Here is a 288,358-nt window from a genome sequence, read left to right as displayed (position 1 = left end):
TGGAAAGCTGGGTTTGATTCCTACATGAGAACACAAGGAACGGTGTCTCTGGAAACCTGTCTTATTGGAGACAATAATTCAGTCTCTCTCTTGCCTGCAACTGTCTCCTCAACCATCCTTTTTTTGGCAGCTATCTGTGTACGTATAGCCTCTAGCACTAGGTCATTTTCAAGGTCACGTCATTTTGGTACTGTTCTAAACAAAAATTGTTGATGTGCCAGCATCCCCAAATTCCTGAGCTCTTTCCCCACTTCTGATGTTCATTTGTTTGACTTGAGCAAGCCATTTCCCTTCTGTGGGATCCATCTACACATTTGTTAAATGGCAGCGATAATACTGACCTGCTGCTCACAACTGGTTAAAGAATAGATTCACCCGTGCTTTATGCTGTTTTCCATGGTAGCAGCAAGTCCCAGGGGAGAGCATCCTGGCAGAAGGAAAAGAGCTGCATTGTGTCTGGAGAGGGGATGCCTGGATTGTGATAAAAGAAGACAAAGTCAGCCTTCAGAGCCCAGCACTGGTAGCTGCTGAACCCCACTGGCTGTCGTTCATCTCGCAAAAACACCACTATAAACTGCCACTTCCCAAAGACACCCAGCGCTCCCTCCTCCAAAGCTCCAGACCTTTGCCTGTATAAAGCTGCTTGCTCCAAATTTCTCCTCTTTGTGTACAATGACCATATGGCGTGTTGTTGAATGCACAGAGACAAAAGGAAGAAAACACAGGCTCACAAAGGAACCCCTGGCTAAAAAGCACCATCCATTCATGGGTTAAAAATGAAAGCAAGCCTTGAGGATGTTTGAAACAGCAGGGTATCAGCTGGAGCCTGCATGGAGGCTTTTCCCATTGCCATTCATAACAAAATCGGGAGGCAGAAAGTTACTATAGCAATGGCAACAGAATGCAGAATGGGTGCTCTTCAGAAGGCAGGAAGAGCTCTTGAAGAAATGCAGGGGTCTGTTTCTCTTCATCCTTCGGTTCTGCCAAACACAGATCAGCTCCAGTTCGCCAATACACGCCCCCCCCACCCTAATACTTACTGTAGATCACCTAATTTTAGCTTCAACAGCTTAAACAACCCTGAAACGAGGCCCAGCTGAAAATAAAAGACAACCATCCACCCACTCACTCTCCAGGTAACCCACGGTTGCACAATAAAAAGGCTGGGCTCACTTTATATGATGAAAAGCACTGGGCAGTAAAAACATCTGTGGCCATAGACCCCTCCACTAATGCCTTTGTTCAGACAGTTTATCATGCATAGAGCTTTGGAACAGATTTGTCCGCTTCCAACACGTTAGAAGTTTTGCTGGTGGATGGATGTGATCACACTGGCCAGCAGCATGACAAGCGCATTGCAAGGGATTCTGCAGCACACATGTTCGGGATCAGACTCAAACCTTGCCATAAGATTACCTGCAGAGCTGGACTCAGCAACAAGATTCAACACAACTAAGGCTTAAGCAGCACATGAGTCCTGGATGTGGCCGATCCGAAATGAACGCAACAATGCCGTTGGTTCAGCTCCAGGGATTAAAGTTTCCATACGTGCTGAGGCAAAACTAAGCTCATCTCTTAGCAGATCCAAATGTCCCGACACAAAAGCGGAAAAGCCCTGGGGAATACTGGACCAGGACTGACTGGGACAGAGCTCAGCCCCCTGCAATTGCAAGCAACCCCACAACAGAGGTCTGGTTCAGATGCATCCACACAAGATCCTCTCCCTACACCACAGATCATTTTCTAAAAGACTAAAATCACAACTTAAGTATTGACCAGGAGAGATGCAGGGCATGTTGAAGGGCTATTAAGTGAAAAGAAACAGACTATCAGCCAAAGAACATTACATTATGAATGTAAATTAAAGCAGCCATAATACCTGTTAACCCCCAGGTCTTTTAACAGATGATGGGAGCACAAAAGTGGCTTAAAACAGTCACTTGTGTCTCCCTCCCATTTATCCCCGTGTCAAATCGAGCAATTAAAATCAGACCTGTAGGAATTTTCCCATTTAGCGAAGGCTTTGGGCTACAGTTGCAGCCTCTATTACAACAGTTGCAGCCCGAGTTCTGCCACAGATTTACAGTGTAAAAAAAGACTGCGGACACTTTTACATAAAAACTTTTCCTTGCAATCTACATTTTCATTTCTTGATTAGCAGTACCAGCCTCTTCTAACCATTTGCAAAGCAATGATCAAACCAGCAGCGAACAGTCATCCCCCACATGGTGCCTGCTTTAATTTAGTCAGCTAGATGGCAGGCACTTCTGATTGCCTGTCTGACGGCTTTGTTTGCCTAATAGATCTTACCTTGTCTTTTCTAATTTTTAATGCTGACCAGTTCTCCGCAGAAAATGGGGGTCTGCAGCAAGCACTTATTTCAAAAGAGGCCTTGTTGCCTTGGTTACCAATCATCAAGCCTAGGCCTTTGCAAGCTCTGTAGAGATCTACCTTCGTCTTGGTTTTGTCCTGTTTTTCATACTACTGAGAGATTTCTGCTCTCAGACAGCGCAGCAGAAAGCTGGAGTTAAATGAATAAATGAAATAAAAAACGTGAGGGAAATGCCCTTGGATGTGCATCATTTGTAAGGTCTTGTATAAATCACAAGGTCAGTGAGAAATAACAAAAACAGCAGCAGAAGATACACTGCTGTATTAGTTTAGCCACAAAGCCTATGCAAGTAGTTTTCACAGCAAAATACGCTCAGCCTACATCCTGAGGAGCTGGCACTCACTCTGCTGTCAATTAGCAGCAGTGGCGAGACAGAACTGAAACTGGGGCATCACTGGTACTGCGTGTGCCTCGAGTCCTCGGCAGTCGCTACTGCACAAAGCCCAAATCTTTGCAGTCCAATGAGGGCAAGGGAGGAAAGAAATCCCGTTATACCCATTTTACAGAGGAAGAACAGAAGCTCAGAGACAGGTTTTTCCTAAAGAGCGCAGAAGATGGATCTGCAAAGTTTGGGGGTGAGTGAAGGACAAAGGCAGGAAGCGACAAGGCTGTAGCTGCCACTTAGAGATCCTTAGCAGGAGCACACACTCGGTCACTTCATACAGCCTGTACCCCTCACCTGAGCCCGTTTGGAAACCACATCTGCTCAGTCCCCCCCGGCACCGGATCCACAAGACCAGCGTCCCCTTTGTGAGTAGCCTCCTCTTCCTCAACAGGTAACTGCTGACGTGATTTCTGTTCTGTCAAGAGGAGCTGTCAATAGGCCTAGGCATTATTTGAACCTACTCAAAGAAACCATGTAAGTCAGTTTTGAAGGCTACACACAGGTCCTAGGCAAGGGGTGGGGTTGTCTATTTGGCATAAGTATTCAAACCAGCTTGGATTAAGAGTGCTGAACGCTCGTCAATGCAGCACAGACCAAAATTTACACAGAGAGATTAATCGGTGGCTGCTTTTGATAAGCAGCTACATTGACAAAAACTCTGATATGTCAGTGGATCAATCTAAAGAAGAAAATGAAGCCAAATCCAATGAAAACAATGCTTACTGTTTCTGTTAACTATCCTCCTGTTCCTAGAAGCTAGCTATTTTCTGTATCCACTATTACACAGTTAAAAATAACATCTGATTTTATTTTTTAGCACTGGCTGGGAGAACTGATTCAGAGCCCACTAAAATGTTAATACATACTGAGAAAGGTCTCTGCATTCTCCTGTGTAGAAAGCTAGTTAGATTCAGTTAATCCCATTTTTGGAAAGTACAGGCCACATTCTCAGCACTGTAAATCAATCTGACTCCATTAAACAATCATTCCTACCTATGTTTATGGTATTTCAAATTGTCACATGAAGTACAAATTATATAAGAACATGAAATAAATAAGATATCATGCAGCTCTCATGCTCCACCTACATTGAAGTGAAAAGGCCACCTCTAACTCTTTACCGTCTCTTTCAATGTTGCAAGCTTAATTAGATCTTCCAGACAGAAACAATCCGTCCTACACACAGGAGTGCCAGAAAGGAAAAAGAAAAAGGACAAGGAATTTTAATTGCACTGTAATCCTTTCAGCTAGGTTTCTTGCAAACACTGCATTTCAGGGACCTAACAGACTAGAACCAAAAGCAAAATTCACTATGAACCTTTAAAAAGCAAACACATTAAAATAAATGTGATCTACAAGATCCGTAGACTGTATTCATCTCCAGGCAGTTGGCCATGCTGTAGTTTAATGTAAGGAAGTAATATAAATTAAACCATTCGTCACTCCTAACCAAATGGAAAAAAGGAATTGGCCAATTTGTCAGCTGACATTGCCTTCACCATAAATACTGTATCCATCTTTCCTGCTTCTCTGTACCTCACCACCACAGGCCGCAGTCCAAGGTGTCAGCAGTTCTCACACAATTCTTCAGACTGTCTCTAAGAAAATGTTTCATTCTATAGTTCATATATCCTGATGAGAGGTCTATAAATAGACACTATTTTCTACGCTTGTTACTGTGCTGTATCCATCACCATAACAGCAAAATTACCTTTCAGCACTGCATTAAGGCAATGGTTCTCCAACTACAAAGCAGTAATGTCTATGAGGCCATGGTAAATAGTCCACTGAGCCATACTGCACACTAAACCAAACTACATTTTCATTGTGAGTTCCAGTACGATAACAAAAGTGGTCCCAATCTCCACAAAATTCAAGGTTGACAACAGACTGCCAACCCAATTACTGACAATACAGCCAAAGATTTGCTAGGGACTTAAGATCCAGTTCCCATTTTGGCTTGCGAGTGTATCAGGCAGCGCTCTATTGTGCACTAAAATGAGTTGGGAGGATGTGTATTGGTGTAGCTTTCTTAAGGATTTATTTGACTCCGGTGTTACCCATTGCCCAGACCCAGTCAGAACCCCCAACCTGAATTCAGTTCAGCAGCACTTTATTCCAAGCCAGGCTGGGACTTTGGACTCGTGCCCATTTGCTACATTCACCCAAAGAACTAACCTGCTCCTTCATATGAAGGATGCAGGCTAACTCGCTCAGCTGCCAAGGCCTCTGAACTCTTCCCACAGCTCTCCTCGCATACACAGCTGCGTTCCTTTCACTGCAGTTTTAAAGCAGTTTACAAGCAGCTTTTAGTTTTGACCATAGACATGTCAAAGCAAAAGTCCCGCTAACTTCCAAAGACAGGGTCCTGACAGCAAAGGCCTTCTGCAAGACATACAGTACTAGGTGGAGCAGTTTAGCTGTGCTGCTCTTCCAGGTTGCAGGATGTGATGACTTGGGACTTCAAAGGGGTTTTGCGTATACATGAGGGTGTTTTGCAACCCTTGTGAAAATCAAATTGCATGTGCTCGTTGTGCTTGTCCCTGATTGCCCTAGTTAATGAGTTTTTAGTGCACTGAACCCTACTTAATACATTGCTTAATAAAATGAGAGTAATTAATCAATTATCCAAAAGGGCCCAGCTTATGATCATTCTTACGCACTTATCACACTAGCCAGAGTCCTTTCCCCCACTCTCCTCAGCATCACAAATCGCCCCTTTTTGATGACTGGCCCCTAGACACAATGAGGGACCTCTCTTCTCCAGGATAGTTGCAGGCCGGGTGGTATAACATGGCTGCTGGCCACACTTCGTTCCTGTTGTGTGGACAAACACTTGACCAGGCTGCCAGTTGTCCCTTGCCACGCTTCTCTCAAGCGCGCACTACTGCTCAGAAGTCCCAGCCAGGACCATGCCATAGAAAGCAGTTATACATCTACACTCTGTGATCGAGGCTAGATCTTCTTTACCAAACCTGAACTCTGCTGAGCTGTCTGTGCTACCATCAGTTTGATACTAATATTTTCATTGCAATTGTTTGTATTCTAGTTGTGAAGTGCAAACCTATTGCACTGGGTGTTAGGCAGTCCCTACTGTCAGACTGAGCCTGCTCCAAACTCCTCATCCCCTAAAACTATCATTTGCTTCAATACATAAAATTGCCATTGCTGACAGAGCTCCAGATACTTTTGCTGTTTCTACTTGGCTCTTTCTTCAGACTATCTCCTACTGCTATGCTGACCTTGATGGATGCCAAGTCTCTCCTCCTACTTTAGCCCACTGAAGCTTCCGACCTTGTGTGTTCGCTCTTGAACTCAAGTTGCCCCTCTCTCTCCTATAGCATCACATCAGTAAAACACTTGGAAGTCATCCTGAAAGAGGAACTACTGTAAATGGCCACACTTTGCTATGTACTCCCCAGAGCTGAGAAAAAGAAGTGTCTTCCTTTTCTTAGAACTAACAAAATGAACTAGTGCTCCTGCAGGAGTCTCTATCTGTGAGGAAAAAAGGACTTCTTCCACCTTAGTGACAAATGTTGTTTCACTTCCCGTGGAGTGGAAGAGATTCTAAGCAACCCTTTGAAATCACCTAAGGCCTTTACACTCCTCACAACATACTTCCGAAACACTCTGGGGGTTGCTATCCTTTACTGAACCCCACAGTGAACAGCTCTGGGGTACATCTGATTTGCCTGGTATCTTTCTGGATGTAGCAAATGTGCAGGTTTCTTTTTTTTGCAGGAGAACAAGACAGCACCTGCACGGCCATCTAACCTTAAAACTCGGGGGCAGGAAGGGAGTAAGCCTTAGATAGAGTAAAGAAACAGAAAGGACTTAAATACCAGACTTCCACTGAAAAAACCCCACCCTAATTTAGGCAAAGATCATCACAGAGCTTCAGACCATTACATTTCATTCAGCTATGCCTCGATACATCTGAATACATCAGGGTCAGGCCCTGCCAGAACAATTCATCCAGTCTATGACTCATTCTGTACTGACCTCCTTCCCTTTGCCCGCTCAGACACAGGCAAAGGAGAGGCTCTCAGCTGGACAAGTCCTTCTGTCAGCTCATCCCTGTCATATGAGATGGGGAGGCATTGAAACCTGCAGTTCTTAATAATTCCATGGGGTTCTGCGTAGAGCTGAACAACAACAACAAAATCCTTCATCCCTGAATTAACACATAAGCGCAAATAAATTCAATGAGAGCACGGCACCAGACACCAGTCTGATCAAGGAGTGCATAGCAGAACGAGCAAGCTAGTGCAAACAGACCCACATACCAGAATGGGTGGATCTACTGTGGCACTTTGGAAATATCGGGTCTGACAGCCAGGCTGCAGCGCTGGAGGGCAGCAACTTCCTGCCATGGTGTTTGTTTTTCTTATGATTTCTGAATCGGGAAAGTCAGGCAGCTGATCCTAGAAAAAACAGCTGAGAGCAGCCCAACACTCAACACCTTTGTCATGAACAGCTCTTCTGAAGATCCTGACGTTAAAGGGAGGGTGCAGAATAGAATCCCACTGGCCAGACGCCCATGCTGACAGGAAAAACCCTAAAGTCTTTACAGCAAGGATTTCAAAAGAACTTAGCAATTAAGATTCCCAACTTGAGACATCTTACAGAGGCCTAGACTATTAGTGTGCCTGCCTCCAGCAAACTGTGCATCAAATTTCCTGGCACATGGGAACAGAGAGATGTTCTCATCTCTCTGTTCCACGGCAAGGAAATAGAGATGAGAATCAGGGAAGGAAAAAGGTATTGCTTTTTTATTTTTATGTATCTCCCCACCCCCTTCATTTGTCAGAAAGAGACCCTGAAAGAGGTAGGAGGAGGCCACTAAACAGTGGACCTCAGCTGCAGGGAGCTTTAAAACCCTGGAGACAACCTGAAATGGTGGCGAGAGTCTGTACTGCTTTGCTGATACAGAAAGCAGAGAGAAGCATGTGCGCTAGCAGTGCACACAGCCTAGTTTTGCAACAGCCCTCTGAAAGAGTTGAGCTTCTTCAGTAAACCCAAGGTGCCCTAAAATTACTACCTAGGGCATAACAGGCTCTAATCTATAGGAATCTATCTATAATTTTTCCTATAAAGTTCTTGGAAAACTACCTTTCTGAATCAGATATTTTAGCAGTCAACCAGTGAAAGAACAGCCTACAGCAAGATCAGGGCGTTAATTGACACAGAATAGTTACGAGATGCTGTTCAGGCTGGAGTTGTCTGCAAGCATCTGTGAAAGCACATAAACGAAAAGCTGCTTATTGCTTAAGTCTAGGGAACTCTGCGTCCCTCTTGGAAGGGACAGAACAATGCAGGTCCTTGGAGCGATGGGGGTGGGAGGATAAATACAGCTGCAACTCAGGGAAGACAACAGTGATTTCTTTTGCAATATAAACACACTGCTTGATTGCTACCTGGCCAAGCAAAAATAAAGGGCAATACGTGTCACTGTATTTAAATGGTTACCAAGAAACTGGCTGAAGGGAAGAAAACAAAGGCTTCCCAGTGGACTGACAAGCAGGACAGAAACTCAACTGCATTTCTACTGTGGTTTTACCGGCCATTACCTGCACCGAGACACCAGCCGCTTCCTAGCTGCTAGCCCTCCCTCTGCAGACTGCTTTGTGAACCTGCTTGGATCTGATTCATCTCACAATCTAGACAATGTCTAAAGAAAGCCTGCCTTCACTTATGCCTGCAATTAGGCTGGCCATTGCTTTTCTCATCAGATTAATCCAAAAATACGCATCTACCAGTACGCTGCCAAAGACTACAGCTCAGCACAGAGACAGCTGTTAAGAGCTTTATACTCAACTTATGTGCAAAGGGCCTTATAAAAATTTGTGTTATCCCACCCTGGTATGTTTAGAGAGGAAAAATACACACAGATAGAAAAAATATGACCTAACGAGTAAAACATAAGGCTGGTCAGGCTGCTGTGATTAAATGCTTTACGGAAGCGTCTTTTGGCTAAATCCTATTCCTTATTTCCGTCTGATCCTGATACTACAAATGTGTACCACACCTTCTTCTTTGCTTATAAGACCATTCAAATAGATACAGATTTTACTCATTTTATTCCCCTTCATCTTGGGCCAAATTGCCCTGTACTTATCCTCAAAGTGAAACACAATGTAATCTATGCATTGAGTGAAACTTTTTCTTTTATCTCAAATAAGTATCCCCCAACTCAAGAGAACAAAAAAAAAAAAAAAAAAAAAAAGACTGCAGACTTCCTTTTAAACATTCAAAATAGTAACAATAAAATACCTCTACAGTTGTGAGAAAATACGGTGTCACTTTTACCTAGGTTATAGGTGTTTGGGTTTGGTTATTTTTTTGTTTTTTTTTTTTTTTTTAAACTTTTCAAAATTATAATCTGCTCCAGCCACAAGCCAGATGTTGGGTTTCCTTCATGTGTTACACAGGACCAACACACACTAAGGTCACACGACGAAGAATCAGTGTCCATTGATGTTGGTTTTTTTAAACAATCAAGCTGGGAGGAGAGAAAAGTGTGTTTTTCTAGGAAGTTATTGCTTTACCAGGAAGGGTAGGTTGCAGGAGTTCTTGGTTAATCAAGCTGCTGAAAGGTTAATTATCTGTCAGAATACACATGGGGTGGGGAAGAAATAATTTCGAGGCACTGAGTTGCTAGGGAGTAGAGGTTTTGGGAACAAAAGGCAAATGGGTGCTTGGGGCAAGGAATCTCCATCCCTCTCTTTGCAAAGCATCATGTGCATCTGCAGCACGGTATTAGGGATGGCTAATAATAAACTGTAGTGCTGGGCACCTGCTAGACTAATTGCAGCACAGCATGTTCAAGTGCTGTGTGGAGAGCATCTGGAGACAGAACTGAACTCAATGCAGCGTAAGAGCTCACAGAAAGAAGCAGGTTAGCATGCTGGCTCCCGAGTGCCAGCCCACTACTAAATCTCTGCTTTGGGCTGGGGAATGCAGATCACTAACAAGAAGACAGAAGGAATAGCTGTCAGTTGAGACTCCTATGCTCTGTCCCTCACTCTGAAGCCTGCAGAGGCCAGTGGAAAGACTCACTCCGGCTTTGAATCAGGCTCTCTGCCACTAATATGCTGCGTGGTCATGGCAACCCAGACTCGCTTGGGAGGTCACAACACTGGAGAAGAGCTTTGCATTTGCTTCACAAGAGATCTGAGTGAGGTTCACTTCCGAGCAGAGATCTGGCGTAAGGCCTGGGCAGCACTTATGTCCCACAAAAGAAGGCCTGTACACGGGGAACTTGACCCACATCTCTTATCAGTGCAGCTGATGAATTAGAGCTGCTTACATTTCATGTAGTCATTCCTCAGAAAATAAGCCTTTGCTTGACCCTACTGAAATCTACAGCTCCCAGTGAAGGGCGAGGCACAGCACAAACTTGGGTTACTCCAATCCAGTGCCCAGCCTGCCTAGAAGCCTCGGCCTCTCTTCCCGATACTTTAGACCAGTCCTCTTTTGACAGATGCGAGGACACTGGATAGCATCCATCGCTCCTCCAGGACCCTTGTAACCCCTTCCTCACCCTGACCCTCTTTGCCACAGCTTTCCCCCCGCAGCTCGGGTGTGTGACCCAGCTCTAGCACACTATCTGACACGCAGAGCCCTCTGGCAGCACAACCATGTCACAGACTCTAGAGAGCAGGTCTTACAGCCAACACAGTCCTGCATGGGATAGTTCAGCCATCCAAAAGCTGTTTTTCCAGGTTGCTAGTAAATTCAGACAAATATGATAAAATCAAATATATTCAGCCAGCTTTTAGAAGCTTGACCAAAAAGACATAGAAACTTACTTCAGGAAGAAGCAGCAGCAGCACCAGATGATTGAATATAATCATAGTTCTAAGGAAGAAACCAGTGGTGCCAGCATAGTACATTTGAATGTTAATCAAGCCCCATTTCTCTTGAAGTCAAAAGAAGGTATTTAGTGGTGCACTGGAGAAAAGCCTTCAGCAGGTTTAAATTATTCTGTCCAACCAATATTCTAATCACTCCACCTAACCTCTAGAGATCATCATTAGCTTTCTGGCTCACTGCCCCACTACACGTGATAAAAGCATTTCAGGCTTACCAATGAGGTTTTCATCGCTCTCCATAGGAGGTCTGGGAAGGCCACTGGATTCTGCCTCGAGAACAATGCAGATTTCCTTGTTGATAAAAACGGTAGGGAATAGATTATATAACAGGCTCTGCGTATGCACGGAAAGAGAAAGGATCTTAACGTGACAGCATCAGTCATCCCACTTCGCATCGCCTACATTCTAGTGCACAAGTATGTCTATACGCTTCAGCTATGCTGCATGACAGAATTTCCCACAATCCCAGAGTTTGGTTCACACAAATAAGTTGATACCCACAGACACTGAACACAGACCCATCGCTCTCCAGTGAGGCTCCACATGTATTAATTAACTGCAGAAACAAGGCAATAGGTTTTCAGATCCTGACCCTCATGGTACAGGTTCATATGGCAATCATATTGCCTGATCACACTGAACAAATAGTGTTGTACTGTATATGGATGTGAAATATTCACATTACACTTTATCTTCAAAAACAGAGATTAAAAATATGATTACTGACTCCACATGCTAACGTGCGAGTCCAGTTCAGTAATTTAAAATTAAAGACCATCATCTCATTACTTCCCTAAGATATGGCCCACAAAAGCAGCTCACCAAAAATCGAGTTCCACACAAATTTGAGTCTCGCAGGAATATTCTTCTATAGGAATATAAATTTAGTAATTGCTTCACAGGTCATCAAATCTGGCCTTACAAGCAAAGACAGACACATACCATATAATCCAAAAACTAATCAAACCAGAACAGGTCAGAGAGCACACACATCAGCATACAATTTGCTGACACTAAAATTATCTACACTGGCTGAGAATCTGGAAAAAATATCATTGGTGTTTGAGACCTTTACACAAAAGGATTGTAGAAATCCTTTGCTTTTAAATGACGTCATTAACACCTTTCTATGGTGAGTTAGTATTTCCATTTTACAGATGAGGACCAAGTCACAAAGACTTTCCTAGAGCCAATATTAAGTCGGTGGCATAGAGAAGACTGCTTCTTTAAGCGCTCGTCCTCAAAAACAAAACCACAATTCATATTTCTAGCCTAATTAAAAAAAAAAAAAAATCCTTAACACTTGGAGAACAAATTCAAAGTAAACCACATATTAAAAGAAAATGGTCAAATTCACAAGAAAGGGTAAATAGTAAAATAAACTAGTAAGAAAAAAGTGTAAATGGTGAAGTCATATAGCTTGTGCTGTTTTGGCTTTCAGTGGGTGTGTCAATTATGCATGCAAATTTGCATGCTCAACTAGGTGTGTACATCAAGAACAACATACAAGCGCTTTGGGGCAAAAAAGACATCTTCCCATGTTTGTAGAATTCAGTATCACAAAACCTGAGTCAGAGGGTTAAGACAGACGCAGGCTCGGAAGAAAATCTCTTCTGTTGTGCTTTTTTTTTTTTTTTTTTTCACTCATCTAATTACCTATTCATAAATGCTCACGACTAACACAATACTTTCAGTGCCACTGCATTTGTCTTCCTTGTGCATTCATCACCGTATTTCCATAGCTCTTTGCCGACTCTTCGGAAACTCCTAACTCTCGTGCAGAAGTACTGAAATCTAACCCCCCCACCCAATTTTACATTAACTTGGCTCTGACTGCACTCCTAAGAGGAACAGTAATGATTTACAAGCAACTCTCACTTTTGCAGAAGGAAATGGAACACAGCACCTTTCAGGACCATCCTCTCTCTCTCTCATACGCATTTCTGCTTAGAAATAAACGCCCAAGCCTGCAAAGTGCCAGAACACAATCTTGTGAATAGGCCTGCCGGGGTGACATCACTTATCATACCACTATGTTACCAGCCAATTGGCGAAGTTTCTCACGCAGCCGTTATTTCTCACCTAGCAGGGAAGCCTATAGGAAAATGTTACAGCACTGGGAAAGGACTCTCTTTTATTGTTGATGCCTATCTTGCTACACCTCCGTTCTTTCCCCTTTCCCACTCCAGTGTGCATGCACACAGACACAGAACACAGCAGAGGCAAAACAACCATGCACAGCAAAAATCCATTTCTGAGTGTTAGGCTTTTGGCAGTGATTCACGTAAGAACTTCCTGCTGGTTCTGGAGATTTGTATTTTCGTTCAGCAATTTCAGTGGGAGGAAGAAGCTTCCTCTTCTAAGCCAGTGTTCATTTTAACTCATTGTTATGACACTGTGCAGCTAACAGTCTTTGTATTTCTATCCCAAATACATTAAAAGCAACCCATCTCCAGCCAGATAGCCCAGTCACGCCTGTAACCCTGTGAAAAGGCAGCAGAGAATTTAAAGCTGGGCTATGTTCTGACTTTCCCCAGGTATCTCTGTTCACTTAACTAGACAAGACCCAATTCTTAGCATGCAGAAGCAAAGCCCAACATCAGATCAGGGTAAGCTGCAGTGCTGTAAACTGAGGCTTTCGAGTGCATTCTGTGTTTACACCAGAGATACTTCACTGCTGCTGCTGTCTACGAGGAGAAATAGGAAACTGGCACATAACGTTGTTCACAAGATGAAGCAACCTATTAAAATAATTGGTAGGAAGATCTCTTCTACTTAGCAGACAGTGCTCTTAAGAGAAGCAGCTGTAATTGTCAATTGCTTCTCCCTCTGAAAGAAAATGACAATTGGTACATCAAGTAAGCAAGTCTGTATAGTCTTCTGGTACTGGTATAGCCTACTCATACGAGAGGGAAAAAAACAGGCCCTTTCTGTGAGAATTCAAAAGGTTGTACTCTAGGCACACAGCTTTAAACCCAGCTAACTCAGCAGCACCTAAAAAGCCTATGAATACAAATAGATTTTTGTCACTCTCATTGCAAAAATACTCGAGAACTGCTTCAACTCTAGATAGCAGTCACACGCACTTTACTTCCAAGTTTGCAAAGATCAAGCTGAAAAATCCAACTCCATCTTGCTCTTATTGACTGATATGAACATTTGTTCCTACCTTATCAATATTCACAAAAATATTTGTATTTTTAAAAAGCAAAATCCTGCAACTAGAGCTGACTAGATAACCGCAGGAAAAGGAACACTCTGTTCTTTCCCAGCGCTGGCGCAGCACAGCCACGCCAAACCCTGCCACGCTGTCCCAGGAGGCCAGTTTCCGCAGCTCGTACAGACCTTGGCTGTTCTGCTACGCTGCTAGGTACAGGCAGGGATTATTACGGACCTCTCTGCCCGTCTGAACCAGACTGCAGAGCACCAGGCAGACGACCAGGACTTTTGTCAGTGCCTGCCTGATTCACTACCCTCTCACCACCACCTAACTAGACTTCCTGAAACTTAAATATTCGCAGCTAAAGCTTCTTCATCTCATCTCCAACAACAAACAAAACACTGGCAGAAATAGCGACTTATTTCCGCAAGTTCCCTTCTGTGTGGAATTGAGAGCTGTAAGCAATTATGTTTTATTCAGCACCACTGGAAGTGAACGCTGGTCACAAAGCATCCTCCAAGCCTTCAAGAGGACTCCTCCAACAGAAAAGTCCAGAAGATGATTCCAAGTTCAGAGATGAAACCCAATTTAGCTTACTTATTAAGCCACCATCACAACCTCTTACCTAGGAACATGACAGACTACTCTCTACATAACCTAATTCCTTTGAGGTGAAAGCAAAACAGTGACTTTTGAACACACGCCCTCCTGGGCTTTACCAGATCCAGTTACACAGATCAACCAAAGATTAACAGAGTGCAAGATCTGAAGGTGTGTCAGTGACCACATACATACCTGAAGAAAAGGCAGATCTTGTGGAACCAGGAAACACACAACAAAACAAGGCAATATTTTGTCTCAGGAACTGAAAACTCTTCATGAAATAGGTGGGTACACAAAAAGACTGTGCTCGCTCATGTTATTTGATCAGAAATGAGAAGCAGCATGAAAACACAAGCAAATGAACGAAACAGAAGGAGCACTCAACAAAGACGACTGGGCAGACCATAGGGAAGAGGAGTGCAATGAAGCAAGATGAGAACAGAAGCATCCAAGCAGTGAACTTTACGGTGAAAAATGGGAATGCAGAAGCAAGAGGTTTTCGATCAATAGTAAGCTGCAGAGGAGGCATGTTGTTCCAGCTGCCGATCTGTCAAAATGGTGCCACAAAAGCTCTTTACACTACCTGAAGGACAACCAAATTGCTTGCTCCTGTTCACAAAACAATCTGGTAGAATGACGAGTATAGCTTCCATTTGAAACGCCACACATGCACCTTTTACATTTTGTTTGGTCAAAAGCTCATGTAACATTTTTAAAGTAAATGAGGAATTTTATTTATTTATTTGTTTATTTATTAGGAAAGGAGGGGTAAGAAGTATGTTTCACTGAAGATTTTGCACACATTTTTCTATTGGTCACAGATAAATTACTGTCTCCCAGCACGTATTTAGATGCATGTTACATGTCAGTAATAAAAGGTTGTGAAAATTCCCAGAGAAGATCTGTCTTAAAATACAGAGATTTTCATTAAAACACTTATTTAGGAGACAGTCTATAAGGAGTATACACCTGAAAGTCAAAGGCTCTTTCATCTACCACATAAAGGCATTCTGGGATCCAGTGGCTGAAATTTAAACTTCAGTCCAAAGAAAGATGCAAGTTAAAGGCTGTAACAACTGAATCAAGTGGGAGGTCCAGCACAACTCCATAAACTGAAATCTTTGCAAGGATATATGCATCCTTCTGTGATCTAAACTATATACTTTAACAACTGAAACAGTCGTAGGACTTGCTATTCTTCCCTTTCATTACATACACCAGAATAAGCACTTACAGTATTTTCATTAATTTGTCTTTAGATAACAAACTGCAAGTTAAACAAACTGTACCAATGGAAAAAAAAAAAAAGTCTCTCTAAACAAACTCCACAATCTTATTGGAAAAGCGTTAGGAAATAGTTTAAAATACAAAATGCTAGTTTCCATACTCTCAGTTTTCTGGCAGCAGCTCAAAAAGTTAAGTCATGTTTACTTTCCTTAATGGAAAACCACCACTCGCTCCCCCCCTAATGTCAAGATTAATCATGCTTTAAGTACTGCAAGCAAAAGTTTGGCTGAGTCAGCTGTGCTTAGCCAAGCTGACATACAGTGCAGGACACAAAGAGTGATTTAATGAAACAGAAATTAATTTAGCTTTTTCTTTTTCATGTCGATGCTATATGCAGCATGAGATTTTTCCAGGTGTATCTTAAGGTTTTAGTTTTGTTTTTAAAGTGATGACTGAACTATACAGCATAGTTCAAGAGTCCTAGCATTTTATTTGGTTTTCAAGACCCAAAACACAAAGGAGTCTTCATATATAACTAAGTACAAGGCAAAGATCCTACAAAAACTTGCACAGAATCAGGATTTCATTTTTAGATAGAATTTTTACATGTATGCACACACACACACAAATGTATAAATAACACTTTTATATAGAACTTTTTCATAAAACAAAGAATTCAAAGTAAATTCTAATCTCTTCATATGTATACAGTTAAGTTTGAAAACAGAGTGTAAGTAGGACTCAACATCCCGTCAGCCTCAGGTGAATAGCTAACCGAGCTGCATCTCTAGGTGCGTTGCAGTTAAGGTAGAAGGTAACTTTCCCAGAATGTAACATGAAACACACTTCTTGGTGCTGATTACAGAGGAAAGCAAGACACTACGCAACTCACTTGTCTAGCTACATTGCATTTAGTTGAACAGATATGCAACATCACTATGCTGCTCTAAATTAAGTGTGTAAATAAATCCCTTCTCTTCATTCTTTACTAGAACACTCACGTACTAGAACAAAAAGAAACTTGAAGACAGTCCTCAAACTCCATTGAAATATGATTTATACCACAACAATCTTAGTGCAAAGATACTGATGCTTTATGCAGTATTATCTTGGTTTTATTCTTTTGCAAAAGATTGCATTACAACTAAAATAGTTTTGAAGCACGCAATTAAATTTTTTTCCTGTGGCACCTACTATCTAAATGTGTTTACTTCGGTTGGCTGCAGAGAAACAATCTGCTCAAAAACCCCACAACCCTGATCTCCAAAGCAATTTCAAAGTAGTAGTAATTCAAAATTTAAAGCCCAAGTTTCATTGTAAGACCCAGACATCTAGACCTTCTGAAAGGAGGATTTCTAATTTTATGTATCTTATTCCTCAGAAAAAAAAAAAAAAAATCCTATTTTCACAAAGTTCTGGATTTTTACATTAAAAACATGGAAAAGAATCATTAGGTAAATAAAGTGGGCAGTAACAGTATCAGAACAATGATGTTTCACACTTAGAATGAACAACTCTTCACATGATACTCCTAGAAATAACCAGTGCTCTTGAACCAAGAATATGGAGGCACGTTAACATCTAGGGTTTATGTCCCTTATTCTTTAATCTGCAAATTTAACAGAATTAGGAAACAGAAGAGAAATACAAGGAGTACAATAGGGTTGACCAATTATACAAAATCTCATCAATTCTACTTTACATTTCATATGCCACTACATTATTTTGCTTTACAAGTTTTCCTTGACAAGGTGCTGGAGGACTTGGCGCAGGTATACGTTGCTGACAATGGAAATGTTTTTATTACGTGCTTCAGGAAAAGAAGCAGATGATCCCAAGTCACTAAAAAAAAAAAAAACCAACAAAAAAACAAAACCAAAAAAACCCCAAAACCACCCAAGCAATCTTTCAAAAAATTATTCCAGTCTATAAACAGCAGCTTCAATGTTCATATAACCCAGGACACAATAGTTTCATAAAACGTTATACAAAGCAGTCCTGTAAAAATAAAGAAAATAAAAGAAAGAAAAAGAGAAGACAGGCGCAGCATGAAGTAATTTCAGACAACCAGTTTTGTGAGAGCTTTAATGGCACAAAATGTTTATAAGCTACAACTTATACAGGTACTGTAAACTGTATATAATGTTACAAAGTGCTAACTAATTTATGAAGAATGCATAATCACTTTGGCTCAGTTAACTCCAATATTTCAACAAATGTCAATTAAAAAATTTGAATTTCTAACAATCTTCAGCTTTCACTTTTTAAAACAGTAAGTAAATATGCATTTGCTGCAGTCAAGTTAGCCTGCTGCATTTTTAATGTGCGAGTTTATGCATTTTTCTTCTTGATCCTATTTACAAATATTCTAGGCCAGTTTTTGCTGAATGTAAGAAAAATGAAGCCTGCATTTTTTTTTCCAAAACTGTAAACAGGTATAAAGCTTTTTAAACAACATTTATCTTAACAAAACTTCAACTATCAATAGTTGAAACCCCTTTTCAAATTATACAACAATCTGTTTCTGTTCATTGTAAAACTAGAAGTTGTAGACTGTCATCCAAAGCTTATAGTAGGGTATCAATAAATACTGCATTATATCCTAGCAAGTGTTACAGTTATCACGTATCCATTCCTCACCTATAGTTTTCACAATTTTTACTTCACGGCTCCTTCAAATATTATAAGCTGTGTTGATACTCTAGCCACAAGCTTGCAATATTATTTATCAGATATTCTGAAGAAGAATTACCTTTTAATTTAGAAAGGGATAATTTTTTTTTAAAAGTACTCCCTACTTAGTAAAAAATCTATTTTTCCACTATTCCAATTTCCATACAAAACAAAGTGCTGCAATTAGAACTGGAAGTGTTTCAGCCTTTCTCCCGTTCCCTCAGTTTTTAGGACTGTAAAATGATGTACTTGATACTAACTAAAACACCCTTCACCACTTCCCCCTTCCCTCCCCCACCTTTGGGTGAAACCCAACATCCACACTTGAAACAAATATGCAGTTGTAGGCAACTCAAGTGCCACTAGTATTCACAACTAAAAGGAAAAAAGCAGATGTCTTCAAGAGAATTTTTTGTTAGATTGCCCTTTCACCCTGAAAGCATTCTCTAACAGCATTCAGAAGTAGAGAATAGAAATAAATACAGTTTAGCAGTGGGTTTATACTCAACTTTTTTACTTCCTGGGAGCTAAGTTCTTTTAAACCAAATCTCAGTTGGGATTTAGCTTCTATGCATCAACTGTTTCAAGCCATCACTCCTATATCAAATAATCAGCTTTATAAAGGCTGATGCAAGCAAACAATTATAGGTAGCTGTTCTCTCCAAACTGGCTGACTGTATTTTCTTATCATTTTCTACAAGTCCGCCTACTGAAGTTTTTATTTAAATGAGATTTGTGCTAGTCTTAAAATTAGCATTGGTTCCCTAAATACTTAGTATTAAAGTCTATATCATATTTTTTTTATATATTCATATATATATAAAAAAAGAGTATTCTATCCTTCAGAGTCATGCTACATGTTCTGAAATCCAATAAAATCTATTTAAGGACATGACTGTCCCAATGCTTTGTAACAATTTGGTACTAAAGCTTCACATTTGAAAAGAAGTGTCACTGAAGGAGGACAAGGCTTAATGTTCCCTAAGATAAAAGTTCAACAACATTAGTGAGAAGTCTATCTAACATGAGACATCACAAGTGACTTTCAGATTCCATGTATCCCCGAAGGAGATTGTACAGTAAACAATGAGAGATAGGAATATTGAAAACTCATTTGCAGAAGACATTTCAGAGCTTTACAATTTCTGAATCTTTACACGCCTGCAAGATTGTCCCCCTTAAAGATAAGTCAAACGCTTTACTTTCTGAAACTGCCATATCATCGTAACTGTAAATGGTTCCACAACAAACAGAATCATATCCTTTTATACAGAGTCTAACTACACCTACAGCTGTTGGGTTTTTCCTTAATTTAAAACTACTTTTAAAAGGGAAATTTCACATTTTAAATTTTCCCTTTAGAAAACAGGTAAGGAAAAGAAAAGCTTCTTCACATGCAAACAATGCAATTTTTCTAATATTTTCTAGGCATCAGACAGGTTTTCCTACAAGGAATAAGGAGCTGACTTCATAGAAAAGACAAGATTACAACAATTACCTAATATTAAAATATGCTGATGGTTTAGTTATCCTACTTCAAAATTTATGCAGTCTTTGCCTCCTGCAAATCAAATCGTGTTAGCCAATACAAGGGGCCAAGTAAACTCCCCCAAAAGCTGATTTAAACTGTTTTTTATTGCCAGTGATTTCTTAGTTTATTTCACAACCAGCTTGTTTTTCAATAGAAAAATTCATTTTCACTCCAATCAATAATGTTCTTCCACAGAGACTGTTAATTTTATCACCATAATACAGTCAACATTTATACCATGCACAACTGCTATTTAAGTCAGGTTGCACTAAGGAGGCAACAGCATCACTGATAAAATTAAAATTTGCTGGTGGCATTTTGCATCAAGAGAAGCCCTTGCAACATATAGACAGTTGTAAACTCCGTTCAGCAACTCTGACGTGTCTTGCAGGCCAAGAGGCAGGGGAATGGGAGGAGAGGGAAAGAATGTAGATAGCGAAACACCTCAACAGAGTTCCAACACAATACTGAATTCCAGAGTTAGCAAAAACCTGGATGTGTAAGGAAAGGGTGAAGTCAGGGTCATGCTTAAAATGGTCTCAAGTCAAATGTACTAAATGAGACAGTAACACCTTCACAGGTCACGTGGATTTCCAGGTTTTGCACTCCATCTTTCAATAAGTGCTGGCTGAAGGTGTGGTCAGTCGTTTTCCAATGTAGATGCTGAAATAAAAAGTATAAGGCATATCGTATTTCACAGAAATACTCCCTGTTTTCCAAACAGTCCTCATGCACTCACGTTATTCTAATTTGTCTTTCAAGAAAGTCTGATGAGATTCTTCCAAGGACTTCACTTCTCTTCTATAAAATTACTTAAGGAGTGAGATTTTCAGACGAGCCTAGAAGGACCGACAATATCAACGTTCAATAAAAGTGGGTTTCTTCCAGTCCCAAGCTCATTTGAAAACCACAGTCCAAAAGTTTTTGTGTTGTTTGTAGAGTACCCGACACATCGACTCTTGAACAGTCAAGCAACACTCCCACGTTATGATGGTAAAACAAACGAAGGACTGCCTATAAAGGGAGGGGGGTGCGCTTTAAAACACTGAGCATTGAGGATCTACACAAATGCTGACGTCTAACAGATAAATCCAGGCAAGATTTAATTCGCCGCAGAAATACACGATTTTGCTATAGCACAAATATCTTACAATATATTCTCATACATTCTATCCTCCTAATTTATTTGATAGCTTTCAAGAATTTAGAGAGACACTTGAACTACACCCCAGAAACAAATACAAAGCTAAATAAAAACATATTTTGAGTACATGACTTTGTCCCCATCACAGAAGAACGTAAAATGGATAAACATAACGTAAGGATTTAAGCAAGCTGAGAGATTATGTTGGGTTACGCAGGCAATGAAAACATTGCTGAGCAGAGTCGTAGCTGATCTTGCAGGACACGTCCAGTATTTCATGTATCTTTCTTTAAGTATTCAAAACTTGACTTTCAGTAATATCACAGGACTGCAGCATTAAGACATTGAAAATTACAGAGTATGTGCCATACACACAGAACTTCAGCATCATTATTTGTACAATGTGTTTTTGTAATGGTTAGTAAAAGTTACAGCAGTTTTCCACCTATTCTATTCTTACTTGCCCTACCTTATAACCTGAAGCATTTAAGTAGAAGGCATGGATAATCAAATGGCACATTATAATTGCAAAGGTTATTTGCAAATTCATGACAATCCATGCATTTTCAATACAAGAAACTTGGTCTGTTCTAGAAATAAAACATATTAATGGCTGCAAAGTTTTAATTGCTGCAAAGTTTTCCTGCATTTCAAAAAGCGCACCAAGTCTATCTTGAGCAAGGTGCAACAGTATTCTAGTTATTCAAGATAAAGCCCTTTTCAGCAGGCACCTGACACACAAGTAAAGGGGAAAAGCAAAGCCAGATGCAACAGTTAAAGTGAGAATTAGGTTAATACTTACCCTAGTCCCAAAGCCAAAACATGAGATATGAACAGAGATGGAATGAAAACCTTAAGAAATTCTGCAGAGAAAATGCCACCTTTTTTCATTGCTCCACTTTTTCTCATACTTAAAGACACTGAACGTTTAGGATGTCTGAAATGAAATTCCCTGAAAGAAGAGGGGGAGGGGGGAAAAATTCAACAAGATTTTTTTGTTTCTTTCCCCCCCCCACACACACAAATGCACAGATCTCTGTAGGAACATTTTTTTTAAAAGTACAAAGAGCTAGAGATCAAAGCAACAGATCCCTTACAGAGTAAGGAATCAAAGAGAATAATAGGAGGTATTGTGGAGAGACCACTTACACAGACAGTATAGAGACAAAGGGAGCAGTAGCTGAAGAGAGAGGTAGGTCCGAGAGAGGGAATTTCAGGATGTGATTTGTTAGCAAGAGCCTCATTTTTTGTTCCAAACAGAGATACAGAAGTCTGCTACATTTAGACAGCATCCTCTATTTTAATAAAAATGCTTTGCATTCAAGGATCTCAACGTTTCCCCTTCCGTGGATGAACATTACATATTTTACATAGAAAGAAAAAAAGGTACAGAGAATTTAGGAGACTTGCTCAACACTATTCCATTCAATAAGCCAAAACTAAATCCCATGAATCCCAGCTCCAAGTACCCAGCTCTCCCAATAATTACATCAAGAAACCTTGTAATCAGCTTGCTGTGGATTTATATTACTTTCAATAAAAAGGTAATTCTGTTGCTATTAAGATCTTCATACTTCATTTTTTTGACTTTTTGTAGCCTTCCCAAAGAGAAATCTATCTCTTTCTAAGATGATCTTATTTGGAGAGCCAGACTAATTCCATGCAGTTGTGACTTATGATTCTTCTCTCCTTCATATAAAAGAATATTCATTAAAAAAATAAGTTTAACTCACTTGGGAGGAATGTTTTCAGGCCTACTTGACCAGTCTGACACCCAGTCAGCACTTTTCTTCAAAACTTCCAACTCTTTCTCTCCTTCTACTGCTTCTTCTTCAGACTGAAAATATACATGGGACAAGCCTTATAACACTCAATTAGCTCCTCCTTATGGCGTTAAATTGAGAGCGACAACAACAGTGGCAAAATGATAAGCACCAAATGGTGGCAGCTGATAAACGAGCAAGTGTTCTCAGACTACTGATTATTTAGAAGAGATTTTATTATGCTAATAGGAGGATCTGCAGAAGTCAGTACACCACAAATTTTATTACTACATCTAGGACTTCCACATCATTGCAAGTTGTTTGTTTGGTTTTTTGAAACTAACAAAAAAAGATTATTTTAATCCTAAATGTAAGAAGCCAGCATTATGCAAAAAATATTAAACAATTTTTTACAAATGGCAAAAACTTTAAACTGATGGCATTCCATTTACAGCGTACAGAACGTGGCTAACGCACAGAAAGACAGCCAAATAAAAAGGTTTCAAAAACAGTATTTTGACTTTTTTAGAGGTATAATTAGTCATTTAGAATTTGTATTACTTGCAACTAGCAGCTTCTACTGGGTGCGTCCCAGATGCAGTAGGGAAAGGCAAGCACTCACGACAATTGTCTTGATCCAGAGATTTAACATTACGTCATTAGATGCAAATGTTACCATACAGGAAAAAAATAATTAGGAAGACTAGAGAACGCCACTGACTTTGGTACAAACTCCTCCTTCATATTAAAACATTTTCCTGAGTGACCCTTAGTAAAATAAGATAAATCACTTCCAACATTAAAGTGGGAACCATACCAAAACCAAAAGTAATCAAATATGACAGTCACAAAAGTCAGATGGCAGACCTAACCAACAACCTCATTCGGATCATTCTGGCTCTATAGGGCAGAACCACACCAGTCCCACTGTTCGGTCAGGTCTTTGACAAAATTAAATGCAAGGTTTCATTCTTCCAGGAATGCTTTTTAATTATACTGCTGAAGACAGCAAATTCTATTAAATGATCAAACTAAGAGTTCAGCATTAGTCTCCTCTCAGTTTGTATTATGGAGATTACTCACTATCATGTGAGCCTACTATCTGTAGCGCAATAAACTGAACATCCTGAAATCTTGTGCAGAAATATAAACATTTCAAAAACAAACAGGTTTGACACACAGAGTGCAAGCAGTGTTAAAACAATAATATGACTGCTACTAAACAGGGCATTTCTCAGCTTTAGAGATGTAGCCTCATTTTTCCCCTCACTCCAAAGCTGTTACTCTCTACAAGTCAAATCTCAATTAACACAGAAACAGAGTTTACTAACCCTGCCTTGTCGTTAAAAGTAATTGTTCTGGAATGTGTTTTAATTTAATAAAAATTTATTCTGAAAACAAACCCTTAAAAGAAAAGATAATTTAGTTAAACTGACAAAAGCTTGAGTACACAAAAATTATTTATTATACCTATTTACAGGCAGGTACTATATAAAGTTCCATTGAAAAAGAATGAGTAAAAACCTGCAAGAACAAAGTACAAGACAGGTAAACAGCCTTACCCAAATGACTAAGGGACACCTCCAAATTTTGAATAAATAAGGTTTATATAATTCATTTGCTTGTACTGCAGCTAACAGCCAAGTTTAGGATCTCAAAACAGAAAAAAAAAACCAAACTTTCTAGCAAGCAGTAGTTTAATGCATTTTTTGGACATGTAAAATACATAACATTTTAGATCTTTTGACATAATAGAGAGCTTGCTCTACCTCTCAAGTACTCCCAATACTGATCTATATAAATATATGATCTATATACAACATCCACAACTTTAAAATATATTTTTTAAAAGTTGATGTATTTTAAAGGTTAATGAAGAAAATACCTGAGAACTACTGTCTTTACTTGTGTGCATTTCCACATCAAAAGTTATCTGTCCATCTTCTTGAGGTGAAGGGCTAAAGAAAAATTGATTTCATTATGTCATTTTGTTATACTACACTGTGCCACCTAAAGAATCATTAGTGTAAATAGCATCTCAACTGAATCATTTCCACATGCACTTCTGCAGGCTATTCCAACGAGGTACAGACTACACTACCCTTCAGATCACAAATATCAGTATTAGAAAGTCTTCCAAAATTCCTCATTTTTTCAATTTTTTTTTCCATTTATAATCCTACCTTTCTTAACAGGGTTGACCGTCCTTCCACTGAAACAAAGAAAGCATTGCCCAAAACTTCAACTGCTACACAAAAGATGTAGATCACTTCCTTCTTTTAGAAAACACTGCCACTATTGTGAATTATACCTCTTTTTGTTATCATTACAAGAGGAAACATTACACACCAAAACACCTTTTAATGCTTGGCAACAACACACATTCTCCTTGTTAACCTCACTTTGAATATTAAAAATTTGGTCATCTACTTGAGAAATTAATCAACTATCAAACCTCAACCAAGGAAATGCTAGAGAATTTAAGTCAGGAACAATACAAAATGCTGTATGATGCACCAATGCAGGTGTGTCTCATTAAAATGCTAAGGGCATCTTTTTAACCTGACTTAAGCTTTCATGAAAAAGGTGTATTTATAGAAATACCCCAAAAGAACCCAAAACACCACATTTAAGAGCAACTTACTGTTTAGAACTTTTAGAAAAGAATGCAAAATATCAAAGTACCTCCCCTTTCTTGTACGTTACTTCAACTGTCAAAAGGGGAAAAGAATTACCAAAAAGTTAACAAGTGGAAAATTAAGTTTAAAAAAAAAAAAAAAAAAGAAAAAAGGAAAAAAACCAAATGTGTCTTCATTCACTTAAAATGTGGGTAATGATTGAAAAAATCCTATGCTAGTAAAAGAAACTATACAACCATCACCTAGCAAACATTCCTGGCTGGACTGGAAAGTACTAAACTACTGACAACTAATATCTTAGCAACATAGATGTAACAAACTCTATTTCGCATAAATGTAACCATTCCACGTGAAATAGTGGTATGGATCATTTTCAGTCTACTACATTCACTAATTAAATCAGGCCTAACTAATTTTAAATAGCTTTTATATCTGATCAACCACTTACATAAGCTACATAGTAGACATGACAGTTAGACAGCATTCACCCAGCAAAACCAAAGGAGGCACGAGCAGAAGGACAGCTAAAATTACATATAGAAACCTCTCAAGGATTTCCAAAACTGCCCCAAAACTTCATAGGAAAAAGGTATAATGAACATGTAAGAATATCATAATGCTCACATGTGCCTCAAAGGATTATATTGCTAGATAATAAATATTTTCCCTCCACAGGAAAAAAAAGTAAAATACTGAAAGCAAGGAGTAAAAATTCTGAGAATCTTTTTTTCTGTTAAGTCCAGTGATACATTTTATTATGCTTGACTAAATATAAAACACATGTACATAACACTATTATTAATGAGCCAGTAAAATTAGATATTTTTTACACCATATGTGATTTAAGACAATGTGAAATTTAACTGTGGTGTTGATGTGACCTTCCCGCTCCTGGATTCCTTAGCTTTCTGTAGCAATGATGTATTTTTCAAGTCAGATATCTTATTTAATAGCCAGTTATCATGAGCCAGCAACTACTCCAAATACTGGAACATGACAAACTTAAGCCTGAGAAAAAGCTTTACCCCTCCATTAATATCTAGATGATAAAAACTGCAATAAATTGCATGGGGGACAGCAAATATTTCTTTACCTGTCACAGTGGGAACTACCTCTTGAACTGCTCTGTCCTGATTCATGCTGGGCGTCCAGGAGAATTTTTTCCATGTCTCCATTGTGGATGGAGGATGATGAAGGGACATGTTCCAGACCTCCGTTTTTCCCATTGCCATTATCATTGCTATTGCCGTTGCCGTTCATCTGTAACTCCACCCAGGAACCTGTTGGGCCAGCCAGACGTCATTTCATTAAAAGCAGTGGAACTAAAACCCAACTTAAGTTTATCAATTACACACAGAAAAAAACATGAATATGGTGAATTCAGATAACATACACTGCTGCTGGGAGAAAGCTCATAAACATGTACTGGAGACAAGAGTGATGTGTTTCTTCCTCTTTCATCAACAAACACACCCCCAAAAAAGTTACATTTTGTTGCTACCTACCTCCTGAGCTAGTCAAATAAAACGTCCTCTCTCTCCTCAACTATTAATACGCCAAGTTTCTCTCTGCAGTTTGAAGTTTCAATTACCTATGTAGCACTCAATGTCATAAGGCATAACACTATGCCAGCTACTAGAAAGAAAATTAACTCTATCCCAGCTGAAACCAGGACACTCAATTACACTTCCCTGTTCTACATTCCTTTCTGCAACAAAATTTTCGGCCCCTAGCCCCCTACTATGCAACTCCCCCTTCTGCAATTTTATGTTCTCCTTCTTCCCTCTACTTCCCAAGGCTCCGAATCAAACCCTGATTTTTATACACGTCAGTCAGCCAGCCTGACTTCTCAGGCCTCATTCAACTTTCTTTGCCCTGGCCCTCTAACAAACATCTCCTATTCAATGCCATCTGCCACCTCTCCTATCCTACCACAACCTTAATGGGTCATACCACTATTCAAACCATCAAAAGCTTGAGGTAGGCGTTACGTTTCCTTACACAGGTAAAGTACCATGCTAACATACATTTCATTGCAGTTAGATTAAAAGATTTCACTGCTAATAAGCCAAAATAAAGAACTGAGTAGCATGAGAAATCCAGAGGTCTCACATACAATAAGTTAATAATTTCAATGCCATCACTTCAGCCTCTTGTTTCCTCCCCCCCCCCCCCTTTTTTTTTCCTTAGCCAGGTAAGCCTGTATGGCCTACAAGTTGAGATTTACTGTTTTTTCCCCTTTTTCCGTAATTGTACGAATGGGATATCCATGTGTGCACTGAGATTTGACAAAAGAGCAAGAGCGTATCATAAGGATAAAAGCATCTGCTAAAAAAATCATATACGCTGTAGTTAGGTTGAAGATTCTTGTTTTTAAATGTCTTCATTTGCATTTTATGTGCAGATTAACTAAATGCAAAACAATATTTACCAGTATGTTCATTAGTGACATTTCAACTGGAAACAACTGGAAACAAACAGGTTTTGAAAATATTCTTAATTCATAAACATACCATTTAATGTCCTGAGGGGCAAAGATAGAATAGAATTCTACTGCTCTGTTCCAAATATTTAAGTACATTCCCTATCCAATTGCAGTTCCAACCTTCTCATTAAGACATATAACAAGAATCACTTGTCCATACAGCCACTTTATTAGCCATGATTATGGAGGGAAAGATCTCCAATTTCTCAAAAGCATGCTGTCTTCAATTTGACATTATTTCCCATTATCAGTCAGATAATGATTTCACACATGTATATTATGTCATCACAACTCCTGTGTAATTTAATTTATACCACCTGAGGTTGAGTGCTTTCAGGTTTTTTGTGTTTCATTGATTTTTTTTTTATTTTTTAAAGTTCTGACATCTTCACCACTGAGGTAAAAATACTCAAGAAAAGACGAGAAAGCCTGAAGATACACATACAACAGCTGAAACTACTTTTTAAACATTATTTGTACAGGTTCTAAATTTTAACACTCATTTCTTGACTTCTGAAATGCACCTTAGAGTACCTGCACTTATTTTTTATAGCAAAGTTTTGGCTCTGGGAACTGTATCAGTGACACAGGAAGGGATGTTTGTCATAACAAGTCCACCTATTTTCAACTTGATTTTGTGAAGCTGAAACAGAGTTTATCCTTAGTACCGATTATTAACTACGCCATTATACTGATGACCATGGAAGCATCATACTCTTAAAGAGACCTGGTGGTTCACAGTCTGGGTTCCCCAAGCTGTATTCACAAACAAGGAATTCAGGGTGTGCACAGAGCTCTTGTGCACAATCACGCAAGGTACACCAACTGTGTACTACACACTGAGCTTTTCAGATAATGAAGTGTTAACTGGGAACAGGCAGCCTTTGCTTGGACTAGTCAGTATGAGACACAGAGACCATATTATTTCAGATTTATGATGATTGCTAGTGTTTCAATTTCAAAATAAAAAGGCCAGGCTAAGAACTACATCAGGAGGGTAGATTTGCCTTGTAGCAACACCTCCACAGCAAGAGGCCACACCTGCAGAAAAGCATGTGGCAGCTGCAGTTAGGAGACAGTTAGGCCAGAAAGCCATACATTCCGCAGTAGCCATTTTGGAGCAGAGAGCATCTATTGGGAGAATTACAATGCTCGGGATCTGCAGAGACATCTATTATTAAAAAAAAAAAAAAAATCATCAGTGAGTGACAAACAATGTGAAAAGAACAGAGGGCAAAGGTGCAAGGGGACGTCGTCCTCTGACACCAAGCAGGGGCAGAGAAAAGCCCAGTGGAAGATGATCAGAACTGGTTACTCTAGTATGCAGCTACTAAACACACCTCCACAGCACTTAAGATTATGCACAAATAAAATCTTTATTAACATTTATCCTGGACTGACAAAACTTGCCGTTTATCTAAAATGCATTGTGGCCATACTAGGAAGAACACTCAAATTAAACTGTGAGTAAAGAGTCCCAACAAGTCGAGCAGTAGTTTACATGACAAGCAGCACGTTCTCCATCTGACCTCACTTTTAATGAGTCAAAATACATTCAAGGAAGCGTAATCTGACATCAAGCTAAAACATGCTACATACTCCCACTGGCAGTCACAACCGGTTGGGGAGAGGGAGCCCAAGAGCCCTAGTAGTTTCAAAGACTCTGATTAGAGGGACAGAAGTCTCTGCTTCTTTAAAAAGATGCACAGGAATACAGTTGAGAGTAAACCACCCACACAATAAAGGGTGCTTTTTGCCCCAAGCTTTTGTCAAAACTAAGCAAGTTACAATAATCACCCACATGAGAACTCTCAGTTTTACCATATTTCCAACTTGACAGTAAAACAAGAAACATGGTAGAATGAAGAGCAGTAGAATTAAGAAATATGGCAAAATTTTCCTCCCTCACAAATCACATGACCACACAATTTGGGGTTAAAAAAAAAAAAAAAAACAACAACAAAAAAACCCACAAAAAACCCAAGCCAAAACTGTTTCTATGAAGGGTATTTTTCTCCAAAATTATCTGAATTTTAGCTATGTTCTAAGGCTAACTATTTCACTATGAATTGATATACACTGACTTTAATTGCATGTTTTTCCCTAACTGGTGGACTGTTTAAACAACAGTAGCTAAACGTGTGGGGGAAGATGCACCTCATCTTGTTTATTCACCCTGTGATTTCACTTGGGTGGGTGGGGTGGAGATATCAAGGACAATATATAGATTATATACATATATATACATTATATGTATATATAAAAATACTCCAAACTAGTAGCTCACAAGTCTGAGCCATGGTCAACTTGAATAAGCTAAGAAATATCACTTCTACAATGAAGTATACCATTAACAAAAAAAAAAAAAAAGGCAGCTAAAAAGAGAGAGAAAAAAAGAAAGCTGTTCAGATTCCCATAGTGGTAATTATTAAGCAGATTTTCCATGACAGAGGTAGATGGGTTCCTGCCTAAGATGGGATTTCTTCTTTTTGTCAATATGTAACAGAGCTTTATAATAATTAAAATATAGGAAGCATCTAGAATTCCCAGACCAAGCAAGCTTTTTTTTTTTTTTTTTTTTTTTGGTGAACCCAACAAAACATAGGTTCAGTTACCAGTTTTATTCCCAGGTCTTCTGACCTTCGATTCAAGTGCTAAGGGATCTTTGAATGAAAGGTCCTAAACATGCACAAATGACATACAGAACAAAATGAATAAGTGTCTAAGCTCATTAGCCTGAAAAGGTTCACTCAAAAGCTTATATAATGGCAGAAAATGTACCTATAACACCAAAGCATTGTGGAGCAGCTGAGCATCTGAAAGCAGCACTAAGCCTACACGGAGCCGATTGGCTGCATTTGTTTTGTTCACGGAGCTCAGACTATCAAACATTTCCTCTCATACCTTGTGCTCACCACCTTCAGTAATCACATTGATTGTGCTAAGCCTTTACGTGCTGATCCAGCAATAAGATCTACGTGGGCAGATCCAGCACAGGCTTACAGTGCACTCATCACTTGTTGCTCCTACCTTACAGCAGGTTAACGCGTCCCACAGGGTAAGTTAACATACTAACAGAAAGCAAAAAAGAAATATTAAAATATAGAAGCATCGAAGATCACAATTTCTAAAGTAAGCATCGAGTTATGCACTAGGCACGTCACAACTTTAAGACAGCTTAAATTGTTATTTAAGTATGCTAACAGCCCTGAATAATTTGCTAAAATACCTATTTAACACAGGTGAACACTCTTGTAAACTGCCATCGTTATCACAAGACGTAGTGCTACCATAACACAATAGCAGTGTTATGAAATGGGCACAGTTTATTCTTCTTTAATACAATTCCCATTGAGTTACGGGGGATCAACCAACCAATGTATTTCGTGGTCAGTTTAACTTCATTGTAAACCACGAAGGTAACAGTTAATCATTAATGCAATTTATTCACCTCTTCCACGGCAGTATCCTTAATAATTACAAACAAACAAAAGGACACATTGAAGCAGCTGTTTAAAACGAGGGAAAAGCATCTGCCAAGTAAGTACGAGAGCCTACATAAAAACCACCGATGTGCCTTACTAGTGTTATCCTAGTAACAAAAGGATGCAGCAGAGCAGCTGACATAGATGCCGGATATAGAGGAAAATAGCTCACGTCAGTGGTATTGACTCAGCCCCTGAATAAACTCATTCCCACAGTCACGCTCCTCCCCCTACCCTGCTGTATCCCCATCTTAGCTGTTAATACCAGCCACCGAATAAACTCAGTTTAACCACGAAACAAACCTGCTCCTGCTCTCCTCGGCTAGCACCCAGCCACGGCGCTCGCTCGTTCCTCCGGCTGTCGCTCGCCGCGGCCGATTGCCCTCAGCCACCAGCGCTCCTGCGAGGAGCAGCCCGGCCCCGAAACCCTCCGGCCACGACCCTCCCTCCCACCCACCCCACGGCACCCCGAGCTCTCACCCCGCTTTTGGCGCGCAGCCCCCCCCGTCTTCCCAGCCCCGCATCCGACGGCTCCCGCAGCCCCCAGCGCCCCAAGCCCTGCTGACACCCCGCCAGCCCCCTTCCCAACCCCGCTCCCCCTCAGGCAACCCCCGCTGAAGCGCTGTCCGTCGTGTCCCCCCCCCCTCAACCCCGCGCCCCCTCAGGCCTCACCGCCCGCCTCTCCCTCACAGCCGCCCCCCCCCCCCCCCGGCGGACACCACCGAACCAATTACACCCCTTCCGCCGCCGATTGGCCCCCGGCGGCTCGCGCGGCCCCGTCCTCCGCCAATCGCGGCTCAGAAAAAGGGAGATGGGGGGAAGGGGGTCGCGGCCCCCGGGGCAGCCCTCACAGACAGCCCCCCCCCTCCCCCCGCGGTGTCCGTCGTCCCCCGCCCCATTCGCGTTCGTTTCCATACACTAACGGCGGCCGCACTCACTGTTGAGGCCCGGTTCGGTGTGCGTCCCCTCAGCCGGCGGGTTGTTGTTGTTGTTGTGCTGCTGCTGCGGCGGTTCCTGAGGGCTGGACATGGCGGCGCACGAGCGGCGACTGAGGAGCCGCTGAGGCTGGGACAACAACAACAAACCTGGACTCCGCTCCGGGCCCGGCCACCCCGCCTCCTCACTACTGCGCAGGCGCGGGTCGCGCCGCTCCCGCCCTCAGCCGCCGCGCAGGCGCCGGCCGCCCCGGGGCGCGTGCCGCGCACCATGGCGCTCGCTCACCGTGCTTGCGCACGTCCCGCCGCCGCGCGTGCGCAAAGGGCGGGCGGGCTGTGAGGGGAGAAGGCGCGGGAGGGCGGCGAGGAGAGAACGCTAACCCCAGCGGGAGAGCTAACCCCAGCGGGAAACGCGGGCTGGAGGGACCCGACTCTCCCCACACGGCTCTCGGGAAGCCATCGGACAGCGCCTATCCTCTCAGGAGAGAAGGCTGATCGCGTTCCCTCACCTTGGCTGGAGGCTGAGCCCCCAAGGCCTGCCGCCCTTTTCCAAGCTGTGGAGCCTGTTCTGTTTCCAGAGAGGACTTGTCAAACCCCTGTCACGGTTATCGCAGTACCCATCAGGCCTCCAGCTCAGACCTGTTTCCACATGAGAGATTGCAGCAAAACCTCCTCCCTTAGCACAGCGGGTGTGAGGTAACCTGTCAAACCTGCATGGTGCAATGGTACGAGTCTCTGAACACTTCTTTCCCCTCTCATCAGTCTTCCCTTTGCCTCAGATAAGTTTAAGTTAACTAGTAGGTCCATGAAATATAGTTAAGGCACGCTGGAAGAACTAATGGTTTTTAAGATTAATACCCACCTGAAATGACACTCCAAATGACACTCCAACCTCGCGGATGGGAGTTCTTTCAATTCTCGGCACACGGTTAAGATGGAGAAGATGGCATCTCTGTAACAAAATTGGACTTGTTCTTAACTGGGATGCAAAATCATAGCTACAAAAAGTGAAATTACTAGTGTGCGCCAGTTTCCTTTCAGCATGAAAATGAAGAGGCAACCTCAGGCTATTTATGCACATACTGCTGTACTGAGAATGGGAGTAACACTGAATTTCCATGGAATAGATTTTCAAATGCAGTGAGATACAGATGCAAACTTCTACCTTACCCTGCTGAGGTTTCTTCAGTCACAATGTGAGTAGCTTCTGTGCCAATTATCTAAGTCACTTTCATGAAATGGTCATATATAGAAAATAAGGTTCTAAATTATTAATTTCAAGGTAAGAGTCAATTTTATCTTGAAAATCAGGCGAGTCAGTTCCTCAAGGCAGAACAACTTTTCATAGATACTTGGTATGGCAGTTAGCAGAACCTTTACTGGGATTCTTCTGTTTCTAATGTACTTTTTCACTCACATTCTCTAACAAAAAGAACGAGCAAAACTAACTTCCTCACGGATGATTACTTAACTTGCCTTCACAGCTTGAGAAATCACCTTTACTAACTTCACTCCATTTGACATCACTTAAACTTCAAAGTTTATTTTGAGGACTAGAGTCTTTTTGGCGGAACGTCGTAACTTAAGTCCCATCTCACACATACATATAAGCGTTTTGCTTCCCAACAAGCAGTAAAGGAGTCTTTTACATCATAAACCCCTTCCATCAGCAGCCACAAGAATATGAACTGTGGTTTTTTACGTTACTGTACCCATAGTAGGAGTTCAGTAACAGCAATACCTTCAGAGACAGAAGTCACACAGATACATTTCCATTAGCGTTTGTTCTTCCGTTACCTCCCCATTACACAGGCAAAGAAATAGCTTTTTTTCTGTTTGTGTCTGGAGTATTTCGAGCTAGAGAAAAAGCCTGTATGTACAGCTGTCACAATTGTCCCATACTAGAATACTGGTTTCAGAGGTTTTTCATCTTCTATTCATCTATGCTATGTTGACAAGCATCCAAATACTGAAGTGTGGACATCTGAAATCGCCTTTTGTAACGCTGACCTTTCTTACGAAATTGACTGCATACCCTGCGTGACTATACCGAACGTTTAATCTTGTGGAAAATACGGATGTCTCTGGGATATCACTGGAAGAGAACTAGCTACATGTAGTAAAAAGAAAGCAGTAATTTAAATAATTTAATAAAACAGCTGTTTACAGGTAGAAAGGCTGCAGATACATTCTAGATTGGAATCAGAACAATGAGCTACTTATGATTTTGAATAGAAAACCTGCCTAGGTAATCCTATCCTACTTTGCAACCCCAACAATCACAGGCTAGCATCATGAGTATTTGTCATCTCCATCATTCAGGAAGCATTTGCTGTAATACCTGTGGCATGAATATTTATCAGTAAAGTGGGACTACTAAAATTTCTGAGTCAGAAATAAATTGATCAAGATTATAGAGTGAGTCAATGCAGAGCCAGAAATAGCATTCACAAGTCCTGACTTTCAGCCCTGTGCTCTAACCACTACACAGGTTCCTTAAGGCAGTTGAAAGATGTAATTAATGTTTGTAAAGTAATTTGAATCCTTGGATGGAAAATGCTATGACAATAGCAAGGTTGGAGGGACAGAAAACCACATGTTAATAGAAGAGAAACAATAGCCGTAAACTCCTGGGAAAGGCCTTTCGTACTGAAGTGCAATAAAAAGGTTTTTCTTCTAGAAAGTTACAAAAGGCCTTTAAGTTGATTGAAATCAAACAAGTAACAAAATTTATCTCACAGAGCTGAGCCAAGCTAATACCACTGTTTCATTCTCATGGTTCCAAGGTGTTCTAAACATTTGAAGCAATTTAAGTAAAGAATGATCTGAAGTCTTAAAACACGCTGCGATTGCTTTTGTATTCTTCATTTAGTACTACTTTAACCCAAATCTGAAGAAAATGCTAACCTGCTGCTAAGATGGATGCCACCCCAGCAAACACAAAGGCAGTCTTTTCCCTACACACCTTGGTTGGTTTCTTTACGCTGGAGGTAGTGATGATGTGCACTGGAAATGCTTTTGTTGTATTTTATATTTAGCAACAACTGATCAAACATACAGTCCTTGCAGACAACTGGTGCTTCCAAAGATGACTTCAAGGGATAGTCACAACATCGAACCTCGATCCCTTGCGTTTTTGAAGCACCCACCTCTCGTTGGTAACATTTTGCCTCCTAGTGGAGAGCACCCATACAGAAAAACTCCCATCAGAAAAAACTGCAAGTGCTCTTTTCTTGTAAAAGAAACAATAGATTGTTTGCAAAAGGTTGAGACTATTAAAATTCAAGGGTAGATCGTGTAGAGAAATGGAAGTCACACTGTTTTTTAGTCTCTCAGCCGCATCACAGTAGAAAGAAATGCTTACTGTTTTTATTCCAGCCACTATTGCTTTCTTCCACCACTCGTTTTTACAAGCCCAAACCTTTCTATAGCAGGTTAAGTAAGATGTTTGCCAAGAGCAAACTTAGACAAATCATTCAAGCCACTGACATTCATTATGCAGCAACCTCACTTGCAGCACACCTCTCCCCACACCGATTCAATGCGCCAGTCCTCCAATTTGCAACAGCTGATTGCACGGGAAAGGGCAAAAGGAAACATCTCCCTCTGTTGTGAATTGGGAGATTATACACCTTCTCTACAGCCCAAGATGAAGAGCTGAAAACCAGTGCACATGGAATTACTTCCTAGTTAGTCATACCCAAGAACAACCAATTCCAGAGCCGCCAATAAACAAAAAAATCCCCCCAAATTAGTATTCCTTTATCCAGCAGCCCCTCTGCAAGACAGGGAAAAGTACAGGTTTCTGCTTATCAGCACTAACTGATCTTTTTCCAATTAGGCGGAGCATAAAAGAATAAGTATTTAAGTAATAAACGCTGGAGTAGAAGTTACACTCCTGCCTCAACAGAACAGTAAGGGAAAGCAGGGTGTTGCTGCATACGCAACACATTTTCAAGGCAGCAGGCACTTCTCGGCAGGAAAATGGTGAAGGGACTTAAGCCACAAAACTTGCCTATACCGCAGCATTGTACCAGTCAGACAACCAACTTACACTGAACGTTAATTGTCGGCAATAGTATCACTGTGGTTCAGAATATGGCTGTAATTTTGCAGATACTAACCACTTAAGTGGTAGTTGGCATTTAGGTAGCATCACTGGCTTCAGGACAAGACACTAGGGAACAGAACTCCTTTTCTGTATTTAGCTGGTATTCAAGGACCGAGAATGGAGAATGTGCATTGGTTTCACTGGGCTCCGGAGGAGACCGCTAGATCAGAGCGGCTGCTTTTCTGCAAGAACTCTGCAGAATTACCCCTGCACCCACCCAGCCTGGCAAGCTGTCTAGGGTAAGGCCCAGAAATCACAACTCGGAAGCTAGCAGAATGGGGTATGTTCAACATGCAATAGGGAAAAGATCAGCAATTTCAAAAATACCTGTAAATAGAGAAAAAGGATAAAAAGCAACCTGACAAAATGTTTTCTATGCATACTTTTATTAATAAAATATAAGATTTACAGCATATGTCCATGGACAGTGTGCTTAGAGAATTATCTAGTTGGATAGTATGACACCAAAGTCAGTAGCTGGTTTTGGTGAGGGTAAATTAAACCTCAGATGACATGCCAGGGATCACTGCTACTGACGAAAACCACAGAGCTTTCCCAAGACTAGCTTTAAAACCCCCGATTCCATCCCAACATGCACAGCTGAGGTCCAAGAGGCAGTTTTGCTTGAATGTAGTATTGCTAGGAGGCTGCACTTTGTTCTATGTGAAATATACCTGTTCCGTTCTGTGTCGTCTTCATATCCTCACTTCCTTTTGTGTCTGTGCTAAGCAACTTGTCAGGTATTCAGTGCATCGTTCGGGATATAGATACGCACAAGAGCAGCAATCTTGATACCACGACCATCGATCTTCCCAAAACAGCAGTCATTAAACCTACGCCATTCTTTGCAAAACGGAGATGAACGTTACCAGCTCTGATGCAAAAGAAGCGTCTAATTACCTCTTTGCCCTTGTGAGAAGATAAAGAATAAACCTTGGCCCTGATCCTGTAAACACCTATACACATGATTAATGTTACTCAACAAGTTGTTTCCTTAACTATTAGCAACTATAGTCATTTGAGTAAAATTAGTCACATGCTATGTAAGTACAAGTAAGGCCTACTAGTTTATTCACCCATTGGAAAACAGTTGCTGTCCCTGGGGCAGTTAAATTTTTTACAAGGCTAACAGGTGAAAAAAAAAGGTAAAATCCTTACAAAGGCTCATGGTCAGGCATGCATGTTACAAGACAAATACTGTATTTAAGAGAACCAGATCTAATAAAGATTGGATTTTTTACATTTCCAAACCACTGCACAAGGACTGAAAGAAATTAGAGTATGGTTGCAATAGTAGTCTTGTTAACAACCTCTCACCCAGCCATAATTTTACAGCAGAAACAGTATCTTAGTTGATCAAATAATAGAGGCATTACAATAACTACCTATAACTAAGCCACAGAAATAATTTAAATATAGGTAACTGAAAAGTAAAAGTTCTCCCAGTCAAAGTAAGTTCACTATGACTTCATTCTGAACATTTCCGTGAAGGAAGAATAAACCTAAAAGCACAATTAGCAAAAATATCTGGAGGTAAAAACTCATGAGCCTTATAAAGCATCAATATCTAGTTTGTCTTTGGATAAGCCTTATTTGCTGAAGAGTTTGAATCTCTCAAGTAACTATGAACACTTATTTCATGCAGCTTCTGTACTCCACGTATTTTCTGACCGTTGCACCATTTAACATTTCTGTAAGTGCAGTAACTTTGCAAAGCCAAAAGCCAGAAGAAACACTTGCATGGTAAAACTACATTTCCACTCAGTTACTGATAGCAATAAAATACAGAAAATAGAGCATCTCAGAATGCAGTGTAGTAATTATCTATGTAATCACTTGGTATTTTGTACTACATAACATCATACTGCCAGACAAGAATTCAGACAACTTTTTAAAAAGCCACAGGGGACCTTGCGCTTTAAACAAGGCATTAAAGGTATTGTATCCTAAAACAAGGCAGTAAAGAAAGCAGGACGAAACTAAACATTAAGACATTAGTCCCATAAAATGGATTTTAAAACCTGAAAATTCTATTCCTATTCCAACTGAAGCAATAGTTTAAAAAAAGAGCCTTTAAGGACACTGGAAGAATAACTGACCTGTTCAGATCATGGCAAAATCTGACAGCAGTTTATGGTTTTGAAATGGAAGTGGTCAACACATACTATGGCTGGTATTCTTGTCATTCATGAATGAATGCAGATACTTGTGAAATCCCTCCCTCTCTTCATTCCCATGAAAAATAATTAATACTGGTTAAAATCATTAAAAAAAACATCATTTTATTTTCATGCATCTAAGGTAAAACACAGAGTATTTGTATAAAGAGGTAGATTAAAAAAAAGAAAACAGATTCTCCATTCTTTGTCACTTTTATTCAGTAGTTTGTTTGTTTTTTTCCTTATTTTCTCTTTTTTTGGTGCCAGACACGGCAAGGAGTGATTACAGTCAACTGTTTATTAAAACATTTGTTGCAACACAGACCCCCTATACCACTGACCCCAAACGGACCCATTTCATGTGCTTTATTTTGTGTGTGTGTGGTTTGGTTTTTTTTTCCTTTTTTTCTATACACCACCACCAAGGCTAGGTGGAGGGGGATGAAAGGGAAAGGGGGAGTCCAGGAGGCCAGAAGGAGGAGGAATGCTACAAGCCACAGCAAGAATGAGCTGTATTTAATAAAAAAAGGGGGCCACGAATGATACAGTAATGAGGTTACACAATTAAATCCCATAGCATGATTGAAGGCTTTCCCTGTGTTTGACGTCATCACAATGGAAGGCATAAAAAGTGGAGTAAACCGATGTTGATACAGTCCAATCTAGTCCATTAGGCAAGATGGTGCAAGTAGTCATTTAAATTAAAAAGTGCCCTATCCTCACCTAAATGGCTAGCAGACATGGAGAAGAACACAGTGACGGATCAACAGAGCTTTCTCCATGTAGCTATAAAAGTGTGTTGTCATATGGCACATTTTTAAACACTGGAAAGGGGTGCCATAATGGACCTCTCATTCTCTTTCGTTTACAGGTACAAATGCTAGATTCAACTATTTCAACTATGCAGGAAGTGGACTCTTCAGTTAGGAATGCCAACCCTAATTCATTTTGTCTTGAAATATATACAAGTTGTTTGTAGTAGCTACAGCAATGATGTTTTCCTTAGGATGCCAGGCTGTGTGTAGAATCTTCTTATTGAAGTCTAGGCTGTCAACACTGATTTCATCCTTCTTTCGCTTACCACTTGCGCATACTTTACGTGGCTTCAAAACGGTACGGGGTTTATTGTTTTCCCGGGATGCCTCTAAGGTGATGTCTCGCTTTGTGTTTCTGTCAAACATTCTGAAGAAGTTGTTGTAAGATCCCGTCATGACAATGCTGCAGAGAGGGGGAAGGAAGAAAGTAACAGTTCAGTTGAAAAGAACCTCCCCTTTTATGAAACCTCAGGGTTCCAACTAAGGTCATGCCTTATTATGTAGCAGAAAGCAGGCAACCTTGCCCATACCTTCTACATTCTCAAGTGAAACTAAGGCATTTGAATGTTTTATAGATATAGATATAAAAAAGGTATCTTTTTCCTTAACTGGACCTTTTAAGGTACACACTTTGTTATCTAGCACTTCAATGCAAATGTCATCATTCAATTTGCTTCTCATGCACACACAGGGAAGTGATCTAATGAAAGCCAAATACATCGGATTTTTAGCCATGTAATTTCAGTTACTCACAAGTTGCATGAATTTAGGTACTAACATAACTAGTTTGTGATAATACCTTATAGGAGATCCTTATTCTGTATCAGCTTTTCAGTAGGACAAATATACCTACTTACTTCCCTGTCCTTCCTTTGCCTCAAAAAAATATTTGAACAGACAGATGCTAAGTTTAAAAAAAAAAAAGCACTATGTCTGATGATACTGATAGGGATACAACGAGCTGATATACATCTAGCAAGTAAGCAGTTAATGACATGATTAACACAAAAGTGATAGGTGCCTTAAGTGGTATTATTGCCTAGTCAACCATGCCTGAGCCAGGCAAACTTGACAACTCATTGTAAGGAAGAAAATTCCTAGAAGGCTCTTCCCAAGTGTTCTACCTTTTGACAAGGCAGCTTAAACAGAACACACACACGCAGGTTCCCCAACAGGCCTGGTGCAGATCCTTACAGGTAGAACATGCAATCAGACAACCAGGTTTGAGTACATGGGCCTTATTCCCATACAAATCATTCCAAAGTCAGATCATAACAGATGACGCAGGAGGAAAAAAAAAAAAAACCAAAACAAAACAACACCACAAACCACACACCACCACTAGGAATAATTAACCTAGTGGATTAGGGTATTGGTAGTATTTCACCAGTTAAAGTTTGCAGAAAACCATCTCTAATCTTACGGCTTTGCCCATCTCTCCAGTTTAAGCAGCTGGAACATTTGATTAATATTTCATCCTGGCAAAGTGACAAAACTCCATTTCCAGTCAAATTCTACCTCTCCTTAGTACACTAAGGCAATTCTCTATAATCCTATGCTACAACATCAAGGGTTAAGAGCTACTATATATATGTTAAAGTCTACTGCAGTACTAAAATATTATCCAAGGCAGTCCATGAATAAAACCAGACAGATATCTAAGGCCATACTTCAAGTTGCCAGTTTTAAGAATAACCTGGAAAGGTCTTAAGTGCATATAGAGAAGAATTAAACTTGCCTGTCTGATCCATTCCAACAGCATTCAAATTTGTCAAAAATGCAATCGTTCTCATACAGTGAACAAAGTTTACTTCTGAGGTATTCATGCACCTGGAAAAGAGTTAGTTTGATAAACTGAACAAATACTGAATTTGCATACCTGTAAAATAACCTTCATAGATTCTGTTCCAAAAGTAATTAAGTATCTGACAGTGCTTACACCCTACCCACAAGAGCACACACAGCTCCCTCCTCTGACTGTATGGATAAAGAGCAAAATGAACAGACACATGAAGTACACCACATTCTGCTCCACAGAGGTTTCAAATGAACTCAAATAGTAGCAAGTCACTCAGGGTGGGGAAAGCAACATCTCCCAAAACTTGGCAATTCTTCAGAATGCTTTCCCCTCTGAGCAGTTGTCATACCCTCACTACCTTTTCAGACATGTGAAATGATTTATCAGACTTTGCTTCTTTCTAAAAATCATGCTTTGGTGACTGATCTTCCTCCTATGTATGACGAAAAGGATCCCTTCACAAATTGTCTTATAAAAAGAGAACACCACACCAATTTTCAGTGCCAGCTAAAAACATTTCCTGCAAAGGAAATGTTTTACCTCCTATTTTCTCCAGGAAAGAACAGGAAACTATGAAAGTCAACTGAAGACTCTAAGAGAGATGTGCTGTCTCATGGCTGAAAATTACCTCTCCACACTTCCATTGTGTAAGAGGGAGGCTTTTTCATAACCAAACAGGGGTTTGGGTTCTGCAATCAGCCTGCAAATAGCAAGGTCCTTTAGCACGTGTGTGGAACCCACAAGTCTCATTGATGCTTTGCCTGGACATAGTGATCTATAGACAAAAATTTAACTGCCACATCAAGACCATTATTAAGACTCAGCATCCTTCAAGGTTTTAATTTCTAGCCTACATCATCTTCACCAAATACCTGGTATGTTTCCACAGGTCTATTTTCCATATTTAAATCCCAGATCTTCACTGACAGGTAATCTCTAGTCATCATATATCGACCACTATGGCTAAATTTGACATCAGATATGGAAGAGATGATTTCAGAGAAAAATGATCTGTTGCTAGGATCTTCTGGTTCTTCAAACACTGTATAAAAATAAGATAGGCATTTCAAGAGGTAAATTTACGTCTCTTCCATGTTCTTTTCTTTCTGTCTCTTAGAAGATACACCCAAATTATGTTAACATTTTCTCATTAAGCTTGCCACATTGGGCTAGTCTGCCTGCACTATATACAATAACTTTCAACAAGAAGGCCTTGTAATAAAATGTTTCAGGGTATGGGAATTGTATTTTCATAGCAAGTCAAAGTCAGCTTCTAAATAAGTGAACTACTCGCTAATATTCAAAGTCTTCATTCACACAGAGAAGATCTCTAGCATAAAGTACAGACTAAACAACTAGCATTTGACCTCCTGAAGTCTGCAGAAAGCCATTCCTAGTCCTATTGTCTAGGCAGACTCCCCAGCTTAAGCTGCTAATAATTTTATTCACTACTTTTACTCTGGCAAAATATGAAATCTCTTTTTAAGATTTATTTAGATTTTAAATCTATTCAGTACACTACAGAAATCCAACACAAATATAGACACACACTTCAGTGTTTAACAGATTCCGAGTGCTTAGTTTCATCTAACAGCAAGACACCATATTCCACAAAAAGACAATCAACAATGCAGGACAGAACTTACATTTTGAGTGTCTGTCACAGAGTGCTGATGCTCTCATATCACAGAGACGAATCGTTCCTTTACTGCTGCTGTATACAAATGTATTACAGCTGTTTGGATGGAACTCTGCAGCTGTTATCACCTCTGTGAGCTCTTCCATGTTGGCAGGCTTAATATCTACAATATCTACAGCATTTTGTTAAGAAATTTTCCCCAGTTTTCATAACATGTTTTTCAGCTTTAAATATATTCAGCAATGCTTCTTCAGTTCGCCAAAGTATATCTAAAATAGCCAAACAGAATTAAAACAAGCCAATAAAAGCAAAATAATGCTCAAAATTTGGAAGCAGGACAAAACTTCCACACCAAAGGCTGTGGGACCCAGTCAAAAACTGGATAGAAGTTAAAATTAAGTTCCACAATTTGTCTAGAAAGCAAGACCATAACATTGCATTCTGTATCAGTTTGAAGTTAATTCTTAACAGCACAAGCCTGCTTAATTTTTTGCTCCACTTCAGCAGTAATTAATTCTATACTAGATATATGTCACCCAAGTTTTCTCACATAGAACTTTATTTTGCTTAAATTCTAATTACACTACTACGTTATAAAGAAGGCATGTGTGATTTCTGCTCAGGATCTTGCTGATTTGTCCACAAATCTCTGCTCCCAGCAATGGGACTGAACACATATTCCTGTGATCCTACTGCCTGCGACATTTGTAGGCGCACATGCGAGAGGGGCTGATGGTTAGGTGAGAAGGTAAAAAAAAAAAAACACAACAAAAAACCCCCACATTCTTGAGACAAGGATGGTAGTCCTCTGACTTGTTTCCTACTGCAACTCAAGAAAATTTTCACACAATAATTTACTGTAATGCTGCCTTCCAGAACTGCTCATCTAACTTGAAACCTTAAGCTTTTTTCTCTTTTAAAAGAGTCTGGTTTTCACCATTCAAATGACTAGTTCTCCTTATATTGCTCATGCCGAACCACCTCTCCAGAAGTAAAAGTCCTTACAACTACGAGGGAGAAATAACCAGGAAATGGAGAAACACGCTATATGAAAAGCTCTTCATGAAAGAAAATACAATCCAACAGTTTTGTTGTAACCAAGCTGTTCCCATAATATAAAACAGCGCAAAAAAGATACTAAAACTTCTGTCTGTAATTTCTAGGTGCCACAGGTTAATCCGCAAGTCATCTGCAGATAAGTACGTTTCATAATCGCTATTAATGGAGATGGAATTGATGTGATACGTGTGAGCATTGGCAAATATTCTTCGTGGACTAGCTTCAACCATGAGGTCCATGGGCCTGAATACTGGCACCTGCAAAAAAAATACAAAGCAATGACAGTTTGAGATGCAAACGTACTACAAACACATTGGCACTCATAATCACAGTCCTTCAGTACACCAAGCCAATTAAAATATCTCAAAATCACCTGAGAAGTAAATGTGTCTGCCAGCTGGCATCACAGAAAATGTAAAGCTGATAATCTGATGGGGCAGGTACTCACTGAGCCACAGGCTAATCTGCATGCCCGGGGGGAGGGAGAGAAGAAATCACTTGAATGCGGCTAATTCAGAGCGAGCATACTACTCACCCGTAGTGTTGTAACTGTAGTAGGATCCCTATACCGTCCATCTTCTTCCTTTAAATTATAACCCTCTGGTCTTTTGTCCCTTTCACTGATTTTCCATAACTTTATTGTTTTATCTGAAATAAACCAGCCACAGTTTAATATCAAAGTTCTAGCAAAGCTACTAGTCTTCACAGTTGATGCACTTTTAACATGAAGCCTTCAAACAAGACAAGACCACCTACGTGCACCAAAAAAGACAAAAAATACTGCTTGGAGAAAACAAGCTAAAAAGCATTAAAAAGACCTCCTCCACAGTTTGTTCTTTTTATAGAAGTTATAGCAAGTTTCAGTTAGAACCAGGATTGTTATGAATGACTAATATAAGCTCTCACACAGTTAGTTATACACATACGAAGGTACTGAATGACAGCTTAGCTAAGCCCCTTTGCTATAAAGCAACCAAATCAAAAATGACTAATGTACCACCCCATGTTGTGGGACTTCTGTATCCAGGTAAGACAGAACAACAGTAGAGTTAAACAGCGTAACTCTTGTGTAGCCACATCCCTAGATACTTGCATTTAAAACCAACTTGCTTCCAGCCTTTTGAAAATAGAGAGGATTAGACAAAATCCTAACAGCAAACCAATGTAACAACAGGTTACCATGCAAAATTAACTATTAAGACATGACTTACCATTTGTAGACAATAAAAACTGAGCAGCATTTTTCTGGGGTAACCACCTAATTTTGTTGATCTTCTCTTCAATTTCTAAACTTTTCAAGTAGTCAAACTCTGGTTCATGGCTTTGAAAGGTACTGTAAACATTGTATTCTCCCCTACTGTGAGACTGGGTTTTGTTCTAAAAAGAGAATTACATGATCAAGATACGTATGCAATGTACAGAATGCTTTTCAAGGCTGCTGGCAGAAGGCAGAACTAGATATTTATGCAGCAAGATACATAGGCAGATTGCTAATTAGCATAAGAATAGGTTAAGACTTCTATACCCTATTGTTGCCTATGCCAGATTTGCCACGAGTATCCTTTGGTGTACAACTTGCCTTATTTTAACAAGCCTGCAGAACGGACGAAATGAGGATCATCTCTTTTGCAAGAACTTGATTACAGTTTCTACTATTTTGGCTAAGAAAGCATCAGAGAAGAAACAGTTATCGCAGCAGCTTTTGATTCCCAAAGTTTCCAGAAACTCCCCTCAGCCACGTGAATAATATCTCCAGCAAGCTCTCATATTAATTCCAAGCAGCTGAACTTAGAAACTAACATTTTGCCTAAACATTCTAGGCATCATAAGTTTTCTTTTTTTAAAAAACTCAAAAATCTTCATCGTTCTCTCACCTCTAATTTTTCCACTTTAGTTTTTGAAAGAGAATATTCCCCAAGAGAAATACACAGCCACACACAGAGCAAATCCACTCTGTGGGTAAGTTCAGCTTGCTAGGCACACTATGGAAATACCACGTCACCTCTCTATTTATACGAGCAGCTCCACTATTCTGGTTCATAATCTCCACATTCCCCGAGACCTTCTAAACTGCTTAAGAAGATTTTTCTTCCTCATTCTGGAGATGAGGGGGCAAAAAGCTTAACACCCCTGCTGAATACATCTTTGACATTAAAAGTCACACCTGCCGTTAGCCTGCTCAGGATAGAACTGTTTGGAAAAACTGAAGAACCTCCAAACTTGCCTGATTACTCTTTCTAAAAGCTTTGTTTTAGGCAGGGGCTTCCTAGCACTAATATTGCACTGCATGGACTGAACCTTAAATTCCCTCCAAGGGGTAAGGTGACAGAAAACTGGAATTATTTCTGAAATAGCACTCACTAGGTGTACCTGAAATTAATTCAAGCTTAATTTTGTGATATATTCCTGTTCCACCTTCTTCAAGAGGTTGCACCATCAGATGCCTTTCCTGTGATATGGTCTTCACTAGGTACTTCACTCCTTCCTTCTCTTGTATGTCTCATGTCCTTCCATCCATTTCATCCCTTAACACCTCACTAAAACATACTTCTTGATACGATCCTTGCTAGCCCACATTTGTCACATTCCTTGCATAATTTTCTCTTGCTTCATACCCTGACATTAATAGCCAGCAGGAATTCTTACATTTTATAAGAAGCTGTGGGGTAGGGAAAAGTAGACAAAATGCTTAGAAGTAAAATTTGGCACAAGAATATTGTACCACACCTATCAATTATACTGGCTTTCCCACCCTAGAGAACGGAAGGAACTTTGTTCTAAGTTTCAGTTAGACCTAACAAGTTAAGCAGGGTCACTGCTAGAACAGGCGACGTCTAAAGTATTGTGCTTTAGGAAATGCTGGTCGTGATTCAGTGAACTTTCCTTCAATTCCATACTTACCATAATGATTGAGTCAAATATACTTCTTGTGTATTCTAGTAAAACTCTACAGGACTAGAATAATATATAAAAGCAATAATATATGCAGTCCACCCTTGGGATAAAAGCAAAATTTAAACCATCAGACCAGCTCATGGCACTCAAAAATAATAAAAAAAAATACATTAAAAAAATCAAAACAAGAAGAGGTGTTGGCCCAAGTGCCTCATGTTAAATTCCAATTTAGGTAATTACAGGCTGCCTACGTAAATTCCTCCTTCGGTTTCAATTAGATACAGTATTCATTTCCTGCCTGATAGTTATGTAATACCCCTTGCTTTGCATTGCAGATGGGCTGCCACATTCCAACCCAGAGGTGGCAGCATTTTGGCAGCGGGTGAAGTTACAGAAGCTTGTATAACTCTATACACAGCACTTGCGTTCTAGTGTTTTTCTTCCTGTGCGTATGGTCTGTAAAGCACTCTGGAATGCAGTGTGGTAGAAGGTGGTACATAAATCCAACCAAAGTACTTCAACAATTGTCTTTTAGATACTCTTACATATAAAACTTGCTCTAGACAGTAGTGCATATGGCATAACTAATGCACTAGGGAATCCAGTCCCCATTGTTCATTCCCTAAACACCAAGGAGTCAAATCATGCCAAAAACAATTCTGTGCAACTTAAATCTGATAACCCAGGTGATTCTTACTATACCTAGATTCACAGATCATAAGGATATGAGCCATGGGTTATGCATCAAAAACAAAAGTAGTCATTTAAAGGCAACTCAGGAATGGGCAATTAGCTATTTAAGCTTTAAGCTACATTAAAGGATCCTTAAAGGATGCAAACTAAAACTCAAGGTTTAAACAAAACAAAAAAAACAACAAAAAAAACCCCACCACTGAAAACACCACAAGAGTTTGTGCCTAAAACTACAGGAAGATTACAGTAAGGATACTCTGCATGCCACGTTCATCTGACCCCGGCCACAGAACTTCAGGAGAGGCTGGTCAGTCAGGCACACCCCACGAGATGGCACCAACTGACCACCGCGACTCGTTTGTACAGAGAAGGCACTCGAATCGCCTGTGTACCAGCAGGAAGCAACTTCTTCTGGGGAACTGTGGAATTCTTAAGGCTTCAGATTTTTAGAATTGAAATTGAATGAAATGCCAAGGAAAGAACTAACAGCACAACTTTTCTAGGCAGTGAGATAGACAGAAGTGCCTTTTTATCTTCTCCCTGAAATAAATTCTAACCAACTTCAAACTATAGCCTTAGTTAAAAACCAAGCATTCCATCTCAGCTTTCCCACCTTTAACGTGGGAGAGGCCCTTTCCTAGCATTAGAAGATTTGACTGTAGAATTCTGCAAAGACCAAAAGAACAAGTATAAAATGAAAAGATACCTTTACTACTATGATTTTGTCTGATTGATAGCAGAATAAAAAAAGACATCTTCGGTCACAGTTACATACATACTCACTCAAGGGCAACTTTTGTTTCCCCAACTGCAGTAAAATCTGAAGTAATTATCACAGCCAAGTAGAGTCATTGTAAAACAACCAACTTCAGCTTCCCCAAGGTCTTTTTCAGTCCTATCCCCCCTTTTTTGTTTTCACTTTAAACACTCTTTAGACCACAGCTAAAGAGTATTTAAAGAGAAATTAATTTCCAACAGTGTCAGAAAGTTCTCAATGTCTTCACTCTTAAATTTCATTTCTTTAATCACTTATTACGCAGGCATGCACTTTGTGTAACATTTTTTATAAAAGCATGCTCCTTTTCTTTTTAAAAAGAGAATGAACAGCAACAGAGAAGAACTTTAAATATACTTTAATTAATTAGCACTTACCTCCTGCTCCTGTTGAAAGATGACCACTCTACCTCCTTTGTCTCCTGTTGCTAACAGCTCTCCAGAATGGTTAAATTCTACTGTGGAAATTATATCCGCTGCATAGGAACAAAAATAAACCCCACAAGTCAATAATTCTTCTAAATACTAAACGGCCAAGAAAGCTACAAGTAAAAAAAAAAAAAAAAGCATACTTCAATTCAGTTTAAGTATACTTTTGTTATAAAATACAAGTAGGTATTTCTTCAAAAATATAGAATTAATTTTTTAAAGCTGTACATTTGAAAACCAGTTACTAATTCACCATGCCAGAGTTACAAGTTCAGTGTTGTGCCCTAAATTGTTTTTAAAGGTTTTATATCATCACTTCTTTGAACTGTTTTTCTGTTATGACTGCTACTCTAGTATAGTATAGAAATGGATTTTCAGTATGTACTGTAACAGCAGAGACTGTATATATACATAATCCTACATTTATTTTCTCCATTCTGATAGAAAATTTAGATACAATCATTACCCATATGATCGCAAAGACTTCTTTTTTTTTTTTTTTTTTTTTTAAGGACTCTACACATGTGACAACTTAAGGGCAAAACATATTAGGGTGGAGATGTTCAGACATCAGTGTCTAAGGAATGCAAGGATGTGGAACAAAAACAGCTACCAAAAATAAGGAAATAAATTCAACAATCTCTAAAAAAACTTGAGTATCTCTTCTGGATGAGGAAGGTTTACATTATCACAAGTATTTTTATATGGAGTGCTAAGATTAAATTGTGAACATACATTGACAAAAAACCCAAGTCATGCCTAGTATCAAATTGATCTGTTTATACAGCAAAAAGAACAAATTATGACTTATGCTCAGGCACACCAATTCCCATTTTCAAACACACACATGCCCTTCATACTCTCAAATAGTAGAATCAGAAGCCAAACTGTTCTTCGAATGCCAACTTCAAACTACAATATAACTATCTAATCTACTTTTCTGCAGAAGAAACTACCTAAGATTTTTATGTATGCAAGTCTTCAGGCTACTTTGCTTTCGTGTCAGTCTGATGTAGATAAGCAATGAATCTGTTTTCTGTTGGATGGTTTCTTCATTCTCTGTTTCAGAGTTAAAAAAGGTCTGGTACCTGCTCTACAGGCTGAAAGCTACTGCTAAACAAAAGCTACTCAGTCTGAATTTAAACAGACACTACAGTGCAGCATATCACAGAAACTATCTTACCACAGACAGCAATAGGGTTATTTGATTCTGAAGAAGTGAAACATGCAGGATTTTCTTCTTATTCATTTTAATACCAAAATGAAACTTACATCATTCTCAGGTTGTCCCGAACACATGGGCAGTGGCCTCTGAGGACATGAGCAAGCTGTTCTTTAATAACTGCATTACCCAGCAGCTACAAGCATGCAGCATACCTGTGAAAACTGCACAATGCAAAGACAGCCTGGACAAGCAGGCCAAACTCAGCTGCAAAATCCTCAGAGGCAAAAGATGCAGAGTCAGATTCTTGGCATGAACAGGTATGTACAGCTCAGTTTTGTTTTCTATATATACAGCACAAACTGCCATATAACAAAGGATAAACACATTATCCTATCTCCATCAGCCTCCCTTGCTGTGATTATCTGGCACTGCTGAAACACAAACAGGCTAAAAATCCTCAAGAACACTGTGTTAAGGACATAAATATGATGTAAGCTTGTATGTAGATAAACCCGGATTCAGATCACGCATAGAAAAACCTTGATTTGAGTGCACATAATTTTTTCTTTCCCCCCCTGGAAGGTAACAGTTACTTTAGCCATTCATTCATGTATTTGTGAACAAGATTAAGTGACTTCTCACATCTATAAGACTTAAGACTGCATACCATTCAGATGAAGATATGGCATTCAATATCCACCTTTCACAGGTGAACAGGACAAAGATAACATACAATTAATCAAATCCAGTATGCAGAAAGAGTGAAGTGCAAACCAAGCAGTCTAATTTTGACTATTCCATACAATGCAAACCACATCGTTTTATTCCTCTGATAAGGTAAGACCTTAAGGAAGTTATCAAGTAATTGAAGAAAAACATGATCACTCACCTTCTCAATCAATAGTGAGAAGTGTACAGAATAATTACTATTTTGAAGAACATTGAGAGATTTAACACTGCAAGCTATGCCAGTCTTAAAACAGAAAAGATGATAAAGCAAGTTACCACCAGATCTAAATGTACATGTATGTGGAAGGAGAACAGCAAAGAAAAGTTTGCCTTAAAAATCTTATATATCTATCTAAGAACAGATGGATAAATTCATCATAAGTACCTATTTGGTGAAAGTCACTAAAAAGTTTTACAAGGTCAAAAGCCTTAGGCTTGAAGCCTTATGATTAGAACAGGCAGCAACAAAAGCCAGAAAAGCCTTAAATTAAGGGATAAAACCTCCGTTTTCTTAAGTCTGCTGCTGTAATATATATTGTATTTAATAATTAAAGAAGTCTCATATACAGCAGAAAGCTAACCACTTTTCTGTAACCATTCTAGACATTATTACTTTTTGCATTTATTTTAACTGTCGAGATTATCCAAGCCTGACATCAGTGATTTCCAGGCTGATACAAATCCTGCTTTGTCTATAGACTCAACTGCGTGAACAAACTTTCGGTACTAACATCCCCACACCTTCAAAAAGTCTAGCAGGTTCAGCCAGTGGCGACAGGGTACTCGAAACTCTCTCCAGTGCCCGATCAACACTATGCAGAAAATCTTTTCAAGTACTTGGATCAATTTTAAATTAGAAACAAAATACATTCCTTAGCAGCAATCATAACAGAAAATTATTAAATAGTTTTTAAACTCAAGATACATCTATAGAATCCAACATGCCTCTACACTGTAATCTTGAACTGTTCCCTTTCCAAGGACAAAACAAACATGCTAAAAAAAGTAGGCAGAAAAATGATGTCTACTTCACTAGTCCCAAACCAGGGCTGAGATGCGTATTTTATACAAAAATCAGTACTGGAGAGCAAAGCAACCAATCATACATTTTAAATCCAATAACTCACCGTTAAGAATATTGTATTCCCATACCTTGGTCAAAGAAAGAGACTGACATCAAGGCACTGGTGTTGAACTGGGTGGATTTAATAGTGTTTGAGAATTGACAGGGGAAGCATTTCATCTTCCGCAGTGCACTGATTTGCTTGTGTATTTTCATCTGTATTAACACCCTCGTTGCCAAAAAAAAAAAATCAATGTTATCCTTTTCTTTTCAAATGTAACTATAATCCCCGTGATAGTTACATGTAGGGTTATTTTAGTCCTTCAGCTCCGCAACGGGCAAAAGAGCAGCTATAGAACATGCTGCCTTCTTTGCCTCCTCCCTTTTGTGCATGCTATTTTTGCTACAGTCTCTAGGTGGGAGTCTTGCAAACACAGAGGGGTGCTCTCACGGTCCAGAAGCTTGTAAACGATCCCTTCTATACGCAAAGAGCACCAGGGAAGAATATTTAAGGGAGAAGCAGACATATAGTGCTCTACTGTCACCAACACCAATGGCTTCTGGAAGTTATCACGCATTCTATTGTTTACTGCTGAATTCATTTCAATGCCCTCTTCTTAAAGCACCAGTATCAGAGATAAATCACCACCAAAACCTTATCTGATAACCATACCCCTCACAGCTTACAGTTAAATAGCATTATCTGTTAACAGACTTCCACACAGTCGCCCAAGCCTTGGAGATCAGATTTGTCTCTCTTCTACCCCCGAGCATCTTGAGACATCTTTGACACCAAGATGAAGCGTGACATTTCAAGTGCTGAGGTTTTAAAACACTACAGGGCATCATCAAACACACAGGATGAAGACATCATTCTGACAAAACCAAAAACAGGACAGAAATGTATATCTACATTCCTGTAGCGTACCTACAATCCTGCAATACCTGTACTAAGTTTCTCCCTCTTGCATAATTTGGGATAGGCAGCTCAGGGGTTAGTATAGTGCTTACATGTACTTCTTTGCACAGATGTCCTTTAGTTCCACTTAAATATCCCTTCATAGACGCTTATTGTTAACACTGTAGAAACACTTCCGAGACTACTAAATACTTCCAAATAACAGTTTTCAGTGACCTGAAAGCAAAGGGTGGGGGAAAAATCACCTACACAACCTGAAGTCCATCTACTGTTGTTGCACACGTACATCACCGAGGGAAAGTGTTTTGCAGCAGGTTGAGTGAAACGCTATGAATCAAAAGGAGAACTACTGTACAGTTGTATCTCTACCTCAAAGAAACAAAACACTACAGCCAAACCAAGCCAGTGATCTTAAAAATCCCACCAAACTTTGAAGAGAGGCTTCCGGTCTCTGACCTATCAGCACACACCAACAGGGCAGAGTCTGCTTTCCCAGGAGTCCTCAAAACCTCCTGACAGTGCTCCCAGATACAGCAGCTACGATCTAGTTTCTTGCAATTGCTGTCAAGGTTGCTTTTTCTTCCGTATGATCTTTATTTTCATAACCTGGTCCAAGCCTTTTATGTATTCCTTCAATGATACATCTTCACTTTAAGTGCTCCAATAGAAATCAAGAACACCGCAAGGTCTGGACAATTATCTTCACTAGATTCAAGACAAGATTTTCCCATGATAGACATGGAGACACAAACTTGAAGAACCAAAGGAATCAAAACAAGGTGTCTAGCTTTGACAGAGAATGGGACAGGAAAGATATTTATCTCAAAGTTTTGATAATGCTTAAAGTAACATCTTCACAGTTCACCACGTGAAAGGGAGACATACCAGAAGCTCCCAAGCAATTCTTAACCAGTGGCAGACACACACTTCTGCTGATTAATCATCCCTCAAGAGAAGAGCCACCCAACACAAACCTAACTTGTTCCCTACTGCACTTCTGAAGATAAGTCACAATTTCAGAATTCCTAAGTCAATATTTATTACACCTACTTTTGCTATTTTGAGTAATTCACCTGTCATGTCAGGCAGGATGCAGATGGTTTGAAAAACTGCGGCGCTGGGCCAGTGCGCTTCTGAAAGATAGGCAGATTATACTGTTCAAAGATAGATGAATAAAGGCATCTGACAGATCTCAAATGCCTTTACCCCCTTTAAAGGAAAGCAACATTTGAAATAAGAAAAACTCAGTGACAGATATTAAAAAACATTTTCACATTTTGGGGGCCTTCCACACTTTTCAGTGAATGCTAACTAAGAACCACATATGCACTATCACGAGCAAGTTTTCTGAAACATTAGAGAAAGGGTTGTCCTGAAGTTTTACTGCTGTCAACAAGTCTATGGAATAAGGGAATAAAACAGCTTTATCAATCCAAACAAGCAAAAAAAATACTGTAATCCAATGACTTAGTTCCAGAAGGCCCATTGTGAACCTGAAAAGCAATTATATATTAAATTTGTTTCCAATAATAGAATAAAAGGTATTTTATTAGTACAGAAGAGGCTATCTATTTTAATGTACCATGAACTTTATATAAACTCTGCTTATAAAACATGCTTGGTAGGCAAAACATGTCACCTACTCTACAGCAGCAAGTCAGTCATGGCAGTGAACAAAGAGCGTCTTTATTTCACCAGACCTGAAAGGTTTCTGTGCAAGTTTTTGGAATCACGTTGATCTGCTGCCTAAGCAGAGAGCAAGTAAATCAGTATGTTTACACAAGTGGAGCAACCTCCTGATGTTTCCAAGGTCTGAACAAAGAATTGTAGTATTTAAAAAGCATTTTGGTACTTCTTCATTGTTTATACACCTTCCCGGTGGCTCAAAATACCATTTCTGGAATTTTCCAAAGGAGCACTCAAACAAATCTCGTCCATAATGTAGAGCAGATTACTTACAGGTTGGTAATTCTGTCCTAAGGAGTAAAAAGACAATTCACTGACCAAATGTGGAGCCCACTTCCTCAGTTTGCCAGCCTTAAGCATAGAAGCAGCTATTTTGATCAAACTAAACATCAATTGATCATTCCAAGGATACTTCAGAAGCTGTCTGGAACGGGAAACATTAAGAAACTAACTTTTAGGATTATTATTAAAATCCAAGGAAGCTCAAAAGGCCTAAAATTGAGGAAGCAGCACAGGAAAGGATAAACAGCATAAGGGATAAAGACAGTGAAATATTTGAATTCAGCACACAAATTACTGAGCATACCTGAGCCATTCTTCCTAAATTATCTCTAAAGATAAAGTCAATGCACTCAAAACTGAGCAAGAGTATCTGTTCAGGAGAACGTGCAGACCTTAAGCATCTGGAAATGACTTGTGAATTGTTTGGTCCTTTCTAATCCAGGGTGAAGCAAAACATCCCTGCTTCAGACTGCTGAACAGATGCAAATTCCAAAAACTCAAGCTCAAGTCACAGCTAATGACAGAAAACTGTAACTTTTTATTGGACTTTCTTGTTTCCAGTAATGGTTTTGTTTTGGAGTTATATACTTCATTGTTGGGGGAAAAAACAAAAAAAAAAACCACAACCAAAAACACTAGAGAGAAAACAAAAGCTCCTCTAAGGCTTCATATATTTTAAGCAGCTACACAATGCACTCCGAATGTCTGAGTCATCCCAGCATCACTCCATTGTTTGCATGATTTTGATTTACCACACTTATCAAGAGTCCTAATATATTGTGTGTTAAATCTCTGAAACTAGATAGTGAAGTGTTAATCTTGAAGTGAACAGGAAGGCTGTTTAAATAAGATTAAGAGTGACTATACATGTGTGTTTGCAGAGAAGAGAGCTCCCAACACAGGATACCACAACTATATGCATCAGGGAAAGAGTAAGAGAGCAAAATAGCGAGCACTATTTAGTACTGATGGTATAAAAGAAAACACCCTCTGCATTCCAGCCTCATCCCTAATTTATGTATGTAGAGAGGGGAAGAGAACACAAGGATTGTATACTTTAAAGTTACCATGACCGGGTTTACTATTGACTTCATTTCCCTTTTCTTCATTCACTTTCAAGAGCAATTCTCTGCATTCATTCCGTCTCTCAGAAGTCACTAGGCAACAAAACCAAAGGCAGCTGGGATAAGGCATTCCTACTGTTCAATTTACTTCTCAAGACTCATTCCAGAAGTCCTTTAAATAGATCTCTTCTCTACTAGGGGAGGGCATTAAAAATGTATTAATTCCTCAGAAATATGGGGACAGGATGAAATACATGCAATACAGAAGCAAAGAAAGGGATTACCCTTGTGGCAAAAATTCTCACTCCTGTGCCCGTGAAGCATTGCAAGAGCCAGCTGGTTACTTGTTCTCTCTTAAGTACCAGTCCTGCAATACTGCTGCACACAAAGAGCACACAAAGCTCCCCTCCTTAACAGGGAGGGGAGTGGAATTTGTATTATGGCCAGCTAGCTTCACACTGCTGCCGGCCCTACCAGTGTTAGAACGCAAACATGCAGGAGCTGATGACACAGTTCAAGCAGCAGACAGTAATTAAGCTGGTTTTGTTGGCATGTGCAAATCTGGGAAATCTACGCACAGGGAGAGAGATTTACAGAGTGTTCCCTAGCATCCACGTTCATTCCAAGTGCTCCAGGCCTCGTGATGCTGAAAACAAAAACCATGCAATCGTGAACTCGTCATTTCCCCCCACTGATTCTGAAAACATTCTAGTCCTGTTTGGTAAAGATGTATTTAAGTGTTGAGACTCTCCCAGTCCTATTTACACACGTATCCATGTGTAATATGCACACACAAGATACGAGTCTCCAAATCGTAAATACAGGTAGCACATCACATCCAAAGTTCACTGCATAAACTACTCACCGTAAGTAAAATAACCAAATATAAACCTTGTCAAGCAGTCCTAGAACCCCATACTTTCCCCCAATTTCTTGGGCTTTCCTATATTCCCACTTCTTTTCTTTCATTCACTTTTTCTTCTCCCCTTCTCTCTCCAACTTTGCCAATCTTTGAGGAAAAATATCACTTTCTAGAACAGTCAAGTCCTAGTTCAACTAGGAGTTCAACTTTGGATTTGAAAGCCTGAGTGATTTACTCATCATTATTATTACACATCTTATTTTTAACTTTCTATTCGGTTCCCTAAAATAAAGGTTGCACCCCTCTTGATAAAGCTTTTTCCTGTAGCTTCCTAAGTTACCTTAACGTGACCGATGCCTACCGTGCAACTCTGATTCAGTTCACTGTGGGCTGAGAGGTAAGCAGGGCTCACATAGTATCCTTAAGTACACCACATCCTTCTGAGATTACTCTTTATGCTGTCATATCTACATATTAGCAATGACAGTAAGAACTCTGTTATCCCCAGCCTTCAGAAGTAGGAGCTTGAATTCAGTCACTTTTTTAAATGGAAGCAAGAACAATACAAGCTAAGGGAAGGAACTAGTACTGTAAGACAACTGTTTCATAGAATATACGCGCATTAGGATGGCTTAGAATTTACAGATGCATTTACAACATGTTCTTTGATAGTCCAGAGATAATGCAACTTCAGTACTAAGCTCAAAACAATGTTATTCTGTAGTTTTGTGAATTTATGCAAACAACGATTTTTAAGCCTTGAGACTTCTTAGAAAACACAACAGCTACCAAGTAGCAAACTTCCATTTCCTCCCACTGAAGTAATACAGCGACACCAGCCTTAATCTTGTTACCATTGGTTTTATCTAAGGCTAGTAATTCTCCTAAATAGCTTTACTAGGCTCAATGCTCAGAGAAGAATACAACTCCAAATCCATCTGCCCTACGCAACAGAAGCTGCTTCTGTCTGCAAAGCAATAGTGAGAAGATGGCGTTAGAACTGCAGAGAACAGAACTGAAATAGAAGGGACTCTCAAAAGCCCTTACAAGTTAGAATAATAATGAACGTGCAGATGAAGTATTTTACCAAGGTAACAATGAAACAAGGAACAGAATCACCACCTACCAAAATACAGTGCTTCTCATCTGGAAAAGCAGCTCCTTACACATTCAGAAATCTTTAAGTCATCTTAAGTTAACCGTGATATCAAAGCAACTTCCTCATTTAAACACAATTAATAGAAAGTACACTCTACGTTCAATATTACCATCTAAGTTGTATAGGGAGTAGCATACTAAACATTTTAATTCTTGTGCTTGGTAAACAATTGTTGTGCCTCACTGGGCAACTGCTGTTTGTGGGCCAACATTAGTAAGCCTCAACATCTCCATTCAGGTCAAGTTTCCACCATCAAATTTATCGCTTGTTTCCCCCACGGTCCATTTTCAGACCAAGGCAAGAGGCCAATGAACAAGCGTGCTAAAACAACAGCAACTTTCAGAAGTAGCAGAAATCGCTATGGGGAACGCTATAATCACCACCTTCGACAGACATTACCACCACTGACTTTTGTGAATGATCCCTAACACATTTCAGTTACATTAAGCAGTTTGGTTTTTGCTAACCTAACAGAGTTCATTAAGACTGAACTGAAGGCATTATATGAGCAAATCTGCTGGGGGGCAGGGCAGGGGACAGACGGACGAAAAGCTCGGGAGCAACTACATCTCCAGATGGCAGTTTTATTTGCAAAAGCCTATTGAGCCCGCAACCAAAATGCTGATTAACTGCGTTCCTGTCTATACATACACAGTCTCCACAAGCTTACGTTTAAAACAGTTCCCTAAAAAAGGTCAGAATTTGGCATTGCTAGAACAGAACGGAAACTGATTTAAACCTCAGACCACTGGCTTCCTGTCTCCATCTATAGTAGGAAATTCAAAGTCTCCAGTACACATGACTCCAAGACACCTGTGGTGGCATAGAGAAAAACAGAGATAACAAACAGTAGCAAGTCAAAGCACTCTGAAAACAGATGTGTCATACACTAACGCGAACTGATTGGTCCGTGCTTCCTACCACTTAAAATGGCATAAAATTGCTTTAAAGTTTGATCTTTGTGAAGGGAGTTAAAGCATTCACATTAAAAATTAGTATGAGCTTTGCGAAAGAACTTTTGCACCTTAAATGGATTTAAAACTGTGATCCACCATAGAACTGGTGAAGCAATACCTGCACCGCAGTTACTGTAACCACTGGGCTATACCTTACTGTAGAGGTTTTATTTCTGCTCACCAAATCTGGCACTGCATTCTGTAACTCCTTTTATGCAAAGTTCATTGTAAACCTACAGAAAAAACCAAACCCCATAGGGCTAGTATATGTTAGCTGAAAATTATCTTGAACAGGTGCCTTGAAATAATTTCATCTGATGAGAGAATTAAATAAATAGCTTTGGTTTTGTTTTTTTTTTAACCCCTAAGTAGTTATTAATAAAGTGCTTCAAAAATTACTGTGAAAAATCCCCTCATATTAAACTCGTAACAACAGCAGACAGAAGAATGTTCTCTCATAAACAAATGCAAAGCTGCTTGGTTTCTGGATAGAAACCATTAACCCTCATCACCCTGATTAATTACTTTCTATTTTTAAACCCTAAGACATTACTGCAGTTCCTTTCAGAACACTTGCATAGGAAACCAACAGGCAAATTCCCTTCTTCCACTAGGTGAAAGGGAATAAATTGACCACAGCAGTATCTTTAGTTCACAAGAAGCTGCAAACCAACAGAGCTCCCAGTACCTTGTCTTGCCCCTAAGCTAGACATCATCTAGTTGAGAGAACAGAATAAGGAGCAGTCAGTCTAGTCACATTCAGAGAAGCGGGAAACCAAATACATTTACAACAGATCAGTCCAGATACAAACCCCACAAAAAAACTACTGCTGACTTGGCTGCCCACACTTAGGCACTGCATGTTTAACTAATAAGGTTAACTTAGCTCCAGCATTAGTTGACGTAAAAAACATAACACACTGGAATTAACAAAATGTTAGTTGTAGCCCTACTGGTGCAGTTTCCAAGTCCTCTGGGAGCTGCCTTCACCTGCGTATTACTGGGACCTCTGAGGGTGTATTTTACACATACGCCTAAGCTTATCTATCCTATGATCCTTCCCAGGGGTGGGTGGGGGTGCGCATGTAGCTTCTTATAGTCCTCCGCAACTCTGGAAGACTATCACTACCCAAATAATTCAATATGCGTGTTACTGCAAAGTGGAGACATTACCAGTTCAAGACAGAGCCATTTTTCAACTCAACACAACCTAGATCAGCCTGAAAATACCCCAAACTCAATAATTAGGGATTATTTAATACCTGACAAGAATTCCCTTGAGTCTCTAAGGGCATCCTGTGCCTTGAAACCACAAATAGCATTGTTCTGGACTTTTACAATACCCTATGAAAGGCAACTGAACCTCAAGGTGGTCTGAAGCACCACCCAGATATATTTTTATTCAAATAGTTTCTAGTCTTTGCAAGAGGCGTCTAAGTTTTAACTTGGGGAACAAACCTGGTTAGGAAAGCAACAGCTAAGACAATTCCCCTCTTCAGATCTTCATTACATAAGTTTAGAGTTTTTCCCCTGAAGAATACCCTAAAGAATCTATTCAAACAAATGGGATTCTACCTTACTTTATTAGTACTGCAAGCATATTTATAAAGACTGATACATACACAGGGAACATTTTACTAGGGACAAAAAGCAAATGATGAGCATTTACTTTAAATCTCTTAATACACATCCTTCCCCAAACTCAAGTATTCCTTAAAATATGACAGGAAGTGCCTATTTGCTTTTCCTATTCACACTAATTCAGGTCTATTGTTGGCTGAAACAAAGATCTTTCAACCTGCATCACCCGTTCCCAGGACATTTGACACCAGTTTATTAATATCATAAACATAAGAGGCATAAGTGGCAGAAATCCAGACCCACTCCTGGTACCCATTTTAAATAACCTCAGAAAGGCGGGTGAATAACCTCACAGGTTGTGGAACTACAACATTTATTCACAACTAGGAACAAGCAGTTAAAGGTCACAGCTTCTCCTTGAGTCTGTTCTTTGTAGCCACTGCAATACTATACAATCCAAAAAAACCCCCAAAAACGCAAAGCTCAAGTCTGTCCACAAGCTTTCCTCACTCCAACCAGCAGAATTGTTCTGCTTTTAAACAAAAAAGTAATCAACAGCAAATCCAACATTTCAGTGTTTTTAAATACCAGCCAGCTGTTCAATGGGAAAGCTGTCATGTCATTCAGTTTTCTGAACATCACAAAATTCAGCTGCTAAGAGCTTCCAAGCTGTGAAGCTTAAATCTATTTTCAGGTGGGGAAAGGGGAAAAGAAGAGTGGCCCTCCTACTGAGGACATGCCACACCTAGTTTTGCATCAATCCCCTTTCAATTGCAGAGAAAATTCCTCTTCACTCAAGATTAGGCTTGTCAAAAAAAAGATTGTGAACAGTAGTTCCCAGCCTCTGCATAACATCCCCTTCAGAGCCTATACAGCCCTAAATTAAGTTGCTATCTAACACCCCATCAGAAAGGATGTTTTTGATGCAAAATATAAACAAAAGGAACAGAAACATAAAGAAAATACACTACATAAGCAACACCTTGTTTAAAACCCTAAAGGCACTGTAATTCTCAACTTACTCATTTTGAAAGCATCGTCTACCAAATAAAAAACCATCTGGCATTTTAGATACCTGGCCTAGGTGTGCTTGTGCCCCACTCTTGTCACAGCGCACATCAGTTACACTTGACCTGGAAAAGTTAAGTGTCCCTGTCAGATGCAAACAAAGAAGCTCAAAACCTTAGGTTTCAATCAAGTGCCACAGAATTCTGGCAACCAACAGAGTTTCTAACAGCCCAGGACAGTCATATCACCAAGCCTTCCTCAGTGGCTTAAATACACTAAAAAAATTGGAAACAAACACATGTTCTTTGGTGCTGCAGTAATAAAACTCTACCTAAAACCAATTTTTTTCTTAACCCCAAGTGAAATCTTGGCTAAAATGTAAACCCAGTAGAACATGAAGTCTATGATTCGTTTGAAGGGGGAAACTGGCAGTGTCAGGGTTCTCTGCTTCTACAGTTTATGCTACAGAGGAAGCACTTTAGGTATTACTGCAGACATAGCGATAACTTGACTAAACGACACAAGGAAGAAAAAGGCCTTCCTCCCCTTTGAATTTTCCTGTTTCAAACATCTACTATCACAGGGATTGTGCCTTTCAACCATACATTATCCCTTTAAACAAAGTAATTGTACTAAGCAGTACAGTACACAACCTACACTAGTTATATTTCCATTACAGAAACACTGTTCAGTCAGCAAAACCTACACTGATTTACGAGAGGTCTTCCTGGACAAAGGTGACAGAAGGGTTAAGTTATATTTGTATTATGCATAGAATTTAGTTGGGGAGTTACTCATCATTTTTGTCCTTTGTACAATCTCATAGAGATCATACATATCTAATTACAGGGGAACAAAATTAACTCCAGCAGGAACTAACTTCGTGCCCACAATTGCTTCATGTAAGATCCCCTTAGGTGCCTGAATGTTCTGTCACTATCACTCACAAAACTGAGGGACTTACTGAGCAATACGAGGAGAATTGAGACAAAAAGGCTTATAAATAACAGATTTGATTATTTCTGCTCTAACACAGCATTTGTCTAGCCTTAGTACTCTGGTACATGACTTGTTCCAACATACTTTCTGCCTGCAGAGCTTTACTTTACAACATATCATTAATAAAGCTACAGCAAAATTGGTTTGCCTATCTTATTTCCAAGAAAGTGACATCTCAATTTTAGCACTGCTGAGGACAAAAAAAATTCAGGTTTACTGATTTTCCAGAATAAACTTTATGCTGGAACAGAGAAATTAAATAGCCTCTATTCCGAGTAGAGCAGCACTGCCATTTCTGACCTCTCTGAAAACATTCCTGCTGACCTGCAGATAAAGAACATCCTATTAACCACATACAGAGCGAAGATTCAGGAGACCACAACTCCCATCTCAAGCCACTGCTCTCTAGAAAACCTGTATTCTTAGAGCTAAGTCACAGTACTACATACTCACCAGGCTCCTTCAGGATTTATACATAATGCTAACGGAAGTGCTCCATAATTCTTTTAAGACACACTATGATATGCAAGTTATACATAGTATGAGGATTCCCCAAAATGCATTAAAAAAACTGGACTAAGTTTTATTCAAGCTTTAGTTCTTCTCACTGTGATAAACATGTTAGCAATGCATCTATTTTCCAAAAACAGGCTAATCACCCCTTGGTAGCAGAAGTGCTTTGCTGTTGTACTTATACTTCCGTTTTCTTAGGGAACTGTTCACAATATGGCTAGGAGGAATGAGAAAGAATGTTCATAAAAAAAAAATCTGAACAAGCTCAGAAATACCATCTAGGCCTCAAAAAAAAGTGTCAGCAGTTAAGCTGTTCTTCCCACTAAGTTACATGCAGTTAATAGCATGAAGTCACTGCCTTTTATGGCTATCAGGGCTAATTTCCATTCAAGACCAGTGTGCAATCCCCCACACAGAAATTTTAGGTGCTCCTTCACCAAAAGCGATTTTAGGCATTATGAAAAAAGTTGTTCAAGGCTATGGGTAGCTAAGCTTTCAAATATATGCTTCTGAGACTGTAGAATCTCCACAGACGAAGGTTTTTTTAATAAACGTCCAACAGGAGTAATAGATATATTTGAAAGATTTGCATGTGGGAAACATACATACTAACAAGCTCCCAAGGTCCTGTCAGCCCTATCCTCTGTGATACCATCCTTATTCTGTTGTGACAGCTGATAAACACATTTGCTTGATAACCGGGGGCTGAGAAGGACACTGAAGAGTCTACCACTCAGATCATGGACTTCACAAATGCCAAAGTTATGTTTATGCTCTTGATTCCCTTTAAAAGGGGATTTCTGCTTTGTTAAAAAAATATTTACAAGCAACAGGACTAGCAGAAAATCAGCCCTGTGATCTAGGCAAAACATAAAAATATTTACTCAGCTCTTCTTCTTCTAGTTCACAGAATGTTTACAAGCTTCTCCTCAAGACTACAAATTACCTTACTCAGGACAGCTTACACCACTCATAAGTGAACATATCTACACAGAAGTTGCCCCTGTATTACTTATTCAAGAGGATGTTCACCTACATAGCACCGAAAAGCCTGCACTTAAAAAATTAGCTGCGTCTTAGTTCACATAACCAAACATCCAATCAGTCAAAACTTTAAAAGGATGCTTTGATTTGGATGCCTGTTCATTGAAAGAATAAATCATTTCTATTTCAAGTTGTATTTACCTGAACCATTACCTAATGCATAAAGTCATTACCTAATGGCTTTTATTTCAAAAACAAAAACAAAAAACCACCTCAATACTACAATGAAAACATACCTGCTTCTGCTTACATATGTTCATTATGCTTTTTTTTTCCCCCCCCCTATGCTCAAGCCAGGTGATTATTCACGAGTCCTTGAAACTAATTTGAACCAGTATTATTTACTTCTCAATTCCTGCTGACAGCCCCCCCCACTTCAACCTATAGAACCATTCCTCACATCCACCACAGCATCTACCCCCGACATACACAGTAATAACATAGGCTACACAGTCCCCTTAGAAGACCTTACTTGAGATCTTTTCAGGGGCTTGTTTGTGTTCCGAAGTAGTACAGAGCTATTTATGGAAAAAATCTCTGCTGGAATCACAGCCAGAATTTCAATAGGCTGCACAGCACAGAAAAGCCAGTGGTTAGTTTTCTGTTTGCAAATAACAATATATTTGGAAATAACATACTGTGCTATTGTTTTGCATGTACATAACAGAAGCCTTTAGGCAGTGCCTTTCTTGTCACTGAGCATGCTACAGATTAAGAGCACTGGAATATCTTGATTTTCTCTTTTTGCTGAAGCCGTTCCAAAACATACATTGCAAGTTAAAAATTAGTAGCCGTATTTTAGAAAAATATCATAGTTTGGCAATGCCTTTCAAAATCAGCTACTAGAATTCTGTGACTTGGTGTGCATTTCTCCTGTAGATATAAAAAACAACTCCTAGAAACTATCATGCCATTTCAGACTCTTCTCATACACTCTTTGACCAAAGCATTTATTTCAGGTGCAAAAGCTAAGGCCAAAAATTTATAAGGCTTTTAAGCTTCATGTGTACAATGCAAAAAAGAGACCGTTGTACCTCAGATGTGTAAAACGCCTCCTTCTAAGCAAGGAAAATGAGAGCAAAAATCACTCTTACGAAGGGAGGGAGGGAAGGAGAGAGGGAGGCAGACTCGGTAGATGCATTTCAGGCAGCTTGCCGGAGAGCACAGTGCCTGTGAAGGTCACAAGTACAACTGAAGTTTCCAGCAGAGTTGAATACACAGTTCTGACTATTAAGTGACTGTGGAATAAAAATTTCTCAATTCCTTCACTCACTACGGGCATTCACTCTTTCATGAGTTCATTTTAATACTTAATGCATTTTTTAGTGGCACTTGGAACCTGAAAAAATAGTCTTCCCTTTACCCTTTCCCTCCTCTTCCCACCCCCCCACTTGGCAAGTATTTTCCTGTGTTTCTATTCTGGCCCAAGCATACATGCCTCAGCTTCTTAGAAAAAATTTTTATTAAACAGAGGCCAATACTAGTTTCTGGCCTGGACTTTCAGAGATTCTTAACACTCACTTCTCTAAATGATGCAAAATGGAATCTACAAATCTTGACAACTCTGTCAAGGCAGACACTTATAACACATCTTAAATATATATATATTGTCTACTAATCTGAGCAAAATACTGACCTTTATTTTTAAGGTAATTATTTTACCTCTCTCACCTTCTCTATTTATAGATTAGGACCTTTTCTTTGGATTTTGGAAGAGCTGTATAGCAGCTGAAAACAAGGTATTTAGCAGTATTACTGTCCTGCAAGGGTCTCAAAGTTCCTTGCAATAATTTTTAAAAGTTTTGGAACTTCATTTTGGGAAACAGGCACACTAGTCTTACAGATAGGGAAAATAAAGCATGGAAGTGTTAAAATGACTTGTGACCTTCCAGATGAAACAACTCCAGATGATTACTTTCAGTTATCTCCATTTCTAGTCTTCCTTTTTGTCAATCTCCCTACCCCCACCCCACCAGGATAATTAAATTCAAAACTAAACTTTAAACTTGGTAAAAAGTAAAAGAGTAATAACAGCTCTGTAAGAAACTTGAGCCTCAGTCAAAAGACACTGGTTAGAAAGAACGTGAATTGGAGGGTGCCAAACAACTTCCAGTTGAATGTTACATAATTGTTAAACTTGTGGAAAAAGAATTTCAAGATATACATAAATGAGCTTACAAGACCAAAGTGGGCTGCGTACATGATCTTCTCTTGATGACTTCTTCAAAGTGATAGCAACCAGCAAGAAGGAAAGATTAAGCCAGAAGTGCTCCTACACAGGATGCAATCACTTAGTCATGCCATTTTTTCTAGCAACATACATGCTTAATAACCCTCATGCAGGAACACTGAGGAACAGAACAGAGAGATGACCTAGTAGCACAGTTGTAAATGACAATTCAGAACATGCTTCCCTGATTTTCAGAAACAGCAGAAAGATGAGAATGCTACATAAACAAGCGGATGCCTTATCCCCAGGTTTGGTAGGAGCTTCTTCCGGTCAAATCGAGGAAAAGAATCCACAAGCTGCAGGGAGCCAACAACCTGATGCGCAGAATCTCCAAGTGGGTTTTTTGTTTGTTTGTTTTAAATGCTCTCTGTCTTCCTACTGCATTTTCCTCTGAGGCATCTAAATACTGTCAGAGACAAAATTGCTGTGTTAAGCACAGCATGCATTCTGCTCCAGTAACAGAACTGGTATGTTACCAGCCCCCACCACTTTCAAGAGTTGGTTATGACTTCCAAACGGTCTGGAGTAGAACAAAAGATCCTGGATATTTCTTGAAAACAAAAAGAAAGTAAAATTCGGCTAAAAACAAAACAAAAATAACCACACAAAAACATGAAACTGTGATAAGAACAGACTGAGAACAGGCAGAAGGACTACACATAAAGCTTTAAAATTTTGGTCAAAAAGCCATTCCCGACAGTTCCACATTCCACTGAAACAGCTTATGAATGTTCTGCTATTACCTCTATAAAGCAGTGCCATTTTCTCACTGCTACACTGCATAATGAAAAACTTTGCGGGCTTCAATTGTTGTTTGTTCATACTGATCTTTTAGAAGAGATGTCCTCAAACATGAATCTCAATTCACCAAAAGTAGAGTTTTCCACATGAAAGGCAGTCTATGAATAAGCACATAACAACTGCAAGCACGAAAAGGCTGAGGAAGAGGCTAAGCAAGTTGTTCACAATGCCCTAGTTTCACATGTTGCCTTAAAACCATTATCGTATCTCCAAGAGAAGCAATCCATCCATTCACCTCTCGCATCTCTTGACCCATTCCTGTAGCACCACCACCTATTCTACCACAAACGTTTGTTACAGTTTGACAAATCGGTCTGAGGAACCTAACTCAGGATAAAGTTAATCTGAGAGCAAATAATCCAAGACATGTAATTTTCATTCAGGTCCGTTTCCCGAAGTGATCACTCTGCAGCTAAGTGAACACCTGGGTCAGCTCAAAGCAGTAACTGGTAAACGTACAAGGAAGGACCATCTTTTTCAGAAGCAGCAGCTACTTAAAGTGACAATGAACCTACAGGCAGGTCAGGATGCAATTTGAGTTCTAATTCCTCTTTCCGTACCAAGGCCACGCTGCACTCCAAAGCAAGCTGAACGGGCAATTATTAAAAGACAATCCAAGATTTTTTTTTTTTTTTAAACTATCTCCAATACTTCTATAAATGAATCCTTACACAACGCACCAAGAAGAGTACCTGCAAAGTTATGGTTTTGTTACGTAATTCCATTGGAAAAAAGTCCAGGAACTCCCCAACAAGTGTTTTTGAGAATCATTATATATTTATGAGAGTTGAAGCTAAAGATTTACTTCAGTATGTAGGTCTTGCCTGCTGGACCAATTTACTTTAAAATTTTAAGTTATCTGAAAAAAGTAAGTCCCTCAGACTACACTTATAAGCACTATACACAAACACACATAGGTCATAATTTCTGCGAATCATCTTCTAACCTTCTACTAACAGGAGAAAGGCCAGCTGAAATCACTACTTTTAAGAGTGGTCCCTGGAATACTTTTTATATTCATCAGGGAAAAAGGAAAATACAGCTACTAGCATTTAACAGCCAAGAATATATTAGAAATTACTCCAAATTTTAAACAAGCGACTATAGTCTGAAGTCTCAATTACCTTAACTGTTCCTGAATATATGCAATTATCTTTTCTCAAGTTCTCAAAAACATAAGAGTGCCAACTGTGTGTGTTTGGAGATCACGTTATTCCCAGAGCATTAATTTAAGAACTGCAATTGAAAATGCAAAGAGAAACATTTCCACACAAAATGCATTCTATATACCCGGGAAATCAATCTTTCTTACAATACAACTCTTTTAAACCCTCTTTTCCTGACCCTAAAATTTTCTTCCAAAATTAGATGCAAGCGTAACTGCCTAAGGGGTTTAACATGTGACCTAAATATGCCGGTTTTCTTAATGGTGCTATCACTTGTGGATTGCCAAGAGGAAAATACATTTTTATAAAGAATGGCTGACCAAATTAATAATTTCTCCTCCAGTGCTTAACAAAAGCCTGATAAGTTAGAAGAGAGAAGCTCACAGCCACTTCTGTTTCTGTAACTGAATTACAATCATGCACAGAAGCCTCAAATAATTATTTTCAGTAATATTATCCACTCACAGTATCAATACCTGATGTCTCATTAGCCAACATCTTAATTTTAAAGGCAAATGTAACAACTCAAAACCTTCCAGTCACAGAAAAGAACAAGGCAAGACCACCACCACGTAATGCTACCTGCTGCCCAGAGCAAAGTCCTAAAGCACTCCTGTTTGGGGAGCCAGAAAGTCAGCAACAGTATATTCAATAAAGGGTCCTGCTATATAAAATCATTAACAAGTGCACACACGCGCAAAGTATCAGTACTTTACCTCTTAAGACAAGACACCTTTTTAGGCTTCCCCCCATTTTCACAAAGGCTCATGTAACAGCATGAAAGAACGACAAAGTCCTATTTCCAGCTTGCTTACATACTAACCCTACAAAAGTAGCATTTAGCTAATGCATGCTGTAAGAGCATAACTGAGCTATAAAGCAATATAGCAAAGCTATAATTACATATATTCCACTCAAGTTTAAAATCCAGAAGATTGTCCAGATGTAGTTATTTTGACTGTAAGACCTACCGCTGCTTGTTGAAAGAGATTATTCTAAAGTGGTTTGGATCAAGTATCATACTTCCTGTATTTCTCTCCTTTTATTTTCATAGAAACATGGTAACTGGTGTCTCTATTCACATTCAGAAGTGCCTACCTATGCCAAGACTTTTCATTCATTTCAATCATTTCTTTAAAAGGGTAAACCTCAGTTTCACATGATTACTGAACACTGACTTATTCTGCACAACTTTTCACTCCATACTAAAAACACTGTGGACATAGTTATGGTACTGCATATTATAGAGCATTGAAAATATGGAAAAAAGGTCTGGAAAACACCCTTAAGGCAGTTATAAAAGCATCTTATACTAATGAATTTGCTTTGGGAGCACAGTATTTCCTAAAGAGGAAAGAACAAATGGTATCCTTAACTTGGTACCATCAGTAATTGATGTTTTTACTACAAGAGGTACAGTACATAGCAGATTTAATTGTATGCACACTTAAACAGCATCTAAAACAAAGAAGGCCTAATTCTACAGCATCTAAATGCGAGACAATACATTAGTTTAGGCAAAGTCAAAACCCCAAACAAGGGATCGATTTTTCAAATCATATTAAGAGTGGTAAGACACGATAAGAGAAGATTATCACTTGTCAGATTATCTTTTTAGAGTACTTTACAGTAAAGCAATCAGTAAGTAATCCATCTCCCATTTAAGTGGCATTGTTTTCTACAACAACTTCCAAGAAACTGAACTGTACTGCTGTTAACACAGCTCTTTTTACTAACAGCACTAGTAACAATGCTAAACAAATCTCATTTCCACATACTGCTTGTGTGAACACTGAAGGAAGAAAACCTATTCCATGTGTACTAGTTCTGCTGCACAAAAACGTCAAAAAGATTATTTACAACATAGTGATAAATGACATTGTGTGCGTGTATCCCTGCATGTGCGTTTGCACACATGTACGCGATATCTCATTTAAAAAAATCTAGAACCGTCACACTGAACAGCAGTTTGACAACTGGCTTACGCCTACCGAAATCTGTGCTGCTACCAAATGAGGTAGTTCTGCATCCTCCACCTGCCCTCAGACACACGTTTTCGTCACCCCTTCTTTACACCTCTAGTGTCTGCACATCCACACAGCCTTTAGTTCAGGGATCTGATTTGACTGCAATGTAACCCAGTAAAAATCTACAGGTCCATTTGTTTTCAATAGCAGCACAGACTTGGACCAACTTCAGTCTTTACATCTCAAAGATGATCACCAGTGATGCAGGATCTCTATCAAGCATTAGTGCACCATACCAAAGCTTCAACTATTTTATTTGGCCAGTATTTTAGTTCAGTCTCTTAAGATTACTGTTACAGTATTGGTATTGCTGGCCTTCAGATAGCATGTGCTCAAAGTATGTATCTCTTGAACAGCGAAGGTTTAAAGTCCTTTTTATCAGTTGATTTTACCATTTGTAGTAGTACAGCGTCTTATGTTGACTGTACATAAAGTCCTATAAAGAGACCAACCCTCTTCCAGAGTTCCTTGTGTTCCTTTGAGCCACTCGATCACTCTCCACACTATGCTGGCACAAGCACACACAGAGCACCGAGAACCAGATCAGGGTTCAATTCAGCTGAAAAATAATCCAGTAAAAACCACAATTTTAAGTATTTTTCAGCTGGATCAGCTTCCCAAACAAGTTCATTGTGCAGTTACACGAACACTTGTGCCAGCAAAGTGGGAAGGAGTGCCTCTTTAAGCAGAAATGCTGCCAAACATGTAGCCATGGCCTAAATAGGCAAGTCAGAAGAGAACAGAAAGGGGGGGTGGGGGGAAGAGACGGTAGAGCTAGGAACACCCAGGTCTTAACTCTTACTTCAGCATTGCATCCACTAGGAGTTTTATTCTTCATTTTAGTTCTTCCAAAACACGTTCTATGTAGCTACAGCTACCACAGAAATCCATTTCTAAGGGTAGAAATACCCAAACCAGAATCGTCTAGGTAGCACCTCTAAAATTAAAAGCTATGAAGTTTCACAAAGCTGATCAAGAGCTGTAACCCACCGGGATTGCCACTGATAGCCAAATTGCGTTCATTTGTACCGTTGGTGTCTGACGGCTTGATCGCTATAACCGCCGTATTTACGACACAAAAAACTCACTCCTTTTTCCAACTACTTTTTAATTTAAGCCAAAAAGATTCCAAGAACAGAAAAGCATCACAGAAGTTAACAGCACAATACTGGTCAGCATGACTGACAAGCTGAAGTGCCCTAGCTACCAAACCCATGTCAAGAGAGAGTACTGAATAACCTCTAGGGAGCTAAACAGCCACTTACTATTTAGCTGTTTGCTAAATGCTCTTTGTTTTGGGGGACTTCACACTTTAAATGCACACTTTAGTCAATTTAGACCAGCAGTTCCTAGAACACAGTAGCCTATTTCTCTCTCTAGATACAGACAGCCATTCTACAAACGGCTGAAGATAAAAGAGCTAAAATACAGAAGCAGACTTAGGAATACAGAATAGGACTACAACCTTGGTCTTTTTATTTATCTACAGCGTATTTCAAACTACCCCTTAAAAACAAACTATTACTGGTCCTTGCTCCTTCTAACTGGTGTTACCTTATGAACATACAGAACATAACCACAGCCCTCAAAAACCCAAATTAAGCTCCCTCCCAGAACTATACCCCAATCTTTCTTCAGCATTATTATCACAACCTCTCAACACCCTTGCTACCTTTCTTTGAGAATTTTTCCTCCCCTGCTATTCCATTAATTCCCACTAAAAGAGCCCATCAGTGACTTCTATAATAATGCCATTGTTTCTCTTCTGCGACTCCTGCCCACAAACACAGCTCGATAGAAGCCCTTCTTCCCAACTGATCCCAGCAACAACCCTCCATCAACAAGGTACAGGCCCCTATTAGTCAGTTGTTGGTAAGCCTACAGAACCAGATGCACCACCGGGAATAACAGTCTGGTGGGACAGAGCCAACCAACTTTCTGAAGGAGGCTCAGCAGCTCTAATCCAAAATTACAGAAACATGTTACTTGACAAAGAGAAAGCTTTCTGGTAAGACAAGAGAAGATGGTGAACTGGAGATTGTGATAAACTGCTTTTTACAGCAGTCTGCATTCCTGGCTCCAGTTTTCCTCACTCCAAGATAACTATTTTCGTGCGTTGAAGACAAACTACTATTACTGAAGCAACCAACAGTTCCCATAGCTGCTCTGCAATTTTGAAGTCTGCCAAAAATAAACATGAAACTACACTTGAAAGATATAACATACCTAGAATCGAATACAGAAAGCATTCCTGAACAAGGCAAAAGTCAAATGCTGTTTATATCTCTGACCACACACATGAGCTGGCTAGGGACAGAAATGTAAGAGACTTCATCTGTTCATCATCTGCACAAACTGAAACGGACTACAGAAACGTTTGGGCTATAAAAGAGGAAACATGAAACAAGTCATAGATTATTAACAAAGCAGCACAGAATGGTTAAGCATCCAACTTTAAAATTATGTCAGTAATCAGCACCCACAGCAGATATTCCAGCATTTCCTTCAGAGACAATTTGGGCATGAAATAGTTAAACAACTTGTCATAGATGAGGGGTGATCACTCGGGGTTAAAACTTAGGACTTAAATTCCTGGCTCCCAGCCTTGGACCCAGACTATCAGACTTCTACACATCTTTGGATTACATTTGAAAGAACATTTAGATAGAGCAGCTTGACACTTTTCCTTCTGCCAAGTAATTAAACAAATTTGACTTAATTTGTTCTGAAGCACAAACTCATTCCATTAAGCAAGTGTCAAGTTTTCAGAGACAGTTTAAACTCGCAACTCTTACTTGTTTCCAACTAGAGTTGCCATTATGCCACATCTTAGAGAACATAACAGGAGAAGAGTAAAAACAAGTCCCAAAACAACAAAACTGCTGCAGAAAAATCTTCGTAATCCTTTTCTATAATCATTCCCATAAAGGAAACTTCCATTAAGAAAGCATGGTAATGTCTGCTCTTGACTGTTTCTGGACAGCTAAGTCTTACTTGCACTGAAACAGTGATGGCACAGAAGAAAAAAAAAATCCATATATTACAGATGCTTTTGATAACCTGATCATTGAACTTATCAAGGCCAATGACTCTGTGTTCTCCACCGGAGAAGTCCTGTCTAGTCTACTGTCCTGGCTCTGGATTCTCCAGAGTACACAAACAAGTTGAATACAAATAGGTTGTAAAACTGGGCTCCAGCAAGACAAATGTGAAATTAAGAAGGGAGGAAAACTTCTGTTGAGCAAAGAATCAGCTATTTCAGAATCAGAGGCAGCACAAGCTACAACACTTATGCAATGGACTGCTAAATCAGAAAAAGGCAAACTTTTGCCATCAGTTAAAATTAACGACCCCAACTGTAATGAAACTGACACTCAGACTTCAATTCATAACTCGATTTCTGTGCTTAACTTTGTGATCGGATAGGGCCAGGGCACATCTTACAACCGCGGATAAATTCCATACATACCCAGAGAAGAGAGGCTACTTCTCAGCTCCTCGCATCCATATTCCTCAAGCTAGAAAAGCTTTGCCACCGCGCAATGACACAGTCAGGCCCCAGCTATGAACTCATTGCCATCTTCTTTCCTCAAGCTTTAGTAACAGCTTTCCCTCCTCCTTCCCTTCCACCCTCGTTAGCTCTAAAAGAAACATTGTCACATCCATCTATCACACAGTGCTTAGAAAGCCAGAAAATTAAAAACTATATGTATCAGAGTTCATGTTTCAGCCATCAAAGCCACCAAATATTGACTTTGTAATAGACAGCCATTCTAACCTAAGTATCTAACAAATTATAGCTTATACATATTATGTGAAGGTTATGAGGTCAGATCTTACCTCAAATACACTGGCAGCTACGTACTAGCATTCTTAGCAAGCTTTTTAAAGTTGCTGCCACTATTACTGTATTAAAAATGTTATTCTCCATTGGCCTTTTTTCTAGGCAACATTGTAGAGAGACCACTGGTCTTGCATTCTACTGATTCATGCAATTAAATGGATGCAGTTTTCTTGGTTAACCCTTCTATTGGCTTAGTTTAAGGGAGCTTTCCAATATAAATATTGCAACACTGTTATTAACAGGAAGTAAACAGAAAGTGAAACCTCCCATTTCTTTCAGGTTTGTTTTCTTCACTTCTAGTGAAGTTTCTGCATTCCATGACAAAAGTTAGTTTTCAAAATTTGAGCTCTAAAACCATTAAAAAAAAAAAACCAACACAAATCCACACCCTAGGTACTACCGTACACAAATTGGTACTGTCCTCAGCCACAGACACGATTAGAGTCCATACTTGTCAGCTTGCAGTCCACAGTGGTTAAACAATCATTTAAGTTTCGAACAGCAAGATTTTCTTTAGCTTTAACCATGGTGCCTGCCACAAGAAAGCAGACAGAAAGGGAGGGAGGGAGGGAAAAAAGGTCCTCAGACTACACTTAGAGCCACTGTCAACTTGTCCTTGGGTATTTTGGAGGAGGACCAGAAGCATGCAAAGCTGCTGTTCCAATTTTTGCAAGAACCACACAGGGCTCTTTTTCATTAAAGTGAACCTTAAAGCCAGAAATATAGCTAATAAAAGGAAAAATGTGACCAGCTTGATACATTAACCATCCTTCCTACGGTATCACAGGGAGACATTACGAAGCATAACAAGAACTCAAAAGGATCACACGGAAGGTAAACTTGCACTTTGATTAGACGGCTGGCTTTCAACAATTTCCAGTGTGAATTGTGGGAGCTGAACACACAGGAAGAGGGGAGAATTTCAGCTCAACAAATTCATTACAATCAAGCATAATACCAACCTTGGGACCTCTCTCCAGAATCTCAGCATTTAAATTTCAGCATGTCTTGCAGTAGTATATCAAGGCTCTGGGGTTTGCACCTTAGGACTTATCCTAAGTCAGCTATAGCTGGCAATGAAACAAAACTTCTCTTTGCTCTTTGGGTCACAAAATCAGTAGGCTACATCTTCCATAAAATCAAAAATGGACATTCTTACAATTTTTTGGAAACCATCCTGACTGGCTTGCTGAAACTGAAGCTAGTTAACTCACTCACAGTGAAGGCTTCCCTGAACTCCACCCATTATGACTCCAGCAATACACAGTACAGCTGCTAACCTGTCAGGAAGCATAAGGCTAGCAAGTCGTCTTTCGTAACATGAAGTACAATACTTCAGAACAGCTAAGGAAGTTAAGGACAGACTATTTCCTGACTTCTGCATTTCCAGTTCCCTGTAAAAGCCACTTGACCGTAAAAATATATATATATATATACACACACATATAAAGTTCATTACTATTACATTCATGTCACCATGACTATTTTAATGAAGAATTATTTGCAAGCACCTGCCACACAACCACAACTTCTTCCATATTTGTACTTAATTAAGGATTTAGTTTGATATGTAATTAAAATAAAGGTTACAGAATTTAAAGTCTGCTGGGGAAAAAAATTATACTACATTTAACAGTAGTTTTGAGTTCAAGCTTTAAAATATACCTCCTGAAGAATTTAAAATTAAACTTTAAAAAAACAGTTACAGCTTTCTTGTTTCCATAAGCCATCTTTCAGCTTGTAAATGACAGGAGTCTTTGAAAGTGCATCATTTGCCATATGCTGCAGCTAATAAATAAAACCAAGTCACTTATGTTTATACCGATTTTTGGGCCTTTGGAAGTTAATTTGAACCACAAGTCAAATGGGGAAATAATGGAAACTGTAGTTACTGCTCTTCTAAATACAACATTAATCTCACTTGTAAGTCAGAGCACTCAAGATCTATAAAAAAAGAAAAAACCCTAGGAATTACATAAGTGACAAGGCCAACCCCTTGCAAAAGAAAAATTTTAACTCATGATCTTACAGGCTGTGTTGTGCAAACAGGAATTTATGGCCAAAGAGATTTAGAAGTCAGCGGGACTTTCCTCAAAAAAGGATCACAGAAGAAATTTTGCTCTCTAGCACAGCGATTGAGCAGCACAGAGAAAGCATGATTCCTCTAATGATCCCCAATCCCAGTAAAAGAAAATAACAAGTACTTTTTTTGCAGTCACAATCAGAGGCAGCCATCTTAGTGTAAGATGACATTTGCCATTGCCAGCTTAGAAAAGTTTTAGGCAATTTCCAGTATTATTTCAAACACAAACCCCCTCTTTACTTGGTAAGTAAGCATGCACAAATATTCAGATTTCTTCTGCTGCTGCTTAATAGAAGCTGGGAAGATTGGGAAAATTACTTGATCTTTATCTAGTACTTAGATCTTCAAAGAGTACAAACATTAATTAATTCTCACAACACCTCCCTGTGGAATGCAAGTATCACATTCCCCGTTTTGCAGATGAGGAAAAAACACAAATCAAAAGCTGAGCGACAGGAAAATCTTAACTATCTTGGAAAACAATTCCAGCAAAGTATTTAAGAAGCCTGGATTCAGCCCTTCTTAAAAGTGTGCTGAACAGTACTCTCAAACCATAGTTTAATCCTGAATCTGGGTATCTGAATGCACATTAAATGTATACTTACTTTGCTCAAGTTGCATACAACAACACTGAGATACTTTAGTAAGATTGCATTCACATCTCCCTGCCTAAGGAGTAGCTAAAAAGTCAGAAAACATTCAGTAAAAAAATATTGCTCTTACCTTCTGCTACATCATCATCTACAGCGCCTTTCACCTGAGAAAAACACCACTGAATGTCATTTCCTCCTCCAGCTCCTAAAAAACACAATAAAAAAAAAAATGTGACCCCCCACAGCAACACAAAGAGCACACAATAGTTACCAATTGAAAATTTCAGACAACATTGTACACGCCTACTTCCTCAGTAATGCTGTCGGCACAATTACAAATTGCCCCTCCCCACCTTTTTCCTTTACAGATATTGTTTTTGTCATTAGTGGTTTGCCAGCGTTCAATGCAACATTTGTCAAAAACAGCGTAAGCAGTAACAGTGATAAAAGCCTGTATCACCAAAAGCTCGCTGGACTAAATAACATTGCTAGTGCTAACTTTAGCTGCGCATTTAAAATGAGAGTACGTGAACATCTTATTTCACACGACACTCCTTCCTACTTTAAATTCCGGACCCTCTACAAACACACACACACACACAAACAAATCATAACCATCAGAAAAAGCTGTACATTTTTGGAAAATTTCAATCATCCATTCAATATAAACCAAGCATGCTATTCATTTCCTTCTTTTACAAAAACGTTGAACTGAACCTACATACTAATGGCTAAAGAAAAAAAATTTTACCACAATTTTAGAGTCTCTTCGCAGAAGTAACGAAAGCAATTATCAGCCTTAAAAAAGCAGCAAATCCGAGCAGAAAAGCAAACAAGCAATCTGATGTTAACAAGTTCTACTACCATAGAAAACGGATCGAAGAGAAAACTTCAGGAACATTACTGCCTCGGCGGAAGGCAGTGATTCATTTGAACCCTGCCACCAAAACACACAAAAAAATCACCACCCATTTCTTTTGCATTTCATTCTGAGCAAATCACTGCAGGGCTGAGTACATACAGGAAGAGACTGAAATGGGCTTGCCTTTTTTTTTTTTTCTTTTTTTTTTTTTTTTTTAAAAAGCCACTGTCAAAATGGAACTTTTCCTCAACACAATTCAAACAGGCTGAGCAACAGATGGCATTTACACATTAATCCAGAGCTCTGTTACAGCTTTTGGGATAACAAAGAATAAAGAAGGACTTCTTCCCTCTTCTGCGCTAAGTTACGGAAGGAAAAAAGTCAAAGACAAGGAAATCAGAATCACCAAAACCATCTTTCCAAAAAGGACCAAGTGTCTCAGAACGTTAAGAGAAGTGCTGGAACACATTCAGAGACCAGTTTGCATTTTTTGCTTGCCTTAATTTCTATTCTGAAGGATTACAGACACACAAACTACATAACCTGACAAGGTGAAGGCAAGTACAAGCATCCACCTATGCAAGAGATGTCAAAATGCTTTTTGCAGATACATTGGAAAGGTTTGCTATTGCCCAAAATCTGTACAACCCATTTTCTTTCCTCTCTCCAACCTCTTCATTTGTCATTTAGCAGCTGGCACCATGGAAGCACTTAAAGGGGACAGCTTGTAAAAAAAAGAAAAAAAAAAAATCACTGCTCTTTCTACTTAAGCCTAAAATTCTATTTTTCATACAATCTACTTGAATCAAGTTAGCACTTCCCCCCCCCCCACGGCTAAAACAAAAAGAGAAGGGTGGAGCATGGGCATATACCATAGGGAAAAAAGGCAAAGCACAAACCTAGTACAGCCTCTCATGCTTGCTCCTCCAAATGCAAAGCGCTGAAAAGACAATTCATTTGCAGAGGAGGGGGGATGAATGTATCTCCAAATGAAGAAATCGCAAGGAAAACTAAGGAGGAAGAGATACCTTATGCATACACGCTTCTAGCCTACCAAGAGCACTTTAGGATGCAAAATGGGGAGCAAGCAGAGGAAGGAATGAAAAAGAAAACACAGTAAGACCTGTGTTATTTAATGACATCCTGTACCCAATTTTACTCTCATTTGCAGACGCTTAAAAGCTGCACCCTACAGAAGGGTGCAATTGTACTCTCGACACAAGCACGTCTGCACCCTGGAACACCTCTCCGTGCACAGCAGCACTTCTTTGCACAGTCCTCACTAACTCCACCTGAGAAATAAATGCAACATACAAGCACGCACACAAATTCAAAAAGCCCGGGGGGGGGGGGGGGGGGGGGGGGGGGGGAAGGGCAAAAGACCCACCCTGTCTGCAAGCCTCCTGCATACCGAACTTCAAAATACACGGCTTCCCCCATGGAAGCCCCTCCACCTCGCTTCTTTCGTGCTTTCCCCCCACCACCCCCCCCCACCACCCCCGACAAGGGAGGGAAAGGAAGAAGGGGTGGGTGGGAAGAAAGCACGGTTTCCCAGAGAGGAGAGCGGGGAAAAAAAAAAAAAAATAATAATAGAAGACCAGGAAGGCGCAGGCGAGGCGGAACGGGAGAGCGGGGCCGGGGGAGCGAGCGAGGCAGGGGCAGTCGGCACGCCGGCAGCCGGGGCTCGGCAGAGGCAGCCGGCAGGCTGCGAGGCGTTCCGCCGGCGGGGGGAGAAACCCCCGGCGAGCGGGGGGCAGCCGGGGGAAGGGAGGCGGCGCTGCCCCCGGCCGGCAGCCCTCGCCGCCCGCCCGGCAGGCCGCTGCCGCAGCCTCACCTGCGCCCCCCCCGCCCGGCGGCGGCGGCGGCGGCAGGGGCCGGTGCCCCGCGGGGGCAGCCTCCCCTTACCTGCCATGTTGGGCTGGCGATAGCGGCGGCGGCGGGTCGGGCGGTCTCGGCGCTGCGCGGCGGGGCCGCCGGTGCCGGGCGGGGGGCGGCGGCGGGGGGCGGATGGCGGCGGATGGCGGCGGGGGTGCGGCCGGCTCCCTTCCTGGGGCTGCCCCCGCTCCGCGCCTCGCTCCGGCCCCCCCCCGAACGCTCCACTTTCAAAATGGCGCCGGCCGAGCTGGGGGTGACGTCACCCGCCGGCGGGGAGGGGGCCGGGGCGGGGCTCCGGAGAGGGCGGGGCGGCGCGGCGGGTCCCTCGCCGCCCCCCGTAGGGCCGGGCCGGGCTGGGCTGCCGGCATGGCGGGCTGCCGCCGGCGCTTCGCTCCGCGCCCGGGTTTGGCGGCGGCGGCGGCTGCGGCGCCGGGCCTTTTCCGGGGGCTCGTCCCCGGCAGGGAAAGCCGCCTCCGAGGGCCCCGATGCCCGCCGTCCCCTGCCTGCTCGGCAGGATGCTTTGCAGGCTCTGCCTTCGTTTCACTCGCTCGCTGAATCTCCCCCACCCCCCACCCCCGCTTGGCGTCGTTTGGTTTTGGGGTTTGGGGTTGGTTTTTTTTTTTTCTTTCCTCCACTCCCTCGCTTCCTTCTCCTGCCATTTCCTCATGCAGCAGTTCCTCGTTGTAGCCACATAACCTGTTTGATGCACAGTTTCCACCCTCTTGGATGCTTTCCATAACGTCTGCAGGCTCGGTCTCTTATTTCACCGGAGAACCCAAGTGCGTCTTTGCCATTCTCATTGCTATTCCCTGCGTACACCCAGCCATGCTCCCGAGCCATTTTTAGCCTCCATCCACCTTTCACACTGACAGCCAGCGAGAGCTACAAAGAAAGACTTCCAGCCGAGCCCAGCTTGGCACAACTCCCGCTGGCTCGGAAAGGATGAAGGCTCCTTTTTAGCTCACTGGGTCCCAGCTAAAGTCTCAGCTGTGGTTAACGTACAGGACTTGGATAATTGATTCAGTACAATCTATTTAAGATCTTGTGAAAGTCATCAGTTTCCCTTCACAGATGTTTGTGCAAATGTTTTCTTTCTTCTCAGGCTGGGTAGAGCTTGCTAATCCAGATTTCGCCTGGAGATTCATGAGCTCATCCTGCAAACCCAGCACTGCCACAAACTCCCAATGCGCCTTGAAACAAGTCTCCTAAATCATCCCATTCACTAATTTTTGTATTTCGAGCTCAAAACACCTAAGAGGCTGCTTTTCTAAACGAAAGACCAGTGAATTCCTAGTCAAGTACAGCACAAAACACAGAACTGTGGAAATGGAACACCTCTAAGCAAACACACAAATGCAGTCAGGCTCCCAATGTTTCAGAGTAAACACCAGAAACCCACAACTGGGCCGGATTATAGGCTACTTTGGACAAATGCAGGTTTACCTCTACATCCCCAATAAAGATTGCAGATGCAAACAGAAATCAATCTTTGAAACAACAATAATGTTTGAAAGAGCGCTCAACACATACGGGCATTCTAAAGAACTGCAACTCTCCTAAGTCTGGGAATATCTGGAACCACGTATTTTGCTTAGTCCGTTTTGAGAGCAATCCAAAAAAATTCTAAAGGCAAACACACTGCACGTTTGAAAACATCCACAATCAAAACAGGCTCTTTTTGGATCACTACAGCACTAAGGCCCTTCTCTCAACACCCGGTCCACATTTCCCAGAGCTCAAGACCAAATTCACTCAATTCTACAAATTTGTGGCCATGTTTAGTCGATACCAAATTTGGAATGAAAGCTGGCATTCTTCTCTTTTCAGGATTCCTTAAAAACATCCTTTTCAACCCTAAACAGAATTGGCCTGCAACCATTTAGCAGGAAAATTTGCAAATAAAGTCCAATTCATCCATTGCCTTCTGTACAATTACTGCAGAATTTGGCCCTCACAGTAGAATGAGCATTGTTTCAAGAACTTCTGTTGCTAAAAAAAAAGGGGGAGGGGGGCAAAAGACCTGCAATTAGCTCTGTAATATAAATTAATGAAGCTTTAGCACATAACTTACAATTAAAACAAAATCCTACTTAGAAAAAATTTAATATCGTGGTGCCAGAAGGATGGATCATAATTCCAACATTTCAGGTTTTTGTTTTGAACTAACTGAGCTACAGAATATAATGAAGTATAATAAATAATTAACATTAAATCACAGCCAGGGTAATTAGTAAGACATCTTGGGAATCACAAGCTTTGCTTGGGTGTTCACTTGCTTGTTAATTCAGACAACACAAGTATTCACACTAGTATGAATGGTTAGTGCAAATTAGCAAGAGTGCATTTTGCAGGTCTGATTCAAAGTTTATTAGCATGTACTTATGCTCCTTTGATTTCACTGGAGTTTAAGCATTTGTTCAGGTGCTCTGGAGAGATAACAACTGTATTATGTTAAACTCATACACAACCACCAACAGCACAAAGCTTTAATGAACATTTATCTATTCCAGTCATGCTTTAATTACTAATTCTTACTCTACAGACAAACACCTTCAGCTCAGACTAAAGAACATCTCCAGGAAACGGGAGGGACATACAGGGACAACCATCCACAGAAAAGCATTTCTGGTTGTATTTGTTAAAGGCCAGTGAACTACAGCAGAGCGGTCAGCTCACAGCAGCGTGAATCAGGAGCTGTAGAAGTGAGAACAACTTAAAGATCAAAATGTAAAATGTGACTGGGAGCCAATATATATATGTGTATATATATAAATGTCAAATCACTGATCAAACAACTACGGCCTCAAAGAACAACTCTATCAGCAGCTCATTTTGTATCTGCTTTAGTTTCCCAGTAATTTGACCCGTTAGACAAGACTATAATGAATTACAACAATTCAGTTTAGAAATAAAGGGAGTAATTATCACCAAAATTACCACTGGAATTTAGTAATAACTGAGCTATCTGAGGTCACATGCAGGTTAACATCAGGGCAATGTAATTCCCTACAGTGTTCTCTTCTTTGCTTCATTCTCTCTAGCTTGAAGCGTCTCAGCAAGAGGTTTCCATTGCTTTTTGGGAGAGCATTTCACAGTCTAACAGCCCTCGCTCCTAGAAAATGTTTGCTAATATTCACCCCGTGTTTCCCCATTCTTAATTTCACATAATTGTCTCTACGTATGTAGCCACTTAATTAACAACCATTATCAAAACAGTGCTGAGTCACATCTTATACTGCCACATGGAAGTTCATCCCTAACAAAAGGTCAGGCAGACCCTGATTCTGCAATGAGTTTCAGGCAAACTCACAGGGTAAACTACATGTGGTGCAAGTCCCAACCCATCTAACCTTTTCACGTTACACCACCACCAGCCTCACTCAAGCAGGTAGGTCCTTAATGCTATTTGCAGTGTGCCAGCTGCCATGCCAGGAAATCTTCTGTGGGCATGCAGAACTTTCATTTGCGTTTTCTGACAGTCAGGCTTTACTGGGCACAAGTTCATTTTAACCAGGTCCCACCTGTAAAGCCCCAACTGCCAGTGGCCAGATATTTTTACCTAAAACCAAGGTTTAAACAAAGGTTTAAGCGTTTCCAGTTCCTCCCTCTCTAACCTAAACTTGAACACTACAAAGACATATATTGCACCCTACTTCACTGGAACAGTTCCACTGAAGTCACTAGTTTTTATTTTTGGAAAGGTAAAAAATGAAATTAAAGCTTCTAGCAGCTCTGAGCATCTGTACTGTTGGGGAAATACTCAGAAATGGCATAAAATGTCATCCTCCCCTGATCAGTCACTGGGCGGTTTTAAGTATTAACAATGATAAAAAGAAGACATGGTACATAACTTTCAGTTCACTTTGCAACTGCCAGTAATTTTCTAGAGAGCCATTTCCCAAACAAAACAACGTAGCAGTACTATCCAATGGTTCTCTAACTGAGTGCCCGGAACTACTCATCAATGAGCAAACTTACGCAATGGAAGCTCACTAATTCTGGTGAACAAGCAGCTTGTGTCATCTCAAAATTGTAAAGTTCATTGGATTCAACCTCTGCTATTACAAGGGGAAGCCTCAGCATTTTTTTTCAGAAATTACTATGGCTTTTTTTCTTAACTTTAGCCTGGTGCAAGCAAGCAGAAAAGCTAATTAGGCTTGGAAAGAATTTCAGAAGTTCATTAAAGTAGTAGTTTGCAAGACAGGTTTAAAACCAGCTCCAAAGTTGATTTGTTTAGAGCAGGTCTAAATTACAATGATTGAAACCACAATTTGCAAAATATTAGCTTAATGGATTATTTAAGCACAATTTGTACAGGATTCATGCACCTGAATTTTAAAGCAAGTGCAAAAATACATGCAAGGATACAGGGAAAACAAGGCTTCTGGAAAAGAAGAAAAAAGGTCTTGGAGATAGACAGGAAGCACCTGTTCGGAGGGAGGAAAGCAAATATTTTTCAGCTAGGAAGGCTTGTTTGGGAGGGTAGCAGGTATACCAGTATTTTGGGGTTAAAAATTAAGAAAAGAGGGATAACTTGAAATGCATAGAAAAATTATGTTCTTATTATTTTTAAGTCTCTTACTACAATTTTTACAAACTGTAGTTAGTTCTATGGGAGGATGAGTCCAGCCAAAAAATAAGAGAACTGTGATGGGAAGCTAACAATCGTATTGAAACTAAAACTGCAGCCATAGGAGAAGATAGGAGATTCACAAGACCTAGATTCAGCTCTTCCTGTAACTTAGTAGCTGCAATTAACAAAGCACATAGTTCAGGATAACTTGGCACTTTGAATCTTCCACCTCAGGATAATTTGGACATAACTTGGAACTCTGAAACCTACTAGCAGTAAGAAAAACAAAAAAAAACGAAACAAAATGAGAACAGTCATCCTAAACTAAGCACCATGAACGCAAGGCAAGGCACTCAGAAAATGTTTTTCTTCTAACAAGAATGATTAAACGCTGAACTACATTGCCAAAAAAATCTGCAGCACATCCACTACCAGGCACTTTTAAGAGTGGATTAGATAACCACCTACTGGGAATAGTCTAACTAGAGCTGCTCCCTGCCTAAGGGTAAGAGATGCCTCAGTCTTTTCTAGCCCCAGTTTTCACTGTTCTACAGAGAAACCACATCACGTTCTTGGGCTTGAAAACGCAAGTTCTTTGTACCAGTGACAAAATCAAGATACACCAAAACCAATAAATCCACACTCAGAGAATACTTTTGGAAGTATTAACATTCCCTTCTTCTATTAGTCTTTAGAACAGGGATAATTAACGTTCCTCAGTCACTTTTAATACATTGAGATCAATGAGAGGAACATAACAGCAATACTAACAATTATAACAAAAGGTTATCTTGGGGGGTGGGAGGTAACACCCCTTCACACACAAACTTAACTGATAACATGCTGCATCTCTAAAAAGCACAGAGTAACTCAGAGGTGAGAAGAGCCTTAGTCATCACCACCTTTACGAGACACATTGCAGGAGGGGGAGGAGCTAGGATAGAGAACTGCAAAGGGCCTTGAATAATTTTCGTTTGGGGTTGGTTGTTTTTGTGGTTTTTTTTAAACCTCCAAATTTTCATGGCCTATACACAGAAATGTTTCTTTTTGGGGAAGCGTTGCAGTGTTATTGAGGGAACAGAAGTGTTCATTTTTCCTTACTAATAAGCATACATAGGTGATCTAAATAAGTGAGAGAGAAGCCTCAGAGACTTTTATGAAACAATTTTGCTTAACAAAAGCAGGAAGTTGAAAGCAAGCCTGTTAAAAACACTGCCGTCTATAGGATTTCTCTGTTATTTTTAACAGTGGGGTTTAGCATCTTATATGTTAGATTCTTACTAAGGCAAAGTACTTTTAAGCATTAATTAAGTTAACAAGCTATTATCCTTCACTATGAGCTCGAAGAATTACACCTGCGCAGGTTTATTTCAAAAGGGATACGTAAACATAAGTCTTAGCTCAAGCCCTGTAGTTATCTTGTATGTATCACTGAAGCCATTGCTACCGAAACATACATAAAAAGCCAACCGATCTAAAAAGAGCACAATCAGCTCTTTGGAATCATGTTTTTGTACTTTGAAGAAGCCTGTAATTTTACTAGCATTTTGCAGTAAGAACTTAATGTTAGCTCTGTGTGGTGCTAGCAGGGTGTATGAACTTATCACATCAATTATCCACCTTTGCCAGGAGAAATGTTCCTTAAAAACCATGGATTGTGGTAAGTGATGATTAAATATATAATTTGGAATAAAATGCCACTGTAGTCTTTGAACTCAGGCATTCTTGCTCTTGATCCTAGGCTCTAGTCAAGTCTTGTACTTTCAATCAGCTAGGTGTTGCTAATTTCTCATGGTGTTTAAAGGGTGTGAACAGATTGATGTCCTAAGCCCTGGAATCATAGAAAGACATAAGAAATTCAGCTGATATTTTTCATGCTAGGTAACTAGCATGATTGGCTTTAGTAATTCATTAACTTACTCCTTGATGTATGAGTTCATTTACCTTTTGGTTTCATTTTTCATTAACAAGACCACAATATTTCTACGGTATTTTTTAAGTGTTTCAAACTTTCTTTAATTTAACAAACACCATTCAAGTATTTGCAGCTGAAACTGTTCTGAAACGTTCTTTGCTTGCTTTGCTTTGTCACATAGTTCTTCTGGTAACAGGTTTGTAAGGATCTGAAGGTAATGCCAGGAATGAACTGAGAAGGGAAGGAAGGGAGGCCGAAATAGCAGAATGAATTGTTCCATTCACATGGCTTTTCTGCTAGGGAATAAGTTAGCATTGTAAACAGGAGAGAGGTGTGGTTTGCAGATCGGACAGGAAATCCTTAGTTCTAATCCTTGCTGTGTTGTTGATTCCCTTGGAGACCTTGAGCAAATGCTTTCTGTTCCTATTTTTTTAATTGGAAATAAACTGGGAATGATAGCACTTAACTAGCTCATAGGAGCAGTCTTTCAGTTAAAACATTTATAACATGCTTTAAAAACATCTTATGGCACACAGGCTTGAAATCAACTTGGCTATTGTCTGAGGCTATTTCCTTACCCTGCTTTGAGGACCAGGGACCTTTAGGGGCCCAAGTCACCAGTGCGCATGTATAGGCTTTGCTTTTCTTACTTGTAACAATGCAAAACAGATGCTTTACCAGGGATATAAGGAAACGCAGCCTCCTCACAACCAACCATTGTCTGGTGTGAATTGTGGTCAGGCATCGTGTGGTCTGTCATCCTTAGTACGCGCTGTGGCTGCATTTAGCCCTGTTGTAAACAGATTTCTTAACTTTTTTCCCTTGGGTTGCAGGGAGCGCACCTGGGAGTGAAGATGTGTGAGAAGGGGTTATGGCTGAGGAGAATATGTTCCTTAGGAGGACTCTTCTGTGTGTCAGGCCCTCATTAGAAGCCACACACTCTGGTTGTTGAGCAGTGTGGCAGTCTTGTGCCCCGAGACCCCACGTACCAGACGCAGCTGTCTGGCAAGCCGTTCAGCTGTGTCTGATGTGAAGGGCCCTGGAACCAGCAGATGATGGTGCTGGGCTGGGAATACTGAAGAAGCATAGAGACTGGAGGTGTGACAGCTCTGCGTGGAGTCGCAGCAGAGATTCAGCTTTTTTTAGTGTGGATTCTCTGTATCTATGTAAACGACCATGTAAGTGATGAATCAGACTTACAATTTTATCATCCTACTTTTAATCAGGGAGAACATGCAGTAACATGGTCTACTAACAGCAGCATGGAAAGGTCAAAGTCCAGACTCCTAAAAAGTATGCCTTCACCTCAGGTTTCTCACTTTTCCTGTAACAAGTGCTTACAGCTAGAGTTTCAGAGTTACTGAGCACGCACAACTCATGCTAGTCCAGGGGAGCCTATGGAAATGTTTCTAGAACTGAGAGACAACTTTCTTCCACCACATAGTTAGAGAAGGAAAACTCATTAAACAGTTGCCTGTTACTTACCAAACCTTGTTGGCTTTTCACTTAGCTGCAAGCATTTTGAATTGTCAAAAATGCTGATAACTGTTGCTGAAATTTAGAGAAGAACTTTCTCAGTATTCTTATTTGTAACTACTTTTATTTAAAAACCCATTTAATCCTTGCCCTGAAAAGCTCTGTAAACTGGGCTTAGTTTGAAAGACATCTCACTTTGAGAACCTAAAGAAACTTTGTCGTGGTTTGCATATCATTTGTGCTGAGCATGACATGCTATCCTGAATTTAACCGTGAAGTTTTACGTGTGTAGAACTCTATTCTCTTTGATTGCTTAGTTATAAGAATCCACCTGACCAGTGGGAATCTCCCTAGTTAGTCCAAAGACATCTTCCAATGTTTGCAGGATCTGTTTTTCCCATGCTTCTCCATCCCTTCTTATATATTTTCCACATACTCCCCTACTTCACTTCCTTCCCTTCCCCTTCAACATCCAAATCATATCTTTGATCCTCAGAGAAGTAAAAACAGAACAAAAGTTGCAGCAGGCCTAAGCCATTTTCTTTTCGTCTCCACTGTGCAAGTTACTCTGCATGGAAGCGCCAGTGCATGCAGATGACCAATTAACTCTCATGTGGTTTTCAAGATCGGAACCCTGATCACTAAATTACATGCTCATGCTTAGACAAAGTCAGTCTCAGTTTGCCAAGTGGGAAGCTAATTAGAAGATACCAATGAAAGAAACAGTTATTTGGAATTAAGCCTGCCAATATGGCTCAATATTACTGCCACAGACAACTGCTGCTATCCAGGAGGAAAATGTATCACTTTCTTCAAAGATCCCAGAACTGCAATGCATTCAAGGTCTGCAGTAAAAGAAACGGCTTGAAGTACCTGTGTAGAGTGAACCCCTGAGAAATAGGAAAAGGGCAAGTTGTTTAACAGTGATACTTAATTGGCCTACCCTAGAGACTATTTAAAAATCCTAGACAACAGTAAGCCCTGAATTACTCTGCTTATTGACCTTCCCTCCTTTCCCTTTCAGTGCCTTTACCTTCGTGGCACTTACCTCACTACCTGGAATAGAACAAATTTTCATTTGAGGTTCCCTGTACATACTGGTTTTGACATGATCTTGTTTCTTGCTTTCTCTGCCAGTAAACAGAGAGATCTGGGTACTTCTATCCTGGGGGAAGAAAGCATTTATTTTTTAAACCAGAAGTTACCTTGTAAAAGACTCCAAGAGGGATGAAGGAATAGAAAAGTAAACAACTCCTTTACTGATAACTTGATTATCAATTAATTTAAACTACATGAATCCTGTTCTTGGGCAAACACAAGTATGCAGAAGAATACTAGAAGTTCCTGCTTCTAAACCATGAGATGAAATTGTCCATTTTTATTATTGTTATTCTATTTATATTCTCTGTTGTTTGATTAAAACCAATATACCCTCAAAAGGGTATATTAAACATGACTCAGAAATGCTCATAGTTTTGGCTAATAGCTAGTCTTTCCAAAAAACATCAGTTCTAACACTTGGCTTTAGATTTAAAGCTGATCTTTCCTGGCACGCAAGCAGCTTAAATAGTAAGCAGGAGAAAAAAGTGGAAATGTGGATTTCCACTCCCCCTCCCATAAGGCACTGGTATATTCTCTAGCTCCATCAAAATCTCTTTGCTTGTGTTTCACTGCTCTTTGTTTAGCTGTTGGTTACCCCAGCTGCACAAACACATGAGATACGTGCTCCATTCCCTCTTGGAAGTCAAGTCTTAGAGAGTGAACATGTACAACCCCGAGACCTTTTGGCACTGGGGCACCTCAGCCATTTATGATCTATAATTGGACTCCCACCTTCCCACCATTCTATCATCAAACACTGATTTCAGAGTCCTTGGAGGGGGGAGCTGGTGTCTTCCCTGACACAAGCAAAGACTGGGTACACGAACCTGGAATTTTCTTGATATAATCACTGCTGCAGCGTTCATTTAAATGTGAATATGCAAGAAAGCTTATTTCAGAACTAGAAATGTTATCACTAACATAGCACAAAAAGTAATAATGGTTTGAGTATGTTGTGCCTTTCGCCCACTCTCGCAGAAGTCAATATAGACAGATCTTCATTAGTTTCAGTGACATTTAGATCAGGCTTTATGTACAGACCCTGCCGACAACTTTAAAATCAGGTGTTGACAGGTGAGCAGGATGTTTTGCTGAAGTACAAAGAGGGAAATCTTGGTCATGATTCGTATATACATATATAGGTGTAAGTATCACCATTTGTCTTCAAGTAAGAACTATAGAGGTTTTAATACTTGCATGGCGTATCTATGTAATAATGTGAAGCATAGGAAACAGGGACAGGTAGATCCAAAAGACATACAGGTATCTTTGAACAGAACCATCCATATAAACTGTGTGGAATTCAGAGCATTGTCACACGAGGATACAAGATCCATTTGATGTTTAACAAGTCACTGCACCGAGATGCAATAATTAATCACATAACATTTGCCTAGTGTGTTGCATGCAAAGTGAAATGAGTTCATCTGAGCCACTAGCGCAAGGTTTAATTATTAAAAAGTGGTTCAGGTTGACTCCTTTCACTTTGCTTAACAGCAGATTGAGAGCTTGCGTGGAGCTAGAAGTATTATTCCTAGCATTAAGCCAGGCCACTGGGTAAAGCTACGTTTCTGCAGTTTCCTTGTTTTTCATTTATAGTTACATGCCCATTGCTTAAGCCAAAATGAGGTTTACATATTCGTGCTCTATGTCTGTCCACTTCCCCATAGCAGCTTTTGACTCGATCAATTCCAATTAGGTTTTGCAGTAATGGGTGCTTCAAGGATATTCAACTGCTTACAACTTCAAGAAAATGAGATAGAGCTTCAATTTTTGCCTGCTCTGACAGAGGCTGCACAGTGAGTTTGCGCCTTAATAAACTCCAGAGAATCCACTCTGGAAAAGTGGTATTAAAATGTTTCATCTGTGGGAAACGCCTTAAAGTTTGCATCCTGCTAGGTAGCAGAGAATCCAACGATGAGGCATATATGTCTTGGAGACCAGACTTTCCAAGCTCTCCTGCTTACAAAGCTGCTCGTTTCTGCTTTTCCTGTTTTCCTGTGTGTAGAGCCTCATCTACTTGCCTCCTGTTGGTGACATTGAATCCAAGACTGAATAGCCCTGAGGCAGAGAACCGCAAGGTTAGAATAAGTCAGTTTGTCGCATTCCATGTTCTATCATAACTGCAGAAAGTTATAAGAATTGGAAGGCAAATGACAGATACTCTTTGAAAATACAGAGCTGTTTCTCCAGGCAAATCTGAGCCACAAAAGAGTGCACATAAATAATCAGTGCCAGAAAATTACCCTCTACCCAAAAAGGAAAAAAAATTTCTGGTTGAGAGAAACTTCATCTTTCCAAAACTTGGTTACAGTCCAAACTGGACAGCAACTAGAAATATTTCCCACAAACTGGAAGTTCCCTGGACTCTGCAGGGACTCTGCGAAATCAACAAGCTTATCAAGTCGTTTTTCCAATGGCAGGCAGGAAATTACCAAGAACATCAATTCACTTAGCAACTACAGGGGGTTCCCATGATACCTGACTTCCCACAAAACTGCCAGGATAACTATCTGGCTGCTAAACACCACAAGCCTTTATGATCCATGTCTCTAAACCAAGCTAAGCAAGGTAGTGGCTTCCATACCAAAGGGATCAGACACTTCTTCCTCCACAGGCCCTGCAGAAACAAAACTCTGGTTCTTCTGCTCAGTCCTGGGCAGTCCAGATTCAGCAGAAGGGAGGCTGTGATTGCATCGATGTTTCTGACAGTAGCAAAATTCAGTGCTTTGGTTCACAAAACAGTTCTGTAGCTACATGGGCACACAAGAAGGAAGGGTGCAGGAACAATAAATCAGTTACAGGCAAAGCGTGAAAGTTCATGGAGCTGCAGCCTGCTATGCTTCAAATAGGAACATCTGGGTTTCAGCAAAACAGCGCTTGGTTTCTCAGAGTGTGTTTGAGCAGTTCGTATCAATATTGTGAACACAATGGTGAGTTTATTCAAACACATTGATGGCAATTGTATTGTCATACATACCCATACCTGGAGACAAAGCTAATTATAACATTTTATTTAAAGAAAGGATGTAATCTCCATGAAATGATGTAAGAAGGCAAGGTACAATGTTTTACTTTGATTTTTCCTGGTAAATGTTTCCCACAAGAGACTCAATTTTAGCTCATGTTCTGCTTGCTTCTGTCTGAGATCTCGAACTTGGTCTGTCACACTGCAAACCGGTGCCCTAATTAAATTTGTTGCTGGCCATCATCAGCAAAGGCTGTCTCTTTCTTTCTTTCTCTGTACTTTGCCAAACAACAACAAAAGGGTTTAGAAAGGCCCTAGTTTTTCACTACACTGTAAAGAAGTGCATTTCAAAGCCTGGAAAACTTTCCCCTCCACACAGCATAAGAATAAAATGTAAAACTCGTAAAATCTTCTCTGCCTGCTATCACCCAACACTATGGGTGTTGACAGGCAGATTCTTTAGGGATCCTCAGTAGAATGAGGACACAACAAAGTTGTTGCAATCAAATCTTCGTTTTACCTGGACCCTCTACAAATCAGGTCATTTTAAAAAGCAAGCATCCAATACCCTCCGCGTACCAGGTTATTTTAACGCATTAACCGTTACTTCAGTTTAAAGTACACATAAAAAACTCACTCTATCCTCAGAGAAAGCACCCGACCGTGAAGAACCACAGCTCTACCACCCACCTACACCACCGAACAGTCTCACCGGCAATTTGCGGATTTTATAGGCAACGTGCACGTAATGTGACGCGTCCCTGTCCCGCTACATCAGTCATTCTGATTGGCCCGGTCGCCCGGGCCCCCTTTAAAGGAGGAGTGGGACGATGACCTGCTGCCCGGCAGTTCCTGCCTCGCAAGATGGCGGCCAGGGGGTTAGAAGTAGGAGCAGGGCCGCAGCACCGATACCGCTCGTAGTTCGGCGAAGGTCATTTAGCAGATCAGCAACAGCGCTTGGAAGTGAAGTCTTCTGACTTTCCCGCCTGGTGTCCTACCAAGAGAGCAGGAGAAGATGGAGTTTTGCAGATGTTCCGAGTGGGTGAGTAGCCAGGAGCTCAGAGCGAGGTCAGCTGAGCTGCAAGGTGCTGTGTGTTTTGTGAAATCCTTCTTTGACCTGACTTCAGCTGCAGGTTTTGAGCACTTGAAAAATCTATCTGTGGTCACTCAGATCACTTCGATAATTCATGGAAGAGGCAAGAAGAAATCACAAATTACGTATTCCTTTCCTCTTTCCTTTGCACCCTTGTCTCTCTGCTCTCTGGCTCAAAAAGATCCTTTTATTTCTTAAGTCATCTATGCACCCACTTCCATTTTCCTCTTCTCTCATTTTTTGGCCATGTTTTTGCTCAGCGTTTGCATAAGGAGGCAATTGTTTGCTTAAAGGACTATATCTCTATTGTCCTTTCAGAACAGTAATGAGTACGAAACAACTGGGCTTTGGATCTGCCACAAGAAATTAGAACAGCCATCACAGAAAATGAAGCTGCAGTGTTAATTTGCAGAGGTGTTTTCTGCAGCTGCTTGAAATAGATTCCTTCTCTGCTTGCTGTTTCTTGTGATTTCTCTGTGTAGTGCCAGCATCAGCATAACTGTTGCAAGCAGCCTGGGCGTAGCACTAGTTTCATGCAATGTTGCCAAATTTACAGTTCCACAGAGCCTAGCCACTCCTTCCCTCCCAAGTCGTAGGAAGCCGCTGACTTCAGTGTCTTGTTTGCCATCCACACAGCCTGGATTATGTGATGCAGAGTGTGCTAAATAAAATGGGACTCCTGTGGAATAAGTACCTTGCTTTTGTTGTGACTGTGATGGGTGTTTTATTTACCAGGAAAGCCCTGTTGCCGTAAGAGAATTCTGAAATGTATTAATTCTGGATGCATCATGAAATTCGTCTGTAACTGGTGTGACACTGGTCTTGAGGGGGAGGCTGGGCAAGCAATAAACAGTGGATTGGAAAATACCATCCACAGGGCCCAACCTGACAGTCATAAATTTGCATGAACCAGAATGATGTTTATCCAGTGTTACTCCCTGCATTTAGAAATGTGGTTTTGGCCATGAGACAACTCAAACCAAGATCTCCACAAGGAGCATTCCAACCTGCCTAGGACTTCTGTTGACAGCAGTAATAAACCATCAAACCTTTGTCTTCCCAATGTCTGATGTCTCTAGGACTCCTAAAGAGGGTACAGCTACATGCACTGTTAAATACTGTTATTGTTCCTCATTTTGTTCTGATACACATCAACAAAACAAAATAATCCAGGCTAATGTTTCCACTTGCATCTTGTAAAAAATAATTCCAGGTTTGGTGAAGGTAACAAAAAGGGTAACAAAAGTTAACTGATCTTGGAAATAAGCTTTATTCCCTAGTGATCTGCAGTACGAATGATTATATGATGCTTTTTAAGCTGAAACTGCCTTTTTCGCTTTACAAGTTGCATCGATAGTACGATCTGCTTCACGTAGCACTGAAATGCAGCCATTTCTGGGGCAGATTGTGAAATCTGTTTAGTGAAAAAGATTGCAGCACAGATCAAAAAGGGACTGATCTACAGTTTATAAAAATCAAGGTTAAGTTCTTCCTTTTTTCTAAAAACAGGAACAATAATGGCTGCTTTAGCTAGGTTCATGCATTTGGGTTATCTTACTGCACCTAACATCAAGGAGCCCGACTTCTTTTTGCTACACGAATAACTCTATAATTGCTATTTACTAAGTCAGACCTGAAATTCTTTTGGATCTATGTGTAAAATGTATGCTGGATAGGATTTTACGTGATGTCAGAAAAATTGTAGAAGAAAACAAAATGAAAACATCATCTAAAACTACCTGGGAAATTCAAGGTAGAGGAGTAATCACCCTTTGTGGACTTCGGCCAAGAACAAAGAAAATAACACTCTGAACAATTGTTGCTAAGATATGCGGTTATCCTAAGCTCTTTAGAAATACTTAACACGTGGAGGAAAATGAAGTCATTGTCCCTTTAAATGTATACAAGTAGTCAGGATCTTGATTTTTCATTCCCATCTGAGAAGGTGTAGAATTTCGAGGGATGTGCCAAGCGTGAGGACATGATGCTACATGGCTCCAAGCAGAATGGACGCTTGCTTGGTTATTTTTGGACACATGAGTACTTTAGTCAATGACGCTAGTGTTGCAGCTATAACAAAGAGAGGCTTCTGTTTTGTTGTGGAGATAAAACTTGAGTGGATGCATGGAGGAAGGGAGGAAAAGAAGAGGAAAACTGGATGGCATGACCCATATCACGTTTTGCTAACAGCGTTAATTCATTGTTTAATTAAATAGTGAATTAAGTTCAGTGTGTGGACTAGAGAGAACAATTAATTGTGGGCTCATTGCATTTTGCAATTTGTTTTAAGAAAACAAAAATCAATTCATCATCATTCCCTGAATTTTGCTTACCTCACAGAGCACAGATCTAATCAATGTGACAGATACTAGCTGCCCTTTGTAGTATTAATGGGTCATGGTAGGAGAGATTCCCATGCTTTAGGGAGAGTATTTAAAAGAGACTGGGAAAATGTACTAACATAGGAAAGCAATTTGTTTCAGGTCAGTTTTTAAAAGAGGGAATTTCAGTGTAATAGTTGAAGTGGGGAGGAGACTAGAGAGAAGAGCTTGACTGGAAGGAAGATGTTGGAGAGTCATGAAAAGGAAAAAAAAAGTTTTTTAATTTTTCGGAATATCTAAAGGAAAAATGCAAATGTCCCCTTATTTTTAGTGGGAATGTGGGCTGTTTGTTAAAATGCTATGAAACAGGAGGGAAGCCTAGAGAAGTTATAACTTTCAGGCCTGTATAGTAAAAATATTTTATATTCATTGTCAAAATGAGAATTTATGCGAGGTTTCCAGTTAATATTACATTTTTGTTAAGTTGTGATTTTTTTGAGGTAGGGGCTTGACAAAATTCTTTGACTGAAAATGCTTCAAGTGAAAACTTAAGTGGAAAAAACTCCACCCTTTCCCCTTTGAAATTTGCTTTGGGTGCCCCCAAAAAATAAGTCCTAGACAAGCTTGGTCAGGTCTCTCCCATTTATACGTTCGCAAAGGTATGTGGCATTTCAGTTAATACTATCATCCAGGAATACTTCCAAGTTCTTCAGAGCAACTCAGGGTATTTGTCCTTGATGTACCTAAGGTTAACATTTGGTATGTGGACAGAGTGTTAGCTATATCAGGATGGCAAGGAGGTTTGAGGTGGGAGTTCACAAGTTCTGGATAATTTCTATTCTAAGTCTTGGTTGTCAAATGATGAGGCAACACGGCTTGTAGAACAGGCTACAACAGGTCTTCTGTTCAGCCTTCTCTTAAAGTATTGGTTTATACTTTGCAATTTTCTCCTTATTTTTTAGGATGGAATCAGCCAGGAGAGGGAAGCAAAAGCATAACCAGATGAGGCAGATGTGAAACAGCAGCAGTGAGATAATAGGCAGCTTCCTGTGGGACATTTTTTACCAGTATCCTAAAAACAAGATGTGAAAGGGTAAGCAGGAATTCTGAATCACATGCACATATGAAGCTGATTTAGCAGAGGCCGGGGCAGCTGAGGAAAATCAGCTCATAGCGTCTTCTGCTACTGCTGTGTGGATTGCAGTGGGACACTGGCTTTGTCTACAGTTAAAAGTTACATTGCAAGTGTGCTTCTGTTGGGGAGTAACCCCCCCTAGTTCGCCTCTCCATCTATAGTCAGCCATAGCCCTGAAGATGGGTGAATGTCAGTACAACCAACTCAAGTCTCACAATGAAAACTAAATTGTACCTACTTAAAGTGTGTTTTGTGATACTTAATTGCATTGGTGTTGGAGCTTTTGCTCACCTAATTAGTGGTGAAAGAAAAAATACCATGCAAAAAAGCAGAAAAGTTTGATTAAGGGTGCCTGGTGAGAGCAGCTATACAGGTAACACAATAAAAAGACAGTCAGTCCTAGCCTTGGAGGGGTCAGAATTCATTATTGGCAGGATGTTCTCTGAGTGGGCTCTATAACTCCAGAACCTCTCCCTAATTCACTCACTAACCTGAAAAAGGTACATATTTGCAAGATTTTTGAAGAAGACAGAGTATGCCTTTCTAAAGTTGCTACTCAGTTTTTAAAATATAGGTGACTCCTGTTTAAAGCTTACCAGTGAAACTGTGCAGTGATGATAAAATTGAGAGCAATATATTGCCTATGATATGGAAGTTAGGGGCATGTAGCAGCTGCTTGCAATGCTGAAACTCAAAATGAGTATTTAACTGGTTTAAAAAACTGCAAATAGAGGTCTTGATTCCAGTGAGGTTTGTACCTCTCAGGACTATTCTCCAGAGCTGTGAAAAGATTGACTTCAGAAATTCTTGTATTTCAGGTAGGTTTCTGTGTTAACATATACAATGGGAAATGAAAGTGGTTGGAAAAGGTGAGCTGAAGAGTAGAAAAAGCATTTTATCATTTTTTTCTTGTCTTTACAGAAGTCTTCAATAAAATTGCTGGTTTAACTTCTAAATCAGAGCTAGATTCATGAATCACAGCTGTTTTATTGCTACCCTTCAATTTTGAGTGGGAAATGTTTTATATAACTGTGCTGTGTCACGTTTTCAACTGAGAAAAGAGACGTTACTTTGCTCCCCCATTGTCCCGAGAGATCTTCTGACCCATAAAAATGATAACGTTACATTATACTCTCATATTAGACGTGCAGTGAAATATATCCACTGATTGTTTATCTTCCAAGCAGCTGAAGGGTGATGACTGAAATGATATACTCCTTCCCTTCCTCATCACCTCTATCTGTCCCATATCTATCCCTTTATTTATAGGGACATCAGAAAAGCTAAAGAATGAGCCCTGGAAATCTTTTCTGGATGATGACTCCCAAAAAAGGGCTGGTCATAAGTCAAATCCAACCCACTATACAGGGTTACTTGGCTCTAAGAATACCTACTGGTTGTTGGACCAATATTTTGAGAGTATTGATGTACTGTTGTGAGATGTCGATCTTGTTGGTTCAGGCAAGGCTTATTTACATGTGAAACAGCTCTGTAAAAAAAAAAAAAGTGGCTGTGCTGATCTCTTCCTTTCCCCCCAACATCTATGAATAAGTGATTCACAAGCATACAGAAGATACTATATTTTCCGTAGAGCATGGTGTAGGATGTGCTAGCAGTGCAATCTGAGGAATCTTGCTCTGTTGTTATATGCGCTATGGAGGGAGCTTCAGGCTGTGGTTAAGCCAGTGCGTTATATGAACCCTAATTTAGTGGTGGTTGCAAATAGCTTCTCACAGGGATTACACCGATTATTAAACGCCCTTAGAATACAATACAGGCATATAATGAAGGGATGTGAGATCCAACCTGTGACCCATTTCATACAGCACGTTTCATATAACATCGCTATCCTTTGAAAGAATTGAACTCTTCCAAAGGCAAAGACACCCCAAAGATGACACTTACGGCAAAAATACGCCCTTTCGCTCTTATAATAACTCTTAATAAATCTCTGAAAGTAAAGGTTGGCTTTATTGGTAATAACAGGCCTATTAAAAGCTATAAATTAGCAATACACATATCCAGTTCATTATTAAGCCTTGTTTGGATGCAATTACAGCCTTTCTACTGGATTTTTTTTTTAATTCATCCTTTAGGTTTGTATGGCTGCCTGTGCTGGGTGACAGCGCTGTAGAAAAGTAATTAATTCCTGGAAGGTTTTTCCCATAAGGGAGGTTTCTATTGATGCTGAAGCAACCATACTGCTCATCTGTATTTCTCACTGAAACCCTGCAGTAATGCTGCCACCTATGGAAAATTTCACAGACCTGACCTTTGCAATCTGGCTAATACATTTGCAGCTGTGAAAACAGGATTTGGACATGTACCTCTGATCTGCTGATAAAACTCTGTATTTTTTACTGGATCTTTGTTAATCTAGACATGAGGTGGCTCAAATTCTCTTCCTTCCAAATAAATTAGTTTTGAAATTGAAATTGGTTCCGGAAATTGGTCCTTAAAACAATATTTTTGCTTGACAGTGGTTCCTCAAGGCCCTGATGCAAAATATCACTGCCCCATTATGCTAAGTGCTGTAAAAACATCAGAAAGAGCTGGGCAGCACTTCCAGCCCCCATCTTTCCTGACACATCTGAGGAAGGTATCAGGAAAAATTCCTTCTTCAGGGATATACCTTACTTGCTGGATGTATAGAATATGTTTGCTTTGTATGTACATGATGGGGCAGTTCACATGGCGCTGCAGACTGCAGCGAGGCCTTGCCCTGTAACTTGGTGCCATTTTGTGTGTCAGAGTAGAAACCTGACAGGGATGTGGGGTAGTAGGTATGGGAAGAGGCCACATTTTAGGACTGAGGAGTAAGGGTGACGTGCTAGGCCGTCGCTGCAGGCTCTACAGTTGAAAAGCACTTTTTGATATTACTGCCCATTTCCCACCCTGGGACCTGCAACGCACAAGACGAGATGCTGAAAATGTGCCTTTCCCTCCTGAGGGGGTGCAGTGGGAACCAACCCCAAATGCTGGAGGTAGGGCTATGCCTGCAAGTGTCTTTTCCTCAGAAGAAAGCACAGCTTGTGGCTGCCACCCCCCCCCCCCTCTATTTTTGGTGGGGGTTTTTTTTGTTTGTTTGGGTTTTTTTTCTTTTTTGTGAGGAAAAAGTGAGTAATATATTCATGTTACTCTTGTGTTGTGTGGGGGGAAAAGTAGCTTTAAAGGCTGTGAGGGGAGGAAGGGAAAATTTACCTCAGGTGTGAGTTGCTTCAGGTGTCTTCACTGAGCTGCTGATTGGGGGGGGAGCCCTGGGGGGCTGCAGAACCTTCCAGAACCGGGTAGGGCGGCCCCAGGCTGCTGAGGTAAAGTGTTCTTCTCGCTTGAGCTGCAGTCCTGGCTGCCTGGGGTGGTCTTGTCTGTTAAAAACCAACCCTATGAGGGTGTTTTCCAGGTAGGAGACTATTAAGTTTGTTGTAGCAGGGTGGTGGGGTGTGGCTCACCTTTTGTGGTGCTTGAAATTTTTTTTTGTGGTTGTAGCCGACTCGTGCTGGTTTGCAGCCTGTGATCTTGCCTAAATGGTGGTGTTTTCTGGTGGGCTTTTGCAATGGTTTGGGAAGGGCTGTGTTGGGGCTAGGCTGCCCCTTCTTTTTTGTAATAATAGCTCCTTTGTCCCTTTTTGTGGTGTTACACATAGTAGGATTGCCAGTTCAGTTGGGTTTACTGTAATCGGTATAATGCTGAAATAATCAGTAGTGAAAGGTTTTCCAGAGTGTCAGTATAGATGTCTTGATAAGGCACCAAGGCCTGCAGGAAGAGGAGTTTGTTCATAAATATTCACAAGTGTTCTGGTTCTCTTGTTTAGCTTGATCTTTTTCTCGGTAAATATGACAAATGTAAGATGCTTTTATTAAAGAAAAATTGTCTACAGGTAGGGCTGTAGCCACTGTACCTTGTGTTTTTATCTATTTAAATCCAAACTATTATTCCATTGTGCATAAACCATCACTTCTACATGTTTTTCCTGTTTGTGGTGTGTGTGTGTGTCCCCTTTCATTTCTAGCTAGTGGGATAGTGCTAGGAGAGAGGGTGTTGTGCTAGAGTAGTTTTGAGACTTAGATTAACATGGATGGGTCATGTCTCTTGCTCTGTCCATGCCAAACAGAAAGAAGGGTGTTATTACACAGAGAATTAAGGTGTAAAGGTAGCACGGTTGTAGTATGGTTTTCTCTGAGAGAGGATACAGGATTTCAGCTGCTCCTTGGAGATGCAGTAGACACAGCAGACTCCAGAGTGTGAAGTTCTTTGTTTTGTTTTAACCCAGTTCTTGCTTTTTCAAAGCAAATCTGGTCTACTTGCATTTTCTTGGGGAGGGATTTCTAGATTTATTTTTTTTGTGTGAGCAATCTCAACACTCCAGTTCTTGCCTTCCTGTCTGAGCATGTGTAGATGATGGGGGGGGGGGGGGGAGAAGAAAATGGAGGTATGAAATTATTACTTTGCATATGTAATGATACCTTTTTTGGACACCCTGTTGGAGGAGCGATATTTATTGGGGCCTTAATCCTGCAAACTGTTTCATGTTTCCTGAATTAGCTATTCAACAGTTTGTGCTTTGGCAGCTGTTCAGCTCATCTGTGGAGTGCTATCACTTTAAGCGCAGGAGGCAATGTGAGGAGGAACACAGGGAAGTCCAATCTGGTGTAAATGAGGGCATTACTGTTGCACTGTCTAGTAGCAAGGAGCAAAGGTTCAAATACTCAGGTGATGCTTGTAAGACAAGGTTCAGCAATCACCATCATGGGCTTTTGTGGCAGCTTAAATTCTGGCACTCGGTTGCTTCAGATAAGATCGGGCTTGCAACAGTTGGTTTATATTCTTGCTGTTATTAGGTGACTTGCGCAAATCCTTTTAAACTTCTTTCCTTTTCTCTCTCCATCCCTCGAAAGAAAATAAAGAGATTTAGGTATTTCCAGGCATTGCAGACACTTAAAAAATGCAGGGTAAAAACTATAGAGACTGAACTGTACTTAATTGAATATGTTGCAGTATGGCTGTGACCTAATTATGTCTGACTTCTAAGTGTATTCCAAGGAGGGTAGTTGTCCCATATGTTTCACTTTTGCACATCGAAATATTTTAAGCAAGTTGTTTGTTGAGGCATGTATCTAAAAATCTAACGTGTTATACAGAAATGTTACAATAATTCACGTCTCCTTCTTATAATAAGGCATAACAAGTTGGTTTGCAAAGTAATTACTCTTTTTCTTAGCCTTTCATTAGAAGGCATTAAAGACTTATCCAGACTGAGTAGTTTCTGTTTAAAAACATAATGATCTAAGCTACCCTATATTAATGCATCATCTGAGACTCTCAAACAAGCATCAGGGCCCTGCTGAGCCAAGGCATATGAAGGTGGTTGGCGAAGATGGGCAATATCTTGTCACGTTTTCAGTATAGCATCAAGCACATGCAAGAGGTGTCCAAATAAAAAGCAGCTAAGTGGTCATAGTTGTTTGTTGCTGGTAATATTTCCCTGTGTTATGTGTGTGCAGCGCCAAGCACAAGAGGTTTCTTGTTCCTGGCGCTGCAGTGTAATGATTCTAGATTAGAAAAAGTCAGAATGAGCTGTTATATTGATTTTAATTTGGGGCTGCTGTGAATTACAGAAACTTTCTCCTGCATTAAGCTCTTAAGTTCTGACTAGCATACTTCTCCGAAGGGTGTTGGAAAAGATGGCCCCCTAAGAGCAAGGATGCAATGAGCATCAATGTCTTCCTACCTTGATGAGTCTTATCCTTACTGTTGAGGTAAGAAAATGTTTTTTTCATGCTTGCTGCAAGGACTGTGTGAGGGATGATTGTGGTATTTCCAAGTGTTGTCAGATAATCTGTCTGGTCTTGGTGGGAAGACAGCTGTGGAGGAGTTGGAGGCTGGCTAAGGCTCTTTTGGCTTTGAATGGGATGTATCTATTTCTTTTTGGAATGGAGAAAGGTGTGTTTCTGGAGAGGAGGTATTATGGGTCTGAATGGTTTGAACGCTGCGTGGTGCCCTCTGATTATAGCATCTGGTTTTTTACCTCAGTAAGAAGCAGCAGCATGTGCCACTACATTTGAACAGAAGTGGTAGACTTGGACCACATGCTGGGCAGATCTCACTGACCGTATATTGCATGCAGCTGCACGCTGAGGCCTGGACTGTATTCTGTAGTGTGCAAAATTTATGATCCTACTGCTCGTCACAAAATTCTGCACTGATTCCCAGAGCATCTGCTTCTGACCTGATATCTGGGGTGTTGGCAAGACTTAAAAACGTGTTCTTTTTTGAGTGTCTTCCCTTTTAACTCTGGTTCAGGGGCAGGCCCAAGGCAAGCAAGTCATATGCCCTGGATCTTGAAGAGGGCCTTTGCTTCTCTCCCCAGCAAAATAGAAGCACCACTCTGAAAGCCTTGGTGGGGTAGTTCGTGATTTTCCTCTGGGAAAAATTATGTGTCTGTAAGGGTCCACAGTAACGCTGGGAATGAAGCCTGGTTGATTGCAACAAGAATTATTTCACAAAAAAGGTTTGACCCATCTTGTGGGTTATCATGTAGCAAGTCAAGTAGTTAGTGAATGTGAAGACATATGCTAGCAAGTCAATGTCTTTTCAGCCCAAGGATTGTACACTTTGTTTAGCTGTGGTGTGTGGTGAAGTAGTAGAGCAGGAATTTTCAGAGACTGTCATCTGAATTCATGCACTGTTTTTGCATCTAATGGGTCTGAGGCCAATGCTTCTGTGCTCTTAGTTTTGTGTGAATTGGACGCCTTTTTGGTGAATTCCTGACTACTAGAGATTTGGGCTTTTTTTTATTATTATTACCGCCAAGTCCTCAAACACATAATCCAAGATGTGGTCTCTTTTTTTCCCCCCCCTGAGAGGTTTAAATACACCTAGAAATATTAAAAATGGAAGCATATAGCAAAAGTCAGACTTACTGTTATCTGTGTTGCATTTGATAAAACATTTCCTTCTGACTACTTGTTCTGTTGGACATTTACAATGTTTGGAAATGAAATTCAAGCCCTATGCCATAAGGTTAACTTTTTTCCCCACAAATGTTTTTTATGCTAATAACTGCACAAATGCATGTTGGTGATGAGGCTCCTATTGTGTTAAGTGTACTATGAATGCTGTAAAGAGGCTATGGTGTTTGTAATTTAGATTAAGAGGTTTAAATATAGTGTGTGAATGTAGCAAATACTAGTGGGATTTGGGAGAAAGACTTTATGGGCTAAAACTTTCAAAAGGAACCCAAGGGAAGAGGGTGCTCAAATGCCTATAGAAATTGGACCCTAGAGCTTATCTGAGTGAGAAAAGTGACAGGAATGACTCCATAACTGTTCTTAATCACTCCCAAAGCAGATGTTTCCAGTCCAGAAATCCTGGTTTGTCTTGATCTGCTTTGGAGAAAATGAGAACAGTTGTTGTAAAATGGCTGATTCTGTAATAAAACATTCCAGTCATCCTTCCCCATAGCGTGTATCCTTTGTTACTTCACTAGCAGAGTTCTGAAGCTGCTCCACATAGACCTGAAAGAAGTAGCAAGGTAAAAGAAGAGGAAAGGTAGTAGCTTTTGATGTTTTTGGAATTAGTTTGACCATGATGTAAAACTCTGAGTTCTATGACCATTTGGCAAGTGTAAGCTAAATTGAATAGTGGAACTGCAAAATTAACTGGTAAAACAACTATAAAACCAGCAAGGCAGCATGTGTTGTATCGAAGAGTTGTAGTCCAAATGGAGGATGTAATTCTGCCTCTGAGGAGGATACTGCAGGCTGTCAATATCCATTTTGTGGAAGGTGTATTCTTGGCTCTAATGTTACCCTGAACCAGTTCTGTGTTGGTCACTGCGGGAAAAATTGCTGTAAATGCTTATGTGCGCTAGTATCCTGGAAACCAGCCTAGGTTTGCATCATACAGGATGTCTTGATTATATCAGGACCAGATATCCAAAGTATTTTTATTTCTTTATGGCAGCCTCAGATATGCTTTTGCTAGTTAGAATAGAACTGAATTTTCTAATAAATAATCACGTTGCAGCCAAACGTGGTAACTTTGATACTTACTTTTTTTTTTCTTTTTTGCCTGTCACCTGAGGATTTTTAGTCACACTGCAAAGGCAAGATATGCTGATTTAAAAGGTAGGGGAAAGGAGATTGACCTGCTTCAGGTTGTGGAATGCCTCATTAGCAAAGCCTGGGATTGTTGATCCTCCATTTTTTGCTCCAACTTGTTATCGATGTGGTCCATGTAGGCACTGAAAACTGGGTCTAATCCAGAAGGTAATTCCACTTTACGCAGAACTGCTCCGAGGTGGCGGGGATTAGTGCGCTCTCTTGGTTCTGTACATAGCATAACTTCAAGTCTACGCTACCATTTGTACTTGGAGAAGCAAGGAGCCTTACTGTGGAGGAAGGCTTCTTACGTACCAGACTCTGTGAAGCTTGGTTTTGATTGAGGTCATCATGTCTTGACAAATTTTCCTGAGCAGGGGCTGTAAAATTGGGCTCCTGCTCTAGTGACTGGCAGAGTTGTCCCCACTGACCTACAGCATTGGTGCTGTGATGAAAGCATTCCATCCAACCTGCTGAATGTACATGCATGTTATACAGAGCATGGTACTGTTTTAGAGAAACTGCTTATTGTAGATAATCTCATACTTGAAACTGGTAGCAAGTCCATAATCTTACTGCCGAAATATGTGCCTTAAATTCATCAGAGAGGTTACCACTGGAACTGCCAAGATGGACAGTAATTTGTGTGTGGTTTTTGTTGGGGTGGTTTTGGTTGGGTTGGTTTGTTTGGTTTGGTTTGTATTTTTTTCAAGGCTGGCAGCTAACCAAGTGGTTCCTGTCCGCAGGTGGTAGCTGACTAGCAGGGGGTGGCACCAGTGTTGTGTGACAGGTAGGAAACAGGCTGGAAATTGCAATGCTTTGTTTGTGGAGGATTAACTTTTGTGGTGCTATTTATCGGACTCTGCCACTAGTGCTAAAGGAATTCCACAGTCTACATCCATGGAGATGCTGTCCTGCGTGTGTCTGTGCTACACGGCAAGAAACATTCTACCCTCTTGGGTAGCCAACAGCACTGTTCATCAGTAATGCCAGGCAAGAAAATAGTGGCAGAATACTGAGTCTCTGCTCTGAACATAAAGACTGAGCAAACATTTCTATGAAGTGTTACTTGGGAAGTAAAGTGTATATTTACACTGCTCAAAAGTGGAGAGTGGCAAGATATTATAGGAATCAGTTTGACCTTAAGAATGCTGTAAGGAAAAAGAAGAGTTTAGATGGGAAAGCCTGTTGGAGTACAGTATGGTTCAGAAGACAGAAAAGGCATCTATGCCAGAATAACAGTACTAGGAAGGCCTTTTTTCAGGGTTACACGAGTAGGAGGTGTTATGTTCATTCAGCAAGTGTAGCTTTCTCTGTCTTGAGAATGGGTATCAACTTTGTAATAACAATGACTAAATAATGGTACATCATTAAATTCCATCGGTGTATACCAGACGAAGCTATTAAGGTTGTTCATGAGTGCAGTCGAAGCAAAGTTCTTTCAAAAGAGAACAGCAAGACAGCATTAGGTTTCTATACTATTGAAGACATGAAGATTCTAGTGGTGGTGTGACTGTATAGACCACAAGGTGGTGGCATTGCCCAGGTAAACAGTACGTGCAATACCCTGATTTTAATTTTTTTTTTTTTCGTTTGAGCTGCAGGTTTGTCTTTTGTGTTAGTTTTGTTTTGGGAAAGGAAATCACATGTTTAATATTTTAATCTGTTGCGTAATGAATCAGGAATGTAAAATAAACTTCTTGATAGGAGTGACTTTTATTTTCTCTTCTAGAACACTTTTCCTCTCCTGCTTCACCCAACCCTAGTTATTAAGCAATTCGAATAACGTTTACCTGTTCTACAAAAGGAGTGGATGCAGTTGTGCTCTGGAAAACAGCTCTGGGAATTGGGAGAGTAGGGCTGAGTTGCTGGCTTCCTGTGTGGTTTCAGGCAAGTGGCTTAAATGTCATGGACCTCTGTTTCTGATAAATTGGGAATATACCATTTTACCTTCTGTTCTCCTCTTATTTACTGTGCAGCCTCTTCAGTCATGGCATGCGCATATAGTGCGTAATTCACTTGCATCTTGTCTCTTCTTTAAAGTACTCTTGTAGTCTTTGCAAAATTAAGAGATACAGCACCAAAACATCTTTCGCTTAAGTGTTGTTAATGAAGTTGTACAAAGGAGTTGAGTGACAGGCTCAGTGGAGATGTGCACCAGTGGGCAGCCCATATTGAGATGATGCTGAGCCCTATTCCTTGACCTGAGGACTTGAACCATGAATGACCTTCTGTATTCCCACCTTAATAGTATTTTAAAGATCTGGCTTTCATCTTTCTACCTGAACTGTCGAGGCTTCTGCTCTAGGACTGGGATATCCTGCCTCTGTGGGCATGCTAACAGCTGCCATGCTCCCCACGCTTCCTCCCAGCTTGTTGAAAGTGCTACTAGTGGGATCAATTTAGGTCATCAGTTCAACTACACTGCCTCCTCCTCCTGTTCCTTCATCAGTCCTCCTTTTCCAAGATCTTTCCGTGGCCTCTTTAAGGGCCTTTCTCTACTGCTATCAGAGATGCTGTCTTACAAGCCTGTTTACCATCACGTTTACCCCACCAGTGGTGTAGGCTTAGTTCAACTCTCCCCCTCTCTGCACATGCCCCTCCTTCTAGATCATCTATCAGTGTCTGAGGAGAAAGTTGCCTGCCAAACTCTTCAGATCTTGGAAAGTTTAAAACAAGATTGGTAATCTTTTCTCTTTCGTTTCCTAGGAATTCTCTTGATCAGAAGATGAGCTTTGTAGGAGGGTGGGGCGAAAATGCAGGTCAGAATTCATCTGCTTTGTTTTGAAGAGCTTTAAACTGTGTTATATGGATTAAAAAATAGAGTTGCGATTTTTCAATCTTTTATGGTTGTCATCTGTCAACTGAGTGGTCAGTAAGGACTTCTGCTTTTCTACTAACTATGGCTTTTACATTTAACCTAAAGGCATATGCCTTTTTAGTTCCTCTAACCCATATTTCTTGACTTGCACAGATTCTGAACTCTTGGATACATGGACTTTCTGGATCTGACTGAATAGCACAAGAGAAATTTGGTCTTATGCTTGGGGTTCTACTATGACAAAGCATAAGGCTGGTGTGCGTTGTGAAGTTGGTGATCAGATGTCCGAGTGCAGCTTCGTACTGCTGAAACTGATGACAAAACTTTCACAGCTCGTCCGTCCCCTAATTCTTTATCTGGTGTACTTATTATGAACAACAAATGTACCTAAGATACTGGGGGACAGGAAATCAGTGCAGGTGTTAAAACATGTCAGATTATCAAATATTTAGCTCCTATCTTACAAAATAATAAGGCCAGGTGTAAAATACAGTGGTTCTGTTAACTATTAAGATTTGTAAACTATATTCCCTGTTTTACAAAAAGCACAGAAGTGGAAACTTTCCAACTGTTGAGTAGAACTCTTAACATTTTATCAACATCTGAAGTTTTACCTCTAGTGGCAAGCTAAACGCATATAATTTTTTATAAATGTACATATGTTCATGCATACTGTATACATGTTAGAGTGTATAAGTGCACTTATACAAAGTTTTTAGTTAATACTGTAAATACAAGTGAATGTACTTGGCTCATTTAACCAATACTTGGTGGAAAGGCAAAGGTTGTCTTGTTCCCAGCCCACAGCATGTTCCTTAAAACAGATGTTTGTGTCTTGGCTGTTGATGGCTTACTTCTTAAATGTTATTATTTTGCAGGGTATGTGGCAAATGTGCCAATAATTGAGCCTTGGGGAAATATTTTCACATATTTGTGGATAGCATTGTCCCAGAATCCAGGAGCTCCTGAGGTCCAATCCCATCTCTGCAGCTGACCTGCTGCAACTTTGACTTCTATGTGCTCCCACTTCCCCTCTTACTGAATAGGAATGATAAAAGAGCATTTACCTAGCGCAGGTGCTGAGAAACTTGCCTTCATGCTTGTATTTAAAAGGGAAAAAAGAAAAAATGAAAAGCACATCAAACACCCCACTTTGTAGGGCTGCTTGATACTTTTTGACTGAAGGCATTCAACATGCATGCCAACCTGACTAAGAAAAACTTGCGGGGGTGTTGGATAAGTGTGTGTTATGCTTGGGTATTCATTGAAATGGGTTTTGTCAACTTGTGTATGAGTAATAAAGAAACAACCCATTTCACTATTGCTGAGTTGTACTTTTATGGAAACTAACTTGCAGTGGTCAACAAAACCAGGAAAAAAAAAACCAAGAAATGAAAACTTAAGGGAAAACATGAAGAAAATAACTGGATCAGTTCTTCAAAAAGCACTCTTCCAAATTGGGCTGATCACTGAAGAAAATTTGATTCTTGCTTTTATGATTTGGAGATGTGAATTGAGAAGTGTTTATTAAGGTGACTTATTAGTTTATACAAAGTATATTGCCTAATTGGTGGTGTCATATGCTGATTACTCTGTCTGATAAAAAAAATTGAATGTCAGTGGAAACAGTGGAATGTGGTTTTTTGCTTTGAAATGTAGGTCCTTACCACTTGGCCAAATCTGTTTAAGCTGCATGCTGTGCAAGACTAATAATGCCCAGGAAAAATTCTTGTTTCTTTCTTATTTCATCTTGTAGTCTTATTTCTTGCCACACTCAAGTTCTTTCTGGAACTCCTTTACAAATTGCTATGAACATCTTAACACAGGGGAGCCCTAGACTCTTGGTTTGAGCCTTCGCATGCTGTTTGAACAAGGGATGATAATAAAAGTAGAGATTTTTCATTGTCTGGCTTCCCAACCTATGTTCTTGTTTTGACCGTCGGCAGCTGAATGTGAGAATAATAAGAATTTCCTTATCCATTAGAAATATATATTTAAAATAGTGGCAGGTGTGCATGAAACACAAACTTCTTCCTTTCTGGTTTTCATGTGATTTTTTTTTTTTAAAATCAGACTGTTATAGGTTTTCTATCTTTTCTCACTGGAAACCAGTAAGGCTGTGTAATTACTTAATGGGCACTGGTCCTAGCCTTAACTAGGAAGTGCTGGCTGGCTGTAGCAGCTGGCAGAGAGCCAAAGCAAAGTTTGAATCTGTTTGATACCTGCAAAGGCCTTTTATTGCCTGTAGGCTCTGTCACCATTAACATTATTCATATTCTACATGGGGAAAAATAAGATGCCATAAACCATCTTGTAAAATGGTTTTCCCCTCTGGAGGTTGTACATGCTGTGCTGCTTTGCAGTTTGGCCCTCCATACAGTGTGTGTTCTAGTTACCTGGCCCCCTGCCCAGCGCTCTTGGCGCAGTCAAGTCAAGGTCAACGTAGCAAATCCTGGGTGTAAGGGTGCCTGCGCACAGCTCAGGGCAAAAGCTAGTGTTAGGCCTCCACTGGAAGATTTTTATCTTAAGTGACAACCCAGACAACCACATGTCAGAGATTCAAGAGAGTCTCAAATCTTGTAGCCATTGGGGCACAACCCTGTAGGGCATCGGGTACTTTCTAGGTTCTTGACTAAGTGTAAGGCAGGGCCCATATTTGAGGATGCTGTCACTCCTGTAGGTTGATGTTCCCTTTCCCTCTCTCCTATAGGTACTTGGATAATGCTTTGACCAAACAGGGGGCTGTAGTGAAGGGGAAAGTAAATAGATAGCAAGACTTTGAAAGCAAGTGGCTGTCTTTCAGTTACTTAGTAGTTATACTGTGTGGTCTTAAGTGTTCTGAGTTGAAGTTACATTTTCTCCTCCTGGCTTGCCTGTCTGTGCTTCTACCTTATCCTCTTTACCCTTGTTGTTTCTTCTAATGTTTGGATCGTGAGCAGTGCAGTGAAGGAGCTTTATCTCATCTAGATTAGACCTTAGTTACTAAGATGGTATACAAGCACAAAGTAAGTTGATAGCACCATCATGTGGTGTTTGCTCTTCCAATATATAGGTGGAGATGGCAAGCAGACGGAAAGTCTTAAAGATGTATGACATATACTTGCTGTAAGCAAATTGCTTAGCTCATCCATAGCAATGGTAACTTACTACTCTTCTGATATTTACTTGCATCAAGATGATGCCTAAATAGGCTTGCTAGAAGGACATGGCTATGGAAATATTTTCAAATGAGTGCTGGAGCTTGTTCATGTTAAAACTGATCTTGAGCAGATTATTAATGGAAGAAAGAAAATCATATGCCATATGCTTCAACATATTCTAGTCTTCAGATGCTCTGAACACATGCTCTTGAAAACAACAGAGGGTGTTTTCCTTCCCTAAAGCCAAAGAATGCATGTGGACCACAAAGCTGTGTCTGCTTAGGGTGGTGTTCTTAAACTCTCTGAACCTGCTCATCTGTTGTCACTGATGTCCCGTGGACTCGGAATCAGCAAAGGCTTATTTTTTGTCTTTAGCAAGTAGCGAAAGGAGAGGGTGCACGTGGAGAACTGGTTTTCTTCCACTCCCCTTCACCTCCCACCCCATATTAGTTAACTGGTACACAACGAATCCATAAAGCTAGTGCTGCCTGTCATGAAAGGATCATCCTGAATAGAGGCATCTTCTGATGAATCACGGCTAACGTGGCAATTGTTCCATCTGCAGGAGAAACGCAGAGTAAAGAGAAACGTATCTGAGCTGATATAATGTTTTACTGTAGCTCTTGCTATGATTTGAAATATATCATGGCTTGCAATGGAGTTTACACTGGGTAAATCTACACACTGCACAGCCTGGGCATCATAAAGGTGCCTTTTTGTGTTGTGCTAACAATTCCTCACCAGTGTGAGTCTAACCTGACTTCGGTACTTGTCTGTTATCAACTAATTCTAATTTGATGCCCTTAGCTAGATTTCTTAAATTAGACTGACTTGAATCCTCAGGCTTGTAGAAAGAGATCTGCTGCTTATGCTGTGTATTAATGGTGTTTGGATTTTTCTCCTGAACACTATTGGAAGAGAATTAATTGCTTGCCCAGGCATAATACTGCCAATCAGTCTTGGGCCCATCGTCTTCTACAGGTGTGTACAGATTTCTTTCTCCATCCTCAGGTTCCAGCTTTGCTGCTCCTAGTTTCTGGTTATGGAAAATGTGCTTGAGGAGCCACATCTAAGATTGTTATATAGAGATTTACTGTAAAGCCTACTAAATATACGAATTTACATTATGTCTGTCAGGGGCACAAAGCTTGCAGACTGTTTTTTTTCTTTATCTTTCTGTCGTAGTAGCTTAGCTGGATTGGGAGGGCACATGGTACAACTTTTTAATTAAAAAAAGAAAGTAGCAATGCTCTCACTTGAAATACTTTAATACTGTCAGGTTATTTAGTAAAATATGTTACTTTTCCCTGCCTAGCTGATACTGCTGATGGAAATGTGATGCCATACAATCAGGCTGATCACAAATCCTTTTAAGTAGAAGAACCATTTAGGTGTGTGTAAATTCCAAAGCATTGATGTTTAGCCTGCCTATGAATACGTAAAATCAGTGACGAAAGAAACAGTTTCAAATGGTAAGCTATAATTAAATAGCAGAGAAGGCATAAAACTCTGTGTAGATTTCTCACTTCCTACAAGATAATGTTTAGACTAAACTAGATCCTAATGTCATAAACTCTCAAAAACAAAAGCTCAGAATTTTACTAGTTATGGGACCCTAATGTTGGGAAGATCTGTTGAGAGCAGTTGGTATTGCATACCATCAGCTTCACTGCTTGTAATACAAGTGCAAATGTTTGCAGGATGAGAATTTGGTTGTGTAATTTGGCAGCTTTTGAAATGCCGTGTGCTGAGGTAGAAGTCCAGTTGGCTTTATGAAGTTTAGTGTGTTAATAGTTGTGTTCCACCAAATTAAAAAAAAAAAAACGAACAAACCCTTCTTCGTGTTCTTTAATATACTTCAGAGAAGAACTGAACTGTCTCTGCAAGGTTGCAAAGCGCTAATTATGATATACTGAGCTTTTAACTACCTCTTTCTTGCCTTATGGAAAGAACATAGGAATAGTCAGATTAGATTAGGCTTCTTGTGTGTTATATCTTAGCTTCCAGTACCAGATGCTTTAAAAGAAGGCACAGGAAACTTTGCAGGAGGCAGATGTTTTGATTATTGACCATCCCCAAGAGATATTTTCCTAATCCTAATAATTTGTATTATGGTTGTACCAATAAACTCCAGTCAGGGATTCAGAATGCGATAAGTGAGCAGCTTCTATATTATACAGAGTGGTTAAAGCTGGTTCTTCCTTGAAGAAGCGTGCAGCCCCTAATAATATAATCTGGTTTTTATTTTTAGATCACAGAGCTCAATCCAGTTTCAGAACTGGCTTGCGCTATTTTATGTAACTCTAGGTTGAAAATAGCCTGCATCAGCAATATATCCACGTCCTCGAGCAGCATAAAGTAGGCTGCCTCCGTAGCCTTCCGTGAGCCCATACCAGCCAAGGTTCTTGGTGCATGTGTGTTACATGACCTGGGTACTCTTCTAGTGCTTATGGACTCCTGCGTATCAGAAAAATGGTCCAGTGAGGGAAAGATGGCCTTGCAGGTGATGAGCATGTTGGACCCTTATTCTTCTGTACTGTGACTTTTTTGGTGCCTCAGCTTCTCAGCCCATCAAACAAGAATGCTGCATGGATTAGGTGAGTTTCTCTGCAAGTACCTTGCAATCTTTATGAACACTGAAATTTAGCTAGAAAAACAACTTAAAATAAGAAAATCAAATGCTAGAATCAAGCTTATAATGACCTCTCAATAACATAAAATTTATCTGATCCAAACCCTGTTGAAGTAAAAATGTTTGCAACAATGTGCTAGGCGTTGAACCAAGCCCTGTAACTTTCTCTGGTTTTGCGTGTGGTGAAGTTCTGGATTTATCCAAACAGTGAAAGGTTAGTGGAAAGCCAGAGGTGGGTCTACTTACTTATCTGAGTTTTATGTGAGGATGAAAATCGGTATGCGTTCTTTCTCGAAAACAAATATTTCTTTGAGAAGACTCTGGTATGTGTGTGTGTATATATGCATATATATGTATGTATATGCCTGGAAGATGACAGAACTTTGGAAGCTGAAGCTTTTCTAGGTAGCTAGCCCTAGCTGGAGGCTGTTCTTTCAGCCAATCACTAAAAGAAGATAGGCATTAGATATGTGCCCCCCTTTTCTATTAATCAGAGGCAAAACTGGCAAATTTGGAATTAAAAACAATTTGCATATTCCTGCTACAGTATGAGTTTGTGTCAAAGTAGTTTTGTATTACTGTAACTTGAGAGTGTCCAAATTAAAATGTTAGACTGTGCTACAGGAAAGAACTCAAGAAATTTACAGGTGTTTGCAATTTTTGCATTTTTAAACACTTCAAAAATCTAGGTTTTATCTAGCAAGCTGCTTAAGGTTTGCTGACTTTTAAGCAGGCGAAGTGTCCCTGTGGCATCACTTCAGAGTGACTATTCATGTAATTAAAGTTAGACACCTGTTTTAAGACAGAGCTGCATTGAGTTGAGTCAAGAAATAAAAATCAGGCCCTCACTGTACAGATGTTTAAGCATGAGGTTAAGCATATGTATATTGTCAAGTAATTCTTGTAAGACCACTCGAGTGACTAATATAGGTTAAGTGCCAGTATAAGAATGTTTGTAATACTGGGGACCACTTTTTATTTGGTTCATATGTTAATGAATAAATTTAATTTTGTTCTCCAGTATGTCTGCATTTATCCAGTTGCTTGTGGAGGCTCTGCTTGACAGCTGGAGTTGGGTTATAAGTATGTACCTGGAACTAGAAAGGCTATGATAACCTAAACTTCTCTTCTTCCTGGTGAATATTTTAGATAGTTTATATACAAAGACATATTGAAAAGCTGACCTTGATTGCTTTCCATAAACTGCAAAATGAGAGAGAGGATCCCAGCACAAATATATACCCACTTAAAGTATTTTTCCTGAATGTGCTTGTTGCTTCAAACCTCCATGTGGTTAGAAAAACAAACTTCAGCACTAAGACTTCTCAAATCTGCATTATAAAATAAAATGGAACATACACTCCCGATGGTAAAATATTATTTGCTAACGTGTTCCAAAAACCATGCTAGGCAAAAGGCAGTAAAAGTATCTTTAAAAAAAAAAAGTTGGATATAAAACCTAGCAGATGTGTTTTTCTGTTCTAGTGAAAAAAGCACCTACTTACTGGAATGAATGGGAGACTCAAAAGAGGATCTGATGGATACAATATTTTCTCTCTTTTGGGAAAGATGAGGTGGGGAAGAAGTTATTAAATGTTTTCTTATGCATTTGTAAGTTTGAAAGCATTCCTTTGTTCACTGCTTATAAACGTGATCAGTAGAGTCCCTGAAACTTGCACGTTTTGCAAGCGCTGATCAGTGTGGAGAGTTGTGAGCGCTGATCAGTGTGGAGAGGTGCCTCCAGTAAATAGTGCCTTTATGATGCAAGAGGGAAGGGGGAGAGAAAGAGGGAGAAACCAGGTATAGCTCATGATTTTACAGCTATAAAACCATGTTGCTGGTCATTTGCTAATGGCATGGGAGGGGTGTGTGGTGTGTGTGGAGAGGATCAATTGTTTTATACTTGGGGGTTAAACTTTTTTCCAGAAACCAAATGGGGGAGTTCTCTTCTGAGAGAGCCTGTATGTTGATTATAATATAAAACCGGGCTTACAATAAAAATAACCAAAAGCACTTCAGTACTTAAGTCCTTGTTTTGCATTTTCCATTCACAGTTAAGAGCTCGATTTGCTTTCATGACTTAGTTGCATGCACCTGAACTGCTTTGAACCTCTCATATTAAAAACGTTTTAAGAAGCTTTTTTTCTTCCTTAAGCTATGTATGTTGTTATTTCTGGTAAATCGAGGGTCTTGCGAATCGGGAGTAGTCTTGCATCTGTCGGAGCAGACTTCTAATCCAGTTCTGTACGTAGTGCTCTGACTAGCCTCCATACCCTTCTCATTACACGAGTTAGAACACAGCCTGTTCCTGTTTCTTGTAGCCACGTTTCTGTTGCAGGGTATCCCGTGCAAGTAGATATTTTGTTTATGCTTATGTTAGGCTCTCAAAAGTTATTTTCGGGGACTACTTTGTTTGGCAAATACCGTTATATTGCCAAACACGTGATTGATGTGTGCTTGAACGCGAATCACTTGCATTGCAAATGACTTAAGATGTTAACAGCTTAAAGTTTTAAAGGAACATTTATAACGGGCACATTTATTTTCCTGGTACAGGTGTACCAGAAAAATGAACCTTCCAGGGAGATGACTGGATAAAGAGGGAAAGACTAGTTATCCTTCTCCATTCTGACATAGGTAATTTTAACCTACGATTCGTTCCCTTGAGACACCTGAAGGATGGTGAATTCTCACAACTGAAGGGGAACAAGAATGAGATGCTTCCTTCTGAGTGTCGTCTTTAGGTGTAGTTTAACTTCCTCGTTGACATTTTCTCCTTAAATGTGAGAGGAAACAGTAGTAGTTGAAGGTGATGCTTTTAAAGAGCTTAAGTATTATCTTCAGCATATATGTTTCTTCCTGCTCGGAGTCGCTAAGATGTGTCGAGTCGTCAAAGTTGACTCCGGTGTGTAAAACGACGTCGCTATAAGCCGAACCAAGACGAGCATCTCGCTTTACCCCGTCAAAACTGCCTCACCTGTCATTTTGACCCCGGCATGTGGCAACGAGTGTGGCAGTCTTGAGGGGAACAGCTCTTCCTCCAGAAGGAAACGATCAGCGCTCACCGAACCAGTTGCCTCGCCCCCACCCCCTTCTTCTTTTTAGGACGAGGAAGAAAATCGCTTTGAGCGATTCACGCGAATGAAAGCCGCGCATCGCGGCGCCCGTGGAAGTTGGGCGGGCGGGCGGGAGCCCCGGCGGGCGCGGGGGGGGGGGGGGGGGGGTGCGCGGCCCGACACCCTTGCCCGCCCCGGGGCGGCTCCGCGGCGCGCTCCCTTCGTGCGCGGCAGCCGCTCCGCACCGCGCCTCGCGTAGAGCCGTTTCCCCTCTCGGCGCCGCTCGGCTCGGAGAAACCCTTTCCCCAAGCCTTCGGCGTGCTCTTAGTCGTGCCTCTAAATTGTATTTGGGAGCGGGCGCAAGTTCCACGCGGAAGATGGGCTGCTGGAGGCTTCCTTCTCTTCACCGAGGTGTCCTCGTCAGGTCTTGCGGGTTTTTTTCCCCGAGCCAACGCGCTCATCCCTCCCGGAGTTCTATGGTGCCATTTACCTGCCGGTGGAACCGGCTCTCTTAGCCGAACCGCAGAAACCTCTGAAGTGCAACCCCGAATTAAGCGGCGGTTGCGCTAGTGTAAACGCTGCTTTTACGCAGCGAGTTTACATCAGAAGGGTCCCAGAGGTGGGCTTTTCCCAAACTGCCTTTAAACCAAGTGCTTGAAATGGGCAATCTAGTTGAGGAGTTCACAATTTCAGAAGTGTTTAAGAACTCCGGTCCTTTTGAGATACGCTGCAAAAAGGAGAGAAACTTAGTTGGCGGGAGAAAATTCTCCCCCTGCAAGCGCTTCCTGAGGACCAGGAGCCGATGAGACGGCCAGGCGCGGGGCTCTGCCGCCCGCAGCGCAGCGCTTCCCCCCCCCCCCCGCCTCGTCGGGCGCGGCGTGGGGAGGGTGCCCCACGGCGAGCAGCCCCCGCTGGGGCAGGAGGGGAAGGCTCCTTTCGGTTATCCCTGAAGTGCAAAATTCTGGTGGCAGCTGTTTGGGGCGAATAGAGTGCATCTCCTCTGACCTGCGCCGCTGCCCTCTGACCCGCCATGAATCCCGAAAAGCCCGGCTCCCCGGGGGCCGCGGCACACGAGTCCCCATTGTTCCCAAAGCCGGCACGGTCCCGCCGGGCGCGCCCGGCCGCCCACGGGGGTTTCTCAAGCGCCTAGGCTGGAACTGAAAAAGCATCTGGGTTGGATCCGACCGGGCTCCCTTCAACGCGTTACGGGGACAGACTCGGCTTTATCGCTAGGAGCGAGGGACCTGGGGTATTAGGAAACATTTTCTCCTTATGAATGCATCGGCCAAGGTTAGATCGAGTGGGAATTCCGCCCCCTCCCCTTCCGTCCCTGCCCCAGGTTTAAGAATAAATGCAGAAACGGTCGGAGTGGCATTGCCAAAAATGACCTTAGTACAAAGAGGGGGCTTTTATTCGAGGAAATGTACCCACGCCTATTGCGAAAGGGCCCCCCCCCAAAAAAAAATCACCATAATACGCCTTACCACCGCCTGTACATTTACATCGTTCTTGTTTTCTCACTTTTTTTTTTTGTTTGTTTGAATATCTTACCCTGTTTGGTTGGATTGGGTTTTTTTTTTGTACTGAGAAACCGCATCTCAAAGGTGCTAAGATCCTATCTTGGAAGGTTGGCCTCCGCTCTATAACGCCACCAAACTGCTGTTGCTTTTCTTTAATGTTAAAAACCCGCCAGCCTCGCCTTTTGCTAACCTGGCAAAATCACTTACTGCATATTTATCAATTTGGGGAGGTGGGTTAGCATGGTAAATTTCCTTGAACAAAGATTGTGTGAGATGTATTAGTTCATCCAATACCATGTCTGTCACTTATGTAGACAGAATAATTCGGAGTCCCGGCTTTGCCCTCAGTCGTGCCTGAATTAAGGATACGTTTTTATGAAAGTTTTATGGGAAGATTTTAATTTGCCATTTTTTGGGGAGAACTGTAGGAAACTCCAGGAAAATAATCTAGCATTTACTAGAAAGGTGGCTTTTTGAAATGAAGCTGAAGGTGGATGGAAGGAGTTAAGATTTATTCTGAAATGGAAATTATAGTTCTATACCGTTAAAAAAAAAAATAATAAAGCAGGTTAAAGAGAGGAGCTGCACATAATGAGTCCAGGAAATCCTTGCGCTGTCCCTTTAACTACCGAACATCTGATTCCCTCATCTGGCAGATGGTCTCTGAGCACAGATTTGCATTCATTGTCTTGAAATCTGTTTTCGCGTTGGTGTTATATAGATTTCAGAGGCAGATCCATACACAGATCAGAATACAAAAGGGCCAGGAGGAAAATATCACCAAGCAGAGTGGTTTTAAAAAAAAAAAAAAAAAAAAAAGCAGACGCAGGTATCGTCCTGGTTCACAGCGGGCTGGGCTGGGGAGAGCTCCAATTTCCTTTAATGGGAAATTTCGCCTACAGAGGAGGTTATAAAAAGTTTTAAGGCTAGAGCTGACAGCTCGCGTACAGTGAGAACTTCGGGGTCTTCTGGGTGCGTTGCCGTCTCCCTCGCTCGCTCTCGCTCGCACGGGCAGTCTCTGCGTGCCGAGCCCCCGCAGGCATTGCGACCGCGACCCGGTTCGTTCCCTCCGAGCGGTGTATTTTTAAATACCGCGCCCGAAAGCAAGCCAGCCAACTACCTGTGCGATTGCTTTATTATTACGGTACGGAGCAGCTTCCTCGAGATTGCTGCTTGTAGCCCGGTTTAATTGCTCTGTGGCAGGACGGTTTGGTGCGGGGCTGACGGGCTAGGACACGAAATTAAAAAGTTAGCCCGCCCGGGCTCAGGCTGCAGCGGGGTGAGCGCGGCGCCGGGCGCGCTTCTCCCCGCCGGCCGCCGGCTCGCTCCGGCCTCGCTGCCCCCCGCCCCGGGGACGGGGGGGGGGACTGCTGGGAGCCGGGGGCTGAGGCGAGGGCAGAGCGGCCGCGGGATTGCCCGCAGCCCTCCAATCGGAGGAGGCTATGCAAATGTAAAGCCCTTATTTGGGAAGAGGCTCCTCCCCCTTCCCGGTATGTCTGCTCCCATTGCTGTAACCCATTCATGGTGACCGGTTTGGGAAGGAGCGGCTCTTCCCAGGCGTAGTGTGTAATCAGACTCTCTTTAGCTCCATTTCTTCCTTTCTCTTACACTTTATCCCGCTCCTTTTTTTTTTTTTTTTTTTCCTCCTGGATTAGGCTGCAATCAATCCTTCTCCCTCTGTCTGTTGAGAAACAGGTGATCCTTGTTAACAGCGATCAGTTTCTGGATGCAGTTTCCTGCGTTTGAAGGATGATACCAGGCAAGACTGAATCAGCATAACTTTTACTTTGCAAGAGGAAAAACTTTTTTCCCTATTTGAAGGCATTAGAAACACGTAGCATTTAAAAGCAGAAGAAGTTGGTTTTAAAGCTGAACTTCGCCGCTTTCCTGGGATTTGTGTGTGTCAATTTCAAAGGCTGCGTCTTTTTTTTTTTTTTTTTTTTGTTCCCCCCCCCCCCCCTTTCTCCTCCCTTATCTCCCAAAAGGAAACTGTTGCTAGTTGGAATAGCCTTTTTAAATGTTTGGGATTCAAGATACTTTAGGAAGAGGACCAATTCTGAAAGATAAATCTCTAGGTTCTGAAATGGATTCCGTCAGGTCCTGGGTCAGAAACGTTGGGGTTGTGGATGCAAACGTAGCAGCACAAAGGTAACCGTGACTATTTCTCCCCCACTTTTCCCCCGCTCTTTTTTGTTTTTTGTTTTTTTTTTTTTTAAGCAAACCTTTTCTTTACTCCGTGTTGTTGTTTGCATTTGCTATTAAATTTATTTTCTCCCTTTCTGTCCCCCTCCAAGTCTCCTCTAGTCAGTGAAAATTCAAGGTAGTACAGCTAGAGCTAGGGAGAAGCGCTCCAAAACCGGAGAGCATCAACAGTCCTAAAATCCAGTGCGGGGATCAGATGACAGAGAGATCGGATCATTCTTTCTTTTTCTGCACAAGGGAGGTGCGTGTGGGGGTGGATTGGTTGTACCTAGCGATACAGACTACTCCTTCCCGCTTTCTGGGTCAGACAGCCGAATAGGAATGGACCAAGTTAGAATTAACTTAAATGTAGATCTTTCCCCGCGCCTTCCCCCCCCCCCCCTTCCCCGGCCCATCTTGTTTTACTTAATTCAAGTGGCTCTGTAGCTACCGTAGGCATTGGCGAAATCTTAACCCCTGGATTCGAGGCTGACTAAAACAGGCAGGCAGCGAGCAGGGCACGGGTTGGAGGAAGAAAGGGAGTTCGCAGCAAGGGAAGACGCGCCGACAGTTTGGCAGCGCCGCGGCACAGCCTGCGGGCTTCCTGCTCGGCCCCCCTTCAAACCTCACGCTGGTTTGCGTGTAGCACCTGCCTGCGTGGACCAAAGATCTCTGTTCATCTGAAATGCTAGTGAACACACCGAACTGGGGGCTTGTCTGTCTCTTACTTGGTCGGGCGGGTTAGCTTCCCCCCCGCCTTTTATTTTCTCTTCCCAGCCAAGTCGGCACAGGACCGTTATTCCAGTCTCTTCCCCTTAGGGCTAAGACGATGAAAACCCTTTTAGGTAAAATATTTTTTTCCTCCTCGCTCTCTGGATACCTTTCAAAAAAAAAAAAAACAAACACCAAACCAAACCTGGAAAAAAAAAAAAGGTAGTAGCGTCGGGGAAGGCTAAATTGGTCCCGGGAATAAGTTGGGTTTTATTTAGTATAGAGACAAGGTGAAGGGCGTGTAACAGCAGATGGGACTTCAAATGAAACAGGGACGTTATAGAAATAGTACATCCATGCCCCCACCCACGGCCTGATCTGTGAGCAAGGTTTTCCAAGCGCTATGGGAGGAGTTATCAGAGTTTTATGAATGTCGATAGACGGTTTAATAAATACGATGGGGGGGGGAGAGAGGTTTATTCCTGGGGAAACCGAAAGTAAAAGGAAACTGCTCCTAAGAAGCCTCTAATTCGCGGGAGCGGTGGAGATACAGTCGCATTGTGCTGGGTGGGGGCATCGCCAGTTTTTTTTCAGAGATCCGTAAGAAACCAAGAAATCAGAGTTCTTAAATGCAGAATGAGAGGAAGCCCCAAACTAGGTGCAGTTGTGGCGGATGTGGTGAGTTCACACTGTACCGATTTGGCAATGGAAAACACAGGGAAACATCTGTAGTTCTCCGAAAGAGTCAAACACTTTTGCCAGTGCAGTGGAGCTATTTTGGGGACTGAAATCCGAAGCTGTTACGACTCCTAACTTGTCAGGCAGATAGACTTAATCTGTCTATTAAGTAACATGGAGGTGCTCACGTGCACCCATTTTCTCTGCAGCAGGTAGAAATCGGCATTAGGGAGAGGGAGCTACAACTAGTTTCACTAAGAAATGTAGCTGCTTTTAGGGATATTGTGGATACGCGAAAGCGTTTGAATCTTGCCAAACCAGGAAATGTGTGGGAAATGTCGCTGCGTTTTCTGCAGTCAGGGACAAGATTTGGGGAAGGGCTACTAAACTTGGGTCTAAATTCTCTCCATTTAAGTCAGAAACTGAAGACCCGGGCATCGGTTCAAATAGGTCAGTGACTAAAGACTGCATTGACAAACTTCACTGCCGAGGCAAGTGGATGCTCTGCTTGAAACTAGTTGTCTTTTACCTAAAGTGTAGGTGCCCTCAAGTTGACAGTCCGCTGGTAGGAAACATTTTAAGGTCGCTTGTCTTCTCCTACAGGGAAAGTGCACGATGCTGGGATGTACAGATAGCACTTCCAGACTCTCTGATATGCTCCATCTACTTCCCACCCTGCGCGTTGCATCCCAGAAATGAGTGTGACAGGCAAGAAGAAAATAGGTAGAGGAGGAAGTAAACCACTTAACTGCATTTAGCAATAACCCATCTCTTAACATTCGGGGTCTGTAAATTATTCTTGTCCTCGGAGCGTAACTATAAAGAGACCGGGGCCAAGCGAAAGCAGCGTTACAATGACAGCTTCCAAGTCGGGCATCGCCCCTTGCCCCCCCCCCCCGCTGCTCCCCGGCCCGGCTCCGTGTTCGGCCGCAGCCGCTTCCAGCCCTCCCCGCCGTCCCGCTGGGAAAGCGGAGCCGCCGAGCGTGCCCGCGGCCATCGGAAGGAGCCCAGGTCGGCACCGGTGATGACAAGTGACTCTTGGTAACCTCGTGTGGCACTCGCACAAGGTGGATGGAGGATTCCCGGCTTTTCTCCGAATGTGTTCTGCCTTTTCTGTTGTTGTTTTGCTGTGACTACTGCACAACCTGGTAATGTCTTTGTCTCTCCCCCCACACCCCATCCCGTATGTTTCCTCCACAGCGGAGTAGCTTTGTCCAGAGCTCACTTTGAAAAGCAGCCACCCTCCAACTTGAGGAAATCCAATTTCTTTCACTTTGTTCTGGCTCTCTACGACAGACAGGGGCAGCCCGTGGAAATAGAGAGGACAGCTTTTGTGGACTTTGTAGAAAATGATAAAGTAAGGCTTGTTATCTTTCTTCTTCCTCTTTTCCTCTCTAAATTTGATCTTTTCTTCTCCCCCGTTGAGCTGCTAACTTTTAATACCTGTGGTCCCTAGCAAAATACAACCAGCTCTTGGTCAAGTCTTCAGGTGCTTTGGTAGAGATGTTGCCCTCTGTGTGCTGCTGTAGTTAAAAAGGCTTGCGAGCCTCTACTGTATCGGGAATACAATGGGAATTTCATACACCCACTAAAAATAGAATAAAAAAAAATTTCACGGGGACAAATGTGATTTTCTGGGTTTTTTTTGGTACCTACCAGATGTGCCAAGTTTCATTAGTACCCTAACAGAAGTGGAATCTGACCTGTAATATGTCATATTGTCTGTTGAGCTTGATTATATGTATTTCCTAAGACTCCAAAGTCAATGGCAGGACTTGAAAAGCATTTGCTTTTGGATTTTAAATCCATGTGTTGACCACTTCACATTGTTTTACAATTACTTTCTTAGTCATGGACAAGATTTTTTTAATTATGAAGGACGCTCATAAATAATTATCTTCTAGGAAATTACAATAAAAAAAACATGCAAGAAACATTCCTGTAACACAGCCTTCAGGAAATAAATGTAATGACTCAAAATAACACTATTGCAAAGTAATGGACACATTAAAACCAAAACCCACTGAGCTTTCCCACTATCAATCTGCTTTATATTAACTAACTTGAAATGTACAAATTCGTCTCAGTGTATTGCCTTGAAAAAGTTGAGAGCTTAATAGCAAATAAGAGAGGAAAAGAAGTTCTTGAACTCCTACAGGAAAAGATGTCAGCAGTATTTTGTAGTTTGTCCTGGGTCATTCGGAAGGTTAATATATCCCAATCATTGGATTCACCTCTCAGAATTTTAATGAACTTTGTTGTCACTTCCATCATGATTATTAGCTTTTGCATTTTAAATGTGCCAAGTGTAAGTTCTGGAAGAATTTTTTTCTAATTCTCTCTTTCAGGAGCAAGGCAATGAAAAGACAAACAACGGCACGCATTACAAACTCCAACTGCTTTATAGCAATGGTGAGTCCCCTTTCCAGTCACCTTCTGTAGGTTGTACAGTGAGGCAAGGTTTGTAGGTGCTGTCAGTATGATTTCTAAAATATACAGAAATTCCCTTGCATGTTGTCCCTTCAGTGTAGGGATGGGCTCTGAAGTTTACCTGCTTTGGATGGGCTTGGGAAACACACTAGAGGAATCAAAACTAAATGGTCTTTCTAAGGATGTTTAATAACGTACTAGATTAAATGGGTTTGTTCTGATGTTTAGGCAAAGATGCATGTAACAGCATTATTTATTACTCTTCTTTCTCGCTCTAGGTGTCAGGACTGAACAGGATCTGTATGTTAGACTCATCGATTCAGTCACTAAGCAGGTGAGCATAGCTAATATGTGCCATGCTATCCTGTCCTGCCTCATCCTTCCTTTTTTCTTCAGGTTGCCCTGCATGTTTTTTTCTTCTCTGGTTCTTTTTTGTCTCCTGTTCGTCTGTGTTGCAGACCTTATTTTTGAGGGCAATTGAGAAGTAATTATCCTAAGTCTCTTTTTTTTTCCTCTGTGGATTGTAGGTTTTTATCCATTTTTTATCAATATTTATGTATAAGCTGCTTTCCCTGCTCATAAAGGCTTTGGGGGAAGATATTTATTTGCAAGCAATGGTTAAAAGCCTTCACCTCAGATCTGAATATTATGACAAATAAGTAACACCTTGATGCTACTGGCTTACACCTTGTCTTAATTTTTGTAGCCCATAACTTACGAAGGACAGAATAAGAATCCTGAAATGTGCAGAGTTTTGCTTACCCATGAAGTCATGTGCAGGTAAGATGACTTTATTAACAGCATATCATTTGTTAAATTTGTTTCCATAGATGCCAAAATGGCCTTTATGATGAAGTTGTAGGTAGGAAGAGTTTGATTTTTTTGTTGTTTGTTGTTGAGTCAGGGAAATTCTTTGTGTAGGAGGACTTTCTTTTTACATGTGGATAATACTTGATTTCAGTTCAGTACAGATATTTGTTTGGGGGTTTTTTGTGTGGTGTGGGGTTTTTTGGTTTGGTTTTGGTTTTTTGGTTTTTTTTGTTTTGTTTTACTGCCCCATATCCACAGTCTGAGCTGCGCTATTTTTGTTTAAACTAGGCCTTTGTGTGTGTTGTTTAAATCAAGACTTTTCATATGCTTATTTCTTACAAAATTTCTGTTCACCTTTTGAGAATGAGCAGATTAACTTAGATTTTTGCCTGGAAAGTAAAAGGCATTCTTCATGTAATTTTCTCTGGTGAAAAATTTTAATTTTCATTAATGTTCTTTAATTTTGCTTGTTTCTACCCCAACCAAAAAAAGAAACCCCTCAAACTAAAACACAAATCCTTCTTTTCTATACTATGTAAGCAATATTTGGGGGACTTCCACCTTTCAATTTGAAAAGACACTATTTTTAGCATGTAAAGTTATAAATTAGAGGTGAAAATGAGTTGAGGATGTTTTTAATAACATCTGTATAAGTCTGAAGTTACATGTACCTTATGTATGTACATCATGCTTCCATGGTAACTTATTACTTTTCCTGTTCTCATGTAATTAAATTTTTTTCAATCATGTAACAATGCAAACAGTCAATGTTCTTATATTAAAATGTGTTAAATTGTGCATAGAATGTTCTTTCATAAAATGAAAGGCAAAACCAATCTTGACCTTTATTAAACACAGTTTGTGATTTTTTTTTTTTTTGTGTGTGTGTGTTAGTGGGAGGGGGTTAAGCTGTTTGAATGTTGCTTCTTTTAATGTTGCAGTTTGCTACTTTTTTTTTTAAAGTAGCCTTTTCAGTTAATATAGTAGTAAGAGCAGCTTATGTGGACAGACTTCTTGTCAAGGGAAAGTCTCAGTTTCAGTACTTAACAATTATGTCAACTATTCCATTACTTTTTAAATGTAATAAGAATCAAGTAAATGTACAGTGTTTATCTGTTGGCCTTTGCTCTCATTAATTAAGAAAATGAGCATTGTTACTTTTGACCAACATTCACATATGCATGCATAAACACAGTGTATATCATATATGAGATACGCATATGGTGCGCTCTACGAGGACCTGTAGATGTAGTAGCAAAGATCAAAGGTGTATATATATTACTCTCTGGCACATCTAGAACTTGCGTACGTATTTAAATATATATGCTGTCCTTATTGTTGAAAGTCTTCACTATAACTAGGTGGATATTAGAGAAGAAAAATCTTTGAATTGCTATGCGGTTGGGTCCCGGTTTGTGATAACAAAATAACAGTTAGCATACTTCAGCTTTCTCCACTCTTGTACAGAGTGCAGTTCTATTTTAGAAGTTAAAATATTTCAGCAAACACCAGCACCTTCCCATCCAAATGTACTTCTTTAAAATAAAATTAATTTGGCTTTTTCCCCTGCTTCCTCTCCATGCCTTTATAGTATCAAACGCTCTGTTCAGCCTTTGTATACCTGGCCTCCACTGATGCCTATAAACATATTCCGTGCTTGATTTAAGGTAGTGTTCTACAAATGTAAACCATTATTCTGATTATACTGAACTCTCTCCTGCTTGATAGATTAGCCAAGGGAGAATTACAACTCAGGGACGTCCTTTCCATGTAAAACACAGATTAGTGAACAAAATCAAAAGTGCTGTGTAACCTAATCAAGACATTTGATTTTTAAATGTCGTGTTTTCCTAAAGTGTCTCTGAACAGGATGCTGCGTATTCTGAAGAGGCATTACGCTTATCACTTTGAATAATGCCAAGGGAATGGATCCAACTCCAGTTAAACTTGACATTTTATTTTATTTCTTTTAAGTACAATAATAAAATCTTCCTCATTGTGTGCTGCTTAAGTGGCAGCATCAATTTTTAAAGCCCCTAGTTTAGTTTGCATTAGTAACAGTATATAAAAATTTAATGCACTGTACCCACTCTGCTGTCCAAATTGATGCCTACTGTTTTTAAAAAGAAGGGTCTGCCTGTCTGCTCCTAGTTGAAGGTAGGCTTTTTTTTTGGTATTTTCTTGTGTGTAATCACACAGGCAGATATTCTTGCTGTATAGAGACAACTGCATCCGGAACTCCGCATCTTCCACTCAGACAGTGACAGATGCATGCTTAGCAGGAAAGTTGTCTAAATATTGATACGGCTACAACAATCTGTCATACCAATTGAAAGTTAAACTCTCGACTCTCAATAATTAGTGCGTTCAGTGAGAGGCTTTATTTATTTGCAGATCTGAAATTTTTCATTTGGGTTATTACAGCCTAACGGGAACTGTTCCTATTAGGTGGGTCTGTCTAAAATACACAGTCTTTCCCCCCGGTGGCTGGAAATCAAGGTAAACAGTCTCCTCTCCTGGAATAACTTTTTTTCTCCTCTTCTTTTTCTTCCAATTATTGACTAAGAGGAAACTAGTTGTTATGCTGCTGCCAGCAACCCCCTATGCCCTCAATGCTCAGAGGGTTAAAAGGTATTATAATTTGAACAGAAGTAGTCTCAGGGCCTACAGCTGGCTAATAACAGAGTTGTATTGAGTGCAAGCAAGCCCCACAGCTGTGACTTTCGCCACAAGGCTCAGACTAGACGGGAGCTCTAATCAGCTGGGCCAGGCGGCCACTGGGGCCTGTGTCTTTATCGGCCAGATGGTGTGAATTTAGACACTTTTGTTATGCAATTGCAGGGAGGAGTTGGGGAGAAGAAAACAAAACAAAGGCCACCATGCTGTGAGCTTATTTGAGTTTGAAATTAGAGACAGATTTTTTTTTTTTTTTTTTTTTTTGGTGGGGAGTGAGGGGAGGGAAGTTGAGGGCTGAATTTTAAAAGCATTTTAGTCAAGTGTGAGGACGGAAAGGATGCAAGTTTGCCTTTGACATGAGCCTTCTGGAGTATTCAGTTTGTAGATCTGGTGGTGTCTGTGGTAGCTTTTTGGTCTCTGTGTTTGTTTTTAGTTTTTTTCAGGACTGTTTGTAATGTAAACCGTTATTTTTCCCATGTAGATCTAGTTAGAGGGGAAAGTATAATAAGAAAAGCTGTAGAAAATAGAAGTCTTAGGCCTTGATATTCTTGGTTTAAGCAAATGAGCATCTCTAAAGGTATGTTCCTAGTACAACCTTGTAGCAGCAATGTAAATATTGGTGAAGTTGTGCCAATAATTCGCTTTAAGAGAATATTGTAGGCCTGATCCTGGACCACCAGAGTTTGGGATTTTTACCATTGACTTAAATTGGAACAAGTCAATTCTGTTACAGACAACACTTGTAAAACAAACCCAGTGGAAATGTTAGTGCTTGGATACTGCAATGAAATACTTGGAAACAGGGATTTAAACATTCAAGAGATACTTTTGCTAAAACGCTGGGCTTGAAACATTCTCAGTCTTTAAAGGACTCTGATTTATGTGTGAAGTAGTCATTCACTGGAAGTGAGTGACTGTTTTCCCTAATCAAGAAATTTTTTCATATATGTTTGGGCTCAAAAAGTATTATGGTCAAAGGGAAAAAAATGTAGCACTTCAACAAAAATCTGTTACCCAAGTGTGATAAGAATGTAGATATTTGTAAAATATTTGGAGAACTTTAGCTGTAAGCCACAGTTTTAAAAGAAAAATTTCTAGGTATTACAAATGTAAAGTTCCTAACTGCAATAATTGTGCAAACTAAAATAAACGAAGATGTGCTTATTTCAGAACCCTGCCGCGTTGTACTCCAGTCTCGCATAATTCATCCTAAAACACGTACTATGCCAAGAAATGGCAACCTCTCTGGGAAGAGTATATGAGCTGACGAGGTGTGGTGGAGGTACTGCTGGTGTATTCTGCTTGAATGTTACTGTGGTGTAGTGCAATTAGAAATATTTTTTAATGACCATCTGCACAAGTTACACGACTAAAGGATATCTCATTTAGTATTACTGCAAAGAGAGGAAATGACTGCTGTTTTAGCTAGCTGTAAAAAAACCCAAACCAAAACACTACAAAAATATTTTAAAAATTGAGGGTTTTTTGTCATTTTATTATAGTGGTGTGTGAACCAGCAAGGCATTTATTCCCGGTGTTATTTCCAATGCATTGTTACATTGGACGTGTCAGAAGTACATGCCAAATTTATATTCTTCTGAGGGAGGGTTTTCTGCTTTTTGGGGGTTTATTTTTTTCTTTAGAAAACATCTCGCATCTTGGCTTTTAGTACAAAAATATGCAATTCTTAATAAACAGTCATTAGGCAGTGAAATGCATAAAAGATGCACTTAAAACAAAGTTGGGAGAAGGAGAGAGTGGGATATTCTTAGCTGGTGTGAATTACCATAGCTTCACTAAAGTCGATGGAGCTATGACAATTTACAGCAGCTAGAGGGTCTGCCCCAGGGATTTTTAAATATTTAGTGTATCCTTTTATTTTAAAAGGACTAGCATCGATGAATAAGTGCAGGTTTGAGGCAAAGGGAATGTAGAAATGTTGAAACAGTTAGAGCTGCTATTCAAATAGATCTGCTAGTTGTATCTCATCTTGCTGGGCAATTTCAACTTGCAAACGGGAAGTTCCTGGGACACACTGTAACTTAAAGAGAAAATGCATGCATTTGAAATTTTTCATATCTGAAAGAGGTTTTATGTCTGAATGCTTATTTTGGGTATTTATAATTGAGTATTAGGCATTTCAAGAAAAAAAGCTACTCTTTCATATTTTGTACTGTCTTCAGTGAATTCAAGCGTTTAAATTTTTTTTTTTTTTTTTAATTGCTCTGCTTGGAATTGCTCCTCAGTTGGAAAACTGTGGGATTCAGACTGACTTGAGAATTTTGCAAATGTATTCAGCACCTATTAAACCACTGTACAAAAACCTAAACAATTTCTTGATTCCATATGTGTAAATTTGAACAACCTCAGCAGAACGTGAAAAACATAATTTGGAAAGGCATTTGTATAACTTAAGGCAGAATCTGATCCGGTGACTTTTGAGGCATATGGGACTTCTGATACAGTCTACTTAAAGTTTAGGATGTCTCTGTCCTCCCCCTCCCATGTTAGGTTTGGTTGGAACAAACTATCTGAGCATCAAGACAGCTTAAGTCTCCTAACAGACTTCTATGTTGCTACAAATTCTTAGAATTGAGAATTTCAGAGCAAGGACTATTTCTAAAGTCTGTCAAACTTTTGTACTCAGCTGGTGTATATGCAAGGAGCATCACCCATGTCAATGAGTATTTCAGTGGAAATCAAATCACAACCTGTCTCTTTTTTTTTTTTTTCCTGTTTGTTTATTATTATTAAAAAATGGGAAAATGAAATGCAGTGGTTCTGTTCTTTCCTGAAGAAGGTTTAATTCACTGGGAGTGAAGAACATCAAGTAGTTCCTGAGTGTAGGTTGTATTCTTCTGTACCATCTCCTGATGTATTTGTGTATATACGTACACATCTGTGCACGTGTGCACACAAGCGCATCTATACACACGCAGTTGTCTTTGCATATGTGTGCACGCACACGCATAGATGTGGACATAACATGGATATTATTCTGCAATACGTACCTTACTGCAAGCTCCTGAGGGTGACAGCATTGTTTTGTGTTTTCTTATCAAGTCAGATAAATATATTTATTTTATGTTGTGAGCTCATCAGAGAGAGTTCTCATTTCTATACAATCATTTTGGTGGCCATGCAGTATAAGATCTGTATAAACACATGCTTAATCTTAAGGGTTTATCATCACTGAAACAGTTGCAAAGGGATTTACGGACGAAATGCCAACCTGAAAAACATCTCTTCAGATCCTTAGTAGGATCTAAGTGTGTTCAGTTTCTGTTTTTTCATTGGTGCTACTGTAGTGTTGAAGTTTTCTGTGGGCGTATGAAACTTAGGGGTTGCTAGATATTTAATAATCAACAAATCAGTTATTAGAATATAACAAATCATTAGGTTGCTTATAGTCAGTTCTAACACCTTCTTTTGATGGACTTTTAACCATACATAACACATGATACTCATGCCTGTAATGTCATTATGACATCTGTTAATCATTTATTAAGCCTTTATAAATAGCACGTTAGTCTAAAGTGTGACCATATTGCTGTTCATTTTTGGCTGGGAATTTCAAAAAAGACTACGGGGAGCCAAGTGCCAAACTCCAGCTGGAATCAACCAGGACTTGGGCACCCAATTCCCTTAGTTCTTCTCCTTTCCGGAAACCTTAGCTGGAATTTTCTTGATCACTCTTCTAGGCATATATTGAGTCCTGAAGGTTTGCAGACAAGACTTTTAGCTGGTTGCTTTGCTATCAACTGTCCCAGCCATTCTTTAATTTTGGTTTTCTTTCTCTCTCTAGTCGGTGCTGTGAGAAGAAAAGTTGTGGCAACAGAAATGAGACTCCGTCTGACCCCGTGATCATTGACAGGTAGGAAATGAATCCTCATTTTCCCACAGAAGCAACCCCAAATTGTTGTTTGTGCTTTGAGGCAGCTGAGTGTCTGTCTTGATGGTTATGTGTCAGTGTCTGCTATTCGGGGATGTCTGTGCTTCATGATTCTTTACAAAAATGCCAGCCTAAGAGTTGGTTAGCTTTAGTCCATCTGGGCTTACCTTGACAAAATTGTTGATGTTTGTTTCTTAAATTAAGTTCTCTGTGTATAATTTTCATTGTGACCAAATATTCCATGTATGCATCTGGAATATTTTATATTCACCAGGGATATGATCCAACTGCATTACTGAGACAGATAAAGCTTTGAGCAACCTGGCAGCTTCAGTAATTTTCTTTAACAAAATAACAATATTTTTGTAGAAATGTGGGGAGGAAGAAAGGGGTAAAGGTAGAAGTGCAACGTATTAGGCAGGATTAAAACTGACGGTTTGGGGATTGTAAGCAATTTTATGTAGAACAGCAGCTTCATATATTTTATATATATATATATATATATATATATATATATATATATTTTCCAGATCCAGGTCTAGGTTCTGCTTGCCAGTTTCTAGGTGAATAACATAAATAGGGGAGAGCAGCAGTTTGTTAAATCATGATCTGGCACATTAAAAATTGTGAGTATTTTCAGAAGCTTAGAAAACTAGCCTGTGGAACTCACTGACTCAAAGTGTTGTTTGAGATCTGGAGTGCAGCAAGATTCAAAAAGGAAAAATAAGAATAGACAGAGCTGTTTCAAAAAGAAGTACACAGCCAAGATCTCCAGAAGGAGAACAGTAAATAAGGAAAAGCCAGGAAGAAACCTTTTCCTCCCAGATTATTCTATAGTAACTGTTTAAAGAGTTTCTTTTCCCTGAAGCTGCTGGTACAAGGGGCCAGTGGAGAGCTGATGCTGAAGTGGATTGATTGTGGATTCAGTTTTTATGTCTGTATGTGTCTGGCATGTATTTCTTGTGAATTTGTTTTGGCATTCAGAATGGTCACGCTGGTTTGAATAAAGATCTACAATTATTTCCTTCATTTTTTCATCACAGAGTTAATCTAAATAATTTTGGAACTTTGATGATGTGATGGGGTTCTTCCACTCCCTTTACTACACAGTTTTCCCTTTTAATTTTGTACTTACAAGTTGTGGCTGGGGCCAAAGTTGGAAATTCCAGCAAACTGGGCCGTTTGTGTGGGTGTGGGGGGCATTTTCCTGACTAGAAGCAGAAGTCCCAGATATGCCATCTTGACCTTTTCTATGAAATTTCTAGCTTATTTTTGGCTGTGTTCATGTTTGGTATGAATCTGCATTTGGGAACTTTCCAATCTGAAGTCTGAATTTTCTGAAACTTGACTTACTGCTGGAGAAGCAGCATGATGTAAGGCAATATATTAGCCTATGAGTTAAGACCATGAAGGGGGTAGTTCCTACCACTAACTGAATTTGTCATCTTGCTCAAGCTGTCCATTCTCATGCAAAGTGAAGGTTCTGATGCTTTCTGTGGGGATTTGAGATCTGTTGGTATAAAATGCAATGGAAGTGAAACTATTAGAAAGAACAGGGTTATTCTTTTTAACAACTGTGTGTAAAAATGTGCATCACAAGTCATCTGTGTTGTCAATGAGTCCTAACCTTTCCTAACTTGATCTAAGCTTAGAAGTTTTATTTGTAACTCCCCTGCTAACAGCAATAGGCATTCTGCCTATAGGCATTCATTTCGTGTGGAAGCATCCTCTAGGTTCAGTCTGGCAGTTTCTTGTTGAGTGTCAGTTCTTCCCTTTCATCTCTGTGTGTGCGTGTCTCAAAATTGCAAGTGAAATCTGGAGTTCAGTAGGGGCCGTAATAAGACAAACGAGAGAAATAAGAGATACAGCCCAGTAAACCTCTTTTCACTTGGTTTTAAAGGCAGTCACTAAATCAGGTTCAGGCCACAGAGAAAAGAAATGGTTACAGATCTGCACTGCTGTCTGGAGGTGGCATGGTTTAGTGAACAATGTGGTGAATAGAAGCTAAACTCAAAGCTAAATCTTTTTTCTTGTTTTACCACTAATCAGTAGTGCAGCATCTAGCAAACGACTCCTTATTTCTAACTCCCTCCCAGTTATTTCTCTTCCACCATTTTACCCAGTTAAACAAGGTTTGAGGAGGGATAATCCTGTGTACTACATCAACACATGGAATGGAAATATAGTAACAAAGTTATGCTGTACACGTCTGTGCGCAGAGGAATTAATTGTCTAGTCTGTCATCCTCAGACACTTCCACAGCAGTAACTACAACTACTTAGGAGTTGTACTAAACAGTCCACTCTCCCAAGCTAATCTTTCTGTCTTTCAAACAAGCAGAAAACTCTGCTGGAGTCATGTGTGTTCTGAACTAGCTTGGGAATCTGGGCAGCAGTGTTCTTATTTAGGGGGTCTTTGCGGCATCTTTAGAAGAAAACATCTATGCTTAAGAACTTGGTAGCAGGTGGAATATAATTTCTGAAATGCAGCTTGCAAACATCTGCAGTCATGCAGGCCAATAAATACAGTAAGATTTTCAGTTCAGCGTTGCCTTAGTTTTTTCTTAGTTTAAAACTAACTACAAGTTTTCTTTAAAAATAAATGATAATTGAAATGAAGAGGTTTTTTTATTGTTTCAGATGATAGCTAAATGTAAAAATTTGTCATGTAACAATGCAGCTGTTACATTCTAGCATGTCTCTAGAGAAGTGGAAAAAAATGTGAAACGGAGAGAGAAGGGATTACAGAAATACATTTGTTTTATGCAGAGCCATGTCTAAACAGTGTGTGCAAAGTGAAACGGGATTAGAACTTTCCATTTAGAATAGAAGGAAAATGGAGGCCAGAGAAGAACTTGGTTGCCTGAAGGTGCTAGGTTCTCCCTTTGAGGCTAGATTAATTAATATGCATTGCTCCTGCTGCAACAGTGTGTGAGAAAATTGTGGCTGGCACTGGGGAGGTGCCATCTGCATTGTAATTCCAGCTGTGTGTGTGGACCTACATGGTTAAAACATGGTTTGATTGGACAGCATAGAAAAGACCAACATCTTCAGAGCTATAGGAGGTGACCATCATAAGGTAGGAGAGCAGAGATGGAACCCAGTTTTAGGTTGAGCTGCGTATAGCGTAGGTCTAGCAAGTTCTGTGTCTGATTTGTAACTCCCGCAACGGCAGTGGCCTACTCAAATGTAAAGGATTTGGAAGGGCACCATGTTACTCATCTCTAAGCTGCTTTACCTTACACGCGGCCCATGCGTGGCAAGCAGGTTCCCTCAACAGCAAAGGACCTGCAAGATAGGGGGGGTTTAGAGCCCAAGAGGAAGCCAGCTCCGTATGGTACTCAGAGGTATACCCCCATCATGAGTGGGCACAAGTTACATTAACTACTTTGGGTACCTCTAAGGGTGGTGAAGAAGCAAGGAGAGGCATTGCTCCTGGGTAGAGATATACACTGATGTCTCTTGCTACTTGCTACTGCAACTTATTTTCTTTTTTGCCTGAGCTAAGTAAGTGGCTGCATCTGGTATGCCTGTCAGTGCTATGATTGCACGCTTCTGACCACTCTATAGATGCATCCTACAAACCTCATAAGACGAATTAAGCATTCAGATCAGTTGAGGTTATAACCTGTCATCCAGTGTTGCACTGAACTAAACATGCACCAAATTCAGCTGAGTTCAGGGTCTACGTTATAAGTTGCTGAAAATGAACATATCTCCATCAGCGGTACAGTGTTTTCCCCTTTATTTGTTTTTCTCCCTACTTCCTTGCTTTTTGTGCTTCCAGAGACTGATGCTTAGGCTACCGTGTTGGTTTACCTGTTTATTGCTGTAGGGAGGTACAATTAATTTGGTGTTTGCCAAATCATGGAAACTTGTATCCCTGTTTAAAAAGCAAGAAATAGTTCAGTGGGAAAAAAATGTCAGCCGTGTTGTTGTTGTTGGGTTTTTTCTTCTCCTTGAACAAATTCCAAAAGTTCTTATGCTGAATAAAACATTTCTGCTGTGACCTTTGCTCTGGGGACTAGATTTAGATCCAAAGGACCTTGCAGTTATTTTTCCGTTCACTCTTGGAAAGTAGCACTTTGCTATATGAAAGGGAGCTTCTTTGCTGAAATTTACTGTGTACTGTCTTCCACCAACAAAGATCTGTAGGATACGTTACAGTATTTATGTTCCTGCAACGTTCCATGTCAGAATTTCAGTGTAACTTGGATCAGAATCTGACTTCAGAATGCTGCCTCTGTTTTAACAGCAATGATACAGCTCAAGTCCTGCAGTGCTGCTATTGCAGGCGTCAAAAAGCAGAAACATACATAACTCCACTGGAGTGTAGGACTGAAAGGACCACCTGAACATATATGGGAGATTACATGATAGATGTTTAATCCAGAAGCATTTGCAAAAGATGCACTTCAAATTTTTTAAACAACACAAGCCACGTTCACTTCTCAAAATGTTAGAGCAAGCTTTAACTTTGCGTAGAAGATCAAAATTCATCAGAGCTAAAATGGTTCTAGCGTGTTCCCGTGGTGGGTCATAGCACTGGTGGGTTCCCAGCGATCTTAATTTCTATTCATCCTGTCTTCCTGCTTTGTTTTTGAAGTTAGTACCTATGGAATTCGTAGGTTTATGAGACTTCAGAAATGTAAACGTTTTTGTTTCTTTTTCTCATGGCTGAAGTGGTGGTTCTTAATGTTCCTTGTAGTTCCTGGAAATTAGAGTGTGAACTTTGCACACTAACATTTCCTTCTTTGTTGAAAGTGTAGACGGGAATATGAAGTGGATGGGTTGGGGTGGCTTTCAGATGGAAGGCTGGAAGTAAGTTCTTTTAAAGATGATACTTCCTAAATGAAAGCTGTATTTTGTCACACCTGTATCGTAATTACTTAGTTTGCTACCTTTCCCACCCTGGTTATGCAAATAAAAGGAAACTTGGTCTTATGATTAAGAGGTCGTGGATACTGCAAATGAATTTAATTCCTCATTTTACTGCAGATTTTCTCTCTTATTTTAGGGGAGTTGTGTAGTTTTGGATGTAAATTCTCTATTCGTCAAGTGGGAATGATCTTTTTACTTTTAATTTCTGTATTCTTTGTTTTTCTTGAAGATTTAAGCTCTTTAGAGCAGGTTATTTTGTGCACTTGTTACTTGGTGCTTTACCTAGTTTACTAAAGCTGTGATCTAATCGAAGCCTCCAGGGTACTGGGGAGAACCGGGTGACTTTTTTGGTTGAACAGCTTGCCTTTCCCCCCCCCCCCCCCCCCCCCCTTCTTCTCATAAGAGATAAATAGTCAAAAGGAATTTCTATGGAATTCAGATGAAACATCTTAATTCAATTAAACAATGCAATGCAACTGGGATGGGACAGACTTTTTTGTTATTACATGGGAAATTACTTGGAACACCACTGCAAAATGCAAGTGTAAGCTCTGTGCTGTGTGTAGCTGGAGCTGGCTGTCTTTATGGTTTTACTGTGTGAAGACTCGAGTGCTCTGCTGTCTTTGAGCTGATGGAATGAGGGCATTTAGCTCAGATGCTTTAAGGATCTGAGATCCTGGGTTCAATTCCTCCTACTGTTAACCTAAACTTTTCCTAATTGTCCTGTAAATAATCTAATGTGTTTTGTTACCACCACCATTTATTTATTTATTTATTTATTTATTTATTTATTTATTTATTGCAATTGTTACTGGGACAGTGGCTGTAGTGATGAATGGGGTTGTGTGGAGTATTACTTTGGGTCGAGACATGCACTAACCAGTGGGTGGAGGCATGGGGCCAGATCTGCAGCTGGGTCAGCAGTGCTACATTGACTTGCACCAGCTGAGCACTTGGCACAGTGGTTCCAGTAGCCGGTGAACTACAATATTGGTCAGCTGACACATGCTGTAAACATTTAGGCTTTTATTATTATTATGTTTAGTGAAAAACCCCAAAGCATGAACACAGCTGGCACAATTGTTAGCATCTCTATAAAGAAGCAGAAGAGACTGGATTACATTCTTGTGCCGTAGGGGTCCATGCCTTCAATGCAGAAATGGGGCAGCACAGATAGAGATTTTCTTCCCTGCTGACACTCATGCCCTACCTGCTGTATAGATACACAGAGGACCAAACTCTCCCAGGCTGGCTGGCTGGCACATTTCACAAGCACTAAAACTCACTTTAGGAAAAGACAGCTGTTGCCAGGCTTAAACATTCTGACTAACACACAGTGTGGACACTATAGGGGCATAAAGTGCTCTGTGTGAGATGTCCATGTAAATACGACTGGGCCTTATGTCTTCTTGTGTTCCCTCCCTCACCCAGTTCCCTCTCCCTAAAAAAGGCAAAAGTACATATAGATTATCTTTCATTTTGAAGGATCTGGCTTGAAATAAATGCAGACTCCTGGCTATCCTGGTTGTTTTGGGTTTTTTTTTTTCCTCCTTTTTTTCTTTATCTCAGCCATCTAAAAAGGACTTTATGCCTTCTGTCTCCCTTTCAGGCTGATCCCCAAAACTATTGGGTAACACAAGAGTTATTTCCTAATGTTTAGAGGCAGAACAGCATGAATGTGGAGGCCTGGATCAAGTTCCCACTGATACCGAGTTGCCCTGTCACTTTAAACAAGTCACATAACTGCATGCCTCAGTTTCCCCCATAATGCAAAGTGTTAGCTGTGGAAAGTGGTTTCAGATCCTTGAACAGGAGTTTTTGTTTTTATTTTTCATGTTTCTACTGCAAGGAGGATTTCATCTACATGGCAGTTGGATTGTTCTTGTTCTACTCTGTTCTGCATACTCCTTGTAAGCCTGCCAAGGTAGAATAAATGTCTCAGATCTGTTGCTGCTGTGGGGTGAAACTGGGAGCCACAGATAGATACGGCGCTCCTCAGCTCCCTGCATGCTCCAGTCCCCCCTTCCAAGCCTCCAAAACCCACAATGATCTCTTCTCTTGTCCTACGGAGTCAAAGTCCTTTGTTCACTGCTAAACCCTGCTCTCCTGCAAAGAGCTGCTGTTGTGCCATCTGTCTCTTTATGAATTTTTTAGTAGACTGGATGTTTGTGGGGAGTCAGTAACTTAAAGTGCACTATCCTAGCCATTTGACAAGTGGTTCTCTTAGTGTATAATTTGTTTGTTTCTTCCTCTGCCCCCCCCCTTTAGGCAAAAAGAAAAATTCTTGAGTAGTTTGCTGTCCAAAGCTTCTTGAAATCTTTGATGCGTACAATCACTTAAAGTTTGTAAATGGAGTAAACTAGAGAGTAGCTTGTGTCACTTAATTTTTTTTTTTTTCTTTTAAATGTTGACAGACAACAGATTTTCCAGAAAACTGGTGAGTCAAAAGAAGCTTAAAGATCCTTTGAATGTGCTAGAAAAATGAAGAACATACTTGTGGTTAAGGAACTAGTTTGAACTGTGGACGTCCTGGGTTCTGTTCCTTTCTCTCCATTGCAGACTCCCTGTATTTTTCTAGCCATTCACTTAGTCTCTGTTTAACAGTAAACCAAATGTGTGTGCTTTTCTAGCTTTTACTGATAACACAAAGGTACACATGCTGAAAACTGATGTGTGGAAAGACTATGGCGATGTGGAAAACTATTGCCATTAGGGTGGAGATTGCTTTGGGGTGATTTAAAAAGTTATTCTCCCCCCAGGCTGTTTAGTTGCTACTGCCTGGGCTGAAGGTGTTACTGGTTCTGAAACTAAGCAAAAAATAAATGAGATGAGTTTAAATGTTGATTTCAAGCAAAGATTTATTAGGAAGCTAACAGAACTGGAACCTCACTTCCACTAGCTTTTTGTACATGCATGCTCCTAGCCATGTGCTGTCCTTGAGCAGCTGTGCAGCCATTTTGTCCTGAGTACCTCACCTGAGCCCTCTGAATGGAGTGCTTGCCTCTTCGGATATGTTAGAGGGAAAAATGTCGTGGGTGGGAGTGTTAACCAATATTGATTTCTTTAGTTCCACTAAGTCTGTAACTGGAATAGTTAGTACATGTTCTGGTTTCAGAACTGCAAGGGGAGCATGGTTAAGTCTGAGCAAGGACATATTATATAATTTAAAGAAATAAAATCTGACTATTGCTACTACTGCCTGGAAGCCTTAAGAAAATAAGTCCAATCAAGACAAGACCCAAAGGATTTTAGCAATTCTGCATAAATCAGATAAGCTTCCATGATGCTTTAGTGCAGTTTGGACAGCAAGCATGGATGAATTCCAATCCTGTTAAGATTAGTTGTGCTTTAGCTGAGATAAAAAAACATTGATGGTGCTGGCTGGCTGAATCCTGACTGAGCAATGCAAAGTTTTGAGCAAAGTTCAAACAGTGTGGAAAAATCCTTGTCCCCTTTTAAATTGAAGCTTTGTCCCTGCAATAAGGAGAATTTGATTCAGTTTGTGTTGTGTTCTCATAAACAGTTAAATGGTTGCACAGACAGCTGATAATAAGGGGTCTCAGAAGGACGGATGCGATAGCAGTGTAAGGAGCCAGTAGAATCAATGAGTTTGGTAGTAGTGGAGAGGGGAATGGAATAAAAGTTTCCCATGAACTAAAGCACCTCTGGGAATAGAAGTTGAGGATAAATTCACTATGCAAACAGCACAAAAGAAATTCTGGGCATGTAGAGTAGTGGTGTGTGACATGGGATCTCTACAACTAACTTTTTGAAAATGGGTCTGCGTTTGCCTGGATCCATCTGCACTCATCATTGAAAATGCCAATATTTCAGAGTATTTGCATCCTAATGAAAGCATCATCTGTGTATTTATTGACCTGAAATACTCTTCCTTATCACTTTTGCACTCCTCTCGGCCTCTGTCTAGACCTGGTTTTATGGACTTGTCACTTCATCTGCCCTAACCTTTTTTGTTACTGCCTCTTGATTTCCTTTTGAACCTTTTGTTTCTGTCCATCCCTTCCTTGTGTGTTTCTTTCACCATCTGTTTCTGGTGGGATCTCATATGTTTTCTACCCTGTAAACATCCCAGGATCTCAGCGTCTCTGCAGCGAGTGCTTCACATCTGAAGAAGGCCTCCCAATTAATGTGTAATGTTTCTTGCTTTCAGATAGGGTATGTAATAATTTGTGTTGCTCAGAACGTCACCCAAAGTCCTTGTAAAATGAAGACAAGGTTGAGATTGAAAGCAAATAACGTATATCTGAAACGTGCTTAGGTCAGTTGGAGATGGGCTCATAATTTTAAAGATATTAAAAGCTTACATGACTTGCCCAAGATCACATAGGAGGCACAGTTTGTGACACAGTGAGGAGTGGAATCCAAGTCTTGTGTGTTCCAGGCTGGATCATGTAAGCAGGTCCTGGAACAGCATTTCTTCTCTGGAAGTGTAATTCGTATTCCCATCTTTTTCTCTGATTTGGATCTCTAATGTGCTGCTGTCATCCAACCCGTCTCCCCGTCCCCTGTCCCCCCCCCCCCCCCCCCCTTTTTTTTTTTCCTTTCCTCTCCATCTCTTCTTCTCTGCTAATTTCCTTTGCAAATAAATGCTTATTTCTCCATGGGCGTTCCATTTATAACTCCATGTTTGGTGGCTTTTCCTTCAAGTGAAGTCCATTCAGCTTGTAAATTGTATTGGATCAGTGAGCCTATAATGAGGCTTCGAAGTCCAAACAGTGCAAGTCTGCTGGGATTTTATTGTTCATAAAGCTTCTTCCCTGGGGAGTGATAGAGCCATTAGGTGTGTGCTGTGTTTAATATTTGGTCATGACAGGAAGCAATAATTTTCTATCTTTTACTGTGGCTCCCGAGTTGTTTTTAAGCAGTCAGGTTATTTGAGTCTTGGTGACTGTGAACCCATTAGGCAAAAGCAGTTGCTCTTTCCTACATAGGTTTATATCTTTCCTACAAAGGCTATTTCAATAAAATAAAATAAAATGAAGTGGCAACCGATTGCCCTATGGTGGCTTTTGATCACTTGCCCCTCTCATGAACTCCCAAATGCTGTCACACCTGACAGGAGATGGCATAAAGCTGATTTCACTAGATGACGGCATTTCTCATGCTGAAGGGATTTTTTTGTTTGTTTATTCCAGCAGACAACAACTACCAGGGCTTCTACTTGTATGGTATGTTATGGGTTTGGGGATTTATCTTGTGCAAATCCACATCAAAACTTCCTTTAATTTCAGTGTAAGCAGGAGCAAGGTTGTATTCACGTACTCTGGAAGTGGTTATATATATTTTAGCACAAAAAAAAATCAAAAGAAACTAACAATTTTGGGTGCTTCCAAATTTTTTTCTGAGGTCCAACTACGACCCATTTCCAAAAGGTTCCATTTCCAGGTGGCACTACATCTAGCAAAAACATTTTCATTGACATAATTAAAACAATGAAAATCAGATTTTTAATCTGCACTTAAAATGTATTTTCTCTGGTGGGGGGTGGGGGACAGATGGACGGGACCAAACCAAAAAACAAGGACTGAAAAACAGTCTGCATTTCCAGAAAAGACTTGCAAGAGGGGAAAGAAAACTTTATATTTTTCCACCAGTTTTTTTGCAGCCCTTACCCTTGCTCTTTGAAATCAAGCTATATTATTATTTTAAATTGGGAGTCTAAAGCCACTTGATAATTCTCCAAGTACACATGCACTTTTATTCCATGAGTGTTTAAAACTGAGCTTAGTCCCACATTTAACCAGTCTACTGTTTTTGAGCCAACTGTTGTCCAACAGTGTCATGTTTTTCCTTAGTACCTTTCAGGAGATGTGTGGGGTAGAAACACCATCTAGGACTGTCAGTCCGGCCTCAGCCTGACAGACACCCTGCTGTTCTTAGTTGTTCCAGCAGGAAGCTTTCTGTGGGCTGTAGGAAATGGCAGTGCAGTAGTTTACATAGATTCTCCTTCCACTGTTGCACTGCACCCAAGGTACCAAACTAGAGTAGCCTACAGCTGGGAAGAGGAGTAAAGCTGTTGGTGACAATAGAAATGTGCCCGTCAGCTCAGGCTCTGTTACAACTATGTATGAAAGCCATTCCACTGTCCATGAGCAGTTGTTCTCAGGGAAATTAATGCAGTGTGGAGAGAGTTTTATATGGGGCATAGCATCTTACCGGTCAGTAAGCAGAACTCCAAGGGAAGGTTTTTCGTAAGATGAGTATTTCTCCAAGGGGAAGAGAAATAGAATAGGATGAGAAATTTTAACTGACTTTAGAAAATCTGTACTCCAGTGTCCTCTTTTTGGCCTGTGTTTTTTAAACTTCTCGTTGCTCTGTTTATTTAAGATCCTTTAGCAAACTCTAGGAATTGTTCTAACTCATTCCTATCCTAGGTTTCCCACTGAAGCAAGATGAAATGAAAAGATTGAGTTAGAGGTAGCCCGTAATGATCAGTGAAATCAGTACATATAACTCCTCCTTTTCAGCTCTTCCCCTAAGCCTGCATTGATAAAAAAGAGGTCATGTAGAAGAAAGAGTAAATTTGGGGCAACAGGCTATATAAAACCAGACTCTGAAGGCCGCAGCTCTAAAATGAGTGTTCACAGATCAGACTGGGGAGCTGGTCTTCTGTGGTCCTACCTCAGAGGCATACACCTGTTATCAAACCAGCGCTTCATATTAACAAAGTATGCTCTAGTGGAAGGGATGGAAATTAGGATGTTTGAAGTCCATTTCCAGCACTTTCCAGCCTGATAGGTAGTTGGTCCTCTGACAGTCTTTCCCTTGTATTCCTGGTGCTTCCCTCAAAGAACTAGTCAGCTTTCTCCACAGGACATGCCATCGGTTCTGCGCTCTTCTTATGCTTTCCGTTGTTGCTGCTGACTGCACCACCAAGCTGGTTTTTTAACCTGATTACTGTAGGTGTTCACTTGCTCTAGTTAGGTCTGTTCCTTTGCTCCAGGGGAAGAGTTTTCCACTACCGTATTTTCCCGCTGGGTCCTTGTCTTGATCTTTGCAGCTCTGTGCAAGAGGCTTGTATCAGAAAGGGAAGAAATAATTGCCTTGCTCTTATGGCTCTGTACCCAAGAGCTATGTTGCAAAAGCATGACTGCACAAGGTACGTTTGTATTAGCCAGATACACACACATTCTTTTTCAAAACGCCAAACCTTAGAGGAAGATCATTGAATGTTTGAAAAGAGGTGGCATAGGGAGGGTAATTACAGAGGCGTTTAAAGCAGTTGAAAGCCAGTACACAGTGAACAGATGAAATTAGCTGATGGCATAAAGAAATGAGACTTGAAGCCGAGAGTGTTGATGCCAATACAAATTGGATTTAATTATTTTTGAAGAGATGCGGTTAGGTTTTCTTATGCAACATTGATAAAAAGCTATTTCAGCAAATGGGTCCCAATTCAGCAAAGCAATTAGCACTTGATATTATTTAGCATCAACATGAAGAAGCATGTACATAAATATTTTGTTGAAACTAAGTCCCGAAAAGAAAAATGAAACTGCTAAGATTCCCATCTGGGCTTCTGGTTTGTTTCACCTTTGCAAACTTTCCGTAGAGAAACGACAGTTCTTGAAATTTCCTTTTTTGAAAAGGTCAAACTTAGGATTCTCATGTTCACATGAATCTAAAACAAAAAGAGCTGTTTTGGATGATTGGTAAAGCTGAAGAGGCCTGCCTCCTTCATACATGCCATTTCTCTTACAGATCTATCTTAAGTTTTTACTCTGGACAGCTTTAAATGATCCTTGAGTTTATAGCTACTAGAAATTTTTCTGGGTCTTCAAACTAGGTTGTGCTAGATACTAATTTGGAGTATGAGTGAATACTTGAAGAGTGAGTTTTCTCCCCCCCCCCCCCGCCCCAAACCTCTACTCTGATTAGGAACATGGGTGCTCAGTACCTTGAAGAAAAATAACGATGACTTTTAAGGTTGAATCGATGCCAGTATAAATCATTCTACTTGATGTTGACGAAATATCTGGTCAGTCAAAATTCCCCTGCTAAAGAGGGGAGAAAAAGTATACAGTGTTGTGTCAGTGTCACTTGTTGACATAGAACCTCAAAAAAAAAATGTCCTCTGGGATGTTTTGGTTAAAGGTTGGTGGGTTTTGTTTTGGTTTTTTTTTTTTTTCCCTTCCCCTTTATCTCAAGCATTTCCCAGAGTTCCTTCAGAGACATCTGGTTCTCTCATTTTCTAGCTTTACTTTGGTGCCTTCAAAAAGTATCACTGTCAGTTTCTTTCTATTTAGCCAAACACCACAAGCAGGATAGGAGTCCTGCCTGATAACTTGCCTAAAATATAGTTGCCCTTCAGAAGCCATGACCTTAACCATTTCTGTGATCGGCAATGTGACTGCATTCCCCTTTATTTTCCTCTGTAGCTTCAGGGTTTTTGTTTTTTTTGTTTTTTTTTTTTTTTTTACAGGCAAAATTTATCTTTGCGTTATATATGAAGATATGTGAAGTTCTGTCTTTTTCTGCACTTGTACATTGGATGGCTATTTTGCTCCACTTGAGAGCACTGCTTTTGCAAGAGAAAAGTAGACAGCAGATAAATGCTCTCTATTTGCACAGATCAAAGCAGATTTTAGAGCAGCATGGATTCCCATTCCTTGGCTAATGTGACTTGTCATGCAGCTAAGACAGTTTATGTCAGCTAAAGCTTGCCCGTAACACTTGTGGATATATATTGTGCATAGTTTGGGAGCATCCTCTTGATGGCTTACTTGCAATGTGGGGAAACAGTACTTCTGGTCAAGAGAACTAGGCTTTAAGGTTTGGTGAGGAATTCTGTACTGGACTAGGAAGATTAGGACCTGATAATAGGTTGGGCTCAGCTGGAGGCTGGGGAAAGAGGCAAGAAGCAGCTAGAATGAGCAGGTAAAACCAGGGATGGGGACAAGGTACATGCTGACACATTGGGGAGGCATTATATCATAATATAATTAAGGATTGTACTGTATGTGTCAAAAAGGATTTAAATTAGAGTTACTTCTTTAATCTTAATTCTAGTGTTTTCTAGGTTCTAAATGAGTTTTTATGAGCTCGGTAATATTCTGTATTTCAGATCCTTGGCATGTGAAAGACTTCCCATGAACAGTACTGTAAGCTGCAGGTGTGGGTGAAGTTTTATCTTCCTGCAAGCTTTAATATGAGTGTTTAAAATAATTAAAAAACCAAACAACTGTCTCTTTCATGTACGTTATCTTTTCTATATATAAGAAATACAGTTTCATGAGCTGTTTTGGGACAGGGTCAGCATTGGCAAAGAGCAGGACAGGGTAGTTGTTAACATACTAGTTCTACATAGCTGTGTAAAATAGCCTGCAGCACAGCCGTGATCATACCCATGTACAATACCTACAGGATTTTTAACAGACTACCAGGATTTTGCTTAGCTTAACCCTACACGAATTGAGTCTATTGTCGCCTTCTCCTCCCCACCCCCCCCAGATACAACATTTCAAGTACACCCTGTGTATCTGTAGTGGCCCTGAACAGCAAAGTTAAAGCTGAAGTCATTGGAGAGACAACTTGATTTGAGTTGCAGCCCTTCCCCTCAAAGACATAGATCTGAACTTGAAAAATTAACTGAGTCTGTTTCTCCCTGCAGCTGCTTCTAGCCCACACTGCAAGCACTAAATATAAGTCTGCAGAATGGAACATGATTGGCAGCTACCTCCTCTAGCAGTGGAGGCCCTAAGAAGGATGGTGTGCAGCTAATGAATTGGTGTCTTTATCCCAGGAGACTGAGCATTGCAATGCGGTACCCACTCTATTCTCCTGTCACCCATGGTATATCATATCCCCTAGATACAAAGGGAACTTCAGGTCTTGGTGTCATAAATCTAAGTTTTCAGTCTTGAGCATGCTTCTCCCCTTGCCCCCAAGATCTGTGTAAAATGTTTCATCTTCCTCTGAAACAGTATCTGTTCCTTTCTGACTGCAATGTGTTAGCAGCACATCCTTTATCTGTGTGCAGACCCACCTTAGAGCATGCACTGTAAGTAAGCATTGTCCCTTTCTTGCATTTCTTAGAGCAGAAACCTGCCTTTCTTATGACTTGGCACTGTTGCAGGTATCTTTATTGAATTTTCTAGCGTTTGGGTGGGGAAAAGGGAGCTGGCTCTCTTACGCACAGTGTCTCTTTTTGTCACTGACTTAGGCTGTCATCTAGGGCAAGTTAGTTTTCCTCTTGAGGAATTGTCAAAAGCACAGGTGGTCATATTCTCACTGCTGCCTTAACACCATCCGTTACCTGGTGCCAGAGTGATACTGGAAACAATGTCTTACTGTCTGTATGAACTCCGTGCTGAGTTCTGTCGTCTGCAAAAAGGGTCTGATATATAGAAATTTATTTAATGGAGAATTACTCTAGAGACAACTGCAGTGCAGTGTGTTGCGTGAACATTTGGGAATGCAATACTTAAAAGGAGAGAGAGAGTGTAGTTTTTTAGCATGTGGCAAAAATTTAAGATCTAGCTCTTAGGGTGCGAGTCCTTTGCAGTCCATTGGCAGTATTAAAAGCCTTAAATTGGGCTCTTGCTTGTAGTAATTTTAAGATCTCTTTTAGGCTTATGATATTTTAAGCCTGTCCAGGACAACTGGCCTGTTTTCTTGTTTCAGTCATTCCTTCTCTATCCTTTCTGTTTAGATTGGAAGCTCTGCAATGCAGGGGGTTTTGTACTATGAGTTTGTACAGCGCCTGATGGATTAAAGTCCTTCTCTGGACTGAGTCTCTAGCTACTTTTAAAATAATGTGATCATTTCAGCTAGCACCTAATAGTGGGTGCTACCATCCGTTGAGATGTGTTTGTTTATTAAGTGAACTCAATGAAAAAGGTCTCCTTTCTCCCCATGCCGCAGTTGTTTGAACCAGTGTGATATATCGTAAAGTAATTAATAGAACTGAATAACCATTTAAATCTTTTCAGTAATTTTTAAAAAATTGGTTTCCAGAATTCTTTGTAACTTTTCTTCTAATTGGCAAAACATTTCAGTAGGTTCTGTCACTTCTTGAACCTGTCTTTTAAAAGAAAAAGGTTTTCTTTATAAAACCTTGTTGTACCCCCAGCATGCACATACAAAATTCTATTTTTTTCACCAACAAAAAGTAGTCTCCGATTCTAAATTAGGGATAACTGAAGCTGGATTAAATCCTTTATGAAAATTATTCTACTCGTATGCCCCAAATGATAACTGCTAATGATAGGGTCTCTGATTTCTAGACTGCTGGTTCTAATTGATGTTATTTGATCTAATCTGTTTGCTGGTCATTCAGAGGCAACTGAAACATGAGATGGCTTTCTGAGGGCCTGCATGAAAAATAATTTACTACTGCAGTAGCAGCACTGAAGAACTTCTGGCTGTGGATGTAAATCCTGTTAAGTTCTGTGCAAACACAAAAACTGGCTTTTAGTCCATTTTTGTTTGGAACAACATTCATATCCCAAAATATTTGCTGTAAATGGCAGCAACCTTGTTTCTGGGCATGCAAGGTCAGAAGAGGACCAGGTGCTATGCACCTGTATGGTCTCCTGCAGTCAGAGACTCCCCTGGCTTTAGGACTAGTGGCTCTGTATTACTGCAATGATCCATATGGAAAACTTTCTACTAGCATGTTATCCACCTAGAAGCCCACCAATTAAAAAAGCTCCTTCCTTATCCCATTGAAAATTTCATATGTTGTATAGTCTCATCTCTCTCCTAAGCCATGTTTTCTCCTGGAGTTCACTATTGTTTTGTCACCCCACCCATCACAAAGCAGAGGTCACATCAACATGACCTTTTGCTGGTACAAGGAGGCTGCTAAATAATTCACGTGGCCAACTTGATTTCGGGGTCCACATTTGTTTTTTCCACTCTCCTAATCAAGATGCTCATTTAATTCTATTCCAGCACCTGTTCAGCAATTAACACCCTACAATTTGCATCTTACCCTGACATTTGCTATCTTTCCAATTAGTTTTTATATCAGTATAATTAGGTAGGGTTATTACAGTGCATCAAGCAGGGTCGAGGATATTCCCAAGCCTTTAAGCTCTTTCCCAGATTTGTTTAGGGAAGCCACTAAGGGTAAACGGTTGATTAGGATCACTGTTTTTCTTCTTCATTCAGATCAGGCGAAAACTGTTTCCCCATGTGGCTCATGAAAGATCAGGGAAATATGTCAGTCTGTAAGAACTAATATTATGTAGTTCATGACTTTTTGGGTGAATTTACAGGGGATTATAAGTAAGGGTCAGGCTCTGTAGCCACTTGCAGTAGCGTTCATGAGGGGACATTATGCTCCTGCTTTATATTAAGCTAAGCAAATTGCAACAATGATTTTAATTTTCAAAATAAATTTTTGGCATTAACATGTGGGTGGGGGACAAATCAAAATTAGAGGGCAACCTGACCATATTGAACACTTAGCTTAATTGGTAAAGACTATGGGAGTGAAATGACTATTCTTAACACCTTTTAATTTAAATTTCACAGAAGGAAGGTCTTGCTGTTCAGCTGTGATTGGTTTGGATCGTAGGCTCTTTGAGTCAAAAATTGTCTTGTGGCCAATGTATATAGAGCGTCTAGCACAGCGGACATTCCTAATGCTACTGTACTGCTAATAGTGGAAGAGGTGGTTCCTTGATGCTGCTGTTGATTCCCTTCCCCCATCAATATACAGTGCTGACATAAGGGAGACTTATGTGTATGTAGGGGAAGTGGGACACTAGGAGGTGAGATCTATAGTATGGATCAGAGAGAAATACTTTTCTGATCTCACACCAGCCGGCTCTGCATGGTACTTCTTTCTTACATTTGGTTTGAAATTATCTCCCTCCAACCCCCCAATTCCCCTGCATCTCTTTTAATTCTGTAGGTGCATACAAAGACTATATTATCAGGAGGCGATATTGCCCTTGGCGAGATTGCAGTGAAGAAAAGTATGCGATTATAGGAAGATCGCATCTTGATGGGTAAAGTGAAGAGGTGGATAAAACCAAACCAAAACAAAACCAACCCCCAAACCACTACCCTTCATGTCCGGTGTATTGCTTCTGAATCTGGTGGTTATTCTGAGCCTTTCTGCAATGTATCCTAATGACGCTCTGCAGACTTTGGTGGGGAGGGATATTGGGAGCCCAAAGGAGGAATCGGCCCACTCAAATTCCCCAGCCTGGAAAAGCTGGAGAGAAGCACAGATCTTGTGTGCTGTATTGTAGCCAGAGCTACAAGCAGGTCTAATGTTTTCAAGTATAAGATAGATTTACCCTTGCTCAATTTAATATTATATATTGTAATGAGCTTCATCTCTCCCCATTATGTCTTTTTTTTTTTTTTTTTTTTTTTTTTAAATCTCCTATTGCTTTATATGGGTAGCTGAACAGGCTTAGAAAAATATAGGGTGAAAATGTCTTGGGCAATTGGGGCAACAAGGAAGAAGTGGAATGGGAAGGGAGGCTGGGGATGGAAAAGAAACCTGGGGAGATGAGGTTCGTTCATGGGAGTGATCAGATCCAGAATAAGAAAACAAGGCCAGCAATCAGACAAGCAAGAGTTTTGAATGTAAAAGTCTCATTTTTGTGGGTGAGATCTCAGTCTTAGCCATTTTCTCCAACTGATTTTTAAAGTTATATCCCTTGCTGCTTTTTGAGATATCAAATCCTTAGGAATGAGTTTCTGTAAGAAATTAAATTTCTAAGCCTCTAAGAGGGTTTCCATAGGGCTGCCCCCCCCCCCCAATTCAGTGGAAGTGTTTTTGATTTGTTTTTTAAACCCCGCTGCCCCAAGAATTAAGAGTGTCTGCTTTCCTTGGATGTTGTACACGTGTATGTGTGTGCAAAATACAAAATTAAATCAATCCCCCATACTAGAGAATTTTAAATCCGGTAATATTTGATTTGGGCTGAAAAATCAAGACTTTTAGCCTTTGGTTTTTACTGTGGCGGCTTTGTGATGTTTCTAAACTAGGAAGTGGGAAAATGAGGCTGAAGAAGTCAATAAGGAATCAGAATAATTGCACTAAGGAATTTCCATTTGAAATTCTTTCTTAAACCATAAGTGAGAAGGAAAGGCCTGAAGTACAGGTGGACCTAGTAAATATACTAGTCAAATAAAGGCTCTCAGACTGAAGTATCCTGACTCTGGGGAAAGGACTGGGTAGAGATCTAAATTGTGTGAAGGACTCAAAAAGCAGTGGTGCTTCCCCCCCCCCCCCCCCCCCATTTTGGTGACATGAGATAACAGGAAGGGGGAAAGCTGAACCTCTGGCTTGTGAACCTTCCTCCTTTTCTGAAGCCTGTGTTGGGCTTCAGTTACATTTCCAGGTTTGTCTGTGTTAGGATTTGCTGTGGGGCGAAAGGGGGAAATCCCGAGAGGTTGTTTTATGGTGTGGGAGGAAAGGGTTGGATTTAAAGAAGGCAATGCAGATCACCAAGATACTGTAATTCACTCCCTCTACTGGTGTGATGGAACCAGCCCGTGCTAATTGCCTTAGTCCATTGCTCTTCCCAGTCTGTATTTGAGAGCAGAATCTGATCTAAAAATCAAGGTAGCAGAGTATTCCCTTTTATTGCTCTGAACGTTATCTCATGCTGTACTAGTAGAATATACCTCTGAAAAATGCTAGAGCTACAAAGGAGGAGAGTAGAAAAGAAAAAGAACTGAGTTTTGTGAGGGTCAAAACTCAACTTGGGGAGAAGAACAGAATCAACAGAAGCTGCCTTGATGAAGTGCTCTGCCCAGCAGACTTTACTGCCTTCTGCTGTGAGCAGGCAAAGCAAATGCTCACCTGTGGTGTGGCAGGAATTATGGTGTATCTTATTTTCAAGCTTTTGTCTCAGCCGGTAACCTGGTTTTTTGACTGAGCTCTCCCAACGAGAATAAGCCTCTTCATAAATTAAGTACTATACCTAAATGGCTGTAAATGTGCTTAGAGAAATGGGAAAGGACAATTTGTATAAACCCGATTTAAAAAGGGGGAAGAGTCTATATTGAGGAGATTTCCAATCTGATTTTTCAAACTCATAGGCTTCAGCTGGATGCTTATATAAGCTAAATTCTGAGTGGTGTGAAGCTTTACCCCTGATGTTCACCCCTGTATTTCGTGTTAAAAAGCTGGAGTCTCATGTACTTGGTAGGTGGGTGGAGGAGAGAGTAAACAAATAGTTCAGTTTAAAATGGTAACCATATCCTGTATTGTGTAGGATACTGTCATTACGTGATCACCTTGTCTGCACTGAAGTCTCACACTTCATCTTTTCCCCTTAATAGGTTTCACCTTGGAATGCAAATACACTTTGTCACTGTTGAGCAGTCTGGTTAATATTGTGCCTGGTTACTCTGGGCCAGCAAGAGAGTTTCTTAACATGCATCAGAAATCACTTAAGAGTGCTAAAAGGCTAACAGCTTCTAATTGAATGGCCGGGAGATCATCTCAAGCTGATCATAGTGACATCAGGAAAGGTTTTGATTTGTGTGTGTGCGACAGCATTGTGAAGGGCTGAATCTTACTGTTGCTGGTTGCAGACTGTTTTGTAACCAGCAAATGAAAACTTTCTCTGAAGCCGGCCTGTTTATGGACCAAGGTCTTGAATGTTAGAAATTTAAGCTTCAGCTCATCACTATTTAGACTGAGATCTTCTGTGTTGCCTAAGACTTTAGAATGGAAATTATAATCCAAATCTAATAGCTGGCTTGGAAAAATTAGCTTAAAGGTAGCAGTTGACGTTAAGAAATTGCTGGCTCTTACAAACTTTTGAAAATGAAGGCATTTCTAGCCTGTTGCTTTTGAATTTAAGAATTCTGCTCTAAATCATCTTATCTCATGGTACATAACACTAGTGACCTCTTTTCAGGAGAGAGAATGAAGTCAGTTTGAAGAATCTTTTGTCAGTATCCAAAGAGAAAATTTAACCTGTAGTGTTCAGAATGTGCTTACGGTATTTTTCTCTTTGAATCTTTAGGTTTTGGGCTGCTTTGTCAATGGAATCAGACTTTAAAAAGTTAGGTCTTTGCCATCTCGATTAGGTCATCCAGTGCTCTCCCTAGTGTGGCCCTGCTAAGGAATCTCTTGCTGTACTTTATTAATATATTCCCCTGCTGTAACTTGGTGCGTTGCTTCCCCGAAGGCAGGTGTCCAACATTAATGGGAGTTACATTCACTAGCAGAGGGACGTATTAGATCCTCGGTGTGCTGTCTCTAGGAATGGAAGAAGAAAGAAACAAATTAAGTAAATGAATAATAATATTAATGATGTTTGCTAAATCTCTCATCTAGTGCACTAGCCGGTGTAATTGCTTTAGTGCTTTGTGTGAAAGCCAGCAGGCTGATTGAGAAATATAAACAGAATTATTCCCCTCCCTTTTTCCCAAACAAGAAGACAGCCATTAATAAGGGCTTTTTGTTTCCTAAAAATCTAAAAATAGGACCATGATGTGCGAGCAGGCAAGATTTGTATATCTAATCAGCACTAGCTACACTGCCAACTGTATCAAATTTCCTCTAGTTTGGGGGGCTCTCTCAGAGCTTTTACAGTTGTGTTAATAGAAATGAAGTTTCTCTGTATATATGTACAAGTATTTGTGTGTATGAGAACCTGCAGTGATCAGTTTGACCTGTTTTTTCAAATCCCAATTTATCAACACATTACTAGACTGAAATGATGTAAAACTCTGCAAATCCTTTTTTAATCTTTAAAAGAAATTTATAAAGGAAACAATAATAAAGGCTTACATTTTAAAAGTTGAAACCGAAGTTAAAAAAAAGATGGAAATCCTTCAGGTTAGGTAGTATCAGCAAGGTATATGACTTCTCAATTTCTCCTCCTTTAAATCTTTTTGAATGAGTTCAGTGATTGCAAGCTGTCAGGTACAAAAGGAGTTGGCTGCTGTTTGGAAATAAATTAATTTGTAAGATGAAAGGTCATGCAAAATATTTGGGAGTTTTGGAGGCACTGCAGCTGAACTTGGTTGGCACTGGGAGCAGTTGTTCGGCTTGTTGGATTTCCTCCATTAGGTGGTTGCTGTATGATTTTGGGGGGATATGGGGGGGGACTGAGATGGAAAAGGGGGAACCTGGTGAGCGTTTTGCTGCCTGGAGCAGGTGACCAAATTGATTAGTTGCTACTGTGTTTTGTTCAAGGAGGGGTCAGGGAAGAAAATGTGTGTGGGGAGGGGGGCCAGGCTCTGCGTGGTTGCATTTTAACACCTTCTCTGCTAAGCAGGAGGCCAGCTTGGGGTGCTAAATTCCTGTCTGTGGCTGTCTGTGAAATAAATCTGTGTTGTGTAGTCCTAAGCTGTCAGCAATGGTTTGCACTGATGGACTCTGAAAGAGGTTTCCTCTCAGTTCGTGGAGTAGTCAGCAGCCGCTAGGGAGCTGTCTTTAGCTCATATTTCAGAGTTAGCTCATTAGACCAATAACAGCAGACACTCACTTTTTTTCCTCTTCAAGACTTTGTCAAGTTGGAATATATTTATAGAGTTATGGCTAGACAATAAAAATATTATATCTTCCTTTACCTGTTGTAATGGCCTGGTGTGTTGGATGGTACGTGTTTTTTCACAGAGACTAGCTTTCCCATTTGGTTATTATTCCTGCATGCCGTGCCCCCCTTCTCCCTATGGTGCGCTCTCTATCTTATAAGGAGTTTGTGTAGGATTGCCAAATTCTTTGTCTCTTCTCAGAGTCACAGCTTGGCCTCCTGTTTTGAAGACTCGCTCATAAGGAAGTCCTGTCTGACTTTTTTCTTCTTCCTCTTTGCACCGATAACTACGTTGAATGGGTTGTCTCATTCGCATTTCTCTTTCTGAACCTTTCTCTACGCCCCTCTCCCACCCAGCTGTGTAGTGCCAATAATATACCGTGTTGATTCCCAGCAGCCTTCTTGTGATTCATGAGACAGTGCCTGTAAGAACTGCTGAGCTGAGCTCTTTTCTAGTTCCCCCTGTGAAGCTGTTTGGCCTCTTTTTGCACAAGTTTACTTGACCAGTTGTTCTGCTTTAAAATGTTTCTAGTGTCAGATTTTGTCTTTTGCTCTTAGCGCTAAGGTGACTGCAAGCACAGTGGTATTTTATAGGAATCATTAAGGGGAAATGTTACGCTATCACTCCAGCCATTGGTAAAATACGTTCGGTAGGATGTGGCCGTGCTCTCTGAAGAGATGAGACAGCATTGGTAAGTCCAATGCAGGAGAAGACACAGAATAACCAGAGGAGCATAAGCTGGGAACTCTGGAGTTGCAATCTCAATATCTGATACAGTTTCCCTTTCTGGCCTTAACCAAGTGATTTAATGTCTTTGCTTCAATTTCAGTAGTCAGTTTTGACTATTTTCAATTGGAAGCCTTCAGTTAGCTTCCTTAACTAACTAAGAGAAAGAAAATTGTGAAAGAAAAATAATGCAAAAGTTCATCTTTTTCAATTTCAATTTTAATTTATGAAAAATTTGACTTGCAGATTTTCAGCCTGATTTAGGTACTAATAAATAGACCCTTCTTAGCCTGGCTTGTTATTGTATGACATTACAGATTGTTAAACCAGAACAGTAATATTATGGCTTACAGTAGGAGTGGGCAGCAAAGAAGGTCTGTGAAACGTGTTGCGTGATCTTATTTTGGACTTGCAAGCTACTTTGGTGAGCAGGTAGGAATGCTGTAGCCCATCTGTTGTGACAGGGAAGGCAGGATATGATTTTAGAAGGAAGGATATGAAGGCACTGTGACCTTCCACTGCAAAATGTCATCACCCAATACCGGGCCGGGACTGGGAAGCAGGGGATGTATATCAGGGCTGAGTCAGACCACGTACTTCAGCAGGGTCTGCTGTCAGACCTTGGTGCTCTGTAGTTCCATTCCAAAGGATAGATGACTCAATCTACCCATTATTCCCAGATAGTGACGCCTGGTGTGTTTAGGCCTAGAATAAAGAGAGAAAAGTTGGAAATAACAAGATCCCATATTGGAAGGAGTGTCCTGTGGGTGAGTCACAAGTCTGCAGCTTGGGAGACCTCATTCAGGTCCCAGTCACTAAGGTGGTATTCAAAAAGGCTGACTCGTGGTAGATAAGAATCTTTCAGTGGGTGAGTCAATATGGCTCATTTAGCTAGCTCCCTGCTGCTGCCTCACCTCCCCCAGAAGCCTGTCTGTCTCTGCTGACTGCAGCACAGAAAGCCTGCGCCCTTTCTTTTCATTTCAGGTGGTTTGTGTCTTGTTGGTGAGATGGAGGACAGTTAATACTCACCTAGCTTTCTGACTATACGTACTCGTGACTGGAAGATGTTTAGATAATGAAGTATTAAAGAGAACTGGGGGGAAACTGGAGGTAAATATCAGTTTAGGTAGAAGGTTGTAGTGTTGGAAATTCAGTGGTGCCTTTCATGCCTTTTGAGCACGGAGGAAAATCCTGCACAGAGAAAACCCCTGAATTGAGCTGATACGAGTCTTAATTTTTCTTGATCAAAATACTTTCCCAGCTTTGGATCTCAGCCTAAATTTTTGTCCAGCTGGTATATCTCTATATGGGAAATATTCCAAATAGGACTTAAAGGCAACTGATGTCTAAATTTCTTTTACCAGAGTAATGTAACTGTAAATAAGTTTAAAAAAAATTTTTTTAATACAATGTCAAGTTGGTTAGGAGAATAGGGTAGTGGTGGCTATTCCTTACCAAACAGAAGATATGTCTTCCCTTGCTGTCCTTCTGTCTCCTTACTTGCTCTTGCTTAGGTCCTAAGGGGAGGTGGGTTTGTATCCGATGCTGTAGCTGTGACTCCTGGAACACTGTGTAACTGACACAAGAAATCATTCACATCATTCATCTATCACGATAGCTCCTCAGTTTTGTGCCTCCCTTTGCTCTTCCCTGAGGGGCATCTTGGCTGACTGGCAAAGATGTGAGTTAATGTGTACTTCACTGGAGGCACCAGTGGTGAGTTGGCATTTTGAGCTCATTCCCTGTAGCAGCAGTTGAATGAACAAGTCCAATATAGTGATATCTGGCAAAAAGCACTGGCAAACTGAGTATTAATTAAACAGCTGATAAAGTTTCATTTGGTTAATTTTCCCTGCAATAAACCACTAATTATATCAAAATGAGAACATTTCTGAGCATTGCAGCAGAATGGGATTGAAATGACCGTGATTGCACTGACTGCAAAACCACCCAGTCCTCCCACATGCTGCCACGCTGAACGGAACAGAGGCACAATGTTTTCAGAGCCAAAGTATGAAGTCTAGTTCAACAGAAAGAGGAAGTGGTGTTTTTTGATGGTTAAATCTTTCATCGAATCTTTTTGTTTTCAGTAAACAGCTTAGCATCTCTTAGGCTGATATAAAGAAACTTCCACTCAAATGCATGATAATGGTGGTGATTAGAAATGGTTGAAAGTTGGCTGGTACTCTGTAACTATCAATTTTTAGACTTTTTATGCAAAGTTTTTCTCTCTTAGCAAGAAGATCTTGAAACTTGGAAGTGTATTTTCAGTTATTGGAAGGAAAAAACCCAACGTTTTTTCCTGCCAATAAATGCTTAGAAGGATGAACAGTTGCACTCAACACTTCTCGAGGTCAAAACATTTCCTGGAAGGAGCATAACTAATAACGGAGATAACTGTATTATGACTGTTTCAGATTTTTTTGGTAGAGAATTTGAAAAGGATTTGGAGATCCAGAGACAAAAACAAAGATAAAATTGCAGGACATGAAGGAGTAGGATTGATTAGCAGTATTTCTCCAATTAATTTAATCAGTATTTTTTGTAGTATTAAAAATACTTTTCAGTTAATTTTTTCATTACCAGCTTACCATTTTGATGGTTGTGTGCTACTTTCAGGACATCTTTCTTAATTAAGAACCACCTTCTTTACAACTTTTGAATTGAGTTAATGGATTTTGCTTTTGAAAGTGTAAAATAGCCAGCTTCACAGTGCCAAAATTAATGTATGATTAGGACTTCGATCTGTGCATTTGGAATGTATGTCTGTAGAATGTGAGACTATATGCTAAGGCTGACATTCAAGGAAAGGTCAATAATCTCATCTTGAAAGGGTTACATAATTCTTTGTGATAGGAAGTTTGGGTTTAACCTTGGTTCTCCACAGCTGTGTTAGAGTTTGTGTTGCTTTTCTAGACTGCCAATCTCTTCATCTTGACAGAAAATGCATGTAGCCCAGGGACTGAAACAGGTCAACAAAGCAAATGCCTGCGGGTCCACTCAGAGAAAAATGTACCTTTAACAATTAGCCTGCTTTTTGCTCACTCCATTTGTCTGTTCTGCATTGTCAGCAGAAAGCCGTAGTTCTTCCTCTAGATTTTGTTTTGCATAGATGCTGGCCAGCCTACAAGTTTCTATCTTGCTCCCTTTGCTGCTGTTTCTGTTCTGCATGGACATGTATGTCTTCTCAAATACTATGATTCTCTGAGTATAGGCCTGAAGGCAGGAGAATGAACTGATGTCCTTTCAAGGTCTCTTTCAGTGTTATTTTTTTTAATGACTGAGTGTGGTGTAGCCTAATTTCCTTCAAATAACAATAATGATGATGCAGCATTGAGCGTTACTGGCCTGGTAGGGGCATTCCTGGAAATTAAGCTTTCTGGGATCCATCTGGCAGTCTGTGTTGCAGGCAAGGTCTTCCCAGATGTTACCAGGGTGCTAGTTTCATGCATGATTTTCTGAAAAGGAAACCATGTTTTTTGGTTGTCTGTCTCATCCTTCCTCCTCCCCCATCTCCCCCAGCCTAGTGTGGTTGTTGTTTCTCCTCTGAGGTTAAGCTACAGTTAGAGAGAATAAAATAATGAATGCAATAAGGAAAGGAAACTGGAGTTTCTTTTTAGCATTTCAATTTTAGTTCTGTCAAATGACACTTCAGGAGCTGGAGCCTGTTAATGCTCTCTCCAAGGAGCAAGGTTTCTTTTGAGAGAAGAACTACAGGGAAATGCAGCAGCAACAACAAAAGTGCACCAGAATCCTTCAGACCTGGGCATTCTCTAAAGAGCTCTGGCTGTCATAATTTACACACCTTGCCTAATTCAGAGCACATGTCTCAGCTACAACAGGCATTCAGTAGACACGCTGCTGTCTTCCTCTCAGTGGGCCTGCTGTGAGTTTGTCAGCAATGCTGTTAACAATGACAAAGTAGTTCATCAATATATTTTTTTTTTTTTTTTAACACCAATATCCTAGAAGCAGCAAAAATCTTGTGCGCTGTTCCTGTGCAGTCTTCTCTCCTGTAGCCTTAGGGAGAAATGCAGCAGGTAATAGAGCTTCTGCTGCTGGATACTGAAACCCCATTCTCCTTTAATCAAGAAATTGGCAGTTTGTCTTTTAATATAGCATTGTCTGTGGTTCATTCATATATCTGTGCGTGAGATTATCTGGATTGTTGGTAAGCTGTTCCTTACATACAGAGCTCGGAAATCCTGCTGGGCCAAGGATTGCGCTGATCTGGAAGCAGTATTAAATGCATTGCATATATGTCTATATGGGTTCCAGGCAGAGACACTTGTACTTCTGCATCATGTTTTCCAGCACTTCTAGATTTGGAAGGACATACTGCCTTGGATGCAGGCCTGTGTGGACATGATAGTCCAGCTTTCAGGCCTAAGCTTCTTCTGTGTCTTCTGTGTGGTACACGACTAAGTAAGTCCTCCTAGATCCAGAAACACTTGCAAATGTGATGCAAAGATATTTGAGCTGGCTCTGCAGGAAATCCATCTGGATGATTCTATTTCCTGGGGATTTTCCTACCACTGCAATACCTAATGCCAACTGAATTGCACTTTATAATCCAAAAATCATCACTTGCACTTATCCGTGGAACTTTAAGCTCTGCCCATTTGCCTCAGTGGGACTGATGGGAATGGATTAGAAATATGTTGAAATTAAAGACTGATGACTTAACAACAACAACAACAAAATCAAAGGTAACTGAGAAATGTTTTTGGAAGCTGGAACAGTTTAACACAGGGAGAAATAGAAGTGTTGGATAAAAATTCTGTCTAGCCTGAAACTTCTGATGAGACTTATGGCACAATGAGCTGCGTGTTTCATGCTAGAGGAACACTGTAAAAGTGGAAATGGATAGAAAGGTAACACGAAGGAATATAAAATAGTACATGGCATGGAACAGGGGTGTACCTTATTGTAAGTTAAGCAAAGAGAATACTCAATGAAACGGAAAGACCGCAGACAAAGAAATAGTATTATTTTGAGGTGTAGTTGGCCTCTGGCATTCATTCCCAGTCAATATTACAGAATTCATGATTATCAAGACTTATAAATATTCTGTATGGATATGATACTGAGAACAGAGACTTTTATTTTAGGAAGGACATAGCTAGCTGCCTGGTGAGTACTGATACTAACCAATAACTCTGTAATCGTGCACTGCAGGCTTTTCTAGAAGGGCTTGCCATAGGATTTGAAGGGTCAAATGCTGTCTGATGTGGCAATATCCGTGATCAAAGCCTGTTGTGTTTGGCAGAGTTGCTGAAAAAGTCTTCTTAGCAACAGATTGCAAGACCAAGTTGAGCAAATAAAACACAAATGCAATGGGAGAGAATAGATAAGCCAATCCATAGCTGTGAGCCTTAGATTTCACCTTGTTTCAATAAGAAAGTGTGACATAGCTCATAAGGTTTATTTCATCCTCAGTCTCCATTTATGGCATTGATCTGAGAACAGTCAGGAACCTATGCACCTAACCCTCTCAGCTGATTGTCCTTTAGGACACGTTGACCTGCTAGAAATTTACTGGCCAATAAAAGAAGGAATTCCACCATTTTCATACTGCTTTTATGAATTTCTTGTTGGTCCTCAATTTTCAGCTGCTTGGCAGGACTGTTTTTAATGGGTGTATCTGTGTTGCTGCCAGGCTCTGGTGCTGTGCGAGGTAGCACTGGAGTGTGGAATGGGCAGTCTGGGAAATGGCCCCTCTCTTAGCTGATAAAGGAACCCTCCGCTTTGCTTACCTCCTCCCTCCCCCTCCCTACTGCTTAAGGAGCTTGGTCTGACTCATGTCTGGCCTTTACAACATGTGGTAAGAGTTAGGAGGAGGGAAAAAAAGCAAAAAAAGGTGGGGGAAGGGTAGGATGGGAAGGTTCCATAGAATTTAATAAGACTGCTTAGAATTTATGCTAAAATCTTTCAGGGAAAGTATTCCCCTCCACACACCACCACCCCCTTCCACCCCACCTCCCCAATGTTTTTGCAAGTTTAGAGCCAAGAAATGCAAAATTTGGGTGGAGGTGTCAGAAAAGATACGGAGGTAGGGCTTGCAGGTAGAAAAAATTGTTAAAAAGGGGTGTTAAAAAGAATACTAAGTTAGACCCTGGGCTTGGTGGAAATAGTCTTAAAGCTGTTGAAGTCACAGTCCATTTTATACCAGCTGGAGGTCTATTCCTCTCCCAAACAGTGGTTGGGAAGACTGATTGAACTTGCACTTGGCTGCAATGTTGGGTAAGTGTTTAAGGAAATAAAATGGATGTTGTTGGAGCCAAAGTTGCAGAATCCATGTTTTTTCAATCCCATCCATATTTTTCAGCCCCATGGAAGATGGTTTGGAATTGTTTCTAAATGCAAGGATTTATTCAAAAATATAGGTCAGCTGCAGAAGTTTTGGGCCTGGGTTTACTTTGTACCCAGCCTTTCCACTGCCTTGATCCAAAGTTTATGGGAATAGGTCTCAAGTGCATTGCTAACTAGGGTCTTAATAGTATGCTTGCTAGTGTAGATCCTACAGGGAGAGTTTGTGTTTTCCCTTGAATGTCTTAAGGACACATTTGCTTGTGTTACCTCTGTGTGGGCTTTTTGGCTGCTCATGTACTAATTTGTTGACATAAGAATATAACCATCTTTTCAAGCAGCATCTGCTTGTCTTTCTTCCATGAATTCTGCATATTTTCTACTCTGTTTTTCCAAAAGTTGCTGGGCCTACATCCAGTAACCTCTCCCAAACTCTTCCAAAAAGTGTTTCCGGCAATTGCCCAACAGCCTCAATAAGGATGAGAAAAAAGGGACTTTATCTACATGAGAACGATTGTAACAGTGCAATGAATTTGAATAAAATAAGCGCCCCCCCCCCAGCAAAACATGTGATCAGTGAGTCCACAGCAGTGAAGTTTAAAAGCAAGGCCTTGGGGTACAGTTGCAGCAGTACTATAAAATCAATTTGAAATCTTCTCACTTAAGGCTTTGATTTGTGTTTATTTACAGTACATTAGTTTCAGATGGTGCCTCTTTTTCACTGCAGAGCTGGTGAAGTGTGCCTGCATCTTACTCAAGTTATGGACAAAGACATAGCTCAATGTGCCACTGAAGGTGTGTTTAAGCTAAGCTTAGCTGGCTTTTACAGGCAGGCAGCCCCAGGTGAATGCTGCTTAATTGTGTTCTGCCAACTCTGCTCTGAGAGAGGTAACCCCCAGCAAAGGAGCAGTATGAACTGCTAAGGGCAGAAACTTCTTTCAAGCCTCGCAGGTAGATTTGTGAGAGCCTGTCAGCATGTTACTCATGCAAGTTTCTTGATGAAACCCAACTGAACAATATATAAAGTGTGTAAAGGATGAACCTGCATGCTAGCCTTGTACTTCATGGGTTGTGAATGCAGATCATTGAGCTCCTTTTGAAATGAGATCAATCTTTTCATGCAGTGCCAGATACAGCTCTTAATTGCCCTGTCATAATGCGTTATTCCTTTGCTAATAATTTGAGTTATTTCTTTGTTAACCTTTACACAGCCAATAACAAATTAAACATCATTATCTGAGTTTAAAATAGGCTGTAAATCTTAAAGCCCTGGTTAATACTCAGGTACTTACAACGAGGGAGCAATAAAAGGGCATTTAATGACACTCTGAAACGCAACGTGGGAAGCGTTATAAGCAAAAGAGAAGAAAACAGGGCAGTTATGAATTGTCCATGGAAAGATGAGTTTACATAAATGACTGTTCTTAAAATGTGTCTTTGAACAAAGTGGAGAGCTTTTCTTTTCTAACTGTGGGCAAATAACATGGTTCCAACGCTCTAAATTGCTTTGACTTGGCAAAATTGAAAGCATATAGTAAAATTTTCAACAAAATTACTCTCTGTTCTGCAAATAACATTGGCATGAGAGAAGTAGCGTTGATGTGAGAGAATTGAAATTTTGGTCTATTCTCTATTACGAATATTTATTCCTCTCAGCTACCTGCACCTTTGGTTCGATACAGCCAGCTTCTGTTTTTGAAGGGTGAGTTTGGTTCCGAAGCTGCCTGTTACATACATCATTTTGGCGACCTCTGCTTTTAGCATTGTGCAGGGAGGGGAATTAGGAATTATAGCTGAAGAGATATCAGAAAAATTATTTCAATTGAAAGTAGAAATATCCCAACACAGTTTGAGGTATTTGTTATACATACTTTGCTTACTTGATCAGGATATGATACGGCATTCATATGAGGAGAGACTAAATAAAAACTCTAACTTGGAAATTACAAAGCTGATGAAGGATTGAGTAGAGGTTTATGAAATTATAAATGACCCAGAGAAAGTGAGCAGGGAATTGTTTTTAATTGCTTCTCGTTTCCTCGTAGGGTCACCCTAGTGAATTCACATGTATGGCCTTCAAACAAATAAAAGGGAGGACTTTGGGGGTCTTGAATGTGGACTCCCATACTGATCCCAACTAGCAGACAAGCTTCTTAAGTTCTGTAACTATAGATCTCTGGAGTTTTATATCTAGCTCTGTGTACCTCTGTTTGCTCATGTGTATAATGAGGCCTATATTTGGTAAACCTACTTGTATTATTGTGAACGTTAAATTTATTATCTGTGAGCTGATTTATAGGTGAATGTAGGAGACTGCAAATATTCATTATTAATCAACTGATTTGTAAAGGATCCTTTCTGTGTACTTCATTTCTATCTACGCATGAACCGTTTGGGCCTATAATCAAAAGGAGGGCTTAAGCCATAAAATTCAGATTGGGCTATAATGTTCTTCTTTGTTCTAGATACTCAGACTCGGAATTCTGGTTGATATCTATCTCACTGCCCCACTTCTGCTTCTCTCTGATATGGTAGATGTCTTGTGAGAAGTGCTAATTTAGGTGGCACTTTTCCATTATGTATGGGAAGAACTCGGATGCTGAGAAGACCATTTAGAGGCCCAAATCTCATCTTGTCACATTTAGAATATGTAAAGATAGGAAACACTTATTTGGGGAACTGATTTTGTTTAGCTCAGTTCTGTAAAGCAAGATTTGCTAAATTTTTACTGAATATGGCTGATTAGATTTACTCTTGGTACCTTTCATAGCTTGTGTCCTGTCAACCTGCCTTCCTTTTTCTTCTGAGAACTGATAAATCTTTGTTAACTGTATAGTGCGTTCTTTGTTTTCCAGCTCACTGTGCATGTATAACCAAACCAGCACGCAGTCAAATAATTGCCACAGACCTTGAACTTAGACAAAACTGGCATTGTGCGGTTTTTGTTGTTGTTTTTTTAATAAAAATGTGATGTAGTTGTGTATTCTAAACCTAGCAATGTGTGGCCTAAACGCTCTGTATTCACGTTACCTGTGAGAGATAACAAGGTTAGAAGCAAACAGGGGTATAGTCAAGTTCTGTGGTTCTGACTAGACACCGGGACTATGGATTTGTGGCGGCTGGAAGTCACAGAGTAGAAAGGAGGAAACTGGGGGTTTGTGCCAAAGTATGTCATCAGAGTTCTGACCTGTGATGTTAAAACATTTCTTTATATATAATCTTTAGAGAAATGTTACCTTGATAAATGTTAAAAAGAACTTATCTGCAGATAGATTTTGTACTGCGTATAGCACGCATCACATTATAGTCTTGTAAGGATGATAAGATGTAGTGGTAGGAGACCTTGCTGTATCCACAACTACTCTGCACTGGTGAGACTTCCTTCCTTTTTCTGTTCTATTCTTTCACCATCATACAGGGGAGAAAATGATCTCCTTTATAGGTGACTGAAATCTTTATGCATTTTAAAGCATGGCTGTCTAGTCTCCTTCATCTAGCAGTAACTATGCCAGTTTTCTGGACTTATGCAAAGATATCTCGTCGTTCTGAATAAGCAGGCATGGTGTGTGTGGCTTCATGTTGCAAGCAGAGTGACTCAAGGCATCCAAAATGCACCTTACTCCCTGTGTATGTGATGTGCAGGCTGATGCGTATGGGGGACATCTGATTTGGATCACGTCTGCACGTGTAGTAGGTCCAATGCAGATGAGTGCATGGGGGCTGCTTTTGACCTGTGAATGTTGACAGGTGCGATACAGCGCTCTTCTCTGTTTGGGTGGAAGGCTGTCTGTAAAGGTGTAGTGTTACATGGGACTGGGATGTAAATGTTGGATGTGGGCTAAAAATTTCAATGCTTTCAGATTAGAAGATGGCAGGAAAAAATGATGGTGATGAGTTTGGAGGGCGTTTCCCCTTTGGTGTTGAGAGAACAATTCCCTCTCAGATGTGCTAATAATTTGATGCTTGCAACTGCACACATTCCTCTTCTCCTTTCCCCTGCTACCCTGCAAAAAAATAAGAGACCACAGAAACTACATATAAAACATTAATTGGTATGCATAAATGCAGTAACGGTTGCATTAGAACTAAGTAACATATTGCTGGTAGACTCAGAATGACGAGAGGTCAATAGAGGTAGCCTTGTTGTGAGACAGTGTATTTGTCTGGCTGCGGCCTCTCTTGCACCCGACTTGGGAATAAACAAGGACCGATGTTCATCTGTTTTTCCTCAGCATTACATTCACTTCACTAAGGTTGGGAGCAAGAGGGTTAACAGACATTTAGCTATATCCTTGGGATTGCAGAGTGAGTGTGTGTGTGTATGTACACCCACTAAATTTTTAACTTGTTTGGAGCACGATCCCTTAAAAATCCAGACAGTCAGCAAAGTCTTTTGGTCTTGTCTTCATTGTGCCTCAGGGGTGGGGACCTGGAGCATGGCCTTTTCTGTGCTGGGAGGCTCACAGTTCCCATCATCTCTAACCCTGCTTATCCAAAGGAACTTGGTTTCCCCTGAGATGGTGGATAAGTGGGATTTATACTTTTATATGAGCTGGCCTGGCAGAGAGTTTTCAATGGAATATAATGAGAGAGTCTGTCCAAGTTGGGGATGGAAGGCTGTGTGAGGAAGAAACCATTTCTAGCTCAGTATATTTCTTGGAGTTTTAAATTATTTTTACCTTTACAATTGTAATTTGTCTGTCTTGGGGAGTCAAGTCTGTCCTCCTGCAACCCGACATAACCCAATAAAAAGATGAGTTTCCTTCCCGCAGCACAGAAGTAATTTGGTTGGGGGCTCAGAAATTTTCTTGCCTAAGGGACAAACCCATTCACAGGAGGAGAACTGGACTGCAGAAGATGTTAAAGAAAAGCAAGCACAGACTTTCATTCATTTTTTAAAAATACATATGCATATATTTATATATTACAACAACAAAATGTTGTTGCTTGTTACTCTTGATTACTTGTGTTTCATTAGTATTGAGAAAGACAGCTGTGATTAGGCTTAGGCATAGAATCATAGAATCATTTTGGTTGGAAAAGACCTTCAAGATCATCAAGTCCAACCATTAACCATGCCCCCTAAACCATGCCCTGGAGTACCCTGTCCACTCGCTTTTTGAATACCTCCAGGGATGGTGAATCAACCACTTCCCTGGGCAGCCCATTCCAATGTTTGACAACCCTCTCAGTAAAAAAATTTTTCCTAATATCTAACCTAAATCTCCCTTGCCTCAACTTGAGGCCATTTCCTCTTGTCCTATCATTAGTTACTTGATAGAAGAGACCAGTACCCACCTCACTACAAGCCCCTTTCAGGTAGTTGTAGAGAGCGATAAGGTCTCCCCTCAGCCTCCTCTTTTCTAGACTGAACAACCCCAGATCCCTCAGCCGCTCCTCATAAGACTTGTGCTCAAGGCCCCTCACCAACTTGGTTGCCCTTCTCTGGACGCGCTCCAGCAGCTCAATGTCTTTCCTGTAGTGAGGGGCCCCAAACTGAACACAGTACTCGAGGTGCGGCCTCACCAGTGCCGAGTACAGGGGAACAACCACCTCCCTGTTCCTGCTGGCCACACTGTTCCTGATACAGGCCAGGATGCGATTGGCCTTCTTGGCCACCTGGGCACACTGCTGGCTCATATTCAGCCGGCTGTCAACCAGCACCCCCAGGTCTTTCTCTGCTGGGCAGCTTTCCAGCCGCTCTTCCCCAAGCCTGTAGCGCTGCATGGGGTTGCCGTGACCGAAGTGCAGGACCCGGCACTTGGCCGTGTTAAACTTCATACAATTGGCCTCAGCCCATCGATCCAGCCTGTCCAGATCTCTCTGTAGAGCCTCCCTACCCTCAAGCAGATCGACCCTGCCTCCCAACTTGGTGTCGTCTGCAAACTTGCTGAGGGTGCACTCACTCCCCTCATCCAAATCATCAATAAAGATATTAAACAGAACAGGGCCCAACACTGAGCCCTGGGGAACACCACTTGTGACCCGCTGCCAACTGGATTTCACCCCATTCACCACTACCCTCTGGGCTCGGCCATCCAGCCAGTTTTTCACCCAGTGAATAGTGCACTTATCCAGGCCACAAGACGCCAGCTTCTCAAGGAGTATGCCATGAGAGACAGTGTCAAAGGCCTTGCTGAAGTCTAGGAAAATAACATCGACAGCCTTTCCCTCATCCACTAGGCGGGTCACCTGGTCATAGAAGGAGATCAGGTTGGTCAAGCAGGACCTGCCTTTTGTAAACCCATGCTGACTGGGCCTGATCCCCCTCTTATCCTGGAGCTGCCGTGTGAGTGCTCTCAAGACAAACCGTTCCATAATCTTTCCCGGTACCGAGGTCAGGCTGACAGGCCTGTAGTTCCCCGGATCCTCCCTCCGACCCTTCTTATAAATGGGAGTCACATTGGCCAGCCTCCAGTCCTCTGGGACCTCCCCTGTTGACCAGGAACGCTGATAGATGATAGAGAGTGGCTTGGCAAGGACCTCTGCCAGTTCCCTCAGTACTCTTGGATGGATCCCATCAGGTCCCATAGATTTGCGAGTGTCCAGATGGCGTAACAGGTCCCTAACTAATTCCTCCTGGATTAAGGGGGGTATGTTATGCTCTTCATCCTTACCTTCCAGCTCATGAGGTGGAGTACCCTGAGGATGATTGGACTCACTATTAAAGACTGAGGCAAAGAAGGCATTAAGTACCTCGGCCTTTTCCTCATCACTGGTTGCTACATTCCCTTCTGTATCCATTAAAGGATAGATATTCTCCTTGGGATTCTTTTTACTGTTAACATATTTGTAAAAACATTTTTTGTTGTCCCTTACGATAGTGGCCAGATTTAGTTCTAGCTGAGCTTTCGCCTTTCTAATTTTCTCTCTGTATGATCTAACAAGATCCCTGTACTCCTCCCAAGTTGCCCACCCTTTCCTCCAGAGATTATAAACTCTCCTTTTTTTCTTAAGTCCTAGCAAAAGCTCCCCATTCAGCCAGGCCGGTCGTTTCCCTTGGCGGTTTGACTTGCGGCACATGGGAATAGCCTGGTCCTGAGCCATTAAGATTTCCTTTTTAAAGAATGTCCATCCCTCCTGGACCCCTTTGCCCTTCAGAACCGTCTCCCAAGGGACTCTCTCAACCAGTGCCTTGAAGAGGCCAAAGTTAGCCCTCCGGAAGTCCATAGTGGTGGTTTTGCTGACCACCTTCTTTGCCTCACCAAGAATTGAAAATTCTACCATTTCATGGTCACTAAGCCCAAGACGGCCTCCAACCATCACACCTCCCACCAGTCCTTCCCTGTTCGTAAACAACAGGTCTAGCAAGGCTCCTCCCCTGGTTGGCTCACCCACCAGCTGTGTCAAGAAGTTATCTTCCACACACTCCAGGAACCTCCTAGATTGTTTACTCACTGCTGTGTTGTATTTCCAGCAGATGTCTGGAAAGTTAAAGACCCCCACAAGGACAAGGGCACACGATTCTGAGACTACTGCCAGCCGCTTGTAGAACGATTCATCCGTCTCTTCAACCTGGTCGGGCGGTCTATAACAGACTCCCAGCACAATATCTGTCTTATTGGGTTTCCCTCTCATCCTCACCCATAAGCACTCCACCTTGTCATCAGAATGGTGTAGCTCTGAACAGTCAAAACATTCCCTAACATAAAGAGCCACCCCACCACCTCTTCTACCTTGCCTGTCCCTTCTGAAGAGCTTGTAGCCATCCATTGCAGCACTCCAGTCATGGGAGTCATCCCACCGTGTTTCCGTGATGGTGACTAAGTCATATCTATCCTGCTGCACAATGGCTCCCAGCTCCTCCTGTTTATTGCCCATGCTGCGTGCGTTGGCATAGATGCATTTGAGCTGGGTCATCGAATCCACCCCTAACATCGGCACGCTGCCCCCAGGCTCATCTCTGGTGCACCTAGTTTTATCCCTTGCCCCCTTCGAACCTAGTTTAAAGCCCTTCTGAGGATCTGAAGCACAGCTATGGGTTTGATTCACTTGGCCATGCTAGTACTCTGTAGCAGAGCTGAGAATGGAGCCTGGCATTTCTGAGTTGTAGTATTTTGTCTTAACCATCTCACTGTGGCATCTTTTCCCTTGTAATTCATCCTGATGATAGCAGCTGTAAATTAGAATGATGTTGTCTAAGCCTATTTCCTACAGTAGAACTGTGGCGCTGGTGAACTGTAAGCCAAATTATTAGTGGTGTCTGTACACAGCCCTCAAAGCTGAATTCTGCATCTTTTCTTCAGTAAAGTCCCGGATCAGAGATCAGACACAATTATGCCTGGGACATTTCCAGGGTTTGCATGCTCACTTGCCTGTTGAATTTGTACTGCAAAAGAGAAAAAAACCGAACCCACCAGCTCACACTCCAGTCCCTAATGGGGTGGTGGTGGCTGGCTTGGTGGAAGACAGGTTTCAAGTAGTTTGGTTTTTTCATGTGTTTCCAGGGAACCACAGTGTGTTAAGCCCTATTTTATTTTTATTGTATGCTGAAAATATAATATTGTAGCATTACAATACCGTGATGGTTTGTTTTGGAAGGGGAATTGTTGGCCCCGGTGTCCTAGCCGGATCCCAGTTTAGGAACTGGGTCATTGCATTTTCCTACCTATGATTCCTTATGAGGTTATTGAATAACATCTGTCCTCTGTGCTATGACCTAACCGGGTTTAAATACCTTCCACCCCATATGTGATTACATTTCTATAGGAGGCAAGTAACTCCTACTTCTGCTTGCACTACTTGAAGATATTCCTTCACCCCTATTTTCTTAAAAATCTGTGAAGATGAAATATACTGCAGTGATGCAAGCTATTATGCACTGAGGTTGGCTTGTGTAGAGGAGTATTGTTTTTCCTCTGTTTTCTGCTGTTGAGGATGGGTGGCTCTTGCTATCACCAGTCTAAGCCAAAGATGAGAAAAATGTGGGGAGAGGCCAGATCCTGGAGATTCTTAATGCTGTAGGCAGCTCTTCTGACCTCCTGCGTCTCAATAGTAAACATTAGCTGGATTGTGCCTACAGACAGGATTTTTATTGATTTTTTTTTTTAAAGGTGTTTGTTTAGCTTTTTAACTGTTTAACACCTGTTATCTTTTATTGCAACTTGAATTAGAAATATTTGTAAAAGAAAGAAAAAAAGATGAGCTGCTTGTTTTTGAGTCTGATGCAATCTAATAATGTGGAGTTTATGTTTTACCTAGAACAAAACCTACACAGAGGACTTGATGGTAAAAGTGTGGTGGACCTTAATTCCACTGTATTGCAGTGGTACAGAGATAAGTGAAGACAGCCTGAAAATCTGAGTGCTACACTTAATGGGCCAGAAGCCTTTGTGAAGTAGCCTTTAGCACAGCTTCTCAATGCTGTTTGACTCAGTTATTTATTTTTTACTTGAAGGGACTTTGGAAAGTTTGTGGTGCACCGGGGGCAGCAGGACGTCAAGGAGGTGGACTCCGGGCATCATTAAAGGTGTCAAAGGTCGGCGATCTCAAAATTGACACACTTGACCCATTTCCTTGCCACGCTGGACCTTGAGTCTGGAGTGAGTTCCCCTGGGGACAGCACAGTGGGTTTGAAGCTGAATCTTCAACCCTTTCTTCCCATGAGGTGTATAATTCGATATTTATAGCCTTTCTCTCCAACAAGGTCTATGGCACCTCAGGGACCCATTCGGTAAAGAATGCTGATTCCCTTTATGAATTTTTGATGGGGGAGGAGGAGCAAGGGAGGCCACAAGGGGAACTTGTGAAATGTTAATATTTTTTTCTTTTTAGCAATGTTATGAACAGCCCCTCTGATTGCGTTTGCTAGGATAAAGTTGTCTGAATTTCTCTTCTTCTCCCTTGCCGCATTCTTGCCTGCAAAGCAAGAAAACAGAAATTAACATCTTCCACTCCACAACTTCTCGGTAATGCACAGATTTTTCAGCTGCTGTCCTCCTCCAAAAATAAAGATGATCAGTAAACAAGATATTTTCCTTGAATATGGTCTAAATGAGCCTCCTTTGTTCTTTATTTTGGTGGTCTATGGGGGTGGCACTCCTGGGACTGGGAGTGTCTGACTGTATTTCAGTGCAGAGGAGGAAATGAGGGGTTTGCTTTTACTTAGCGTGTATGCGTGCACAGTACTCATAGTTGTAATTTTTCTTCCTCCCATCATACACACAAACGAATGTACATCTCTGCCTTCTTTTTGCAGGTGAAATGTTCACCAGTGTGACTTTAATCACAGTTTTCATCACAGAGGGTGTTTTGGGTTGGGTTTTTTTTGGTTTGTTTTTTTTTTTGTGGCGTTGTTTGGGTTTTTTTTTTTTTTTTAAACATAATTTAAACAAAGGTTTGCATAAGTAAATCTGATTTTCTGCCCTTTCCTGGTGGTTTTGGTTTCAGATTTATTTATAGTTTTCTTTTGCTTTGGGTAATGTATGGTCCATCTTGTAATAAAGTAAGAGGAACCACTGATGCTTAGTTTTTGTAAGAGAACATCAGTCAAGAGTCAAACAAGGCAAATGTACCCAAGCTTTCATCAGTAAGAAAAGCCAGGGTTAGATCTGGTGAAAGAAGGGAAATGGTAATACAGGTGCTCAGATGGTGATTTTTGGGGAGGGAAGAATATCTTTGATTTTTAGAAGAAAAGACATGCTGAAAAGCATGTGCGTCAGAAAGATGGTTTGATAAGTTTTTTCACAGGTGGCATATTCTTGTTGAGGCAGGGAGCTGATGAAATAAATGTTGTATTCCTGACTCTGTGACCAGCCTGCTAGACTGCCTGGCCAGGACACCTTTCACCCTTTCATCTCTCTCTCACCTATTGAGATTTTCAGAGCATCTGTGGTTAAGTGCCCAGCCCAGTAAGCTTCCTGGCTTTGACTGGGACCTCCTGCTGCTTATGCATTACAAACAGTAATAATATAGCCACAGGGTGTCCTGTGGTTAGGTGAAGTCAGTGGGGTTTGGACTATAACCTTCAGGCCAAATATTGATGCACTCCTTTTACTACTGTGAAAATAAGTATCTATGATATATGGCAATGCGAGATGCAGGGCCGGGCCCAAGTTTTAGTAACCTCCCGCAGGCACACCAGCATCCCCTTTGCTCTCTGTGTGAGGCTGCGTGAACACTGGACATAATATGCCTCTGTCACATCCTCCTTCAGTCATTTGAGCTTAGGCTGTAAGGCCAGGGTTTGTTCCACATTCAGAAGTCAGGGGTTTTAGTTCTGAGGGCAGTTTGTGTTCTATAAGTAATGTTTCCACCTCTCCCTTCGTGTTCTGAGGGGAGGGTGTCAGACAGGACAGTTTGTATGATGCTTTTTTGGATGCAGCATGTTGGTAGGTAGACCTGTTTTCTTAGCTGAAAAACACAGTTAACCTGTGAAGCTCATTGCTGTGTGGTTTTTATGGGGGCTAAGCACTTCGTACTACACAAAATAATATTTCTTCTCTTCGTGGCAGAATTCAAATGTTAGATCAAATAAAAAGAAAAAAGAAACCCTCACCTACCTCTTTGGACAGGGCTACTGATATAGCTGGCTGGTCATTCTGGCTTAATTAGTGCTCTGCTTTCACTCATGTTCCACCTCTTCCTACCTTGAAGTAGGGTTTTGTGCTTGCTTTAAAGTCTTATTTGAATGTTCTCGTCTGGATCTGTCCCCAGAAACCTTAGCCACTTGTTTCCTCCTTTAATGAGAATAAGACTTGCTCTCTATGAGCTGTGAAGCTTCCAAAATGATGTAAAATGATGTTGCAAAGCCCTCTGTCAAAAGCTTTGCATAGTATGATGAGTTGAGTCTCCTTTCCAGTGCAAGGTGATGCAGGCATTGTTATGATTAGTCAGATAACTCCAAATGCCAGTAGGGGATTGAGATTTTGAGACTATTAAGGGCTTTTTACTTTGGATGGGGGAGGTAATAAATCTAACATCTGTAATGTGTTGTGCTTTTCCTATTGATTGACTCATAAAAAAATATTTGTGAAAACAGAGGCAATTACTATCTTAGCCTTGATCCTGGAGACGCTGAAAACACGTGCTTAACTTTGCTCTCATGAGTAGTCCTGGGAAGTAAGCCAGTGCCCGTAGTTTTGGGGTCTTATTGCTGAACTGTTAGATCAGGAAAGTGGAAATCAGAACTCTGTGTTCTGCATTGCTCTGAGGGGTGTGCATTGTCTAGTAGTGAGATGAAGAAAAGGACATCAGGAAATAGATGAGGTCTGCCCTGTTTGTGACTTGAGAGGAGGAAAAAAAAAAAATAGGCCTGGATTTTTGCCTTACATTTTCCCATCTGTTCAATAAGGATTAAGATACTTTCTCTGCCTCCCATCAGGGTGTAAAACTTAATGGATTAGATTGGCTGCTTTTTGATTCCACCTGTTAGGTGCTATATTATCAAGCTTGTTAGATGTTATGTTCTCCAACAGTTCCTTTCTGTATAATCTTTATCCTCATTGCTTTTTGCAAAGTCAGTCAAACTTTTCTTTTTTGAGTTTGTTTTCTCTACTCAGATTGGTCTTACAGAATTTGACTTTGTTCCAATATTTGCCTTCTCTTACCCAATCCTCAAATATTCCTCCATTGTCTTGTCTCTTACATATGCTCACTGTTTCCCTGCGTGGTCAGCACTACCATAGCTTTGTACGCCTATGGTAATAGCCTTGCAAGGTAAATTTGACTGTCTTTTATTCCGACGATGATGTCAGATTCTTTTCCAAGAAGTTTTAGTGCTCCATTACCTTAAAGAATCACAGGCTTAAGGTCAATCTTAATTTCTTGTTTCTTGATAACTCTGGGTGGCATCCTTCACCTGGTAATTTGTGCCCGTGCCTTGATACCACCTTCAGCTTTTCTCCTTTCATCTCTCTTCATTTTTGTTTTGCCTTTTCCTGCTATTGTCTCACTGTCTTTGTAGATCTCTGTTTAAAGCAGACCTTTTTCTTCTCTAGTTGGAGACTTGGTCATTTCGTACATGGGTTACTACAACTTCCTGCCTTCCCCAATCAAGTAAAAACCGTTCCCATCGTTACAACTTTACTCTGCATTCCTCTGGGTTTGAAAACTGTTCGTGGTTTCATATGACCCTTGTGAATTCCTGATCCATTTTATCGTGCCCTTTTGCTGCACCAAGACCTATTTCTTACCTCTTCACTGTTGTTGTTCATTCCAGCAGTCTTCATGAGTTTTTTTTCTTGTTTCCTGTTCCCAATTTGTTAAACACCTTTGGGAACTTAAAAAAGATCTCCTAGTTTTTTCTATCAAAATAACCTTTAACACTAACTTTCGTGATGAGCCACGTTGCCATCTTGATACTGTATTGGTTGACTTAGTTCCTGCATCTTTCTTCTTCAGTGCGTTAGCTTATGAGTTTGCATAGTAAACCCTATGGAAAACCAGTGTTTGTGCAGCATATTGCCAAGCATGCTTAAATTTCTGCCAGTGCTTTGCAAATATTTGCAAAGGGTTGCTTTACATTGAAATCTTGTTGGGAACAGTCTATGGATGTAGAAAGCTTTTAGTATTAGCAGGTATAGGGACAACAACTTTCCTACCTAATAAAAACAGCTGAATATAAAAGCCTTCACACAAATGTGTTAAAAGGAGGCTGTTAGGACCTCTTAAATAAAACATCCAATATAATTAAAGTGAAGTAGGCTATTAAAAACATACATTCCCATCATGATGAAAGTAGGCTAATACAAACATTGATAAAACCCCCACCATTACAAAAGTAGACACAGTTCTACAAACACCTATATAAACCTCCCCATCATAATAAATGTGAAGTAGACAGCAAACATTTAACAGAAGCCTTGTTCACCATAATAAAAGCAAATTAGCCAGGCAAATACCACAGGCATCTGTCAGTAGAATCCCTGATCTATTTTGAGTAACTTGGAGCATCTTGGTTCCCACCAGCCATCTTGACACACGGCTGCACTGTAAATTGCTTAGGGAAAAAGCCAGGCATTTAGCAGTCGTAAAAGGAAAGACTGCCTGCTGCCGCTTGAAAGGATTGCTGCTTTTACGTTTTATTTCAATGGTCCTGCAGCAGGCCTGCAGACCTGACTCTTGTTTAGCTTCAGGCAAACGTGTCTCAGTTTTTCTGGCACGTCTGTCTGTCTCTCTATCAAATGTTCCCTTCACAGAGAGAGGTAAGATTCGTGCATCCGTAACTATTCACTCTGGTTTCCATGGTGTGACAAGAGTTCAGTGACAGACACTTCCGATGACTGTGGGGCTGAGGCTGACCTGCCCACTAGCCTGTGATGACTGGCTTTTCTGCTGCATGGGGTTCATGGTGCTTTGCTACTTCAAAGTGACAATGGGTCACAGTTATTTTTCTGAAGTGACTAGGAAGAGGACAGGTAAATGGGCCTGAGAGGAGAGGCAGATTAACTCTTGGTTTTTCTCTTCTTCTGGTCATTATACCAGTATTGCTTTCTTCTTAACCTATCACAGAGCTCATGGGGGTAAAGTGCCACAAGCGTTTCTCATGCAGAAATGCTCACAGAGGCTAGGTCCTTGACAACTCCCAAATGAGTATGACATCTGGTTTCCAAAGCAAGACGTGAACTAAAATTTCCCATTCCTATACTGGCACTTAGGAAACCCTCTGCATTCTTAGCAAAGCTGATAGCAAAGTACTCGTCAAATTCAGCAGCAACACAGCTAATCTTTACGTTTTTGATGCTAGGCTCTGATCCTTGCTACCTAGCTATAGCTCCTGTTTGGTTTAGCGGCAAGGAGGCACGATGTGTGTGTTACCGCAGTGAAGCCAGACACCTGCCTGATTCCCTAGCCATTCATATAGGATTTGTGTAGCATCTACAGCCTTTTGTTCTATATGAATAATAACCTACTATATCTGCTTAAGCTGATAAGCTCTTTGTTGTTAAAAATGCTGGTGGCAAGAGAGGAAAGCACCCCCAAGTATTGTTATACCAGTATCTATGTGTTGTATTAATTCATTATAGAAAGGCATTGAAATCTAGTGTTTGTCAGAGGCTGATACTTGTTCTGGTGGGACCGATAATTTTATCTGGTGTGGAAGAGGAAAAGAAGAGTGAACGTCTGAAGTTAAAACTTAATGCTTAAGTGGCCTGCTGTCAATTCTGTACTTTGTCATAAGCTTCCTCAGTGACTTGGGGTTAGTCAGTTCACTGCCACAAGCCTTAGTTTTCCTGTCTATGAAATGGTTATTACAGTACTTTTCTTACAACTAGTAAGTCCAACTAGTCTGGGTTGCTGAGATTCAGTGCTGATAGTGTTTCACGTATGGATTGGCAAGAAAGATCTTAAATGGACTGAAAGTTGATTGTTTAGTATGTACAAACATTTTCTGTTGTTTGTTTTGAAGACGGTTATATGGCTGAAATGTTGATCCTGCTCTATTGGGCAATTATTTCCGAGGAGCTATTACTGTTTTCGAGCTAATCTCTTTCCAGCTTACCTTCTTGTTAGTAAACAGAAAGTACCAACTGCTGATAGTGGTTATCAGTGAGTTACTGCTCTCGGTTATTTTGTTCAACTCCAGCTTTGGAAATGCCTCTTTTCTCTATTCCCTAATTGGATATCAGTCAGAAAACAACCCAGTCCTGGGAACATGAGATTTTAATGTGCAATGAATAAGTACCTTGAGACTGAAGCCTGTCACTAGAACTCATCTGGAATTGCTTACCACAGGGTAAATTTACTAGAAGCTGCGGCTTAATACTGGAGTTTAAAAGGTGGTACCTAAAGAAATCCTCTTAATGTCTCAACAAGCTGATGTTGACAAGTTCTTTGCATTAAGGACTTATGGCAAAGTCCAAATCCTTACTCAGTGTGTTAGACAAATAATTATAGAGAATTTTTATCGTGATACTTTGCTCTGAAGTATCCATTCATAAAATATTTACAGTAGCTGCAGAGAATGCAACAACCATTTTTGGTTTTTTGTTCCTTTCTTTTTCTTCTCTCTACTTGGAACCATGATTCTTATTACTGTAGAATTGTAAGAATAAAAATCAGGCTTTACATTTTTAGCAAAGACACTTTGAAGGTGAAATTGATTTATATTTTTTTTCCTGTAAACTTCTGCCTTTTTTTTTTTTTTTTTTTTTTTAATATACAAAGCCTGGAAATTTCAAGCACTGGAAACCATATAAGAATAACTAATAAATGCAAGAAAATATGGGGAGTCATACCCAAATAATAGCCGTGTTCAGCTGAAGTAGACTGTATGTTTTTGCAGCTAACTCCCACTTTATGTCATTTTCCTAAGTCTCTTGCCCAGAATATTATGAGTGCTTCTAAAGATGTCAAATAGCCATTCAGCATCTATTGGGGCCTACAAACCTTTATGGAAGTCAGAAAGCTTAGCACTTGAATAGTGTTTAATAGCAGTCTGTGATGGTAGATTGCCAAATTGGCTAAATTATACCGATTTTGATTCTGAAGTGGGGAAATAACATGGAAAAACTGCATGTGGTTTTTAAGAACTATATTCAATAATGATTTAACAATTTTAACCACATCCTATTTAAAAAAATAATTTATTTTTATGAAACACACGATGCAATGTGATTTATCTTATGAGGAGTTTACTCGTTAGAATCAGAAAGAACAAGTTTGGTCTTGGTTGATATTGATTTAAGTATTATTTAAAAATCTTGTAAAGATTTAAGCCAGAAACATCAATTCATTTTTTGCATTTAAATTTTTACTTTTCATTGGTAGCTATGTAAACTCTGAAAAACATTAATGAGAAACCATTATTATTTAAATACAAATCCATGGCTTGCTGGTATTTTTAAAATATACATTATTTTTGTATGGTGCCAATTTTTATTTTTGTTTTTTTGTTTTTTTGTTTTTTTTTTTTTTTTAAAGTAACATGATGTAAGGCAGTTAGCAAATGCTAGAGGTTCTTTTTAATTCTTTTGGAAATTACTTTGGAAAAAACTATCAACACGTCAAAATTACTATTTAGGTAAATATAAAAACATGCATGTGCATTGGGTGCCTCTTCTCAGTCAGTCACTTTGCATAAAAAGTTTAAAGATCTTTCAGACAGAGATGGGTTGGATGGAATATTTAAAACATGATTTAATTAGTAAGTGAACATACTGAATGAACACACAAATACATTTGCTAGAGAACAGAAACAGCAATTTTGATATGGATTCTTAGTTAAGGTATGCAAACAATTTATTGTGAAAAAAGGTGGAAAGATTGCTGCTCTACCTATTTAGTTAAATCATTATTTCTTTTGGAGCAAGTAAATTTCCTGCCTAATTTATCAAGCAAACACTGTTAGTTTTTAGCCAGAAATACGAGATTCAACACGAATAATAATGTTGGTTTGGGTGGTATGTATTTTTCATAGAATCATAGACTAATTTAGCTGTTGCTGAATTTTCAAAACATTAGCTTCTTCGTTCTAGGTGCTTCCTGAATGGTCCAGAAAAAAGGCAGTTCCTGTCCCAAAGTACTTACAAGAGTTTCTAATTTTGCATGGTATAAAGTATAAGAAATTTAGGAATTCTTCCCATCGTCTGCTTTCATAGGTGCCAAGGAGCAGTTTGGGATGGAGTTACTTTCAGCTGGAGATTGGTAGAAACTTTTATTTGTATTTTTTCGCTGGATGTGGGTCATGACTTAAAAGAATTAAACCACTAAAATCTAAAAGAAACAGACTATCTCAAATTAATCTTTTGCCTCTGGATTTCTCATTCCTGGTGGCAGTGGTAGTGGCTATTTCTCTACCCCAGTGTCAGCTTGGTAACGAGGGGGGAGGCACAGCCAGTAGCTTGATTGTTCTGGATGAACTATCAGCGATCCATTGGGAATACTGGTACCTTGACCCTTCTGACCCTCAAAGTGCTGAGTGTGGAAAATGTGAAGTCTCCATGGACCTCAATATGCGCAAGATGTCAGAAAAATGCAGTTCTTGGAAAACTGTACCTTTTTTTTAAGGTTGCATCGTTGTGCTAACATTACAAGTTTTCCTTCTTTTTGTTTTGTTTTGTCCCTAAAAGCATGTTTTCCTTTTTTTTTCATCCCTTCAGTAATGTTCACATTTTTATTGCGTTTAGGGCGTTCGCAATTGTCTCAAGAGAAGAAAAATGTAATAGAGGATTTTAAACATAGTTACATTGCAAAATTGTATTCTGTTTCTTCTTCTGCCTCCACCATGGAGCTGGGATCTCTTTTAATAATGTCTTCCCCACATTTAGCCAAAATCTCTGCTGAACTTGAGTAAACTTCCTACAGCTCCTTTTGGACTCATTAAGGGCCAAGCTATATTTCAGTTTTGATATTTGGGTGTTTCCTTGGCAACAGTTTTTTAATTTGGACACATATAAGGTTATGGATCATACACTTGCTTCTCTGAATTCCCAAGTATTGTTCAGAGTAGTAGAGCACAGCCTGAGACTGTATAATAACAAATCTGATTGCAGACTAGCTGTTTGTGACTGATGTTGCAATTTAGTATTTATAAGCATTTCCAGATTTTTTTGCCAATATCCAGAAATGTGTATGGTGAGCATACAACTTGCAGAAAGTTTAGTCAACAGTTTAAGATTTCAGTTAGTGAGCCAAGATTTTTTTAAAAATTTTTTCCCCCTCCTCTTTTGAGGACAGAAGAGTATATTGGATTTAAAGTTTATACAGTGTGCCTCTTCAGGGTTTAGTGGTGGTTTGTTTTTTTGTTTTTGTTTTTTCTTTAATAGCCATTCATACTCTCAACACATCTGCCCTTTCTCTTAGTGCACTGCATGTGTATTCTGTCCTGTTTTCAAACGTGATGTATAATGCTGTGTATGGACTTAGGAGTTGAGAATAAAAGTTCATCTTAGGCTGGCTTGAATAAATTATTTTTTCATTGCATATGCTTTGGGTTTCTGTACCTTGAAGGAAAAAACCCCAGACTTTTAAGAGGAACTGAGACTGGATTTTTAAGGAGTCTAAATGATTTGCTGTTGCAAAGGAGAACCTTATCTCAGTATAGATGCTGAGATAGCAGCACAGTGTAGTCATTGTACTGTATTTGCTAAAGTATTAGTAACATTCCCTAGTTCTTGATGTGATTTCATTAGTGGATCTCGGAGTATCTTATAGAGGAGGTACAGTAGTTTTTTAATTTGAATGATTTTGACATGGATGGTGGGGTTTTGGGTTTTTTTTAAGATGCTACTCTTAATGAGGTGTAATCATTTAGACATGCCAAAAAATTTCTTAATTAACTGAAGAAATCGACAGACTTAACTAATATAGTTTAAAAAAATACATTCTCTCTTTACCATGGTCACTTCATACTCTTCTGAAAGTTTAAATCACAACTGCTTCTGTTTTTCAGCCACTTCACTATCGTCAAAGCAATGTAATGAGGCCCAAACATAAAGAAAAACTTGGGCTTATGCTCCATTATAAAAATAACATCGTATATATTCAGTATTTTATCAAAGGAGTCTTAAAAAAGGTATTTGAATTTTTCATTCCTGCAGACTAAATCCTTATTTACCTGAGAGACCAAACATCTCCATCGGTGGTTTTCTGGTCTTCTAGGTAAATAATGAACCTTTTACAGAACTGCTTAGTTAACATGCTTACCCTAGATACAGTGTTGGTCCCTGGCATAAATTATGTGTTTTATGAAGCTGGTAAGAATTAAGTACACAAACCAACATTTAAATAATATAAGTAGGGTTATGTGTGTGTACTTGCACTTCCATCTGCGTACAAGTGGGCTTGATCCTAAAGATGAAAATTTCTGGCAGGCGTTATTTATAGCTCATACCATTTTGTCTTTGCCTTTTATTTTTCATAAGAGCCAGAATTTGTTAGTATCAGCCTTAACTTCCAATTTCCTGGGTTTTGTCAGCTTAAGCCAGACACTTAACCTTATTCAAAACCATTTTCCTTTATTTAACTTTTTTTCAGGTTTTGTTGAGGCAGAAATGTTATGAAAAATTGAAAAAAAGACTTGGCTCAAACAATATTGAAGACCAAAGTTATTTTTCAATTTCTTGAAACAAAGGGAAGGTGAAAAATGCTGATTTTTTACCACTTCTCCCCTAGAGAAAAAGGGGAAGGTGGGTAAGGAAAGTGGCTTGTCTGTGTTTATGACTTTGCAAATATAATTCTAAAATCCAGATGTATAACTAAAGTCAGTGAGTCAGAAAACTGTAAATATTACAGCAGACTTCACCAGCATGAAATGTGTATATCTGTTGGCTTAGAGGTAGTAACAAATAGAAGATGAGGGGTTTTTTGGTTCATGAACCTTCAGCAAGTGTGACATACATTAACTTACCAATTTTAGTGAGTGATTTAAAATGCTAACTACCATTTGCCTGCAGTAATTTTTCCTGTAAACTACTCCTTCTGGACTTTCCTACAATATCATTCAGGGTTCATAAATCAATATCCAGAACCACTAGTGTATTGCTTGCATCTTGCCCCTGGATGTTCCTAGAGCTTTTCTGTCGAGAACCTGTTCATTGTGTGTACGCAAGTGAGACCCCCCAGCCCCTTTCCTGCCTTACACACACCCCAAGTGGATGCAACCGGTAAGTCACTGGTTCTAAACCTTTACAGATCATCGTTACGAGTACAGTTTAGCTGCAGTATTTGAGGAGAGGTTCCTATCACGTTTCAACAAATACAGCTAAAGTGGTAGAAATGGTTAGCCCTCAGAGATACTGTAAGTTGAATCAGTTGTGGGCATGGAGCGGCTTTTATACCACTAGAGCTTCCTCTTGCTGATGAGGGCCAGTGTGTGTTGGTGAAACAGAATGCCTAATTATTATGTGTGCTGCAACTGTTAGCAGCTCTCTCAATAAAGAAAGGGAAGGCCAGCCATTAGGACAACATGAAATAAACAGCTTTGGGTTCAGTTGCGTTTTGTTGTAGACTGTTTTTGTGACTGTGGATATCTGCGATATCTAAGAATGCGTGTAGAGTCTAGAAAGCTTTTAAAAAACAACTAAAGCTGGGCTAGAAAAGCCGAGCCTTTGCCTTGCTGCACCTCAGTTTCCCACATATGGGTAAGAGTAATAGCACTTCTCTACTTGTAATGGAGAAATTAAAAGATTGCTGGAGTTAAATGGTGAAGAGAAATGGAGATTTTTTTTTTTTTTAATTAATGGTATTTTTTCCACTGCAGCACTAACAACACTTAATTCTGGTTGGAAGGGTTGTGTCAGTGGAGACTGTTCTCTCCTGAGTTTGCAGGATGCACGGCACATCAGGATCCTGGTCTGTGATGAGGAGTCTAGGGATTTTTCAAGCCACAAACTCAGATGGGCCAAAAAAATTGCCCCCACAGCCTTTACCAAGAATAGAAGTGGTTCAAAAGCATTCCCTATTTGAGCACTGTGTCCTTTCTACCAGAGGTGTGAAACTGTGGGAGAACTGACCCATGAGTAGTTCTGTTTGTTGTGGGCTATTTTATTAGGGAAAGAAAAGCAACTCTCCCAGTTTGCAGGTCTGAGGAGAGCTTAATTAAACTGATTTTCTGTTACTTAAAATACGCCTACACCTGCTTCTGTGGTGCTTTGAGAGGCTCCTGTTCCCAGAAGGCTGGGGCAGATGGGGAGAAATGAGAGTCATATTGCAATTTTTTTTTTTTTTTTCATCTAGGCTTGTGAGTCTTGGGCTTGTATGTTTGGATTCAAATGTATGCATGGTGGAAAGAAAAATGGAATTTAGGTGACTTTCATGGGGAAAATTCCCAAATAGTGGCAAATTCTGCATATATTTAAAAAATTTATTTTTTTATTCAAAAAACTTGAGAAATTTTCAAAATACAGTGTTTATAATTTGGTTATTCATAGCTTTTAAAAATAGTCCTTAAACAATTATTTTTGCTTCCTATTTTCCTATTCTGGAATTTTTATATAGAAAATTGAGGTTAGGGAAGAAGACAGGAAAAGGAATAAAAAAGGAACAAAATACTGTCTGTCTTACTCTTGGCCAAACATGGGAAAAATTTGGGAGAGAAAACACCCTTAATGAAAAGTTTCATTCAAGGGTGTTTTCTATTAAGCAAGTGATTTAAAAAAACCCAAAACTTTCACCAGCTCTGATTTTTAAGAGAAGTTATTCCTTGTACAGTCCAATCTTCTGGCTGCATTTCAGTGTCATGTTGCAACATAATAAGCATTGAATAATAAATAAATTGTATACTATGCATGATTATATGTTTACATTCCACCTGTAATAAAAATAGTATGATGACCAAAGAATGAAATTAAATGAGAAAATTGGAATGTTGAAAATATTGCCCTTAAAATTAATCATTGTCCTTGAAACACTGCAGTTTTGATTAAACAGGGTTTCCTATAAGATTCTCGTTTCTGTTCAACTTGATGTGCAAGCTAGCTGAAGAGGCAGAGTGTTTAACACTCCGCTTCCCTTTACCCTACATGTCTTGCAAGTGCTCCAGGTAGCCAGCACCAGTACTGTTCTGGTTTATGAGCATTTGCACACTTCAGATGGAAGCTGAAACCGAGAGAAGGCACAAACCAGTGTTTGATCGGGTCTAGCGAGTATTTGGAGCAGATTATTGAAGCCACCTGGTGCGACGCTGAGGTATTGCACCGATGTGATCCTAATCGTTAGCATCCAGGTGACCATCAGGAAAACCTGCTTTTTCAACTGAATGCTATTTGAAGGACTGCTGTTGGTCTGCTCTTCCCATTCCTTGTTTGTGTAGGTAGATGGGTGGGACAGGGAATAAAGTTTTGGTGTCACTCCCCAGGGTCTTGGTTGACACCAGGAAGGAAAAAGGTGGTGTCAGGAAAAGGATTAGAACCGCCTGTTTCCCAGAGAAGCTGCAGGTGAGGAGAAACTCGTTTGGGACCGTCTTGGAGGCATGGCTCAATCAGAGTGGGCACAGTCCCTTAAGCGAGGGGGTTGGTAAACTGCCATACCAGTGCCCAGGGAGCAGCTGCATTGACTTTGATGAAGTCCCCTTATCTGTAGCAAGTGGTTGCATTAGCATGCCCCACAATAAACATTTAATGACTATAAAAAGTTATTAACATGAGTAGTTCCATTTAAAACTGGTGGGGATATACCAAATGCTGGCTTGGTGCAAAGTATTTACAAGACAGTGTCCTAATATTGACTTGTATAGCTGATTCCCATACTGTCTCTTTAAGGCAAATGTTGCTGTTTCTTGGGGGGTGTGTGAAAATTTGGGGGGGGGATTTCTTTCTTTCTTTTTTTTTTTTTTTAAATGACTTTCCTAAGTGCGTACACTCTGGTCTCTCTTTGTCTTCTCACCAGCTGAGCCTCAGCTGCAGATTCCCAGGCTCCTCTTTTCCCCTCTGTTCTCAGCAGTGATTTAATAAATATATTTAAAAATCACTTTTTCCTTTCTCCTCCACCCAGCTGCCAACTCCCACCCCCATAATGTGCATATGCGCATGCACGCATGTGAACTGAATTCACATCCGCAGTCAATGATAGGTCTGATTTCACCAGAACTTAACACAGTCATGACTTTTTTTTTTACTAGTTCCCTTTTTTTTTTCTTCTCCCGCTGCCTATGTCCTTTTTGGATCCTGGGGTACAAGTCTGTCTCACAGTGAAAATGTGAACTAAATGTATACTGTAGAGACAGTCCATCAGCTGAGAAAGGCAAGATCAGAATGACCGGGTTACAGTTACCACCAGGTAGTATGCCGAAGCATTCGACAAAGCCTGCCGGCACCGAATAGAATTCCCTGACCAAATTTGCACAGTGCTACAGTAAATGTTTTAGTTCTTGTTGCTTAACATTCAAAAGCATGATGTTTGAATGCAGTCTGTGTAATAGGGTTGCCTAATGTGTATGTGTAGCTCTGCTTTCCAGTGCTTGGATATTTATGGGAATTTTCTGCTTCTCGGATCTCAAATTCAGTTTTCATTGGCACTGATCTATCACGATGCCCATGGACTTCAGTGGCATTTACAACACAGAATCTCTGAATACTTAACTTGAGCACTACAGGGCAGGGATTTATGTTCAAGTTAGGCCGTGCTTGTGTGATATCAGCTATAGTGCTGGCTCTTCCATCTAGCAATGCCTGTATGTTTTGGTGCTGGTGGTAGTGCTGTCAGCTCCATGTTAAAACTCCTGCTGAGGCCATCCATATATGCAAAGTGCAAGAGCTTCACATTGAGGTGCTTTAGTATAACTGGGTCAAATCGATAAAAGAGGAGAACAGGGAAAGAGAGGCTTGGAGGAATGAACGGACTCATCACATCGTTAGGCTACAATCCTCAAATCTTCCGAGTCCCGTCCCTGGACTATTTTGTCTGGTGTTATCTTATCTTTAGTTTAAACTTCCTTTAGCTTCTCAGATGCAATCAATTTAGATCAAATTAACATGTAACAAGGAGTTAAATAGCAAAGTTCTTGTCTTCTGTTCATTCATCCCAATGGCTACAATGACTGTAATAAAAATTCATGCAAAGTAAGGAGCAGTTGGCTATGAATAAACTTGAGACAGAATATGGCCCCAAGATTCTTGCATTTCATATACTTTTGAAACATGCATATCTAAGCTAGTCCTGATGCCTTATTGGTGCAATGGTGTATAGCAAAAGCATTAAGGATCTGAATGTAAGTGAAGTAATGTAAGACAAGATCTGTCAGCACAGGCTTTAATGTTGCTTAACAAAATATGTTACAGTAAATCTTTATAGACTGTATAAGTACGTTGAGTTCCAACAAAGTAAACCAAAGTAAACATTTCTCTTATGGGAAATTAAATTCCATGTGGTTAGGGCAGAGCTATGATTAATTCAATGGCAATGAGAATATAGTAAAGTTATTGACTGTGTCTGAGAAACAATTTAATGTCAGAAAAAAAGAAAAAAAACTTTAAACACCAGATTGTAGGAGTGGAAAAATAGATCTGGAGTTTCTGATCTTTAATTATAAATTAAAGCATTGATGCTGTAGGTATTAAAGTCGCATCAATTATTGATAATGAGCTTGCTACAGTATTAGTAAGGAACCATCATCTGCACTGAAACATTGCAGCTATGAAGGGGAGCGTGTGTGCATGCGTGTATGTGTGCGTGTGATTTCGTTTACTCCCTTAACCAATATCAACAGGAACAGTGAGCACTCAGAGGGCTGTTGGACTGAAGCCTCAGCCGGAGTGCATGGTTTCATAATGTTCGTTTTAACTTTAAATGATTTTTAATATTCTACATATGGTTTCATGGTTTTAAGCCTCCTCACTGGGAATGAACAAGGCTGTGGTATTATGATGAATAGTGGATCAAGTCCAGGAACACCCACTTGCTTCCCTACATATCAAACATGTGGCGCTCCCATTAAATATGGGAATCTCTCTAGGGATTAGAGTTGTCCTATCTAATCCAGTCCTATTTTGTTCCCCCGACCCGGATTGAGTAGGATGCATTGTTCCCATACATTCTTCTTTTAATTAAATGCAGTAGATATGTCATGTCAATGAAATATTCCAGGTCTGTTTTTACATCTGTAGCCATTTTCTCCTCCCGTACTTCCATTTGCCTTCTTGGAAAGAAATTCTACGTTAAATACAGTCTTGGATTAGTTGATTGGCTGTGTGTATGCTGCCAAAACAGTTCAAATAAAAATCTTAATGTTGTTTTTTATTTTTTCGCCTATGTAAAACTAGACTATAATGTCATAGAGACACTGTTCCTCTGAGAAGTTTCAGACCCACCAGAAAACTCAGCCTCCAAATTACCTGTCGTCTTTTGTTTGTTTGTTTAGTGGATGGCTTTTGCAGCAATCACACCAAACGGTTTTCTCCTTGTTACTTCTGTAATTCCTACAGGTATTAGTGTGATGGACACTGGACTGGGTTGTTTTTTATATTTGCTGGAATAATTTGGTAACTGATCCAATTGATACAAAGCTTCATCATTATTTAAAATAAAAATGCTCTCTTAATATATGCCAGGCAGATTATCCAGGTTTGAAAACTGATCTCCTTTTAAAAATGCCGTGTTCAATTATTATTTTTAAAACGCTGGATTACAGCTATTAATTCTCTGGAGGTTAAACTGGAGCCTTATTATAAGGGGAACTACAAGTAAACATTATTAATTATAAAAAAAAAAATTGCTTAAATTAGGTTTTTTTCACACCTGCTTCTTTCTTAATTAGCTAGTAGTCCACATATTTCAGTCAGTTGAACTCTTTAGTATTTATTCAAGCATACTTGACATTAACATACTGTTTGATGTTTGATATCCTGAGTTTTTAATTTAACCACATGACAACAAATGGTATTTATGAAATATCAGTGAGCTGGAAAAATATCCTGTGTTGCAGTCGTGCGCTGTAGTGAGCTGAAAGCTGTTTCCTTTTGGAGGTTTAAGAAGGGCTTAAATGCACAGGGGGGAATATGTGCCTTGTACTGATACCCCTATTTTTTATCCTTTGCAAGATTTACAGGCCGCCAGCGGTGCAAAGCTACCAAGAGAGTAGCAGGCCTGCTGTAGGATCTGGGAGTGGGAAGAAACACAAAAATACTTTCTAAATGATGTCATAAGTTAGAGGGTTCTTACAAAATGGAATTTGTACTGACACACAAGTCATCAACAAAATATGTGACATCTATTTGCCTGGGTTTATTAATGTTGTTATACTTAGTGTTTGGATTGTACCTTCTTCCCCCCTTCATCCCCCCACCCCCGTTATGATCCACAGTAACGTACAAATTTTCCATCAAAATTTACAAAACTTCTGTTGTTTGTGTTACAGCAGTGCTCAGAGCCTAAGCTGGGATCAGGTCTGTCTGTGCTAGGTACTGTTCACCATCATCAGAAGACAGTTGCTGCCAAAGAGAACTTGCATTCAAAACAGATTGTATAAACACAGGGTGTTGAGCACAGAAACCACATAGACATGTGAAACAACTTCCTTAGGATTTCACAGCGGGGTAGTGGCAGCACTAGGATTAGAGCATATTCCCTAAATCCCAGTCTCAGTTATGATAGCATTACTCCACAGGGGTTTTTTTAAATTTTTTTTTTTTTTTTTTTTTTTTTTTTAGTGAGGAAACTGAGGTATGAAGTAGTCAGCTGGCTTTTTTGAAGGAGCTCCGTGTTGAGGACAAAAACCAGTCCCTCAGCTTGTATTTGGGTTCAGTGTTAACTTCAGGATGTATCAGCTATCTGTCTCCAAGTGAATAATCTTACATTTGTAATTGTAAAGCTTCATAGCCAACAATGACGGTTTCTAGAACTGGCTAGCATTAAACTTGCAGAATCTTTGCCAGGATCTTGATACCTGCTGTTTTGGTCCTCATATGTCATCCTGTACAAGGTTTACAGGGAATGGCTGGTTTTGTGGGTAAAGGTTCTCAGTAAAAGGGTGTGGAAGATCTGAGTCATTTGTTAAATCTGCTACAGATTCTCTTGTGCAAGTCTCGTCCTTCTCCGTCTGTTTCCTATCTGACAGCAAAGTTTTCTGATTTTGGTGTATGGGTGTTACATTAAGCAGAACTTACTAAGCGTTTTGAATAGAGCTATGTTATTAATTGACTCTTCAGTTTATCAGTTAAAGTATTTGAGAGATCCAAAATTAAAAATTTTCAACAAAATGGAATACTAAAAATAGGAAATTTCAAGGTGACTTACACTAGAATTCTTGTGTGATTTTGAGTTTAAAAACAGAACTTTGTTTTAAAATCAAAGCCCTTATTTTAAAAAGTGATAATAAAATATTTTTGTACTTTTGATACCTCTGCTCATTATGAAAAATGTAACAAATTGTAACGATCTTTTTTGCTTTTTCTTTTGTTTTGCACATAACTCTTCATATATGTTTCTGTATTTGTTAAAATGCTATTAATCATTATGATGACATCTTTAATTTTTTCTAAGCCATTTGGACAATAACAAAGGTTAGAACTACAAAATATTTGAGAATAAATATGTATCACCTTTGTGATCCCTACTTCTGGGTCAGGTAGAATCCTCTGATGAGGAAAAACCGGTGTAATGCCCTGGTTCAGACTAATAGCCCCTTTTTTCTTTTGGTTGCTGGTTGTTGTAGTAGACGTGAGTTTACATATGATCTTGATCCCTAGTAAATCATTTTAGCTTCGGTCATGTGGATGTGTGTACACACTTTTGTTATCACTATCTTGCTGCTGTTACAGTTCGACAGCAGTCATTAGCTCTACCTGCTTCCTGTGCAATTAAAATGTTGGCAGTCAGTGAAAGAAGGCAATAAAAGACTATTTTTGTTCGCGCCCTGCATCTCAAAAGAGTGTGCATGCTCCGCACCAGGGAAATGCATTTGCTTCTAGGGTGGGGTTCAGTCAGAATCAGGCCATGCTGTATAACAAATGAAGCGTGCGTAAAGAAACATTAAGCACAGATTTAGAGAAAATTCCTCATGTTGGTGGAGTGTTTGACACTGAGGAGAATATCTTCATAAAAATAAATGGGAGACAGATGCGTGAATTTCAAGTGGCAGGATAAATTCTGAGTGAAAAGAAAGCTTGTTCTTAATGTTTGCACTTGTTGGCAGGTCAAGATAACATTACGGAAGATGAAGCTTTATTTAGACTTGCTAAAACTCATTCATAGCAAAACTGCAATTGTCTTTGCTAGGATCTTAACTTCTGATAGCTACCCTTGTGTTAATTAACATGGGGTAAGAATGCACTTAGCTGTTTTTGTTACTTCTCCAAAAAAGAAAGCTAAGCTCCCATCATCTGCAGGAGAAGGAATGGTTTAATCTGAGCCTATCAAAACCTGGGACCTCAGAACATGCTCCATTTGTGCCTTTGCGTTTTGAGTGGGTGGTTTTTCTAATGTGACATTCTTCAGATGTTCAGGGCTGAAAGATGATGAAATCTTGAGGTATCGTTTCCACTTTGTTGACTGCTTAGCATTGGTTTATTGGGACCATGTAGTACTTGATTCCTAACTATGCCACTTAACATCTGTTTCAAAAGATGCCGTCCAAAGGCCATTCATGTCAGTGGAAGCCTTTCACTGATCCTGAACGAGTTTGTCTGCAATGTAGAGTTTGAAGCACTAAGCTGTAGTGTCTTTGACACACCAATAAGGATGAAGAATCCTGGTTTTAGGAATTTAGGAGAAGACAGTACTTGCCAAGATGAGCTTCTAGTCCCAATAGGGACAAACGCCTATTGACCTGGAAGAGAAAGTGGCAGGATTACAGGATAGATCAACAGAAGAACTGGAAACAGTCCTGCAGTGTTACTCCAATTTCATCAAAGGCACATTGCCCTTCATATCCTATTTGACTGTCTTGTTCAGAGCTACATCTAGAAAACGGGTTTTCCAAATCTTACCCTTATCCCTTACCCGCTAGGCTGTGTTACTTCCTGTCTAGAAGTTGAAACTTCACTTTGTTTTCCTCATAATTAGATCTTGATTTGGACGGACGATTATTGCCTTTGGGTAGAGCATGTGAAAGAGCTGTGAGATGCAGTATGGTAGCCCACAACGCTGCTAGCAAATGTGAAAACAGGACCAGAACTGTGAAGAAGCATGTTGCTTTTAAAATTTGCTATTATTACTTCAAACAGAATAAATAAAAAGAGAATGTAGCTCAGCAAAGTGTGCAACACATCTGTGTCATAAAACCTTACAAGGAGGCAAACTCCGTTTGAAAGTCTGAGATGCAACACCAGTGCTATACAAGCTAAGGACAGGAGAATGTGTTGGAGCACATTTCAGCTCTCCTTGCACTCTGTGGGCCTGAAACTTTCATCTGTGTCTGGATGTGTTTTTTAACATAGCTTTTTGCTTGAGTTCTCTCTTATTCTCTCACAGTGAGGTCAAGTGAGAAGCTTAAGGGAGACAGCGGGATCTAGTTTTGCCAGCTGCAAAACACAGCTCCCACCAAAGCGTAATACATGGTAGTCCCCCTGAGTGTCCTCAGAATTAGGTCCTCTAGTGTCTGCAATGAAGCAGAGAGATTTGAATAATAATGGTTAGCTGACACCAAGCTTCAGATCTATAGTCCTTAGGTTAAAGGAGAAGGGCCCAAATGTAAGAGGGGTGAAGGTACTGAAAGCTGCAAGAAGAGAGAAGCTGAAGCTGTGAATTATACCGGAGGGGAAAGAGCAGGCAGCCTTAGTGCTACTTATTACTCATTGTTTGCAGGAGTCATTTTGGAGAGGGGAAGAAGGCATGGGTGCTTCCAACAGTGATGCCAGGAATATTTATTAAAGCTTAAAAAGTCCTTGAATAAAAATGTTTATGGAGTGGTCAGCTCCTACAAGAGTGGAAAAGAATGCTTAGGGAGAGCTGGAGAAGTTTGTGAGCTTTTCCAGCAGATGAGACAGGATACTTTGAAGTGGGAGTCCAAGAAAATGTATAGGGATTACTGGAATAAGCTGACCTGGAGGAAGGAGGTCTTAAGGAGAAGCTGATCTAGAAGAAGAGCCAATGAGCATGGAAGAAAGGCACCAACCCCAGTAGTCATGAAAGAGAGATGCAGCCCTTTCAGTTTGCAGTTTGAGGGAAATGCCATTTCACATGTAACCCTAGTGTTTGTTTAGGGCTACTTTCGCCTTAGTATCTTAGTCCCTTACTTGATCCTCTGTTTATCTATTGGTAGATGACATCTGCTTAGGGTGAATGAGAGCACCGAGACTCTGGTTCCTATTTATTAAAAGTATTTCCTTTATGTGTGAAAGGGGGAGAGACATTTTGCAAACCCACCAGAATATTTCTGTGTAATTTAGAACTTGGAAAGTTCCTGCGCTCTTGACAGTTATAGTGAGGACTTAAGTTCTGTTGCAGCTTAGCTTTTGGGTTTCACCTGCATGAAACATGTCTTTTATTGAACCGCTAAGAGGATGACTTTTCTTTCAAGACCACAATCCTAATACCAGTTTATTCCACAGGTAGGAACAGAGCCAGATCAACAGACCTGTGTAAACAAGACACCACAGACTTTCTTCTTGATTTTTTTTGTTTTTAAACTTTTTTTTATATATATAAAGAGGCTACTTCAGATTCTGCAGAAGTAATAATAAAACCAGACCTAATGGGTCACCATATGTGGAGAGGAGTTCTCCTGGGTCTTAGGATATACACTTAAAGAGTGAAATAAAGAAAAGGAAAAAAGCAGTAATATTGGCAACTGTTGTTAGGTAGTATAAACAATAGCCAGCCATTGGCTTGGAGCGGAGGATCAAGTTCCAATAGCACTCAATAGGGAGCCTTCCTTAAAAAATTAGAAGAAGCTGGGTTGGAGCTGGTCCATGCTGGGAATGGCAGAAGAAGCAAAAACAAGAGTAAATGAATGGAAATTAAGCAGCAGGAAATGGGGATTTGGCACAAGGTTGGAATTTGAAACTGCAGAGAGGTGTCAGTGATAAAGGTTGGATAGAGTTTCTGGCCAAAAACAGAAAGAAAGAATGCAGATGTGTTCATTGAATAAAGTACAGATGTAGAAACTGGAAGAGGGGGGGCTGACGGGGGGGAGAGGAATAAAAAAAAGGAAGAAAAAAAAAGAAAAAATTGAGGGGAAATAATGCTGAAAGGTGCATTCATGTTTAATGTTTTTTTGAAACAATTTTTCTCTGTGAATCTGTAGAGAATGGCAGGTCTAGGCTTAGTTCGGACTGTTGCATTCTACAGGGAGCATATTTTTGCATAAAACTTGTTCTTGCCCCTCGTGTATTTCGGCCCCACGTTCTTTTGGATCATGCAGTATTCAGCATCTAGGTCTGAGGTGGGGTTAGGGATTTGCTCATTTATCATCTGACAGTATCTCTTCAGAAAGAAGAGCTAATGTAATTTCAGGGACTACAGGGTTTATGCTTCTGGATGCCTTATAAAGAGACTAGGATATAAAAGTCTTGTTTACAGGTTTTTCTTGTTGTTGTTATTTTCTCAATTGTTTTTGTTCCTTTCTGCCTCTCTGTAGTGGAGTATTTATGCCTAACTCTAGGCATATGGTTGCACAATCAAAATTTATCATGTATTATTTAAATAAGCCCACACTGTGGCAATTGACAGTGGGTATGTTCTTCCTAATTACAGAGTAGGCTTATTTGCTTAAACTGTTGTGAATATGAACCCATTTTTCCCTGCAGTTGGGCAGGCTAATTACAGTTTTGTTTCTGTTTCTGCAGTTCATCTGATGAGTAATGCTGTTGTATTCTTTCCCTAAAGTCCTGTTATGGCCCACATTACAGTTGCTTCTGAGTACTTCTCTACATATCTGGCTTCAGATTGCCCCAGTGACAGGGGGAAGTCCTGTCACTCCTGTTGTACAGCTGTACAGTGGGTGAACCCAAATGCTGAGAGCTTTGAAGATGTTTAGCCATTTGTCTCCTATTGATTTGGGCACATAAAATAAGAAATACGGTCTCAGTGACTTGCCAAATAATCACGTAGCCTGTAGCAGAGCTCAGAGTAGTATCTGGGCCTTCTAAATCTAGGCTAGGACTTCAACCACACTCCTTCAATATTGTGCTCACAGAGCTGTAGCTTAGGGAATAAATAGTCCAGGGATTAAGCAGTGTCCTCCTGGCAGTGTAACTGCCTTCACCCTAGAGATGCTACAAACTTAATTACTTTTAATTGACATCTTGTGTCTTTAACTTACGTATTTAAATGTGTATGTTATAAATGTCATGGTAGGTTTCTGATGGGCCTGATTCTCTATTGACCCATCTTAGCATTTTGTCTCTACTTCACAGTTGATATTAATAAATGAAGTGCAGTGCCGCACAAGACCACAGCTCTCTGAAAACAGCAGCAAAAATGAATGGCAGTCTTTGAGTTGCGTTTGACCAAATTATGCTGCGGTTTATGGATTCATGGTGTTAGACCCTCATCTCGTAACTTAATCTGTACTGTGCCCTATTGACTTTTTTAAGAGCCTGTCCAGGAAAATTGTTTCACTACCCTGGGACCTAACCCAAGGCGGCTGCAAAGAACCATACTCACTGATGTATTAGGCATTCACACGTGTAAAGGTGGGTAACCCTTTTTGCCTACAAAGGATTTGTTATTTGACTTTTAAATTCAGTTTAGAGCTCACAAACAGAACTTCATGGATTATTGTGACACTTGCAACACAGATGAGGAAAGCAAGACACGGAGAGGTTGAACAACTGTCTTGACAAAGATAACAGTGAGTTTAATTGACAAAGCAAGGATTTAATAAGAGAAATACTTATATGGATTTAAATCTGTTCCCTTCCCCCAGCCCTTCCACCAACTACCTTCAAGGTGCAATTTATCAAAGTTACACTGATTATTAAAAGAAAATCTGTGAAGAGATATTAAAGCTCCCATTTCGGGGCTAAAGCCAAATTCTGTATGGCTTTACGATGCACTGTCTTGTCACAACTGCTGCTGACTTTCTTGTGGCTGGCTGTAATGGTGCCTGCTGCTGGCTCAGGTCAGAGACTAGGTACTAGGTTAAATGGCCCAATGCTACGATAAAAGCTGGCAACTTTCTACTATGGAACTGTGGCACTGATGTGGACAATGGGGCTAGTCAGTGCTATGTTAGACATAAAGTTTTTAAGAGAAAGAAATCCGCGTGCTTTAGTGCCCAACTTGACTGCTAATAGCCTTCAGAATAAGTAGATTGAGGCAGATTTTGCAGTAGGGCTCTATACTTCTTTCTTGAGGCACTTGGAACTGACTGTTTTAGAATATGGAACAAGGTAAGATTTGATTTGGTGTGCCAATCCTTGTGCTTTCTGGTTATCTGTGTTTTTATGTAACTACTGGACAATTTTCTGATTCAAAAAAACTGGGTATATCTGGTATTTTGTTGGTATTCAGTGAAATCAGTCTAGCTTTCCCAGATTTTTTTGGACAGACAATTGCATATCTGTGGCTAGATTGTACTAATGACACTAATGAAAACTGTGGCAGCTGCTGTTAGCCTCAAAAGCTTGGATCAGGTGAACTGAAGCCAAATTATGGGCAATTTGATTGTCTCTGACCTCTTTACTAGACATTTGTGCTTTGTGATATCAGTTTGTGCAAACTATTCTAACAGATATTTTTCGCTGAGACATCAAGAGAGCTTAGATCTCATGTAATCATGGCAATTAAGCAGGCTGTTTTTAAAGGAAGATCTTAAGTAATCTAAAGCAACAATAATAAATCAAACCTTCATATTACTTTTAAGAAATGAAATATTAACTATTAACTAAATTGTCGTAGGTTTTTTTGCTATTTTATTTCTGATTGCTGAAGTTTAGGACTTGGCCATCTGACTGTGGATTTTTTTCCATTATGACAGAAAATAAGGATATTTTGGTGTCAAAGCATCATTTAATATTTTGCTCAAGTATAAAATATCTTGACTCCAGCAAGTCTTTATTGTCCTTTGAGCTCTAGAAGGAATTTGTAGTGCTTTTTCGCAGCTGTTGTTTTGCTCTTAACTATGAGTGCTTGTTGCACAATAGTTCCTTTATATTTCAGGGTATTGTTGAAAAAATTAATCCAAATATTTGTCTTATATTATTATCTATTATGAATTTTGCCACTCTGCTCTGCCAGAACCATCATTCTCAAACCCTAGAGGACTCTAAAACTAAGAACTGGCAGGTGGGGAAGGCTTCTCTATTCTGCAATAACAACCCCTTCTCAACCCTTAACATTTAGATAGTTTTGGTACTCAATTAATGGATGTTATGGAATTTACCATAGGGGGTACCCTGTGACTTTTGTATGCCTAACTCCTGTGCAAATTTGAAGGCCCTTGGCACATCTCCAGGATCTAGATGCACAGATCTAATATTTTAGCTGTTACTCTGACTGTCCTCCTTGGAAGTGCCGCCTAATTTAAGTTTGCAGGATCAGTCTCTGATCATCTAAACCGAACTTCTTAGTATTAGCACATTCAAAAATCTGTTCTACGTGTTCTTGTATGTAGTAATTTTAACTGAAGGCTGTATCCTGCAAAATGTTACGCTGTCAATTCCCTGAACTTAGAACGAGAAGTTACATTAATTAGATTCCTTTGCATATGGACAGTCCTGTGAAATACTGTGCGTTCTCTGCCCTTACTCCCAGATTTCAAAGGGTTTCCTAAGAGAATGAGACACAAGGGTCATGCCTGGTTCTTGTGGGAGCTGAATAGCTGTCACCGGTACTTGAGCAGCCCTGAAGAGCTAAAGTCACCAAACCTGGCCAACTGAGAAAGGTGCTGCACAAATACAAGCAAAAGTGGATGTCAGTGCTAAGGATTTCACAGCTGAACTCTGTGAACTCCTTTGTGAAATCATTGTCAAGTGGCCTAAATATTAGCTGAGAACGCTTGTCTTTTCCTATGTCAGTTCTTGGATAATGTTAATAAATAAGGAAATAAATCTGAAAAATCAAATGCATTTTTAAGGGATACAAATCCTGGTCATTAAAAGGGTTGTTATCTCTGCTTTTAAAGCAGCATCTGGCCGCCTTCCTTTTTCTGTTTCTCCATTTCTGCTTCATAGCTCTTCCCCTTTCCCCCCACCCTTCCCTTTATGGAGTCTTTTAAGTATAGATGCTACTTACATGCCTAAACAGCTGTAAAACTACCAGTGCAAACCCCCTGTAAATGCCGAACAGATGTATAGTGGCGAGATATGCATATAGACAGCACTATCACCACATTGGAGGCCCGGACTCTTCACCTTCTTCCCTTACTGAGAGGGCAGTATAAAGGAGAACTCTGCACCAATGTTTAGGAAAGGTAATGCTGAAGCCTTTGGCTGGGTAGCCTGGGAAGGGAGTATAGTTGTCTTCATTTTGAGTTTGGGTTTATTTTCTTTTGTTTTAAAGAGAATTATAGACAAACTTACAAATACTGTGGTGCAAGATGACAAACTGGGTCACGTTCTGACATTCCTTCCAACTCTATCTTTCATCCTACACTGAGGATGCAGTCTTGGTTTCACAAACACAGGGCTTTCACAGTCCTTTCACCAAATCCCTTAACTTGCCCTTCTCCGTTATTTGTTGCCTTACGCAGGTGTCCTATCGTCACCGGGGGAAGTGTCAGTGGTGTAAATCTTGCCTCCCTTCTTTCAAAAGGTATAACGTACATCTTGGAGTCAGGGGTCCTCAATGAGCAGCCTGTTACACTGGCTGTTCTGCTGGCATCATGCATCTTGGAGGTTGTCAGCCTGCATGGCAGGCCTGGGATTGCCTCAGTGCAGCTCAGTGGCTTTATGAAACCTACAGGATGTGCAGCAACAAATACTGCAAAAAGCAAGCAGTATGCCGGACGTTTTTGAAGATCATCTTATTGCATCTTATCTGTGAACTGTTTATACTTAGAAAAATAAGATGTGCTTCCCTAGCAAAGGGGTTTTGTGAAACTTTGCTGCCCTGGAAGCAGAGAGGATTGCAGCAGGAGGTAGGAATGGGAAATTTCTGATAGTTAGATCAGACGTTTGCATGTGGAATCTTTTATCACAGGCTGGGAAGTACAACCTGTTGATATTTAACGGTAAGCATCTTTATATACCTAGGAACTGCAGATGGTTAGCCATAACTGTGGGTAATGTTAGTTCCTTAACCACTTACTGCATGCCCAGACATCTGGCTTATCATACTCTAGATTTCAGCTTTCTGTAATGCATGCATCTGTGGATTCTTTGTAATGCATTTGGCACAGGACTCCTAATTTTGAAGCTAGCCTCTTACTGCTCCTTTCTCATGTGAACTCTCAAGTTTCTCTTCTTTGCTCTCCCCCCACCCTTTTCCACAACCTCCTTACTATAGCTAAGGAATGTTAATACAATTATTAGACATAATTTGTTTATTTACTTTGGTTTAAAAAAATATACAAAGAGAAAGAGATTGGGATTTTGATCTGACCTCTCCCAAATATCTGGGGGCATTGTCATCGAAGAGTTTGATTGCTGGCTTGTGTGAAGTTAGAAGTGAGATTAGAACGGGAGAAGTCCTTGTTACAGCACTTCAACAGGACTAACTTGGTCAGTGCCTTTCTAGACATAGTTTTCTGCATTAATAACATGGGAATCAGGATCTTCTCCCACTAACTTGTGTTCAGAGTCTTTGGGTGTCCAGAATGGTCCTGTCCCAGGACTCGGAAAGGACATTATGGCCAACTACTATTTATCAATGACCCAGGCCTGAGGGTTTAAGGTGTTAGGGTATGGGTCTGTTCCTACATCCTGGATTAAAACTTTGGACCAGATGGAAGTAACACAGGAGAAAGCAGTCTTAGAAGATTATGAATGACAAACCCTATGTAAATGCAAGGCAGAGATGTCAGAAGATGTAAAATAAATGTTTAAAGCCCCTCAAACTCTGAGGCTGGGGTTGATGAGATGATCTTGCAGTATAGAAACATCATTTAAAAAAAAAAAAAAAGCAGCCCAACAAAGCAGAACATAAAAACAGGCAGAAAATAGGACTAGATTTTTTTGATTTGCAGAATTAAAAAAAAGGGCGAGTTAACTGACGAGAAGTCTGTAAACAATGGTTGCTGATCTGCTGTTGACTAGGGCAGGATTTAGTGAGCAAACTGAAGCTTTTGATAGAATAGCTGACTGACTGCACTGTAAATATCACCATTACAGAGAGCACATTTTTATCAAGGTTTGTGCGTAGATACATTAAAATATCACTTCACGGTTATTAAAAAAAGAGAAAAGTAAGATAATGCTACAGGGCCTGAAACCAAAAGCAGAGTGTGCTACAGCACAATTAAGAGAATTTTTTTTGTGACCTGAAGTCAATTGCTTTCTCATTGTTCCTATTCCCTCCTTCTTCAAGTAAATATCTATTTCTAATGATGGTTCTGTCAGTAATTTGGTGATGGGCAATCACCTTGTGTTTGCTTGCATCAGCTTATGCCTGAACTTAACTTTTTTTTACTGCTTGCTCAGTGCAGCAGAGAACAGTGACCTTGACTCCAGGAGTCAAGGAGCTCCTGAAGGAGTTTTGAGCTCTTACTGCTTCACAGGACCTTTTCCTTACTACAGAGGTGGTGACAGTCAGAGAACAGGACTCGAGAGACCTGGTTTTCTATAAGGTAACCAACAAAATGAAGAAGAAAATCAGTGCCTCAATTCTACCTTCCACTAACAACCACAACAGGGTCTGGAGGGAAATGTTCTTGTTTACCTCGCTGAGATGTAGAGGGTTGATATTTAGTGGCTGTTTACCAAATGCTTTGAAAGACTGCATCTGAAGACACATTCCTGTTGCTAATAATATATAACCACATCTAATAATAATAATGTATAGCTTATAGTATTTGGCATGTGTCATCCCAAAAGTGTTTTGCAGGAGAGACACGAGCCTGTTGAAATGCAGCCAGCTCTAGGGTGGAGGACAGCAATCAGGCAGGCAAGAGCTGTCACGTGGTATTAATGTGAGGGCAAAAATAAGTCCTCAGGAGAGCACCAAACCCTTCCCACCTCCACCGAAAAATCACCCCATGAATACCAATGTTAATGCTGGGCAGACAGAAAACTGACTTTCAATCTCTGCTTGCAATGTCCGCGCCCTGTATAGGGCGCATGAATACAGGTCAAAGAAAGGGGATTGAGAAAAAAGAGAAGCAGTAATTTATTTAAAAATAAAATAAAAGGGAAATAGAAATAGTCTTTGAAAATAGAATAGGCTTGGAAAAAATCTACCTTCTGATTCACGCTGCAGTGTGCAAAGGGGTAACTTCAGAGGATGGGCAGCCATTGAGGAAGCTGTGGGAACTGAGCTATGATGATGGAGAAAGGTGAGACGAAACACTGGTGTGAGCTTAGGACTGAGCTGTTTCTTGGTCCTTGTTGGTGCAGGCCGTGTTTTGCCATTTGGACAGTTCTGATTGTCTCGCCATTGCCCATGGGAAACTCTTGGGAGTAGGAAGGCAATGACTAGCCTGGGGCTAAGCTCCGTCCCATGTCTGGGAGAGAAAGGCTCGGCAAGGGTGTAGCCACTGCCACGCGGCTACGACCAGTGATGGAATTAGGGACAAGGTCTGTGCAGCTGTATACCTTGTGTTCTTGAAGGATTACATGCAGAAGATTTGTACTTGTTTGGGCATATTGCTTTGGAATTTACATAACGTGAGGATCCGAATGAATGGTTTGGGTTTTTGTCAGCCCTCCTTTTGTCTGTTACTAGCTCTCTGTCCAGATTCTTTTACTGGACCTGAAAGCCTAAGACCTGAAAGTTCAGTTTAGATGTTGTCACTGGAAAAGATAATAGGGATTTAGGGATTTTTCTTTCTTCAATGCAAACAAATTATTTTGGTACATTTTCATGAGGAGTGTTGATTTAAACTTAAAATCGTTGAAGTTTAAAAACAATTTGGGATCCTTCAAGGGAAGAGATGTACGTTAATGATGTTTGTTGCTGTATATAACACCTCTTAATTGCAAAGTCATCTTTCAAGTCCTGTATGTATAGCAGTACTGAAATGCAGCCATCTCTGTGTGAAGCACAGAAATTTGATGCACTGTCCTTTGCACCCACGGGAAGAATTCAAAATGGCAGCATAACAGGACCGAATCCCCTCCCCTAAAACAAAAGATGGTATGTGCATACTGTCCATGAAAACTTGTGCAACTGTGAGGCTTTTACCCCAGAGCCCTGTGTACACTGATTGTGTTCTGCTTAATTTGCCTTTGCTATGCAAAGAGTTATTGCTGTGATCCACAGGATGAGAGGTTTAGCTACGTACAGACTCCATGAAGCTGTCTATGTCTACGTGGCTTAACCAGCAGTTTAAGCTGAAATCTGAACAAAGTGCTGACTTGGTTGCTGATCCTTATGTGATCAGATGGCCTATTTAGGGGAAGATTCTTGGCTGCACCTCTTCTGGGAATCCCCCCCTCGGCCATCTCCCAGTGCTTGATGATTCTGTTCTGCCTTGTTATGCCCACTGCACCAGGGGTGATGAAGGTTTGGTTATGTTACCCATCTAATAGCCGTGCTCTAGGGGAATAATTCCTCATTCATTCTCTTTTTCCACAGACCGTATCCCGTGCCGAAGATGGGTCAGACACCTTTTCTTAATCACCCATTTTATGATTAAAAAATCCTTTGCTGACAAAGAAGCAGTGGTTTGTTAAGAAGCAGTCTTTTAAATTAGGATGATCTGTTAACGCTGAATGGTATCTAGATCAGCAACTGAAAGGTTATATCATCGACCAGAATCAGAAATGTTTCTACAGCTGAGATCCTTGCTCTGTTATCCAAGACATGTGCAATTCTGACTGTGACAAAATTGGTCTCAGTTTTACAATTGCAGATCTTTGCGTGCATGCTTAAAATGAACTGCTTTAGTTTGGGCAGTTGTCGAGCTGAGATGTCTCTTTTGAAGGACAGTATGTGATGAGATTCCCATTTAACTAGGGATCGTCCATTGGTTTGGTGGTACCTTGTTTGTAGGGATATCCCAGTTTACTGATTAAATAGATCTGTGAGATTGTTGCCCACAGGATAAGTGTTGTAACACAGCGGGACTCATCTCTAATTAAGGTTCTTGGCAGTTGTACTCTATTAACAATGGAGGAAGGACAAAATTCACAACCTTCACGTTACGGTACAGGCAAAAATCTTTAAATCTTAAAAGTTTGTGTAAGTTGGGGCGATTGATAGGGTGATGACTGGAGAAGGAAGATGGTACATTTCCAGACTCAAAATAGGACCAGATTTGCTAATAAGGTTGAGAGGACTTCCTGACCTGCGTGGGTGGCTAATGTTGCTGTTTTTGTGTCGAAACTATGTGAAAACTGCAGCTGTGGATAAGGATGTGTCTGAGCCACAAGGTTTGGATTCATTTCCAGATTCACAGTCCATGGGCGTTGGGATGTGATATTACAGTCTGAGCTACTCTTTGGTTCAGATCCAGTTTAGATTGTTGTGTTTTCTTTCTAGCTTGTTTTGTTCCCTTAAACTCAAATTCACAGTGTAAGTTTGTGAAGGTTTGCAGCTCTTGGATTTGGAATCTGTTGTCAGGGAGGGCAGAATCACGCTGGAGTGAAGCAGCAAGTAAATGTAACTGTTCTTATGAGGAGGGGTCTCAGTCTAGCAAAAATGCAAAGATATTGTGTGCATGATGAAACAATCATAGCTCATGTGTGCAAGAATGCTTTAACTAGGCATGGTGCTTACATTACATTTGAATAATTATTTCTTGCATCATCTATGTGTGATCCTTGCACATTTCCCAAATTTTGGATTGTAATGTGCAAATTGCAATTCCGGTTACAGGGAACCTCTGCTGAAGTTGAAGTTCTGTGCAAACAATTACTTCTGTTTGAGTACTGCTTCAAACAGATCTCTGGAAATGAGTGTGCCTGCAGCAGTGAAGTGGTGTTTTGTTCTTCCCCCAAACTAGAGTTCCATCATACACCCCTGATTTTAGCAGTTTGGCCAAATGTTTAATTACTGCAATTACAAAAGGGCATCATACTGCACATCAATCATCTTACATTGCAAATGTTTGCACATAACCAAGATTGAGAAGAAAACAAATATACAAGATGTGCATATGTTCTAATTTCAATGTGAAATAATAATCTTCAAGCCTATTAATATGCAGCTAGATTGGAGCAACACTGTTCCCAGAGAATATCTCTGAACTTGCTCACTGAGATTGCAAAGCTAGAATGAGCATCCTTTTGTTAGGAACATTTAAGATTAGTCCAGTGAGTTTTCTGGAGAAGGAGATCCTTTCTACAGGTCTTTTGATGCTTCTGTATACATATCTTCTAATTTTGCATCTATGTTATTTAATTCACTAGAGTAGCTGGAAAAAATATTTATTGCTTCTCTCTTGGAATTCTACTGAGTAAATATCCATAGAATCCTACATGCTGAATTATGATAGAACCATATGGTTTATTCCCAACTGAATATAGGACTTTTGAAAAGGAGGATGGTGGCATAAATTTTTTCAGTATAACCATCATTGTCTATTTACATCAGTTTCACAAGTATATATTGGGGAAATGAAGCTGTTAAAAGATTTTTTTTTTTCTTTTTTTTTTTTTTTTTTTGAAGGGCTACTGTGGGATGTTGGGAGTTGATTTTGATTTTGATTTTGAGATGTTCTGACAGCCAAGCTTGTGAACAAATATGGAAGAAAAATCTAGAAATGTGTTACTTTTGTTGGCTGATATTTGATTCTCTGTTGTATCAAATTTTTGTAATCAAAAGAGACTTCTTTCTGTGCAACTGCTGAAAAATCTTCTCTGAAAGGCGACATACAGTTGCACTCCGGCTTCTGTGGCTTTTTCCTCTATTAAAAAATAGATGATGTCATTAGGGCTTCCTTCCTGATTGTTCATTTCTTTCAGGTGTTTATTTGGTTCTCTTTCTTTGCAGCTAAAACTCGCTAAGTATACCAGATTCATCTGTATCTTTAAAATATTGTACAAGGTTAAGATATTACTCATCTATGTGTATTTTAACTGAGGCAGACTTTTTAACAGCTGTGTAGCTATACTGATTTATTTTTTTTCTTTCTCCTTGATTTCTTTTGACTCTTGGGGGGGCAGGGGAATAAGGAGAGAGGAAAGAGAAAAAAATAACATTAACACAAAGGAGCACTTCTTATTAAGAGTAGGTGGGTAAAGGCATTGGAAAAATAATACCTCAAGATGCATTGAAACATTTTAGGGAATTAGGGAATTCTGATCTCCTGCAAAAGAAAAAAAAGAAGAGGAGGGGGGGAGAAAATTAATATTAAAGACAAGCTGTGAGTTTCCATCTGGCCTTGCCGCTTTCGACTAACGCTTCCATGACGGAATTCATCTGTCCATCAACTGTCAAAAATTCTCCTGTCAGTAAATCCCTGGGTACTCTTTCTAGCCCACCCCACTCAAAAATATTCTGAGCCACAAAGTACTCCGAATTCCGAATCGCCCGTTCTCCCCCCTCCTTCCCCGGCTCTGCTCTCGGTGGTACCAAAGTTGTAGGTCCCAGTTATTTATTTATTTACATCCTCCTCCTTCAAAATTGGGGTTCCGGGAGGAGGGCAGCTCTAGTGGAAAGAGACTGGGGAGCGTTCAATCATCTGGAGGTTAAATTCCCACCAAGATCCTCCTAAGTCTTTCTATTACAGTCTGACAGCAGACAGCCCACATCTGTTTTAAAACACTGAGTGGTTGTGAAGTGTGAACTCCCCACTGTTTAATGTAACTACATGACTATTTAATGTACACAGTGGTAGAGCAACTCAGAATGCCAAACTGTTGTGACATGCCTGAAGGACATATATAAACATAATATACAGTGGTTTATTGTGACAAAGTGCATCTATACCACAAATAGAGAAGGATCAGTTTGCTCCTGAGTGGAGTCAAATGGGAGCATAATACTATTTACCACATTTTTTTTTCATTGCAGACATAAGACAAATATACATGAAACTTATGTTCCTGAAAATTGCGTGGAGTCTATTTAAATTCCCCAAAGAAAGATTTTTAGCTGAGGATTCATCCAAATATATGTATTCTATGCTGTTATTGATGATAGAAATAGAAGTGAAGGAAACAGGTAGGGAATTTAGGAAGTGTGCGCTGCACGCTTGATTGGTCCAACTCGCAGCTCATGTAAGACTGCATTGCTTTACTCTTTTGTGCCAGCCAGAGACCTGGCCCCAAGAATTTCTCATTTCATGGTCTCAGAGATTAAAGGGGTTACACCCCACAAAAAATTTTTGTGGGTTCTCTCTCTAAGCTTACTTGATTTGCAGTAGTGATTTTTGGTTTTAATTCTATTTTTTTCTGACCATGCTGGAAACTAAAACTGCTTTTGAAACAGCTGCCTTTTCTATGGTCGGAAGAGGAGTGGGAGAAACATTAAATCTTTAAAAGTACATTTTATTTCAGTGTTTTTCCTTCAAAAAAGTGTTGGTTACTTGTGGCTTCTGACACCTCATTAATCAAGTGATCAGAATTCAGTATTTTACAGCAGCAAGACCAATTAACCTTTGCTAGCTACATAGCAGCCAAAAATAATTTCTAATTGTCAAATGGGGGGAAAAAACCCCACCCCAAACACTGAACCTCTGAAGCATATAAAGATAAAAAAGTGGGATTTCTTTTTTGAAAAGAATGTGCATAGAAAACTAAGCATTTAGTCAGAGAGAAATTCTAAACTCTGCATGCATGCGTTTCTTTTTTGAACTTCTGAAAATAATGAAGAAATTTGGAGAGAAGAAAGTTCAAAGGTTTGACTCTGCACAGTTGCAGAGTGCCAGCCTGTAACGTATCTCTAAATCCCTTCGGATGAAAGATCAGGCTTTCCTTCCCTGTAACTCGAGATTCTGTTTTCTAAAAAATCTCCCTTTCACAGCTAGGATATTAGTAGGAGACAAAAGATGATGTGAAAATCTCAGCTCAAACCATTTCATTTTAGCTAAAAACCTCGACTATCCGACATTCACTGTTGCGCTGTACCTTATTGCAACTAGTTTCACGGCCTGCAGCGTTCCCGTTTGGACCATAAGTGGCAGATCTTCATAGCAGTAATGGAGTGAATTCCGTCAGCTGAGAAGCTGGCCTTCGGGCTTTGTTTGCAGCTCCTAACCTGACAATTTAAAATTAAAACCAAGTATTACTTCTTAGGGTTTACTTCTCAGTGAAGACTTACTGCACTTCTTAAAAATAATCGATTTTTATTTATGAATTGTATTTTATTATTTTGAGGGAAATTTGAGTTTTAAAGGCAATCAAAACAGTAAACATTGTTTTGGGCAGCTTTTAATTTTAGCAGAGATTATTTTAAAATAATTCTTTGAAATATTAGTTGAGGGGAAGGATAGTACAATAACAAGTTGTTCTTTGTAAAGGGGAAAAGGTAACCAAATTATCCTTATTTTCTTGTTATTATTTCTGAAGAGTAAGTACCTAGACTTTGGCGGAATCCTATTTGTGGATCTTCAAATATACACAATTAACCAGTTTTGGGGGAAGGGACCCTGTTATGCAAACTGCTTGTCTACCATACAACAACCTCCTGTTTTCGTATTTAGCACTAGTAAGAGCTCTCCTTATTTATGTAATATTTTTTGCTTTTACACTACTGTTTAATTCTCTAATTTTTTTTATCACATAAGCCATCAGAAGATCCGAATACAAAGTCATGTCGAGGTTCAAATCCTGTATAAGCTCTGGCACGGAGTTTCACAAGTCTGTATTATTGTAAGCCTTTAGTTAAGGTTGTGATGAAATTTGCAGTCAAACTGGAGCTCAGGTCCTTTGGCTGAATATTGTAATTTACTCCTGAATCTTATGTCGATTTTTTTTTTTCTTTATAGGCTGATAACTTTCATTTTTTATACATTCATTATAAAACAAAATTTGATTCAAGTATTTGTGCGGACTTATCTTTAAGAAGTACTTAAAATCCTGGGTTTTCCTGTGAGTTAAGTTTCATCAATCACGCTTTTAATTAAAAGAAGGGCATCTCCATCCTCACTTTGGACACAAAGTGCATAATGAAATTGTGTATCAGGGAGGACCTGTGTGGTTGGGTTTTTTGTCGTGGTTTTTTTTTTGTTGTCGTTCCCTGCCCCCCCCCCCCCCCCCAGGTTTCCCCACCTCCCCCTTCCAGGGTTGTTCAATGTATTCCAAGCAGAGGAGGTCAAAAACACTGGTGCATATGCAAGAGCCAAACAAATAGCCTTTCTGATAGGGTTGGGTGACATGTGTCAACCCCTGTCATCCAGGAACAAGAGAGGCAATGTGCCCAGACAAAGGAGAGGGTGGAATCTCAACACACTGGCAAAACCTGACCCACACGCAAGGGCTTTGTGCAGCAGATGCCGCCTCTTATTGTTTCCTGACTCTCTCCCCACCACCCCTGACAACAGCCACTGCCGCTGGCATTCCACCCTGACATCTGTTCAGCTTTATTGATGCTCTCCTGGAGGAATTCCCAGTGTAAACAGGGAATTCTCTACGGGAACCCCATGTTGTAAAAGGGATGAGCTGCATAATGCAAAGATTTAACCACTATTTAAAGGTGTGACACTTGATTGAAAGTGACTTGATTTTTTTATTTATTTTTTTTTTCCCCTCCCCCTCTCCCCAACCACCCTTAACTGTATTTGGCACAAACTGCCTGGGTTGGACTTTTTTTTTTTTTTTTTAAATTTTGGATAGGATTTCTCCTCCTCCCCTTCCCTTCTCCCCCTCCTCCCTTCTTTTGTTTTCTTGAAGTGGAATTGTCGGGATGAATGAAAACTAGGAAATGGAGCACACCAAAAATGGAAAATGAAGCAAAAACTTGAAAAAACCCTGGAAAGGTGGGAGAGAAAAACCTGGTTTGTGTGTAGTGGAGTCTAGTTACTCCTATAAAAGCTGTCAAAGCCCACCTACTCTTAGGACTGACGGCAAATATCTTGAAGATCTTTGTATCTCTTGAACCTATGGAGAATTCCTTCTGAGGGGGCTGAAAACTGGGACAGTACATTCAACATCTACAGCAATAGGAAGGAAAATAATGTACTGAACCATAATACCTTTTTATTCATGTCCTTTCTCTCTTAGTATTTTTTAAAAAGGAACCCTATCTGCTTCCATTTTACATGCTGCTCTATGTGGGTTTTCAAGCTACCTCTGTGAGCATGCAGATCTGCTCCTGTAGAAAATATTTAGCTGAATTTTGGCACCAAAACACATGATCCAAAATCCATAGCAGCTGATAAGGATCAGCCCATTGATTTGAATTGGCTTTGGGGCAGGATATTAGATGCTGAAGTGGCCAAAATAGCATGAGGACTGGGAATTGCTGTGTATTCTTGTCATCTAGGGACCACTATGAAGAGACTAGATCTGGCATTATTTTGACTCCCTGATTTGTTTAAATAAATATGTGAAAATAAACGTGGATACTTGAAATACAAACAGTAGGCTGTCTGCTAATCAGATCAACCAAAAATATACAGAAAAAAATCACGCTATGCAAGTCCTGTAGATTTTTAACAGGATATAAAGCTAATATTATTCTGTTGAAATTGCTCTATAAAGCCATCGTGTCTGACGTGGAGGTACAGCTGAGGTTCTCCCATGCCCACAAACACATGCTTATTTAAATTAACTAAGGATCTGGCCTATAAACCCTCATTCTTTGTTAAAGTTCTGTTTGTGTTCTTTATTCTTCTAAGTAAAATTGTATGTTAGGTATAAATATTTCTGTTACTGAATAAGATATAGGAATAAGAACATCCCCCCCAAATAGTGAAGTACAATAAAAGACACACCAAACCTACAATAAAAATCACACAGAAGGAAATAAAATGTTATAAATGTGTAAGTAAGAGGAACAAGTGCTACATTACAGAGAAATCTCTTAAGTCTGAAAATGTTATACTTAAAATCAATTCAAGGTTAGACTGTGTTAGGCATGGAGAATACTATGTAGTTATTTTGGTTCTTAGTGTGATATAATCATCCAGGCTAGAGTTTTTATTAGGTTTATGGTATCACTGGGATGAATAAAGTAATCTCAAATTCATAGCGAACGTGCGTAGGCTGCATTGGTTTAGATGTAATAAAAATTTCTGTGGTAGCTGTTACGAGGAAAGGTCTTATTGAAACGATAACTTGAAGTTTTATTAGACTGTCTATAGGATTTCATAGTCAGTTGTATGTTTATTCTATAATTCCATTGGATTGTTTAAAAAATATCGCTAATCTACTGATAGCATCTCACTTTTTAATAAATTTTACAGGATTTTGGAGGAATTTCTTTCAGGAATCTTTGGCTAAATTATATTAGCATCTTTTGGTCTTCTCTCTGAGAAAGGGAGTAAGTATCTAAGCTTGTTTAAAAGCAAAAAAAGATAAAAATCAAGCATCATTCTCCCCCCTTAAAGCCAACGGCCAACCGAGCATCTTTTTGTACTAGTGCAACTGATAGGAAATGAGAGGCCTCAGCGACCAGAGAGAGCTCATTCTGTGTCAAAACAAGTTGTTAGCATTATGAGAGTTAGAGCTCCCAATAAAGTCAATGTGGTAGGATCAGGCCCTCAGAGATTATTTTGAGACTAAACAGAGGATTGTAGGAAAAGAAATGAGACTCATAATGAAGTTACAGAGAGGTGGATTTGATGGTATTTGTAGGAGTGTCTCTAATTAGAATGTCTTATTTTTCCCCTCACGTCTGCTTTTCCCTTGCTCTTAGTAACTGAAAAATAATGAATACAAATACCGAAGTGTTGATGGATGGCCAAAGTCGTGGCCAAATCCCACTTTGTGCTTCCTGTACAGTTTAAAACATGAAGAGAAGTTGCTACTAGAATTCTCAACAGCAGTCAATCAAGAACAAATTTACAATAGATATCCAGCTTCCCCTAGGAACAAATCACTTAAAGATTTAAGGATGTAAACAAATATCTTGCAAGATTTGTTTGAAGGATAAAGTGAGTACAGTTTTGTTAGAACATGCCTCTTGATGGTATTCTTAAATGCAGCTTTTCTCCCCTACTGCATGTAAATATTTTGGGAAAATATGTATTTTCTAAAAAGTTAGCAAACATTCTGTGTATTTGTCTTAATGTGAGAAGTGTGACAGGAATAATATGTGTATGGATGTGTTTATGCACTTAATACATTTATACGCATGTGTGTGGGTATATATATGTAGTACCTATGCATGGATGTATGCATGTATGCAGAAGTATATTTGCTTCCAGGTCAAATAACAGCTGTTATTGGTAAGTTCAGCTTTTGTTATCAATTTGTTGGTAGATTCAGGCACTATTTAAAAAAAAAAAAAGTCCACATCTGAGCTTTTTCCTAATCAGTTCCCTCATTTTGCTAATATTCTAACGACTGTCAATTTACTTCAGTGGTGCCATTTGCAGAATTTTCCAATTAGCAGGAAACCTGTTCCACCTTCTCCCATAATTACAGGGGACTCGCTTCAGATCAGCTGTGGCCAGACAGCATATGATGTACTTGCCAAAATCTGTGCACTGTGGGTTTTTGTGTGTGTCTGTGTGGAATTTTTTTTAACCTTTGCATGAGCTGGCACAGACTTTACATCTCTGTTGTAGGCAGGGAGCTCCCTCAGTAGTGGCATGTGTCAAAATATCCAAATAATTTCTAATAAACACACCACAGTGAAAACACAAATATGAGCCTATCTGTGTTTTGATGGGTCTGGTGTGTGATGGATGTTCGGTGCCCTGTACTTCTACAAATCTCTGTGTATGGCTATGAAAATCAGGTAAATATTCAGTAACTGCTGTGTTCCACTCATACTAGATGATTTTATTCAAGAAGCATCCATTTGGTCACTTTTTGTCACCTTTATCCTTCAGCATCTGTGTCAAGCAGTACAGCAAGGACAATGTTGTTCTGATACTCTGATATTACACTGGCTGATCAAAAAACAATCAGCCCCCTTTTTTTAGAGCTGCTTAACCAGTTGCTATTACAGCTATAACAATGGAGAAGCAGTAACTATTATTGTTACATGAAAAGAAAATATATTTAATAATAAGCTCATTGATTTTTAACAGCATCTCTGTGTTGCCTAATTGATGGGAAGTTGTATGTTTGTGTAGCCAACGGGGGTTATGAATTAAATATGGTCGTCATTCCTTGAGGGATGCATGTCAATGCAAGAAAGATGGAGGATCTACATTTCCCCCAAGCTAAACAATCCCCTTGTAAAAGACATAGGAAAGCCTGGAATAGGAGGAAGGGGGGAAAGGGAATAAAAAGCATCCATCACTGTTTATTAAGTGCTGCTACTTGAAGGTAAAAGGGGTATTGAACTGTTTTTAAATTGGAGGGAATGTAGCTAGACAAAACATTGATGGTAATATTAGGTTGGTGACAAATTTTATTCTTTTGTCCACATATATTACAGTAGCAATTTGAAGTGATTTATATCTCTTAACCCTCTAAGCCTCTCTCTTTGCATACACACACACACAAGCACGCACACAAAAATTCAGTGTCTTTGAGTAATAAAATGAACTCTTCTGGTAACAGCCACAAAAATACGGGGTAAAAGTGTCTGGAAATGTTGGATCTTAAATTTAAGACACTGAAGAGGCTGGTGATCAGTACTTGGAAAAAATTAGGCTCCTCTGAAGATGTCTCAAACTGGGCACTCAATATAGAATCACTGGGCACTTCTGCAAACCTTGGCTAGCCTGTGCTTAGCTCTGAGGTACATGTGAAATGCTGGTGGATGCCAAGTACTACAGCAGCTTTTTCTGTGTGTGTGTGTTAATGGCAGTAGGAGTACTTTTTGGAAGAAATCCTTACCATTACTTAGTTTTGAGATTTCAAGTACGCTGTGATCTCCTGGAAGCCCAACTTTCTCAGGTCTTGAGTTTGAACTGTAAATTAAAGGAAAGTTCTGAGCTCATTACACTCATGATAAACAGTTGTAAGTGGAGCATGGTTCAGCGCTTGTATGAGCAATCACCGCTTTTTTTGCTCACATATGTATATAGTCTTCTGTCACATGACCTAAAAAAAAAATACACGCTCTCATGCATCTATTGGTGTTACATAATCAAGAGTACTCTGCAGACTGGACCATTTCACCCCTTAGGTAGCAATTCTCAGTCTCTAGTGAATGCAATTGTTGTTACTCGTCTCTTTTCAAGTACCTTTTGCCTGAGAGTTTTGTCTCAGACTTCCCCCATTGTACAATCATTTTCTGTCTGTTGAGAAGTTCAACTAGGCCAAGGAGGGCAAGGCTTGGTGCGTATTAGTGGGTAGTATCTATCTGACCATGAGAATGCATATGAAAGTATAGTAACAGGATGTGTTCTTGACTGTTCCCGAGGAGGTACTGAGGATTGCTGGACCGTGTAAGTCTGGGAAGCGCACATAGCTTCGAACTGTGCTGTGATGATTTTTAGGATGTTTACAAATCCTTGGTCTCCAGGATTATCAAACAAATTCCTATTACAAAAGCTCTGAATCATAAATGCCATTCTACTTTCTTCCAAGTGGTACTGTTTTATGGTCAGATCTATTATTTTCCTGTGATTCATAGGGGATAACATAATGTAGAGCAAAGTTTGGGGTGATCGTTATGTTTGCAGGGTCTATGCACTGGAGCTCGCAGATATCAGAACTCACACAACCCTGGCTACAGTAGAATATTAAGTCTTACATCAGTGATCAAAGAATTCCTGCTAACTTCAAGTAAGACTGCTTGAAATTAAGCTGGGGTGGTAGTGTTTGTCAAGAGTTGGATTTGTTCTTGTAAACAGCTATTACAAAAACAATATTAACTACCACTGGGGATGCTAATTAAATGGGTAGATTCACATTAAGGCTGTGACAGGCAGAGTTTGCAACATTTAGCCCAAAGTTTAGACCAAAGAGGGAGTTCCCTACAGGATGCTGTAGGAAAATGAAAACCACCCTCCCACCCAAAAAAGGAACAAAATGCTCGTGGTGAGAGGATTGGTTCTAAGAAACCAGGAGAGTTTATTAAACAGGAGAGTTTTGTTTTTGAATAACAACTTACAGTCAGCTTCACTTTGCACTTCTGATTTCAGCTGCAGGCTCTAACGACTGAGCTGCAAATGCTCTGAGATGGGAACATTTTTTTGTAAAACAAAAACTTTTGTTGGATCGAAGCAAGGTATTGGAACCAATTTCCCCTCATTGTTAGATCCCTAGAGGCTCAGGAAAGGGACTGTTCTGTCTCCTGCTCTTTTATAACTGCTGGGACAGTGAGGCCCTGATCCCTCTTTAAACGTTTTGGATAGTCTCTTAGTAAAAATAATTTCTGTCATTAAGAGGGAAAGATGTTCACAAGTCCCCAACTGTTAGCCAGCTCAGCTTGCCAGTCTAGCCTCTTACAATGGTATTCATAGTCACGCTGAGCCAAACCAAACCGTGGCAGTGAATGGTAGAGGAAAAGCCCTTTAGAAAAACAATTTCACTTTTTTCAAAGTTTTGTCATTTTCTATGCTAAAGTAAAAACATTGCCAAACATAATAACTGCACTATTATTTTTGCTCAGGTGCTCAGGAATATAAGCTTACTCAACAAGTAAAAAAAAAAAGAGCAGTCTTTTTTTATTAGAAAGAAACCCTCTGTTGTGTGTAAAAGACACTTTCCCCCTAATATTTTACTTACTAATAGATAAGGACAAAGTAATTACATAGGACAGATTAAACGGTTTCTAATGCCTCACTTCGAGAATTATAGTGAATGTTTTCCTAAGCTGTTCTCCAAATTGGTAGTCTAATTAAGCAACAAAAAATTACGTTGGCATTCACTGAATTATTGCAAAACCAGAATTTAAACTGAAATTGTTGACTAATGTTTTTTGGGTGGTTTTTTTTTTTTTGGAAGGCAGAGAGGAGAGGGAAAGGGGGAATAGAGAAGGGAGGGATCTATTATTAGAGCAACTGATTAATCATCTAAAACTCTCTAAGTGTCCTGGCAGAGATCAGAGTTTCTGCCTTGACATTCATTGGTTTGATGATTCCTTATGAGTGTGATTAGTAGATTTAAACCCCAAGAGCTTCAAAGCTATGGCACATCTTTTTAGCATGTATATTAAGATGTGCAAGTCTTCTAGCTGATCTCTATAGTAAATGCTGATCTTCTAGAAAGAGATGCAACATTTTTCTTCTGGGTGCCCAGGAAAACACATTTTGCTGAAATTAGTGTATGTAAGCTATGTAAAGCCGCTTAACCCTAAATTTCGGTATTAAACTTAATTTTTGGCCATAAGAATTCACACGGCAAATGTTACTGTAATTGTCTTATTGAAACAATGATGCACAGTTTCATATACAGGCCCTTTAAGAAGCATATGCTGGCAGTCACAGTGGAAATCCAAGTCAGAACGGTTTATCGGATGCTATTCAACTTCATAGCATTCATCAGAGATGTAATTATACATTTATGCATGAAGAAACTTTGCAGAGTTAATTTTCTTGGTAGAGAAAAACATCTTTGGAAATCTTCTGGTCTTTTATGGAGCACTTTCTTCTCTCCTGACAGCTTCTTACAAAAGATGGATTTGGGGCCCAGTGGACCATAACTCCTGTAAAATAACTGTTCCATAGGTATTTCAGTAGATACTTCTTAACAGCTCCAAAGGAGCCTTTACAAGGGATTACATCACGATGTGGAGCCATTAAGATCTTTTTGCACATTGGGGGAAAACACAGTTGTGCCATGGAGGGGGGAGGGAATATATGGTAGCTGACTTCCATGGAGCAAGTCTTTACCTGGTTCAAATCATTATAGCTATGTAACAACTTCTGTGTTGGTTTACACAGCTGAGATATGGCTGCAAGTATTTTATAAAAATTTTAGGGAAAATAACTGGAAGGAATCCTAGAAAGTTCAGTGATCACAAGGCTGGTCACCATCCTCAGTTTTAGGAGTGTAATTTAAGAAGTGATTTTTAAAAATCAGTTTAACAAAGCTACTGCCAACCTGCATATAATCTTACTTCCATTTGAGCTGCCTTGACTTAAGTGAGGTTAAGGTTGATTTTTAGGAGGTTCAAATTAAGATGAAACAAGAGTTTAACAAATTAGGACATCTGAACAGTCAAGCTGCAAATTCACAGTGCTTTAAGAAGAGCCCAGGTACCCTCAGACTGAAAATGGCACTGTCAGTCTCAAAATCTTAAATCAAAACAACCCTACTTACAATAAAGTTATGCAGCAACTCCAGTGCTCCATTAGGGACCTTCAGAAACCACCCTTGCTGTTAAATGAGCTTAGTGAATGGGTCTACAAAGTGGAGAAGTGGAAATAATTCCTTTTAAAATTTTTTTTTATTTTATTTTTGTGTGCAACTAAATCAAACCATATGAAGAAGTATAAGCTTTTATAATGAGAAAGCTCACAGTGTACTTTTCATTACAAGTTCTGTGTAATTTGTGTTAAACCTTGCTCAGCAGTCTCTTTAAGTGTCATGGATGGTCTTGCATTGATGTGTAATGTTTTTCAACAAGCTACATGCCTTCATTCCTATAACCTGTCCTGACACTGTAGGGACTGACTCCTTAGTCTCATGTCTCATCATACAAGTTCTTTCTAATGACAGTGCTACTCCCATTAGCCTCCCTTGATGTCTATTTACCATAGCAGCTTTTCAATTATTTAAAATGCAAACATCTGGATTAAATAAATGAAGAAAACATTCAGCAAATGTTGCATGCACTCTAAAACTTTTCTTCAGAAATTATGACTGCAGGAGAACTTGAGAAGGAAAAAATTCAAAATTCACTGCACACATCAGCCTCTCAGTGCACCAGGGACATGGGCAGGAAGTCCTAAAGTTGGGAACTGCCAAGAGACTTTTTTCAGTAGAAAGCACATTATGATGATGCATCTGGAACGATACCTTGTGATTTAAAGTATCAGAACATGAACACTTTCCAATCAGTAAGCCAACTGTTGGCTTAAAATCTATGCTCTGCATGGATGTGTGTATGCCTGCAGTTGGAGCATATAAAACATGTAATACGTATGCATAAAAATATGTTGTACGTCTCCAAGAGATAAAGCGGATTGGATTTTCTTCCTGAGAAGTCTTTCAAAGTCAGTTAAGTATGGGGTTTGTATCCAGCTTTAACACTGCCAAACTCTTGAAAGAGCCTCATATCTGGCTTTTGCAATATCTACTTAAGCATCGAGTTGAATCTGTCCCTATGATCTCCACAAATCAGGGAAGAATATTAGAATTTGAAGTGAATGAAGAATACAGGTCATAGTCGCTGCGTTTGGAAACATCTGGAGCCCTCACACAAGCTCATTAGTCTACTCATAAAGCAGAGCATTGCAGAAGTCTTACCATAATGAGATTAAAACCAAGTACAAACAACCCAGTGCGTGAATGACCATGCCGGTCAGGCATGGGAAACTATCGGTTACACAGGGTATTTATTAATTATTGGCTTGAGTCATGTCATCAGAAGCTGGATGGAGGGATAGAAAGTTTGGTCAATCAAGAGCTGGTCCCAGACTGTCCACGTTCTGCAGCCTCCTGCAATTCCCCTCAAGGGCATGCAGTCCAAAGCCAGGTCTGTATCTGCCATGTGAAGAGGCCCAGTAATCAGATATTTGCTTTTTGCATTTGGTACATTTTACAAGCCTTGTTTGCTTTCACTAGGTGGAAGGTGGGGAGCTGAAATTACGAAGTGTTAACTTAGGATCTCTTACAGAAGCCCTGGGAATGTATTTTGCTCTAGCCAGAGGGTTAGGGCTCTGTAGCTGAACACAAAGCTCTATAACAACTTTATGAATATACACAGAGAGATGCTGTAGCGATCAAGGGGGAAATCAGAACTATGACCTTCACCACAAAAGCATGGGCACCGATCGCTGTGCAAAAGGAATAGCTCACTTACCAGATAGGTGCCTTGAAGGAGGCCACCGCTAAAACCAGATCTGAACATGTGTACCCGCTCAAGTGAACGGCAAATTTTGCATTGTCTAAAGTGATGTGGGAATAGGTATTACATATACACACGAAAATGAAACCAATCTCATGCTTCAGGGTGTAAATTGATCACTGGAAAGGTCAGGAAGCAATTTTCCTCTCCTGTTAACATCACTGCACAGTCAACTTGGGGTGCGTCTGTGTATGCGCATGTGAGAGAGAGAGGGATGGAGTGAAGAGAAGCAATTTCTCCTGTAGCATAAAGTATTTGCCAGAGGCAAAATAACTTGCTGCAGCCATGAGTTTATAGCGAACTGATTGCCCAAGTGTTTGAATTTTACCTTGTCTTGATTTCTGGGTGCCCAATCTAAGACTCTTTAAAGGAGCATGGCTTTCGTGATATATTTCATGAAAATCCAGGCTGCTGTTGAACACTGAGGCTTGACGCTGTGTGCAGTTGCACCAAGTGGCTCTTCTTGCATGAAACCTGTGCTTTGAGCTTGTGTGGGGGGTGTGCATGTATAGTCAAGGTTTTGAATCGTGAGCTCAGAGAAATTGCATGCTGGTGTTTGGACCCATTGGATTCTGGAGATGTGCAGCTCAGTACAGAGTTTTTAGTACAGTGTGACTTAATACAGTGTTTTTTCTAAAGGGCTTCATACTGAGCCCACTGAAAACATATCTTATCTTGCTGTGTATCTTCATAATCATCATAACTTCTTAGGGTAAGACAGTTGCCCTGAAATAACTGAGTCGTCAAAACAGGCAAAGTCAAGTCCCCTTGAGTGTCAACCCCAGCAGAGATACTAAAGTGAAGGGAAGTAGATTTGCCCGTGTTCTGCTCACCACCACCCTGCACTTTCACTGCAGCCCCGTATTAAGGTCCTGGAAAGCCACTGTGGGGTGGTTCTTCAAATTAAACTGCTGTCTCATTTGAGGCTCACCCATTGCCAATTAACAGAGTTCATACCCCAAAATGCTGCTTCTTTTTTGGCCTCTGGCACATATGTGCTACATCAAAGGGTACTGAAAAGGTTAATTAAATTTGGAGGCTAGTAAGCAGAGATGAATGAAATGTTTGCTGTGAAAGGTGGAATCATTTTAAATGTATTAATTTGCTGCACACTAGAAATTTTCATGTTCCTCATAAATACAAGATGGTGCATATATGTCTAAAATGTTAACTCTTTTCCTTTAGAAAATTAGTTGATTTCTGAGGAGGTGCTATGCTAAAACATAGAAAAAGGTGGGTTTCAGAGTTCAGAATTTTACTCTTTAAAGCAAAATTATCTCTCTCTACATAGGCATACATGCACATATGTGATCTTTTTTCAGGAGTTGAAACAACAAAGTGCAAAAGCATATCAGTATTGGCTAATTCCATGGTCAAAGAATTACGAAATGGTAGGAAGCCCTGGACATCAGAAATCTTCTGAAAGATGTGGATGCTGACATTTGGTTTTGGCCATATGCTGTGGCTGCAAAGTATCTCATTCTGACAAAAGAAGAAGAGCTTTAAATAATTTCAGTGACTCGCTCATGTACCCAGCACTGTGGCTCTGGAGATGCAGATTCTATTTCTGCCTCAGCCATGTGACCTATATATCTTAGGGCCAATTCATCCATGGTTCAAAATGAGGTGCAGGCAGAAACGAGGAGAGGAAAAATACAGCCCCAGTTCTGTATTTTATTTTTTTTTTTTTAAACTCATTACATCTTTTCTTTCTGCTGAGCTGTGGCATAGGAAGATAAGAAATAGAGATGTATGAGACAGAAAGATGTTTTCTGTTTATATTACTCATTTCGTTCCTCTTTAGCTTCCCTTGTCATCTGGTGATATGTTTAGTGGCTATTAGGAAAACAACATATATTGGGGCTGTCTGTAGATATGTTACACAGAATTGGTAGAAGAGCTATTCCGTGTTTGGAGTCCTTTCATCCCATGGTAATGTGCTACAACGAATAGGTCTCCTGGTATTGCTATGCTTTGTGAGTGGTCGGGATTCCAAGTGTGCAATTCTTCTGTATTTTTAATTTTGAGATGGTGTTTCTTATCCTAAAGAGAGGTCTTTGTTAAACATGTGCCATTCACAAGCACCTATCTTTTCTGAGGAGGTCTACAATGAGTTAAAGCACAGCAGGATAATTTCCAGTCTTCCTTGGGCAAAAAAGTTGTTGCTTTTGCTTTCTTTAAAAAACAAAGTGATTTCCCATTGACTGTACAGTAGGAAATACTAGAAAGTGGCTTGGTTAGCGTACAGTGCCGAGAACCTGTCCTGTGTAAGCTGGGTCCCTTTTACATTTTCTATTTATGCATGGATATACAGAACCCAAGTCAACTTAATATATTTATCTGAAGAAGGGCACTTGTCCGAATTAATAAAAAAACAACAGAGACTTCAGGCAGAAGTGTCTGCTAAGTATTTTTTATATATTGTTTGTAGTAGACAAGCCACACTTGAAGGCTTTAAGTGGTTCAGCAATCTCCTAGTATAAGAATTAATTTTTTTCTTCTTGCTTCCTTTGTTTGGGTTGAATTATGAGGTCTTGTTCCAGATTTTGCTTACTCTCAATTGAAGCAAACACCCAGTGATATTGGTGGGTGCTGCATTTGAGAAAGATTGAAGTGAAGACTAAACAAGGATGTTAGCAATAGAGCTGAAATATACATCAAAAAGTATATAAATAAATATAGTAATTAGCAAATGAGATTACAGGCAGTATGTGTAGAAGTTTATAAATATAATACACTCCTGTAATTGTTTGCATTCTTGTTTGCAAAATATCCTGTGATATTCTGGATGCTTTTTCCCTCTTTCTTTGCACGATTAAATTGCTGGGTGAGATCTTAGGACTTGGCTGTTTCATGCACAAGGGTTGCTTTGTGCATCAGGAGTAGACTCCCTAGTCTACAGCCTGTAACACTGTACATTTTAAAAAATGCATTGGTATGCATATTTTTCTGAATCCAAGCTCTTCAACATTAAAGCAAGACCCTTCATTTTAATCATTAGAGAATGAATCCAGTGCTAATAGCACTTAATTGTTTCACTAGAATGATCTCCGTTGGTTTTGGCAGCCGAAATGAAAACAATTCCAAATACCATCAAAGGAGCTTATCCACACACAGCATGTACAGGGAGAGTGTTTTGATATACAACGGTGTGTTAATATCATAACATCTCCTAATGCTACATACGGTTCTGTAATCCTTTTCTGTCTCAGTCTATGATCTTGGAAGGTCCGATGGGTAAAAGCAAAAGGAATAAAATAGACAGAAGATCTTGGTCCTTGCCCCTGAAAATAATGCGTTGACGGTCTCTTTGCTTCAACCGTATACCTATATTAATCTTGACTTTCTTGAAGCTCGCCCGCTAGTTTAAATTTGTATGCGACATCAAACATACCTTTTCACATATGTTCTTTCCAGATTTTTTTTAACAGTTACTTAGCAGTTTATAGAAGGAAGTGAATGATCTCATCAAGCTGCTTAGAAATTAAAAAAAAATCTGTGCTTATTAATTATGCAGGATTAGTCTAATTATAATTCAGCAAATTAATTAGCGACAGAAGGTGTTCTGAAACATTGGAGTACATTTGCATGTTAAATGGAGAGGCTAGTCTGTAATATATGTAAATTTATGCATGGCTTCATAGTTTAATTTAAAAATTTGCAGCTGCATATGGTATGGGAGCAGGTGAAAAGTCAGTTTTAGTTTAATGATGCTAACAAACATTGGATGCTGTCCTGTCTTAGGGAAGGAATGCACTGAATGCACCCCTATCTGCCAATCTATAAATCTGTCATAGGAATATAATGTTACACCAATGTTCAGATTCAAGGTCATCTGTGACTAGACCCAGAAGTACAATAGGTGCAAATCTACCAACTGAATAGACCTCAGAAAAGAGAGGAGGCAAAATGTGCATGGACCCAAGTTGCTGGGATGTAAATTTGCCTTTTTAGCAAATGAATGCATGTTCATTCTATACAAAGACAGTTTAGGGACAGGCAATACTCTTGCCTTCATAAATGAGTGAGAGCTTTCAGCTGAGTGATATCCACTCTGGCAGGTGTAAAATAGGTGCCTAACCTTGGTTCCGTCTCTAACGTTCACATCAGCGCAACTTTCTGATCCCTTGGAGTCACACGAAAGTTATTACCAAGTTCTGCATTAACTGCAGGGTAGAGAGTTTTTATGTGCCGGCCTCTGCCATCTGGCAGAAATAGTAAAAACCAGCAGACCCATCAGCAGCAAAAAGGCCATTGGCGTAATTGGTGCTCACTGTTCAGCCTAGCATGGCTCAATAGACAGATATTTTTTGAGAGCAATGGGGTAAGAGGATAGACGAGTCAAAAGATACAGGAATCATAGGTTTCTCGGTTTCTCTGGGTATGGAACAAAAATGAGTGGGGATCGGATTCTGTGCTCATTTAACACCTATGTAAGCCTTTTCTGGGATCCATAGGGTTTGCAAAGTAGAACTTGAGTTAAATTTGCACCTGTGTAGAGTTATAAGGACAAAGTGATACCAAAGAATGAATAGACTTAACCAGTATTGCAGAGCATCAGCAGGCCTGTTTGTGTGATATAGTCCAGCACCAAACCATGTGTGTACTGCTGAGGCTGAGATAAGTGTAATGAAGAAGAATTTGGCCGTGTTTTCAAAATCCAGCCGGGTGTTATGTTCTAAGGCAATGAGCTTTATGAAATTTTTGTCACTATTAAAAAGAACCAGTAAAATCACAAACATGGACTTGCAGGAATGATACGTGGTTCTTGGCTGGAAGAGCAACTTGATCTATGCTATGGGGTAAGTCACTTAATTTCTAGGTGCCTTGACTTTTCCATCGGTGAAATGTGTATAAAAGCCTGCCTTTCCTCCTGTCCTTTGTGTATCTTTTCTCCAATAACAATTTCACAATGTGACTGTGCAATGCTTAGCACAGTTGGAGCCCATAGATACTGTAATAAACCAGGGAATATTATCTGAACGTCCCTTTCAACAGCCCGTCAGCCCAATCCTCTACTCTATTACCTCCCTGCCTATTGACTTTTGATTATGCTATGGCATTTGGTCCTGTGCCAAATGGCATGAATAACATGGATCTTACAGTATAAATAAGCTTTTAGCCATTGTCTTCTAAGTTACTGGAAAGTTTTGGTGTGGGAGGAAAGAGGAAAACCCAAAGGAAAAGGGGAACTGTTCAGATTGCAAAGAGTCCTCCGAAGACTTTTTTGGAGAACAATTGCAATTACAAACACGCTGTTAGTGTTGTGTTTCATTTTCAATTCGAACCCATAGAGTTCAATTATTATTTTCATTAATGGTGTCAGGTTTTCATCAGAGTGCACAAACAAGGAGGTTTTCCTTGGAGATTTTTTTTTTTCCTAGCAAATGTGGCCATGCCAAATAACTACATTCAGCACCGAGAAATGACTGTCTGTATAACCGGCAGTGCACTCTCCCCCAACCCTTGTTTCTTGAAAATGGGATCACTTTGCAAGACAGAATAAGCATTTACCAAACGAGTGTGAATTGCAGTTGTGGATGTGTGTGTCTGCTGCTGCTCAGAAAGACTGGAACAGAATCTACTTTAGAGAAGGAAATTGTGCAGAAGCTGGAAAATGTACAGAATGTAAATATCAAGTTTACTGACGTGTTTTGGGTTTGGATGACATATTGCAGGTTTACATTCAGTTAATATTTGGAAACTAAGCTCTTAAAAGCCAGTAGATATAGGGCAGAGAGAAATACGATGTTCTCGGCCGCAGAGAAATGGGATATTTGAGGAAGAATTGTCCTATGGTTAAGGCATGAGACTGGGAGTCAGACATGAATTCAGCTCCAACCATTGCTGTGGACTCAAGGTGCAATGTTCTTTCTTGATCCATCTGAAATACAGGATACCAGTACTTTCATCATGTATCATCTTTAATACATTGCATAGAGTGTTCCTTTCCCGAGTGTGATTAGGAGGACCTCTTGGCATGGCAAGCAAATCATAATTACAAGCAGTGTTAAGATGGGTACTGCCATCCTTTAATTTTAAGGCTGACTTTTAAGGTAGTCTAAACTGTCGGCCTGCCTTAGCTGAATCACTAACCTTTTTTTGTTCCATTTTCACATCCATCTCTAGTGTTAGCTTTTCTGAGCTCGGTGCTGCAAGGGGTCAGAGGCTGTACAAATCAGACACTTAATAGTAATAGTCTTCTGCCTTCCCATAGTGTTTCCAGGTGGCGTTTCAGGTCTGATACTAGGCATAGAAAAAGAGGCCCTAAATAATGGTCCCACATCAAAACTTAAACTTTAAACTTAAAATCTAAATTGGAGTGATTGACTAAGTGTGGGAGAAAGCAAGCAGGATGTTGAACAGTAGATGTTGGTAAATGATACTGGACTGTTAGCCTTGGAAAACTGAATTGTTTTGATACTTAAAATTATCTGGTGTTTCCAATTTATTTGAGGGATACAATGTCTTGTGGCATTTTAAAGTCCTTTTTGAGCTTTTCTCCTTTTTTAAAATAAAAGCACTGATTCCACCTGTTCTCTATTACACTTATCTGATCTGCATGTCTTCATATGCTTTGCATTGCGAGCATCTTGGAATGAGCATGCTGATATTGATTGATTAAATATTAATTTAATAATAAAGATGGGCCTAAACAGAAAACTTCTGACCTAGACTCTCCTCAGTGCAAAGGATCTTTGTGTCCTGTAGATTTTGGTCCAAACCACCTTGAATTAATAAAACAAGTACAAATACACAAAAGCCTCACATCTTGAAGCCGGCTTCGCTTTTGCCATTACAATTCTGCTAACATCAGTGCAGTTACTCCTGAACGGTGCTCTTTAGACCTCTGCAGAAGTGGACTTTACCTTGGCAACCATCTATTTCAAAGCTGGAAAAGAAACGTAGAGCGCAGGAAAAAAATTCCTGTAGAAAGGGGTCAGGATCAGTGCCTAGAAGCTGAGAGACAATCAGAGAGGTGAGATGAGGAGGAAGATGTAATGGCAATGTAAGGGCCTGCATGTGGCAGAAAGCGTAGGTGGAAGCGTAAAGATAAGAATCACAGACATTTATGAGGAAGGGACCTCAAAGGATTACTTACTCCGTCTCCCTTAGGCTTGCATACATCTAACTCATCTCTCACGCCAGGCTGAGCAATTCTCTTGCACAGTCTGGTTGTCCTCTGTGTGCAGAAGCGTGGAGCTGGAGAGAAGTCTAACCAGATTGGTGGTCCCATAACTGAAGGAATTACTTTGAATTAAGGCAAGAGGGTAGAGAAGTGTTTCTCGTTTTTCCGTCAGGAAGCGAGGACCTTGTTGGGGGCAGGAGTAGCAGGCATAATGCTCATGTGTGGTTTTTGGTGCAGCTGGAGTCTTTCTGTTAAAAAACAAGTGACAAATGAACAGCCAACTTCTCTTCTCCTGGCCTAGGCTTGGGACCTCGTATCACCTGACTCCTGCTCCCTTCTCTCACAGTAAATCTCTGACAAACTCAGAAAAGTCTTTTGACCTACATATGTTGGTTTTCACATTTGTTAAACTGGGTTCACACTTTATGCACAGGAGTTTTGTGAAGATTAATTAGCTGCTGTTTGTGGAGTATCATATAAATACTCTGGATTATTGTAATAACCTCACTCATTTCTCACACAGTCTAAGTTGTGTGTTCATTTAGAATGCCTTTGTGCAATGCCTGATCCCACATTGACTATAACTGCTGGAAAAGAGCAGGAAATTTTCTCATCAGCTCCCTAATAATACACACTGACATAATAGAATGAAATTACTCCAGAGATAAATATTCAGATTATAAAGAAGTCTTCTACCGTGGTATTCATTAAAATCAAGATGATGATATCAAATAAATGCAATTAATTGATTTTTAAACACTGACCTTCAAATGTATGTGCAGAATCTGACCTAGTCCCTTTGAAAGGACACAATTTCAAGTAAAGCCTTCTACTTTGTCATGCTGTGGCATCGGGTAGGGTTACTTGTCACACTTATCTCAGAGTTTGCAATGCCAAGACACACATGGGTGAGTCGAGGGGAGGATGGGAGACCCTGATCTCAGAATTTCCTAGCTTTGATGGAGTTGAAGTTAGGCCCTCACTGGTAATGATACTTTTGCAGTTCATAGTATATTTAATCTTAACATTGTTTAACTGGAGCAAAGATATTCATAACAACAGGTTCTAGCTTTTGTTTGTTCACTTTGTGACTTTTTGGAAGCACTTTAATTATTTAAGCAGAACGCCACCATATCTTTATATTTTCATTAGATTGTAGCATCGTAGGATTTGCTGGTGAACATAATCATACTAGGTGGTAGGCATGTTCTCATGCCAAAAAATGACTGAGGCCATGAATCCAAATTCTACAGTAACCCAAACAACACAGGATTATCTCAGTGGTTGCTTTACAGGGGATATTTTCGAAGTGTATCCAGAGGCTGCTCACAAGATAAAAACAATATTATCTCTCTTGATTCTGTACCTGTATTTTAAGAAAGCACAAAAGGTGGATAGGAAGGTTAGTTAAGATGTAGAACCAGGAGTCAGGAGATCGTGAGTCCTAGTCCCAGCTCTGTGACAGACCTGCGATGTGATGGGGAGCAATTCCCTCCCAGTTTCCAGGCCCTGGCATCTTTGCCTGTAAAATGGTGAGTTACACCACCTGCTGCAGAGGGGTTTTGTGAGGCAGAATTAATTGAAGATTAAGTCCCATAGAATGACACTATAAAAGCACAAAGCATATTATCTATTTCTGTGGTTCCATGTGGTGAGACTAATCAGTCCCAGGTCTTGAGGCAGAGTTTAAAAAAAAACATTAATGGATTTTTTTTGTTGTTGTTTTAAACTACACCTTCTGTTGCATGTGGGACTGCTCTTTAGGGCTTCTGTCTAGTCCTGTTGAAGCCACAAGAAAGACTTTTTTTTTTCTGACTCCAACAGGATTTGATTAAGGTTCTTCTCAGTCATCCAAGATGGAGGATAAACACTCTCAGAGGTGTGGAACATGCTTTCTAGTTGTAGCCACATTTTTAAGTTGCCTCAGGTAGGTACAGAACCTAATAATATAGGCATACACAGACAAGGTGGGAGTGTGGGTCAGCAATTGCTTTGGAAAGAGCTCGAGAGATGCGAGACCTTACTTACTTTGCCCTTACCCTTTCTCACTGTCCATTGACAGCCGTCTGCAGGGGAATTTGTTCTGCTGTCTCTCAACTGTATTATGGGTTGTATGAGTGCTCCCGGTCTGCTTTCCCACAAAGTCAGATAGGATTGCTCATAGTATGGCTGAAAAATAGCTGAGATAACACAGCTGTCTTTGTAGTGAAGTGGAAAAGGGGCACTTAAACGATTCATCTGCCTAACTCCTTGGCATGATGGTAACTTGCAGTAGGAGGAGCAGTAACTTTTAAAATAGCTCCCTCTAAATCCTAAAAGAGGGAGTTATATTTAAGGTGGCATTTTGGAGACTTCTTGCAAGTGTATCAGTCTGTAGATAGAAAGCTTGACTATATGAGAGAGGCAATAGGAAAAAAAAGATAAGTCTATAGTTATATCTTAATTAATTTTATGTCTGTGCATTAAGTTAATCAGGTTTTCTATAGCAATGCCAGAATTTTTAGTGGCAGTCATTCAAAAGTATTTAGGTTTTCCCCCAGCGGCCTTAGATGTTGATCTATGAGATGACTGGGCCATGCTCTCTCTGCTTGGCTGGAATCAGAGTTATCTGCTAAACTCATAGCTAATGCTGTCCATAGCAAGGAACAAAGGCCAGCTAAGAAACATGAAAATGAGCTAATTTTTTAAAATTCTGGGGTTTATTTTTTTCATGTATGTGTAGGTTAAGGCCAAAAACTGGCTAAAGGTTCTCATTTAAAAAAATTAATAAAGCCTTTCTGTAATTCTCCTGTTACCCCTAAATCAGCTTCATTTAGTGCTAAACCTTCCCTCCTCTTTGCTCCCCCCAAGTCATTTTTATTCTAATGCTGCAATAAATATTAATGCCTTTCCCAGATGCAACCACTTAAAATATATATGTATATATAACAACCTACCAAATACTTCATGCAGATACCCAGTTGCAGCTAAAATTTGACTGGAGAAACTCTGAAAGGAGAAAAAGAGATGTGGTTCAACTAGAGGAAAAATAACAATTCTTGTGCGTGCATCTAAATAAAACTAAATCTAAATCCAGGGTGATGGGAGGGAAAACTGTCTTAGTGCAGCATATCCACTGAGCTCCGAAGAAACTACAAATCTCTTGGCACAGGCAATATCTATGAATACTGCCACAATGCTTAAGTACTAAAAACCAAAGCCAGCACTTTCAAAAGTGAGATGAGGAATTACCGATGCCCATTTTGTGATATCTTAAAGGTGCACAATTTTCAGCAGCTGAGGTGCTCAGCAATTCCAGAAAGTCAGGCACCTTTGTCTCAAGTGGGACTCCCAAAATTGCTGTTGGTTAAATATCCTGGCTAAATACCCCAAAGCACCGTGCATTTGCATGGTGAATGCTGTTCATGGCAAAGCAGTCGGTGGATGATGAGAATGCTCTGCATCTTGTAGGAAGCAGGCAGCTCAGAGAGAAGGAGAGTTTTGTTGTCTGTGTATTTTTAATAGACGATACGCCCATTGGTATGAGTCAGCACAGATCTAATTGAAATCCAAGCTAATTTTCACATATGCTGCTGATTTACATTTGCTGGGGATCTGAACCCCCATTTTCTGGAGATGTTTAGCAGAAAATAGGAATTTAGTTCATTGCCATGCAGTGTTGCAGAGTTCAGGCACAAATACTGTTAAACATACTTTTAGAATTTTTACCTTTCTGTATCTGCCTTTTAGGGGTTTGTGTAACATACAGTACCGCAGTATCTTAGCTCTTCCCAAAGTCAGTTCAGCTGACGCAGTGAGTTCTCTTACAGGCACCTTTCTTTGCTCTGATTTTCTTCATTCTTTAGTTGGTGTTGATCATTTTTCTCATCTAGATGAACAGGGATGCAAGCATTTAAAAAATTTAAAAAGGAAACTGGACATTCTCTTGATTAATTTGGTCTTTTATTTTTCCTTGAAAGTAACAACTTCTTGTGGATTTTTGTTTTCAATTATCCTCCAGAATAGTCAGTTAGCCAGTGGCTTGTTGATTTTCATGTAAAAGTTACTTGCCTTGGTTTCATTACATAGTTTGGTTCTGTTCTGCATTTTTTCCTTCCATAGGTAGATCTCAGTAACATAAGCTGTTTATATATCTGCAAATATTTTTTTGTGTCTGTAAGAAGAGGGCAGGATAAAAAGGAGTGTTTGTGAGTAACATTTCTGGCTCGCACTCTCCTGTGAATCTTTGAGTGTGCCGGCATGCATAGTATTTTTCCTTCTGAAAACATTCGTACAGATAAAATCTTGCTTACCGAATTGTTCAAATGAAAGAGGTCACAGGTTTTAGCATGAGGAGTCAATAAGACTTATTTGATAGAATATATTCACTCAGTGCTACTCCTGAGGCATGAAGTTCTGCAGGATTTTTAGTTCAGAATACAAGGAGGTGACCAGGGCTGTGTTCACAGAAGTTGCCCTCTGACAGCCGAGCACCGACACATCTCTCCAGCTGAACCTGAATGCCAACGTGAAGAGAGACCGCAGCAGGACGCTGTACTTTCACCCTAATCTGTGCCGCAAGAAGAACCAGTGAGCTCTTTAAGCCATAAATGAGAAGGAACGATGGCGATAAAAATAACAGTCTGCAAAATGCACACACAGAGAAAATAAATATTTTAGATATTTTTAAAATGTTTGTGAGAGATTTAAGGAAAAAAAGGACCGTTTTAATTTAAAAAGCTCGCTGGAAGGATGTATTTTGTGACAGTCATTTTATATGACGTTATCTGGGGGGGTTTTGTGGGTTCAATTGTCGTGAGGTTTTTGAAGGGGTTGGTTTGTTCAGGCAACACAAATGGATCAGATCCTTCGATATTTCTTTGTATGTTTGGGGCAGATGGAAGAGAAGTACCGCGATGTAAGTGGTGCAAAGAAAGTAGCAATAACAAGGGAGAGTGGATTTCTGCTTTATTGTCTTGCATTAGGACTATTTTCGTTGTTGTTGTTGGTAAACCCTAGGAAATATACATCTTTCTCCTTTAAAGTTCTAATTCAAGGCATGAATGTGTGAGTTCTGAAGGGACTTAGGGACTGCGGTAAAAAATCGTTGTCATAGTAACAGAAAGGGAAATAGGCCTGGCTCACCTGGGACTTTAACTTACTGCAAAAGCGGATTTTTTTCTTTTTTTTTTTTTTTTTTAAGGAAAGCACTCAGCAAGAGAAATAAATAAATAAATAGTTCTTTGTATTCTAAATCAATTCTTCAACTATTTATTTTTTTTAAATCCAAGTCTTTTTCCTTCTAAATCTATTCTAAAGTCTTTGATTTTTTTTTTTTTTTTAGCTTTAATTGTTGCAGTTAAACCCATTTTGTCCGACAAATGGAAACAAAAAGAATCACAGAAAATATTTTCACTTGCGATAGAGGATGCCAGAAAAATTTCTTGCCTGTTATGTCTGAATTTTGAAGACATGCTTGTTTGGTTTTTAATCCAACAACTATGATTTTTCATGTAGTTTCTTTACCTCTGAAATTCACAAATTTAACCAGATTAATGAGATAACAAAGGGATGAATCCTCTGTTCCCTGGATTTGACACAAAATTTTGTGAAAAAGGTTACAGCAAAATGCCCACCTAGTATTTCTAAACTGTAAAATCTATATGCTCTAGTGCATAGTGCTGGGTAAGCCAATCAAGCATGCTGAAGATTCAACTTGTGTACATGACAAGCTAAACTCTACAGAATAATAACACATAAAGATAGGCATATGTGACAGGGCAAAAATAATTGGCTCGAGAACTTTGTACAATGTTAATAGGTTTATCTGCTTGGACAGCATGAGCTGTCATGTATTACTTCAGGGTTGTGTTTGTGTTATCCTCTCTCAAAATCTGTGTAAGATTATAATCCGGACTCTTGGCAGTTCTGCTTCTCTGCTTTAGTTACTGAAATCTTAATAACTAAAAACATCGTCATGATGAAATCTCATCAGCTTCTTCTGGGAGCTGTATTTGTTTCTGTTTTTTAATACATTCTAAGTAGTTTCAAGGCTTATCTGCTTCAGAGTTGCCCTGTCGGTTTTTGTAGTTTTTACAATAACGTTATCCTTCTATATTGTTTCACGGAAAATCCCTTCAGACAGTGAAAGAAAGACCTTGTATGCAAGGGAGAGATAAAGAAAGAGACTAAAATCGTGTGGTCACACATGCAGTGAGGAAACGGGCATAAATCAGAGTAGATATGTTGACTTATACCAGATAGCAGCCCAGCTCAGAGTGGATTACAGTCACATTGGTTGTACTTTACCTGATTTTTTTAACTTCTGTTTGTTAGGGTTTGGTTTTGTTTGTTTTGTTTCTGTATTGATAAATTATTACAGTCCTGGTCTACTGATACACCACGTAAATCACTATGACGTATACTTCAAAACAGAATATAACAACACTTGTTTTGTTATGGTTAACAGAAGTGATGTGGTTCTTTATCTTTCCAGGTTCTTCTTAAAATTTTTTCTCAAGTGCAATCAGAATTGCTTGAAAACAGCAGGAAACCCAAGAGATATGAGACGGTTCCAGGTAAGTCTTATAAGGCTCAGCATTAACCTGTCTGCTTTTTTTCTTCTTTTCCTTTTCCCTCTCCTCTCTCCTACATTGCTCATAATAAATATGATGACAGTATATGATAAGCCTTATCAGATATTGTTAAAGTTTTTCTCCATTTGTTGTATTTAAACCTCCCCCCCCCCTTTTTCCTCTTTTTCCACTCTGAATCCCCAAGGGGAAGTGATGTACTGTACCAACCAGCAGTGGATATTTGATTTGACACCCTCGGGCAAAGCACTCGCACATACAGCTGCCCACAGCAGGGATCATGTTTGTGATACTTAGATGCCTCAGAATTTTTCAAAGTAGCTCTGTACGTGGTACACAAGCAGTCTCCTCATTTTCCCTCCGCTCCCTATCTCTTTCCATCTCTTTTGCCTTTTAACACTCTCATGCCCTCCCTTTCAGCTTCTTTAAAAAAAGAAGCCAAAATAGTGATGGTCACTTTAAGATCTCACGCAGCAAAGCAACAAGACCCATGGGACAATGACCCAGCTGCTTTGCTCTGAAATCTGCCACTGGTTTCATCATAGCTGTCGCTGATGTATTGTGAATACCAGCTAATAAAAACACAGAAGGAGGTGAAGTGTGTCACTGGTGAAGAGAAAGGCAGACACGGTCTCCCATCTTTCATACCCTAACCTTTTAAGAAACTACATTTAATAAATAAGTGTTCTACCTGTAACTTAGCCCTCACACAAATGTAAATGGAATGCTCAAGCCTTTTACGTCCTGGATGCACTGGCATGTCTCTGTGCAGTGTGAAAGATGGCACGGCAGAGAACGCTGTAGAGAAGTGATGCTAGAACTAACTCTCATGCAACTGAGAGTGAGGCAGCATGGTCTAGCAAAAGGGATAGAAGATTGCGAGTCAGATGGTTGGACTGTACCGCTAATTTGCTGGGTGACCTTTAACGAGCCATTTTTCCATTCTTTTAGTATATATTTCCACCTCTGTAAATGGGGTTGCTCACCTTGGATAATTTTGTGGTCTTGATTCAGGAGAGCATTTGAGAAACTGCATGCATGCTTTGTCAGCCAGAGCCTTTGAAATCTACTGATGAAAATCAGGACTGTCCTTGTAAATGCTGTTACTGCTTATTATCATTATTACTGTACCTTCACTGTGTCACATCCCTGATACAAAGAGGATTTTAGCTTATTGAGGGATGTGTGATTTTCTCGTAGACCCACAAGCCTTGTAGTGGGAAGGTGACATCCTTAGGTTTGGCAATTCACGTTTCATTACTTGGGCACTTGCATCAGTTTCCTTGTTTATGAATGAAGTTAAAACTCCACAGGAGTTTACAGAGTTGTTTAAAACTTTCCACCAAAACATGTTTTCATAGCCAAGTGATTTTTTTGTTTGTTTTTTTTTTTACTTTTACTAGCAATGAAAAATTCACAGGAGGTATATTTTTATTAAAAAAAAAAAGAAAAAGAATAAGAGATCAACTGTTAAGAGAAATACTGCAAAATGAAAGCTTTTGAAAGCTCAAAAAATTTTAAAGAAATGTAGGCAAAAAATATAAAAGAGTTGTTAATTTTTTGTTTTGAGTGGAAGTAAACTTAAAGAAAAATTCCTGACCAACTTATTTTTTTTCACGAGTGTTTTAAAGAGGCTGCAGTGACTTCTTCATTCTCTGTTTTTAGAGATGATAAGACATGAAAAAAAAGAGGTGCTGATTGTTAGGAAATTTGTGCTGATTTTTTTCTTCAAGTGGCAATTGCCATAAAGAAAAAACACCAATTGGATATCATCTGCCAAGAACGCGAAAAAATCTGTGAGTAAAGGAAAACCCAGTTTATAGCGTGTAAACAGATCTTGTTAGCTCTTACAGCCAGCTAGAATAGCTGATTGTGGAATGTAATGAAACACAAATACAGAGTTTCTTTTTTTGTTGTTATGAGTTTGTAAAAAATCTTGCACAAGGGTATCCTGATTAGCACCTGGGGATTCTAGGCACTGCCATATTACAAATAATATTGGTCGTAACAGCCAAATATAAATACTGGATCCAAACACACCTGAACACTGAAGAAATTCATATCTGATTTCAGTTGCACGCTAGCTGTCCCCTCTCTGTGGTGAGGAGTGAAACTAAAATCCTAGATTTTGATCCTGCTGAACTGCAGGAGAATTTTGGATCTAGGGGTTTTTGGCAGAAATCTCTCTTTAGTATCAGCCTTATTCTTTGTTTCACCTCTGTATCTCCACACCCCAAATCGTGATGTTATAGAGCCTAAAGAGCTTCAAGTTTCAGTGAAACATCGAACAGGGAAACAGAAATGAGTCTTACAGCAGCACCCACGTGGTTCCTGATGGAACGCCTTCATTCCATCCACCTGTATATGAGAAAGTATGGCCTTGCTTTTGATCTTTGTACCAAAATCAGCAGCATATTGGAGAAGAAAATGAGCTGGGATAGACTCTTCATCTGGGTTTTCTGCCTTACAACATGCCAAGCTGGAAAAAGAGACCCAAGTGAAACTCTCTGGTTCTGTTTTGCAGGGCTTACTTAAACTCCTTTTGCACTTTCAGTCCATGTGAGTTCATACCCTTTGAATTTCATTGTGAGATTTAAGTTCAAACCCCCAAATTAATCAAGATCGGGCAAAACCACTAGGTTTAGCTTGCTTTTTGTCAAAACCAAAAATGTCAACAAGACTTTTTTTCAGTGTTACAAAAATGAACCCTTTGAGACAAATTGCAAAATGCTTGAGGTTTTGGGTGAAAGCAGGATCTTCGTTCAGGCTTGTTCATAACTGGATGCATCCGTTGACGAGCTTTGTTCTGGGCTACAGAGGTCTGTATGTATAAAAAAAGATACAAAAGGTAGTTCAATTGGTAAAATATTACACATTGGGAGTAAAAAATCTCTATGTTCCAAAGGAAATTAGCCATGATGAACTGTAAAGACAATAAGCAAAGACAGCTTGTTTTCTGCCTGCCTCGCTTCTAAGGGTAGAAGCATGACTTCCTTGAATGTAACTAAAGTCAAGAGTGTTCTTGAATGATCCACTGTCTCTGTCTTCTGGATCCTCCTTTTTTTGTTGTTGATTTTTTGGGTTCCTTTTTTGGTTTGTGTTTTGTTTTGGTTTTAAATTTGGGCAAACACTTTTTTGCCTGCTGCTTGTTGAGCATGGTCTGTCAGCTACCCTTAAAGTCAGAAGTGGGGAAAAAAGATAGATTACTTCAAATATTAGTGGTGTGCTTGCACACTGTGAACATGTTCATTTTCATTTTAGTTGTTATGACTTACATCAGGCAAATTAATTAATGTGCAGAATTGTTTATTAGGTTTGAAAGGACGGTTGTTTGTCCTACCAGTACAGGAACATGTGAGCAGAGTAAAAGGAGGGTTAAAAAGCACAGTGCAGTAGGGTACTTTATTCATTTTATGATTTAATTCATTATGTTTTATTCTTGGGCCACATCTAAAACCTTTATTGTTTTTTCCTAGTAAATTATTTGTACAGCTGTTGTCACTAAGGCCCTCCTCTTTCAAACATTTCCACGCATTTAACTTTCCTTATGCAAACAGACTTCTGCAGCGATGCTCAGCTGAGTATCTTTTAATTTGTACCTACGTTTTTCTGCAGAACCAAATATATTCATTTTCAATGGAGTAGTGCTTGTCAGATCTCCAGGAGGCATTAAGATACTCTTTTTATGGTCATTAAAGAAAACAGAAGAGAGAATCCTTATGTCAAAGTTCTCATTTAAATTGCTACTGAAACCTGGAACTGAAAGGGTCTCATCAAAAAACATTTTTGCTCTTTAATGGAGATTGAATGAAAGCCCAAAACTCAGGCTTTGTTGTTGAGACACAAATATAAATGAGAGACATGGAAATAGTGCTGTACAATGCATCTTACTGAGTTCTTCCAGCATGGAAGAGTGGTTACTCATGTCTGGAAAAGTGTCAAGTTAATGCTTCTGATTAGAGATGGGTGTGAAGCTACACAGTTTGGACTTGGTTTGGCTGATAACCAAAGTTCCAGGGTGTTGGGATCCAGTCTCTGAGCCTGGCCTCAGCCTCACTTCTAGATATAAGATTTAGGTATTTTATAGTATAGTTAGAATATATTAAACTAAATTAAATGTTAGATTTCACTTATATCACGCTCATTAAAAAAAAAGGGGGTGGGGAGAAAAAGGGATGGAAAGGTTACATTAACACGGCATTGTAAATTTAATACAGCTCCAGATGCCTGAAGAGGTTTTTGGGGTTTTTTGTGGTTTTTTTTTTTTTTAGTATAATTCTTTAGTTTGGAGAGCAACACCAGCTGCTTTGTGATCACATTAACTATTTGAAATTTGCTTTGATATTAAGTAGAGCTTCAAAGATACAATGAAAATCTCTTAACTTACTTTTTTTTTAAATCAAATACAAAGACTTTCCACTGTTGAAAAAAGGTTATACCTCAGAAGTTAAAGGATGTGTGATCATTATTTTAGTGGGTTTTTTTTTCCCCACTAGTAACATAATTTTATTGTGAATCACTCACTACTTCAATGTCTGTCAGTGGCTAAAGCAGGGAAAGGGAATCTTTCTAGAACTAATGGATATTTTCATGGTTACTTGATGGCTGCTCAAATACATACACAGATCAAGTAATATGTCCTTGTGAATTTAACTGAAGCAAATATTGGTTATTTATCAAATAAAATAGTTCTGAATAAAGATTGTCAGTAGAAAACCGAAACAAAAAGCATGCTAAAATCACCTATTCAAACCCTAGTGCTGACTATTTGAGTTCAGCTAATCTGCAAATCTGAGTTTACATAGGTATTGTCATTACTGTCATTGCTGTATTCTCAGTGAGTGATTCTCCTGGGAACAGAATAAAAAAAAAAAAATATGATGCCCTCCATTTAATGAGGACTTCTCCTAGAGAACTTGATTGAAGCCCAATGATACTTAATGGTAACGACCGGTGTGTAATGGGGGACAATAATTCTGTGGAATTAAGATGAGGCACTTCAGCTAAAATGCTTCAGCTGAGACCTGGTGCTAACGCATTAGACTCCTGTTGATTGGGAATTCTGCTTCATCCAGTAACATACTGATTAAACAGATCCTACAGTGCCATGGTCGAGAGAATGGTACAAGGCAGCAGAACATCAATACTAACAATGGTCATCTTTGAACCAACATGCTTTTTTAGAAACAAAAAGAGAAAGGTCAGCAATTGCCCTCTGGTTTCAGCAGAAATCATGACATGGAATGTTTCCTGGCAGGTATCCCCCTCTAGGTGCTCTAGGGAGAAAGAGAAAGGAAAAATAACAAGGTGTATCCCTGGGGAGGTTTCCTTCCTGACCTCAGAGTGGTTGGATCAGTTCATCATCGGGCACGTGAGCAAAGCAGGCTGTGTTTGAGAATTCACCCAGCTAGCTTCTAATACGAAGCGCTGAAGGAACTGTGTCATTCAGGAAAAAGAAAAATGGGTAAGAGTGGTGGGATAATGTTGTGAGTTAGGAATGTAGACTGTAAGAAATAAAGAGGGATAGCAAGAATGAAACATAACTGGTCTAAATCAAAATCCTTTTCAGACTGATGGTGAAAGAATGTGCCAGAGACCCCACGGTCAGATTTGGATATGGATAGAAATCGCTGAACTGTTGTTAGAGAGATGAATACTACACGGACTAATGTCATTATGAGAGACTAATTTCCCAGGTATAGATTGTGAAACAAATGCAACTGGTATCAGCAGAGTCTAGAGCTATTACTGGGTGGCAGATTTCTTCATCAAATAGTGACTGACCCAACAAAAGGCGATGTTATTTTAGATTCTATCTGGGTAAGGGAAGGACTGACTGCAACTGCAAAAGAAAAAACACTCAAGGAGCTTAATGTGCTCACATCTGAAGACCAAATAGCCATTGTGACAGTGAGTTGCCAGAGTTGTGTATCGTCTATTAAAAACAAACCACAGATTAGATTCTACTATGTCTCAGGTAAGCTTTGCCAGTAGCAAGAAGGATGCATTTGTACCATTGTACCCCACTGATTTCTTGTTTGGAATACAATATACTGGTTTAACTATATTCAAAAGAGAATGCAAATGAAATTGGAACAGGTGCAGGAACGGGTCATTAAGGTGACTGGGGAATGGACAAGAGCTTGGCTTAGATACTTTAGTGACATGCACTGAGAAGGGACATAACTGCTGTCTAAAAATATCCTAAGGTAGATCAGAATGGGAAATAATAATTTTAAAGCTAGCATTAAGTATAAACTGACTAAGAATAAATTTAGGCTGTAAACCATAAATTCCCTAACCACCAGGACAAGTAGGCTTTAAAAACAAGGGGAGTACCAAAGGCAAAAGCTTGAAATGGTTGAAGACAATTTTATAAAAGTAGCCTCATGGTTTGATTGTCTGTAATAGCAGGAGACGACATGTCAGTGACCCAGGAGTTATCTCCTACCCTTGTGCCCCTAGAATCTTAGGAGGCCCCATTCCTGAAATGAAGGCCATGTGCATAGTTTTTTCTGTTAGCCTAGAGTTTGCAGCAGGCTCAGGGTCTCAGGGAGGATTTCCCAAAGAATTCAATGGAGGTTTTGAGCAGAGAGAGGCTGCTGGCATTTTTCACGTTGTTTATCTTATTCCTAATCCAACTATGAAGCAAACACATTATATTCTAGCATCTACTCCTGTATTACTCGCTCAACCAAAACGCCTATTGACATCAATGGGAGCCCTGTCCAAGTGAAGACAGCAGGATGAGGCCTGACATCTTTTCTTCCACCCAGCTGGAAAATAATAATAATGATGATAATTTTTTAAATCCTCATAGTAGTTATTCTTCTGAAAAGTTAAAATAACATGGTGCTGTGACTAGAGAGTTATAAGGGAAAGTGCATCAGGAATGTAATATTGTTTCCAGATGTACAATGTCATAAAGAATTTTTTCCACACTTGGAATGGTAACAGGAATTTTTTGAGAGAGATCATTTACACAGTGATGAGATATGTTACATGCAAGTAAATGCCTGTATGCCTGGAATGTTTGTACCATATGTCTAAATAGGTGTCTATGAGTGATACAGCTTTTATATATACGATGATGTGTATTTACTTGCATATATGTGATTTGAAGAGGAGCATACTTTAGAATATAGAAATACTGATATAATGTATAGATGGGAGAGGAAAATTTGTAGTACCCAGGTAAAGCTTTGTAAAGAAATACAACACTTAGAACTTTGCAGGGGAGCAAGAGAGGGGCAGTGCAGCTCGGAAAACCTGAGTTTAATGTGCTAAAGACGGTTTGTCTGAATGTCACGGTAGGTGAACCCTCATTGTGGTTTTTGAGCAGGGATTACATTGCAGAAATCCACCTGGGAAACAAAAATAATGTGGAGATACAGCACATGCATTTCTTCAGTACTGCTTGGGAATCATTGTTTTATGTCTGTGGCTTCCTAGCTAATAACAAGACCCTTACAGATTTGCAGAGAGAATCTTAAGAACTGCCAAAAACGTCGCTTAGAAGCGTGTAACTCCCTCACTGTTCCTGGAGATGGAACCTACATTTGGATGGATGAAGGAATAACACATTGCCCTCTCTATTTCTTGCTTGATTGGTTGTCCTCTGAAACTCCAACAGAGGTGATGGGTTGATCCAGCTGTGGGGCAGCACACAATCTTTAGTCTTTATGCTGTCTGTGTCAAATTTGGCCCTCAGCTACAATTACTGGAACCCATGGCCTATCTGCCATACTTTGGTGTTCTCGGATCATTCCCTTAGGATTACATCTTGCATTAACTACTGATTTGAGGTAGAAGACCATCAACTGAATAGGCATAGAAGCCAAACTCTCATACACAAGAAGTGGTGCCATCAGATCAGGAAAAGAAAAATGCACCAAAACCATCTGCCAGTAATTTGCAAGTGCTGTGGACAAATCTGAGAATTTAAATCTCCGGGGAAGTTTGCACATCACCTTTCATCGGCACTAAATACAGGTTTTAAAAAAAAAAAAGGCCTGGAATGTTTTACGATGTTAGGAGAACAAGTGTTATTGATAAATATGTGTTCAGAAGGGTATTGGCAAAAATGCATAGAAATGGTTAACAAGGTAATGGTAAGAAACGTTGACCTTGATTTGTTTAGCTAAGATGTAAAGATTTTTGAAGGTCAAAGGTGTTCTTGTGTAGTGTTTTGGAGTCTAACTGTGTCTGACCCTCTAACATTAAGCTGCTGTGGCCTGCAGTTTTGAAGAGTGAAGCAAACCAGGGGGAAAGAGAGAAGGGGGAGAGAACAGGAAATGGAGTGAGGTGTTTCAGGAAGTTGTCAGGAGTTGACTGATTGATTCCAGATGGAAAGGGTCACCCTTCATGACCCAGGAAATACTCACTGGGGGAAAGCAGTTGGCTTGTGAAAGGGAAGGGCCTGGGAGTTAGAGACCATAGTGGAATGCGCATTCCTCTTCCTTTTATCCGTAAAACATTGGTTTTTAATCTTCAGTATAAAACAATTGGATTGTCATCTTCATCAGGCAAGAGGGAATGACTGGAGCGAAGTGAAGAAATTCAGTAATTTTTATGTCCACAATCTCACGTGTTCTTACTTCACATCATTGATAATGAGTTGGCTAGCAGTGTTGTGGCAAAGATGACAAAGGTCTCTGCTGAATTTCAACAGTTCCTTAGAGATTACTGCAAATAAGGTCCAAAACTTTGAGAATGTTCTGGTCCAGATCTGAACTTTGCATTTTGTCCTGTCCCTGTGAATGCTGTATTTATTTACCCTAGGTCCCAGCCTGTGAAATGCCAAGTGGCTTTGACCCTCCTGTGATGAATGGGAGAGGTGAATAAAAATGGAACCGCTCATGGAGAGAGGTCTAAAAGTGCATCTTCCATTCCTGCTGGCTCAGGGAATAGAGGATGCTCAGCACTTATCTTCTAAACAGAGGACTCTTTCTTGCTATTACTCACGCGACAGGGATCTCTACAACTCTTACTGAAATGTGGCTCTTGTATTGTGCACAACATTTACACCCAAATGGTTATTCAAACAGGGAATATGTGTATACTTAAAGTCTGCACATATTATAAAGATCTCATACTGAGAGCATGTGGGGGTGTGTTTATCACATACATACCTTGTGTATGTGAGTTCAGATATGTATATATTATATAGTGTAACTGTATATATATGGTATACTTTTTATTTACATTTGGTTACAATTTGAACACTTGTCGTAAATATTTCAGACACTGGAATAATTCAGGTCTATTCCCCTGTTGCCATAGTGTGCTCTGTGCTGGCCAGTGAGAGATTAAAATTTATTTCCATTGTTTAACGGAAAATAATGAAGTGCATCTGAGTGGGTTCAGCTATGTCATGCGGGAAATGTTCACTTTGGATAGGAGTCTCACTCCACCCAAATGTGCAATGATGAAATCAGTTGGCACACAAAAGCAACACATTTTGTGACAAGAATGCTTGAGAAGTATAAGCGTACAGTATGACAAGAGCCTTTTGGAATGAATTAAACTTGTCTCGAGAAAGAAAGTATTCTTTAAGCTAGCATAATCCTGTAGGAGGGCAAGGTTTCTCCTGCTATATGCTGAATATAGTTTTATCAACAATTAGAGCTTGACATTCTCTTACCTAGACTATGACAGCTGTATCTGTGAAAATTCATGAACACATCCAGGGTCAGATTCTCAATAGCTGTGAATTACTGTAGCTGTGTGGCAGCTGAATGGAGTTAAGCTGATTTACACCAACTAATGGCCGAAACCTGAAAGTTTCAAGGAGATGCATCTTCTTTCAGTAGTTAAAACGCAGTTTGTTAATTTTTTTCCTAAAAGTTTGTGGTTTAAATGCACATATATTTCAGGATTTTTAGGACTTACAGCTTTGGGTATTGTATTGTAAAGGGAAAACTAAGTGGGATTAATTAACATATACAGTTACTTCCTCTAAGAATTCATATGCTATTGGAGCCCAACAACATAAGTCATGGAGGCTAAGGTTTAAAAACTGCTGCTTGATTTGGGGTCCTCAGGCTCAGATGATTTTCAAAAGGGACTAAGCATGCATATGTCAAAACCCAGACATATTAGGTACTGTTTTCACATAGTAGGAGTTTCCATTTTGCTCAGTCAACGGAGACCTGTATTTTTGAAGCAGATGCGGATACATTTGCATGTGTGCGCAGTACAGCAGATGGCTCTGAATCTGCATGTATGTATCAGAGGGCAAATTGCTGTGGTGCTCTGCCGCCTGCCCTCCGTGTTGGTATATGTAGACCTCTTTGCCATCAGTTATGCTACAGTGCATCATAGGAAACTAAATTTAGGGCCACCTGCAGTAGCTGGTTCATTATACAGTAAGAGCTCTATACCGCCCTTAGGATGCTATGTTAAATGGAATTAATGCATAGAATGAAGGCCGAAAATGTTTTCTCCCCTTCTTGTTAGGGAGTAAACACTGCAGGACATGATGCCATTTTACAAACAGAACAGGTTTTAACTAAACTGAATAATTAATCCTTAACAAGTTAAATTTCACAGTAAATTGTTTACCTGCCTCCTTCCTTTTTCTTCCCTTTCTAAATATCTAGGTTGTGCTATCAACAACAGTGAATGTTGATGGACACGTACTGGCAGTGTCCGACAATATGTTTGTTCACAACAACTCCAAGCATGGACGGAGAGCAAGGAGACTTGACCCCTCAGAAGGTAGGATATTTGTATGAAGAACAGTATGTAAATGAATGCAAAAGCATATTGCCCATTCCTCAATTTCTATTTGTTTTCAGGAGGGAAGGAGAGCTAAGGGGCACTACAGAACCTCGGGGGTTTAGAGAAGGAAGAGGCAGGAAAACAGTGTCTACTGCATGCAAAATATGATCCTCTTTACATCTAAGAGACTCCCCCCGCCAGTTTATTAATTAGTCTGTACTGCAAAGATGAAAAACACAGAAACACTAAGAATTATCTAAATTTCAGACTTCTCATTCAGCTGGGATAGATTTGATTTCAGGCAAATTAGGCAACATGACATCTTAGTTAAACAGAACTGTTACAGCACAAGATGTGTATGAAAAAGTGTCACTAGTTCCCTTAAACAAACTATGTGCAAAGCATAACAATGCGCAGGAGAAAACTGACACTAATTGATTTTAGTTTGTTTGGCTAAGCAAGACTCATGGCTGGCTACAGGATGGGTTTTGGACTATATTAAAGCAATTACAAATATTTGTATCTGTTAAGCTTCAAAATGGTTGGCCCCTCCTCTCCCTCTTCCCGTACATTCATTACCAACGCATTCCACCTCTCTCACGCAGACAGTACTCAAAATTAGTAGAAAATGCTATCTGTGTCTACTTTTCCCTCCCCTGCAGCTAGTGAAAGTGAGAAGAGCTAGTGATGTTAGTAGAAAAGACAAGCAAGGATATTATTTCATTATAATGTTTTGCTGCCCCACTTCTTAACTGTGCCCTATATCAACCTAAAAGAAGAATTAATGAACTGGAAGAAAATGATTGAATCAGTAAAGAATTCAGAGCGGTGTTAATTCTCCCCCAGCGGGCAGTGAAATGGTAGAAGGAAAATCCCAGGATTCCTAGCCTAGGAAGCCATCCAGTTTTTCCTTGACTGATTGGATGTGATTGACTGGCTGTTCAAAGGAGTCTCGTGTTTTTGGAGCACTGCCAAAGTTCCCCTCCACCTCTGACCCTGTCAACATTGGGAATGGAGTGATGGATTGACTTTGGTTATGGCCTGGAAACCATATTGGGTTCCTGATGGGCTGTATAGTCCAGAGGCCTTGAACATATGGAAGAGAGAAGAAAAAAAAAAAATCTACTCTATAAAATCAAGAAAACTATTAGAAATTGTCTCCTGGTAGGAATTGGAGGAAACATTTGATATTCCCATATCTTTTTTACCCATTGATAAACTTAAGAAATCTTAATCTACCTCTTTCCACAGGGTTTAGCTTTTGTGTGATCATATGCTAATGAGTGGGGGTTTTTTTAAACAGCCTCTGCACAATCATTTAAGCGTTTCATTTTTACACCCACTACAGTTGGCCTATTAGGCTTTAATGACACAATGTTAAGTGCCAGTAATGAATAGGCAAGTAATTAACACTAGCAAGGCAGAAAACATTTATTTATTTATTTATTTATTTATTTATTTATTTATTTATTTACTGGGCTTTGTGGAATGGTAAAGCAGCCTTCATGGGTGAATGGCTGGAGGGGACTTGTCCTAGGCCTTTGTCCGCACTAGGGAATTCATGCCAGCCGTGAAGCTGCAGCAGTGTGGAAACTCCCAGGAGCAGACAGGTGAAGATACTCTAAGCTACGGTTTGCCTCAATATGACTTAGGACCGCTTAATGTGCACGGAAGTTGCTTGCACCCATCTCCTGCAAGGGTTTACACCCAGTATTGAGAACAGTCTCTCAAAGCTGTGTGTGGGGAAAAAAAAAAACACCCATAACCTGATGCTGTGATGTCCTTTTTGTTTGGTTTAGCCACACCGTGCATCAAAGCAATCAGCCCAAGTGAAGGTTGGACTACAGGGGGGGCGATGGTGATCATTATTGGAGATAACTTCTTCGATGGGCTGCAAGTTGTATTTGGAACCATGCTTGTATGGAGTGAGGTAGGTAGAGGTGCCTCCCACTTGCTAAACTTGAAGAAACACTCCTTTTCTGAGGAAAATGGAAGGGGAACAGTGTTAATTCCTATTCCAATAATGGTACAAAAATGGTGCTGTGTAAGGTGGGCCATATAAACCTGTGTGAAGGAAATTAATGGAACGTGTTTTCTCTGTGGAACTCCTTGCTATGTGATACTATTGAGACCAACTGCTCAGTAACACCCAGAATGGAATTGAACAACTCTAGGCGTCTGGAGACAGGTAAAGGTAAAGAAATAAAGAAAGGGTTAGAGTTTGGGAAGGAGAAAGAATTCCCTCTGGGTCCAGAAATAAGCCAGCAATTAAGCAACGGGCAAAACCAGCACTATTTTCCTGGTGACAATTTATCCTAAAATATGTCTTCCTCTCCCAGAGGCAAGAAACTAGACCAGATGTATCACTTGCCTGATCTATAGTGTCTCCTATATAGGAATAAGCAATGCATTTACTCATAAAGCATGTTTGGAGGGTGAAAAGCGAAAGCAGGGGGAATAACACGGACATGTCATAATTGTGCCTCTCCTTTTGTTATTTCCTAGCTTATCACGCCTCATGCCATTCGAGTTCAGACACCTCCACGTCACATTCCCGGGGTGGTTGAAGTGACATTATCATACAAATCCAAACAGTTTTGCAAAGGCGCACCAGGCAGGTTTATTTACACAGGTAGGTGATTGCGATATACGGTAGAGGAGCTTGAGCTCACAGCTTCTTTGTTTTGGTAATCAGTATTGACAACTCTCTGCTTGCTTGCTTGCTTTATTTATTTAGCTTCTTGCTGTTTGAAGGCCACTCTGCTAGTTGTGACATTTGGACATGTAAGGAGATAGCTTCATTGTTATGCAGAGGTGTTAAGGCACTGTTACTACATGTGTTAATATTTTTGCCAGATTAGAGCTCATGCTGTTATGATATGGGTCTGCCTATAGATATATTGAGTGTACAGCAACATGATAGCATTGTTCTACATACTGGTAGATGTTTTATTTATAATAGTATTTATTTTACATTTCCTTCTCACCGGGGTTAACCTTTCATTTTCAAGATAATCCCAGAGGACAAGGAGAGCATCTTGTATCGAGAGAAGCCAATGAGCTGAGTGGAAAATAAATCTGTTGGGGTTTTTTTATTCTTAAATGGATTATCAACTTCTTTAGTGCCCTATATTCACCTCTGCTAGCAGGAAAACATTACCTATAGATCTGAAAGAAAAAAGTCAGATGGGACCAGATGACCATCTCATTGAACTGTCAGTATCAGTAGCAATGATGATGGCATATGACATATACACTAAAGTTTCTGAAGCCTATTAAGCATGGCTGGAGAATAATGGTGTGCCAAGTTCTAAAAGGTGGACTTATATTTAGGTTGAATGACTTGCTCCCACCAAATCATATTCAGATTTCTCAAAATGGGAGGATTTATTTAATTTTTTAAAGCCTCTTACTACCAACAATCCTCATTAAATAATCTTTGTGTACTATAGTTGTCAATTTTTAAATCATAATTTAAATCAAAAATAATAATGAAGGTCTAAGAAATTTTTATTAAAAATTTTAAGGTAAAAACTTAACCACCTGTTGAGTGAATTAGTTACAATTTTTCCAAAAGTGGAAAATCTAACACTTCAGGACTTTAGAAGGAACCAGATTTGTGAAGATCCTGTTACTGCCTTATGCCGTTTTACATAACTCTTATTACTACACATGCTAAATTAGTGTTTAGTTATGTATGTGGAAAGGTATTTATTCATACAACTGCCACACCTAGAAATATGCAGCAAGAATTAAGTCTTCAATTATAGGTATATAATACTAGGTACTCTAATGAAATATAAGCCTAACTGACAAAGGATTATTTTTGTTATGCTAGAGGTCTGACTCACAGTTAATTGAAGGTATTGAAATATCATCCATTGACTGAAACTGACTTTGAATCAAGCTCAAAGAGATTAGGACTTTCTTCTGATTTTGCACCAAAATAACTCCAGCGCAGTGCAAAGTCGTTCTGGAATTATTCCTGGGCTTGTGAGATCATGATCTGGCCAAAAGCTTTTGAAATACGTTTTCTTCTAAGGCAGCGCATTGATTCACTGGTCTCTGGGAAAAGATGAATCTGATGTCTGAGCAGGTTAAACCTATCTTCTTTTCCTGAGAGGGAACTGGCAAAGCCATCAAACAGGTTAAAGATTCAAATCTGCATGCAAATACAATCGTGTTTCTAAAGCGATGGGACAGGTTAACTTACCGGAGTCTGGCACTCTGTAAGCGAAGGAAACGGTGTCATTGATTCCTGTGAAGTACAGGGCTTGCAGAGGCTGCGCTAGGCCTGATGCATTTATCTTCAGAGGAGAGACTGTTAATTCTTCAGTTATTAGTACAGATTTAAATGTAAAGTTCTTCTATGCCATTTTCTGCTTCTTGAGGCCTTGCTCTCACAGTGTCTTCAACACAAGCATTACTGAGGGCCATCGTCTGTGTGCTGTTGGCACCTGTGTTGAAAGAGGTTTAGGAACGAAGTGATACAGAGATGTGTAGTAGAAATGTGCATTCCTCTATGAAGAAAAGTTGTGTTATTATTGTAAAGCTGTTTTAAGTGCAAGACTTGCTTGTACCATCTAGGGGGGACTTGAGTCAGACTGCAGTGCAGTTCTTTGCCATGTTAATTAGAGTGCTTCCACAAAAAATGGACATGAAGATGCATGTAGGAGCCAGCAGAAGAGAAGAAAGTTAAATATACTATCCCTGTTTTACTGCTGTTATTGGCATAGGGATATCTGTTAGCATTCTCTGAAGAGTGAGTGGGTGCTTACTGCCATATGTTACAAAACAGCATTTCACAGAAGATGCCGAGCTGTTAGAGCGAGGGTAGAACAGACAACTTTTCAATCTGTCTGTTCAAGAACCTGCAGTTCTCCCACCATGGCAGGCAAAATGATAAACACAGCTATTAGGTAGAGGCTCACTGGTGTAATGAATTCCCCCAGGTTGTTGCTGCTAATAGCAGTAAAAACAATTTCTAAGCTATGAAAATAACATGGTGGCATTTTTTTTTTCTTTCCGCGGCTGTGCTGTCAGAAAACTGCTGGGATCCTGCTGTGAACAAATGCATTGATTTTTAACCTAGGCGAGATATATTCAGGCAGTCAAGGTCCTTCTGCCTGTAAGTCTTCTTCAGAACTTCCACAACAACTTTTGAACCTCTTGACCGATTTCTATCAGATTTTATCAGAAAGGTAGGAGCATCAAAGATGCACAGTTCCAGCACATTTCTGTGAAAATGGAAATTGGTAAGAGAGATCTGAATTAATCCTCCAGTGAAAGAAAGGATGAAGAGCTCAACCATGTTATTAGACAGCAGAGAAGCTAACAGAAGACAGCCTCAGGAAACCAGGTTGTTTAAACGCCACTGTCCGCAGAATGCATGTGTGTATCCATAGCACTCTGTAAAATATACTCAGCAGCAGCACGAAGTGCAGCTATTTGTTGGGTAGAGTGTAGCAGACAAATATCATATACTGAAAAGGAAAGTTCAATAGATTTTATAATTATTGGTAAGGTAGTCCTGTGCATCATAATGAAAATCTGGGGTTTTTTTTCATGATAATTGAAGTTTATTATTTTCTTGATACTTTTAGTACTTTATATTGCAATATATTTCTCCTAGCTATCACAAAGTTTGCAGATAACATATCAGAGAATGCAGTAGGCTTGGAGACGCAAATAAGACCACTTCGCTATTGAATTGTAGTTGCGTCTATAAATGAGAATTTCTCCTCTAAATACCTTCCCTTTACATTCAGCTTGCACTTGGCAAAAACCTAAGAAATGCAGAGACATTAGCATCAAGCCCAGGAGACTGAAAAGTGTAAAATCCTGCAAACTAAAAGCACGGGAAGATGTAGTTCTGTCAGAACTAGTAACAGCAGCAGCAACTAGCAGCCCCGGTACTACCTGGGTCATGTTGTATTAAGTCCTTCATCACTATTAAGTGCTGAGAGATAACCTCGGATGAAAAGCACAAAGGGTCAAGTCATATGTAAAATACTGAGTAGCTGGCTATAGGTACTTCACAGGTATAACAAGAATAATTATTCATATAAAACCAGACCTCAGAGGGTTCATCGGGGCCTCACTGCATCAGACATGGGCAACCGGTTACAGAAAGACACGTGCTTCCATTTTCTAGGTGAGACATTGCCACAGAAGGACGACGAAAGATTAGCCGCTTGCCTGTGGTTTCACAGGAAAGCTTAAGATGGACGGGGGAATAGATGTCTCAGGTTCTAGTCATAGCTTTAATCACCAGAACACCAATACTCTTCTAAAACATGGAAGCAGAAAAACAATGATCTTAGTATTGTGTGTATCTGCCTATGCCCTCAATATTTAATATACAATCAAATATTAATGTTTGACCTGATTATACTTGAGCTTTTTTCTTTTTTTTTTAAAGAGTCACAATAAGACAGGTTGTTTGAAGAAGAAAATGATAAACTGTTGAAAAGATGAATATAAAAATTAGATATAAATTTCAAGGGTAAATCTAAATGCCACAGTGGAGCTGTTAGGGGAGCTCATATGCGTCCTGTAATGTGTATTTATAATAGGCTCCTTGCAAAGTGTGCTGTGCTAGCATTGCTGTAGTTATGGTTCTGTCAGCGTTTCCACTCTTAAGTGCTATCATTCAGGGTGCTGCAACTCAGCCATCAAATTCCTCTCATCGCTGAAATGTGATGTGTGGACTTTTCCATAAGGTTCCCAGATGGAAAACTTTTTTTATAGGAGTGAAGCCAAGAGGATTCTATGGACATCTAATGGTGTACCAGAGAGTACAGCAAAAATCTAGAGAAACGGCTTGTTATATGTTAATGGCAGTTGCTGAACCAACTTAGATACTTTAGTAGTTAAGTATATACTTAAAGTGAGAGATAAAAAGTCTATTTTTAAATCACCACAACTAAACATTTAGTCCCCGTGTGTACCTTAATCTGGCGAGAATACAGGTTACACATACATCTCCATGTTCTGAAGTATGTTTCTTTCATCAGCTGTTCCTAGACTAACAAGACATTTGCTCTCTGCTGCTAATCTAGCAGTAGCCTCATACTCTGCTTTTAATACTACACAAATTCAAATTCTCTGCTGCTGTAAGTAGTTCCATTATAGTTCCCTCGACCTTAATAACTCATACATCAGTTTACGCCAGCTGAGGATATGTCTCGTAGGCTTTCATATCTTAAGTTTGATCACAGCTCTGCCTTTACTTTGTCATAGAGATGCTAACCTGGAAATGTGTATATCAGGGAGGTTTTGAACATAATTTTCCTTGCTGAGCAGAAATCCTCCAGGGGTTAACTTGTCAGAGCAATGCAATATAAAATAATCTGTAGGATATGTTGGATTCCCGGGTTGCACCGTATCCGTCTCTATGCCAAGTACCAAGGATAGGAGGGTACTGGTTTGCGAAAGCTTGTAAGTAGATTTGAGAAGGTCTTGTTATCTGCTTGTGGGAAACAACACTTACAAGGATGCAGTGAGCTCTACAAATTGGAAGAGCGAGTTCTCTTGGCCAGAACTGATGTGACAGAAAGCATTTGCTCCTTCCACTGCTTTAACCTATGAAAGACACATGCAATAGGAGGCAACGCTGTGTTGGGAGTAGGGTGTTTGGAACAGCTGTTACCAAGACAGCAAATGTAACACCAGACCGCTGCAGTACACTTCTAGCAGCGTCCTTCCAACTCTCGACCACAACGTACCCCTCAGGCAGGCTGACCAGGATGTATGTACCTCCCAAGACCAGGACTAGCATGATTACAGCAAGCGAGCTTCTGTAGCTGGCAACATGGAAATGTTTTTATTCTGTAGGGTGAACACCAAGCATCTCTTTACTGTTGGCTTGGGTGAAGGTAGTCACTAGTGCAAAGCTGGAATTCAAGCCTTTAAGGCCACTGGTGCCTTTTTCTCTACGTTAACATCTTTAAGAAGCTTAGGCATCACACTGCAAATACTACACTCCCTCCGGCTCGGTTTTCTGGGTTCAGGGTATTTCTAGAGGTATGCATACTTTGTTTCTTCTCATTCACACTTTGCAAACAGAGGACTTGTTACCCTTTGGTTTGCTTCATGGAGTAAAGCAAAGATGAGCTGCAGAACTTTGCTAAGGTCCTTGAACGTGGCCCTTTTTTGATTGGCGGAGAGGGAGAGTGCGCATCTCCCAAGGCATACGCTGGCAATATCAGAATGAGCTGTCACTCACAGTAAATTGTGCAGATCTTCATAACATCATCTTCCTTCAACAGTCTTATGTGCTTTGATGTGTGGTGAAATAATTAATACTTTAAATGTCAGCACTGTTATCATTGGGTATCTGAGTTAGTCCCCATTGAGATGAATGGGACTGAGCTGTTGTTTCAGGTTTTGCAAATGCAGACAGATGTCACGGCATCAGTCGCTCAAGTGTGAGAATTTTTTTTTTCTCCTATTCCAGTGAGTCATAATAGCTGGAGACTTGTATTTACAATGAAAGCATGGATTTTGGAGGGTAAGGAACAATATAAAAGAGGAAGCGCTGTGCCATCCTCTATTTAAGCCTTGTCGTAAATAAAGTCTGGCAGACTGTGGGGCATTTAGACCTCTCTACTGCCGACTGTAACAATTCTGTTGTTACAACAGTTATGCTAGAGTGAGGTTTATAGACTAACCCACAATGTAGTTTATTCACTAGATGGTTGCCCTTTTTTGCATACGTTATATCATGTCATGCACAATTTTTTAAACTACGCTCTGGGAAATTCAGGAGACCCCATGTGCCTGGATTTGAAAGTTGCTGAAAGGATTTTGCTGTACCCGAATTGGTTTTCTTGTGGGTTTCATTTCAGATATCTGATTTGTAGGAAATAACAAGCAGTCTGCTTCTGCGTCAGACCCCTTTACGGTCTCTGAATCCATGAACCCAAAAGCATTTGGATATAATTTTGGCACATTTCTGTGTAACGCATAGATAAATCACTACTGATCCAGTAGCTCTTTTCTCAGTGGAAGTAGCATTGTGGTGAAGCTGTTTAAACTTGCTGGTGGATTCTACATCTTGCCCTTCAGTTGAAAAGGTACCATTTACTTCTACAGATGTTGGATGTTGGTTTTTAGCAGGATTTCATGATGAGATATTTTTGTTTCATTAATGAGTAAAACTAGTAGTAGGCAATTTTGTTGCAATCTGTACAGAAAACCTTTTGTGCTGAAAGACATAATATATACATTGATTCAAAATGGCCAAGTTCTTCTTAGAACAATTCAACATTGTTGAGAAATTATTTGCTGCTATTTATCTATCAGAATGAAAACGTCCATGTCGATCCATTGGAAAAATGTTTGTTGAAGAATAGCCAATTTCTTCTTCCTGAATTAGCATTTTGTATATTCCCATTAGCTATTTTTAGTAAACTATGTATACATATATGTTTGAATTCCTATATATTTTACATTGCTTTTGCTTAGCTTAAGATATATAACTTAACTGATTAGACTTGTAATCAAGAAGAGAAATGATGTATAGGCTCTTGAGAGAATTGGCCTATAATTCTCAGGATTATTGGCAAAAAAACCCCACCCCCCAAGAAAAACCCTCTTCCCAAATGGGATGTAGATTCTGTGGCAGTTGAAGTGTGTATTATTAAACTCCTTAAGCAAACCAGAATGGCTCCCAGTGGAGAGCAAAGACATTCTAAGTATAGCCAAGACTAAATTCTCAGGTCTGGGTTTTCTCTGCTCAATTCCCACTTGATTATCTCTTGTAATATTTAAACTTCATGCCATGCCATAATTATTTAATAAAAAGTAAATATAAAATGTATCTCAGTGGGGAATATGACCTTTTACCTTCATGTTGTTATACCAGAGACAGACACAGATAAACAGAGAATCCGGATCAGTGTAATAGTCTGTCTCGCTTGATAGTTTCATTCTTCTGGTGTCTGAGATGGTTATCCTGTAAGGTGCTGAGTATATTTTGGAAGATTCAGTAAGTGCCATCAGCGTCTCTTGCAATCAGGTGTTTTCAGCTGTGCTGATTTCATGAGTTATTTTTAAATTTTTTTTTTTTTTTCCCCCGAAAGAACCACAAATGGTAGAACTAGCACTGAACTGAGGATAGTGCTAAAGGACTTACATAAGTTACTTATTAAACATGTCATGGAATTCTTAGCAAGATTCTCAGCATGAATGTGTCATATGAATTATAAGGCACATTCTGAAGTATAAGGAAATTCTAAAAAACATACCTGCAACTGTATGAGTAAAGACTAGTAATCCTAATATATTAGAGGCAAAGCCAATGAGTATGCAGAATGCTACAGAACTGACTTTTGATTTCTGTATTAATTTGGAGTTTAATTTTGAATAATCAGAAATTAGATGATTATTGCCACGATTTCATGGTAGAGAGCATTGAAGTGTCTGAAGTTTTATGAAATCATCAGCGATGCCAGTAGGGCTCTACCAGCTATTACTAACTGAGGATCTGGGTCAAAATATCTTGGTTTATCCACTAGAGATTAACATCATTACAGTGAAGTGGCTATGGATGCATAATAGCCATACCCCATTGAAGAAGTTAATGCGTCTAATGAATAGCTGTGCCCTAGTTTGTGATGGCAAAATGTTGGGGGGCGTGTGTGTAACGTGTTTATTGGATGAGCAAATACGGTACTCTTGGTTTCTGACTGTGTAACAAACATAGTAGAAGACCTGTTCTAATTTGCATTTGTACCATAACTTGCTGTATTACTGCCGTGGTCAGTTTTGTCCACAGTAAATACTCCCAGCCTTAAAGGAGTATTTTGTGACAATGCTTCCCGGCTGTATCTTTCAAATTATTCATTCAGCCTTTGATAGATGGTGAGAAGTCTGCATCGGAAACTGGAGCAGTTTTAAGTGCAGAAGTCATGACTCTCTGTTCTCGTTTTGAGTAAGCCAAAGTCACTAGTGTGACCCTTTGGAGTACTTTTGGTAAGAAGTTTTGCAAATAGCATGCAGCATTCACATAAATTTCGTCATTTGGTTCAACATATCTGCCTCCAAATGCATTTTCTGGAATACTGGCAGAAAATGAGCACATAAATTCAGTTCAGCTGTGCCCACCAGAATGAGCAGGCATAGGGGGTGTGGGCATGTGTGTATATACGCATGAATGCACAGAATTCTTTCAGGGCTTAGCTGTAAGCAGAAAGATATCACTAATTCTTTAACAAATTACAGCCACACTGAGGGATTGTCCAGCAGCACCATGCAGTTCATTATATAGATAATGGCAGAAACATCTGTACAACTAAATGGGCGGAGTTAGGGTACCAGGAGTCAGGGGACCTGGTCTGCATAACACGGTCCACATTAACAGCTTGCGTGTCCCCGCTTTCTTAGCGGTAGAGTAAGTATTATCTTTGAGAGGAGATTAAAGATCCTCACGCAGAAGATCTTGTAAAGCTTAGCTTACTATTCAGCCTGTCTTACGGAGTGATCAGGGCTCACCTGAGCAGTAGGCAATGTACACCCTCTAGGAGCCCAGGCAATGAGAGGCTTTCTGTGGAGCAGCTGTGAAATCCATCTTTCTTAGGTAATGAAACTTAGAGTCATACAAAGATAGATATATACTCTCATATAATATAGTGGGTTTTTTCTGTTTTCCTTTCAGCTTTAAATGAACCTACCATAGATTATGGTTTCCAAAGACTGCAAAAGGTCATCCCAAGACATCCTGGTGACCCCGAAAGACTAGCTAAGGTAAAATACTTCTAAGCATTTCACCGAGCCCACTAAATATGTTTTTTGACTTCTAACTCGTGAAAGAGACAAAATTGTATCTTAAATGACAATTACATCTGAATGGAAGTTCACCAATTAGTTGTAGGTCCAAACAAGAATGTGATCATGTAGAACACAGCTACCAGTAATTTTTATCTGCTAGAGCTCGAACACTGTCTGTGAACTTCTTTTGCTGCTAAAATGAGAGTCCAATGCAGCTATCTTTCCAGTTCATATTCATGGTCCTTTGTATTTATCCATATTGGCAAGTCTCTGAACCTAAATGATACATGGTAGACATAAAAGATTTGTTGCAGAAGTCTAACCTTAAGGGAATCTTTTTGTAAAAACACTTAAAGCTCAACTGTTTCTGTAGCCACAACTGCAGTATGCACGTGTTGTAACAACTCAGGATTTTATGTATCATCTGTAATACTGCACACTGTGGTGATGCAGCACCTAGCACAATGCAAGTGGCATTAATGACTGTATTCCTAGATTTTAGTGCAGTACCAAAAGTACATATTATCATCTTTGCATGATGAAAGACTATTGTGTTCAGACAGACAGTATACTTGTAATTTTTTTCCTACAACCGGAGGTAACATAAGATACCTACTAGCTAAAATGTTTTATTTGTTTGGTTACCATTATTAAGGAAAAAATAAATGGGTGTGGAGACTAATCAGATCTGTATGTGCCTATGCAAAAGAGTATACTGAAATTCAGTACGGAATGAAGTTCCTATTTAAATTGGGTATGTCTGAAAATTGTTTCCATGTTTGAAGCTGGGGAGCTTAAAGCAGCTTCAGGACTCTGGAGAGCTCCAAGAAAAAGATGGAGCCCTGGGCACACCACCCAGTCCGGGCCGGTTGACGTTTCTATCGCACACACGTCAACGCTTGCCAAAGTGACTGATGATTTTGGATGTCTAGTTTGAGATACTGTAAGGGGTTTGATTTTTCAGGTAAGTGGCAAATAACAGCTCCTTAAGGGACCCACTCTTCAGGATGATCACACACAAACACACACTAGTCACTGCAGAAAATAGTAGCCCATGGTTTTATTTGCATTGAAATCCTTTTCTGTTAAAATCTCAATTTTATGCATCTGCTCATCCTCCAGGAAATGCTATTGAAACGAGCTGCTGACCTAGTTGAAGCACTGTATGGAACACCACATAACAACCAGGTCAGAATGGCTGCTCTCAACAGGGGAGTGGTATACGTTGAGGTTTAGTAATAAACACTAGAAGATTTCTCCAAGCACGTTTTTGCACTTGTCCCTTTCGTTCTGCAGGACATCATTCTGAAACGAGCTGCAGACATCGCAGAAGCTCTCTACAGTGTACCAAGGAATCCCGCACAGATCCCCGCACTGTCTAGCTCTCCTGCTCACAGCAGTATGATGGGAATTAACTCCTACGGTAGCCAGTTAGGAGTCAGCATTTCAGAGTCAACACAGGCGAACAACCAAGGTAAGTAATATAGTGTTAATTTAAACACTGAAAAATTGAATCAATCAATCACAGTTGCTTCCACAGTCGTTTCACAATTTCTCTACCTGCTCAGCTCATGAACAGAAAGATGGCTTTAAACTGTCAGCATTAGAAATGGATGTGTGGTGGCATTTTGGATGATACTATGTCTGTACTAGGTTTCAGTCACCAGATTAGCTATGGCTGAAAGAATTTTTGAGTATTTTTTGATACGAATTTAACCCTGAATTCTCTCCCTGTTCCCCTCAATATTTTTTTTTGTTACATCTCTGTTTTTATAAAAGACAAGGAGAGCAACTGAAAAAAACCCTCTCACAGTTAATTTTCTTTTTTTTTTTTTTTTAAGGTGGCTTCTTCAGTGTTAATTTTAACAACTTGCATATGTTGCATGTATTACATTTACTCCAGATATATTATTGATTGTTAAGAAAACATCCCACAAAATGACATATTAACAGTAATACAGCATGGGAGCAATATAAACTTTGGGCATTTTCTGACTCTCAAATATTTTGATTTTTAGCACTCAATTCCAGTAACTTACAATCTGTGGTTGACTGCATTAATAGCTGTGTTTAACACTCCAAGGCCATAATATGAAGTTAATATTACATATGCCATGTCAAAAGTAATCATGTAGATAATTTTGCTGGGTTTTTTAATAAGGTTTTACTAGTCCCGAATTAGAACTTCATAATATAAATGGGCAGAAATAACCTGACATGATATCTAAATGGTAACCACTTTTAAAGTAGCTATTGGATCACATCTTTCTAATGAAAGCTTTTCCATGGAAAAAACCTTTTGCAGCTGTAATAATAGCCTTGTACTTTAATGCTGATAGCTATAGCGTTCTTCAAGTCTCCTTCTGGAGAAAAAAGAGGCTGACTTTTGGTTCTCAAATATGTGATTTATTCTTTTTTATGACAAAAAATGGTTTTTACTTATCCAGTGTATTCTTTCCCACAAGTAGAGTACCTTCAAAGTCAAGCTGCAAACTATCTATGGGTTATAATTTCCCCTTAGTCATGTACTTGCTTTCTTTGTCCTTCATCAGTAATTTGAAAAGTATAACCTCCTCCCTAAAATTGTAGAAAATCCCACATATATTATAAATTCTACCTCAGAAAAAGATAAGCACACACATTTTTTTCCAGGTCTTAGAACAAATTTCAATTTTTAACAAATCAAATCTGATTAGAAAAATATACATCAGTTCAGTTCAAAAAGTTAGTTTCCTATGCTGTTTTAAAACTTAATATTGCTTAACTTGAAAGCATGTGCATAAAACCTACTGAATTTAATGGTACTTGCTTAAATGTTTTCATTAATCTGGACTTACTTAAATAAGTAAGTAATTTATTTAAGCAGGGAATATACAGGAGAAAGTAAGTTTTAAGCCAAATCCATTGACATGATTTTAAATGTGGGTTTTTTTAGGTTATATTCGTAACACAAGCAGCATCTCACCCCGAGGTTACTCATCCAGTTCCACACCTCAACAGTCCAATTACAGCACTTCCAGCAATAGTATGAATGGCTACAGCAATGTCCCCATGTCAAACCTGGGCGTTCCAGGCTCACCTGGATTCATTAACGGCTCTCCAACAGGATCCCCCTATGGATGTATGTACTTTGCTTCTTTTATGTTTGATTCTTGTTCCTGCTTAATTTAATTTACCACATCAAAAAATGCAGCAAGTGATGTCTTTCAAGAAAAATTCTCAAGATTTAGTGAAGATTTTTGTAAAAGGTTCTGATTTGTGTTCTGGTATTTTTTAGTATGAACTAGAAAATGCTCCCATTTTTCAAGAAGAATAGAGGAATATTGAATCTTACTTGTTTTTTCCTTCATTTTTCATCCCTATATAGATTCCTAAGTGGCAAAGGCCACAGTGAGAAATGAGGTACAATTTGCAACTTTAGATGATTAAGCAAGTAGCCATTACAAAAACCAAAAATTTTTTGTGTGTATGAACTGCATTAACAATAACTGAGAGCTGAATTGTGGATTAATTTCACAGAATCATAGAATGGTTTGGGTTGGAAGGGACCTTAAAGACCATCTAGTTCCAGCCCCCCTGCCATGGGCAGGGACACCTTCCACCAGGCCAGGTTGCTCCAAGCCCCATCCAACCTGGCCTTGGACACTGCCAGGGATGGGGCAGCCACAACCTCCCTGGGCAACCTGTTCCGGGGCCTCACCACCCTCACCGGGAAGAACTTCTTCCTTACATCTAATCTCCATCTCCCCTCTTTCAGTTTAACGCCATTACCCCTTGTCCCATCACCACACGCCCTTGTAAAAAGTCCCCCTCCGGCTTCCTCGTAGCCCCCCTTTAGGTACTGGCAGGCTGCTCTAAGGTCTCCCCGGAGCCTTCTCTTCTCCAGGCTGAACAACCCCAACTCTCTCACCCTGTCTTCACAGGAGAGGTGCTCCAGCCCTCCGATCATCTCGATGTGCCTCCTCTGCACTCGCTCCAACAGGTCCATGTCCTGTGAAACTATATTACCTTAATAACAAAGATGGAATTAAATTGTGGAAGTTAGTATTGCTGCATTTGTAGTTACTAGTTTTACCATGAGCAAGTCACTCTTCGTGCCTTGATTTCCCTCTGGCAAGAGTATAAGTGTGTTTTATATATATATATAAATATAAATATATATATATATATATAAAAAAAAGAGGATGAACAGTTAAACAGCTATTTACTTACTGACTTATTATTTAGTTATTTACCTACACTGTAGCTTATGGAGGGTATAGCTCTCAATAATGTCAGGTTCATGCCTTTCCAGAAAAACACCTGGTATCCTGAAAAATACTACTTTATTTACATTCACATCATCTGCATAAAGACTGACCCACTTTGCAGTGATGATGAAGGCTCCTTGCTGGTCTGAAACCTGCTAAACAATATCCTCACAGTTTGAGCTGTAATTTAAGGCTAAGATGCAACTCAAAGGATGTTCAGGTACTTTTGATACCCTGTTCTGGAGCTTTGCCATTGACTTCAATAAGGAAAGGACCAGGTCTGCAGTGTATTGTTGTTCTAATTTCAAACTAATACTTCCATGAGACTTGGGGATTCACTTGAACCCACATGAAATACGGTTATTTGTTCCTTGTTTTGCTGAGAAATAGCTGACATTTTTCTTGGAAGGTAAGCAAACAGTTGCTTAACAAGCTATTGGACATATAATGGGACTTTTTTTTGCAAGATACTTCTTTAAAAAGAAGCCAATTTAGATTAAAATCTAGGCAACAGCTTAAACATCCCCCCTCAACTCCAACCAAGGAAATCTTCTTTTTTAAAAAGCTGAGGAAGTTAAAGGAATTACCGGCCTTCCCAATTTCCAAAGCACAGACTGTAAGTGGACAGGCCACTCCTGTCTACTGTTTGTTCATATTGACTCTCTCTCCCTTGATGACTTACCATTTTCTGATATCCTCACCCTTAATTTTAAAAGAATTAAGCACTCTCTTTTCTGAACTATTCAATATAACTACCTCTCTACTTTAGACTTACTGTAAACGGCCAAGTCAAGGTGAAAATGAGATCTTCTTTAAGAAGTGAGTAATCAGCAGGTGGATGTTTTAAGTTTTACCAAACTTCTGTAATTGCATCTCTGATGAGGATTCACTTTTTTCTTTTGCAGTAATGTCTTCAAGTCCAACAGTTGGCTCCTCCAGCACTTCTTCCATCCTTCCATTCTCCTCTTCCGTCTTTCCTGCTGTCAAACAGAAGAGTGCCTTTGCTCCTGTCATCAGACCCCAAGGGTCTCCTTCTCCTGCCTGCTCTAGTGGCAATGGAAATGGGTTTAGAGGTAAGAAATGTACAATTAATATTCAGCCTGCACATGTAAAGCACACTGTGTTAGTCTGGGTAAACACAGTAATCATTTGAATACCATTACACTGATATTACAGGACTCAGTGGTGACAATCTGACCCAATCCAACTGGATTAAAGCAATGCTCCAAGATTTGTCTATTTGGTTTTAAAACAACAGAGGACAGACACTCATTTATACGAAGAAGGATTTGACCCACACTGCATTTTCAATACCAGCTCTTTTGTGAGGAATGACTTCTCCTTAGGCTTCAGGGACTTGTAAAACAAACGTCTGCCCTGCAGAGTTAATACACAGCTCTCTACATAACAGCCAATGTCTTGAAACCTGCTGCAAGGTTTAGGCTCATACCGGGAATTGAGCCCTATAGTACATTTACAGCCTTTTTAAAGGTGATCTGCAAAACAAATGTGAATACTGAGATAAGAATGGAAACCTGTACTAAATTCTTTCTTTTAACAGGCTGTGGGGGGGCATACGGCACATAAATACGCTCCAAGTCTCCATAAAAAAAAGCCTTTATAGGGCCTGAGAAGTCATCTGGCTCCTTCAGACTTCACTAGAGATACCACAGAAAACACAACTCTGGGAATTCAGCCATGCCAAGAGCCAGTGGTAATTCTAAAATGAGCCCTACAAACCACACCTGTTGATTTGGATGCATTATAAATCCTTAGCTAGGCCACAGGGACTTACATAAACTGTGATTATTTTATATAATAAGGAAATTCTAAGTGTGTTGAACAAAAACAATTACATTTTTAAAAGCTAAATGAATAGAATTCTGAAACAGCTTCTTCCCCTGCCTCAATTACATGAAACTCTGTGCTTCTCTAAGATCATCTTCGCCCTGTTAATGAAAGACATTGATCTACCCATGTCAATGCACAGGTGTCATGTTGACAGGGAATATAATTTCTTTTCCACTCTGTTTAAAGAAGATGAAAAGAAGAATTTGAAGCAATTTTTAGAACTATATGTATAGACAGTTTTTTGGCCCAACAGTTGTAGCTATTTATCTAAACTGTTTAGAAATGGGTTTATCTTTGTTAATGGTTTGTATGATCATGGTGTCTAAAGTCATCATCCCTACCTGGTCTGCAGTTAAAGTTTTCCTCCTTTTTTTTTTTTTTTTTGGTGTGGCGGGGAGGAAGGGTGGTGTTCTTTGTATCAGCTGATGAAGGAATATATTATAGCAAACTGTTCCAAGGTAATGTAATTTTAAACAGACGTAGTTAAACATTTAACTAGGAAGGCCTATCAATTTAGGAATAGTTTGCTTGTTTAGCTTAAGCCAGTTGGAGAGTGCTATAATCTAAAGACACATCAGTGCATTCAGAACAGATTTAAGTCTGCTTTAAAGTTAAACTTGTCTAACTAACTGCTATGTTGAAAAGGCCTAATTGTTAAGAAGTTACCACAAATTGGTTCAGTAAGAAAACCACAAAGATTGTTTCTGGGAGACAGAAAAAGGACAGATTATTTAAGTTAATACTTTTCCTTAACCTACCATGTCTGTCTGGTCTGCTCAAGACTCTGCTTGTAAACAGGTGAAGTACTAGAGACCATTTAGTGCCATTCATGCCATGTAGTGTTTGCAACCTATTTTATCCAATCTATAAAGTAGTAATCAGTAAGAGATTCTAAAAATGGAACTTTAATAGTAAAGTATAACATAAAATCTCAAAGCTAAAAACCCAGTCCTCGCATCCATGCTTTTTTACTGACAAAAGTCCACTCCTGAGGTGTTCAGGATTAATCTGTCAGTTAAGGTTATGATTACGTACTGAAATAGCTTATGCATGTAGAGATGCAGAGACTTTGGCATGGATAAACCGATACAAAAGTTATTAACCATATCCCTTTCTTTGTGGGATATCTCCTTGTACATCAACACCCTGATACATAAATATAGTAATATGCTACAACTGTTATTTAAATAAGTTTTCAGCAGATACAGTACCTAGTACATCAGGACTTGTCAGTCAGACTGCAACAACAAGCAACAACAGATGTGACTCACGGCAAAGGCAGTAGTTGCTTCGCAGAGTCGAACACGTCTGCCCAAGGTTTGTTATGCCAGGTCTTTGTAACTATTTAACTATATCAGCCATAGATGCAAATTCTTCTTTCCAACTGAAATATTTAAATTGATGCAAGCTGGGCAGCACATGCTTTGGAAAGGATCCAGAAACACACAGCCTGATATCCAAATTAACGTTCCCACAGTGCTGACAGACAGATGTGGCCAGAAAGTCAACAGGAGGGTCCCAAAGAGGCTTCTTGACCGGACTTACCGTGCTGCAGCAATGGGAGATTGTTAATCTCCTCTGCTATGCCATTGCCCTGTGCTATAAACTAAGAATAGATGTGCCGGTAATGTAATTTATTTATTTATTTACTTACTTATCAAATTAGGCATCAGTAAATACTGATGGAGATAGAATAGCACAAGCACAGAGCAAGCAGTAAGTACGTGCAGGCTCCTTCCCAAAGTGCATCAGGCAAATGTTTTGATGTTACCTCTCTATTTCCCCACCCATAATATGGGGAAAACATCTCCTCAATGGGGAATTTTTTGAGCTTTAATGTAATGTTTGCAAGGTACGTTGGCTACATCTTTTGTTCAAAGGCAAAAGTTTCCTGGTGATACAGTCTCCATCCTATTTACTGCATCCTGTTGCAATGAGAATATCAGATATACTACCAGCACCTCAGGGCATGCCACTCTACTTACAAGTAGCAATGAAAATCTAGAATATAGATTCCACATATATTAACCACAGCAGTGTTTAAGCCTACATCAAAACTAGTCTAAACAGAAGGAGCTGTACAAACATCATCCTCAGGTTAGCATTCCCATTATTCCGGGCAGTTTACTGTACCGCTGGAAATTTTTTTCCAAAAATGTATTTTGGGAGGCAAGTCTTGGTGGTGCTTAAAAGCTGCTGGAGACAGTACGACAGCTGGTACAAAATATATTGTAACTCAAAAGTATTAGCTAAGCATGAAACTTGCATATCTATCTACTGGCTTTCAGCTTTGGGCTGCACAACACAGCCAAGACATGTGGAATACCCTCAGATAACCCCCTGTGCCATGTGTTCTTGCTTACCTCTTTCACCTGCCATCTGCTATATATTCTTACAGTGTAACAGGACATGATAGGTAGAGAACAAGCAGCAATCCATACTGGACACTGCTCACTTCTATATGCTCTCCAAATTGAGAGCAGGTGATCCTGATCAGAACAATTGTGTGCTCCATTCATGTCATATGTCAAGGCAGTTTAAAAAAGGCCCTGGGAAGATATAATGTGACGTGACGCAACACGGCATGATAAGTACACAAATGCCTAATCAACTCATCTCAGATGGAAGGCAGCTGATGGGAAAAGCAAGCAAATTGGAAACTGCTGGAACAGCATGGACCGCTGACTGCCCAGATTACCTTTGGCCAGCTCAGCACATCTCAACATAAAAATGCAAGCTCAGTTACAAGGAATAGCAGGCAAGCCCCAGAAGGTCAGATGTTCCATTAACCATCAGGATCCTAGCCAATCCAAAAGGTATTGAAGTCTGATACCCTTAGGAACAGCCTCAATTTAGCAAAGGGGACATCTGCACTATTCCCTAAAAGAAATACAGGTATTTGAGTTGAAGACCCTAATTATTAGTATCTTGTCTTGACAAAGTTAGGGGTGTCAACAGCACTGGGGATTCCAGTCCCCTCGCATTAAAAGGCTGTACAAACAGGTAATGAGAAAAATAGTTGCTCTGAGAAGTTTCTAAGGGGTGAGATTCGGATGAAATGGCTGGCTCACACATTTACAAAGCAGTGGTTCCTGATTGTTACCAGTCCAGTGCCTGACCTGCTGTTCCATGTTGAAGCCTAGCTCCAGTCAACACTTACTTACTTAAAACGCAGCATTTTAAAATAACTCTTAACAGAGATTCTAACCAGGTAAAAACAACTGGGCCATTTCCACGCTAGAAATGTTCAGCACTATGCTTCTGTCCGAATCAGAATGATTCCAGAGCCTAGACAGTGATTTAAATATGCCAAAGTCTGCAAATGATATATACATGATGTCAATATATATGAAAAATATCTGTCGTCTGATTAAATTTGATATATTGGAAGGATCAAGTACATTTTTCTCCCCAGTTTACTGGCAGAGATGTAAGTGGCACAGACTGCTTCAAAATAAAGAAAACCTTAAGAAATATTTAGAACTTCTTGCCAACACTTAACTAAACAAAAATATCTCCTGTTACTATTAATTACTTATCTTTCATTTGATGGGATGTTAATTTTAGTAGCTCATCATATGTCACAGCTCATCTGGAAGAGACAAAAACACTGCTTACTTATAAGTATCTTACCTGTCTGTGGTTAGACGATCACAAAATGGATGAATGAAAATCTTCCATCTAAATACAGAAAGATTTCTGGGGCAAAAAAAAGAAGTGTTAATTTCCTATGGAGGAAAAAATAAAAAGAAATTCTTTAGGAAAAACTTGAAGCTTTTGGCTATTTTTTAGTGTCTTAGTTGGAACCATCCTTCACAGAAGCTGTAATTTAGTTCACTTACATTCTAGTATAAAAGATGATGGTGCCCTTCATGCAAGCCACTGATGTCTTCTGCTAAATGAAAGCCAGCTGTGTTTTCCTCTGAAAATCCTTTCTTTTCTTTAGTTACATAATAATAAATGGTAGATAATAAATAGGTGTATTGTGTTTTACAAACATCTCCGTGGTTTTAATATTGAAAGTAAAACTGCACATTTTCTAGTAGTAGCCATGCTGAGAGTCAGAGATATCAATAAGGTGAAGCCTGCAGGTAGAAGTTGCACCTTTTATTAGGCCAAATTACACAAAGCTAGCTCTGCTATAAACAGCTCGGTGGCTCGTGACGTGCAAACCTACCTTTCTATAGAGGACAGCTCCTGCATAGAGATGTTTCTGGCATTGGAGGGTAGGAACATTCATTTAAGATGCGCAGAGTAGCACTACTGGAGCACTTTGTTCACCTCTTTGAAGAGCTGTGGAACTGTAAGATTGGAGTTTGCTGGAAACTTAGTGGCAAAAGAGGAAAACCAGATGACAGTACAAGACATTTTACATGACAATAATTGAAAATGCTCAACACCTGTCTTCTCTAGAAAGCATAGTTTTTAAACTGGGTCATAATTTAGACACCAACAAAGCACCTGAGATACCTGAAGAACTATGTCAGTGTGTGTGCACACACGTGTACATTTATACAGCACTAAGCCCCTTCCCAGTTCTTACCAAATGGCTGTTTGAATTGCAGAGAGTTCTTTTCCACTACAAAGCAGGACCGCGTATTCAGGGGCCACTTGTATACACTAGGCTTATGATCATTATTAATTACTCCCATTAAAGGTGCCTATCACCATAGCATCTGGGTACTATCCGTGTTTGATTATTTATTTATAAAAAAATTCTCCAACCTTGTGACAATTTTAATCAAGTGTTTCAGTTGATAATTGCAAGCTGTCAAGGTTAATACAATAAGGCTCATCTCTAATTCTTTTTCCATTTCCCTCCAAGAAAAAAAAAAAAGACCCTCTGGGATAATGACTGTGGTTTCTATATTCCCAACTCATCAGGGAGTGTCCTGCATTGAACCACCTTTATTGAAAAGTTACATCGATTCAATATATAGTAATACAGGCAAAAATAATTACAGCTTTGCTAGCAGTGTAAGACCTTAATCCAAACCTCACAAACATTCAATAAAAAGCGATACAGGCTGGGAATAGGCTTTTGACAGTGCAGCCCCAAAGGGGTGTGGAGGTGGGGTGGAAATGGACAGACGAGGGTATGTAAAAAGAGAGAGAACCACTGCATAAAGCCGTTTAGATGAGCTGTGGAAAAACAGGTGAGAATTCCGGCCAGTATTCCTCAACCTGCTTGTTCTTTGTTGCAGAAGGAGGTGAAGTTGCAACATTAGGATGAAATGCCAGTGAAACAATTAGGCTTTGCTTGAGCTTTCTATGTTATATTATAGTTTTACCTGAATTTGTCCACTGGCAGGTTCCATCCTAACAACTCTGAGGAGTATCTCTGCTCTGGAGCACGCGTTTACAACCTGGAATGACAAAACAGACTTGGGGTCAGCGGGGAGGGGGGGCTGTGAAAGTAAGGAGAGGAAAGCAGGGACTTGCTACTTGCTCAGTAGGGGAGGAAGGGAGGCAAAAGAGGGATCACCAGAACCCCTGGGTTAGTAACATACTCCTCCTGATTGCAGATGGCAGTTTTGCTGTTGCTGGATAACATAATATCTTTCTTTAATTATACACTACAAACGTACTTCCTCTTAAATTTAAGGAGCTTCCCAAAATGCCGCATCTACAAGTATTCTTAAAATATTTTTGAAGAGATATGGCAGAAACTCAGGCTTGGTCTTTGCTTTGATCTGCTGGAAGAAGTTTTCCTTGATTAAAAAAAATGAAAATAATGTTGACAACAATAGCCTCAGAAAAAACATTTATGCCAATATGGCCTATGCCCCTTGGGAACAGAGTTTAAACTACACTGGCAACAGACCCTTCATGTCTCAAATTAAACCATGCTAGCTCTACCAGGGTCTGCTGCCTCTGCACAGACAATCTAAACAGTCACAGACAGAGTCTGACTCTGGCTATGCCGGGAGAAAAGACTACCGCAGATGCGGACCGGCCAGGCACCGTCTGTGTAAGTGTTCCTTTATTTGCTTCAGGCAAAAGACCCAGCCAGGTTACCTTAGACAAACAATTTAAATTCTTTGAGCTAACCTGGATGATTTTGCCTGAAGCAGATTAGGAACTGCTCACACAGACTGCTCCATTGGGATACCTGTGGGACGGCGGCGAGCAGCTGAGGGCACGCACTAACCTCTTCTGCAGCCCAGCAGAATCTGGAGGAGGACATCAATCCGAGACTGAAATCAAGTTTTCTTTTCTAGAGGACAGAGGGGCAGGCATGTTCTTAATACGCAGGGCGAAGGCTCTCCAGTGTCAGGCTGGGACACTACCATTAGGATCATTTTTTGGTTTTGGGGGGGAGGAGAAGGAAAGGAGCAGCCTCCTTAGTGTTATCAGAAAATCTCTCTTCTAATGCACCCCTCTCCCCCCCGAAAACAGGCATACAAATATTTACCTACTTTATTTACGGTTATGTAAATTGCCTGTTTGAAAAATAATAGCAAATTCCTAAGCAATTAAAAAAAGCTGATATCTGACTTAAGGCTGTTCGGTTTCACTTTCTCTTTCAGCTATCTGCCAAAATTGGCAGGGACTTCTAGCCCTAGTCAGTAACAAAATATGAAAATATTTATTTTCCTATTGTATTAAATCATAGACCATATCCACAGTTGTTTAAAATCAACACAGCTCCAATAAAAGAGTCATGTTAGCTGATGATCTTGCCCTAAGCATTTTTTTAAACACTATGAACGTAAGGGTGAAATTAATTCTCAGAGGACAGGGCTTTAAACACATGAATAATCCCACAAATTTCAGTGAACATAAATCTTTGCAGGATTAGGACCTTGCACTGCACTGAGGCCCCTTTGAAAATATGACTCACTCATTTGTTATATAAATACATATAAACTTAACTTACCCCTCAAAACCTTTGGGAACAGCACCAGTTCCAGGCAGCTTCAAATGTTGATGTTGTCAGTTATGAAGAATATAGCTGCAATTAAAGGCAGTGAGAGTGACTAATAAATAATTTACATAAGCCCAGTGTTCTGGGAATGTGCCAGGTAAGACTACAGTGATTCAGACATACGGGGTAAACCAAGCGAGAAAGAGAGGCTGGTCCATTATTTCCACTGAAACTAAATTAGCAGACCCTAGCTCTGGTCATTGTCCAGTGAATCGGGACTTGTAAGTCTCTGGCTAGGTCCTGTAAGCAGCGCATGGGCGAATCCCCATTTGCTTTCACATCTTTCCTCGCTCACAACATAACCCATTCTGCAAGCAAATGAGCAGGAAGCAGAAGATGACCCTGCTCGATTCTGGTTTTCAAGAATGATTTTGAGTGTTCAACTTGAGAAAGGATGAGAAGTCTGAATTTTTGGGGGACAGTTCTGAGCAATGTCCATCTCCAAGGACATCTCTCAGGAGATAAGCACCCAAAAATGGTTAGGCGTTTCTGAAAATTCATATACTGACACTTGAATTAATCCTCTATCTCCTTTACCCATTTAAAACCACAATAGGCCTTGGCTTTTGGTGAATTTACTATGAAATAGCACATTGTCCATTGTCATTGTCAGTCTCACCATTTTAGTTCTCACTAAAGCATAAAAACATTAAAAGAAACCGAAGGTCTAGTTTAACCTGCAAATAAGGCCATTGCTGCATTACATGACTGCTCACAAAAGGGTGAAGGGCTCAAATATATTTTGTTCCATAAAAATTTGCCAGAATTTCATCTTTGTCAATTTTCTTTTTCAGCCATGACTGGTCTTGTCGTTCCCCCGATGTAAGGAAGAGGCAGCTTTGCTCCTCTCCCTCTTCCCTTTTTTCCTCTTTTTTTCGTTTTTCTTTTACAGCACAAAACTACTTATTGTGATGGACCACTAAAAAGAAAAAAATAGCACTACAAGCTCTTTTTTGGGGGAAAGCCAGGCCCAGGAAAAAAAATAAAGGAACATTTTTTATGGATTGGACAAGATAGAAGTCTGCATCTTTTACCTGTTTCATATTTCTGACACAACCACGTCAACTCCTAAAACATTGTGAATGAAGAATCAGCCAAGAGCCAGGATGAACAACAGTTGGCAGAATGGAATCAGAAATGCAAAGTCTTTCTTGAAAGACACGAAACCTTCCTAAGATTTGTAAAATATTAAAAGGAGAAAGGAATTGGCAAAATGATTCAAGCTTGATATTTTGGATACAATTTGTTTTACTTTGTAGGGGAAAAAAGTTGAAGTTTCTATTTTCTATGGAGCCTTTCAGATATCGATTTAGTTTATGCAGAAAAAAATTCAACAAAACAGGGTACCAGCATGAAAGAATTTCTAGGACAAACTGACATGAATGATGGAACTTTGGTGTATGTGTGTATTTGCTTATAGTTTAACCTCTTTAAAAAATGTAAGATGTTTTACAATTATTTAAATAAATAAACTTGTAACTTATTGTATGTAGAGGTAGAAATTAAACCCTTTTTTGGATTTTTTCCTCCAGTTGTACAATGAAGAAAAATGATGCAAAAATGTAGTGATAAGTTTGAGATATATTATTACTGCTGCAATTGCTCCTCACTTCTTCCCTCTTACTGAATTCATGTGCAAGGATGTATAGGATTCTTTCTGATTAGCAAAATCATCAGAAACTTTTACATACGTTGTGGTATACAGGTCACTAATTCACGTAAGAATTTTCATCCTCCTCAACTTTCCCCCTTCCATTTTTTGTTTCAATTAAAATATTCAGGTACTAAGATTAACTGGTAAGTTTCAAAGACCCTACTGGCAAATGAGTGGCACTTAGGGATTTGAACGAGTTGGATTTTTCATGAGGTACTGAGTTTATTTTATAGATTCAATGTATGAATTAGGAGGGAAGGGGTTCTCCAACATATTGTTTTTCCATGTAGTTAGAACACCTTAAGTTCAGTTATACTTCATATTAAGGGTGCATTTATAAAGGGTAAATATGTATTTGAATAATTTATGCACTTTTATTCTGAGTCATTAAAAATGGTAAGTATTTTCCATTTATATATTGAAGTTCATAGAAGTAATAAATTGCTTTGAATTTTTCTGCATTTTAGTGTAAAAAAAGTTTAGTTCTCCTTTGCATCTCCTCTCCTAAAATTGGAAGGTGAGAACAAGTCTGATAAAAAAAATCATCAGTTATGTGACTAAACCAGAGACCACTCAAAAGAATTTGACTGTTGGAAAGCCATTTTTAGAGGAAAAAAAAATCAGCTACACTACTTACACCCCACTAAAATACACACAATTCATAGCTGCATGAATAGCTGTTCCTACGATAACATCGTTATGTTAATAAATAAACCCTTAATATATGGCCCCTGAAACTGTACTTGTCCATTTGCCCAGTAGTTTTATCGATGGGTAAGTAAAATAGTGTTCTTGGTAATCCTTATATATGATAGAAGATGTTCAATTCAGTACTGGACTCAGGATGGTGAACAACTGTGACAACTTGCATGGCTGAGGTAATCTGGAGCTCATTTGGATTAGTAATAGACTAGAAAGCCTCTATCTAGATCCATGGTTCAAATCCAGCTGCAACGATTAGTGACTAAGAGGCTCGGTGGTGTGTGTGGTGTATGACTTGAGAAACCCTCACCTAATGGACAAGCTTTTGGCATAGGAGTGCGTTTTGCAAACATGTAAAATCATTCCCTTCGATAGCCCAGTGCAGGAAAGCTGACTGCCTGTGAGCCTAATTCTGGTGCAGACTGCGTGAGAGCAGGTCCTCCCTCAAGGTCAGTTTTCAGTGTAGCGTACAGTTCAGCTTAGGAGAGAAACGTATTTAGTAAACATGGAGATTTACAGGATGCATTTCTTAACCAGAACGCAGCACAGCAGAGAAGCCAGGGGACTGGAAAGACAATGAAACTGGGCTACTCCTGTCATTCTTCAAGATGATGCACTTGTTGGGAAGCTGCTTTGTACTACTCCTGGTTTCGGTAGGGGCTTCATTACGTGCATTTCCAATGCTAATGGGTTCAGTTTTTAAAAGGTGGAGGGGGTTTACTGTCTTCTAAAAGTCAAGGCCCAATTTATCTTATCAGCAAAAATGGCAATTAGAAGCAACTTTAAAGAGAGATTTGGTGAGAATAATGTGTTTTTAAGAAGCATCAATATAGTGAGTCAGTGTCTTACGGTCAGGTTACTAGAAGTGTCTACATTCCAGAAAAGATGAAATAAAATAACTCACTGTTAATTATGGTTGCAAGTTCATTGACACCGCAGGTTCTCTGCACGCCCTTCATGCCATCAAGGAAGTAGCAATCACTGGAGGTCAGCGAGGCAACGAGCCTTGAAGCCAAGGGATCTCTGAAATAGGAAAGAATCACAGGTGTTAGGAAGTCTGGAGTTGTAACTGTGTTCTGCTGTACGTTCACCTTTGATAACACAACAGGGCACGCTGTCTAAACCTCATCACTGATATTCAGAACAAAACCCCAAAAAACAATTATTTCATATATTCATAGGTACCAGCAGGCTGAGAGTGGGAGGTCCAAATTCATGTTTGGAATTCTGCATGCATACAGGAAAAAAATAGATTAAGGATTATTAGAATTGGGATTAAAACTTCCATAAATTTCAGCGAATACTACACTGAGTCCTAGATTTCAAAAAAATACCTTGATGGACCAGGCTCATTTCTGATACATCATCTACCTTCCCCCATTTTGACCTACTAAAAAACCCCAAACAGCTCCAAAGCATAAAGATGGTGGATTTTTTTCCTCCACCCTTCTCTGTAGAGGCTACTTTTAAAATTCTGTCATCTCTCTTAGACTCAAAATTCTATGCCCAGCAAATATTCCAGATAGATAGGAATTTCTAGACCACATGCTGAAGAGCAGCAGCTTGCTACCTTAATTCCTCTCACATTTTTTAACAAATAAGCTTTTCATTACAAAAATCTCAGTCAGGAAGGTTTCCAATAAAAAACCTGAAACAGTTCATGGAAAAAGCTATTCTGTTAATTGTCCACTCTTCTTTTTTTATTATTGCTTAGTCAGCATAGGCACATAAAAAAGATCACTGAAGTCTCGCGAGGATTCAGGGGGAAAAAAAATGGCAGGCTGGCTAAAAAAAGGAAAGGTTCTGAAACGTTCAACATTCCTTTCACCCTTCAGTTATTTTTATTAGCTCCATCCAGTTGCTCAAGTGGGAGAGCCGTGAGTCCAAATGAAAAAAAAAGAGAACCTCCCTAGAAAGCTACTTCAAGTACTTACAGGAAGAGAAACAAGTGTAGCTGCCTATGTTGATGTAAACATGGAAAATGACTACTTCTGGTTTGATTTGAGCCAAACAAATGAAAAAAATTAAACATGGGAATGGTTTAGAACATGGATTTTGGTCATGCATGGAAATCATCGTACTCAAGACGAGTGTAGAACTTACTGGTAGCTTTACAAAGAAAAATGTGTGTAAATAAATACAATCAGAAATCCTTGACCATGAAAGAAGGACTTTGGCAGTGGCAAAGCACCCAGCAAAAAGGAAAAGTAATGTAAAAATTTGTGTGTGAGGATTTTTTCAGTGTAATAAAACAAATCTGTCCTCTTTTAGTTATTGCTGTTTACTATTCCCTAACAGCTTTCCTTTTTGCCACTAGAAAGATGAAAGTGTTGCGATAGGTAACTACAAATTTTATCATAACTTTGAAAGAGTATGTTTTATTTCATTATTTATCTTGGTATAGCATCTTACTCTCCCTATTTCTTTGCACACTTCCAATATGCATGGTTTTTAAAGACCATTTTCTCCCTTCTGTAAATTAAGGCCTCATTTCTCCCTACTGTATAGTTTTGGGGTTTGTTTGGGGTTGGCTGGTCGTTTTTTTGGTTTTTTGCTTTGTCAGTTATATACGGTATGAAGTTGCTATGCACAGAGCTTTTGTAAAGATAGCTTTTTTGTTTACTGTTTTTAATGGTCCTACTTATGGAAGACTATCTTGTTTGTAAAATGAATATGTCTACTTCAGTTTTAAACTTTAAATTATCCTAACAAAAAATAAAATTTTTGTACTGTAAACAAGGGGGGGAATTATCTTAATTTCAGAGTATTCCATATGCTTTATTCTTTATCATCTCTATGGGTCACTCAAGGTACTGTTACAGCAATAACACTTTTAAGAAAGGGTAATCATATGCTACGTGACAGTTTTTCAAATCAAGCCTTCATGCTTGTCTGTAAGATGTCGACCCACAATTTGGTAGAGCCAGACCGAGATTATGCCAGTCACAATGTAAGAGAGTAACGGTCTCTTCTGACCGTTCCTTTATTACAGCTGATTAACAAAGCGGACAACACCTTTGTGAGAGTTTAGTCCTTTGGGGGAAGGAAAGGAGTTAAAAGGTAGGATAGCAGTAGTTTCCTTTTTGGAAACCTCCCCTTTTTGTTAGTAGCATACAAGTAGTCAAAGCACAAACTCAAAAAGCAAACCTGAACTGACTGATACCGGCCTTTTCTTGGACTCCAACTGCTGAACTAAATTTGGGGTTGTTCCTTGGTCCTGTCTTAGGCACTGTCTTTGCGCACAGCTCTGAGCAAGCGACGACGCTCGTGCTGCAGATACGAGTCACGTTGGCTCCTGAGAAAAAAAGTCTGAAGTATATCTACTCCCTCTTGCAGTAGAGTGCGCGCTTTAGTCACTGGGTTGCGTAAATACTCTTCTTTGCAGCTCCAGTGCTCTGACCAGTAAATGAGTCCAAGCGGCAGAGGCCTTGCTCCGCTTGCACTCTATCCTGTCTGTTCTTCAGAAAGACTAAGATACACTGGCTGCCAAAGCCCCGGTCAAGGGTATATAAGATGGGGAATTTCGGTTCCCTTTGTAAGAGCATTGATCAAAAAGGTAAATTAGCTTTATTTTATCAGAAAAAAATAAACAAGAGTGCTGAAAAGTGTCTTGGAAAATGGTAACTGACTATCTAAACCAGGAATATTCCATTTTCTTGTGTGAAAACCACTGGAAAGGTTCAAACAAATGAAAATTTTCTTTGATGATGAAAGCCACTTTTACTGACATTTTTTTGACTAACAGAAGACAGAATATGAGTCAGTGTTTAAACTAGTGCCAGATGTCAGTGAAAGCATCTGAAAACATGAGGCACTATCAACCAAAAGCTAAGAAGAAAACAGGTTTTTCTGGTAATCTGCTTCAATTACTCATTCTGGGATAACATGCAATTAGTAGGTGACCTTCTTCCCAACAGTGGAACCTAAGTTGTCCACTGTCCTAGTGAAATGTCCTTCATCTCCTCTCGAACAGAGGCCCGTTCTACTTAAAATCTGATTCAGCTTTTTTTTCCCCTAGGAAATCCCAGCAGTGTATTAAGTGACGGTTTTAGTGATAAAACCAACAGTTACTTTGAAATCTTAGTCTTTAACAGTGACCTACTGTTATATTCAAGCGAGGAAGTTTACCATGCAGATGAAAGCCTGGAGATCTACTGTGTTCCACTACTGATTTGTCACCTCCTTTAAGGACTTGATGATGTACAAACACAGCATGTGCCTGTGATATGTTATCACTCTGACCTTCGGAGCTGTCCTGTAGCCTGAGCAAATGCCAAATAAAATGCTGAGTGAGGGAAGGAGATGCATGAAGTACCCCAGCAAGAGAGTTTCAGAAAAAATATTAACTCCTAAATTTGAAAAAAGCATACAAAAACTCCCTCCAGCCCCAAGGAGCTCAGATGGTATCACAAAAGACTATCTGTACTGAAAGGGAATCTATTAAAAAACCAAAACAATCTCTAGGATCAGTTACATTGTCATGCTGAACCTATTTCATTATCAGTCTTGCTCAATTCTTAAAAGCCAGTGTGAAAAGATTTTTCTTGGCCCACGTTAAGACCAGTAAAGGCTAGAAATCTGCAACCACCTCAAATCCTTAATTCGCCAAGTTTTACACGAAGATCAAGTTGTTCAGCCTTCCTTTGTAAGATTGCTGCCATGCTCTGGAAGGAATTTAATGACATTTGTGACATCAAAGATAGAAAGCGGTCCTTTTCCAAAGGCAAGGTATTTGGATAGCCGTTAACTTGTACGGTATTGAGATCACCAAAGGAACGTTTCTCTTAATAGTAGTGATAAACGGAACCTCTCCTATAAGCGGACAGTGAAAGCAGAGTTAGCCTTCGCCTAGGGAGCAGACGATTAAGAGTCGGGCATGGCCACGTTGCCATCGGCACGATGCCCCGGTTAAGAAAGGCCTTCTAGAAAAGCAGATTCTCTCCCACCCACCTTTTTTCCTTTACGGGTCTTTTCTAGACGGCTGTTTTGTAAGAACTTGAATTTCACTTTAATAAATGGTGAAACAATAGCCACTCATTCAACCACTTACACAGGGCAGCTAGGGAATTGCCAGACCAGTTAAAATATTTATCTCAGTGACAACACACAGCTGTTGAGGTGCAAAGATCTGAAGCTTTAATCGCACCAGGTTATTTAAGTAGGAATGTCTCATTAACTCCGCTTGCAGGACTGGATTAAACAGACAGCTGGTGGCCACAGCAAAGGGTGCAGACAGAGCAGCCATGACAGAGACAGTGTTGAGCAAACATCAGTGTAGATAAGGGGAAGTAGGAAACCCAACACTTCCCCCTCCCGAAGTGGAAGGCACCGAAATACTGTCCCGTGGAGGCAATACAAGAAGGTTGGGGGGGAAGCACGACAATGGGGAGGGGGGCAGGGGAAATCAGATCTGCTGTCCTGCTTCCTCTGTTGTGCAGTTACAACAATAACAGAAAAAGACATGGGAATGACAAAACACAAGCCTGTCCATTGCCAGTTGCTTTTCTTGGGGGGGTACACATGGATAGAGCGCACTATTGTATCCTTCTGCAAGGTTTATACCATGTGTGCTTAGGGAAACTCATCCTGGTTCATTTTTGTCTGTACTCTCAAACTCAATCCACTGTCGGCACAGAGGCTGTCGCTACCCGGTTTTGAACACAAGTTCGTAACTGTCTCTGCAATGAAAAGGTGTTAGCTGCAATCTTGCCACCATTAAAATCAGTGGCAGCTTCAAACCTACTTTACTTAATACTGCCTCAAGGTTTTAATGAATGTGATTCTGGGTAGAATGGGTCAGAAAATGCGTATAGCAATAGCACTTGAGGAACGGTAAAAAGGGAGGGAAGAGCGGAACGAGGGAATAAATAGCTAGCACAAGCGAGAAAGATTGCTTATTGGTAATAATACCATCTCTCCCTGTTTACAAGCTCTACACTTGACAAGACACGGGCCGGATCCTCAGCTACCGTAAACCCGAGTCAGTGGAGGTGTACCAATTTATGCCATCTATAGATCTGGCCATATAATTACTTTCCCCTCTGGCCTGCAAACCAGAAGCACAGCTACAAAATAAGTGGAAAAAAAAAATACAAGCATTGGATTTCTTTTATGTTCATGTTCATCCTAGCACAGCACCCAAACATGCACAGATCACTTTACTTACTTACGCTGCAATGGCGTGTGAGAGCTTCAAAATCCGTACCCACGACGGAGGGCAACATATAAACAAGTAGTGGAAACACCTCCTGACCCAAAGAAGTTACAATCATTTTTCAAGTTATCATGCTGTATTAGAAGACAGAAAGGACAGGGAGGTGGGACAGGAAAAGAAAATGGTAGCAGTAACTGAAATATGTCCTTCTGTACATTATATATTTGCATACTGTAAGGGTGCTTCTTATTTAAATTAAGGGGTTTTACAGCTCTTTGTCAGAATAAAGGAGCCTCTATGCATTTTTTCATATTTCAAAATAATGGTGACTTTATAAATATGCTGTATTGCCAGTTCTCATGCTTACAGTTGCTCCGATTTTGAAGGTCTTTTGCAAATCTCCAACTTCTGGAGGCACAGGAATTTTAGCTTCTTAAGCAACTTTCTGCCCTATTAATTTGCAAAGGAAGATCCTTCAAAATACAATGCAGCTTTTCAGAAAGGCATTGACAAGTATGTTTACAATTGTGATTATTTTTAATCTAAGTCATGATTTCTTAAGACGTGACTCAATTATTTCTAGGATTAATAGAGCTGACAGTAGACAGAAATATTTCCAACAGCAAGTAGGCTTTTGAGAATGCTTCAGACCAATTCTGAGACTGTAACTAACCTTTATGAGAAATTCAAGCACCCCTACTTTTCTCGAGACTGTTTGGTTTAAGCGGCTGCAGCAATATACCCTAACAGACTGGTATTTCTGCAGGATTTGGAAGGAGAAGGACTTATCTCAACACTTCACTGAGATTGCAGGAACTTGATTGAAATTTACCAGCAGGGTCCCTATGACACTGCAATTGCTGTAGTCATTTCTTTGTCTTTAAAATGCCATATAATTGCTAATGTAATTAGTGATGTATACAGAGGGGGCCCGTGCAATTACCAAGTCCTAAGATCAAGTAATTAATGTTCTGTCAACAAAACAGCAACTGTTTCATTAACAACTGTCTGGGTCTGAAAACAGATCAACTCAGAACGTTACCTACTTGCCTGAGTTTCGCAATAGCAGGGAATTCAAGCCCAAAACATGCCAGCCGAGATCAACTGCGTGCCGAAGAGGGGATTGTGGCATCCTCCACCTACAGCTACCAGTCACTTCTCCTTCCAGTAAGAGGAGGCGTCATTAATACTGCTCAAAGAGACAGGGTTCACATCTGTGTAGTCTGCTTCCATGCTGGCAATTGATGCTCCCAGTTTTATGAATAATCTCAAGTATTAAAAACTTGAAGAGGGTTTCAAGCACCTGGAAGGTTTTATTAAACATTGCGAGACTTTTATTTTTTGTAAGACCTATGATTTTGTTGTCCTCTGGATTTGCTTCATATTTCCAAGCTTTTCTCTGCCACCACGACCCCAACCACCCATCTCATAATGTAAAAGGAGGAGCTGGGTGTCTACCCTCATTTTTTTTTTCATTCTCCTTCCTTTACAAAATCAATAGTTTTACAGAGAGGTTTTTAACAAAGACTTACCTTGTCTTTTTCCTTATAACTCTTTTGTTTTGACAGCTCACATCCCTTAAAGTGTTAACCAAAACCACTTTTGTGTCACGTGCTTATCTCCTTGTTTCAATGCTTATATCAAGAGGCCATTTTCAAGGGTGAAACCCAGACATGGGAAGACTGGAAGGAGCTGTGTTGGTCCCACAGCACGCAGGCCTGGGCTGTGTAATCTTGAGCACCATCTACTGGTTCTCTATCTCCCAGTTTGCAATTTAGAGAGGGATTCAAGGTCCTCTTCTCCCAGGACACAACAAAAAGTCCTGATGCACAACAGCACACATCAAACTTACAGTATGGGAATGGTCCCCGTAGCCTAAATACAACACTTGCTGAGCAAAGGGGTTTGGCGGCACCACCACCTTCAACCCCCAAATAAGCTCTGCACTCCATAGCCTCCTGATTCTCTCAGAAGATCAAGTTTCCATGGCTATTATATCCTCCAGAAACCAGCTTAGAAACCAGGCCTGTTCTCCCTACACGCTTTTTCCCTGCCTCAGAATTGCACAGTATACGGTTAACATAGCTAAACGATAAACAATAGCTGTGGTAGAATAGAATTAAGCAGCAGAAGCAAGAGGGATCAACAAGGATTTCCGGTGAGATTTGAAACACAAACAAGCATGAGGAACTCTAAAAGTATACAATTTTTCCTCCCGCTCTGCGCGTGTCATTTTATTACAGGGTAATTAAAGAACACTTTAAAATTGTGATTAATAGGCTTTTTAGCTTCAGAGAAATCAGATCTTTGATGTCAGTTGCTTAAACATTCAGTTTACTTCGCCATTGAGGAATGGAAATAAGTAAAGAATGGCAAGTATGGGCTTTTTCCTCCTCTCATTTTACTTACTACAGGAAAGCTTTGTAATGGTAACATGGATAAAAATGAGATTCATGCAACAAAACGATGCCCTCCCCGACTAACTAAATGAAACCTTGTGTCGCATGTGCCAGCTCTCTGGCATCTCAAGAACGCCAGCATGCCTACATGCACACAGTGTCGCTGAATATGGTTCAAACAGCAGTTAGTATTTATATACAACTAGCACACGAGGCGCTGCACAGTTTGTAACCCTATCCCAAGTTTTGCAATCGTTGCCTCCAAGACATTTGGCTGTACAGTTTAGAGGTTCCCTTTTCTAGTAAGCTCCACTCAGCAGCAACATTTCTGGTTTTTTGTTTGTTTGGGTTTTTTTATTTAAACTATTATTATTTTTTAAAGGGGGCGAGGGAAGCAAATGCTGATAATACGGATCCTAAACCAACACCAGGTACCTTCACAGTCCATTCCTCCTCGGACACATGCAACTACCGTGGACTGAGGGAACGAGCTGCTCCCTTTCTCTTTAGCAATACTAGCAAATCTAGATGCACAAAGCCTGGTTTTCTGCTTAGTTTGAGCCACTGATTGAAGTAATGCCTCTCAAGGGTGCTTGGTTTTATTTCATATAACTATTTTTAACCATAGGTGAATTTACACGTGACGGAGAGTTAAGAAAGAAATCAGTTCTAATTGCCCTTATTTTCCCTTTCATTTAAGATTTAGACTCCATAACAACACAGCACAAACCCTTGATAGCCTGCATTACATTATCTTTTGTCATAAAGATTATGGAGGTACCTATTCCCATAATAGTATTTTCAGCCCACTGGCAGCCTATATGGCCAGTATTTTTTCTCAAAGAATAATTGTTACCTTTTCTTTTCTCCATTTCTCCTTTCCCCACTCAGCCTTTCCCGTAATTATGGATCTGTCTGAAGAACTTGCATGACCAAAGTCACTGAATATCTCACTCACAAGCGTTCAGCGAGGCAGGGCAGCGCTGCGGTATTTGCTTGCTGTGGTTTTACAGAAATGGCTCTGATGCACTGAGATACACACGAAAATCGATGACACTTGAACACCTGAATGCCTCAAAGTATCGTGCCCCTAAGTGACTTGCCCAAAGCCCGGTAGAAGTCTCTGGGATCAGCAGAGACTTGAACCTATGCCCTAGAAGTGACAAAGGTACTGCAGGAAAGGAGTAAAAAGGCAGGTCTTAAGAGTTTGAGTGAATGTGTTAACCTATTAGCCTATATATAAGCATTAGTTTCTTAAAACATTTTTGAAGCGTTACTGGCAGTGGTTTTTTTCACAGTTCTGTTCTACTCTTTGCATGAATCCTGCCTGACGCACTCTCTTCCTTCCAAATATATGTAACGTGTCACACCTATATGCAGATTAAAATTATGGATGCTTTTCATTCAATTGCTCTTGGAAGAAAAAGGGAGGGGAGGAAGCGGGGGGAAGAGCCAAGTTTAATACTCTACAGTAGCACAAACCCCTTGGGCATAAAACATCGTTCAGGTAGACACATCTGGTGAAATGCATCACATCAAATTAGTATCAAGGGTATTGAGATTCTAAGACGACTGGCAGACAATTCCCCTTCTAATGTACTGCTTTTTAGATTGTTGAAGAAACTTGAATCCCAAATCTCCTGTGAAATGAGTGATACTAAACATGCCTGCTCAAATACTGAAAGTGAAGATCAAAGACACAGTGTCCAAATTGGCTTTGCAAACAAAGCAAGCCCAGAGATCCCCAAGAGAATGTGGTGCTAATTTTATCAGATCTCCTTGACTTCTTCCTCCCAACAGTTTGTCATTTAAGAAAAATAATAATAATGAGAATGCATTTCTCTCTGTCAGAAGCCTTGTTGTAAGACAAACAAATTCATTCCCTTTTAAGTATATGCTTTGCAAGTCACCTAATAGTCTTAATCTAGTTTAAATGAAAAATGAGGATGTTTCACTCTCTGAAAGCTACCTACATCTTAGTCCCTGAGCCACACATACACAAACACACGCACACATACTGCCATGAATATTTCAATACGACTCAGCCTTTCAGATCAATACAGGCAACTCTCAAGTTCTATTGATTTTTCAGAGGTTTGGCTCACAAGGGTGATAAAATATTTCTCAAGTTATGAAACCTGAGTTAAGGAGCTTTTGCTGACACTTCAGCATTTACTAGACACATCTCTTTCCCCCTCTCTCTCGATTTATGACTAAGCAATAAGTCTTGGTAAGGTGGGCAGTATCATCCCATAGGGCCCACTTAAGGTCAAAAAGAGAAGTCAGGATAATAGGACAGCCCTTAAGGTCCCTAAACTTCTGTTTTCTGAGGTAATCACTTATTCTTTTCCACATGCCCTCAAAGTCCTTATTCCAACATTCATTAGCCAGTGAGTGAAATTCCCTTTCAGCGTACCTCTGTAAGCTGTCAAAAAGAAAGGGACACCAAAGCAGACACCAAATAAAGCAACTCCCTGCTGAGGCAAGGAAGCTAATCCTCTCCATATGGAAAGGAAATATACTTAATTATGTATTTATGCATGTCATTGCAGGCTTATATCTTGTTTCACTTTCATCCACAATGATCCAAACCTATTTAAATATAATGAGTAAACATTTCTGTTTTTATAATAACATAAGCACACAGTCACTCAACATTTCCCAACCACTTCCTTGCAGGACACGGCAATTTAGCGTGGTTATCATTTGTACTGAAGCAGCACCTAGGGAAGCCAGTCATGGACCATGAGTCCATTGTGTTAAGGTGTTTATAATCACAAAAAACAGAAGGCAATCATTGGCCCCAAAGAGTTTACAACTGAGCTGAAGAAGAATTTTGAGTTAGAAGATGGAATCTGTGGAATCTGGTTCCAATATTCCAATTATTCCATCCCAGAACGGGTATCTCTGCGTAACAAAGAATTACATTTTGATCCAGTGAATAGCATGCAGTCTAACACACTGTCAATCTGGGACCAAGGCTGTTGGCTGGCCCCCACCAAGAGACCTGTTGCATATTACAGGCTAATAACGCTCCCTGCTCCATGTACCTCAGTTTCCCTTTGTCCCCTTGTAACTTCCCCGTCTGTTTATATTACAAATTCCTTGGTGTAGGGATTGGCTAAATCATATCCAGGCAAAGACCTTACCTTAAAGAGAGTAGAATATAAGCACAATATAAGCACACACAAGCAACAAATCGTACATTAGAATCTACCCAGGCAACAGTAACGTATTTAAAAAATAATAAACACATTTCAAACACTAGAATTTGTTTTTCTGAAATCGAAAGCAATGGCTATCATTGGAGGTACTTAAGGGCAGGCTGATTAACCGTGGAGGCAAAAATCAGTTTGCATGCACAGAGAGGGGAGCTGAGGCTTAATTCAGTTTCCCTATTTGTCCTGAACCTCATTAATAGTTCTACACCTAACGTGGCATCTATCACTGAAGCACCACAAGGCATTTTGTAAAAAGATGACTACTTATTATTCCTTGTGAACAGATAGCAGCATAAAGAAAAAACCGAGGTTAACTGACTTGACCCACAGAAGCGATCAAGTCCATAGCAGTTGTATTGATTCCCCATTGCCTTCTCCAGCCTTCCCTCCATTTTGTGTTAGCTCTTTTGTTTTCAGGAATTAGGATTCATCTTTCATCACTTGAAATTTAAAGACTTTTATCTTGGAATAACCTCATTAAGTGGGACAAGTCCTACAGACTCTCATTACACGCCGGTGCCATCCCTTTCCTAGGATGCGGATCAGCTGTTTACCACCCACAGTAGGCAGGGCGCTTTCTGGCGTTGCAAGAAATACGTTCGTTACATTTCAATGGGAAATCTGAAATTGCAGACTTGCATGTTAAGAGATATTAACAGTATGTTAATTACTGGCTAGTAGACACAGGAGCTGTATTACTGTGTCCATAACCCATTTTAGAGCAGTTGAAGTTCTTTGCCCACCAAGGTGTTACTGCGGTACGGGGGCAGAGAGCAAAGGACCGAAGGCCATTTCTGAGAGTCGGGTTCGGGTCCTGGCTCTCGGTCGGTGCCGGCGGTGGCACCGTTCCAGCTGCCTCAAGCTGAGGCCCGACCCTCAAGCGTTCAGTTCCACTTTTCTTATTACCTCCACCATTTCAGGCCCTTTAGTAATTCTGAACACTTCCATTTGACCACAGAAGGCCTCCGGCCTCTGTTTCCTGAGGGGAAATAATTTCGTCTGCACCAGACCGTCCTTGGTTACAAATACCAGGACAAGCCAAGGAATCAGCGCTCTGTTGTGGGTCCAAGTCCCCCACACAGAGCAAATGCTTTGCTCCCTAGGAGGAAGCGAGCATATTTTTGAAGCCTCACCGAAGAAATGGAACAATGAAATGATCATCCATTTAATTTGGTTTTTCTACTTCCTATTGATGCTTTGCACTATGCTACTTTTTTTTTTTTCATCCACAGCAATATGATGGCGTGATGGCTTGAAGGACTGTTCTACCACAGCCCCTAAGTCCCCTCCCTGATCAGTATGCTGCATGGCTCCTCCATTTAATGTGTACTCTCACTTTTGGTGCATTGCCTCCAAGACTTAGCATTTTATATTTGTCTGCATTAAAAGCATATGCTGCATTTACTGGCCTCAAACAGACTTGAGCCCTTCTAAAGGGGGTGGCACTGCTACCTCCTTGCTCAGTACATCCTCTGCTTTCAGGAAAAAATAAGCTAAAATATATACAGTTCCAGACATAGACAAGACAATACTGGAAACAGAAATTCTCAAGAGCACCTACATAACTTGAAATCCTAAAGCATGCAAGTACTTTTGAAGCATCATGCCCAAAAAGCCTGAATTCAGAAGTGCTAAGCAAATAGTAGTTATGACGCTTGCTACTTCAGGAAAAGAAAAAAAATTCCAGGTAATTATTTAGCCTGAGACACAGTTTAGTAACCTAACTTCTGGCCTCATCCCTGAAATTATCAACAAATCTCTTCTGAAACATATTTTTTTAAAAAGTAAATATATCTTGTACTGGATCCTGAGTTGCTTTTTGGTAGGTCGGGAGTATAATCCTATCTGTTTCTTTGTTTAAAGCTGTTTTTATTATTATTGATATTAGTCTTTTTTATCCAGTAGCATCAAGGAGCCTTGGGGACTTTGAGACCGGGGACACCTTGTGCTAGCTGCTGTACCTCACATGGCAGGAGGCTGTCCCAACCCCCTGTTTATTACCGAGAAGGTTTGAGAGGGAACAAGAATGCAGAGGAAAGAGACCTGGCCAGATTCACAGGCTCAGTGGCCAAGGCAAGAGCGGAACCCACAAGAGACATTCCCTGAGCTGCAGCCTGCAATTTAAAAAGGCAACACAAAGAGAACATCAGCATTTTATTTTCAAACTGATTCACACAGAGGATTTGTGTGCCTAGGCAAAGAACCACTGATACAGTTATACTGCTCTGATCTATGTATGACCTCAAGAAAGCATCTGAATTGCAGTTAGACACCTAGAAAAGCTCATGTGAGAGAACGTTCCCTGGAGTAGCTTCCCCGAGGTGACAGAGCTTGGCATGGGAGTCCAGCTTGCCCAGTTCCCATTTTTTCCCCGTGTTATGGTCTTTAAGACTTTCAGGAAGTAGAAGGAAAAAAAAAAAAATGCACTTCATTTCACTTCTTCAAACAAAATCTGGCTTTCACCCCCTTGCCTGGCCAAGAGGATTCATCATTCCCCTCATTTAAACACATTTCAAACAGGTTCAGCAGCACAGCTCAATGAAACTAAGAGCAGGTCTGTAGTTGCATCCCAGTTTGCCACTTCAAAAACGTAGCGCAAGTACACGCCACCCAATCAAGTTCCATTACTTCCCATGGCAGCAATAGCTTTGAAGAATCCTAAGTTAGTTAAAACCCACATCAAAAACCCACATTGGCCATCTCTAATCAAATTACACTTTTCAAGCTGTTCACTCCCCAAACCCCATAAAATGGTTTCTAATATTTTTCCCACAACTGGTGTTAAAGCGTAATTGCTTGCTGTATCTTTTTGCCCCTCTTGAATAATTGGTGTTAGATTTGCCACTTTATAGTCCTTGGGAATGTGACCTGTCATTATAAAGCTTCTAAAAATATCAGTTAACACTTCACAATTTTCTCTCCTTTATTTCCTTCTGCAGCAATGGATGTACCCTCCCTGGACCAGATACCTGATCTGCCTTTGAGCGTAAAACCTTTCAGCAATAATTTTTGCAGTCATTTGCGCAGTAACACCTTTAACATGCCTGGGAATAGAAAGTCAGATCTTTAGCTGATGTAAACTGGCATAGCTCCACTGAATTTAACAGTGACTTCAGTTTACACCAGTTGGAGAGCTCACTAAGAATTGCTATACATTTACTTCATTTAAAAGCCCAAACTCATTTCTCATTATTTAGAAGAAAAAACTTAACTCAAATACTTCATAGAAAATCAAACTCATGCAATAAGAATAGCTGTTATTAAACGACAGAATTTCAGTCTAACTTGAGAATGTATTTCAGGACATCTCTAACGTGAGGTCGAGTTGAAATTATCAATATGCTTAATTATCTCCCTGAACTGGACCCTCAGTTTACAAGCTCAGTGCCTCATCTTCCAACGTGCCAAGAAACTGCATTTCCAATGGCAGCTATGTGGACTAGGGTATGCAGAACGTAGTTTTTTTGACAGCAATAGCCATGAGGACTATCATATAGGATAGGTTATACACAGGGTCCATTTCAGAGACAAGGGATTTGAATACAGAAACTATTCTGAAAGCCCACATATTTCCTAGTGCAATCACAAACTTTTTTAGCCTTTTCCCTCACCATCCCCTCAGCAGGTTTGTGCAGATTTTCAGCAGCGGCTGGCACTCTGATTCCTGTCTCCTAAATCCCTGAACCACAGCCATTGTTGTTATTTATAGTGCTGTAACACTTACAACCCTGTTGCTCTAGGTAGCAGTCTCCTTGCAGACTTATTCTCTGACACCCCAAGCCACAGTGTCCAACTAGAATATTTAGAAGCACGTTTCTTGACCAAGGATTGCCCAAGCGCTTTATAAAAAAGATGGTATGCCTAAGCAATCTTAGCCTTCGTACATTCTTCCTTCCCAGCACAGCCCCAGGTGGTTCTAGCACAGCCTCATCTCTTAGTTTAAGCAAGGGAATCATACTAACACTCTCGTACAATAAGCCCAAGTCTCAAGAGGAAGGGAGGAAGGAGAGAGAGTCTGCTATATTCAGCATTGTTGCTAAAACTCCACAGTAGGTTGACCCCATGGCCTTTTCCAACAATCTTTAATACCCAGTGTTACATGATTCCTAACGGCACTTTTTTGGCGCTGGACAGGGCAGAGGTCAAGGTCTGGAATGTCACCGGGGCTGCTACTTACTGAGTAAAGACAATTAGACGATTGTCTAGACAACTGAGCTTTGTGCTCTGTGTGATAAGCATGCAATCAACTCTCTGAGGTGATATAAACAAGCTGCCTAGCCACTGCATTTTCCTTTTCAGCCTCCTCCTTCCTTTTCTGGGGATCTCTTCTATTCTTCCTCTGTGTGTGCTGTTCTCTACAACTCTCCTCCTCTGCATCTGGCGGCTCTGGTGTTAGAAACAAGCCAGCTGTGGACATTACAGTTGCAGAACACAGAAAATACTTTAGCCACTGAGACAAAGAGCTAGACTAGTGTAATTCTCTAAGCTTAGGGTTTGGCCATTTACAGATACTATTTATGTTATAACATTATTTATGCAAAATACAGAATCAGTAACAGGATAGCTTAAGAACTCCCGATCCTAAACTAACAGCCATTCTGACAGACACACACATCTAAGAACTGTGGATTCAACCACTTGGAGAAAGGAACTGAAACTGCATTCCCAAAGTCCAGAAAAGCACATTAGGCTACCAAGTTACTGCATTTAAAATAACAAACCAAACCAAAAACGGTCAGCCAAACCATTATTCCCTAGCATCTCAGGCTATTTGTCAAATCTAAAATACACGTGTAATGTGATCCAAACCCTATCTATCACTTGTTGGAGGTAGGGATAAAATATCACCATGGTTTATTTTACTGCGAAATACTGATAATGACATCTTACAGTTCTGTAACACCTCTAATTCCAATGACCTCAAAGTATTTTATTGTGGCCCTAGTTCACCAAACAAGGTAATCACAGAATTAAAATCCCATTTACTCCAACAGAATGTGCTCAAGTGCTTTGCTGAACTGGGGACTAAACTATTAAAATTTACATGCCTCTAAGGCAGAAATTATCTATCCTGTTTCACAGATGAGAAGAAAATGAGGCTTGCAGAGAAACTCACTTAGACTTACACTTTGTGATTCTAGGTATGTCCAAATCAAACAGAGAAAGGCACAAGAATCCAAAAACAACAGACTAGAGGCAGACCCTGGTTTAAGGAGTTTTATATGTTCATCCCTGCGCCACAGAGACCAGACTGGCATGCATGAGAAGAAACAAGACCATATGGGAGAGATGAGTGCATCAGCATTAAGAAAATATATATATATATATATATAGTCTAGAAAAATTATCTTAATTGTTCTTTTCCCTCAAAACGGGCACCCAGTCCTGGTTTTAGACCTGGCAAACTGGCACAAAGTCAACATGTTAAATCCAAATCTTGCCTCTGGGTTCACAAAAGGATTTATGGAAATATGAGCCTTTTCAAGCTCTAGGGCCTGCAGGAAAACCCTTGTGGATGTCTGTCTTACCCAGAGCTATTTTATAGGACCTTCTCAAGCAGAACTTGCAACACACAATGTCCTGGGAATCCTTCCCCCAAATTTCTAAGTGGGACTTTGGAAGAAATGTGTCTCAGGAGAATCCTCTTTGTGTTTTACACTGAACCCACCCACATGTAAAGGGAGGTGTTTTTCAGCCCCATGCTGTGTAGATACAATCAATAAAGCTCACAGTTCACTCTCTCACTATCCATTCTCACTGCCTTGATTTAAAGAGCTTCCAATAACTTGGGACATAACAGCAAACTTCACACAGAGTGAGCATTAAGTGAGGGCAAATTCCCTCTTACATCACCCAAAGGCTGACTATATCCCAGTTAAGAGAATATCCAGGACGTGTTTTATTTACATTCCTCAAATAAGGCACTTGGGCTTTTGGTTTTTTGTGTGGTTTTTTTTTTTAAACCAACTTTTGTCAGATGAGTTTGTCTGAAAATTTCTTGTAAAGCCCTGAACAAGTTCTGCTGAGCAAAGCCAGGTCTGCATTTACTATTCTCCAAGCTTCCAAGGCACCTTCTTGCACTATAATCGCACCGTGATAGAGCAATGATATAAAACTGAGGGAAATGAATCAAGGCTGTTAGTATCCAAACTATTAAATGTAAAACTTCTGTTTGTGAGCCTCAGAGGCTTCTTAAAGTGTAAGGAACGTCATCAGTCTAACCATGCTAGGAACTGTGAGTTGTTTAAAGCTTGATTTAGCACAGTTTCTTTTAGGTTCAGAGCCGCTTAAGATAAAGTCCTGCCTCGCATGAAGTTAGACATTCTATTAAAATTGGGAAAGAACGGCTCACTTGAAAAACATCTGTTCAAATATTCTTTGTCGTCTAGACCATTGATAGATTCAGATCCAGAGGAGTCCAACAAGTATAATTAAAGGCTTGCTAAAGACAGAGAGGAATGTAGATTCAGGAGAGGTTAATTTATCCACCTTTCTGAAAAAAGCTAAATAAGTCCGTTCCAAGTTCTGGGTTGCCTTTGCTACAGCGCTTCCAGTGCCACACTACCCAGCAGTTACTTCCAAGATTTCAGTGAAGTAGTAATATGGAAGAGATACATAAACTCCACCATCTCCGGTAAAGTTTCAAGACGTGGTGCTGAGCATGATTGAAATATTTTGTAGATTCTTCTAGGTGCCTGTCCGCATAATTCAGTGCCCAGCTAAGCTTTGTTCTTCTGGTTCTGGTTAATAAGAACTATAAATAAAACTATTGCTTTTGTGGGGATTGTGAAATTTTCTTTCTTAAAAATTGAGAGGAATGGAAAATTTACACATGCTCAATTTGATTCTTTTTAGTCTGCCAGAAGTAATTTATCTATAGAAATCATTGTCAGAAGATAAAAAAGAAGGGGAAAAAAAACATTTAAATAGAAGAAAATAAATATCTGCATTTATGTAAAGTAGTACAAGATGGCAAGCTCTGAAAGTGCAGTACTCTAGGCTCTTCCAGATTCTACAGATGTGAGCCAGTCCGTGGACACGGAGAGAACACAGATAAACACTGGTCACCATTTGGTTTAGATTGGCTACAAAATCTGTCTTACAAGCATAGTCACAAGCTGTACGTTGCTACCGATAAAAGGAAGCATCTCTTAGCACAACGGTTCTCACCCCTATCTGTAGATCCAGCTGAATAGGAACGAACGCTTGCAGGTCATACCTGGAGAGAGCCTACAGCTCTATCCAATCCTGAAGGTGGTAGGTAAGTAATCCAGGGGTTCAGGAAAAAGCCCCCACTTAGCTGTTTGCAATAGCATGCCAGAGACAGATTATCCACACGGCCCTACAACAGCCCTTGCTTTGATGAGATCAGGGAAGAATTTAATGATAGGATACTCTCTTTACCGGAGCTGGAACAGCTACAGTTCTATCTGGCCCAATGATCCCGGGAGTCAAAAGACCTAGTCAGAGACTGTCTTTTCTTTCCTAAAATGCCTGATGCAATACGAATCTACTCCATGAGTAATTTCTACTGCATTATAAACAAACAATAAAAGATGAATGTTTGTACAGCCTGTGCAGACTTCATAGCAACTAGCTACAGTAAGTGAAAACCTTAGCTTATATTGCTGCTTCTGTGATATGTGTTAAGTCAACTTCCATTGGTAGCAATTCTCCTGCAGAAAGAGGGCCCTTCCTCCTTCCTTCATATAATTTGACCCCCAGGGCATAAGAGCTTTCTCCTCTGCAGCTCTTGCCCATCAGTGCATCTTCTTTGCATCTCTTTTCCCCTTCAACTCATTCACACTCTCTTCTAAACTCAGCTGGAAGCATCTCTTTTCCCCCTTGCCCATGACTCTTAATTTCTCTCTCCCTTGGCAGTTATTTAACTCATTAACTGAATTAATTTTAACCCTAAAGCACTTTGGGTGAATAGATTTTATGAAAGATCTGATACAAAATAAAGTCTTGGGGGCCTTATGCCACTGTAGGTGCACAAAGGAGCCTTAGTGTAACTGAGAATCAGACCCTTATTTCACAGATTCTACATGGAGTTTAATCTCAGTGCGACTCACAGATTCCATTTAATGACAAAGTGGCTCTTTGATTGATAAAGGTCCCATGCCTCTGATGCAGACTAAATAGCCAAGCATCCTGAACAGTGGAAAAATTATTCTTGGATCTGTATGAAATAAGACTCTCCACCATTCCCACCCCCCCCTTAGAAAAATTCCTTTTCATTTTAGAATGCTGTTTTATTAGGAAATATTAAGAGCATAGTAGACTCCAACACAGTGGGTTTGCGTTTTGCTCTAAGAGGTGGCTGTTTGGCAGGGGAAAAAAACAGAAAGTCAACATAGAAATAACATGGAAGTTCCCCTACAGAACGTTTATTTTACTAGGTGCACTGATGGCTTTGAAAATCAGTTAAGTTTCTCTTTCAGGTCAATTAAACTTTTGTTCAGCAAAATTGCACTGGAGACAAGAGTCTACGAACATGAGGTATTGATTGTAACCTGCTAGCACCCAAAAAGGGGCATTTTCAGCTGGCTATGCCTAGGTGGTTTCTGAGCCTACAATTTTCCACATAAATGCTCGGAAAAGGAGGAGGGCAGCCTGCAGAGGCTCCAGGAGTACGCTCAGAACAGCCAAAGGGAATTATGGCCCTTCAGCACAGTTACACTCCATAGACTATCACACAGTTCCCGACTCACACCTTCATGGGATTCATATTATCTAAACTCAGATACATATACATATATATATAAAATTCCCTATAATTCTAAAATGATGATTACTGTCCACCACTACTCTTTAGCACTGTCAAACTCATTACAGTGAGATCATCCTTTATAGACGCAGACAGTTTCCAATGCAGCACTGATTCCTGCAGCATACTGTCTAGGTCTATGACAAATCTCAACTTTAAAGAGCATTTCTTCACCAATAAAACACCATCAAACAGCATGTGTTAGAGAACAATAGAACAAGAAGTGGCCCATAGAATCACGTTCTGTTTCCCATCGCTGCAACCTACTTGCTAAATAACCTTGAGTAAGTCACTTCCCAGGTCCGTTTTTTTTCCCAACACTTCCTTGCTCAGACCATCAGCTACTTGGGACAGGGACACTCCATGCGAGAGGTACACAGGCTTAATGTTCTGATGTCTCCGTAGCTAAACAACGTATTGTTACCATAAACATACACGCAAGCACACAAAGAGATTGGAATGGGCTTTCAGATATAAATAACAGGGAAAGAAGTCCTGGTTGGCTACTATCCTGTCCACTGAAAGGAAAAGCAGCATCTGTTTGAAGAGCCAATCTGGCACATGAATGTCTCAGCCCATTTTTATTACAATATACTTATTTCAGTATATTTGAAAGTTTCATCAACTTCTGTAGCAGGACCACTCTGATGATGGGCTGAGGAAAAGGAGAAAAAAAAGGAGGTAGAGGGAAAAAAGTAAGGGAACCTGTCTGCGACTGCTGCTAGTTTCTCCATTACAGATACTCACACACTATAATCACAGGCACTAAAGAACTTGCTCTGATCTTCTCAGAACAACTGACCTCGCAGCTCTTTCCTCATCTGTAATTTCTAGATTTCAGCTGATTTAAGAGACTGCTAGGAAACAAAACACTGTTCATAGATCAGTGCCAAAGAGAAGGCCTTGTATCAGGAACACGTCTGTCTGCTTCTGATACATGGAGTAAATTGACCCCAAATACAGCCCTGGACTTGTTGGTCGTTTTCCCTCAAAGCAGTAAATAAGGAGCAGGGCTGAGAAGCTAAGCCAAACTAATTTGGCCAGTTATTATTTGACTGAAAGGTGATACTGAATGTTTAAATGGTTTATCCCCTTCTTGTTAGTG

The 288,358-nt window shown here is 40.1% G+C and overlaps 3 protein-coding genes across 10 annotated transcripts; 1 reads left to right on the top strand and 2 right to left on the bottom strand.

The window, feature by feature from the left end:
- Positions 1 to 17,215: 17,215 nt before the first annotated feature.
- BNIP3L (BCL2 interacting protein 3 like) lies at positions 17,216 to 32,502 on the bottom strand. 3 transcript variants are annotated; one of them, XM_052805757.1, is made up of 6 exons: positions 32,300 to 32,502; positions 26,485 to 26,671; positions 24,638 to 24,710; positions 22,723 to 22,826; positions 21,792 to 21,941; positions 17,216 to 20,508 (listed from the first exon to the last, which is right to left on the bottom strand). In XM_052805757.1, exons 1-6 carry the CDS (start codon positions 32,388 to 32,390, stop codon positions 20,460 to 20,462), a joined length of 654 nt encoding a protein of 217 aa, XP_052661717.1. In that variant the 5' UTR covers positions 32,391 to 32,502; the 3' UTR covers positions 17,216 to 20,459. The 3 variants fall into 3 exon arrangements, with proteins under 3 accessions (XP_052661717.1, XP_052661716.1, XP_052661718.1); XM_052805756.1 differs by lacking the exon at positions 17,216 to 20,508 and adding an exon at positions 20,515 to 20,859; XM_052805758.1 differs by lacking the exons at positions 17,216 to 20,508; positions 32,300 to 32,502 and adding exons at positions 20,515 to 20,859; positions 31,665 to 31,809.
- A 6,258-nt stretch (positions 32,503 to 38,760) lies between these two features.
- On the bottom strand, positions 38,761 to 79,410 carry PPP2R2A (protein phosphatase 2 regulatory subunit Balpha). Of its 5 annotated transcripts, none has more exons than XM_052805710.1 (10): positions 79,210 to 79,410; positions 76,573 to 76,647; positions 48,618 to 48,715; positions 45,089 to 45,254; positions 44,413 to 44,525; positions 43,957 to 44,134; positions 42,826 to 42,990; positions 42,052 to 42,221; positions 41,120 to 41,211; positions 38,761 to 39,784 (listed from the first exon to the last, which is right to left on the bottom strand). In XM_052805710.1, the coding sequence occupies exons 1-10, from the start codon at positions 79,214 to 79,216 to the stop codon at positions 39,505 to 39,507; spliced, it is 1,344 nt and encodes a 447-aa protein (XP_052661670.1). In that variant the 5' UTR covers positions 79,217 to 79,410; the 3' UTR covers positions 38,761 to 39,504. The 5 variants fall into 5 exon arrangements, with proteins under 5 accessions (XP_052661670.1, XP_052661669.1, XP_052661667.1 ...); XM_052805709.1 differs by lacking the exon at positions 79,210 to 79,410 and adding an exon at positions 78,692 to 78,774; XM_052805707.1 differs by lacking the exon at positions 79,210 to 79,410 and adding an exon at positions 77,307 to 77,358.
- A 39,602-nt stretch (positions 79,411 to 119,012) lies between these two features.
- EBF2 (EBF transcription factor 2) lies at positions 119,013 to 269,449 on the top strand. 2 transcript variants are annotated; one of them, XM_052805697.1, is made up of 16 exons: positions 119,013 to 119,177; positions 121,800 to 121,956; positions 122,948 to 123,011; positions 123,308 to 123,363; positions 123,736 to 123,809; positions 130,321 to 130,389; positions 228,734 to 228,815; positions 239,432 to 239,549; positions 241,352 to 241,482; positions 242,058 to 242,184; positions 251,212 to 251,300; positions 252,447 to 252,512; positions 252,621 to 252,798; positions 254,260 to 254,445; positions 256,480 to 256,647; positions 265,148 to 269,449. In XM_052805697.1, the coding sequence occupies exons 1-16, from the start codon at positions 119,047 to 119,049 to the stop codon at positions 265,177 to 265,179; spliced, it is 1,728 nt and encodes a 575-aa protein (XP_052661657.1). In that variant the 5' UTR covers positions 119,013 to 119,046; the 3' UTR covers positions 265,180 to 269,449. The 2 variants fall into 2 exon arrangements, with proteins under 2 accessions (XP_052661657.1, XP_052661658.1); XM_052805698.1 differs by lacking the exon at positions 265,148 to 269,449 and adding an exon at positions 256,751 to 256,824.
- The last annotated feature ends 18,909 nt before the right edge of the window (positions 269,450 to 288,358 follow it).

This window comes from Harpia harpyja, chromosome 13 (assembly GCF_026419915.1).
Source record: "Harpia harpyja isolate bHarHar1 chromosome 13, bHarHar1 primary haplotype, whole genome shotgun sequence".
Classification (NCBI taxonomy): domain Eukaryota; kingdom Metazoa; phylum Chordata; class Aves; order Accipitriformes; family Accipitridae; genus Harpia; species Harpia harpyja.
The sequence above is the reverse complement of the archived record's forward strand: the minus strand, read 5'-3'. Positions and strand labels throughout refer to the sequence as shown.

Excerpts from the sequence above, each read along its gene's own strand:
- PPP2R2A (XM_052805707.1), bottom strand. The coding sequence starts at position 77,343 with ATGTTCCTGAAGTTTTCTCTTCGATCCGTTTTCTATG. Across the intron at positions 48,716-76,572 it reads AGATGATGATGTAGCAGAAG|CGGATATAATTTCCACAGTA; the intron begins GTAAGAGCAATA and ends GTTCCTATGCAG. Across the intron at positions 44,526-45,088 it reads GTTTTTATTGTCTACAAATG|ATAAAACAATAAAGTTATGG; the intron begins GTAAGTCATGTC and ends GGTTTATTTCAG.
- BNIP3L (XM_052805756.1), bottom strand. The coding sequence starts at position 32,390 with ATGTCCAGCCCTCAGGAACCGCCGCAGCAGCAGCACAACAACAACAAC. Across the intron at positions 21,942-22,722 it reads CCTGAAAACATTCCTCCCAA|GGAATTTCATTTCAGACATC; the intron begins GTGAGTTAAACT and ends CTCTTCTTTCAG. Across the intron at positions 20,860-21,791 it reads GTTTTGGCTTTGGGACTAGG|GCAGTCCTTCGTTTGTTTTA; the intron begins GTAAGTATTAAC and ends CTCCCTTTATAG.
- EBF2 (XM_052805698.1), top strand. The coding sequence starts at position 119,047 with ATGTTTGGGATTCAAGATACTTTAGGAAGAGGACCAATTCTGAAAGAT. Across the intron at positions 130,390-228,733 it reads GACCCCGTGATCATTGACAG|GTTCTTCTTAAAATTTTTTC; the intron begins GTAGGAAATGAA and ends TTATCTTTCCAG. Across the intron at positions 242,185-251,211 it reads AGGCAGGTTTATTTACACAG|CTTTAAATGAACCTACCATA; the intron begins GTAGGTGATTGC and ends TTTTCCTTTCAG.